Consider the following 253,785-nt stretch of genomic DNA (forward strand, 5'->3'; position numbering starts at 1 on the left):
AGTCTGTACCTGAAAACACGAAATAAGGGAATAATTTCTAACTTATTTTATGAAACCAGCATTATATTGATACTGAAACTAAAGAAAGACAATACAAAAATATACAGACCAGTACCCTTTACAATTATACATGTAAAAAACTTGTAACAAATATTAATAAATATAATACAACAATAATATAAATAGACTTAATATACCTCGTCTTAATGGACTTTATTCCAGGGACGGAGAGTTGGTTTAATATTAAAATAAAATTGTCAACTTCATCTATGTTTGTAACCATGTTAGGATAACAAAGAAAAAAAATTATATGAACAAATCAATTGTTACAGAACCATTTGACAAAGTTCAATGTCTTTTCTGATTAAAACTTCTAGGAAAATATAAATAGGAGAGAGCTTCCTTGACTGAATAAAGAATATCTATAGAAAATGAATAATTTCCAACATGCATGATGAAGGACTAGTCAGAGGGCATATTGCTTCCCCCATCCCCCTGTGATAGGAAACAAGTTAGCAAGGTTGTCCATTGACACTTTTATTCAACATGGTGTTAGCTCAGTAGAGAAAAATAGAAACCTGAACCCAGGGCATTCAACCTCTGAGCTATACCCCTATCCCAAATTTTTATTCTTTATTTTGAAACAGGGTCTCACTAAGTTGCCGAGGGCCTTGGCCTCACTAAGTACCTGAGGCTGGCCTGTGATTCTCCTGTCTCAGCCTCCCAAGTCCTGGAATGACAAGCATGTGCCACCACACCGGGCCTAGCCCTTTTTATTTTTAATTTTGAAATGGTTTTGCTAAGTTGCTTGGGCTAGCCACAAACCTGTGATCCTTCTCCAAATACTAGGATACAGGCATGTGTCACTATATCTTTCCAGGCCAATTGAATTTTGACAAAGATACAAAAGAGAATTAATGGAGGAATGATGGTATTTTGATGCTGGCCCAGTTGAATATTCATAGGCTGCAAATTGAATTTTAACCTAAACCTCATACTTCTTTCAAAAATTTCTCCAAGCTGGGTGTCGTGGTGCACCCTTGTAATCCCAGCGCTTAGGAGGCTGAGACAGGAGGATCACACAGGTTTGAAGCCAGCCTCAGCTACTTAGTGAGACCCTGTTTCCAAATACAAAATAGGTATAGCCCGGAGGTAGAAAAGCCCCTGGGTTCTACCCCTAGTAACACACACACACACACACACACACACACACACACACACACACACACACTTCTCCAAAATGGGTCACAGATCTAAATGTAAACCCTAAAGCCATAAAACATCCACTTCTGTGTTCCCATCCCTAGTCCTTAGTAAAAACTGTTATCTGTTGTCCATTTTTACAATTTTGTCATTACAAGAATATTATATAAATGCAGTCAACTAGTATGTAACTTTTTGTAATTGGCTTTTTCTTTACTGAACATAAATGTCATTAAGATGTATCTCAGTTGTTGTATATATCACTCCTTTTATTGCTGATTGGGATTCTACAATATGGAGGTATCACATGTCTCAGAGATGTAACCATTGGGAAAACCTCTTTAACTTTCTTTGAATCTATACTTATTTCAAAATAAAATGCTTTATTTATTTATCTTTTAATCCTAGCAAAAGAATCAAGTAAAAAATTTTCAGAGAAAGGCCTAGCGTCTCTTAGAAGTTAAGTCAGTGACACTTAAACTGGCTTTATCCAGAGTCATTTTCTACCTGGAAAACTTGAGGTTCCCCTTCACAGCCTTGGGGAACATTGAGGAATGAAAAGAAATAGTAGTCTTTTCTGAGATCATGAGTCTGATGAGTCTTCCTCTTCCCTTCAAAGCTGAGCCTCAGGAAGCTTAACTGGAACCACCATCAGCTGCACCATTGCTGAGACTTTAAGAGGATTTGATTTTTTGCCCATGCTTTGCAGATGCATAAAACAAAGATGGCTAAACAGCATACCCATAGTTTAAGATTTGATAGGTATGGCATTAGGCCTTAAATTCTAATTTATAACAAGTTCCCAGATGAACCACATCTTGGAAGCTAATAGTCTAGCCAAAACCTTGTTGGAGTGAACACGGAAGTAAGATCACTGCTGAGAAATTTGAACAATCTGACACCTTCCTGTGGGTTGCAGTTCAAATTTAACATCATCTAGGTGATCCCCCCCCCCAAATCCTCAAGACAGTTTAATTTGGATTTATCCCGATAAATCATAGATTGGTATTGAATATCCCGGCAAATCATTTACTTACTTACTTACTTACTTACTTACTTACTTACTTATTTACTTACTTACTTACTTGTACTGGGTATGGAACCCAGAGGCTTTCTACCTCTGGGCTATACTCCCAGATCTATTTTATATTTTATTTGGAAACAGGGTCTCACTAAGTTGCTGAGAGCCTCACTAAGTAGCTGAGGCTAGCTTCGAACCTGTGCGATACTCCTGTCTCAGCCTCCTAAGCACGGGGATTACAAGTGTGTGCCACCATGCCTGACTCCCCTGTACTCTTTTATAAGCACATACTAGTTTTCTTTGAAGAAACTGAACTACTTCTCAACGCTGATAAAAGTAACATTCTAAGTAAGTAGAGTAACTGGCAAAGGTAAAGAGCAAAGAAGCCAAGTTCAGTGAGAGGAGTCAGTAGCAGACCTGCCAGAAAATAAAAATAGTCAGACACAGCATTTAAGCATTTAATATATTTAATCAAAAGGCAAGTTCAAAATAGGTTGCAAGGTTCAAACACTATAAAAAATCTACATTTTTTTTTTTCTAGAAAGCAGCTAAATGGAAGGGGAAGAGGAAGACTGAGATTCACTAGTGGAAATACTACCATCGACCATGTGTATATATGTGAATATATACTAATGTCAGTCTCAGTACTCTATTGGGAAGAGAGGAAATAGGGAAGCGGGGTGACACCAAGTGCTGTGTGTATGTATGCCATTGTCAACATGATTTACATGATGATGTAAGATTATAATGCAGCAATAAAAAACACAATAAAATATTTTTTAAGAAAATATTCTGGGTAGGAGGAAATGAATTCTTAGGTGTAAGGCCTGAGCTATAAAAAGGAATGGAAAACACAAAAAGAAGTAAATATATGCCAGGCGTGGTGGTGTACGCTTGTAATCCTTGCGCTTGGGAGGCAGAGACAGGAAGATCATGCAAGTTCGAAGCCAACCTCGCTGGCTTCAGAGACCCTGTTTCAAAAAAAAAAAGTGTAAAATAGGTCTGGGAGTGTAGCCCAGAGGTAGAAGGGCTTCCAGGAACCCCAGTACCACCACCAAAAAAACAAACAAACAAACAAAATATATATATATATGTATATATATGTATATGTATATATGTACATATATATGTATATGTGTGTACATCTAAACAAATAATGATTTTTATAATATAGTAATCATGTTTCATAGGGTTTTTTTTTAAGAAGAGTGGATATACCAGTGATGGCTTGTAAGTCAGAAAAAGGATGAATGAGTTGGTATCTAAGGTGCTTGATGGTGAGGAGAGTAAGATGTAACTTTTCAGAGACTAAAAATAAATAGCATCTCTGTTAAACTAAAGAATAAGAACTAAAAGAAATAGAGTGAATAACTTGTGAAATAATGGAAAGGGTGAAATAAGTATGAAGTCCAAAAGAAAAGTATTTTTAAAAAGTTTATAGAGTTATGGGGGAAAACTATGTATATAAACTCAAATATGTTTATAACTAAATAAAATATAAAATGGACTAAGCCTCAGTACCAATGTAGATTTTTTTTTTCTTTGTGGGGACAGTTGGTGTGCTGCAGCTTGAACCTAGGATCTCATTCATGCTAAGTATGCCCACTGCCACTGAGGACATTCCAAACCCCAGATATATAGAGTTAAGGCAAAAAACCTTTGCTACAGGTAAATTGGTTTGTTTCACACTAATAAAAGATACACTGCAATAGAAGAATAAAACATTTCTAAATTTTATTTACCTAATACTGTAGCTCCAAAATACGTAGAACAAAAATAAATGGAACAAAATAAAAGGAGAAAAATCCACAATCACAGTTGGCTTTCAGCCTTGTCTCAACTAATAGAACAAGCCAACAAAATACACACATAAAACTTGGTACAGTATCCTTTTATCTACTTCACATCTGCAGCATTTATGGTGATGTTTTGTTTTTCACTACTTATTGTGGGATTTTGTGTCATTTACTCTTCTCTAGTCGTACAAGCACCAAATAGTAAGTATAATGTACCAATCTTTGTGGTTTGTTGAAAATATTCATCAAGTAATGAATATGCCAGAAATTCAGTCATTTTTAAAAGTTTTAGCCATAAACAAATCAAACAACAACAATTGCTGGCGAGGATGTGGGGAAAGAGGAACTCTTTTACACTGTTGGTGGGAGTGCAAAGTAGTTCAGCTACTATGAAGATCAGTATGGAGATTCCTTAGAAAACTGGGAATATATCCACCATTTGATCCGGCTATACCACTCCTGGGTATCTTTCCAAAGAGGTTGAAATCAGAGAACTACGTTAACATATGCATACCCATGTTCATAGCAGCACAGTTTGTAATAGGCAAACTATGGAACCATCCTAGATCTCCATCAACACATGAATAGATTTAAAATTATGGGAAATACACACAATGGAATTCTATTCAGCTATAAAGAAAAATAAAATAATAGCATTTGCAAGAAGATGGAAGTAACTAGAGAACATTATGTTAAGTGAGATTAGTCAAGCACAGAAAGAGAAGGGACATGTTTTCTCTAATATGTCCAAGCTAGGGAGTAGTGGTAATACCAGAGGGACTCCAGATGATGGAGGGGAAATCTCAGTAAAGCTTGAATGGAAGGATAGGAGAGGAAGAAAGCTGAGGTTGTTCAGTGGAGGAGCTACATACGAATATGTGTAATAGCATAAATACACGATTAACCTGGACATTCTCTTTTGGGGGGGAGGGGAAGGGAAGGGGAAGGGCATGAAGCACAATGTAAATGTACACCACTCTCAATATGTTCCACTTATAAAAAATAAAAATTAAAAAAAAAGTTTTAGCCATGAAATTTTACCATTTGTTTCTATTTAGTGCCTCTCTCACCACTATATAGTTCCAAAACATTTCATGACTTCGAAAGGAAACCCTATACCCATTACATAGTCACTCCCCATTTCTCCTACCTCTCACAACCACTAATACACTTTTTTTTTTTTAATTGGAGAGTGAACAAAGGGGCATTCTTTCTCTGAACTGCACTCATAGCCCTGTTTTATTTTTATTTTGAAAGAGGGTCTCACTAGTTGCTGAGGCTGGCCATGAACCTACAGTTCTCCTGTCACTGTCTCCCAGGTACTGGGATTACAGGTATGTGCCACCACACCTGACTCAATCTACTCTGTTGCCTCTATGAATTTGCCTATCAGGATATAGTATATAAATGGAATCATACAATATATGTCTCAATATAATGTCCTTAGAGTTCATTCATGTTGTAACATGTGTCAGTTTTTCATTTTTGAATAATATTCCTTGTGTACATTTACCACATATGTTTTTATATTTATCACTTACCAACCTTTGAGTTGTTTCTACCTTTTTGGCTGTGAAAAGAATTTTGCTCCTCTGAACTTTCATATCTAAAAATTTTGTTTTTCTCTTTAGGTTTTTTTTTAGTATATACTCAAGATTGGCATTGCTGGAACCTATGTAAATTCTATGTTTAACTTATTGAAGCACCCATCAAACTACTTTAAACATCAGTTACATCATTTTATATTCCTACCAGTAATGCACAGGATGCTAATTTTGGCACACTGTACCTACCTTCTGTTGTTCTTTTTATTATAACCATTATAGTGGATGTGAAGTTGTGTTAATGATATTAAACATCTTTTCATGCAGTTATTGCCACTTGTCTTCTTTGGAGAAATATTTTTGTCCATTATAAATTAGGCTTTTTCTTTTTTTAATTTTCAGTTCTTTATATATTCTTGATATTGGACATTTTTCAGGCATATGAATTGCAAATATTTTTGCCTGTTGGTTGTGTTAGGTTTTTAGGCGCAAATAAAAAAGGCGACAGAGACCGGTGCGCCAAGAAGAAAAAGAATTTTAATGTGGTCTCTCCCGGGGACCAGAGCTGGACCGCTCCTGAAGACCTCCGAGCTCCTCCAACGCTGGAAGGGAAATGCCCTTCCTTTTAAGTTTACGTCTTGTGGGCGGAGTTATGCGTGGAAACCCCGCCCCTCTCGCGATAATCGCCTGTCTCGCGATATCGTCCAGCAGTCTCCTCCTTTTCTAAGGTCCCGCCCCGCAGGACCCAACCTGTCATCCCGGCCTTTTGGTGATAATGGGCAGAGATTCGGATCTTAAACTACTTCCTGTTGTCAAGGGGCGTAGTAAGGGGGCCCCTCGGCCGGAAGAGGTTGGGTCCTTCAGAAGTGGGCAGGTGGGAGTATGGCTGCGGCATGAGTCGGAGGTTTCCCTAGACAGCTTGGTGATGTGTGCTCGAGGAGACTTTAGCAGATGAGTTATGACGGTATGGCATCCGAAGAGGGAGAACACCATAGTATGTGAACAGGTGGATCTGTTAAAATAAAACATCAAAAGGAATTATGCCGAGAAACACGAAGCTTAGTAGGCCCCAACACTGTGCAAGAGAATTTGTCACAGGACTGTTGTAATGGAGCCCTTTTTAGCTGGGTAAAATGATGCCATTTGGGGTCCCCCAGCAGTTTGGCTGCAGTAGGTGTGGTGAGGATCACTGTGAAGGGCCCAGTCCACCTTGGTTGAAGTGACTTGAGGAGGACTTGATCCCCTGGCTTAAGGGCCTTGACTGCAGGGTGTGGAGCTGCTTCTTCAGTCCCAGGTTGGGGAAGATACTGGTCAGCATGTTCCCTAAGACGGTGCCTGAGAAACGATAAGTAAGGAAGATAGGAAGCCAAAAGAGGGAGATCCGAAGGGAGAGTGTGATTAAGCAGGAAAGGGCGACCATATAGCAATTCAGAGGGGCTCATAAAGGTGGGGCTTCGAGGTGTGGCCCTTACACAGGCCAGAGCTAGTGGCAGGAGTTCAGGCCATGATATTTGCAACTCTAGAGAGAGTTTTGTTAGGTGGTTTTTAAGGCTCCCATTCATTTTTTTCTACCTTTCCTGATGACTGTGGTCGATATGGGATGTGGAGCTTCCATGCAGTGCCAAGAGCTTGTGCCACCTGTTGAGAAACCTTAGAAATAAAAGCTGGTCCATTATCAGGCTGTAAAGAATTAGGGAGTCCAAACCGAGGGATGATGCTCAAGCATAGAACATCAGCCACTGTGTTAGCCGTCTCATCCTTTGAGGGAAAAGCCTCTATCCAACCTGTTAAGGTATCGACCATGGTAAGAAGATATTTTAGTTTTTTGTGAGGCGGCATATGGGTGAATTCAACTTGCCAGTCCTGTCCTGGCAAGTGTCTTCTCATTTGGTGTGTAGGAAATGAGGGGCGAAGACCTCCTTGGGGAGACACAGCAGTGCAAATAGAACAGGAGGCACTGACTTTACTAATCAGCTGCTGCAGAAGAGGAGAATAAAACAAGGGGTTTAGGAAATGCTTTAGCGCCATACGTCCCACATGAAGGGAGTTGTGTATTAGGCTAATGACCTTTTCAGCCTGAGCCTCAGGCAGAGCAATCTTATTCTGTATCATGAACCAACCATCCCCTGTACTAGATGCCCCAAGTTTGATCAGATGTTTTCGTTCAGACAGGCTGTAATTAGGCGCCATTGAGGGGAGGGTTGAAAATAGTACAGAAGCTGGTGGGCTTGGTTGAGCTTGTTGTGTCAGTTGTCTTGCTCTATAATCGGCCTTACTGTTTCCTTTGGCCACTAAGGAAGATTCTGTCTGGTGGCCCCGACAGTGGATGATGGCCAGCTCAGATGGCAACCCTTGGTGGAGAGAAATCCTCTCTCTCTCCAAATTGAGGCATGGCAATGTGCTATTAAAAAGGAATACTTAGAATCGGTGTATATGTTTACCCGCTTATTTTTTGCCAGGTGTAGGGCTCGAGTTAACGCAATTAGTTCAGCCTTTTGAGAGGTAGTACCATCAGGTAACCTGGAAGCCTCAATGACTTGAGTTAGGGTGACCACTGCATAGGCTGCCCTTTTCTTACCCCTGATGTCAGAAACAGAGCTGCCATCAACAAAATAAGTAACATCTGGATTAAGAAGGGGGGTGTCCTGGAGGTCCGCCCGAGGTTTAGCTAAAGCCTCAATTATATCAACACACGAGTGAACATCAGTAGGTGAACATGAATCAGGGCCTGAACCCTGGCTCACTGGTAAAAGAGTGGCTGGGTTAAGGGCTGGGGAATGAGACAGTTTAATATCTGGATTTTCCATGAACAACAAATAAGTTCCTAAGTGCGAGAAGGTGACAGAATAGGGAGTGCTCGAGGAGAGAGCAAATCCTGTAGTCTATGTGGGGAAAAAACCTGCAGGGGCATCCGGAGACAAATTTTAAGGGCCTCTTTTGTGAGCGTGGCTGCTGCCGCCAGAACCCTAAGGCAGGGTGGCCACCCACGAGTGGTAGAATCAAACTGTTTCGATAAATAGGCCACTGGTACCTGGGTTGGTCCCAGGGGTTGAGTGAGCACTCCTGTAGCTATCCCTTGTCTCTCATCAGTATATAACAAGAAGGCCCAAGTAGGATTGGGGAGTGTCAAGGGGGGAGATTTAAGAAGGGCTTCCCGGAGAGCCCTGAAGGCTTGGTGAATGACCAAGGGCGAAGTGAGGGGGCCAACTGGGGTTTCCTTAATTGCCTCATGTAATGGCTTAGCTAGAATGGCAAAGTTGGGGATCCAATGTCGGAAACATCCTATCCAAGAAAGATTGGAACTTCTCTGTGTTAGAAAACTTCCTAAGAAAAGTGAGATAACAAGCTTGGAACTAGAGGAAGGTATTTGTAACATAGAAGTGAGAAAAGCCTCTTATCAAGAATATGTAAAAAACTTTTAACAAATCAACTAGAAAAAGACCTCATAAAGAGGAAAAGTAAGCCAGGCATGGTGGCACATGCTTGTAGTCCCAGCATTTGGGAGGCTGAGACAGTAGGATTGCCATTTGTGGACAGCCTCATCTACTCATTGAGCCCTTCCACAACTTAGACTCTGTTTCAAAATAAAGAATAAAAAATAGGGCTGGAAGCGGGTGTGGTGGCACACGCTTGTAATCCCAGCGCTTGGGAGGCTGAGACAGGAGGATTGCACAGGTTCGAAGCCAGTATCAGCTACTGAGTGAGGCTCTCAGCAACTTAGTGAGACCCTGTTTCCAAATAAAATATATAAAAAAAAAATAGGTTTGGGAATATAGCTCGGAGGTAGAAAAGCCCCTGGGTTCCACCCCCAGTATCACACACACACACACACACACACACACACACACACACACACACACAATTAGGACTGGGGGTGTAGCTTGGAGGTAGAATGCCCCTGGGTTCCACCCCCAGTACCACAAAATAAATAAATAAATAAATAAATAAATAAATAAATAAATAAATGGAAAATACTATAGCTTCATGGTAGAACACTTGCCTAGCACACATGAGGACCTGGGGTTGGATCTCCAATGCCAAGCCAAAAATAAAAAAGGAAAACTAAGATATAAGAAAGAGGTCTCATCTCATTAGTTTTTAGAGAAGTACAAATTAAAACTGAGATACCATTATTACTACTTTAAGAAAATATGTCAATTAAAGAATTGGTGTTACTATTGGAAATGAATTTTGTCACATGAAACTGAATGTGAAGCCGGGCGTGGTGGCGCACGCTTGTAATCCCTGCGCTTGGGAGGCGGAGACAGGAGGATCGCGCAGGTTCGAAGCCAGCCGCGCTGGCATAAGAGACCCTGTTTCAAAAATATAAAATAGGTCTGGGAGTGTAGCCCGGAGGTAGAAGGGCTTCCAGGAACCCCGGTACCACCAAAAAAAAAAAAAAAAAAAAAAAACTGAATGTGAGTTTATCCTGTGACCCAATAGTCAACTCTTCAATACTTTACGATACAGAATAAGTATCCTATAAAAGTATAAGAAAATGAGTATGGGAGGTTTTTTTGTGTGTGTGTTTGTGGTACTGAGGGTGGAACCTAGTGGGGGGGGGGGCTACACTCCCAGACCTATTTTATACTTTATTTGGAAATAGGGTCTCACTAAGTTGCTGAGAGCCTCACTAAGTAGCTGAGGCTGGCTTCGAACCTGTGTGATCCTCCTGTCTCAGCCTCCCAAGTGCTGGGATTACAAGTATGTGCCACCATGCCTGGCAGTATGGGAGTTTTATACCAGCATGTTCACAGTTAAAATTCTCATCAAAACCAAAATTGGAAACAACTTTAAATATCCCTCAATAATAGATTAGATACATAAACTATGGCATATTAATTTGTTAGAACCCTATTCCATGAGAATAATCAATGAACTGCATTACAGACACGCCTGCATGTGATCACAATTCTAAAATTAAGTAAAAGAATATGTGTTCCATGATTTCTTTTATATGAAGTTTAGTAAAATGCAAAACTGAAGAATGTCACTGGAATAAATATTTTGATTTTGAAGCTATAAAGAAAAAGTGATTTTTATTTTTTTATTTTTTTTATTTTATTTTGCGGGTCTGGGGGTGGAACCCAAAGGCATTTGACCTCCGAGCTACATCCCCTGCCCAATATTTTATTCTTTATTTTGAAACAGGATCTCGCTGAGTTGCGGAGGGCTTCACTAAAGTAGCTGAGGCTGTCCGCGAACCGTGATCCTCTGGTCTCAGCCTCCCAAATGCTGAGATTACAAGCATGTGCCACCACTCCCAGCTAAAGCAGTGGATTTTAAAAATTTGAGAATAAATGGCTGCCTTTTATCAAAGAAGAAGATGTTTTGGGAAGTTCAGGGCAACAACAATGGGTGGTGGTTGAACTGATGGTCATTCTTTTTAAAAGTATGTATGTATTAAATACACTTTGTTAATGATAAATTCTTTGTACATTTTTATAGCACTTGATCAGTAATTTGATGAAACAATGTCTTTATTTAAAAAAGAGAGAAAAGAAACAAAATGAGATCAAAAGGAAATACCTGAGATAATCAGTGTTATGGAAATGTGAGGGCTACCCACTTTTATAGGTGAATTTTGTCAAGGAATTTGCACTTCATTATTTCTATAACACTTGGAGACTGTTAGTTGAATTAGGTTCTTACTTCGGAACCCCCCCCCCCCTTGCCCTCGCCCAAATAAGCTAAGTTTCCTGAAAAGCCCTGGTCTGACCAGTTAAGCTACCATCTCCCTCTGACCACACCTGGTAACTTACCTGGGAGACCTGCCCCCTCCTGGTGCCCTTGGCCAATTAGTTCAAAGGGCATTTCTCCTAGCCTATTAGCCCCCAGTCTGTAACCCTCTATAACACTGACCCCAGCACGTGCTCCCTCTCTTCCTGGATTCTTCTTTCTCTCTCTCCCCTTCTGTCTCACTCTCTCTTTCTTTCTTTCTTTCTTTTTTTTTTTTTTCTTCTCTGTTTTTTCCTTTTATACCGGCCCTTCCAATAAATCTCTTGCCTACAAGGTGGTCTCTGGTGTGGTCAAACTTTGTCCTTTCAGAGACCATCATCTGAACGCATTACTAGAATCTCCTTACATGTCTGAAAGCACTGTTTTCATCTTTGTTTTTTTCATGTTGCTTGACAGCCTGGTTTTTCTTGGGTTACTTTCTTTTGCTGCCATAAGACCAGCATTGAATTTGTTGTACAGTTTTTGTTGTTGTTGTTGTTGTTGTTATTTTTATGTTCCCAGACTTTTCTCCTTTCTCCAGTCCCCCAATCTCTCATTACTCCACAGGTCATAGTATCCTTTTCCAGTTGTGAAAACAGAAGCCACAGAACATGATTCTTCCAGCTTGCCTTTCCTAGGCTGAAATGCTTATACTCCTAAAAAAGGAAATGTATTATAGATACCATCACTTCACTTTCTCCTCCCTTTCAGTTTTCAAGCCAGAATAGTCTTTACCCCTTCATATTAACATTGCACTCTTGTAATACTATACTTCTCCACATTTCCCTTTTTTCCCTAATGGCTCTTGCTGTCTATTCCTCCCTCCCTTCCTCCCTCCCTTCCTTCCTTCCTTCCTTCCTTCCTTCTTTCCCCTTGGAGAGGGGGGCAGCAGAAATATAGGTCTTCCCTAAAGTGTTCTCTTTACCCTTCATCTTCTATCAGTGTGTACATAAAATGCAAATGTATATGACATAATTAATGTCATGAATGTACGTGACAGAATTAACATTATCACTACCCTTCCTGGCACACACACATGTATTTCTTCAATTTTAGCTGCTTCCTCATTGCCCATGTATCCAGTTGGTTAGCAAATCCTATTGATTCTTTCCAGTAACTTCTCAAGTCTTTCCTCATTTCTGTTGACCTGTCCAGATTATTTGACCTTGCTTAGAGTCCTCAGATGGTTTTTCATGGTTAGTGATAGAAAAATCCATTTTTAATTCATTTTTAAGCCTTTCTAGCCTTGTTTTCAGCAAGATCTTTTTGTGAAACCAGTCTGTTCAGCAAAATGGACCTTTACTGTTTTGCCAGTTACTCAGTTATCCTGTTCCTTTCCTCCCATGATTCACTTTCGACTTCATCCCCCTCCCTTTCTTCTTCCCCTCTTACATGATGGATCTGAGAAAGAAACCCAAAGTTACTGTTTTCAGGCTGAATTCTTAGCCTCAGAGATTCCTGTGGCATTGTATTTGTGTTTTTTCTGACTTTTGTACTACGTTGAAATAAACTTGAGTGTCTTATTTCTACTATATACTTTCTCTGTTCTTTGGAGTCAGAGTCCTCTTTTTTTTCTCCTTATAGCCTGCAACACTATTTATGTGAACTAATGGGGGAAATAACAAACAAAATATGTTTTATTAACCACTCTAGGGTTTTGAGGAGGCATCAAAACTACTATATTTTAGAGTTAAGAGCAATTCTACTACTGATTATTCCAAGACCACAGTTTTTTGGGTGAGGAAAATATGCCTCTAAACGAATATGCCTTTAAACAAATTCCAGAGTATCACATTGCTTAAGTAGTTTGTGCTTTCTGAAATTTTCACACTTCACTTTCTTACTTTCAAACACATTAGGGTTGATTTGTGTACTTTTAAGTGTTTTTTTTTATTATTCTTTATTTTGAAACAGGGTCTCACTGAGATGCAAAGGGCCTCACTAAGTAGCTGAGGCTGTTCTCGAACCAAAATCTTCTGTCTCAGCCTCCCAAATGCTGGGATTACAAGTGTGCGCCACCATGCCCAGCTCAGTACTTTGCAGAGTTTTAAGCCTGTTCAGAAAAGAGTTGGTTGAAGCCTCCTGCATTTACTAGTACCTCCAGCTCCTCACTTTGACTTTATCCCCTCAGAGGAGCAGGTGTCATGAGCTGGGGCTGCTATTACTCTTACCATTCATTGGCTGAGTCCTCAGGCAGGGAGGTGGTCTCCCCTCACTCTGCCAGTCCCATTTCCCCTTCTCCACAGAAAGGGACCTTTTCTCTTATTTTATTGCCTGCAACCCTTCTTCAGAATTTCTTAGTTGTTAGGAAATCTTATTTTCTGTAATATCTCTTACAAACTTATATGTATGTTATCTGATGGGTATATGGTTTTAAAAACAGTACCAGAAGGATGAGTGTTTGTCTTTTGTTATCCATAAAATCTGAATTCCACTCAGAAAAATTTGTGGTCATTCACCAACAACTTCATCTTTCCCCAACACATTTATTTATTTATTTATTTATTTATTTATTTATTTATTTTACAGAACTAAGGATTTAACCCAGGGAAATTCTACCTCCAAGTTACACCCCCATCCCTAATTTTCAATCTTTATTTTTGAAACAGGGTCTTACTAAGTTGGGTTTCACTAAGTAGTTGAAGTTGGCCACGAACCTGCAGTCTTCCGGTCTCAGCCTCCTAAAGTACTGGGTTTACAAGTGTGAGTCGCCACACCTGGCTCTCTCCTGTCTTTTATGGGTTAATATTAGTATTTAGAAGAACATATTTCTTCTTACTGTTTTTGCAGATGAGAATTGGGACAATGAAACCATTTTTTTTCCCTACAAATTAAACTCACTTTTTGTCTTTCCCACTAGATGGCTCAAGTGCACCACCTTGGCAGCTCAGATTGCCCTTTGCCTGCTTTGGCTGTGGTTTTGCTTTCTGAGTATTTATTTATCTATTTATTTATTTGATTCTGGGGGTTGAACCCAAGAGCACTCTACCTCTGAGTTACACCTTCAGTTTTTTATTTGGAAATGGGGTCTCCCTAAGTAGCAGAGGGTCTCACTAAGTTGCCAAGGCTGGCCACAAACCTGTGATCCCAAGTACTGGGATTGTACAAGTGTGTGTTGCCATACCTGGCGCTACTTTTATTTTATTTATTTATTTATTTATTTATTTATTTATTTATTGGTGCATTGTAATCATATATCACATTGGAATACAAGACTTGAGAGGATATATAAGCACACATCATCCAATTAGCCCTCATCCAGCCCCTATCCCATTCCCTCCCCCTCCCTCAATCCCATGCTTGTTTGGTGATTAACTATGACACATTTGTTTATGTGCCTCCTGCATTTTAAAGAGGCTCCATCCTCCCCTATTCCATACCCTCTAATTGATCACCTTAGTTGCTTCATTATAGGGCCCTTTCTATAGCTCGACCTCTTCCTGTTGCCCCTTTCCTCCTAGTTTTTGCTGATTAGGGGAAGCATCTGGTTTTTATTTTCTGCAATATTTCTCTGTGCATGCTGTGTTGCAAGTACCGATCCCACTCTTGACGACCCCAGTAGTGGCTTGGCTACCCGGTGGACTGATCCAGACCTTGCTGGCTCAAGCAGAGGCCTTGCCTCATGGGAGGCCCTGATTCTGGTCTCACTGGCCCCGACACCAGCCTAACCCCTCAGCTGGCTCCAATCCCGGCCTCGGAGGCCCCAGCACCGGCCTTGCCTCATGGCAGGCTCCTATGCCGGCCATTGGCCCCGGCACCGGCCTAACCCCTCGGCAGGCTCTTATCCCGGCCTCAGAGGCTAATGTACCAGCCTTGCCTCATGGCAGGCTCCGATGCTGGCCGCTGGCCCCGGCATCGGCCTAACCCCTTGGCAGGCTCCGATCCCGGCCTCAGAGGCCTCAGTAGTGGCCTTGCCTCACGGAAGGCTCCGATGCCGGCCTCGCTGGCCCTGGCACTGGCCTAACCCCTTGGCAGGCTCCTATCTCAGTCTTGGAGGCCCCAGCACTGGGGAGGCCTTAAATTTAAAAAGCAGCATCAACATGCACCATTGTGCTTGTTTTAAGAGTCTACTTGTAGGCTCAAAGAGACAATTAGTTTGGCCAGTGTTGTGCAATTCCAGGTCCTTGCATCATCGGAAGTAGGAAAGGGACAGTATTATGAAAGCAGTCTACAACTGTGGAATATGACCTACGGAAGAAAATAAGTTAGAAAGAGAGAGAACTGATGGGAAAGCAAGTTAGTAAAGGCCTTTGGTGGTTATGTATAAAGTGAGAAGAACTAAGTGAGGAACCAATCCTAAAATAACTAAAGGAGAATGAAGAGAATGAATGAATCTCCAGCAGCTTCTTTGGAGAGTCAGCCTGCATTACTGAAGAATGACTCTGCTGATAAAAGGAGATAAAGAAAAGAGAACTAGTTATTTTTGGAGGGAAGAAAAGTTGGCTTTTCAGTGTTTCAAATTTTAGTACCTATGGAACATCCAGGCTGAGATGGCTAAGAAGCAGTTGAAAATACAGGAGAGAAATCAGAGCTGGGAACAAAACTAGGAGATCATAATTGAAGCTGTGACTTTACCAAGCAATAGAAAGTTATTAGGTCTTAGGTACATTGAAGGAGTGGGAAGTAGAAGTAATTGAAAAAAAAAGTGCTTGCAAGGTTTGAGCAATTTTTGAAGAAATTAGAGGGGTTAAAAAAGTTCACTGAACAGGCCACCAGATAATTGTCTTCTAATTTATTTCTAACAATCTGCCTGGAGATAGGGTTGTAATCTCACAGGTTTGAAAGCTCAGGTCCGTAAGACCTCCCCACTTCAAATGCCAGTTGCATACATAGGTGTAGTCTGTGCTTTTGAATGACCAATTATAAATCCAGGTTCCCACAACACCCTGTTTGGGTTTAATTAATTTGGTAGAGTGGCTTACAGAACTCAGGAAAAAACTTTTACTTGCATTTACCCACCTATAATGTATTTTAGGTAAAATACAGATGAATAGCCAGAAAGGAGATGCATAGGTTAGTATACAGAAGAATAGGTATGAATCACCCATGCTGTTTGAGTGTGCTCCTTTCCAAGAACTTGCCTGTGTTCAGCTATCAGGAAGCCCCTAGAATTCAGCCTTCTGGGGCTTTAATGGGAACCTTATCATAAAGATTGATTATTTTAATTATTGGCCATTTGTTTATCGATCAGCTTAAACTTGAGCCCCTTTTTCTCCCACTTATGGATGGACATAAAAAAGACCCTCATCACTATGGAGATTCCAAGGATTTTAGGATTGAAATACTCATTTAAGACCCAATATATATTTCAGTTTCACAATACAAATAAATATATTAAAGTTTAGTTATCACTTGTGACATTCTTGAATCAAACTTTTAAATCACAAAACAAGCTAGGTGTGGTGGCGCACGCTTGTAATCCCAGCATTCGGGAGGCTGAGACCGGAGGATCATGGTTCACAGACAGTCTCAGGTACTTAGTGAGGGCCTTTGCAACACAGTGAGACCCAGTTTTAAAATAAAGAATAAAAAATAGGGCAGGGGCTGTAGCTCAGAGGTCGAATGCCTCTGGGTTCTATCCCCAGACCCCCCCCCCCACACACACACACAAAAAAAATCTCAAAACAAGCCATTTTATTACTTCTCTAGATATATTAAGTTTAAATTGCCTTTAAATGATTTCATGAACTTTTCTCATATATAGTTAATGAGCTTCAGAAAGTTTTAAATCTTTTGGGGCTGGGGGGGTTGGAGAAGAATAAGAGTATTAGAAGAATAATACCCAGTATCTGCTATAGATTTATATAGAAAACAAATCTATATTTCTAGTTTTTGGACTTTGTTGGTAATGGGCAAAAAATTTTATAGGCCTTATCCTTTGAAGGGCAACTTTAAGGTGAGGTAGAGGATAAAACTGAAGCTGTTTCTAAAAGATTGATAATCTCACAACTCTTCAGTTTAGATTTATAATGTCTGGTTATCACAATCAAAGGGAAGCACTCTTTTTTTCTCCATCCCTGTTTTTTTGTCTCCAGCTTGCTGAGCTTTCTGATTCTAAAACATGGTATAATTTACTCTAAAATTTAGTGATTGTTTTCTTTTTTTTCTACTGGGAACAAGGACATTTAATTACAGAAAGCTATTTGTTGTGAAATCATTTTCTTCTAACACCTACTATAATACCTTTTAAAAATTCTGATCATAATTACATTGCTGGGAAAATAAACTAGTGCTATGTGGAATTAGCTAATAAAAATAAAATTATCCATAAAATGCATCTGGGATACTTCTCATTTGCTAGTCTTAATTTGTGGTTTTAGGAAGTGTCTCTGGTGGTGGTTGAATATGATCAACATTTTCTTATGAGCCCTGTGAATCTTATTAGTAAAATACTTGTCAAAAGTTATTAAGGAAGAGCATGTCAGACATTTGAATCTATATCCAGAAATGAATTATTTTGTGTGACCAGTTTTTGATTATGTGAAGATTTAACCCAGTAGTTCATTATACAAAAGTTCCCTTGAACTTTTTCTCATGTAAAAAACTCACTTTTGTTGTTGTTTATACCACTGGGGATTGAACTCAGGAATCTTCTACCAGCCTTTTTTAAGATAGGGTCTTCCTAAGTTGCCCAAGTTGGCCTTGAACTTGCAGTCTTCTTGCTTCAGCCTCCCAAGTCCCTGGGATTAAAAGTTTGTGCCACCACACCTGGTTAAAACTCATATGATTTTTATAGAAATTTATAAATATGAATTTTTTATACTTAAAATACCTTTGAGCACCTTAGAAAATAGAATATTCTTATAAATTAGGGTACATTTTTATTCAGTTGAATGTTAATGAGAAAATTGGCATTTTTTTAAAACAATTAACACTAAACATTTAGATCCACTTAAGGAGCCTAGACCCAGCTTTCTAATACTTTGAAATTTTTGCATTTTGATTACAAAGTGATTTTAGAATCTTGAATACCAGGTAACTAAAATGTTATGGTAATATAACTCCCATACTATGTTCTATTCTTACTAATAATTTGCTGGTTCCCTCTTAAAAGTGGGAAGATCTCAAAGTGGAATCTTTTTCTATTAATGAAACCAAAGCTAAACACCAACGGCTCAAGTTTATTCCATAGCTAAAGAATGGAGAAACTGGAGCTTAGCTTCCAAATCAACTTCTTTGGGAAAGTCATGGGTGTAGTGTTAAAGAAATGGGTGGGGGGTAGTCTGATAAAGAGGAGGAATATTCATGCTTTTCTGGGATTGGGTGGGAACTCTCCAGGAATTTAGGTATCATCTCTTTTCCGTGTGTGTGTGTGTGTGTGTGTGTGTGTGTGTGTGTGTGTGTGTGTGTGTGTAGGGGTACGGGGGATGGAACCCAGAGTCATTCTACCTTAGTGTTATACCTCCACCCCAGTTTTATTTCTCATTTGGAAAAAGGCCTTACTGTGTTGATGAGAGTTTCACTATTTGCTGAGGCTGTCCTTGAACCTGCAATTCTCCTGTCTCAGCCTCCCCCAAGTACTGGGATTACAGGTGTGCATCACCATGCCTGACCTTTTATGGTTCTTTTATGGAAATTGTCAGCTCTCATGGTAGGGGGATGACATTTAGCATACACATGGGATTTAGTGTCTATTAGAGGTTGTTTACCCATCTTGGATCTGGTCAGTTTCAACTGGTTTGGTCACAAAGGACTCTTGGCCAGCAAAACCATGTCCTTAGAGATAAGCAGAGTTAGGAGGTTGGGCAAGAGGTCAGCCAGATTGTATAATTATTATACTGGATAGCACTATTACTTAAAGTCTGTTATTATTTTTAAATAGTAGAAACATATCCTTACTTTCCTACCTAGAACACTGCTACCAAGTCCTAAAATCTTTGGTAAATATCATGAATGTCAGAGCTGGGCGTGGTGGTGCACTCTTGTAATCTGAGCATTTGGGAGGCTAAGACCAGAGAATTGTGGTTTGCAGACAGCCTTGGCTACTTAGTAAGCCTCTCCACAAATTAGTGAGACCATGTTTTAAAATAAAAAATAAAATATAGGGCTGGGGGTATAGCTTGGAGGTCAAATGCCCCTGGGTTCCATCCCCAGACCCACCTACCCACCCCATATATATATATATATATATATATCTCATGAATATATACATCATGAATGTCTGAGTAAAATCTTGAAAATAGTTCTGAGGTTTAGTGATTTTCTGTGCCGCCCACCACTACCACTATTGGTTAACAACATTCTCCTCAAAATAAAGAAGTTTTTGTGAAGACACCTGTCTAAACATCATTTTGTTGCTGGAATGTAATAACTCTACCTCGCTAAGTGCTATTAAGAATTAAATCTATTTTATGAATAGAGCTATCAAAACCCAACTGATGAAGCATAAGTCAGGCTTGTCAAAGAGTAAAGTAGAAAAGAGAGAAGGAAGAATTTAAAATTTAGAGGGGTATTGTCTGAGAAGAGCTCAGATGAAGTAATATATTTTAAACTCTAACTTCTTTCTGAAAGCTTCAGTATTTTAATGTTTATCATAGTGACATTTTATCTTACATAAATTTAACTCTTCAGTATTTAGCTGTACATATCTTGCAGATAACAGTTTAGACAGTAATTTTGTTCAACCTAGGTAGCTTTTAGATTTTGCAAGTTGGAATCTGTGATCCTCTTAGTCTTTCATGTCTCCCATAGGGTGAATATTTCTAGCATGGTTCTAGTTTAAGTAGAGTTGTGTCCCTAAAAGTTTCTGCACTAAACATTACTATGTATTATGGTTTAAGGAATTTTTAGGGACAATTTGGCTATGCCAGTTTTATGGATTGTTTGAAATGCTGGAATCTTATATACATTGGGGTTAGAGTCTGGGGATAATGTTTAAAGCCACATTCAGAATCATCTTTCAAATTCCTCAACTCATAAATCTCGTGTACACAAATACACGTTCCTGAACATTAATTTACATATATTAAGAGACTCACCAAGTTAAACTAAAACACAAAAGGATACTATACAGGCATCTATCTTCATTCAACTTTTTTTGTGTGTGTGTGGTACTGGGGATGGCTTTTCTTCCTCTAGGCTTTACTCCCAGACCTTTTTTATACCTATATGGAAACAGGGTTTCACTAAGTTGCTGAAATCTTCACTAAGTAGCTGAGGCTGGTTTCAGACCTGTGTGATCCTCCTGTCTCAGCCTCCCAAGCTCCTGGCTTACAAGCATGTGCCACCACGCCCGGCTTCATTCAACTTTTAAAGACTCTGGATAAGTAGAAAATAAAATGTTCCTTCTTGCCTGCTGGTTTTATTTTATCTTGTTTTTTTATTATTATTATTTTTTTTATTGGTGCACTGTATTCATACATCATAGTGGGATACAAACTTTTGTAGACATACATGCACACATCGCCCAGTCAGCCCCCACCCGATCCCCACCCCATTCTCTCCCCATCCCTCCTTCCCATGCTTGGCTTAGTGGTTGACATCTAGTATTATAGCAAGTTATCCAAAATTAAAAATGATAATCTCACATAACAGTTTCATTTGTCTGATACCAAGCTTTTGATAACTTAAAGATAACATTTCAATATTTCTTTTTGCTTTCTTTCTTACCAGAGAATATTTTTTTCTATTTTTTTAGGTGAAACTATCATATATTTATGTATTTATTTTTCAGAAAAAAACCTCTATCCTAATATGGAATATGGACTCTAGATACCCAAAACAATCTTGAAAAAGAACAAAGCTAGAAGATATATATTTTCTGATTTCAAATCATATAAAGCTACAATAATTGAAACAGTGTAGTACTATTCTAAAGGCAGATATATAAACCATTGGAGTTAAATAAAAGCCTATAGCTAAATTCTTCCCTATATTGTCAAGTTATTTTTGACAAGGTTTCCACGAACATTTGGTGGTAGAAATAATAATCTTTTAACTAAATATTGCTGAAACATAATAATTACATGGAAAAGAATAAAGTTGGACCCTCACCTAATCCCATATACAAATATTAACTCAAAATAGATAAAAGACCTAAATATAAATCTTAAGACTATAAACTTTTAGAAGAAAATCTGGGTCATAAAACCTCACAACACTGAAATTGGCAGTGATTTCTTGGATATGATTTCAATGGCACAGGCAACAGAAGAGTATGCAAACTCCCTAAAAAATAAAAAAAAATATTGTATATCCAAAGACAATGTAAACAGAATTAACAGTTACTAATAGAATGGGATAAAATATTTCCAAATGCTATATCTGAAGGTATATTAATATTCCAACTAGAAATCCTAAAAATTAACAACAATAAAGGCAAACAATACCATTTAGAGATAGGTAAAAGACTAACATAAGTAATGAATTTCCACAGATAACCAATCTTAGTTGACTGTTGGATGGAAACTCTTGTTTCTCTGGTTCTGCTGTGTGTTACCTATTTCTTCTTTGTAGTTAATCTCTTTGAGTATTTTCTCTAGTGCTGGTTTTGAAGACATAAATTCCTTCAGTTTCTGTTTGTCGTGGAAGCTTCTTATTTCCCCATCTAATTTGATAGAAAGTTTTGCTGGGTAGGAAATTTTTGGCTGGAAGTTGTTTTCTTTCAGAGTTTGGAATATGTTACTCCAAGCCCTTCTGGCTCTCATGACTTGGTTTGGGAAGTCTGGAGTGATTCTAATTGGCTTGCCTCTGAATGTCACTTGGCCCTTTGTTTTTGTTGCCTTTAAGATTCTCTGCTTGGCTTCCACATTGGTCATTTTGACAATTATGTGGCATGGGGATCCTCTTCTCCGATCCTGTCTAAAGGGAGTTCTATAAGTTTCCTGAACCTGCGTATCAACCTCTTGCTCTATGTTTGGAAAATTTTCTGCTATTACTTCCTTGAAGAGATTGTTGATCCCTTTGGTTTCACTTTCTTTGCCCTCCTCTATTCCAATTATTCTTAGGTTAGCTCTCTTAAAATGGGCCCATATTTCTTCAATATCAGATTCCTGCTGTCGGATATTTTTTCCTAGATTAGAAACTATGCGTTCATTTTTGGAATGATCATCTTCTAAGAGCGAGATTCTGTTCTCCATGTGGTCTAATCGGTTGTTTGTGCTTTGAATTGAGGCCTTTACTTCATTAATTGCATCCTTTATCTCTTTTTGGCTCTCTCTGAGTTCTTTTTGAAGCACTTCTATTATTTCTACAGTTATTTTCCTGATTTGATCTTCTAGAAATCTCTGATTTTCTGTTTTATCGGGTTCTGATGTTGTGGGGTTGTGGGCATTCATTGCTCCAGTCTTATTCCTCTTTCCCATGATTTCGGAAGTTTGTGCCTTCTCTGGGTTCTTCCCTTGGGTCACTATGACTTCACTTAAGGTGTTCTGGATCTCGAGTCAGTAGTATCTCAGACCCCACTACTCCTTTACTGGGTTGTATCATAGAGTCTCCGACCCAGAGAGTCGATAGAGGCTGCTTTAGACTGTGGGGGGTGCCAGGTTGCACGTTCTCCTATGGTGTGATATCTCTGCCACCGCCCCTCCCCCACTGGGTCAAGTCCCAGGGAGTACAGTACTGGGATTTCTCCTCTGTGGCCCGCAATTTGACTCACTGTTCTTGAGTACGCAGATGTAGCTGTACTGGATTCGGTGAATTCTCTGCTGCTGCCGCCGGTGGCAATATGGTGCCGTTGCCACACCCTCGGCCGTGAGGCTGGCGTATTTCTTCTTGATTTTGATTTCCACTCTGAATCCCTGTGGCGTGTGCTGAGCTCAGCCACTGGGAGCTTTAGATTTTACCTGCGGCGAGAAATCCCGCCTGGCTGTTCTGCAGCGCCTCACCTCGGCTTGCTGTAGCCGTCCGGTGAATTTGCCGCTACCGCCGGCAGTATGGCGCTGCTGCTGCGTCCTCGGGCGTGAGGCCAGTTATCTCCTCTGTGGCTCTGACCTCTGTTCTCAGTCCGCTTTCTCTCTGGAGCCTGGTGATTTTTTTGTTTCTCTGGTGATGGTGTTTTCTGGCTATGAAAGGCGCTGATTTTGTGGTAATGGAGATTGGTTGTTAGCGGGGCTCTTAAGCCCCGCTTTTCTCGGTCGCCATCTTCCCGGAAGTCCTAATTCTTATTTATTTTTTCTTGTTTTAATAAGATTCTAAAATATCAATATTTATAAATAGCTTATTTGTTGTGAGGATTATGGGAGTTTATTGAGCCTCACCTTTCTGTGCAATAGCTCCTGAAGTCTGATGGTTAAACTCTAACCATCATTTCTGATGCAACTTTGTTTTATTGTCATTTTTATTCTCTTCCTTTTCTTTTGCTGGGATGTTTTAATAATATCACTTTTGAGAAGTCCTGTTTCTTATCTCAGAGAAAGCAAAGGATGAGAACTAAGAGTAGGAAGACAGGAAGTAGCCTGCCCCTGTGGGTTTGTGGTTCCTCTGTCAATCAATGTGAGCATTCCATAAGAGGTTAAAAGTGGGGGTAAATCACTGGAAACTTAACCAATTAGACCTTCTCTTTCTAGAGCTCTTTGCTGTTCTAGCACATTCTCCTTTTTTAAGAAGGTTGCTCACAGAGCCGGGTGTAGTGGCACACACTTGTAATCCCTGTGCTTGGAAGGCTGAGACAGGAAGATCGCTCAGGTTCAAAGCCAGCCTCAGCTACTTAGTGAGGCTCTCAGCAACTTAGTGAGATGCTGTTTCCAAATAAAATATAAAATAGGACTGGGAGTATAATCTGGAGATAGAAAAGTCCCTGGTTTCCACCCCCAGTGCCATACACACACACACACACACACACACACACACACACACACACACGGTTTTATACATTCTTGCCATCATCTGCCTGTTTCTTGGATTTTTTTTCATAATATTCTCTGGACAAGAATAGGAGTAAAATTCTGATTTCTGGTTCCTTAATCCTTAGATAATGGGAGTGAAGATTCTGCTTCCTTTTGACAGCAGTAACTGAGGTACAGTCCAGGGGTCTCATTCTGGGCCCTCCATTGAGTTCAGACCTGGGCTGGCTGCTGGCTGTGTATGGTTGTACTACCTTGCATTAGGGAATCAGTCACAAAGTCCAAGATTGGGTACTGCTTTCACATTACGCAGGTCCAGCTCCCAGGGCAGGGAAGGAAGAAAAGCACATGCCATGAGAGGTAAAAATGACTGGTTAGCCAAAACTTGTGTTTCAGAAAGGAGGGAAAGGAGATTACCCTAGAATGTATCCATACTTCAGATATAATTGAAAAAAATATGGAGAATTGAAATAGGAGAATTTGCAAAGTGGCAGCTGAGATCTGATCTGGAGGCCTTAGGAGGAGAGATGTTAAATGTATGCTTACTGCACTGAGAATGAAACAGTGTTTGATTTAGGTGTGAGACCAAGAAACCCTTACTATAGTCTAAAAGGCATCAAACTACACTAGTTAGGCCTACCCCCATAGCGCCCACTAATAGATGTGCAAAACCATCATTTTAAAGGTTGTTGCCTACCTGCTGAGGCAGCAGTGCATAGCACTCACTCAGTACAGATGGGTTTGTAGCATGTGGTTCTGCTACCACTGCTATAACATGTTAGACCTGAGCAGGCCTTTGGCCCAAAGCCATGGTATATTATGTGGCCTGGTATGGAAACTGCATAAACAGTAATAGTAGAGATTACATTAATAATGTTTTCTACTGTAAATTGCTCCTAGAGGAGAACGCCAGGAAGCTCACAGTAGGTACTTACTATTCATTTATCCTTCATTCATGCAACAGGTATTCACATGCCTCCTGCTTGCCAGGTCCTATCTGAGATCTAATGACATATTATTGAACAGAACAAAGTTCATGCTTTCGTGGAACTTAGTTGGAGAGGGATAGATGATAAGCATGTATTAGGATGTCAGTAGTGATAAGTGCCGTGAAGAAAAATGAGGCAGGCAAGGGGGAGTATGATTAACGGGTACATTCTAGATTGTCTAGCCATGTGGCCCTAGAGGTGAAGAGCTCTGAAGAGATTTATTATAAAGAGTTGGTTCACTTGTTCATGGAAGCTAAAAAGTCCCTAGATTGGCTGTTGGTGAGCTGGAGATCCAGGATGGTGATGGTGTGGCTCCAGTTACATCCGAAGACTGGAGACTGGGACCTAACAGTGTATCAAGGCCAAAACCCAAGTAGGCTTGAGACCCAGAAAGAGCCGACGGCTCAGTTTAAGTCCAAAAGCAAGAAAAGTCCAATGTCCAAGCTCAGGGAGGTAGGAAGATATTCCTCTTTCTTTCTAAGGTCAGCCTTTTTCTTCTTTCTGTTCAGGTTTCAACTGATTGGACAAGGCCTATGCCATCATAAAGGGCACATCTCTTGACTCAGTATATCATTTAAATGTTAATGTCATTCAATAATATTCTTATTGATGCCCAGAATAATGTTTGAACAAATATTTGGACACCTTGCATTTGAGGCATGTTGTTACATAACATTTAACTGTCAGTGGGTTAGTTACATCCACCAGAAGCATAACTGAAGATAGACTTGTTCCATGTCACTTCAGTGACTACTACCAGGATAACCTGGTGATTGGAGCTGTCTTGAATTCTGAATTTTGTCACATTGTCTGAGTTGGTTTCTTAATACCCTTTTTTTCTGTAGCATCTTAATAAGCAAAGAACAGCATGTCTCATTGAGACCACCCATTATTATTTGGTTTGATTAATAATCCAATTAAAATACACAATACAAAACAGGGTCCATGTGAGTGTAGTTGTAGTCCTCCTGCCTTGCAGGAGTCCTCCTTTCACTGGGACCTTGTCAAACAGCTCTAGAGATCTGAGCCTCACCAGTGTGACCTGGCTATGTAACTGCATTGAGCGCACACTTTTTTTTTTTTTTTCCATAGGTGTATTTTATATGATGGCTGAGTGTAACTTGGTTTACTCTACAGTCAGGTTTGCCAGGATGATCATTTTGTGGGCTGATAAGCTTGGCTCATGAAAACTAATATAGTCTCTTTTTCTTCTGGTATTGAAGGAAAACACTGGTAAGATAAACCAAATAATTTATTAAGTTTTTATTTTAAAAGATTAACATTCAAAGCTGGGCGAGGTGGCGCACGCTTGTAATCCCCGCACTTGGGAGGTGGAGACAGGAGGATCACTCAGGTTCGAAGCCAGCCTCAATGGCTTAAGAGACCCTGTTTCCAAATAAAAATATAAAAATAGGTCTGGGAGTGTAGCCTGGAGGTAGAAGGGTTTCCAGGAACCCCAGTACCACCAAAAAAAAAAAAAAAAAGATTAACATTCATGCCTAACTTGTTCTTAGCAGTTATTTATTAAAATTTAACGCCTTGAAGAGCCTGATTATTAGAAATCTTAGGGCATTCAAGACATAGCACTTGCCCTCAGAAAGACCACAGTGTGGCATATCTGTAAATCTGCATAAGTAAATATATGGCAAGGTAATTTTAGTTGAGAATTTTAATTTTAAGTTAGAGTGGAAAAAGCTTCATGAAGATCATATTTAAGCTAGTCTTAGAATTTGGACAGATAGATAAAGAGGAGTGAAAATATTTAATGAAAGAAAAAGGAACCAATCAAGTGCTTGAGAGTTTTAGTGATGAGTCATGTTGACATGAATGTAATGTTCTTGCCATGGAAGGAATGAGAACTGAAATTTGAAATTTAAAATCTTAATATTTTCATAATACTTGGCTGCTTATTAACCTCTTTGATCTTCAGGTTACTCATCTATTAAATGGGATAATAATACCCTAATTAATCACATCTAAATTCTATAACTATGTTTTTTTTGGTCTTAAATCCAAGAAGTCTTCTTGAGTAGGGAATGATCTATCACAGTTCCTGTACCATTTCTTCTTCATACATATTCTTGCTTTCCAGCTTTATGATGGAGAGAACATTATACCAAAGTATAACCGATAAATCTCACCAGTACCCTTAATGCCCTTATAATTGTTCCTCTGTCTCAGTCCTTTGATAGCATTTACCCTCTCCTCTCCTCCCCTCCCTTTCCTTCCTTCCTTCCTTCTTCTCTCCCTCCCTCCCCCCTCCTTTTGCCACTCATATGTTCTGGGTTCCATTCCTTTACACCTTTTCAGAGATACAGTGCTATCTGGAAAACCTGTTTGCTTTCTCCCCCCCTCCCTGATTTTCCTCTTTCATATTCTTTGCCACACTTCTCTAAACAGGTAGCTACACCAACTTTCCCTATTTCTAAAATAATTTCCCACTCAGACTTAGCTCATTTCAGTCTAGCATCTGTTCCTACCATTCTACCCAAATGGCTAATTTGATGCTTCTGTAGCTTTCAGTGCTCTTTGACTACTCTGAGCTTCTTCAAACACTCTCTTTCTCTAGTGTCTCCAGTATGTTCTTCTTGTTTTCTATTCGGATCTTTGGCTTCTTCATCAGCTTATCTTTCTCTAGTTGTTCATGTGGATGGTCATAAAACTAAATCTTAGATTTTTTTTTTCTTACCACTACACTTCTCTTGAATAATATAATTCTCTCTCATTGTTTCAGAAATAACTCCCAGGTTATCTTTCTCCTAGGGCCTCTCCTTTGAAATCTAATTTTGTATCTAGTTACCAACGTTATAATCCATTTGAATGTTTCAGAGATAGACTTGGCAGTAAACAAGAGTATTGTTTACTGCCAAGATTTATTCCATTTTGGACTCAATATTATGTAAATATGGGAAACTCAGATCCTCACTATACTCCTCACTGACTCTGTAAGCATAGGCAGTTAACCTCAGAATCAATTTCATCTGTAAGGTAGAAAATTATAGTGTTTATAAGTACTTGCTCTTATTGTTATTATACATGTATGCGAGGAATTTTTAAAGAAAAATTGTGGAATGAAGCCAAAGTGGTGCCAAAAGGGTATAGTGTTAACTGCTTATATTATTAACATCAACTCTCAAATCAGAACTCTTAAGCTTCCATTTTAAGGAACTAGAAGAACAGTTCTAAAATAAGAAGAAGGAAGGGAAAAAAAGAGTAGAATTCTAGCCAGATTAAGAAAGAAGGAAGACACAAATAATAGTAATAAAAATGAATGCAGAGATGTGACTGTTAGGTTTGCATGGTAAAAGAGACGAGAGAGACCAGGGAGCACCATGCCAGATTTATCGTGGTCCTCTTGGGAATGGGAGCTGGACAGTTCCGAAGACCTGTGGGCCCATCCAAGGCTAGAGGGAAAATGCCTCTTTTTAAGGTATATGTTTGGGGGCTAGGACTATGCGTAGGAACGCCGCTTCTCTTGCCATATCGCCTGCCTTGGATACTGCCCGCCTGCCTGCCTAGCAGAGTCTCCTCTTTCTCCAGGGTTCTGCCTCCTGCAGGGAAGCGGGGAGGGACCCAACTTGTCAGTGACTGCAGGTTCTATAGACATTAAATTGGACAACTTAGATTAAATGAATAATTTCCTTGAAAAATACAAATTATCAAAGCTTATTTAAGAAGAAATGGGTAACATGAACAGTTCTGTAACTGTAAAAGAATTTGAATTTTTAATAAAAACCTTCCATCCAGAAAACTCATTCTAGACTGGGCGTGGTGGTACATGCTTGCAATCCTAATACTTGAGAGGCTGAGACAGGAGGATCTCAGGTTTGAGGCCAACCCCAGAAGCATAGGGAGGTCCTCAATAACTTAGTGAGACACTGTTTCAAAATAAAAAATAAAAGCCAGGCGTGGTGGAGCACTCCAGTAATCCCTGCTCTTGGATGGCTGAGAGAGGAGGATCACACAGGTTCAAAGCCAGCCTCAGCTACTTAGTGAGGCTCTAAGCAACTTAGCGAGACCCTGTTTCCAAATAAAGTATAAAAAAATAGATCTGGGAGTATAGCCCAGAGGTAGAAAACCTCTGGGTTCCACCCCGAGTACCACCAAAGAATCAATGAATCAATGAATCAATGAATGAATAGGGCTGCGGGTGTAACTCAGAAGTAGAACACCCCTGCGTTCAATCCCCAGTACCAAAAATAAAATAATTAAAATAAATGGACAGAGAATGTAGTTCAGTTGGAGAGCACCCTTGGTATTTTCTAAAACATTTTAAAATAATAGTTCTGTGTTCTGTACAAGATTTTCAGAAAGTAAAAACAGAGGGAACACTTTCCAATTCACTTTATAAGGTCGTAATATGAAAGAAAATTACAAACCAGTTTTACCCATTAAAAATAAATTGGGCTGGGCATGGTGGCACATGTTTGTAATCCCAGCATCTAGGAGACGGAGACCAGAGTATCCTGGTTTGCAGACAGCCTCAGCTACTTAGTGAGGCCCTTTGTAACTCAGTGAGACCCTGTTTCATAATAAAGAATAAAAAATAGGGCTGGGGGTATAGCTCAGAGATAGAATGCCCCTGGGTTCCAGCCCCAGTACCAAATAAATAAATAAATTACATAAATAAATAAATAAATAAGCCTTCAATGGAATTTTACCCAGATGAATCAGTATGTATAAAAAGCATTATATTTTGTGGCCAAGTGGGACTCATAACAGGAATATAAGATTAGATTAACATTTGAAAATCATTCAGTGTAATCTATCATATGATCTAAATAAAAAAGAAAAGCCATATTATCTTAATAGATTCAGAAAATCGACAGAATTTAATATTTTAAAAAAACTCAGTAAACTAGGATTGGAAGGGAACTTTCTTACACTGTTAAAGTATAGTCAATTTGTTTTTGAGGTACTGGGGCATTGTACCTCCAAGCTACACCCCCAGCCCTAATTTTTTTAATCTTTTTATTTTTGAAACAGGGTCTTGCTGAGTTGCAAAGGGCCTCCCCAAGTAGCTGAGGCTGTCTGTGAACTGCGATCCTCCAGTCTCGGCCTCCTGAATGCTGGGATTACAAATGTGTGCCACCACACCTTGCTCAGTTGATCAAATTTTATAGTGTACATCATGCTTAGCCATGAATGCTGAATGCTTTCTCTCTGAGATCAGGAACAAGAGAATGAGGGGTGTGTGTGTGTGTGTGTGTGTGTGTGTGTGTGTGTGTGTTTTAGAGAATGTTTTCACCACTTGTAGTGGGAATTGTAGGGTAATTTATAGCTAGTGCAAGTGGGGGCGAGAAAAGGAATTCGTAACTATCTAAATTAGAAGAAATAAGACTTCATATATATGTAAGAAAAAAAGTCAAGAATCCACTAAATAAATAAGTAAATGAAGGTACTAAGACAAATGACTGGGGATGTAGCCTGAAAATAGGATCCTTTGTTCACAGTTTTGGTTACAATTAGACAGGTAATTTTACCAGCTTAAGGTCTCTTGTCTTGCCCTATCTGCAAATTCTTTTTGCTAGATGCTTATTCATACATAGTACCTGAGTCAAGTGCTCTAGTAAGTATTGCGTGCCTGGATGTAAGTGAGTAGAGAACTCTGTCATAGTTGGGCATGGATGGCTGAAGTTGTCTGCCTAACCTTGAAACCCATTGGTGGCTGCTTTATTGCTCCTTGGGAGTTGTGACTATCCCTGTTCAGCTGCCTGCCATGACTTTCTTAATACTGTGAGCACCATGGATCCCACTACTGTGGCTGAGCTGGTTTCTGAGAATAAAGAGAAACTTTTTCTTGCAGTTCCTCTTTAAGCAGAAAGGGAAACCTGCCCCAGGTTCCTGGATCTACTGAACTTTTTCTTTGATTTTCAGCTGTTTGAGAAACTGAAATGCAGCTGTTTGTTAATTGCTTTGGCAACAGTAATTCAACTCCTGTGAAACACCATAGAATACTCCTTTCCTGATCTTCAAGAGAGGCCACTCTTCCAAGTAGGCTTAGGAAATCTGTTTTGCAGGGAGTTTAACTGCTAGAGTAGAAACCTGTTTAACATTCCAGAGGTGAAAACAGCTTCCACTTTGTGCTACTCATCTGAACATACCTGCAGAGTACCAGAGATCGTTCTTACTGTCCCTGGATGGGCCCAGTTTTCAGGATCAGTGGGTTGAATGGTTCACAGAGGGCCTGGCACCTAGTGTTTTCCTTTCTTCCTCTTCCTACTTCTCTTTCCCTACTCTGGTAGGCAAGTGAAATTCAAATTAAGGGTGGCAAAGAGATTGGTTAAAATAACCAATACCCATATTTGATCATTCTGTGAGCACAGCTGAGTATCCAAAATGAAAGGTGTAAAGAAAGGTGTAACCACTTCAAGTTTATACCATTTTAGACAGTCCTTGCTGGAGTATTGTTCTACTAGTTCAGTTACTGATTTTAGAAGTGTTTCTCTGGAACTTTCTTTAATTTATCAAGTTCTAATTCTTTAATGGTTTTCATTATACTTATTTAAAAACTTAACACTGAGTTGGATATAGTGGTGCATGCCTGTGATCTCAGTACTTGGGAGGCTGAGCCTGTGAGTATAATAGCCCCAGGGTAGTCCCCAGGTTCAATCTTGAGTACCAAAACAACAAAACGCTTTTGAATTCCTTAGTCTAGTTATTTATTTTTAGCTCCATTACACCTAAGAATTCTCATTAATCCTATTCCTTTCAACTAGATTATTATAAAGTAGGCCCTCTAGTTTAGTTTCCCTTTTCCACTTTTGCTCCCTCTTTCTCTTGCAGGATAATAACCACATACCAGGAATCTGGTCAAGGCATTCATTTGCTCTCAGCAACTTGAGTGCCTTCCATCACACTCTGTTGGAATTTACCTCATTACCATAGTGTGTGACCTGGCTACAGGACATAGCACATGTGCCTGGCCTGTGGTAGGCACTTGATATTTGTTCAGTAATTCTTTGCATTATAAGTCCTAACAGGATTTTTTGTTCATAGTATCATCTCAAACGCGTGCGCACACACACACCCACACCCCCCCACACACATATTCTTTTTTATATACTTTTATTGGTGCACTGTATAGTGGGGTTCAAAGTGATACATAATGCACACATCACTCAAGTGATTTCCCTACATATCCCTTCCTATTCTCCCTTTCTTCCTCCCCATACATGTTTAGTGGTACCTTCATATATGGGCATAACCTATTTGAACTGTTTCCTTCCTCAAGCCTCATTTTCCCCTCTGAATCTTCTCTCCCAACCCCAGTCCACTATTCTGGTTTCTCTCCTCAATTGACTAAAGTTCCTCTTTTTGTTTCCTATTTTCTCTCAAGCTTCCACATATGAGAGAAAACATATGACCTCTAACTTTCTGAGGCTGGCTGATCTCACTTAGCGTAACATTCTCTAGTTCCATCCATTTTTCTGCAAATAACACCACACACAGTAATTATTTAGATCTAACTAAATAATTGTTGTTGAGTTATATTCTAACAAAAGAATTCATTATTTATTGGGTTGGTGGGTGGTGGGTTAGAGTTGTCTTGAATGTATTGTGTTGTGTTTTTTGAGATGGAATCTTGCTCTGTTGCCCAGCCTCGTCTCAAACTCCTGGGCTTAAGGGACCCTCCCACCTCAGCCTCTCGATTGCTGGGACTACAGATGTGTGCCGCAACATCCTGTGTGTGTATTTGGAATAGACAGCTTTCATCTAGTAAGGATAGGGAGATAATAGATTTGTCAAATCCAGTACTCAAATGTGTTAAAAAAAAAAAAAGACAGCCTTGACTTTTTGGCAGATGGTAAAGAACTTGTCAAATCTTGAATAGAGCTTTGAATGCCACAAACGCATTAGATCAGCATTGTTTTGTGCACTAGCATGCAAGTGCAGCATCTTTGTTCTCCAGTTTATGTATTCTGCCATGCTTCTCCTTTTTTCATCCATTATGGCCTTGGCAATATGCATTACACCAGGACATTTCTCCTGGGATTAGGGGATAGGAAGCAGTGGCAGAATTTGTGTGTTAGGCAGATGTGACACAATATAACCAGTTTACTAGCCTGATCTTCTACCTGACACCAAATAAGACTGTCAATTATTCTTCAAGTGAAAATTTATCACTTTATCACCAAAATTGAAGTTTCAGTACTTTTTAATATATTAACACATAAAAGTGACTGGTTTTAAAATTTAAACTTCTTCCAGGCGTGGTGGTGCACGCTTGTAATCTCTGCGCTTTAGAGGCCGAGACAGGAGGATCGCACAGGTTCAAAGCCAGCCTCAGCTACTTAGTGAGGCTCTCAGCAACCTAGTGAGACCCTGTTTCCAAATAAAATATAAAATAGGTGTGGGAGTATAGCCTGGAGGTAGAAAGCCCCTGGGTTCTGCCCAAGTACCACACACACAAAAAAAATTTAAACTTCTGAGGGTGATTTTTAGAACTTGTTTAATTATAATTGCTTTCTTTTGTTAGTCTTTCAGTAAGTGTGCATTCTTATCAGTGACTTATTGATGAGAAAAACTGTTCATCCTAATACATGTTTCTTTTTTTAATAAAAATATCAGTCATTAACTTAAGTATGACATATGCTAATCAAGGCCTTGTGGGGGGTTTGCGTGTGTGTGTGTGTGTGTGTGTGTGTGTGTGTGTTGGCAGTACTGGGGGTGGAACCCAGGGGCATTCTATCTCCAAACTACACCCCCAGCTCTATTTTTTACTCTTTATTTTGAAACAGGGTCTCACTAAGTTGCAGAGTGCCTCACTAAGTAGCTGAGGCTGGCCATGAACCTGGATCCTCCTGTTTCAGCCTCTCAAGTACTGGGATTACAAAAGAGTGCGCCACCACACCCTGCAATTTTTTTTTTTTTATATATATAAAGCAGCTCTTTGAACACAATCTAGCAATCTGTGTTAATATCAGTCAATAGAGAGTAAGGATTAGAATTTTAAGATTAAATAAGTTCACTTTGTTAACATCACATTTTGTTTCATTTTGCAGCCTATTGGTGAATTTTTGGATGAAGCCATTAAATTAATTGCTTGCCATCATGAGCAGAAGCAAGCGGGACAACAATTTTTATAGTGTAGAAATTGGAGATTCTACATTCACAGTCCTAAAACGATACCAGAATTTAAAACCTATAGGCTCAGGAGCTCAAGGAATAGTATGGTAAGTTTTTACCTCAAAAATCAAGTACAGAGTCATGCTATTATGTAACTTTTTTCCTCTCATAATATAGATACTTTGGTAAGTAATTAACTTGCCTCAAGAAATAAAAACTAAATGAAAGGTATAATATGGTAAGTTGTCTTAAGGATTAAGGGTCTTTTATTCTTACTCATAAGACAGCTTCATAAACCAGCACTGCTCTTTAAGTTTAAACTATGATTAAATATTTGGGCATAGCCATATAGAGACAGATATCTGTATCAGAAAATAATAAGTGGGGCCAGGTGTGGTGGGCATGCTTATAATCCTCTGAGACAGGAGGATTACAAATTCAAGGCCAGCCTCAGGAATGTAGCAAGACTCTCAGCAACCTAGTAAGACCTGTTCAAAACAAAAATTGAAAAGGGGTGGGGGGTGTAGCTCAGTGATAAAATGCTCCTGGGTTCAATCTCCAGTACCCCCCATACACAAGAAAATAATAAGTAGCATGCTTATTAATTCCTTATATACATCTATCCCTATAGCTAATTATTTAATAAGAAGCCTCACTTAATCATCACTTTCACACTATAATGAAACTCTGAAATTTCAGAAATCTTATTTTACACTGGGGAATTAAGTCATCTAATACCATCTCACTGTATGTGTTTCAGCACTCATCTGTATCTTTAAAATTGATTTATAAGCTAATTTCTATACAAGGCCCAGGCTTTATAGATCAGCATAATTTCTTATAAACTGAAAGGCAGAACACTCCTTGGAATAGTTCAACTAATGATTCAAAATCACTAAGTTAGCATAATAAGCCAGTGTTCTTGGGACTTCTAAGCCACCCTCAAACATAATTATATCTCTATTAACTCTTCTTGAACCAAATATGTTTTGAAATCTATTTTTAAAATCAAGGGTTTTTTTTATGACCCAGCACTTTTGCTGGCTTCTAGAAAAACTCTTGCACAGGTACACAGAGAGGCATACATATGTAATTCTTTACAGCATCATTTCAATATCAGAAATGGGGAGCAGCATCAAGTCTGTCAGTAGGAAAATAAAACATTGTGATATAGTCATATAGTAAAATACCATTAAAACATTTAAAATGAACTGGAGCTCAGTGTATCAACAAGGATAACACCAGAAGTGAAGAGTTGTGTTTAAAAGCAAATGCAGAATAAACATATCATTGTGCCGTTTATCTGTAGTTTAAAATAAATAAAATAATGCTGTATATTTATGGATTCAATCATGTAAAAAAGATAAAAACATGCATTAACCCCAAACTAAGGGTTTTGCTTACTTCTGAGAATAAAGAGGAAGAAGGCTTTACCTATAAGTCATTTAGTTTTGAAAAATTCAGAGCAATTATGGTAAGATGTTAAGATCTAACAGATTTGTGTAACGAACCACTGATGTTTATTCTCTTCTGTATTCGAAAGTAATTTATAATATTAAAAGTTAGGGAAATTGGGGCCATTTATAAACTGTATTGGTTAGCTATCATTTTAATCATACTTTACAAACAAATTGAATTTAAAGAAAATATGATATAGTCAATATTAGGATTTTGAAAGCCAGTTCTTCATCCAAATTCTAGGTTTGTAATTTATTACCATTGTGATTCTTAGCAAATTTACACTTCCTATCTAATGCACAGAGTTGTTGTGAATATTATTTGTAAAATACTTAATGGTGCTTATTGTTCTCTGTGCTTATTCTTAGGTAAGTATACTTTGTATACCAGAATTAAAAAACAAAAAATTGTTTTGGAAAAGACTTTTACATCTTCTTAGCTGGCCCCTTTTCTAATGAATAAGTATCTTCTTAGCCAGGCATGGTGGCACATGCTTGTAATCCCAGCATCAGGAGGCTGAGACCGGAGGATTGCAGTTCCTGGGCAGCCTCAGCTACTTAGTGAGGCTCTTTGCAACTTAGTGAGACCCTGTTTCAAAATAAAGAATAAAAAATAGGGCAGTGAGCATAGCTCGGAAGTAGAATGGCCCTGCGTTTCATCCCCAGACCCGCAAAAAAAAAAAGTATCTTCAAATTTTCACTTAAAAGTAATAAATTTCATAACATTTTATAAAATGGCCAAATATTGTACATAAGATTTTCAAAACTCATTGTTGCATTACTTAGAATCAGCTGAATAGCTTAATTTGAAAATCAAAGATTATTTTGGACCCCGAGTATAGATAAGATTCACTGGGTCTGTATTGGAGCCTATGAATCCCCAGGTGTTTTTTATTCATATTAAGAATCAAAAATTAGAAATCTAATATCCTTTAAAATTAACTAGTGGAATCAACTCAGATACTTTCAAACTTATAGCTTGAAACATTACCTTGGGTGGGGTGTGGTAGCACATGCCTGAAATCCCTCCCAATACTTGGGAGGCTAAGACAGGAGAATCACAGGTTCACAGCCAGCCTCAAGTACTTAGGCCCTCTGCAACTTAATGAGACCCTGTTTCAAGATAAAGAATAAACAATAAAGCTGGATGTATAGCCCTTGGGTTCTGTCCTCAGTGCTGCAAAAAGAAAATAACTATTCCTTTTGACTTTCAGTCAACTAACATGAATGAATTTAGTGGTTAAAAATAAAACATACCAAGCCAGGCGTGGTGGCACACGCTTGTAATTCCCCGCGCCTGGGAGGCAGAGACAGGTGGATTGCGCAGGTTCGAAGCCAGCCGCGCTGGGTTAAGAGACCCTGTTTCCAAAAATAAAAAAGTATAAAATATATATATCATACCTTATATGAAGGTAGTCAAAATTTCTAATAATTTTGTGTGACCTCTGATGTATGTTTTTTTTTTTTTTTTAATTTAGGCAGCACGTATCTGTAAATGTGGCATTTTAAAGTAAGGATTATAGCCAGGGATGGTGGCACATGCTTGTAATCCTAGCATTTGGGAGGTTGAAACAAGAGGATCGTGGTTCAAGGACAGCCTCAGTTACTACTTAGTGAGGCCCTTTGCAATTTGAAATAGGGAAACCCTATTTCAAAATAAAAAATAGGGCTAGGGTGTAGCTCAGAGGAATGCCCCTGGGTTCCATCCCTAGCATCACAAATAAATAAATAAAAATAAAGTAAGGATTATAATATTTATAATTTTTTTCAGAGTAGGAACTAAAAAGTCAGAGTGTTCATAAATATGAATCCTATATTCAGAAGCTGCGTCAAATATAGCATTCATATTTATGAATGCCCTGATTTTGAACACCTTGGTTTTTTTTTTTTTTTTTTAGTTCTTACTCTGAAACAAAATTTCCAGGGCTTTCTTTTCTTAAAATTATAAAATAATTATGTATTTACTTAATATTTACTTAATATTCTTAATATATATCTAAAATCATATATATACTCACTTAAGTGTATGTGTGTGTATAAAGAATACACACGCGCACGCGTGCACGCACACACACACACACACACACACACACACACACACACACTTCTGTATACCTTCTTCATTCTGTATTCATTTTCTTGTTCCAAAAGGATGGGTGCAGTGTATTTATATAGAATTCTTCAGGAAATATTTTTAATAGGATTTATGACCACATATTTATGCTGCCTTTCCTTGATGTAAGTGCAGGGTGAAGGAGTCTCCTTTTGAGCAGACCTAAATGCTTATGAACTATTTGTGCCACCATGTGCTGGGTGGATCTTGGAGGTCAACAGCGAACAAGCAGCGTTTCTCTCTTCACAACCCGTTGTCTCTTTAGATGCATTAGCATTTTAAGAAGTAGATGCTCTGCACTGTTGGAATATGCTGATATCAGCATAGACAACACAAGTTGAGCATCAAAGACTGGAGAGTGATTCAGCTGCATTTGTCTTTGGATAAAGTGAGGAACTTCACAAGAGTTTCATAAGTTCAGTTATATAGATTTTTGCTTACTTTTTTTTGTTGTTGTTGTTCTGAATTTATTACAGTGCAGCATATGATGCCATTCTTGAACGAAATGTTGCCATCAAGAAGCTAAGCCGGCCATTTCAGAATCAAACACATGCTAAGCGGGCCTACAGAGAGCTAGTTCTTATGAAGTGTGTTAATCACAAAAATGTAAGTGAATACATTTCTTAAGTATAGATGAAACCAGATTGACTCTTGAATACATGAATGTCAAAGACTTTTAAATATTAGGAGCTTTAAGTTCACAATGTGAATATTTTCCTCAACATTATTAAGGGATACCAAAAGAAAAATGTCTTCTGAAATTTCGAAAACTTCAAGCTTTATTTATTTTGCTTTTTGTTCTCCATTTCAATGTTCACTGCTGGCGTTTCAGAGAGCTGTATCCTTAACACAGAGATGAAATTGTTTGCATTTTATTTTGACACTGGAACTTTATGTAAATATATGGGATATAAAATGCAAATCACTTCTCTACACCACAATTCCACCTCTTTAAGTGATATAAATAATCACTACTCACTGATCACTGTGTTGAAGATAGCCAGTGATAAAGCAGTTTAGCAGAAACTTTTTAAAAATACATAGAGAATTAGGAAAACTTTTTTTCCCTCATAGTACTGAGTATATAGGGGTGCTCTACTACTGAGCTATATTCCTAGTCCTTAGTATTTTTTGTTTTGAGGCAGGATCTCACTAAGTGATTGAGGTTGGACTCAAACTTGGGATCCTCCTGCCTCAACCTCTTGAGAAGCTAGGATTATAGGTGTTCCCCACTGTGCCAGGCAAGAAAACATTTCTTATTATATTTTTTAATGATTATAAAGACTTAAACATATAATTTTTACTTATTTTAAAAGTAAATAGTTAATTTTTTTTTTTTTGGTATTGGGAATGGAACCCAGGGCATTCTACCTTGAGCTACACTCCCAGCTCTATTTTTTATTCTTTATTTTGAAACAGAGTCTCATTGAGTTGCAAAGGGCCTCACTAAGAAGCTGAGGCTGTCTGCAAACTGCAGTCTTCTGGTCTTAGCCTCTTGAATGCTGGGATTACAAGCATGCAGCACCAGCCCAGCAATAGTTATACTTTTCAAAGCTTACATTGTGTACTGATATATTATGATTGTTTTTTTTTTTTTATTTTTAGGGTTTTTTTTTTTAGGTACTGGGGATGGAACCTTGGGGATGTTCTACCCCTGAGCTATACCCCCAGCCCTATTTTTTTATTCTTTATTTTGAAACAAGGTCTCACTGAGTTGCAAAGGGCCTCACTAATCAGCTGAGGCTGGCCACAAATCATAGTCCTCCTGTCTTAACCTCCCAAATGCTGGGATTACAAGTGTGTGCCACCACATTTGGCATGTTATGATTACTTTAATGGAGGGATCATTCCAAGCTCAGATGAAACAAACTAGGAAAGTATTACACAAGGGACTTTCTATGAAGTACTTGACTGAAGGCATCTGGCTGGAGACATTTTGTGGAATTTATCCAAAGGAGTTCATAAAATATAATAGGTTCAACACCTTCTGCTGGCAGATAATGCATTTCCCACATTCCCCATACACTGTGCCAGCCTATGTACTGGAGTTACACATTTGTCATGGAGAGAAGTACTGCATGGGTGTTAAGAATTAAGCACTTTATTTGGGAAGTATACAATGTTGTTTGGAAGGCAACACAGATACATAAAGAGTTAAATATCAAACATCACAAAGCAGTGTAATTTAACTGTGAAGTGATGGTGGATAGACAGTAAGTACTAAGATCCCAAGAAAGAGATTCCTGTGAGCTTTAATGACCTCAAAAAGTGTTGGAGTGTAGATTTGGGCTGACTTAAAGATGGGGTTAAAACTGGATTATTATAGAAAGGAGCCTCCTAGAGAGGAAGAATGGTATAAAAGAGGCCTAGAGATAGAGGTTTAAAGGTAGTTATTGGCAGGGAAGAAATTGTGGTAGCCATTTTTACTTCAGATGAGAGCCATATTGATAATCAGAGTTTGGCTGGGGTCTCTTGGCCCTGCGTAGAGATGCTTGTGCCCTTGTCACTTGTGGACTGTTTCATGACAAGGGCTGTGGTGGCACTGCCTCATTTTTTTCTTTGAAGAGGAATCTTGCTACTCCTTCTTCCCAAACATGGGTGACTGCAAAGAAAAGAGGGTCCCTCTGTAAGTGGAGGATGTGAGACCTGGGCTTCTCATGATTAGCCCTCTAGCAGTATGACATAGACCAGGTGCTTAATACTTTGTTCAGTTAGTAAGTATAAAACTAATTACAACCAGAAATGGCAACTGTACTTTCAGCTCTCTGATGATTTTTTTTTTAACTGATGTATGAACCCAGTAAAATGCTGTTAATCTCTGAGCTATAGTCCCAGCCCTATTTTTTTTTTTTAACTCTTTATTTGGAAACAGGGTCCTACTAAGTTGTAGAGGGCCTCACTAAGTAGCTCAGGCTGGCTGTGAACCCGTCTCAGTCTCTTAAGTACTAGGATTACAAGCTTGCACCACTATGCTCAGCCCAATGAATGTTTTTGTAATGTCTTATCTCTTAAATACTTTGATATTCTACATAGATAATCTCTTTATTGCTCTAAATATTTCTGTGAGTTTTTTTCTGTTCTTTTCAAGGATGATTTTGAGTTTCTTCTTAACTTGGTCTGTTATCTCTGAATGTTCTTTGGTAGTCACCTATTACATAGTATATAGTATGTCTGATTGAATCCTCTGATAGGACCTGAGGCATGTCACCTCTTTACTATAGACACTAAATTTTTTTGGAAGGAAGATCATAGGTTTGAAGCCAGAGCATAGTGAGACCCTGTTTCAGAGAAAAACAAAAGAGGAATAGGGATGTAGCTCAGTGGTAGAACATCCTGGGTTTAAATCCTTAGTTCCCCTAAAACACACACACACACACACACACACACACACACACACACACACACACACACACCCTATTTAGAAATCATTCATTATTTAACTCACTTTGACTAAGAAATGATTCTTGTTACAGTTTGATAATGGCTTACTTTCATCCATCCTTTTTTTTTTTTTTTTTTTTTCAGTTTTGGAGAATTAAGCAAAACTGGGCATAGTAGCACATACCTGTAATCCTGGTACTTGGGAGACTGAGACAGGAGGATCAAAAGTTGAGACTAGTGCCCCTGAGTTCAGTTTCTAGTACTGGGAGGTGAAAGTGAGGACCAGGGGAGGAGAGCTCAGACTGGGATTATACAGAAATATTGAGTTGGATAAAAGCTAGTAGAAGCTGAGAGCAGTGGCACATGCCTATAATCCCAGGTATGTGAGAGGTTGAGGCAGGGGGATTGCAAATTTAAGGCCAGCCTGAACATCTTAGCCAGACCTTATATCAAAATGAAAAGGGCTGGGGATGCAGCTCAGAGGTTGAGTACTTGCCTAGCATGTACGAGGCCCTGGATTCAATCCCGAGTATATCAAAAGAAAAAAATGAGGTGGGAGGAAGGTGAGCGTAATAGAATATATTTAAGATTTGCTGACAAATTATATAGATAGATGTTTGTGTAATATAAAAACTTGATAGAATATTCACAAATGAAGTTAGTTATGTGAAACAGTTGATAAGGTTTTTGTTTTTTAAGACTGTTGTAGTTTTAAGTTCGTAGCAAATTTGGGAGGAAGGCACAACATTTTTATATATCCCCTGTCCCCATACCTACACATATACAGCATCCCCCAAATCAGCGTCCCTAATCAAAGTGATACATTTGTTATAATCAATGAACCTTCATTAAACATCATATACCCACAGTCTGTACTTTATTTTAGGGTTTTCACTGTGGCTTTCTTGTTTGTTTGCAATCCTGGAATTGAACCCAGAGTCTCATGCTTGCTTGACAAGCTGAGCCATCTTTATCTCCTAGGGTTCATTTTTGGTATGGTATGTTTATGGGTTTTAGCAAATGTATAGTGATATATGTCTATCTTTATATTATTCAGAGTGTGTTCACTGCCCTAAAGATCTTCCTTATCATTCCTTCCTCTTCGCCAAGTCCTTGCTATAAAGCTTTAATATACAAATTAATATTGTAATATTATAAATTAAGAGATTTTTTGAGCTTAATACATCACCTGATGATTTTAAAATTATGGTGGATTTTTTTTAACCCATGTATTGGGACTTCCCAAATGAAGTATTAAGTAATTTCTAATTTGTGTTCCTCTTTGCTTTTACCATAGATAATTGGCCTTTTGAATGTTTTCACACCACAGAAATCCCTAGAAGAATTTCAAGATGTGTAAGTGTGGTAATTAAAATTTTATCAGTTCAAAGCTTTGTTAGTACATCTGTCTTGGCTTGTTGCTGTACACTTCAGCTCTCATCTTTTCCACCCATGAAGTTACATAGTCATGGAGCTCATGGATGCAAACCTCTGCCAAGTGATTCAGATGGAACTAGATCATGAAAGAATGTCCTACCTTCTCTATCAGATGCTGTGTGGAATCAAGCACCTTCACTCTGCCGGAATCATTCATCGGGTTAGTAAGAAAAAAAATCACACTCTTTTTTATTTGAGCTGAAGTTCATATAACAAAGTTAATCATCTTAAAGTGTATAATTCAGTGGGTTTTAGTCCATATACAGTGTTGTGTAAACACCACCACCTATATCCTAAAATACTTTTATCACTTCAAAAGAAAACACTATTTACCTTAAGCAGTCACTCTTCATTTCTTTCTCCCCAGCCCCTGGCCTCATACTAACTTGCTTTCTGTGTCTATGGACTTTTCCAATTATTTCATATAAATGGAATCATATGGTTTATGACCTTTTGTGTTAGACTTCTTTCAAGAAACATAATATTTTTAAGATTTGCCCATGTTGTAACATGTATCATTCTTCCTTTTTATGACTGAATAGTATTTTATATACCACATCTAACTTATTCATTCATACATTAATGGTCACTTGGGTTATTTCCAGCTTTTGGCTTTAAGGAGTGCTGCTGTGAAAACTTATATACAAGTATTTGTTTGAATATCTGGTTATAGTTCTTCTGGGTATATACCTTAAAAGTAGAATTCCTTAAGAATATACTATAGAAATCAAAGTGGTCATGTGGAAATTCTATGGTTAACTTTTGAGAGGAACTATTAAACTTTTTCAAAATAGCTTTTACCATTTTACCTTCCCAGTTTCTCCACAAACTTACTAGTATTTATTATCTAACTTGTTAAATCTAGCCATCCTAATGAGATGAAGTGCTATTTTTGTGTATATTCCATTAAGTAGATCTTTATCATATATAACTTTTGTTTTCTCCCATTCCATAGTTGTCTTCACTTTTTTTGTATGTGATATTGGGGTTCCTGGAAGCCCTTCTACCTCCAGGCTACACTCCCAGATCTATTTTATATTTTTAAACAGGGTCTCTTAAGCCAGCGTGGCTAACTTCGAACCTGCGCGATCCTCCTGTCTCTGCCTCCCAAGCGCGGGGGCCACCATGACTGCCATCTTCACTTTTATAAAGTTTGACTTTTTTCTTTTGTTGCATGTGCTTTTGGTGTTGTATGTAAAAAAATCCATTGTCAAATTGAAGGTCATAAGAATTCACCTTATTTTTTTATGATAAGTTGTTCTTTTTAATTTAATTAATTTATTTTTTGTGGTACTGGGGATTGAACCCAGGAATATTTTACCTCTGAGCTACACCCCCAGCCCTATTTTTTAGTCTTTATTTTGAAACAGGGTCTCACTGAGTTGCAAACGGCCTCACTAAGTAGCTGAGGCTGTCCATGAACCATGATCCTCCTGTCTCAGCCTCCCAAATGCTGGGATTACAAGTGTGTGCCACCATGCCAGGCTTTATGACAATTTTATAGTTTTAGCTCTTCATTTTTATATATGGTGTAAGGTAAGGGATCAACTTCATTTCTCTGCATGTAGAAATTCAGTTGTTTCATCCCTATTTATTTATTTATTTATTTACTTTGCGGTATTGGGGATTGAATCCAGGGGCATTCTACCTCTGAGCTACATCCCCAGCCCATTTATGTATGTATGTATGTATGTATGTATGTATGTATGTGTGTATGTATGTAATATATGTTTTGGTACTAGGGATGGAACTTAGGGGCCTTCTACCTCCAAGCTACACCCCCAGCCCTATTTTTTTATTCTTTATTTTGAAACAGGGTTTCACTAAGTAGTTGAGGCTGGCCGTGAACCACGATCCTCCTGTCTCAGCCTCCCAAATGTTGGGATTACAAGCATGCACCACCACACCCAGCCTATCCCCATTTATTAAAGAAACTATTTTCTCCCCCAATGAATCATCCTTGTTAAAAACCAGTTGGCCATAGACACAGTTTTATTTCTGGACTCTCATTTCTATTGTATTGGGTTTTGTTTCTGTCCATATACCAGTACCATGTTTTTTTGATTACTGTAGCTTTTAAGTTTTGAAATTGGAAAGTAGGAATCCTCCAATTTTACTCTTTTCAGTATCAGTTTAAATGTCTTTTAATTGCAAGTGAATTTGAGTTTTTTTCTGTTTTCCTTTTCTACAGACAAGGCCATTGGAATTTTATTAAGGATTTTGTTACTTGTTGATCATTGCTTTGGTAGTTTTGTCATCTTAACAAAATTTAGTATTCCAATATGTGAACTTAGGATGCCCTTACATTTTCTGAAGTTGTATTAATCTGCTTGGGCTGACATAATACAATAATACAGATTGTGTACCTTAAAACAATAGACATTTATTTTCCCACAGTTCTGAAGTCTAGAAGTCCATGATCTGAGTTCCAAGAAAATTGATCTCCGGTGAGCTCTCTTCTTGACTCATAGCCACCATTTTGTTGTGTCTTCACAGGCCTTTTCTCTGTGTGTAGTGGCTTTAAAATGTTCAGATGTCTCTATTTCAGTTCATATGGACTAGGGTTGACCCTTGTTACCTTGTTTCAACCTTAATTACCTCCATCCATAGGAACCTGTCTCCAAATACAGTGAATATTGGGGCTAGGATTTCAACGTAAGAATTTAGAGGGGGACACAATTCAGTCCGTGACGTAGGTCTTTAATTTCTTTTAGCAATGTTTTATGAGTTTCAGTGTATATATCTTACCCCTTTTTAGTATACTCTCAAGCTTTGGGAAGGTATTATAAATGAAATTGTATTATTACTTTTCAGATTGTTCATTGCTATTATATAGAAACATAGCTGATTTTTGTGTGCTGGGTTTATATCTTGCAACTCTGCAAAATGTATTAACTATAATAGCTTTTTAGTAGATTTTTTAAATGATTTTCTATATAAGATACTGTCGTCTGCACCTTATCTTTAAAACTTAAAAGAGGCTTACTTAGGTCAGTTTTGAATGCTGAATGGCCAAGATCAGGTGGCCTTATCTCCGGCCTTCATTGAGGGCCTCTGTGGTTGTATCACAAAGTGGAACAGAAACAGAGAGAGAACTGAACTTTCTGTGCACAAGAGGCCATGTATCCAGGATAACTTTGCTTTATAACAACCCAGTCTCAAAAGAGCTAGCCCACCCCACAAGATTAGCATTAATCCCTTCCAAGGACGGTGCCCTGATGACTTAATGATCTTGTATAAAGCCATACCTCTTACTGGCAACCAAGCTTTCAGCACATGAACTCATGGGAGACACACTCAAACTATGTCCAAACCATAGCAACCATTAAGAATGATGTTAGCTATGGTCTTTTTCTGATTGCAGAAGTTCTCTTCTGTACTGAAGTTATTGGCATTGTGTAGTTGGAAGATATATACCACACAATACTATCTTTAATTCATATACCAGCACAAGTTCAGGGGTCTCTAGGACCATTCTTACTTTATACCACCTGGCTACAAAATCAGTGGTCTCCACAAATTCCCATTGATAATGCACTAGAATAACCTACAGGACTTCCCAGAGTGCTGTCCTTAAAATTACTTTTACTATAGCAAAAAGATACCAATTAGAACTAGCCAAAGGAAGAGAGACAAGGGGCAAAAACTGGAAGAGGTCCAAACATGGAGCTTTTAGTTGTTCTCTAACCACAAAGTATGACCATACACAGAGTATTGTCATCTAGGGAAACTTAGCTAGTCCTTTGATGCCCAGAATTCTTATTTGATCTCTATCATGTATTGCTTACATGTCTTTGACCTCTGCTCTCCAACTGTTCCTGAGTCATGCTAATTCCTTTAGTCTCCATTTCCTCCAGAGGAGTCCCAAAGCCCCCATCATAAATCATGTTAAACTGTACCATGGACAAAGTCCCCATACAAACAGAGACAGTTCTATTAAGCAGGACATTCCAGGGACTTAGAGATTATATATATTTGAGCAAAGGCCAGATGTCCCTTTACGAAAGATTAATTCTTCACCTTATATCTTTCTATTTCTATTTTTATCATGAAAGGATGTTAGAAATTGTCAAACGCATTTTTACAACAATTGAAATAATCTTATGTGTATTTTTCCTTTACAAATTAAAAACAATCGCCAAAAGCCGGGCATGGTGACACACACTTGTAATCCCAGTGCTTGGGAGGCTGAAACAGGATCACACAGATTCAAAGCTAGCCTCAGCTACTTAGTGAGGCTGTCAGCAACTTAGTGAGACCCTGTTTCCAAATAAAGTATAAAATAGGTCTGGGAGTATAGCTTGAAGGTAGAAAAGCCCCTGGGTTCCACCCAGTACCACCAAAAAACATTGCCAAACAGATCATGAAAATCACTGCTTCTTATATTATGTAATGTGTGCCCAATGTCTTATTTACAGTACAGCTTATATTTAAGCAATACTATTTTTCTTAGTGATGATCTATAATTTTGTTCTTACTGATAGTAAAATTTCCAACCTACCATAATTCACCTGTGTCATTGAAATATTTCAGAATTGAAAACATGAAACCTAATGGGTTTAAAATCTCATTTTAAACTAACAATAAGCTTTATATACATATTACACATCAACAATGGGCCACTTTGCCAATCCTGATATATGTTACTTGACCTTTCAAATTGGCAAACACTCAGTTCTTCCAAAGTAGTCATTATCGATGTTTCCATCCCTGACTTCCCAATTTAAATTTAAAAATTTTTGCTCACAAAATTTTTGTCTGGCTGAAGAGGTAGGAAGGACACTATTATCTTGAGGCCACCAATCCATACATAATATTACTTGTTGTTGACACTACTATATAATGCCCAGTTCAAGAAGTCCCCAAAGACCACTAGGAGACTGTCCCCATATGCAAAACCAGAGAGCCTTTATTTGGGCTTACGGTCGGACTCTCAGACCTCTCTGATGCAGCGGATCCGTACCAGTGGATCTGTACCAAGAGCCTCATGCAACTGTTAGACAAAGCTTTTACTGTGGTTCGGATAGGGGTGGGGGAATTCCAACTTAGCAATCACATTATTGGGCGATTTCTAAGCAGGGGTGATTTGGTGCAAATTGATTGGCCCCTGCCTAGGGCAGTACATTTCAGGAGCTGTTTGTGGTTTTTCCAGTAACATGGGGTCAGTTAGAGGGCAGCTATAAAATGGAGCCTTTTAACAAAATGGAGTTACAATTATCAGGGTCCCTCATTCTAAGTAATGTCTGTGAACTGTCTACCTGACCCCAACCAGAAGGAAATACGAGCTATGCCTAGTAGAAGGAATGCAGTACCATAAACACACATGGTTTCCTGTTCAGCATACTTTGCCTGTTAGCCTTGATGAAACTTACTATGAACCAAAGAATGAAAGCATAGATCCACAACACAAATACATTGCATTACCTGTACCAATGAACAGAACATATATTAAACACTAGTGATGAAAACAAAAGGAAAAATAGAAACCTAGCCTGAAAGACAAAGATTACTTTTGTCATGTCTTTATCCAGAAAAGCATGTATATGGGCCTTAACATATTTTGGAAGATATGATTGTTTTACAAAATTAAATACAGAAAGATAAGAAAGATATTTTTGAAACAGGGTTTCACTAAATTACGGAGTGCCTCACTAAGTAGCTGAGGCTGTTCGTGAACTGCGATCCTCCGGTCTCAGCCTCCCAAATGCTGGGATTATAAGCATGCGTCACCATGCCCGGCTTGCTTCTATTTCCTAAAGATAGTATTTTAGTAAAGCAATACTTGTTCAAGAATAAAAATAAACAGAAGCTCTGATGCTTCTTCAGTGTCTGTTTGTAATAGTTGAAAATTACTGACTTTTCATACAAATACATTCTAGTACAGAAATAAGATTCTAACCTCAAACAATTTTGGAAAAAAGAGTAAATTCAAATGTTTTTTTTTTTTTTTTTTTTTTGTGGTACTGGGGACAGAACAAAGGGTTGTTCTACTTCTGAGCTGCACCCCCAGCCCCATTTTATTTATTTTGAAACAAGGTCTCACTAAGTTGCAGAGGGCCTTACTAAGTTACTGAGGCTGGCCATGAACCCGCAGTCCTCCTGTCTCAGCCTTCCAAGTACTGGGATTATCAAGTGTGCACTACCCTGCCCAGTTCTTCAGTCTTTTTTAAGACAGGTTTTTTATTAAGAAAAAAATAAAGAGCCAAAATGCCTCAAAAATATTAACTGAAATTCATCCTTTATATCAATGTTAATAACAGATGTTAATAACATTGCTAATTATATAGAGAGGGATAACTTGAAATTTATGTGAATTTGTGGCAGAGGCAATAGAACTAACTTAACATTCCATCGTCTCCTCAGTTCTTCTAGCCTCAGCTAGGCAAGGCCACAGAAGTACTCCTGGCCAATAAAATGTGAGTAGGAGCAAAGACTCTGGAAAAGAGCTGTTGCACAATCTCTTCCTTGCTTTGGTGATTGGTAAGATTGCAGAGAGCAGCCTAAGCCACTGAGCATCTTTATAGAGGAGAGCCCCCTTCCCACCAGGATCTTCACTGAATATTTAGTAAGGCAAATGGACTGAGTTGTGTTAGGCTACAGAGAGTTCAAAATGTGTTACTTTTCAGCAAATCCTGGTCTATTACCACTGAAACTGTTGCCAGCAGTGGGGTGTTACACAGTTGAAAATCCCTAATCTGAAAATCTAAAACACTTCATTATTTTAAATCTGAGTGCTGACATGATGTTCAAAAAGTTTTAGAATTTGGAGCATTTTAGATTTTTAGAATAGGGATAGTCAACTAACTGGTAAAAGCTGTGCAAGTATCCCAAATCTAAAAAACCTTAAATTGTGAAAGCAGTCCTGATTCCAAGCATTTCTAGTAATACATGCTCATCCTGTATAACAATACAGAATCCTGTCTTAATAGCTGAACAGCAGGGAAACTATTATCAAAGGAAAAGGCAATCAGAATTATCCAAACATTTAAGGAGACTGTCCCCTGCACAACACTTGCATAATGACTGAAGCTGTAGGAACAGAGTTTGGGGAATTGAAGCCTGCTTGCTTTTATAAAGAAAGTGTTAAATGGTGGAGAATGTATCATGTACAAAGCCTAAGATGTTTACTCTCTGGCTTTCGTCGAAAAACACTTGCTGCCTCTGCTCTAGAAGAAACTGGTAAGCAAAACTTGAGTTGTGTGTATTAGTGGCTACTGGCTACACATGAAAGAATTGGCCACTTAAAAAGCTGAAATGAAAGGGAACAGGGTCTAGAATTTTAGGATCTTACCATACCAGAAAAGCTAACTGCTACTAGACCCCTCAATAAAAGTATGGCAAATGCTTAGCAAATATTCCTGCCTGTCTTCATCCTTTGGTGGGCTCAAACACATGACTTGTGAGAGAATGTGATGCTCATCAGACCTGAAAAGAAATTGTGAATGTGATTTAGTGTGGCTCCTGCTTCTGTCTTCAACCATGGAAAAAGAATGTCCTTAGGAGGCACTTCTTCATTGTGCTTAAACCTGAACCTGACCCATGATCTGGAGCAAGGCCACACAGCCAACGTTACAAACCCCTGAGCAAATGAGAAAAGTTAAGCCACTGATATCTTACGTTTGTCTCTCTGCATCATTTTCCCATAGTCATTCTGAAAGCTTTTTATTTTTTATTTTTATTTTTTTATTCTTTTTAATTTTTAAAAATTTTTATTAGTGCACTGTATACATCATAATGGAGTAAAAAAAAAAAAAAACTTGTGTAGACATAGATGTACACATTACCCACCAAGCCCCCACCCAGTCCCCACCTCACTCCCTCTCCGTCGCTCCCTCCCATGCTTGGTTTAGTGGTTGGCTTCGATATGATTAAGTATATCATGCACTTTAAAGAGTTTCCCTCTCACCCCCTCTTATCCCCACAGTTAGGTTGCCTTATTTGCTCCTCTATAGGATCTTCTTTTTCCCTTGGAGTTCTCCTATGATCCCTTTCACTCTAGCTTTCACATATTAGGGAAAGTATCTGATTCCTTACTTTTTGTGACTGACTAATCTTGCTTAGCATAATGTCCTCAAGATCCATCCATTTTCCTGAAAATACCGCAATTGTATTTTTTTTTAATGGCTGAGTAAAATTCCATTGTGTACATATCCTACAATTTTGTAATCCATTCATCTGTTGATGGACATCTTGCCTGGTTCCATAGTTTGGCAATGGCAAATTGTACAGCTATGAACATAGATACACATGCATTAATTCGGTAGTTTGGTTTCCTTTCTTTTGGGTAGATACCCAGAAGTGGTATTACTGAATCGAATGGTAGATTTGTTCCCATTTTTCTGAGGATTCTCCATACTGTTTTCCAAAGTGGTTTCACTAATTTGCAATCCCACCAACAATGTTTTAGAGTTCCCACTTCTCCACATCCTTGCCAGCATTTGTTGTTGTTTGTGTTTTGCATGATTGCCATTCTATTTGGAGTTAGGTGAAATCTCAGGGTAGTTTTGATTTGCATCTCTCTGATTGCCAATGATGTTGAGTGTTTTTTCATGCATTTATTGGCCATTTGAATTTCTTCTTTTGTGAAGTGTCTATTTAGTTCTCTTGCCCATTTTTTGATTGGATGATTTTTTTTTTTAGTGTTGAGTTTCTTGAGTTCTGTGTATATTCTAGATATTAGTCCTCTATCAGAGGGGTAAGTGGCAAAAATCTTTTCCCATTCTGTTGGCTCTCGATTGAGGTTCTTGACAGTTTCCTTTGCTGAACAGAAGCTCTTCAGTTTTATGCAATCCCACATATTGATTCACCTTTTAGTTTGTTGTGCCTTTGGAGTATTGTTGAGAAAGTGTTTATCTGTGCCTGTGTGTTGCAGTGTTGGACCTATGCCCTCTTCCAGGAGCTTCAAGGTCTCTTGTTTGATTTCCAAGTCTTTCATCCATCTTGAATTGACTCTTGTGCAGGGTGAGAAAGTGGGATTAATTTCCAATTTTCTGCATATGGTTAACCAGTTTTGCCAATATCATTTGTTGAACATGCTATCTTTTTTCCAGTGTATGTTTTTGGCCCCTTTGTCAAAAATCAATTGGCTGAAAGTGTGTGGACTTGTTTCTGGGTCTTTATTCTGCTCCATTGGTCTAGGTATCTGTTTGGTTTTCTTTTTTCTTTTTTTTCTTTTTCTTTTTTTTTTTTTGCCAATACCATGCTGTTTTTATTACAATGGCTTTGTAGTATAGTTTAAAGTCAGGTATTATGATTATAGTTTAAAGTCAGGTATTATGATTCCTCCTGCATTGTTTTTGTTGCTGAGAACTACTTTGGCTATTCTGGGCTTTTTGTTATTCCAAATAAATTTAAGGACTGATTTTTCTTATTCTATGAGTAATGATCTTGCTAGTTTAATGAGCATTGCATTGTATCTGTAGATCACTTTTGGAAGGATGGCCATTTTAATGATATTTATTCTGCCTATCCATGAACATGGCAGACATTTCCATCTTCTACGATCTTCTTTGATTTCTTTTTTCAATGTTTTATAAGTTTCTTTGTAGATACCTTTTACCCCCTTGGTTTAGTTTATTCCTAAGTATTTTGGGTTTTTTTTGTGGGTGACCCTGAATAGAAGTGTTTTCTGAATATCTTTTTCAGTGGATTTATGGTTGATGTAGAGAAAAGCTTCTGATTTTTTAAGATTGATTTTGTATCCAGACACTTTGCTGAATTTGTTGATCAGTTCTATAAGCTTTTTGGTTGAATTGGTTGGATTTTTAAATGTAGTATCATGTTATCTGCAAATAGTGAAAGTTTGAGTTCTTCTTTCCCTATTTGTACTCCTTTGATTTCCTTTTCTTGCCTTATTGCTCTTTCTAGAGTCTCAAGTATTATATTTAAGAGAAGTGGTGATAATGGATATCCTTGTCTTGTTCCTGTTTTTAGGGGGAATTTTTGAAGTTTTCCCCATTTAGTATGATGTTGGCTGTGGGCTTATTGTAGATTGCCTTCGTGATGTTGCGATATGTTCCTTCTATTCCAATTCGTTGCAGTGCCTTTATCATAAATGGATGTTGAATTTTATCAAATGCCTTTTCAGCATCTATTGAAATGATCATGTGATTTTTTTTTTTTTTTGTCTTTGGTTCTGTTTATATGATGTATTACATGGATTGATTTTCGTATGTTGAACCAGCCTTGCATCCCTGGGATGAACCCTACCTGGTCATTATGCATGATTTTCTTATGTGTTCTTGAATGCGTGTTGCTAGTATTTTGTTTAGCAGTTTTACATCCAAATTCATCAGAGATATAGGCCTATAGTTCTCCTTCCTTGAACTGTCTTTATTTGGTTTTTGGTATTAATGTGATGTTGGCTTCATAGAATGTATTTGGGAGAGTTCTGCTTTTTTTCTATTTCACGAAATAGATTGAGGAGTATTGGTATTAGCTCTTCTATAAAGGTTTTATAAAATTCACTTGGGAAACCATCTGGTCCTGGGCTTTTCTTTGATGGTAGGCTCTTTATTGCTGCTTCAATCTTTTTGATTGTTATTGGTTGGTTTAAGTGTTCTATATCCTCTTGACTCAGTTTTGGAAGGTTATATTTATATAGGAAGTTGTCGATTTCCTCCAGATTTTCCATTTTGTTGGAGTATGGTTTTTCAAAGTAGTTTCTGATAATCCTCTGGATTTCTACACTGTCAGTAGTATTATCTCCTTTTTCATCTCTTCATCAGAGCATATGTCTCTGAGACCAAACTCAATGTAGGAGTCTCAGTTCTACACAGCTAGGGCTGGGCTAGTATGACTTTTCCCTGTTCCCCACAATTGGGATGTGTGGGGTTCTCGACAAACCTACTCACTGGGTTTAGAGTTAAGCGTAAAATCCCCCCTACACTTTTCACTGATCTAAGCCTGAGTGTGTCTGAGCTTCTGATATGATCAACACAGATCCCACTCCCACCTTTTCTGGTTTCTTCTCCAGTTTACCACGACTTTACTTATTGTGCTCTGGATCTCTGGGGGATGTAATTTCCACTGTCACTGCTCCTTCCCTGAGATGTATCACAAAGTCTCAGACCCAGGGAGTTTGTTGCAGCTGCACCAGACTCTGAGGCCGCTGGGCTTGGGGCTTTCATTCAGGGGACTGCGACTAGGGTGTAGTAATTTCTCCCACCCCTACTCCTGCACTGCCTTGAACTGCTAGATCTCAGACCCAGGGAGTTTATCAAAGCTGGTTGAGTCCCTGATGGTGCAGTGCTGGGATTTCTCCTGTAGGGGACGCAATTTAACTTACGATTGTAATGGTGCTGGGCTGGTGGTTCCGCTGGAGCTTTTGTGGGTGTGGTGAATTCACCACTGCTGATGGCAATATGGCATCTCTACCACGCCCTCAGCCGTGAGTCTGGTATATCTCACCTCTGGTTTTGAGCTCAACTCTGAAACCCTGGAGACCGTGATGGGCTTGGCCGCTGAAAATATTAGCTCGTCTTCGCGCTGAAAGAACTGATGAATTACATCCAACTGGACTGCACCTGGTCGCTTCAGCTCCTTTGCTTTTCCTCCCTGGAGTCTAGGTCTGTGAGGCAAGATGAAATAGGCGCGGCGGCCGCCACCACAGCAGGCCAGTTTCTTTTCTGCTTCTCTGGTTGTTCTAGTTTTCTTTTTTTTCTGTCTCTTGTATTTATAGCTTTTATTTCTCTGTTGATAGCATTTTCTGACTCTGAAAGACATTATTTTTGCCGCTATGGAGATTGTCAGTTTTACTCGTAGAAGCTACTTTACTCGGTCACCTTCTTCCTCTCCAAAATTTTTAGAGAATAAATCTTCCAAATTCTTTTGTTTGTTTGTTTGTTTGTTTGTTTTTAACAGCACTGGGAATCAAACCCAAGGCTTTGTGCAGGCTAGGCAAGCTCACTGCCACATCTCTAGCCTTTGTAAAATATTTTAACTGATGAAATTACCTCAGTCCACCTCCAACATATACCTGAAAGCTTAATGGTGGACCCAGGTTCTCCTAAAGTAAACTTATTATAGGGTCTATGAGCTGACATATAGACTTTGAAAAGGACAACCAAAAAGATTTAAGACCTCTTAAGTTTCTGAGAGTTTGCTGTCATGTACAAAAAACCCCCCCTAAGTCTATGTCTGTTCTGACTGTGACTGTCATTCACAGTTCACAACAGTTTCTCTCCCAAGCAACATGTGGTGATGTCAGGAGGCATTTTTTTATTGTTACAAGTGAGAAGAGCCACTGGCATCTAGTGAAGGCCAGGAATGCTCCGAAATTCCCACCATTTTAAGAGGTACAAGAAAGCCCCTCAAAAGAACATTCAGCTAGAGTGTCAATAGTGGCAAAGTTGTGGAAGACTGCTTTAAAATCTTCTGTAGGTGGAAGCAAGTTAAGAAAGCTGAGCAGTCCCCAAGGAGAGAATGCATCCTATACTACTCAATTCAAGGAGGATGAAAGAAAAGGAAGACCCTCCTTTAGGGGACAGCCAAATATCACACAGAACAGCAGACAGGGTAATACAGAGAGACACGGGGATACTAAAGGACTCTTTGCTAACCCCAGAGCAAGGATCCTCACAGTGACCAGAATTGCCACTGCAGCTAACTGATGACTGCATTTTTCAGTTTCCCAATGAGATGATTTATTGTGGTTACCCTGTCCCTGTTCAAACTATTCTTTTTAGGGCATTTTGGGGGGAGAGGAATAGGGACAGCCAGATTAATTTGTTTACTCCACTTCCTATGTCTGTGAACCAAAAGGAACAATATCTGATCTAATGTAGATGTTATCATGGATTGCTTGGTGCTGAACACATAGATGGAATAGGACTCCTACCATGAAGGAGGTATGGAAAAAAGAGAGCAAATGAATGCTGACATCCAGAGTGGAAGGCTATAACAGAAACGAGCTCACTGCTGCTCCCCTACACTGTCCAGTCCTCTTCACATTAAGCAGGTCCTTAGGGCCAGCTCTGCCCAAGGACTCTGAGCAGAAGTGCTGTTTGTCACCCTGTGCCCTAACAGAGAAGCCAGTGTACACCACTGAGCATTCTTTTCTGCTGATACAGGGAACAACAGCAATACGATGGGGGAGCTTTGTTCAGCTTGGGTCTCTGAGTGACTATGCAGAAACCCACCCCCAGCTATGATTTGCACTGAACCCCTAAGGAATGAAAGGTCAAGTTGTTTTTACCAAGTAAATAATCACAGAATGACAGAAGATGAGGTAAATCTAGAATGAGTAGTAGAACAGAGAGGTGAGTACCATTTGTGGCCTCAAGACCAGCTGCAAAAGTGGGGTCTACAGTGTATCACATTTAAAAGTCTTAGAAGCTGTCCCAGGATAAGAGACCAATCAAAAGTCTGGAAGGAGCAGTTTCTAGAACTTATTGTGCAGAGAAAGTGGGGACAAGTTGCTCAAGGGATGACCCACAGTAGGTTCTGTGATGCCTGCTCAGATCCCTGGTTCAGGCTAAAATTCTAACTCTCCCAGTGTTCAGTAAATCTCTCTAGGTGTGCTGGCCTCAACCACAGAGGTCATGTTGCTACTGGGATAATGTGCAGTTGAATCACTGGGATTGCATCCAATTCAGTTTCTCACTGTCCATTTTTACTTCTTTTACCCCCCAATAAACTTTTTACATGAACTCTATCCTAGAGTTTCCTACAGACCCCAAAAAGTCTATGAGCTAAATTTTATTACATTAAGAAATTTTCTTTAGTTTTGCTTTATTTTCCCTAAAAGTCCAAAAAATAGAAGAGAGCTGTGCATGGTGGCACACGCTTGTAATCCCTGTGTTTGGGAGGTGGAGACAGGAGGATCGTGCAGGTTCAGAGCCAGCTGCGCTGGCTTCAGAGAACCTGTTTCCAAACAAAAAAGTATAAAATAGGCCTGGGAGTGTAGCCTGGAGGTAGAAGGGTTTCCAGGAAACCCAGTACCACCACAGGATTATAGGAACTACCCAGATAATGGTGGAACACCCAGGGATTATCAGTAGAAGGTTGCAATTTTCACCCAGCCAGGCAGTACGCTACATGTCACTATGCAATATACATTGTTCCTGTGGCCTGTATATAAGACAGCTATTTTTCTACCAATGATAACTTGAAATGCAGTTCATTTCTTGAAATAAAATGACAGCCTAGTTCTAGAAAATGCTTTCATGAATGCATTTTTATATTACTTTACATAAACACATAAATATGTTTAGTCTTTTGCATGAAGTTTGTGCCATTTTCACAATAAATTAAAATGTGTATGTGTTACTAGAGATTGAACTCAGTGGCATTCTACCTCCTAGCTACACTCTCAGCCCTATTTTATTTTTTATTTTGAAACAGAGTCTCACTAAGTTTCTGAGGCTGGCCACAGCCTTCCACATACTGGGATTACAAGTGTCTACCACCACACCCAGCTTAAAATATTTCTAATGCTCTTATCTTTCACCTATTATTTTTCTCAAAAGAATAGACCTCTAAAAAGATAATTATTTTAAAGTTAGCCAAGCATGGTAGCATACACCTATAATCCCAGTATTTGGAATCTGAGATAGTTGAGTTGCAGGTTGAGGACAGTCTCAACAGCTTAATAAGACCCTATTTCAAAATAAAAAATAAAATAAGGCTGGAGTTGTAGCGCAGAGGCTAGAAAGCCCCTGGGTTTTATCCCCAGTGCAAGACGAACACACACACACACACACACACACACACACACACACACACACATCTTTGTTGCTTGGTTTAAGTTTTTATAGGTCTTCCACATCTGGGATGATGGAACAAATTGGGTTAAAATTTTGCTTAGTGTACAAATGAGTATAAATGCTAATTTACAACTCTTTCTTTTCCTATTGCAGTTCTTACTTGAGCCTTAAGATGCCTTTCCAAATCTCTTAGACTATTTGTTCAAAAATCTGTAGCTAATAATAATTGCCATGAAAGAAAACATTACTAAATTCTCTAATAACTGACTATGTTCATAGATTTTAAAATGCCATAAGCTCAACTTCTCAGTTTTGCTTGTTCATGATGAATCTGTTCAGCGGGACCATAGTAAGAAAAATGAACAATTACATGAATTGTTCTACAAATGATAACTTAATTGTGAACTGTAAAGTCTTTGTATATACTTAGCAATTATTTCTTATTTTTACTTTTTGAAGGACTTAAAGCCCAGTAATATAGTAGTAAAATCAGACTGCACTTTGAAGATTCTTGACTTTGGACTGGCTAGGACTGCAGGAACAAGTTTTATGATGACGCCTTATGTAGTGACTCGCTACTACAGAGCACCCGAGGTCATCCTAGGCATGGGCTACAAGGAAAACGGTCAGCACATACTTTCTATTTAAAGTTCTTTTCTCAGTTTCTTCTGTTCATTAGATTTCTTCTGTAAATATTTGAGTTAAAGTGCATGAAATTAAAGGTATATCCCTGGAATGTGTATCAAAAATTCAAAAGTACAAGTTTTATCATAAATGTTTGGAAAAACATGGGGCCTCATTTACTTAAATGCTATTACATACCCATCCATACTACCCCTAGCTAGAGAGTTCATTGTTTTGGCACTTGAAAACAGAAATATATGTCCTCTGTTTGCCTCTGTAACTTGAAAATGAGCATATACTTCTATATACAAGGAAGTCTATAGTGTACCTGATAGTTTATTTAATCTTAGTAGTGATCCCAGTTTACATTAGTGATACAGCACTGGAAATCTTAAGTTAACAGCAGTAACAGTACAAGTTTTGAGTACCATATAATCATTCTGCAATGCTTATGGATAATCAAGGTAACCTTGGAGGAAATGGTGATATTTTGTGAAAACTCTGTGTCTAGTCTTAAGGAAACGGCGTATAGTATAATGTGTGGCTAGTAAATTAAACTAACATTTTAAGTGTTGTAACTTTATCCAGAATACTCCTTAGAATTTCAAAGACCTAGAAGTTCTCTAGCAAGAGAAACTGAAACAATTTACTTTGAATCAGACAACTATCAAATCAACCTTCCAGATTTCTTTTTATGAGAGAGACCATTGAAATTAGTTTAGCTTAATTTCCTTTTTTGAGCTCATTAAAAATAAATATTTTAAACAATGACTATCAATCTTTTTTAAGTAAATATTCTATTCTGTTTTCTTACTTGCTTTCTAAAACTTGAAGATTTTGTTTGGGAGTTGATACTTCAGTGACCAGCATGAAGAAGATTGCTTTTGCATTTGCAGTGAAATCAACAGAAACATTCTGTTATTGTCAGAAATATAGTATAATTTGTCCATGTAATATAAATATGATCTTGGATAGCTCTTTACTAGAAGTTAGCACCGAAAAACGCTATCATATAAAGAATTGATATACTCTCCCTAAGAATTATGTAGATCATTGTATTACATCCCTACCCGTGCCCCTGGAAAACTGAGTCAGATGTACTACTTACTCATGATAACTACATTGATGACACTTATAAGGACACTTTCACACAAACACTTGTTTTAACAACTTTATCTTTTATTGTAAGCTACTTCTGATCATTTTGGAAAGGTAGGATAATCAAATTTATTTTAAGCTACCTAATAGTAAACAATTAAATCCTTTTAAAGCTGGTTTTATGTAATCCATATATATAATTTTGGTTTTTTCACTGACCCACATAGTATCTTCTTTTATATTAATAGCTTTCAGAATCTTTTCTTTGTTTAAAACTTAAGTTTTTCTGCAGGTTCCCAGCATATTTAATGTTTGCCATTTTCTATGAAGTCTGTAGAAGTTTATTTCAGTAGATTTTTGCCAGAAATTAAAACCCTAGGGGGGAAAATGTTCTCTGTTAAACTGGTTTATGAATATTAACGTTTCTCTAAAATTTTATCCTTGAAAGTTAAATCAGAATGTAAATATAAAAAAGATGACATGCATTTTAATATGAAATTTTAGGGAAATTTTAGTTCTGCAGGATTTCCAAAAAATTACTATCAGCTTAACTCCTAATGCTCTTCAGAGAATAGTCTCCTTATAGGAATGTACTAAAAAATAAAGATTTAAATTTTCTAAATCATACAACATGGGACAGGGTATGTATCTCAAGTCTAGGCTTATCCTTTTCCTCTTCTGCTCTTAAATGATTTGGAGCTTCAAACTTTAGTACCCAAATCCGGGATTCTAAGTCTTTTCCTTTTAAATTGCGGATTCTTCCCCTCTGTTCCTATTAAACTGCAAGCACCTGCTTTTTGTGTGTGTGTCTGATATTTAAACACAAATTATAAAATGTTAGGTGTCTGGTTGTTCTAATACACAGGTAGAGATCCTAAAATTGCCTATTTTTCTGTGTAGTAGCTTGTTTTCAGCATTGAGTAAGGTTCCTGCTTCAAGGTGGTAAGAGTAAATAAGTCTACTAGGAGACACTTTGAGATAATAGGAACTTTCATAGCCACAATATCCAGCTACAACCAACTTCTTAAATCCAAAGCAGTTTGGTTTTATGAATTAAAAAAAAACAACATTAAAGAAACATGAAATGTACTTCTCTTTACTGAGTTTTCTAGTTGCTCACTGCCTTCTCTTTATACACTTGTTTCTTTTGAGATAGCAGGGTAAGCATAGATTGATGTTGCCAAGAAAATAATTGATTCTTAATTCAGAATAATAATTACAGCATCTCTTAATTATGTAAATTTATGAACTCCAGTTTGAAAATTTCTGAAGCACTTGAGATTTAACTTTTTATTGTAATTACTCATAGAAACATTCTGTTAAGTATTTTAATATGCTAAATTATTCTGTCCATGCTTTTTTTCTTTTATTTAACTTAAAGAGAGAGTATAATGCACAGTTGAATCTCAAAATAGTATATATTATTTTATAACTTGACTACTTTATATATGTTTTAGCCTTAGTTATAAAGTTTGGTTTGTGTTTGGTTCTATTTTATATTTTATAAGTAAATTATCAGTTACAGAATGTACAAGTTTTTAAAATGTATACAATTTCTGTGCATAGCTCTCACTTTAAAATCAGATATGTAGTTTAAATGCCATACCTTATGTTTTATTTTGTGAACCAAGGCTTTTTGGAAAATATTTTGTCTTTTAAATTATTTCATTAGCTGAAATTAAAATCACTTTTTTCTTTTTGTGATGTTTTGCAGTTTTTATATAATGCAGTCATATTATGCTTCTTTGGTTTTAATGACTTTTTGCTTTGCTTTTCCTTCTTTTGTGCTGCAAACATATAGTGGATTTATGGTCTGTGGGGTGCATTATGGGAGAAATGGTTTGCCACAAAATCCTCTTTCCAGGAAGGGACTGTATCCTTGTGCTACTGCAGCAGATTAATTAGTTAGGTGACAAACTTCTTTATGTTCCTCAATAAAAATGAACATGCTACATTCATACATACAGGTTTTTTTTTTAACAATGTTTGTGGCTATTGTAGTTCAAAAAATTGAGATAAGATGCTGAAATATTTGTAGGCTGCATCTGGCAGTAGGACATACAGTCTCTGCTGGTAGTCAGAGCACATTCATTGTCATTCATTTTTATTTTACACTGCTTTTTATGATTTTAAAGTATACATGGTGTGTGTGTTTTTTTAATGTTTATATATTTTCTTTTATTTTAAACAAAATCTTTATGTTAATGTCATTGCATTTTGTTTTCAGTTGACATTTGGTCAGTTGGGTGCATCATGGGAGAAATGATCAAAGGTGGTGTTTTGTTCCCAGGTACAGATCGTATCCTTATATTTGGCCTAAGATTAGTTTCTAAAGGTCAAAATGTATGGCAGTACTTCAGCTTGGTCAGGTATAATGTATTTTATCTCTCCCTAATATCAAGTATTGCTAAATTACTCTCAAAATACCACCTGCTATTTGACATAGACTTTTCTTTTCCTCATTATTCGTTTCATATGTTAATTCTAAAAAGTGCTCAAGTGTAATTTTCCAGTTACTTGCTGGCTTTGAGTTGATTTATCTAACCTAAATAAAAAATCATGGCTTGTGTTAAAAAAATTCTAATAATTAGACACTTGAGTAAGTCTAAAAATACTTAGTACTTAATATGATTTTGGAATTGTCTGTTGCTGCTGGCCATCCTTTTGTTTTGTCCTCTTATCTCCTTTTTGTTAATGTTCTGTGTGTTTTGTGTCTTGATTGTTGTCTCATTACTCATCATAATATACTGATTGTTTTACATGAGAAATTCAGCATTAGTATTTGTATATGGTAATGATTAGGATTCATACTTTTATCTGTTTTGAGTATTTATATCAACAGTGATGTTTGCCAACAAGTAACAGAATTGTTTTAGGAGGACTGAAAATATTCACCTGGTTACAATAAGAGCTATAGGCCTTGGTTTTCAAGAGCTTAGAATATAAAGAATAAGAGAAACAAGACCAAGGAATCCTCATCCTAACTACTTCTCAAAATGCTGAATCTTTTTCTTAGGTTACAGAACTTTAATTTATCAACATAAGCTGAAGAATGGCAAAACAGTATACCATCTTCATAAAACATCATTAGGACAGATTATAGAAATAGTTCTTATTCTCTAGGAAATAAATGCATTCACTTTTTCTGATAAGCTTGAAGAAAAGGCAAATTTTGTATATTAGAACTATGTAGTATTTCTATTAGCAACTCTAAGAACAAATGATAGTACTATAATTTGTATTTAGAATTTGTGAGTTTAAGCTTTTATATTTTGTGATGATTATTATTTTTATACACATACACATGTGCACACACACAACACACACAATAAATAAGGCTAATAAACTTATTTATTGATCATTTTTGTCCACCTACAGTCATTGCCTTTTGCAAGGTGGCTATGAGACATAAAATTTATAAAAGTTCTGCTTTCTTGTATTTTGATACGGTATTGATTAATGTGTTGAACATTAGATACAGACTATTTTTCTTAGCTACTTGATATTAGATATTGATCAATGGAATAAAGTTATCGAACAGCTTGGAACACCATGTCCTGAATTCATGAAGAAACTGCAACCAACAGTAAGGACTTATGTTGAAAACAGACCTAAATATGCTGGATACAGTTTTGAGAAGCTCTTCCCTGATGTACTTTTTCCAGCAGATTCAGAACACAACAAACTTAAAGGTAATTCTTACAAATGTGTTTGTTAAATCTCATAGTTGTGCATGGGTGTGCATTCATATTCTTAAGGAATATAACCCAAGATTATCTCTAGGTGATGGAACAAACTAAAGTTTTAGTTTCCTTTATATTTAATTTTTTTAATCATGCATGATGTGGTTTTTTAGTTTAAAACTTTTAAAAATAAAGTGTCTGGAATTATTGATAATGTGAGAACCTTTACGAATATGTGTACATTAACATTGTTATTTTTGCAGCCAGTCAGGCAAGGGACTTGTTATCTAAAATGCTGGTCATAGATGCATCTAAAAGAATCTCAGTAGATGAAGCTCTCCAGCACCCCTACATCAACGTCTGGTATGATCCTTCTGAAGCAGAAGCTGTAAGTTCCTCCTTCATGTAGGAAGGACATGATACACTTAGAATTACAATTAAAGTTTGGTTTGGAGGAGACCTTTTAGTTATAAGTAAAAATACAGCCATAAGATGATGGTGCTTTTCTGTTCTTGCCTGGAGCACCATAAGCTAATGAGCACACCCAGGCACATCTTACACAAAGTGAAGTTGCTCCAGTGTGTCTCAGCTGACCTCTACACTTGACCAGGGTCTAGGAGGGTGAGCAGTCTGGGGATACCCTAACTAGGTTGTAAAACAAATTATATCCAAGGCACAGCAAAAATCCTGTAATATAAATAAAATGTGGCAATTTCAGAGGCCAGGAAAAATAAATACATTTTTTTCTTGCAATGCAGGAGTCTTCCAGAACTTGGCTTACATATAAAAGTTGTTGATAATTGATCAGTTTTGGTCTAATGGTACATTTTTACAATTCTTCTGTTTGGCTAATGTTTCAGATAATTACAGTTCACGTACTTCCAGTAATCTAATTATTATTGTCACCTTCTATTTTACAGCCACCACCAAAGATTCCTGACAAGCAATTAGACGAAAGGGAACACACAATAGAAGAGTGGAAAGGTAACCTTTATCAGACTCTTAGAAAGAAAACTAAGTGTCAGGCTTTGTATAGTGATTTATTCTTCACCTTAGGGAATTTAGCAGTATTTTTGTTTTCATATTTGTAGTTGGTAATATGATTATTTTTATAAAAGTGGAAAAGTAATTCTCCTTTCTTCCCTGACCTACTCTTTTTTTTTTTTTAAATAAGTTTTTATTGGTGCATTGTCATACAGCTCACTGGGATGCACACATCACCTAATCAGCCCCTACCCAATCTTTAACCCTTTCCCTCCCCCTTCCCCCTACCTATGCTTGGCTTCCTGATTAACTTTGATATGTTTAAGTACATCATGTGCTTTAAAGAGTTTCCCTTATCTTCCCTCTTATCCCCTCAGATATGTCGCCTTCATTGCTTCTCTATAGGGTCCCTTCTCCATCTAGAGTTCCTCCTGTTACCCGTTTCTCCCTAATATTTTTCACATTAAGAAAAGCATCTGATTTCTTACTTTTTGTGATATTTCACTGTAAATGCCATAATTTTGTTCTCCCTTATAGCTGGACAAAATTCCATTGTGTACATATGCCGTGGTTTTGAGATCCACTCATTCATTGAAGGACATCTTGGCTGGTTCCACAGTTTGGCAATGATGAATTGTGAGGCTATGAGCATGGTTGTTCATGCATTAGTTTGGTATTTTGGTTTTCATTTTTTTTGGTAGATACACAGGGGTGGTATTTCTGGATCATATAGTAAGTTTGTTCTGTTCTCCAAAGTGGTTGCATCAACTTGCAATCCCACCAACAGTGTATTAGAGCTTCTATTTCTCCACATTTATTCCCACTTACTGAAAACCTGAAAACCAGACGGTGAGTAACTTGGACAGGATGATCCACTCACAACCAGTTTTTCTTTTTAAATAGAGGTCACTTGGATCTGGAAATCTTCTGAGAGATTAGGTGAGGCAGCGGCAGCTTCTATTGCTTTCTGGCCACACAGTTGAAGAAACCCGCTGGCCCTTTGCTGTGAAGCAGGCCCCAGTTCAAGGCCTGCCACACACCAGGCTCCGGGCGTGGCCTCGCTGGCTCCAGACCCGACCTCACTGCCCGGCAGGCTCTGGTTCCTATCACTGTAGGCATGACTTTTACATAGGTTTCCATTTTCCCCTCCATATATATATATATATGTATGTATGTATGTATGTATGTATACATACATACATACATACATATAGACAGACACATGCATATATGCACATGCATATATATATATATTACACACACACACACACACACACACACACACACACACACACACACACATTTTAGTAGGAGAAAACAGCACATGTCATTTGCAGAAGCTGAGAGCCTAATACCCTAGCAGCAATGGATTTTATCTCCCCACTGAAAGTGAATGCTCACAGCCTCACCATGGCTGCTCCAAGCACACCCTGACCTCCAGTGCAGCACAGAGGAGTGCAGTGGCCATGAACTGAGGTTTCCCGGGACAGCCGGCACAGCAAATTGGCCCAGCAATATGGGCGGGGCTCCCTCCAACTTGTCCTGGACATTTTTTGTACATAGTGTGTTATCTAGAATTCCTGCACATGTGCAGCAAGAGCAGTCTACTTTGGGGGAGATAATTTTCAAAAATTCAAGGTGGATTGGATGTGGTTGGATCTGTCTGCCTCTCCCAAATATTGTCTGCCGCCGCTACCACCATTTTGGTCCATCTCCACAAAACTTTTCTTACATAGTATGTTGTTCAGAGTTCCTGAGCATGTGGGGCAGGAACAGTCTACTTTTGGATAGATTTCTTCAAAAATTCAAGGTAATTTGGTTGGATCTGTCTGCCTCTCCTGAATACTGGCCAGCACCGTCTTCTTGTTCTCTCCTAGAGTATGTTGTTGTTAAGTATTCCTGTGTATGTGTGGCAGGAGCAGTCTGTTTTCTGATCTCTTCTGGGATATCCCTCCAAAAATCACTTTTGTTGCAGTGGCGGGCACCGCGCTACAGTCCTTCCTCTAATTCTGCCATTTTCCACTCTCTCTTATATTTTAGATAGGAAATCATGACTGGAAATGTTTCTGTGTGTTGTCCCAATCAACTATTACATCGAAATCTGTTGTCCAGGGTTTCTCAGGGGGATGCATATCCTATTCGGCCGCTGCTAACCATCACCGCTGCGGCTGTGGTCGCCTCTGCAACTGCAGCCACACCATCTTCCTCCCTCTTCAATATTTTTTTTTTTTTTTTTTTTTGGTACTGGGGTTCCTGGAAGCCCTTCTACCTCGGGGCTACACTCCCAGACCTATTTTTACATTTTCATTTTGGAAACAGGGTCTCCTAAGCCAGCGCACGGCTGGCTTCGAACCTGCGCGATCCTCCTGTCTCTGCCTCCCAAGCGCGGGGATTACAAGCGTGCGCCACCACGCCCGGCTTCAATATTTTTTAATAAAAGAAAACAGTACGTGTCTTTTGCAGGAGTTGGGGGCCCAAGTACTTACTGTGTTTTATCTCCCCTCCAAGAGCAGAGGCCCACAGCTTCACCACGGAGAGCAGGTTCTGCTGCTCTGAGCACACCCAGCCCCAGCACTATGTAGAGGAGCCTGGTGGCCAGGAGTGCCCTTGGCTCCCAGGACATGCTGCAAGAGCCGACCCGACTATGCAGCGCTCCATCTGATGTGCCCCGAATATTTTTCTGACATAGTATATTGTCCAGAGTTCCTGAGCATGTGGGACAGGAGCAATCTACTTTCTGGGAGATTTCCTCAAAAGTTCAGGGTAAATTAGAATGAATTTAGCTGCCTCTCCCCGATACTGGCCATTGTTGCTGCCACCATCTTGGCCCTTTTCCTGACCTACTCTTAATTTCCCAAGTTCACCACCACACAGAAACAGAAGTTCTTTCTCCTTTGTTTTCCCATAGACTTTATACAAGTGTGTTTGATGTCTCCTGCCCCTTTTTAATCACAAATAATTGTATACTATGCGTCCTGGGCACACTTTGTTGATATAAACAAGCCTCTTGAAGGTGACTCTCAGTCTGCATCACTGTCTCATTTGGTTTACTAGGTGGTGGGTATTGTTCAATATGCATGTGTTACAATCTTTGTGTCCATCTTCCTTTGAAGAGCTTTTTTTTTCTTTTTTTTTTTTTTTTTTTTTTTTGCGGGTCTGGGGTTGGAACCCAGGGGTATTTGAACTCCATGCTACACCCCCCTGCCCTATTTTTTATTCTTTATTTTTAGACAGGGTCTCACTAATTTGCGGAGGGCCTCACCAAGTAGCTGAGGCTGTCCGCAAACCGCGATCCTCCAGTCTCAGCTTCCAAATGCTGGGATTACAAGCATAGGCCACCATGCCTAGTTTTTTGAAGAGCATTTATGGTGGGTCCAGTCTGATGCTATTATAGATGGCTCTGTTCATGTGTACATGTGAGAACATGCCTATAAGAATATTCCTAAGAGATGTCCTGAGCCAGAGGCTATTTTTAGTAACTTATAGATTACAAAGAAATTGTAATAGTTTAGATTTTCAACTATATTGTATAGGAGTCTGTTTACCCATACCCTTAGCAACTGAATGCCCTAATTTTTAGTCTTTGCACATTTAATACAGTAGGTTTTTTAAATGTGTGTATGTGGTACTGGAGATTAAACTCAGGGGCATTCTACCTCTGAGCTATACCCCCAGCCCTGTTTTATTATTTATATTGAAACAGAGTCTCACTAAGTTGTGGAGGGCCTCACTAGGTTGCTGAAGCTGGCCATGAACCTGTGATCCTGCTGTCACCCCCTGCCAAATGCTGAGATGATACCTTGCACTACCACGCCTGGCTTATAGTAGTCTGATTCTATTTTATTAATGCTTTTGAACATTAACAGTGCTTTGATAGTCATGGAAAAGTTAAAGTGCATTTTTAAAAAATCTCTCTTGGGAGCCAGGCGTGGTAGCTCACGCTTGTAATCCCCATGCTTGGGAGGCGGAGACAGGAGAATCGCGCAGGTTCAAAGCCAGCCTCGCTGACTTAAGAGACCCTGTTTCCAAATAAAAAAATATAAAATAGGTCTGGGAGTGTGGCTGGGAGGTAGAAGGATTCCATCCCCAGTAACACACACACAAAAAAAATCTCTCTTAGGACATTAGAGCTAGGTGGCTTTTAGATCCTGTTTACGTCCCTCTGTGTCATTGTCATTTAGTGCTTTGAACACTTTTGTAGCTATGTGACTTGCACATCGCTTGATCCCCTTTTTATCTTACCTTAAAATGGAGACAAAAGATCTGTTATGAAGCTGAGAAATACAGGACAAAGGGGACCAGGGAGGTATAACCCTGAACTGGTAACCCTTCTGTTAATGTATTTTGGAAAGAATGAATCTGATTCTTTCTCCTTACAAATAACAAGAATTCATTTTCTCTGAATTTGACATTAGGAGACTCATGGTTAGCAGAGCACAACAGAATAATAGATTTGGGTAGAGCTTAGTGCATCTGAATATGTCCTAAGTAATATATAATGATGTAACTCTGGACCAGAATGTGTATTAAGGTATTCATCTTGTATTTTTGTATCCTATTAATTTATAATAGACATTTATGGAACCTTACAGCATTATAGTAGGAAATACTGTCAATTGTACTACACCATTGATTTTAATATGTTAACCATTTTCAGAGATAATAAACTGGGAAAAGTACATTTTAAAATCAGTGAAATATGACATTTTTGTTTACAGTACAAGGATATATTTGGGGTTTTTTATTACTTTAAATTTTTTTACCCTGGCCTGGCGTGGTGGCACACGCTTCTAATCCCAGCATCTGGGAGGCTGAGACAGGAGGAACTCAGTTCATGGACAGCCTCAGCTACTACTTAGTGAGGCTCTTTGCAACTCAGACCCTGTTTCAAAATAAAGAATTAAAATAGGGCTGGGGATATAACTTGGAGGTAGAATACCCTTGGGTTCCATCCCCAGTACTGCCAAAAAAAAAAAAAAAAAAACCCTTAATTCTGTTTTTTTTTTTTTTTTGCTAACTCCAAATGCATCTCAATAATTACCCACAAACTGCCTTATTTAAGCTCTGCTTTAGAGTTTTAGCTGTTAGAACAGAAAGAAAAATCCACTACCAGAGCCATTTACTACAGATTGCTTTGCCTTGTTAGTACTCCTATTTAACTTTGGTTCTTCTATCTTACTCCGTTTCACAAAGGAACACTGTTTCTTCCTTCCTGTTTTTAATCTTTTTATCTAGAATGCTTATCATTTTATTTTCTTCCTTTAGGAAAAAAAGCTTCTTCTCTTTTAACAAAACTGATCTAGGCAAGCCTGTAATCCCAGTACATGGGAATCTGAGACAGGAAGATCACAGGTTCAGGGCCAGCCTCAGCAAATAGTGAGACTCTCATCAACCTAGGGAGACCCTGTTTAAAAAAAAAAAAAATGGGACTGAGGGTGTGGCTTGAAGGTAAAATGCCCCTGGGTTCAATTCCCAGTACTCCTGGTGCCCCCCACACAGTCTTTTGAGTTTTTGTTTTGTTTTGTTTTTCTTCCCCTTCTAAGCACAAGGTTACCATAGTAGGCATATCTTTAGCTCTGTTCATTCTAACATTCACTTGTTTTAACATACTGTTGTCATACCCTCTAATCAGAGATTAAGAAGTTTAAACTTCAGGAATTATGTGGACTTATTGAAATTCTCTGCAACATTTTTGTTTTGTACATTTTTCTCAGAAGTGTCACTGTTTTTATATAATTCTCAAATGACTCCATGATACAAAGGTGATGAATAATGGTGACGCAGCATTCCAGTCAGACTCACAAGACATGCACACCACACTCCAAAAAACTTAGAAGAATACATGCATACATCAGTAGGCAGCATACCCTTTCTCACCTTTAGTCAGAGCTGACCTCACAGTGGTACCCCAGCTGTATCCAAGCCCAGGAAGACAGCAGAATTCCCCAAGGGATTTCTTGACAGTTACAGCATGTTTATGCTGGACTAATAGAAGGAGCTAAAGTGTAGCTACCTGCTTCTTTTCCTTTAATAAAATTTTGTTTAAGTTCCATTCTAATTAAAGAAGCCCCCATGCTCTCTTTGATTTATTATTATTATTATTATTATTATTATTATTAATCATTATTTGGTGGTACTGGGGTTCCTAGAAGCCCTTCTACGTCTGGGTTACACTCCCAGACCCATTTTTCTATTTTTATTTGGAAACAGGGTCTCTTAAGCCAGCGCGGCTGGCTCCGAACCAATGCGATCCTCCTGTCTCCGCCTCCCAAGTGCGGGGATTACAAGCGTGCGCCACCACGCCCGGCGCTCTCTTTGATTTAAATCTTTGTAGTAGATATCTGGTTGAGCACCTCCTGTATACCACACGCTATGACAAGGCTCAGAAAGTAGAAATGAATAAGATAATAAACACTTAATTCAAGCCCTCACTGAAATTAAACACACATCTGTAGTAGAGAAAACCTGTAATATGGTATAGTATAGAGTGCTGGTAGAGTAAAATGATAAAAGCTTCTAACCCAGGCTCTGTCTCTAAATAACTTAAGAAATAATTAGTTACAGCAAAGGCTTTTTACTTTCTTTCAATATAATTGTGGTTGATGATCAAAGAATTGTTATTAATACCCACAAATCTCAGGCTGATCTAGACCATCTGTCAATGTAAGGATAATATTTGAAGTAAAAAACTTTTTTATTTTGTTTTGTAGAAACATTGGGAATTGAGAGATATTCTACCTCTGAGCTACATCTTCAGCCCTATTTTATTTTTTTTATTTTGAAATAGGTCTCACTGAGTTGCTGAGGCTGTCCTTGAACTTACGATCCTCCTGTGTTTTGATTAAAAGTTTTGATTTAAAACATACACATCTTGTAAGAGTGGCTCTCAGACTTTGAAACATTAATTTTTGTCCATTTCTTTTTCAGAGTTGATATACAAGGAAGTGATGGACTTAGAAGAGAGAACCAAGAATGGAGTTATCCGGGGGCAGCCCTCTCCTTTAGGTTGGTTACAATATAAGCGTGGTTGAGCTTACAGTTTACTTCTTGTGTTGTACTCTTTAGTAGCCCGAAATCTACAGTTCTTTCCATATTTACTATTATTATTATTCAACTTATAATTTTTTTTTCAGTATGAGGGATGGAACCCAGGGGCATTCTACCTCTGAGCTACACCCTCAGCCCTATTTTTATTCTTTCTTTCTTTCTTTCTTTCTTTCTTTCTTTCTTTCTTTCTTTCCTTCCTTCCTTCCTTCCTTCCTTATTTATTTATTTATTTATTTATTTATTTATTTATTTATTTATTTATTTTGGTCGTATCCTGGGGTTCCGGGCTACACTCCTAGTCCTATTTTTATACTTTTTTATTTGGAAACAGGGACTCTTAAGCCAGCACAACTGGCTTCAAACCTGCACGATCCTCCTGTCTCTGCCTCCCAAGCGTGGGGATTACAAGCTTGCGCCACCATGCCTGGCATTATTCTTTATTTTGAAACAGGGTCTCACTGAGTTGCAAAGAACCTCACTAAGTAGCTGAGGCTGGCTGGTAACCAGGATCCTACTTGTCTCAGTCTCCCAAATGCTGGGATTACAAGCATGCACCACCACACCTGGCTCAACTTATAATTTTTATGGTAAAATTTAAAAACATTTATATGCCTTTGCCACTGTCCCAATACATTTTTTTCCTCTGAAACTAACATTTCATTGAAGAACAGAAACTTTAAGTTTTTCTTCGTTGACATTTTTGCCTTCTTCTTAATTTCTTAAAATCAGTAAATTTACCTTCTATTTTTTTTATTATTTTGAGTTTTTTCAGTACTAGGGATTGAACCAAGAGGCCTTCTGACCTCTGCGCTATACACACAGCCCTGTTTTAATTTTTATTTTGAAACAGAGTCTCATTAAGTTGTGGAGGGCCTCACTAAGTAGCTGAGGCTGGCTGTAAACATGCAATCCTCCTGTCTTAGCCTCCCAACTACTGGTATTATAAGTGTGCACCACCACATATGGCTTACCTGTGTATGATTTTAAAGTATTTACCTTTCTATGATTTTTTACTTTGGATAAATAAAACTTCACTACAAAATTTGGTACATGAAATATCAAGTTACTATCTTTTTCTTTTGGGTATTTTTTATTTGTTTCACTAAGACAATAACATTAAAATCACTGCTAGAAAGTATTTGTTCTCTATGGAAAAAACTGATTAGCAGTTTAAAGCATTTTTTTCTGTTATAAGCTGGCATTAATTTAATTTTAGCACATGTAAAGGTATTATAAAGAATTGAAGGAAAAAGTTAAATGTCAGGTAACATACATACTTTATGACAGGCACTGGTTCATTCATCTCCTAAGACCCCAGTGTAGGAATTACTATGTACATTTTACAGATGAGAAGACTAAAATTCAGAAAAAAAAATAATAACATGAGCTGGGTGTCATGGTATATGCCTTGTAATCTCAGTACTTCAGAGGCTGAGACAGAAGATTTGAAGCCAGCCTCAGCAGTTTACTTAGCAAGACCCTCAGCAACTGTATCAAAAGTAAAAATAAAAAAGGGGCTGTGGGTATAGCTTAGAGGTAGAATGCTCCTGGGTTGAATCCCCAGTACCAAATAAAATAAAATGATGTATTTGTATAAGTCTTTGTAGAAAAAGTAATAGTCATTTTTTATTTTTATTTTTTTTATTTTGGTACTGGGGATTGATTGAACCCAAAGGCATTCTACCTCCGAGCTATATGCTCAGTCCTATTTTTTATTCTTTATTTTGAAACAGGGTCTCACTGAGTTGCAAAGGGCCTCACTAAGTAGCTGAAGCTGTCTGTGAACTGTGATCCTCCTGTCTCAGCCTCTCAAATGCTGGGATTACAAGCGTGTGCCACCATGCCTGGCTAATAGTAATTTTTGAATGTGCAGTGTTTCAGCATCTTCCTTGGTCCTTGGCTGACCGCACAGACTTCTGTGGCTGTACAGATTAGGATAGTTTTATGGAAAAAGTAAAATCTAGGCAGAACTTCAAAGGCGGAGTAGTATTTCAAAAGATAGGTCTTGATTTTGAGTAAAACTACCTATTTTAATCTCTCTAAAACTTCTACATTTTAAGAAAATATTGATATTATATCTACCATTTTATCCATAGGTAAAATGTTTAACTGTAGTTTCATATGCTCATTTTATTCTACCAAAAAGACAAAATTGCCGGGCGTGGTGGTGCACGCTTGTAATCCCCGCACTTGGGAGGCGGAGACAGGAGGATTGCGTAGGTTCGAAGCTAGCTGCGCTGAGTTAAGAGACCCTGTTTCCAAATAAAACCTATAAAATAGGTCTGGGAGTGTAGCCCGGAGGTAGACGGGCTTCTAGGAACCCCAGTACTACCAAAATAAAATAAATAAATAAAGACAAAATTGTTTAAATAATTTTGGTAGCCTCCTATGGCATTTTGTATAACACTAAACTGTATATTTTAAACTCCTTGATCAGGAGGTTATTCTTCCAGATCTGTAAATAGATCCTGTTGAAAGTAATTGGTTTTGATAACTTATATCTTGGTAAAATTATGGCAAATAAATCTATATTATGAATGCTTGAGTTATGTAATTAATTAGTGTTGTATTGCTACCTAATAGTAGTGTAAGTAAATTGTTGTGGAGGCTCAGGTAAAATTTGTAAAGTGCATTATTTGGGACAGTTTTACACTTTGACCTAATGTCCTAGTAAGTGGCACATTCTGCATGTCACGTTTGAGTAAATGTTAATAATCTCATAAGATAGTGAAATTTGGGGGCTTTTTTTTTTTTAAGTGTGTAAAATAGTATCCTAGATACTATTTGTCTATAGTCACAAAATAAGTTAGTGCAAAACAGACCTTAAGGTTTCTAGACACTTCATGGGTCTTCATGAATAAATTGGGCTGTTACAAAATTAATCCATTCATGATTATATGTAAAACCAGAAAAAATAATCTGTGATAATTAGAGTATCAGATAATCACAATACCATTTTCACTTGATTTTTAAAATGAAGTTTATTATTTTTCCCAGTGGATTTCTCTCTCTCTCTCTTTTTTTTTTTTTTTTTTTTTTTTTGTGGTGGTACTGGGGTTCCTGGAAGCCCTTCTACATCCGGCCTACACTCCCAGACCTATTTTTACATTTTTATTTGGAAACAGGGTCTCCTAAGCCAGCGCATGGCTGGCTTCGAACCTGCGTGATCCTCCTGTCTCTGCCTCCCAAGCGTGGGGATTACAAGCATGCGCCACCATGCCCAGCTTCCCAGTGGATTTTCTACCTATCTTTATTTTGGTTTGGCTGATGTTAAATGAGCTTTTCTGCCTTGAGTGCACAAAGACTCACCTGAGAAAGAAATGAAGTCTCAGATAGCTGAGATTGAAGATTTCTCATAGTATTGTTTCTCAGATATTTGAGAATTATTGTGTGGCTTTAAAGTTCAAAGGAAACAAGTATTACTCTTTCTCTTATATACCTGATTTTCCAGTTCATAATTATGATGCATTCAAAAGTTAATATTTATCAGGTTAAGAAATTTCGGTAAGCTAGGCATGGTGGTGCACACCAGTAATCCCAGTACTTGGGAGGCTGAGACAGGGGGATCATAGGTTTGAGACCAACCTCAGCAACATAGAATATTCTCAGCAACCTAATGAGACCCTGTTCCAAATAATAACTTAAAAAAGGGCTGAGGGTGTAGGTCAGAGGTAGAATGTCCTGGGGTTAAGCCCTAATACTACACATAGACACACAAAAAGAAATTTGGATAAAATGAAAGGGATTCTAAACTAGATGCCTATGTAAAAAGTATATATGGTGGGATTTTTTTTTTTTTAATGGTTTGAATGTTTGTGTACAAGTCTTAGAAAGTAGCCATGGAGTACTGTGTATGATATAGAATGTATATTACACCGTTCATTCAGAAGGGTCACACTGTATGGTGTCTCATTGATAGAACTACAAAGAACATACAATCTCACTTTTGCTCTGGCTGGGAAACACATTGGTCTCTTTTGAGTCCAGGAGGTTATCACCTTACCTCTCATCAGTCCTGACATCCTCCTCCTGCTTGTCTCTTCCATGTCAGCTCCAGCACATACACTGCCCCTTGTGGTTCTCTTTCTCTCTGTCCCTCACTTCCCTCCTCACTGCCCTGTAGAGTTGGTTGTTCCCACTGTTTGTCTTTTTCCTTGTTACATTTGAAGACAAGCTTTCAGAAGATCTTTTGTTATTTGTTTGTTGTTCATAATTAGAACAAAGGATGATCTCAAATGCTGAGATAAACTGGGTTTTAGGAGCAGTGGTTTTGGCCTGTTTGGTTTTAGTGTGGTTGGATACCTGGCCTCACCCTCATAATTCTGGCCAGTGTTTGATTAGTTTTCATTGTTTTTGTTTTTGTTTCATGGTCCTGAGAATTGAAACTAGGGACACTCTACCACTGAGCTACATCCGAGCCCTTTTTTAAATTTTTTTTTAAATTTTGAAATAGGGCCTTGAACTTGTGCTCCTGCCTCAGCCTTCTGATTAGCTAGGGTTGCAGGTGTGTACCACTTAGACTCCAATTATACCACTGTTCTTATACAGTAAATGTATTCCGGAGAACTTTTGTATGACCTATAGTGAATAATATAAATTTTGGAATCACCCTTGTTAATTAATATGGTTCAAAAGTGCTTAACCTATTATGTGAGTTCCCTTTAACACATCATTTGCCCCTAGTGTCAGACTTGCCCCCTTTCCAGCCCAACCAACTTGAGAAGATTTCTAGGTTAAATATTCCTATCATTTTTTTTTAAATCTAATATGTGCTTGCTAGGTTATACTTGGGGTAAGGGAAACAGTTTGCCCTGCTCTTTCTCTGTTTAATAAATGCATATTTGTTTTTATCAAGTACTTCCTAGAATCAAAATAGGAAGACCTAAATTTACCTAACAAGGCCACTTGAGTTACCCTGGAAAATCACAGTAGTATCATGCAGTCTGGGGCTGTTGAACTAAGGTCCCTTCCCAATTAAAATGATTTTATTCTTTGTGTCTGCTTTTGATTTACAAAATGTATCAGAAGCATCATTTATTTATTTATTTTTGTGGTACTGGGGGTGGAACCCAGACGCTTTCTACCTCTGGGCTATACTCCCAGACCTATTTTATATTTTATTTGGAAACAGGGTGTCACTAAGTTGCTGAGAGCCTCACTCAGTAACTAAGGGTGGATTCAAACCTGTGTGATCCTTCTGTCTCAGCCTCCCAAGCTTTGGGATTACAAGGTGCGCCACCACACCTGGCTACTTTTCCTTTTTAATGAGAACATATTATAAATAGTTTTTTATAGGGCAGTAGTTTTAACTTTTTAGTCACTCGGTTCTTTGAGATCCTCTCTATAAAAATGTACCATATATACTTTTACATGTATTATCAGTATTATTCACACATACCCTAAACCCTATTCATGGGTCTTGCTACTCTTTCTAAATATGACTTAGACTTTAAGTTCTTACCTTAAAGTGAAAAATCAGTGGAAGGACAAAACTCCAGGTTTCTAGATATTTCTGGGATTCTCAGCTTGTAGCTTACATAGAACAGTGTTTGTAAGTTTGCATTACATTTGGTATTGTTTGTGATTATTTTTAGTGAGCCTTCTAAACCTAAGAGAAAAATTGAGTCAACTACAAGAGGTCATCAGTGCAGTGCAAGCTGCTCGGTCAGCAGCTCTGTCTGCAACTGATTTGCTGCTTTGTTTCTCATAGCACAGGTGCAGCAGTGATCAGTGGCTCTCAGCACCCATCGTCATCATCGTCTGTCAATGATGTGTCTTCAATGTCCACAGATCCGACTTTGGCCTCGGATACAGACAGCAGTCTAGAAGCATCAGCTGGACCTCTGGGCTGCTGTAGATGACTACTCGGGCCTAGGGGGGAGGGGGGAGTCGGTTAGTCATTGATAGAACTACTTTGAAAACAATTCAGTGGTCTTATTTTTGAGTGATTTTTCAAAAAATGTAGAATTCATTTTGTAGTAAAGTAGTTTATTTTTTTTTAATTTCAAGTGATGTAATTTAAAACCTAAGTTGTGTTTTAAAACAGCAACAAAATTGTATTGTATTTTTTGCTGTAATTAACTGTATAATGTAAACCTAATTATTTTATCATGGTTTAAATTTTTTGCATATTTGCTTTATCTTATGCTGCTGATTTTTTTTTACTGAATTTGTAAGATTTTGTTTATCAAAGCAACTATTATGTGGTGACTTGCCTATATCATGAATTATTTAAGATTTTTATAGTTTTTTTATTAGAATTTATTTCATATGTTTTGTTCATGATGCTATCCTTCAGGGTTATGTGCTTATCAGTGAAATAACCCCAGAGGAGTGAGGGAAAATAACCTGTAGCCAGTTATATTCAGGAATAACTACTGTAAATGATGAACGTGTCAAGAGACCTCCAATGTTTTGCTACTAGCCAATCCTAATTTAGTTAGAACTGGCAGGCAGTCATACCTGAATTTTGGCAAAAGCCCCATCATCTAAATGGCAGAATAACTGAGAGCGTATCTCAAAAGTGCTGAGCATGTGCCACCACCTCCTTCTCTCCCCATCCACCCAACTTAAAGGACTATGGTGTATTCTGCAAATTTGTGGCATGCTCAGAGCTTATGATCACATAAAGTCAAGAGGATACTTCATGAGAAATACATTTCAATGCAAATAAACAGATGGTTCACTTCTTCTAGCTTATGAGCCTGTTTTTGTACACACTGAGTTAATCTCCTCAGGCTATATGTAGGTCCTCATGGTGGTCTAAAGTCTGGTCTCTCCCTTTCCTGCAGCCTCTAGCCCTTGGACCCTTCTGGTTTCCTACTCTTTGAAGGGTCAGTTGAGCACCAGTTCTCATGGTGTTTCTGGCCACTGATTCCCCTGTAGCATCGTTCTTTATGCTAGTGATCAGGAGGTTCCAGCCTACTTAGATTTGTGTAGGCACTGTATCAAATGAGCAATATACCGTTCATCTGAAAATAGTAGCGCACAGCCATATGTAGGATATCATTTTCTAAGGACTGTTTCTTCACCTTCAGCAGAGCAGGCATAAGTGGTGGTTATTCAGACTGAGTCTTCTATTTCTTTATACCTGATTTTCAATATAACACACAATGTGGACGTTGAGTAGTGTAAGAATGGTGCTGCTCCTGACAAGTGTGTGTTAACTGTTTACATTTTATATCTGCAGAATTATTTCTCAATACCTGAATTTTTTCCTAAGTAAAGTATCATTGAAGTCTCATTATTTGTGAAATGCATTGTCTCTAATGGCCCCAGGCACCCTGTATCATGTCTGGAATGAGAGGGGTTTTGTATAATGAACTGGGAAATACGTACTTACATAAGCAGCAAGGTTCTGGGCAGAAAGCCCATTGGAATTCGTGACCAACAGGAGCAAGAAGAGGGGCAGCTCAGCAAATGTCTAAAAGTGTATTTGGCATTTTATTCATATAGTTAGTGCAAAATTTCTCTTGAGTAAGATATTTTAGGTCATTGTTAATGTGCAATATTTAAGATTAAAATATACTAGCTTTTTAATATTTGAAATAGCAAACTTTGTTTTTGATGGTTGAAAGTTATGATTTCTTGCCTCCCACCTTTTGTAACAGTCCCTTTTCTACTCATACAACATGGTGCATTAATTTTGTTAGGCAAATTAGAGTTTTGAGGCTGTAATACCTCTTGAGTTATTTAAACACAGGTTTCAATTAGTAATTTTAGCAAAAAATTTGAGTATGTTCTTAGTTGATATTAGTTTTTCACTTATTGAGCTTTATTTTCTTTAGGAGAGATTACATCACTGTTGCACTTTAACAGCTGACACGCTTTCAGAAGATTCCCATATTTTATAGTTGACTTCTGATAAGCCATCTCTGTCGATAAAGATTTTGATTAAGCAAGGAAAGCTAGGTGTTGTGACTGTATCATTTTTGTAAATGCCAGCTCCCACTTGCCAACTCTCACATAGCAATTGAATTCAAAGAAAACAAACTCTTATTACATAATGTAAACTAGCATACTTAACATTCTATCCTAAAAGCAAGATCTTGTTTGTTAAATGTTGCGTGCCCTAAACTTTAAATATTTCTTGTCTTAATACAACTCCTCTATTTGCTTAAATCTAAGTTTATTTATTTAGTGGTCCTTTTTATTTTAGAGTCTTAAAACATCTTAAGCATTTGTTTTTGAAAAATCACAAATGACAGTTGTCAAGGAGTACTTCTGTCAAGCCACCTTTCTTATAATTGTGGTTGTTAATTCATACACTTAATATACCCATTGTCTTAATGTCAAAAGATTATTTTATTCAACTTAGTAGCTTAGGAAAGAGACGCTGATTCTTCCTATGTCTTCCTGGTTACAGTTCTCACCTTCTAACATATAAATTGTTGGATTTCTGGATTACAATATACATAAGTACAGCATCTCAACTCATACAATTTTCAGGATTTCATTGTGTCATGTATTTTGGCTGCTGATTGCTCCTGGTGTGCACTCTTCCAAGTTGGTAAAGGCACAATGAGTTCACACCTAAGAGACATTCTAAGAGAAAGACTAGTCCTTAGAAGAGAAGGCTTCCACAGCCTCCTTCACAGTACAGAGAATGTTGACTGTGTGCAAAGCAGCAGGTTTTCCTCGGCTTTTTTGTTACTCTCTTCTGGGCTAATCTCACTGTGTTGTCCAAAAAAATGAATGCAAAGAGGACATCAGTATCTGATGATGAAATCAGCAGCAGACAACAGAAGCTGCTTCCTGGGTTACAAATGACTTGATTTATACAATGTTGGCCAGTATCTGCTACACACACGAAGACTTAACTGTTCAGTGTTGCCTAGGCACTAGCCTGCACAACATTTTGAGGTGAAAACATAGTATATTTTCAAGAATACTGTTGTAGTTTGTTTGTGAGTGTTGTTCATTAGTCACAATAGCTGTAGAGTGGATGCATGATGCCCCGAGACCCCAGTAACTGTCTCTTACTAGTAAAGTAGAAAACCAGACGCCACCTTCTGTCATTAGCAGCCCTCTTAAGTATTGCCTCTCCATAGCCTATGGCATCGTAGCATGCACCGTGTTTCTACTGATATCCCTGAGGTGTTCCTGAATCATAGGAAACTGATCTGTCCTTAACAAAATAGCAAGAATGATGAAGAGGTAAAGGGCATAGAAGCAGAAATGTATAGTTTGGGGTAAGATTGGAAAACTCATAAGGAAAGCAGAAATCCTAATCAATTTCAAAGTAACTGCTCTTGGCAAAGTGCTCTTAAGGAGAGTCTAGTAAGAGTAACACTTTCTGGCCATTTCTGGTTTAGATTCTCTTCGTTGCTGAAACTTCTGAGAACTAGTACCTGTGGGTTAGTTTTGCACAATGTTCTCACAGTGACTTAAAATTAAACTAGGTTTTTATTGAACTACCTCACACTAATTTTCTATGCTTCCCCAAGTAAGCTGTTGCCCTGTTAGACCTTCGCTGAGTGTGAATTCTAAATGTGCATTGAATACTTTATAGCCAATGTTGAAAAAAATACCAGTAAGTATGTAAACTAGATACCTTGCATCAGTAAGAGACACTGATTTGTGTAAAACCCTTTGCTGTGTAACTTGGAAAATTGTGTTAGATGTGCTTGTTGACATTATTACTGTCTTTTTTTGTAAGTAGAAACCTGCTCATGATATCAGTCCATTCTTTACATTTTACAAAAGGAGTAAATCTTAGTAAATTTTACGAAGAAATAAATTACTTTTGTAGGCCCAATATTTGGTATATTTTTGAGAAGCTGTTAATCTTTTAGCCAAATGATGAAGTTCAACTGAAGTAGCTGTCTACCTGGACTGTGACATCTATTTTCTCATTACAGTTTGTCCTGTTCAATGGGTTTTTGAGCCTGAAAACCTAAGTATAAAGATTGATATTTGCTTTTCTCCTGATCCATGTCATTCCTTCTTCACCCCTCCCCTTCCCTGTGTTCCATCCTCTCTCCTCTCCTATCTTCTAGACGCAACAAAATGGGGCACTTCGTAGGGAATGCTGAGGTCATTATTGTGGTTTTTAATCATTCATGCCCTAGTCATTCAACACGCACTGGAATGTAAACAATGTTATCTAGTATGTCAATTGGTTATAATATTTTAAATAAAAAAGAAAAAAGTGGTATGAAAATTATGAAATTAAGAGTTTTTTCATTGTTAAAGCAAATTGTGGCACAAAGATTTTATTGACAATTATAGGATTTCCTGTGCATCGTAAAGAGTAATTCTCACTCTAGTTTTCTGCTTGATCTATTAATTGCTTTTCTGGCATTTGAAATCATCATGGAAACTTTATCTACAAAAGAAACTTGGCAGCCAGGCATGGTGGCATACACTTGTCATCCCAGTACTTGGAAGACTAAGACACAAAGATCACAAATTCTCAGCCAGCCTCAGCAACTTAGCAAGGCCCTCCACAATTTAGTGAGACCCTATTTTAAAAAGAAAATAGGGCAGGGCATGTAGCCCAGAGTAGAATGCTCCGGGGTTCAGTACTCAGTACAAGAAAGGAAAGAAACTTTGCCTCAGTGCCCTTAACCTAGTTTTTTGTAACTATGTGAAAGAGCAGCCATTATGGCCACTTGGCAAAAATAAGTTTTTAAAACCAGTCTGTTTCAAAACCAGTGGGGGCTTTCAGTGTATAGCACGTTCTGGCATTTGCCAATGTGTCTCCTGGTGCCTCGTTTGGGGGCCACACATGGAGTGCAGTGTCATTTGTTGTGTGCCAGGGCCCCTGGTGATGGTATTCGTTCCTCCCACTGGCCTCTTCTCCGTGTGGCCCTTGCATCCAGCCTCCTTCCCGAAGAGGGGGACTGCCAGTCTTGGCCTGGGTGCTTGCCTACTGTGTGGTTGCTGGCCTGGTGTGCTGTGTTCCATCACAGCCTTTGGAGAGACCTCAAGCGATTAGCTGAGTAGCAAAGGCAAACTGGAGTATCTTGAGTTTAAACTTTGGTCTTTTAAGTTTTTGACCCAGTTATCAAATAGAGTAATTTATACTTGTTAAATTTAGGCACTACATTTTTAAAGTATCATTCCATAGGTCCATTAACTTCATGGAACAAAGATAGATTTGTAATGATTGTATGCTTTTTTTTTTTTTTTTTTTTTTTTTTTTTTTTTTTTTTTTTTTTTTTTTTAGTGGTACTGGGGGTGGAACCCAGGGGCTTTCTACCTCTGTGCTATACTCCCAGACCTATTTTATATTTTATTTGGAAACAGGGTCTCACTAAGTAGCTGAGGCTGGCTTTGAACCTGTGCAATCCTCCTGTCTCAGCCTCCCAAGCACGGGAATTACAAGCGTGCACCACCACACCCAGCCTGATTGTATGCTTTTAAAGAAATTCTAGCTGTTGCCAGTTATATGGCAGTATGTCTTCGAACTTCTTTTTGTTTTTATTTTTCTATTTTTTATTATTTTGGTACCTAGGGAAGAAACCCAGAGGCATTCTGCCTCCAAGCTGCACCCCCAGCCCAATTTTATATGTTTGGAAACAGGGTCTTACTAGATTGCTGAGTGCCTCGCTGAGTTGTTGAGGCTGGCTTTGAGTCTGTGATCTTCCTGTCTCAGCCTCCCAAGTATTGGGATTACAAGCATGCACCACCACGCCTGGCTTGAACTTCTTTTGAAAGGTACGTCAAGTAGGTTCTTTGAATGTTACGTTTGTGTCTAACATGCACTTAATTTCATCAGTTTACAAGAGCATTTATGGCTAATACCATCTGGAAGCTGGGAATGAGAGTAATCTATGCCAGGCTGGCCAGTCTGACTGCAGTAGTGCCGTGCTGAATGCCAGGATATCCAGGGACACCGGCAGGAGGACTGGGAGGCTTTTGCACAGGAAGTGCCTTCGGAGCCTTGTAGGAGGATTTGAAAGGAGAGGAGGCTTCAAAATCCATGTATGGGCAAGTAGGAAGGGCAGTCCAGCCTGGGAATAAGAGGATGGACTCAAGGTTCAGACTTGGAACAAGCTAAGAGTCTTAGCTGAAAACCTAGAAATTGATCTTGTTTTCTAGGTGGGCAGAACCCCTTGCGGGAGATGAGGAAAAGCAACAGGGCCAGGCCGCTGCTTGAAGAGCTTCAGTGATGTGGGGGCAGGCCCAGTTAGGCTGGAGGGGTGGACGCAGGAGACCGGCAGCCAGAGGTACCAGTGGAGAGAGCAATCAGAACTCATGTGCTGCTGCTACATGGATGACGTTTTCATCCTTAGTATTGGGAGCTCCTCGCACAGCACACAAGCAAGGGGTATGTGGAAAATATACACCCCATATACTGGACAATTTGTACATTCCAGTCTGCAGGGTCCGTGACACTGCATGTTCCAGGCATGGTTATCGGCTTGCCACTTCCTGTTGCAGGTGGGGGAGAGCAGAGCTTTTTGACTCCACTGTGGATGTCTTCAGTCTCGGTCTCTTCTGTCATGTCACAGGGTTTATGGCATCTGCTTGCTCTTGTACCTTTTTTGTTAGTGTCATTTTGTAGACAGAGAAGAGAGGAGAGATTCCTGTTAGGTGTAACACACTTGAGATCTGGAGTTACAGAAGGGGTTAGGGTGTGGCTTGGAGGTAGAATGGCTCTGGGTTTAATCCCCAGTACCACACAGTTTTGTAGGAAATGAAAATCCTAACAGTGTCCTGAGAGAAGAGGGTAGACCAGGTCAGAAGAGCTAAGAGGAAGAACCTGGCGGCATGTGTGCCTCACAGATGCAGTACTTGGATTGGCGTCCACTGCATCCTGCAGTCCAAGTGAGCCCGATCAGGAGAGTGGAATGATCTGAGATGAGTCTCAGCTGTGCAGAGCTGGGCTGTACTTCACCTGGCACACAAGGGTGGAGATAGGGTGAAGCTGCTCCTCAGGGTTTCTGTCTGACAGACTGTAATGAAAATAATCAATGGAAAACCAGCATAATTGCCAATTGTAGCCCTGAAGTGGAATAGAAATGGTTTAATGGAGAAATGCCTAAGAGAAGGGGAAGTGTTTTGTGTGGTCTCACATCTAAGAACAGCTCTTAACCCTGACTCCTAAGTCAACTTCTCTGACTCCAGTAGTAAACTTCATATGGCTGGTAAAAATAAAATTTTATAGCCTAGCTGGCACATGCCTATAATCTCAGTATTTGGAAGAATGAAACAGGAAGACTGCAGGTTTGAGGTCAGCCTCAGCATTGTAGCAAGACCCTCAGCAACCTAGTGAAATCCTGTTTCAAGACCAAAAAAAAGGGCTGGGAGTATAGCTCAGAGGTAGAAACCCCTGGGTTCAATCCCAGTATCAAGATAATAATAAATAATAAAATAATAACATTTCATGCAAGAAAAGTGTCCCAAACCTATTTATAATAAGTCTATTATATATAAAAATCTATTGTATATAAAATATATTAAAGTCTATACAATCTATTATATGTAAAAAATGTTATTGAATTTTCATTGAGAATTGGAACAGGTAAGCATTTGGTCTAGACTGTTTTGTGTGTCATTCCCACCACATCCTGTCCCTTTCAGCTGCACTCCCCGGGGGTGCTCACCCTAATCTGTGAGCTTACACTTCCACCGTTGGCTCCCATGTTTGCCCATTTAAACCCTTACTGCCTAGGACGAAGACTACACCATTTCTCCTCTGATAAACCCCTGTGATCACTTCTCTCACAGACCCCCTGCATACATATTCTTTAACTACCTCCCTCCCTCCCTCCCTTCGCTCCCGCTTACAGACAGCAAGGTGACAGGGCATGGAGTTGTCTCCCCATTGTTACGGGACACTCTCCTGTGTGCTTGCACTACTGAAGCCACACCTGGAGGGCCCTGGGGGGGAAGAGCCTTGCCCAAAGATGACATTGTCCAGAGGCAGTGAGTCGGCATGCTTGGCTGCGCCAGGCAGCGAAGACCTGTGGTTCTATACCCCTTACGTCCCCCGAACCCGCAGCATCACTACACATGACACCATGGAGTGACTGAGTCACATGAGCATGGGCTCCTGCACCATGGAGTAGAAGCCACAGCAAGTAACCTCACGCCCTGTGCCTGGCTTCTCACCATAGAACAGCCTGGTGTGACTTTGCAGGGATGCCGTGAGGACCTGGTGCTAGTACGCAGAGCAGGATGGAGCACACCTCGGTGCTGTTTGTGACAGCTATCCTTGGTGGGATGGTCTGACCACAGAGGGCTTCTAAGCTCTAATAGCTGTCATGGTCTGTCTCATCTCTTCAACCCTCATCCCATCTCCCGCCCAGTCCGTTCTGGCTTCTGGTGTCCCTTTTTTTTCTCTTGTGGTACTGGGGATTAAACTCAAGGGCACCCAACCACTGAACTACACCCTCAGTTCCTTTTATCATCAGTATTATTGTTTTGTTTTGAGACAGAATCTTGCTAAGTTGCCCAGGCTGGCCTTGAATTTGTCATCCTCCTCCCTCCTCCTCCAGAGTGGCTGGGATTATGAGCATACACCAATAAATCCAGTGTCCTGCTTTCGGCCTGGGCCACAGCACTGGCTCTCTGATGAACATCCCTTCATCTGCTTGTGTGTCCATACATTCATCCACTCTCCATCCAGTAGCCAAAGGAGCCTTGTTAAAATCAAACCAATGTTGGGCATGGTGGCGCACACTTATAATCCCCGCACTTGGGAGGTGGAGACGGGAGGGAAGACTGCACAGGTTCAAAGCCAGCCGTGCTGGCTTAAGAGACCCTGTTTCCAAATAAAAAAGTAGGTCTGGGAGTGTAACCCAGAGGTAGAAGGGTTTCCAGGAACCCCAGTATCACCAAAAATAAAAAATAAAAAAATCAGTGCTCATCTATTGATTTAAAACTCTCAGATTCTTTCCCTTCCCCATGTCCCTTAGAATAAAAATCCCTTCTTACCATGAACAATGGGGCCCTTTCAGTATCCAGCCTCTGGCATGGCTCTACCCAGGACCATCTAGCTGCATTCTACACTCTGTTTCTCTCTTCTGTTTAGTTTGCATGACTATAACAAAATACCTGAGATAACAAACTTTAAAAAGGTTCATCTGGGCTCACAATTCTGGAGGTTTCAGTCCATGACCAATTGGCCAGCTCTCTGAGCCTGTGGCAAGGTGGCACATCATGGCAGAGACCCCTTCATGACCAGGAAGTGGAAGAGAGGAAAAAAAAGGGGCTGGGGTCCCTCTGTCCTCTTCAAGGGCACACCTAAGGACCTCCCATAAAGCCTGACTTCTTAAAGGCTCCACCACCTCCCAGTAGCACCACGCTGGGGGCCATGTTTTAACTGGAGCCTCCGGGGACACTGAGGACCCACGCCATCATGCCCTCCCAGGCTCTTCCTGCTCGGCACCAGTGCGCACGTTCTCAGCTTCTCTTCTCCTGCAGCGGTCTCACATGCCTGGGCCCTCCTTCAGGTCTCAGGCACACGTCACCTCAGGAGGACTTCCTGACCAACCTGTCCCGAAAAGGCCTCCTGGGTCATCTTGCTTCAAAGCATGTTTCACAGCCTGGGAATTTCTCATCTGTGTTTTGTCTACTTCCTTATGCTCTTATTTCTCTAGAACCTAAGTTCCTCTATCCCCACACAGATGGAGAGCAGCAACTCTCCAGAGTGGACATCGTATATGCCCTGAAGTGTGCAGGGCACCCACCTTCCCTGGCCAGGTCCTCACCGCCTCCTCTAGCCCCTGCCCCCGCCTTGTCTCACACCACACGACACACGCCCCCTCTCCCATTTTATTACAAGGCCGAGTTCAGGCGGCACACCATCGGAGCGCCCTCCCTGACTCCTGGCCTCCACCTGAGGTCTCTGAGAGACCACTTCATCTGGCTTCCATGCCCAGCCTCCATCAGATCACGGTTCATTCCTGTGGCGCTCAGTCTTTCCGATGTGGACTGATGCCAAGAGGTCGGCTACGCTCAGCCCGCCTGGCTTTGGCCGCTCCGGGGGTGTGGGCCACATCCGTAGCCTCTCTGTGCTTCTACTTCCTCAGCGGTAAAGTGCAGAGATAAATTCCCCTGCACCCCTCAGGAGTGGACGAGACACTTGTGTGAGGTGCCAGGACTGTTGGCTAGACAACCTTTCTGCTCCATACGTTTATTTTTAACAAATATTTTTGGCACTAAGGATTAAATTCAGGGGCATTTACTTCCAAGCTTGTACACCCCCAGCCTTTTTTATTTTGTATTTTGAAATGGTATTGTCAGATACCTGTGATCCTCCTGTCTCAGCCTCCCAAGTACTGAGGTTATAGGTGTGTACCACCACACCTGGCTGAGATTTCTACATTCCTTTGGATCCCACGGTCTCTCAGTACAGAAAAAGCACAGGCTCTTTGCCCTCTACTTAGAAGCTTTCCTTGGCATCATCTCTTGACTTTAGCACACACTGTAACACCTCCCGAGATCCCATGGGTTAAGCAGTCCCAAGAGTTGGTGAGAAGACCTGGAAGAGTGGTGGGCGGGCTGTCTGGTGGCAGAGGCAGGGCTTCAGCACAGGCAGTGGTCCTGAGCAGATGCCAGGCACAGGGGCAGCAGCAGGGGTGGGCGATGTCCTGGCTGCTCATCTCTGACCCTGTCCCTTCCACGGGACTACTCAGGACACTGGGAGGGTTTTGCAGGGGCAGGGCCCCCAAACCAAAAGAGATAGAAAGAGCTTGTGAAACACGTCCTTGCTTCTGGCTCCATTAATAACCCATAGGCTGAGGAAACAAATTCTACATGGATTCTATTCTAAAATCCTCTTGGATACACCCATTCTATTCCAAAATCCTTTTACCCTTTTACAGATTGGAATGGATAATGTTCATTCCAGGTCCATAATCATTTAAAAGACAATTGAAATAGTGGATCCCCCCATGAGTAAAAATATATTCTTGCCAGGTATAGTGGCACATGCCTCTGATCCTAATACTTGGAAGACTGAGACAGGAAGATCACAGATTCGAGGCCAGCCTCAGACCCTGTTTCAAAATTAAAAATATATATATATAAAGGGCTGGGGATCTAGCTCAGAGGTAGAACACCCCTGGGTTCAAATGATGATGATGATGATGATGATGATGATGATGATGACGACAATGGGGATGGGGGTATATCTCACAGGTAGAACACCCCTGATAGTACTCAGTATCAGAAATGCACACTCACTATCGCAATGTGTATTTTTTCAAGTGCATTCATTTGTCAGACTTTAATGTAATTCAGCTTCTTTTTTTTTTTAACATAAGATGTCTATGGTTTCCAACTTGTTTTCTTTAAGGTCAAACACACCATTTATTTCTGTATTAATTTTTATTATTTATTTATTTTTGTGGTACTGGGGATGGAACCCAGGAGCATTCTACCTCCAAGCTACACCCACAGCCCTATTTTTCAGGGTTTTTATTTTTTGAAACAGGGTCTCACTGAGTTGCAAAGGGCCTCAGTAAGTAGCTGAGGTTGTCTGCGAACCGCGATCCTCCCGTTTCCACCTCCAGAATGCTGGGATTACAAGCGTGTGCCACCATGCCCCTTCTCAAACACAACTTTTAAAAAACACAACTTTTAAAATACTTTTGTAGGCCGGTCATGGTGGTGCACAGCTGGGAGTGTTGCTCTGAGGTACAGTGCTCCTGGGTTTCATCCTTAGTGCCAAACAAACAAACAAAAACGTTAGTAGCAATTTTAGGTTTGGGGATGTGTGTGAGGGTTACTGGGGCATTCTTCCTCTGAGCTACACTCCAGGCCTTTTTCTAAGGTCTTAAGTTGCCAAGGGCCTCACCCAACTGCTGAGGCTGGTCTTCCTGAAAGTGCAGATAAAAGCTGTGCTTGCAGATCCTAATCCTTCCAGCAGGTGGCAGACACAGCTCATTCTATCAGAGACTTGGCAGGAAGCTGAGCCTTTACAAGAAGGAGTGGCTGTGACTGAACTTCCCAGTTATCATGTGAAATCCATATGAGACTTTAGTATTCTCTGCTCCTTTGGAGCCTGGTGGCATTTTTCTCTCTGGGTCTAAATAAAGGACCGGGATTGTGGTGAGTTAACAAGGTTATAAAATATAGTAGAATACCTATCTTCCTTTCTCAGGCCTCAGTTTCAGGGCAAATGGGGACCAATTCTTGTCTTACTGAGTTGTTGTAAGAAATCAAAGTTGTCTCCATCTTTTCTTTCTCCATCTCACCCTTGGGAAGCTCCAGGGCCCCAGAATGCAGTCTGGCCACGAACGCTCTTCAGAGCCGAGAGCTCTGCACCAGCAACACCTGGCCCTGGCTGATGCTGTTGAGGGACCTTGGCAGGTGTCCTGCCATGGGGGACAGTGGCCAGCCTGCCTTGCTGGTGCGGGAGTCAGCACTGGGCTCTGCCCTGTGAGCTGGCACTTTGTGGGGGCTGCTGGCGCTTCCTGGGAGCACAGTGATGCTCCTTGGTCAGGGTCGTTCCTAGCACGTACCTGCCTTGGGGTAGATAGGAGTCTCCTCCACAGCGACCAGAAACTGGGGCACCTTGGTGACCACCACTCCCCACCACCCAAGTCCCCATGGGTTACTGACTGGGGGTGGCAAGAGGCCACTGCGAGGATGCTGCCTGGCATGGATGTGCCCAAGTGTGTCTCCTCCTGGCAGGGCCTGGCTGGCTGTGGGGGCAGGGCTTTCTTGAGAAATGGAGGTTGAGGTCTGTGTAGGCATGGAGGGGCATGGCCAGAACTCTCTCCTCTGGTAGACTTGGAGGGTGGCAGGGCTGGGCCTGGAGGACCAGCTGGCTGAGCTCTCCTGCACACACATACCACGTCCCCTTGCACCTTGCCTGCCCCGGGTGCACAGCTGGGCCTGAGAAGGAAGGCAGGTCACACCTCACAGGGACACCCAGCCTTAATAAAAAATAAGATAGGGCTGGGGGTGTGTTTGGAGTATCCTTGAGTTCAATTCCCAGTACTAAAGGAAAAGAGAAAGAGCGAGAGAGAGAGATGGAATGATTCAGATAAGAAGGCATAATATTTTCAAGCCAGGCGTGGTGGTGCACGCTTGTAATCCCAGCATTTGGGAGGCTGAGACTGGAGGATTGCGGTTTGCAGACAGCCTCAGCTTTTTAGTGAGGCCCTCTGCAACTCAGTGAGACCCGGTTTCAAAATAAAGAATAAAAAAAATAGGGCAGGGGCTGTAGCTTGGAAGTTGAATGCCCCTGGGTTCCATCCCCAGACCCGCAAAAAAAAAAAAAAAAAAAAAAAGAAGGCATCATATTTTCAGAACAAATTTAATAAAATATGCAAAGGGTTCCTGGCAGCTGCAAGGCCCCTGGGTGCCATCTTTGGGATGGCCATGGGGGACATTTCCTGGTGAAAGGCTAAATGCTGCTGTTGGCACTTCCCCTCTGACCCATCAGGCCCCACTCGCTGGAGCAGCATCCAGACCCTGCCTGGGCCCTGGGATCCTGACCGTCCCCATGGGTGTCCAGGCCTTCCTTTCCAGTGGACTTGGGAGCACAGGGCCCTGCCAACGGCCTGGCTTGAGCTACAAGTTTCTGGTTCCTCCTGATGCCTACAGGCGTCCAGCTCTGCGCAAGGGAACTCTCTTGTTCCCTTTCACTCTGGGGCTCTGGGGCCCACGGTCCCAACAGTCAAGCTTCCTAGAGTGGAGAAAAACTCCTCCATCTCCTTCTGCAGCAGCTGGTTCCTCCTCTCGGCATCCTCCCGGGCCCGCTCCGAGTTCCGCAGCTTGATCTCCAGCATGGTGTACTTCTTCTTCTCCTGGTCCAGCTCTTCCTCTAACCTCGACATCTGCGTCCTCAGGTCGGCGCTATCCTCCTCGATGCTTAAAAATCAAGAGAGACAGTTTGAGGCTCAAGCTCCCTGAGTTTTCGCAACACATCGCTGGCCTCCCACCTGTGAGGCCCCTGCACCTGTGACCCCCCAAGGCCACCGCGAGGGTCTGTGCCTTCCACACTGGGGCTGGAGGCCACCCTGAGTCCTCACTAAAATAAAAAGACCCAGCCAGGTGTAGTGGCACGTGTCTGTGATCCCAGTACCTGGGAGGCTGAGACACAAAGATTGCAGGTTCAAGGCTCCTGAGCAGGAACTAGGGAGACCCTGTTTCAAAACTAAAAAGACTGAGGTATAGTGCAGAGGTAGAATGCCCTGGGGTTTAATGACCAGTACCAGTGAGTGAATGAATAAATGAATGAAGACAAAAAAAAAAAAAAAAACAGATAAAACCTACCAATCCTGTCATCTATCCTGCTTTGAGGAACTCTTGGCTGAGAGCAGCACTTGTCCCTGCAGCGGGGTTGGGGGGTATCTCAGGAAGTTTCTGCTTGCCCTCGCAGTTTAAATATCCGCATTAATGCTACTTCCTATGGTCCTCCCCGCAGGCTCCAGCAGTGCTCCTTGTTGCCATCACCGACCCTAAACCTCATGCCTCTGAGGTTTACACCACATTCTGCAAAGGTTGGCACATCCATCTTTTTGACCAGATGACTGGCTCCTGTCCACCCCAATGTGCACTTGAACCTGGCTCCAGGGACCTACACTGTGCCACACCCATGGGGTGGATGGGACAGACCATGCTGAGCCCCAACATCTCCGACAAGTAGAGGGTGACCCTCCCCAGGGCACTGCAGTGGCTGCAGACAAGGACAACAATACGTGACACAATGCCTGGTGCACAGCATTTGTGGGACAAACATCAGACCTCCGCCCACCCAGGACAGGACAGGCCTCCATCTGCATCACCGAGCACAGCTAGGAGAAAGGACACCGCTCCTCACCAGAGAAAGAGCATGCTGTCAGGAAGCAGACCCCACAGAGCAAGGGGTGGTGGCACACATCTATAATCCCAGCAGCTCAGGAGGCTGAGACAGGAGGATCACAATCAACGCCAGTCCCAGGAACTCAGTGAGGCCCTGCCTCAAAATAAAAAGGGCTGCGGAAAGCCGGGTGTGGGGGCGCATGCTTGTAATCCCAGTGTTTGGGAGGCTGAGACAGGAGGATCGTGCAAGTTCAAAGCCAGCCTCAGTCAGCTACTGAGTGAGGCTCTCAGCAACTTAGTGAGACCCTGTTTCTAAATAAAATATAAAATAGGTCTGGGAGTGTAGCCCGAAGGTAGAAGGCCTCTGGGTTCCATTCCCAGTACCACAAAAACAAAACAAAACAAAACAAAAGGGCTGGGGATGTGGTTCAGTGATAGAGGGCTCCTGAGGTCCATACCCAGCTTTTAAAAAAAAAGGGAGAGAAGGAAGAGCACCCCACTGTGGGTGGCATGGTCCCCAGTCATCCCTTTGCCAGCCTCACCACCCTGCCGCCCCAGATGGGAGCCTGGGCATCCACTCTTCCTCTGTTCCCAGCTTGAGTGACCTTGTCCAGTTTCTTGACCCTAAATCCCCTCCAAAGGATGACTGTCCTATTTAATGAGCATATCCAACTTATCAGGTCCAAAACTGAGCTTCCCAAACTCTGTTCTCAAAACCACCCCAGCCCAGGATCACTTTCAACAGGAACAAACATCCTTCCACAAGCCCGTGTTCTCACCCCACACCCCACCAGTCAACAAACCCACGGCTCCCCTCACAACCCACGCAGAATCCGGCCACTTCTCCCTGGCCCAAGCTACGCACATGCAGGGCCTCAATCCCTGGCCTCCCAACTGGTCTCTGCTCTGCCCTGGAGCCCCAGGTCTTCTGCAGGGCGGCCAGGCATAGCTGGCACAGGGACCAAAGTGCTCAAGACCCTCCATGGCTTCTCATTCCTTCTTACAGCACCTGAGAAGCCTGGAGCACCACCCAGACTGAGTCCCCTGCTCAGCCTGGTACCCTGGGCCCCCGGCCTTCCAGCCCTCTTCCCCACACCCCTCCCTCCACCCTACTTTATTCTCCTCCCCCTTTATGTGTCTCTAACACACAACCCATCTATGAACATCTACCTTATGGTCTTAGGGTCCCTCTTCTCCAGATAAGAATAAGGGCAGAGAGGTTGGTTAGTTCGGGTCACAGCTATGTCCCCAGCACACAGCAGGTGACAGATTCTCTACAGGAATGTTGGAGGACTCCTCATGGGGCAGGAGAAGGAAGGGGTTCTGAATCCCTGGAGGCAGACCCCTCCCTGCCACCCAGACCAACGGATGACTTCATAGTGACTCTGTAGGTGCAGAGAACGCGGGCTGTTGGATGGGACAAGGCACTAGCTGCCCTCCTTCCTGTGCTCTGACCCTCCTCACTACAGACCCTCCCTCTGCTCAGGACAACAGCCCTGACCTTGTCCTCCGCCACCACAAAGCCACAGTGGACATGCGCAGCCAGGCTCCAGGGCCCTGGATGTGCAGCTGTGCGGAGCAAACACCCAGGCGGGAGCAGCATCACTGGGACCCTCAGCTGACACTGGCGGGGCTGAGGCTTGAGCACCAGCTGAGGCAGCCACCAAACAGCTTCATACCTGCCCTGAGGAACCAAGACTGCACCGCTGCAGCTCAACCAGTGGCCACGAAGGGAAAGAGGCTGGTTCTGACTTCTAGGCCATCCTGGCCATCCATGGACAGTGCTCCCCATGGCCATCCTCGCACACCCCAGGTTTCATCTGTGGCTCACCATCAGCTCTTCCTGTCTCCTGCTGTGTCCCTGGAAGGCGCAGCCTTGGTCACCTTTGAACTGGGGCTTACAAGTGTGGTTTTTCTCATTTTATGCCCTGGGTTTTACTTATTTTGGGTACTAGGGATTGAACCCAGGGGCATTCTACCTCCTAGGTCTAGCTAAGTTGCTGAGGGCCTTGCTAAATTGCTGCAGCTGGACCCGCAGTCCTCTGTCTCAGCCTCCAAGTGCTGAGACTACAGGTGTGTACCACCGTGCCTGACTTACACTGTGGGCTTTACTCCAGTGTTTCCCTTCCCCTCTGCTCAGCTCATCCTGTTGGCCTTCAAACCCTGCCTGGCTCAGGCGCTGCCTGCCTCAACTTCCCCCCACAGGGGCCTCCCATCTCAAGCATCCTGCCCAGTCTCATCTGCCACAGACACAGCATCTGCACACACCTGGCACTCCGAGGAGCCCAGAAGATGGCTACCAGGAGAGCTGAAGGCCAAACGCTGCCCTCCTGTGCCCCTGGGGAAGTTCCAGGCTCAAAGGATGCCTTTTGGGTCTGTTGCCACTGATGGAAAAGTGGACTCCTAGGACCTGGCTGAAGGCCTGGTGGGGTGCAGGACCTGGGCTCATAGGTCAGATGGCAGGGGCAGGGGTCTGGGTGAGGGGCTAAGGGCCTGAGATGCTGAGAGAAGCCCCACTCACTGCTCCGATCTCAGTCAGACAAGTCAGTCTCCCAGAGCTTGAGTAATGAAAGGGGAGAGCCAGTGCACACCTGTAATCCCAGTATTTGGGAGCCTGGGACAGGAGGATCACAGGTTCAAAGACTGCCTCAGCAAGTTGTGAGATTCTCATCAACCTCGTGAGACTGGGTTTCAAAATAAAAATTAAAAATAGGGCTGGGAGGGTAACTTGGAGGTAGAGCCCCTGGGTTCAATCCCCAGTACTTGAAATTAGAGAGAGAGAGAGAGAGAGAGAGAGAGAGAGAGAGAGAGACAGAGACACTGAGATTGACTGTTTGCTGGGAGGATGGCACTAGGGACCATGTATGAATGAACCTATAAACCATCGGGGGCAGCATGACCCATCACTGTGACCAGGATGGATGACAGTGCTGGCGCAGCACAGAGATGGAATCCCAACCCCAGAAGTTCCCGGTCCCTACCAGGCTGACCTGGGGCCTCCACGCCCGCCTCCAGGGCCCACCTCGACCCAGTTGAGGACTGTGCACCGGCCCCTGCTCTGGTCTGCCAGGGCTGACTTTCTCACCAGGGCCTTCAGTGAGCATTCTAGAGTGCTGACTGTGCTCCAGGCCTGCCAGCTCAAGATGAAAGATCCTGTCCAGCCCGCCTGGGGGCCTGAGGCCTTCTCCTGGGAATGTAACTTCAGGATAGCCCTGCCTCACAACAGAGTTGGAGGCCAATAGGTGGAGGTCAGAGGTGCAGCCAGCCCAGTGCTGGAGGCCTTTACCTTTTCAGACTTGTCTCGTACTCAGTCCTCTGCCGGCACAGCTCTGCCCTGAGCTCAGCCACCAGACCCTGCAGGGCCTGGCAGCGGCGGGTGTGGTTCTGGGTGGGGCTGCTCGAGTCATTGGGGTCGATGCTGCTGCCCTGGCCGTCACCGCCGCCCACACCTGCCTCGTCTAGGCTGCGGCTCAGGTCCAGGGACCCCCGGTCCTCACTGCTGCTGGGGAGTGGGGAGGGCTCAGGGGCCCAATCGGTGTGCACAGAGCTGCAGGTGGACGAGTCGCTGGCCCGGCAGGCTGTGCAGCTGCTGACCGAGGCCTCGCGGGAGGATGAGGCCACAGACCACGCTGTGCTGGCCACGCTGGCGGTGCTGGGAAAGAGGCTGGGCCCCGGGGGCACATTGTCATAGGTGGACAGTCTCTGTGTGGGGCCGGAGTCCTTGAGCCGGTCCCCCGATGACGCCCGGCGGTGGCCACGCAGAGAGGACAGCCCATTCATGAGCCAGTTCCCACCAGAGGAGATGATAGGCACCTCCAGGGACGAGCTACCACCCTTAGGGCTCCCGGACCGGGACCCTGGCTGCCGGAAGGAAGACTTCCAGCCAGGCAGAGTCTGCCCCCTCTTCCCAGTGCTGCTGGCTGCAGGGCCTGGGGGAGCACCCCTAGAAAGAACTGCTGCGGTCGGCCCATCCAAAGATGAGGCCCTGTGAGTAGGCAGGCCAGGGCCTTCGGGCTCCCCCTGGCTGTCCCTGGAGCTCTCCTCGGAGCCCCAGCCCACAGTGCATTGTGGGCCCCCACGTGGGGATGCAGGTCCTTCTGGGGTGGGCGCAGTGAAGAGTTGGCCATGTTTGCGAATGAGGATGGTCATCAGGTGCTGGACTAGAGAAGTGCCTGCCAGGAGAGAGGAGAGAGGCCTCGCTGTGAGTGGCCAGGGTACCTGTCCCTCCAGAGAGCCTCAGCCGCGTCAGGAGGAAGGACTGCCACAGACGCCCTCCTCACGGACAGAAGGATCATGTCCATTAGTCTCCTTCCCTGGACACAGGCCCACTGCGGCTGCAGGAGGGGCAGGTGGCAGGCTGCACCTGGACACCCGAACCTGGGACAAGGGAGCCCTTTGGAGCCCTGCATCACCCTCCAGTGTTGCTGCCAACGGCCCTTCCTGTCTGTCCACTTTCTGGGGCACAGGACTCTGGGACAGGCCATTGAGCTGTCTTAGATTTGTGGGCATACACATATAGCTCCACACAGGCATGTGTGCAGTGCTTCCTACACAACCCCATGGGCACACACACAATCCTCCTTCAGACCAAGGTCCTGAGATGCAGCCCCCGGTACTGGAGACTCAGTTCTTGTAGTGGTGGAGGGTCAGCAGCTAAGGGGGGCACATAGGAGGGACCATGGTACCTCTCCCACAGCCTGGCTGGCTCCTGTTATGCAGACACTGGAGACTAGAGAGCTTTGCCAGGAAATAAGGAGGGTCCAAGGCCTGGACAGACCCTCCCACTGAAGGTAACCAGAAAGGAATCACATGGGATTCTTTGGCCAGGATGATGAAGCAGGAACTCAGAGAAGGAGCCCGCAATGGTCACCTGGATGTCTGTGCAGCAGGCAGGTGGGAGGTGGGTCTTCTGGCCTTGTGGGGTTCTGGGGCAGGAGGCCAAAATGGAGGCCTCAGCAACAGGGCTGGCCCCAAGGAATACACCTTGGCAGAGGAAGACCAGACATCTCCACTGCTGCTGGAAGGGGGCCTGTTTGTAAATAGCAGCACAACTCACACACTAAATTCTACCTCCGAGCTACACCCTAGCCCTATTTTTTATTCTTTATTTTGAAACAGGGTCTCACTGAGTTGCAAAGGGCCTCACTAAGTAGTAGCTGAGGCTGTCTTCGAACTGCGATCCTCCCGTGTCAGCCTCCCAAATGCTGGGACTGCAGGCATGTGCCACCACGCCTGGCTTCTCCCCAGCCCTATTTTTTATTCTTTATTTTGAAACAGGGTCTCACTAAGTTGGGAAGCGCCTCACTAAGTAGCTGCAATCCTCCAGTCTCAGCCTCCCAAGTCCTGGGATTACGAGCGTGCACCACCTCACCTGGCTTCTACGGGTCCTATGAGCCCAGGCTCATTCCAACCCACACCTGTGCCCTGCTGCAAGTCCTCCTGCTACTGTGCCACACCTATTCCCTGCAACTGTCACCTCCCTCTCTTGGCCTCGGCTTCCTCATCTATAAGATTAGGGCAGTTATCACAGCACAGGATGCCAGTGAGGGCTGGAGGTAAGCGGTGCAAATAAAAAGTGAGGCAGAGGCTTACCAAAACAGCCAGTGCTGCTGCTGGTTTCTCTTTATTTATTTACGTATGTATGTGGTACTGGGGATTGAACCCAGGAGTATTCTACCTCTGAGCTACATCTCCCACCCTATTTTACTTATTTTAAAACAGGGTCTCACTAAGTTGCTGAGGCTTGTCTTGAATCTGCAATCTTCCTGTCTCAGCTTCCCAAGTACTGGGATTACAGGCATGTGCCACCATGCCTGCCTTCCTATTTTATTTTGGTATTGGTATTGCTCCTAAAGGCATTCTACCTCTGAGTTATACCTCTAACCCTTTTATTTATTTGTTTTTTTTTTTCTGTACTGGGGATGGAACCCAGGGCCATTGTACCTTTGAACTACATCCCCAGCCCTATTTTTTTATTCTTTATTTTGAAACAGGGTCTCACTAAGTTTCAGAGTGCCTCACTAAGTAGCTGAGGCTGGCTGAGAACCCAGATCCTCCTGTCTCAGCCTCCCAAGTACTGGAATTACAGGCATGTGCCACCACGTCCCGCTAACCCTTTTAATTTTTTGAAACAGGTCCCCATTAAATTGCTGAGGCTGGCCTTAAACTTGCAATCCTCCTTTTTCAGTCTTTTAAATATTGGGATTAGAGGTGTGCACCACTACATCTGGCCTTTATTTTTCAAGGCCAGATCTCACTATATTGCCTAGGCTGGCCTGGAACTCCTGGGTTCAAGCAATCCTCCTGCCTCAGCTTCTTCAGTTTGCTTTGTTTAAAAAAAAAAAAATCATTTGTAAGCTGGGCGTGGTGGCGCACGCTTGTAATCCCCGCGCTTGGGAGGCGGAGACAGGAGGATCGCGCAGGTTCGAAGCCAGCCACACTGGCTTAAGAGACCCTGTTTCCAAATAAAAATATAAAAATAGGTCTGGGAGTGTGGCCCGGAGGTAGAAGGGCTTCCAGGAACTCCAGTACCACCCCCCACAAAAAAAATAATTTGTTATTTGTCATGGAAGAGAAATTCTCCAGGGTTTAAAAGCTCTGACATCTGAGAACCTATGATGACTACTTAATTGTGAAAGTAAATTGTATGTTCAAGAGCAAGGGCCTGACCCTCCCATTCTCCCTGCCTCCCTGCCCACAGGGACCAGAGGCTATTCTATTGTAATACAGTGGCTGGAGGCTGCCAGCCATGGGGAAAGTTGACAGCCGGATCCTTGGGGTGGGGTCTGGAGAGGCTCCTGCCAAGTCCCCAGAGATGGAGGCATGGCCACGGGGATCACCTTCACCTGGCCTGTCTCTGACCTGAGCGGGGTCTGAGGACCTCAACAAAGACAAGTCCGGACCCCAGCAGCACCCAGGGCCATCAAGCCCGCTTCCCATTACCTTCCATGATGGTCACTGGATCCTCAATCTGTGGCCGCAGTATATTAGGTCCAAAGACGGTTGCTAGGTTCTGGACACTCATCTTGTTGATACTTGAGTGAGACTGAACTTCATCCAGAAACCTGCCAAGTAAGGAAGAAATAATGAGTGAAGGAGCAAGTTCTGAAATTTGATTGGCTGTGAGCTCCTATTCTCCACCCACCCTAGCAGATCCCTGCATAGGCCAGGCCACCATGCTTGGCCACGCCCCCAGACCTACCAGACTCTCGCCTCCCCAGACTTTACCGCACCCCTACCCAGCCTCTTCCAGGCTGGGATCAAGGCAGAGCTTCCCCTGAAATGCTAGGGGCCACCCAAAGCAAAGGCCAATGGGACAGCACTGCAGCCTAAATGGGGCCCAGGTGAAAGGCTGGCAGGGAGAGCCACCCCTGCACCCACCTGCCAGGGCCTAGGACAAGGGTGTAATGACAGGGCAGAGGGCATGTCTTCTGGAATGATCCAGCAAGGACTGACTCAGCAGCCTACTTTCCCCATACCATAAGCTCAGAGTCTGTGTGTTTTTATACTCCAAGCTGGGCTGACATGTGGTGAGGCCATGCTGAGTGGCTAAGTGGCCCAGTCCCTCTGTAAGGGAGAGTGTGTATGGAGTGGGGGCAGCCCGCCACCCCTGCCCAACGCCACTTACTTGCAGATGTATCTGAGCAGGTTATAATTGGCCTGGGGAAGGTGGCTTACTTGTTTAGCCAATTCCAGAGTCCCCTTGGGAAAGAAGAAAAACACAGATTTAAAACAATAAGGCCCTTCTCTGAATGGGGGAAGGGATGGAGAACGGAGAGGGTGCCTGTCCGGCTGATCACTTCTACCCTCTCCTGAGGAGTGGGCCAGGCAGGCTGTGACCTCCTGGGGAGGCTGGTTTCCTTTCTGGGAGCTGGTGTGAGGGGTGAACCTCTGCTGGGCCACAGAGGAATGTCTCAGCTCACTTATCAGGGCACAAATATTTGCCAGATAACAACGGTCACCTCTTCTCCTACATGGGGACTCAGCCCCAGGGAAGGCAAACAGACCCAGCTGCCCAGGCCTGCAAGGGAGGAGGACTGAACCCCTGTCATCCTGGGAGCTGTCTCAGATTCTTCCCAAAGGAAGCAGGATAGAAATAGGTAGGTCTCCTTTTTACTGAGCCAGGACAGGAAAAGGCCACGACACAGGGGCATGGAGAGGTGGCCAGAGCTGGGCTCTGGATCAGCATGGCCCCGCCTCTCCAAGGCCTGGGGAGTGCCCTGCCCATGGGGAACATCCTACAAAGGCCACAGGATGCTCCAGGATTCTCCCTTCCCACAAACATAGCAAGCCTCTGGCCAGGATCCAGGTACCATTGAAAAGTCAGTAAGCAGCCAGCATGGTGGCACACACTTCGGCCTCAGAAACTTAACAAACCCGTTTCCAAATAAAAAGATAAAGTAGGGCTGGGGGTATAGCTCAGAGGTAGAACACCCCTGGGTTCCACCTTCACTACCACAAAAAAGAAGTCTAGTTTGTATGCTGACTCCCCCTGCCCACCTCCCCCAGTCCACCTCCCAGGCGGGGTCCCCAGGAGGTACTAACCTCCCCCTCATCCTTGGTGAGCAGCTGGGCACAGCTGAGGAAGTCCTCGTACCTGGCGAAGGGAATCACAGGCTCGGGGAGCTCTCGCAGGTAGAGCTTCAGCAGGGAGGCCACCGTGTGCACATCCGTGGTGCTGTGGGGAAGAGGGGACAGGTGACAGCAGGGACCCCGGGGACCCCAGCAGGGACACAAACTCCTCACCCAGCCCAACAACAACCTCTGCCTCAGTCCACAGGTGTGTGCACGCAGCAGGGGCTATATCTGCAGCCGCTGCCCCTGGTCAGCGGGAACAGGACTCCTGGCCCGGGGTCACTGGTCAGGTCCAGACACCTGCTGGGAGCCCCGAGATCATGTCTGTGTAGTCCAGCTGGCAGGGCCACCTCTCCAGCCTGGATGGCATGGGGCCCAGACTGGACTGAGAGTAGGGGGCTCCCACAGGCCTCATGGCCATCCTTAGGTCCCCTGCAGGGCTATGCAGGAGTGCCTTTCCCCTGGGGCAGGATCAGGGGTCCTGCAGGCCCTAGCCAGGTAAGGAGAGGCTCCATGGAAGAGGGGGCCAGGGACAGAAGCCCATGTCTCAACAGAGAGACTGATGGGCAGCAGTGCATGCAGAGCAAGGCCTTCAGCCTGGGAGAGGGTGAGGAGAGGCCCCGGTGCCCTCTGTGAGCAGGTAGACATGGCTGCAGAGCCACAGCCACACATCTGTGAGGATGGCAGAAAGGACAGTGCTCCCAGATACCCCAGAAGTTTCTGAAGGATCCCAGCATAGCAGTGACAATCAAGTGGGGGTGTCTCAGCTGAGAAGACCCCAAGGGGACAAGCCTGAAAAGCCACCTGGGAGGCTGAGCCTTCGGCTTAAACCTCAGGAAGAGGGCCAGAAGTGGCCAGAGGCAGGAAGGCAGTTGGGACGGATGCCCTGGCTTGCAAGGACAGCTTGCCCACACTGCTGAGAGGCTGGGACATGGGCCTGGAGGTGGGAAGGGCAGGCACCATGGGTGCACTCGGGGGCTTCAACAAGTAGGCCAAGCAGGGAGAAAAGCTCACTGAGCCTACCTGAAACCAGACCTGGGGACAAGGTATGCCAAGGTGGAGACATGCAGGACAGGTGATGTTCAGATCCTGCCACCATCCCAGGAACCCAGGGGAGTCTGAGCAGGGGGCTGGTGAGGTCTGGCTTTCATTTGTAGAAATCCTTGCAGTAGCATCCAGTTCTGGGGGAGCTTGTAAAAGCCCAGTTCCCAGCTCCTACCTGGGCAGCACTATTTATTTGACATAATCTCTGACCTTGATTCTAGGCCACACAGGCACAGAACAGAAGAGGCCTGGATAGCAGAGGTTCAGAATGGACCATAAGCCCCCTAAGAGTGAGTACCAGAACAGAGAGCTTCATGAGGCTCTGGGGGAAGGGGCTCCACAGACCACTTTGGGAACAGTGGTCAGTCTTGGGCTCCAGGGACAAACTCCTGGTGTGAAGAGTCTGGGCAGACACTGGAGGGTATTTAGAGTGGCCTCTAGAAGGAGGGGAAGGCCCGGTGATGGGTTAGGAGAGGCACGACCCAGGGCAGGTGGAGAACTTTGGCTTTCTGTCTGCAAACTAACAGCTGTGCCGTTTTGCCTCTGATGGGGCTTGTGCTGAGTTACCCAGAAAAGGGAGACCTGAGTGACAAGCCTGCAGCAAGCCTGGAGTCCTGGGCGCAGCTGTGCCTGGACTCCAGCTGGGCAGCCAGCAGAGGCCCTCTTGTCTCCTGCCTGGTCAGGTTCAAGGGCCGTGGAAGCAGCCTGCGTACCTGTGAGCGGGCCTCACTCGGGGCAGGTAATCCATCCCCAAGGCTGCAGGGATTCTGTGTCCTGTGCCTGGTCCCTGGCAGGGCTGGGTGAGACACACCTGCCACTCTGGGCAACCTGCCCACCTGCTGTTTTGTTGCCAGGCTTCCCAGGCCTCAGCTCCCCTCAGCCACTGGAGCTGGTGCCCTGGGAAGGAGACCCTGCGGGAGCCAGGCCCTGTCCCAGCTCCAAGCTCACCTGTCAAACAGCGGCTTCTCCCCGCAGTCAAAAGAGTCCTGCAGGTCCCTCACCAGGGTGGCCTGGCCTGGCATGCGGAAGAGCCCCTCCTCGGTGAGCCCGCGCTCCCGGATGAAGTCCACACACTGCTCCACCAGCAGTGGGGCCAGGCGGGGGCCATACTTCCGTTCATGGTGGACCGTGTCCTCCAGGCGCTGCCCGAAGATCCCTGGGCACAGAGACACATGGGTCACACCCTCTGTGCCAGCTTGGCAAAGGCCGAGGATGCTTGGGACAGTGAGGGCAGGGTTGCTGTAGAGCCAAAGGGGACTGGACAGATGGGGCATGTGAGGACGCACCCCAGGAGGCTGGGCGCAGGCTGCAGGGACAGAGGGGAGGAAGCAGCAGGCACAGCACGTGGCCCAGCCTTTGGAACGCGTCCAAGCAGAAGCACACGGCCCTCAGTGAGCGCGCGCCGAGCGCTTATTTATTTATTGTGGTTCTGGGGGTTGAGCCCAGGGCATTCTCCCTCCAAGCTACACCCCCCAACCTTTTTTTTTTTTTTTTTTTTTTTTTTTTACTTTGAGACAAGGTCTCACTAAGTTGTGGAAAGTCTCACTCAGTACCTGAGGCTGTCTGTGAACCACTCCCAAGTTCTGGGATTATAAGCATGTGCCACCATGCCCGTTTTTTGTTTTTGGTTTTTTTTTTTTTTGGTGGTACTGGGGTTCCTGGAAACCCTTCTACCTCCAGGATACACTCCCAGACCCATTTTTATATTTTTACTTGGAAACAGGGTCTCTCAAGCCAGCACGGCTGGCTTCGAACCTGCGCGATCCTCCTGTCTCCGCCTCCCAAACCCGGGGATTACAAGTGTGCGCCACCACGCCCGGCTATTTTTCTTTTTTTGAAAAAGGTTCTTGCTAGGCTGATGAGCATCTCACTAGTTGCTGAGGCCGTCCTCAAACCTGCAATCTTCCTATCTTAGCCTCCCAATACTGAGATTACAAATGAGCACCACCATGTCTGCTTATTTTTTAATTTTAATTTATTTTTGTGATACCTTGGACACAGGGGTAGTCTACCTTTGAGCTATAGTCCCAGCTCCTTTTATTTTATTTTATTTTATTTTATTTTATTTTAGAACAGGGTCTTGCTAAATTGCTAAGAGTCTCACTAGGTTATTGAGGCTTGTCTTGAACCTGCGATCCTCCTATCCTAGCCTTCCATGTACAAGTGTGTGTCACCATGTCCGCTCACATTGGGCATTTTATAGTGGTTTTGCAGTCACTCCAAATAAGAAGTCATCTAGTACCCGTCAACAATAGAATGAAAGCGGGGCATGGTGGCACACACCTGTGATCCCACCACTTGGGAGACTGAGACAGGAGGATCGTGAGTTTGAGGCCAGCCTCAGCAATTTGGTGAGACTCTCAGCAACTCAGCAAGACACCATTTCAAAATAAGAATAAAGTAGGGCTGAGGGTATAGAAAGAGGTAGAAAGCCCCTGGGTTCAATCTCCAGGACAAAAAAAAAAAAAAAAGGCCAGTAGAAGAGAAGATATCTTCTGTGGATTCTCACCATGCACCAGTGAGGATGAATGAGGCCCAGCTCAGGGGACATGACAGACGGCATACAAATGTGAAGAACGTAGTCAGGACTCAACAGCCCTCATCATTAGAAAAATGCAAGTCAAAGCCATAATGAGCACTACTCCATACCCATCTGGACTTAGGACAGAAAAAGCCAGGCGCACTGTGGTGCGTGTCAAGTACAGGAGTCCAGTACTTGGCCAGCATGGGTAATTTAGCAAAGTCCTGAATAAAAAATAAAAAATAAAAAGGGCTAGGGGGTGTAGTTCAGAGGTAAAATGCTCCTAGGTTCAATAACCAGTAACACACACACACACACACACACACACACACACACACACACCAGTGCATGCCTGTAATCCCAGCTACTCAGGAGGCTGAGGCAGGAGGATTCCAAGTTCCAGATCAGCCTGGACAACTTAGCAAGACCCTATCTCAAAAAGAAAAAAAGAAAAGAAAGTACTGGGGGTGCAGCTTAGTGGTCCCTAGGTTCAATCCTCAGTGCCACAATAAAATTAAAAATAGAATTAGTGTACCATATATATCAGCAATTCCACTTCTGGGCATATGCCTTGTTATGGTTAGATATAGAGTGGCTCCTGAAGAGCTCATAAATTGGTGTGTGGAGTTGATGTAATTGAGTCTTGCGGGCTAAAATCCCAGCAGCGGATACATTCATTGTAATGGATTTATCTGGGTGTGGCTGGAGAGGTGGATCCCTGGGTGTGGCCTTAGAGATTCTATGTGGTTCCTCCTCCCCCTGCTCTCTCTTGGGTCCAGCCTCCATGTGAGGAGCCTCCCACCGCCACACCCACAGATCCAGGATCCCCAGCCTTAGATGGACTGAATTGAAACCGCAGAAAACAAATCTTCTTTCCTCTTAAGTTACATGGTCAATCTTTTATATTATAGCTGTAAAAATGCTAACCTGAACAACCCCAAAGAATTGAAAACCAAGTCTCAAAGAGATATTTGCATACCTATGTGTACAACAGTGCTATTCACAATAGCCAAACACTGAGGAAACTCAGGTGTCCCTCGATGGATGAATACATAAGCCAGAGAGCATACGCATACCATACAACACACTTCAGCCTTAGAAACAAAGAAAATCCTGATATATGCCACAATACAGATAAGCCTTGAGAATGTTATAAAAACTAAGTCATTCACAGAAGGACAAGGCTGTGTGACTCCACTTACATGAGGCTCACAGAGACAGAAAGTGGGATGGTGGTTGGTGAGGGCTAGGGACAGGGGAATGGGGAATTAGGGTTTAGTGGGGGCAAAGTTTCTGTTTGGCAAGATGGAAAAGTTCTGGAGATGGCTGGTGGTGATGGCTGTACAACCATGTGGATGTACTTACAGCTACTGAGGTGTATACTTTAAAAGGGTTAAGAAGAAGGTAAGTTCTATGTTAGGTATATTTTACGAAAAAGGTTTTTGGTTTTGTTTTGGTATTGGGGACTGAGCTCATGGCAGTTGACCTCTGAGCTCTACCCCCAATCATTTCTACTTTGAAACAGGGTCTTGCTAAATTGCTGAGGCTGCCCTTAAACCAGTGATCCTCCTGTCTCAGCCTCCCAAATACTGGGATTTACAGATATGCACCATCAAAACTGGCATGAAAAAGTTAAAAAAAAAAATAAACACAATTGAAAGCAAAAGAAGCCAGACCAAGATTAGCACTGTGTGATTCAATTTACGTGAAGTTAAAAATCAGGCCAAATTGATCTGTGCTCCTCCTGTTCTCAGCTCAGCCACCCCACCCCCATCCACTGGGCTGTGTCCCAGGATCCCAGTGGATGCCTGAAACCACAGACAACACCAAACTCTATATGTACTGTTTTATCTCTGTATATACATAACCATGATCAAGTTTAACTTATAAATTAGGCACAGTATGAGGCCAGCAATAGATAATAATAAAATAGAAAAATTATAACAATAGACTGTAATACAATGTGAACATGAGCTCCCCTTCTTTCTCCAGCCGGTACGCTTGTGAGAGATTCATATTCATTCTCTCAATCTTTCTCGCTCTCCTCTCTCTCATAATATCTTGTATCTTATTGCACTTTAACCCTCTCACTTAAAGGAAGTGAATATCTGAATTGCCAGCATCACTCTCATGTTTGGAGGTCATTATTAAATAGAGTAAGGATTACTAGAACAGAAGCACTACAGTATCATGTCCGTTGACCTGGTAACCAAAATGGCTACTAAATGACAGGTATGTGGTGTCACGCTGGACAAAGGGACAATTCAGGACAGAGCAGGATAGTATAGGAAACTTCATCATGGTACTCAGAATGGCACAACTGAAAACTCATGAAAAGTTTATTTCTGAAAATTTCCATGCAATATTTTCAGACTGCAGTGGAATGTGGGTAACTATAATCATGGGAAGTGAAGCTGAATAAGGGGCAACCATACTCCACTGTACCAATAAGACTCAGAGCTGCCCCAGGAGCTAAAAGTAAATTCCGCTTTGGCCTCCTCTGCTTGCCATACCGTGTGGCCTCAGGATCCAGCCTCGCCCAGCAGGCAAGCAAGGCCATGCCCCTACTGGCCTCCAACAGCCCCTAGGGTGCAGGCCCTGAGCCAGCCAGACTGTCCACACAGAGCCCAGTCCCAGCAGCTCTACATGGGACAGCCCCTTCCAGCCCCATTGTGACCATCCCCTCCCCAGTAAGGCCTCCTGGCCTCTCCCTGCTCCCCAACTGGGGCTGAGAGCGCCAGGAAAGGGGAGACACGGGGCCCTGGGTATTTCTAAACAGAGGAGATATTAGAGAAGAGGCGACATGGCACAGGACAGAGGAGCCCTGGGGCCATAGGGCAGGTGAGAGCAGGGCTGAGAAGAGACAGGGAGCACAGCCTGACAAGGACCGGAGGCCACAGACCCCACCTGTCCCTCAGGTCTCCAGAGGCTCCTCATGTGCTAAGCTGCTACCTGGACCCGGGGTGGGGAGGCAGGCAAACGTTCAAGGCCACCTGCCCAAGGCCACCAGCAGAGAGGAAGATCCTGAGCCAGCATCATCACTGCTGGTGCTGTTAAGAAGAGTGCCTTCCCCCCTTGGGGGTCACAGCCTCTCCATCAACAAAATGGGAATGATCCAGGGGCTGCTATGAAGACCAGACTGCCCTGGGGCGCGGGACTGAGCCATGGTCCAGGGCACTGGTGGAGCCCCCATAGGAGTTTGTGCAGGTTCCAGCTGTGTGCTGCCCCTCCCCCAGCCCCTGGAAGGGAGCCATCTGGGGAACCCAGGGGAGCCCTTATTCCAGGTCAGCCTCTCTGGAGGCTTCCTTCCCAGCCACCCCCTGCTGCAGGCATCCTGGGCTCGGGCTCCTGGCAGCCTCCTCTGCTAGAAGCCCTGCCCACCTCTTCCCTTGCCAGGGTCTCTGGCAAAGTCTGGCCCTCCACCCTGAACTCCCTCAGCCCTCCTGGCACATCCTGAAGAGGATCTTTGCCAAGAACCAGTTCCAGGAGGCTTGTTGGATTGCTGGAAACCCAGCCAGCGGTGGAGGTTCCTCGAGGTCCCAGCCCACATTGTTCTGCCACCAGAGAGGAAGCTGGCAGGGCTGCCTCTCCTGATGAACCCGCTGTAGGCTCCCAGGCGACAGGGGCTGCTCCCCTGATAGCTGCCCCCTGGCAGAGCCGGGCCACAGGCCTGGATGCCAGCTGCTCAGATCTCAGTCTCAGGTAACCTTGGATGCAGCCCTCAAACTCCTGAGCCACTTCTCTGCCACTTCGTGGGGCTGAACATCCTCAGGTGAGCATGCCAAGCCCTGGTACAGAAGCCTGGTAGCTTCCTCTGACCTCAAGGGGGCATCCAGGGAGGCTGGGCCTTGCCTGCCCCCTGCCCTGCCCCCAGGCCCAGCAGGAGCAGGAGAAGCCAGGATTCCCTCTTGGAGCCCGTCCGAGAGCTGACTAGGCAGCTCCGTGTGTTCATTCTGACCTTTCTGGGCTCTGTCTAGTGGAGTGGAGGACACAAAAAGAAATAATTATGGCATTCTCCCCAGAGATCCAGAAACCTTGGGCAATTCCAGTTTCTCCTGGCCCAGCCCTCCCTCCATCCATGCAGAAATGGACTGTCCTTCTGGCACTCCTGCCAGCCCAGCCCTAGATACCAGACAGCCCCAGAGCCCTAGTCCCAGGGTGTAAGCAGGAATCCCACCTGGGCCTGGGCTGAGACCCCTTCCCTGCCTTGCCTCCCTTCCGCTCCTCCAGGCCTGAAGAAAGAGCCCGGACACCAGCCTTATCTGGTGTTAGGGATCCTGTGGAGGTGTCCTGACTACCAAAGCCCCAGGGTGAAAAGAGTCCGCTCTGAGTGGCGGCCCGGGGGCTCCCTGGGCGTGGGTGCCTCCAGCTTGGGGTCACATCCTGGAGCTGCCTCCTGCCCCTTGCTCTGGGCAGGAGTGGGGGATGGGGCCCTTTGCCAGTCTCCACGCCCCCTCCCATCCTCGAGGCCCCCATCTTTGCGCACAAGAGACTCGGGGTACACCCCGGCCCTGGCCCCTTCCCTCCGCCGCCCCCCCCCCAGCCCTCAGGAGCCGTCCCACCGCTCTACAGAGTCCCCGGCCCGCACCCCGTCCCGTCCCGCCCCTACCTGGGGCGGCGGGCGCGCAGCAGGCGGGCAGGCGGCAGGGCGGCCGCGGGCAGGCGCGGCACCGGGAGAAGGCCCGTGCGGCCGGCATCAGGCCCATGGCGCGCCCGGGCGCGGCGGCGCGGCGGCGGCTGGAATGCCCGGCACGCGCGCAGGTAGCGGCTTGCCCGCCGCCCGCCCGCCCCGGCCAGCGCCGCCCCGGGCCCGGGCCAGGGGGCGAGAGCCCGCGACGCCACGCCTGCAGTCGCCGGGCCCGGTTCCGTCCTCACCACGGCCCCTCGGTCCCCGCGCCGCACGTCGAGGCGCCCCGGGGCCGCAGCGGCTCGGCCCGGCCACTTCCTCTTGGCCCGGGGCTTCCACTCGGACCTCACGGGGGCGGCAGGTGCCCCAGGTGGAGCGGTGGAGGCCAGCTGGGTCTGAGTCACCCAGCCAGGAGGGTGCTGGGCCTGGACGGAAAGCCAGGCTGCCCGCTTCAGAGTGGTCACTGCCTGTGGCCAGCACCTAGTGTGTGGACACAGTGTGTGGACTTTAACCTGCTTATCTCTTGGAGGAACGCAGATTGGTAAGTATTAACTTCCCTTGGAGAGCCTGGTGATTTGCCTAAGAGCATGCAGCTGGTGTCAGATTTTCATTCACACCTCAATTGTCTTTCTGCAAAAAGTCTCCTTTCCTCTCTGGATAGGATTCAGAGAAGGGCAGGCTTCCAAAATGAGAGGGTCTGGGGGAGGGAAGGCAGGCATGCCTCCCAGCATCAGACCTAAACCAGGACAGGGAAGTGGACAGGGAAGCAGAGCTGGGGCCAGGAGGGGTGGTGGTCCCTGGGGTGCTGTGCATGGAGGGGCTGCATGGGGGTGGGGCCTGCCCAAGCTGGATGTGTAGGCAGCTCCTGCTCCTCATACTTAGCGGACTTGGCTTAGGGTGAGGCTAAGGTGACAGTCACCACAGGCAAAATGTAAGGTGCGCCCAGACCCATCACCAAGACAAATGTTTTTAGGAATAAAAATTAACGCAAACACACCAATGTTGAACAGATTATCAAAATGGTCAGTGAAGACAGCATGGGCCCCTGCACTTGCACAGACCTTGGGATTGTCTTGCTCGTCCAACCCTTGTCCCACCCACCAGCCTGTCTTTATTTCAGATTTGGGTATTTCCTTTATCCTGATGTTGTCATCTGAATAAAGACCCCCCCAAAAAAAAAAAGTTGCCCATGTTTTAATTTCCTGGAACCTGAGGCTACGTTACCCTGACACAGTAAGAGGGCCTTGGTCTAGGCGAGGAACCTGAGGCTACGTTACCCTGACACAGTAAGGTCTAGGCGGTGAGGTCTTATGCTTTGTCTGGTTGGCTGGGTGTAACCATGAAGGTCTCTCTAGGGAGGCAGAGGGAAAGTGAACTACAGAAGTGGAGGGGGCAAGGGGGAGTCTGGAGTGGGAGGCCATAGCCTAGGAATGCTGGTAGTTCTAGAGGGTGCAGATTAGCTGGGAGGTCTCAAGTTCTGATATTTTCTTTTTTGAACTGTGAATTGAACTCAGAGGCTTTCTACCTCTGAGCTAAACCCCCAGCCCTATTTTATTTTTATTTTTTGACAGGGTCTCCCTAAGTTGCTGAGGCTGGCCCAGCATATCAAGCCCATGGCAAGCCTGTTCTCCCCCTCCTCCTTTTCAGTGGGTGTGGGCTGAAATCCTCTAAGGCTGCCAGGGATGCCCATTATGAGACACCTGAGGTGCCCCATCTCAAGTTTCCAGAGCAGCCATAGGATGTGGGGCTCTGGCCTCAGCAGACCTGGGCTGGAGTGACCAGCTTCCTGCTTAACCTGTGACCAGGACAGATCCCTGGAACTTCTCTGATGCTGTCCACTTAGAACCTATGGGGACTGAATTCTCAGGGCTGCTGTCATATTGGGTGGGGCTGCAGAGTCCAGGTCTCTGGGGCCAGCACACACCTCTGCCAATGAGGAAGAGGCTGAGTGTCTGCCCAGCTTAGGCTCAGCCTTAGTTAGCTCTTTGCAGACACTGAAGGCAATGGGCACTTCTCACTGCTGTAGGAGGAAAGGATTTGGGAGGCAGCAGGGTAGCTAAAGACAGTCGAACAGTTGCAACCTGGGCTGTACAGATGCAGACTTGGGCAAATCACTCTGCTAAGCTTCCAACATAAGGCAGCTGCTCTGGCCTGTGATCTCCTGGTAAACAGCCTGCTATGCTGCCAGTGAGGTGGTGGCCATAGAAAATTTCCTCTGATGGAGACCCAGAGGTGCTGTCAACCAACCCCTACACTCAGAAGAGGGCAGATCTGCTCTCTTTGAGCTGAGCCAAGCCAAGGTCGAAGGACTTTGGAGGACATCTCTACTTAGCTGTGGACCCTCAGGGCCCAGAGAATGGGTAAAGGATATCAGAACCAGGCTCAAGTGTTGCTTCTGCTGTTTGAATGACCTGAAGCTAAGAGTCAGTCAGGTCCATGGGCCTGGCAAGTGGACATGCACAAGAACCGGAAACAAGACTTCCCTGCAGGGCTGGGATATGTCACAAACAGCGCTGGAGAAACAGCGTGGTCTACTAGGAGCTCGGACTCTGGCACTGCCCACCTGGCCTGAGGCCAGGGGCCTTTCATTCTAAATCTGACTGTGCCTCAAGGCCTTCTACTTGAAGATGTCATTCCAGCAAATGATGACCACTCCGAGGGTGGCTTTGTGTCGCTCCAGGGTGACCAAGGCTAGAGTTCGCGCCAGGTCAACTGTCCTGCCACATGGCCTTCGGGAGCTGAATTTGCCTTTCTCTTTCCCCACGATGTCCAAGGAATCTGAGGACACCAGGGTAGGCTCCTGGGGGGGGGTCAGAGGAAAGTGTTCAGAGGCCTGCTGGCCCCTCCCCAGTAGAGCAGGCACTCTGGCCAGGGACCCCATACCATAGTCCTTCCCAGGACCACCCTGCACCCCACCACGGCCCCTTGCTCTGTGAGGCACCTGCAAGCCTGGTACCAGCCACTCCTGGGCTCTTCCAGGCAGTGCCTGCTGGCTCACGGGAGACAGCCTTACTATGCCTCCAGTTATCAAGCCCCCAGTCCCAAACTCCAGCACCAGCTGCCCGCTCAGTGTACACACCACCCTCATGACTCACAGATTTCTCAAGCTCTAACATGTCCTAACAGCCGTAGTCTTGTTGCAGCCTCCCCTGCCTACTCCACAGCGAGGTCCCCTCTTGCTGTCACTGAGCTCTGGTCCTTAGTCACTCAGCCAGCCACCTTGAGACAATGTTCTCTGCAGCCCTTTGTCACACCCCCAGAGAGCGTGTCCATCCTACTTTCAAAACAAACTTGGAGTCTGAGGCTTCACTGCCCAGGGCGAAAGCTATATGTACGTACGTATGTATGTATGTATGTATGTATGTATGTATGTATGTTTGTTATGTATGTATGTATCTCTCCTAAATCATTGCAAATGCACCTCTGGTCAGCACTGAGGTCTTCTTAACTGATGTCAGATCCCTATATTCTTGGGCTCAAGGCCCTCTAGTGCCTCTCCCAATTCCCTTAAGAGTCAAAACCAGCTGTGTGTGGTGGTGCATCCCTGTAATCCCAATACTTGGGAGGTTCAGACAGGAGGATCACAGGTTCAAGGCCAGCCTCAGCAACTTAGCAAGACCTCGTTTCAAAATAAAATGGGGTGGGGATGTAGCCCCAGTACCAATCCAGTTCAATCCCCAGTATCAAAAAAAGTAAAAACCAGTCCTGGAGCAGCCTAGGAGGCTTCTTCCATCTGTCTATCTGTCTGTCTGTCTGTCTGTCTGTCTCTCTCTCTCTCTCTCTGTTTTCTTTTCTTTTTCCTTTATGTGTGTGGTACTCAGGGGTATTCTGCCTCTGAGCTATACCACCAGCCTGATTTTATTTTTTATTTTGACAGGCTGCTGAGGCTGAGGCTGGCCTAGAACCTGTGATCCTCCTGTCTCAGCCTCCTAAGAACTAGAATTCCAAGCATGGGCCACCACACCCAGTCTGTCCCTCCTTTTCTCCCTTCAGCCCAGCCACCTCTGTGCTGCTTCTAGACCTCATCAGATGTTCTCTGGCTTTTTTTTTTTTTTTTTTTTGTACTGGGGTTCCTGGAAGCCCATCTATCTCTGGGCTACACTCCCAGACCTATTTTATTTTTGGAAACAGGGTCTCCTAAGCCAGCACGGCTGGCTTCGAACCTGCGCGATCCTCCTGTCTCTGCCTCCCAAGTGCGGGGATTACAAGTGTACTCCACCATGCCCGGCCGTCCTCTGGCTTTTGCCAGAGCTGTGGCCTTGGTCTGGCAGGCTTCCACCAGACATCCTCCTGGCTCACTCTCATTTCTTGCAACACTTTGTTTAAACAACAAGAACCACTACTTGGCACTCATGAGGATGGCTAGCACCAAAATGAAAAGAGAAAAGTACTGGTGAAGATATAGAGAAACTGGAATCCCTGTGCACTGTTGGTATAGGTATAAAATGTACAGCCATTGATAGAATATAGTATGGCGGTTCTTCCAAAAATTAAACACAGAACTAGCAGTCCCACTTCTTTGTATATCCCTCCAACAAAACCGAAAACAGGGGCTAGAAGAGATATTTCTACAACTATGTCCACAGCAGCGTTAAGCACCATGGTCAAAAGGCTGAAGCAACCCAAGAGTCCAGCAATGGATGAATGGATAAAACATGGCAGGCTCATTCAGTGGAATATTATGTGGCCTTAACTAACAAGGAAGAAAATTCTGACATTTGTTACAACATGTGTGGGTCTTGAGAGCATTTGGTAGACTGAGAGGTGTACGCCAGTTACAAAAGGACGAATACTACATGAGGCACCTAGAGTGGTCACGTTCTGAGAGAGGGAAGACAGTGTTGGTTGCCAAGGGCTGGAGGTAGGAAGAAAGTGAAGAGATGTCATTGTTTAGTGAGGCAGAGTTCCAGTGTGGGATAATGAAGAAGTGCTGGAGGAGACGGCTGTGAGGATGGCTGCACAACACTGCAGACGTACCTACTGCTGCCAAAGGGTACATTTAAAAATTGCTAAAAGCCGGGCGTGGTGGCGCACGCTTGTAATCCCAGCATTCGGGAGGCTGAGACCTGGAGGATCACGGTTCGCGGACAGCCTCAGCTACTTAGTGAGGCCCTCTGCAACTCAATGAGACCCGGTTTCAAAATAAAGGATAAAAAATAGGGCAGGGGGTATAGCTCGGAGGTCAAATGCCCCTGGGTTCCAGCCCCAGACCCGCAAAATAAATAAATAAATAAAAATAAATAAATAAATATAAATTGCTAAGATGGCAGGCACAGGAGTGTTTGGGAGGCTGAAATGGGAGGATTGTAGGCTCAAGGCCGGCCTCACAAACTTAGTGAGACCCAAATAAAAAGGGCTGTGGGTATAGGGCTGGGAAGTAAAATAACCCTGAGTTCAATTCCTAGCACCAAAAAAAAAAAAAAAAAAAAAACAGAACAACAACAAAAACCACCAAATTTTTGCTAAAATGGTACCACTTAAATAGTAAAAAATAAATAAAATGTTAAAAAAGAAATTCTTACTGTCTGAATGTCACTCTCCTTAGCCTGCTCTTGTATTTGTTGTTAGCAATATGCATAACATAACAATACAGCAATTCTCAAAATGTGGCTCCAGGACCTTCTGCAGGAGGAACACCTGAGGACAGGTTAGAAATGCATATTCCTGGGTCCCACACACTGAGGCTGGCAGTCTGGGGTTGGGGCCAGCAGTTGATTTTTACAGGCCTTCCTCTGCAGGATTCGGATGCTAGTTAACCTGGGGGAACTACTGCTCTCACTTGCCATGTGACCTGCTTTCCTGTTACTGCCCATCTCAGGAGCAGAACTGGAAGCTCCACTGTCTGCCTTCTTCCTTGTCTTATCTCCTGCTTGCACCTGGCAAGGCGCTCACTAAACATTGGGGTGAATGAGGACTCTTTGGTATGCAGAGAAGACAGAACGTTTGCATCATTTTCTCTCTTAATGCTCAGTCCTGTAAAGCTTCAATTCCCATTTTGCAAACATGAACACAGAGGCAGAGAGAGGGGAAGTGACGCAACCAGGATCATGCAGCCAGCAAGCGGCAGAGCCAGATTACACCCAAACCACAGCCGACACCAGCCTGTGCCCCTGCCTACTCACGCGTCAGTGCGACCAACTATGCTGAGCACTTTCTCTGTGCTCAGAAATCAAGAGGCCTGCAGGCTCTCCCCAGATAACCAGGCAGTAGACACACACATGCACTCTCCAGAGGCACCCCTGGCCCCCAGGACTATGTTCCTTGAACTAGGTATGAAAGTCCAGAGATCAGCTTGGGGAGTGTTGCCCTCTTAACACTATCAGGTCCTCTGATCCATAAACATGGGATGTCGTCCCACTTATTCAGGTCTTCTTTAATTTCAATAGTGCTTTGTCATTTTTGGAATATAGGTTTAGCACTTCTTTTGTTAAATTGGATACATTTTATTCTTTTGGATGCTATTGTCAGTAACTCACTCACTCCTTCCTTCCTTCCTTCCTTCCTTTCCTTCTTTCCTTCTGTGTGTTACTGGGGATTGAACTCAGGGGCGTTCTACCTCCAAACTACACCTCCAGTCCTATTTTATTTTTTATTTTGAAACAGAATTTTCCTAAGTTGCTGAGGCTGATTTCAAATCTAAAATCCTATTTCAGCCTCTGAGATTATAGGCATGTGTCATCACACTTTCTGTGATCTTTCTATTTCAGTTCATAATTCCAGATCAAAAGACCTGGAATCACCTGTGACTTCTCTCATTCAGTTATATCCACCCTAGGTAGGCAAAACTACCAGATCAACCTTCAAAAGGTCTTCCTGTAGTATACAAGGGACATTTGTCCCAGGAGCTCCATAGATCCCAAAATCTGCAGAAACTCAAGTCCTTTGTACAAGTGGTGCGGTGTTTGCAGAGAACCTACCCAGATCATCTCTAGATTTCTTGCAATACTGACTACAATGGTAAAAGCATTTAAATAGTTGTTATACTGAGCTGGGCGTGGTGGCACACGCTTGTAATCCCAGCATTACGGAGGTTGAGACTGGAGGATTACGGTTCGAGGACAGCCTCAGCTACTTAGTGAGGCCCTCTGCAACTCAGTGAGACCCGGTTTCAAAATAAAGAATAAAAAAATAGGGCAGGGCAGGGGGTGTAACTCGGAGGTCAAATGCCCCTGGGTTCCAGCCCCAGCCCCGCAAAAAAAAAAAAAAAAAAAAAAAAAAAAAAAAAAAGTTGTTATACTGAAATTTTAAAGGGGTATTGACCTCAATTGTTTCTCTCAAATGTCTGTGACCCATGGTTGGACCCACAGATTCAGAGGCTGGACTCTATGTGGGCAAGCTGCCGTCACCTCTCCCCTGCACTGCTGAGGGGAGGAGCTCCTAACTGGCTCTGCTATTTCTCTCCTGCGCTCTTCTCATTTATTTTCAACACAGCAGTCAGAGGGGTCCTGTCAGGCTCTGATACTGCTCTGTCCAAAACCCTGAGCTGGGTGTGGCAGTGCACACCTGTAATCCCAATACTTGGGAGGCTGAGACAGGAGGATCTCTGGTAGGAGGCCAGTATCAACAACTTAGCAAGACCCTGCTTCCAAATAAAAAATAAAAAGGGGGTGTAGCTCAGAGAACACCTCTGGGTTCAATCTCCAGTACCAAAAAACAAACAAAACAAAAGCCCGCCCTGGGTGCCGGCCACCACTATGACAAGTTTCTCCCTGCCTGGCCTCTCTTCTCTTCTCTGCCCTTCTCCCACTCTGCTCCGGCCAGGCTGGCCTCTTTCCTGCCTGTTGTGAGAATATAATTCCATCTTTTCTATCAAAGGAATAGCCTGAGTTAGGCTCCGTTTTGTAGAACCACCATTGTGCAACCTTGTGTGCACTTATATTTTTGTAAAGCTAGTAATTCCTGGAAATTGTCAGTGCCAACCCTTCTCCTGGCATCCCCTTTGGCCAATGGAGGAGAGATTCTGAGGCTCTATTCCCACCAATAGGAGCACAGCGCAGAAGCCCCCCCCCCCAAATAAAATGCCCCGTGATTTTCCGCCATGCTCTTCCTGCAAGCCTGACTTACTGGTGGCAGGACCCCTTTCTGCAAAAAGTAAAACTCGCCTTGCAGTCAAATTCTTTTCTTATGATGTCACAGAAATTTATTTCTAACACTGTCAGCACGGACACCTCTGCCCGCGCTGCCAAATGCTCTTTCATCTCCTGTACTGGCGATCACCAGGCGCCTGCCTGCCGCCCTCCCCCGACTCACACCGTCTGGCTGTGCCGGGCGGGCCTCGTTAGCTGGCAGATTGTTCATCTCATCACTGACATATGAGCGCCCACCTTGTCTCCCCAGCCCCCAGAAGAGGCTTGCAAGTGAAGCAGGACTGGCTAAGAAAATGAATGAAAGCTCACGGTGGGCGCTCCTGGTGACTGTCAGCTGTGACTGCTGCCCACCTCACCTTCTCTGTGGGAACGTCAGGCGCTCCTGTCTGCTGCCAGCGTGCACCCGCTGGCATCTGTCAGAGGTGGCCACCCGCTGCCAGATCACACATGCTTGAAAGGGTTTGGAGGCTCCATTTTGGACCTGTGAGAGGACTGGTCCTCTAAGCCTCCTTCCAGGGGACCCAGGCTAAGAACAGCTGTGCAGGGGAACCTCCCAGAGCCTTCCTGGCAGACTGAGCTGCCTGGAGCATCGCGCTGGCCCAGACAAGCACCGCAAGCTGGCGCCTGCATTTGCGTGCTTCCTCCAAGCTAATGGTAGAAGGAGCCGGGTGCCTTTGATGGTCGTCCGACCGAGTGCCACAGCCTGTGGATGAGCGCTGGCCAGGGAGGGCGAGGCTGGGCTCCACCTGGGATTCTGCCAACATGCCTATTCTGCATGACAGATGAAGTCTATTGAGCAGACAGATGGAAGTGTGGCTGGGGAGCCACCAGGTGCTGCACACACTGCTGGGCTGGTGTGTGCCTGGCCTTAGTGGCTGGAACCCCTACCTGTCTGCTCCCTACCAGCCATATCCGCTGCTTAGTTTCCTCTTCTTGTCTTATTTGGTTTTTTGTCTTTTACATGGCAAATATGCAGGCACCCAGACAAGTATTTAAAGCAGCCCAGCATGGGGTTACATGCCTGTAATCTCAGTGCTGGGGAGGCTGAGACAGAGAGGAACACAAATCCAAGGCCGGCCTCAGCAACGCAGCGAAACCCTGTTTCAAAATAAAAATTGCAAAGGGCTGGGAGTGTAGCCCAGAGGTAGAAAACCCCTGGGTATAATCAATCCCTAGTAACACACACACACACACACACACACACACACACACACACACACAGTGTTCTTAAAGCATAAAGGTGCAGATTAACATGTTATTGCAAAATGAACACTCTTGTAACTGTTACTTAAATCAGGAAGAGAACATTCCAGAACCCTTATGCCCCTCCCCCACTCTTTCTTACCATCTCCCCTCCTGCTGGCATGAACTCTGTGGCATTCATTTCTTAGCTTCATGTTTTTTTCTGCCTAACTAGCCACTAATACTATAGTTTTCTCCTGCCTGATAGTTCACCTTCATCTAAATGGAATCATACACCATGTTACTTTTGGAGGGTTTTTTGGGGGGAGTTTCCTTAGTTTCACTTTTTTTTTTTTTTTTTTGGTTTGTTTGTTTTTTTGTTTTTGGAACTAGGGACTGCACCCAGCGGCATTCTACCTCTGGGCTATTCCCCCAGCCCTTTTTATTTTGCTAAGTTGCCGAGGGTTTCACTAAGTGGCTGAAGCTGGCCTCACACCTGCGATCCTCCTGTCTCAGGCCCTCCAGAACTGGGAAGACGGGTGTGCAATGTCGCTTTTAGTTCCACATCGTTTCAAGGTTGCATGCATGTTGTTAGGTAGAGTTGTAGTGAATTCTGTTGCTGTGAAGTTTCCCTTTGTAAGGATGAACCATTGCTGTCCACCCATTGCACTGTGGGTGGGCACTTGGGCTGGGGTCAGCCAGACATCTGATGTGTCCAACTCTCCTGCTGCAGCTGCACACACATTTCGATATGGGACCAGTGATGCTGAGCACCACTAACCAGTTCGCCGGTCATGAGCATGAGGGCGGCTTCTTTTGAAAAATGCTCATTCTTGTCTCTTGCCTGTGTTCCTACTGGCTCATCCATCTTTCCCTTATTCATTCGTAGGAGTTTGGAGAGCAAGTTATTTCATGTTGCAAATACCTTCCAACCTATCTCTCTTTCGTGTGTGTGTGTGTGTGTGTGTGTGTGTGTGTGTGTTTTACTAAGGATTGAATCCAGGGGCATTCTACCTCTGGGCTTCAATCCCAACTTTATTTTATTTTTTATTTGGCAACAGGGTCTCACTAAGTGTCAGAGGACCTCACTAACTTGCTGAGGCTGGCTGTGAACTTGCTAGCCTCCTGTCTCAGCCTCCCAGGTCCAGAGGTTACAGGTGTGTACCACCATGCCCAGCTATCTTTTTAGTCTCTCACTCTACCTTTTGAAGAACAAATGCCCTTTGTTTTATGAAGTACAATTTAATCAATGTTTTCCTAAAAGATTTATGCTTTTCGTTGAGTCATTTTAACAATGTTTGTTCCTGTGGGGAGTGTTGGTGCACACCTGTAATCACACCAACTCAAGAGGCTGAGGCAGGAGAATCACAGGTTCAAGGCCAGCCTGGGCAACTTAGTAAGGCCCTGACTTAAGATAAAAAGGGCTGGGGGTGTAGCTCTGATAGAGCACCCCTGGGTTCAATCCATAGTACTAAAAATAGAAAATTAAAAAAAAAATTCTACCCCAAGGTTAAGATGCTACTTTTCCACCTCTCATATGTCAAATTCCAGCCATGTGGGAGTCTGTTTATGGGATTATTTTGTTCTATAGATTCATGTCCAACAACTACAGAGACCGCAGCCGCAGTCTGCTATAGCCTCCTTCTGTGCTGCATCTGGACAACAGGCAAATACTGCAGCTCCGCCTTCAGCACCCGCGGCTGGCCACTGCCCCCTTCCTCCACGCCCATTCTGCCATATGCAGGACCGCTTGTCCCATCACTGACCCGCTCTGCTGTGGCCATTCTTGTCTCTCTGTGGTCACTCCACCATGGTGGTCAGAGCGCTCTCTCTCTATATTAAGTGAAGTTCTATCCATCTCCTTCTCAGTGCTCCCGCTGGTGACCCAGGACCCATTGTAAGGCCCAGCAGTAATGGGGGGAAAGCAGACCCCTGTGCAGACCACTTCACACCTCCCCAGCCTCCTCCATAAGCCCCCAGTTCCCAGGGCCCATCCTCCCTCGGGGCCTCTGCACTCGCTGGTCCTTCTGCTGATGCTTTTGAGCCCCCGCCCAGGCTCTCCCAGCCACTTCCTTAAGCCTGCTGGGCCACTCTGTCTAACGACATCCCTGCCCTCCTCTCACTGAGCTTTTATTTTGCTTCCTTGCATCTCTTACTCCTGGACATTACTAGACACATCTCTTACAGACATGGAGAGGAGGGAAGGGCGGAGGTGTGGCCTCTGTTGCTGGCCCCCAGCCCCTAGGGCCTGCTATGGAACCTGGTACCTCTTGAGCACTGATAAATGCTTTTGAATAGAGGAATATATGCAAGCTAATGGAAATTGTTGCTTTAAGATCAGAGGCAGGGGTGTCTTTGGGGGACAGGATGCATCCCCCTGTGGCCAGAGTAAGGCCCAGCAGTGATGGGGGAAAGCAGACCCCTGTGCAGAGCACTGCACACCTCCCCAGCACTTGGCAGGAAGTCTGAACAGGACACAAGCATGCCAAAGGCCCGGGCCTGGGCCTGGAAGCTGGTCTGTTTGGAGAAGTGGACATGGTTGGTACTGGGCTCAAGGGAGCCACTTGAGGGCCAGGCTGCCCTCAGACTCGCAGGACACGGCCAGCGAGTGCCCCGTGAGAGGGAGCTCGGGGCTCAGGGTGGAGGGGGCGAGATTACCTGCAGCCAAGGGTTCTAGAGGGCGGGCACGCGAGCTACGGGCAGTACCTCCGCCAAGCGGGGCCCAGATGACCCGGCGGATGGCCTGCACCCAGTCCTCCATGTCACGCTGGGAGCTGGCCATGAGCAGCAGCACCTCGGGGTTGGCTGGCACCTTCTCCCGCTCGCCGGCACCACCTGCAAGACAGGAGACAAGGCTCACTGAAGGGCCCCGTGGAGACGTCGGGTGCCCACCGCTATGGCTCAGACGCCTGGGGGCTCCGCTCCAGCCTCCCAGCAAAACCTGCCTCTGGGCCATTTTCTGGCCAATCTCTTTCAACCCTCATATGCTTTTTCTCCTGTAAGCTTGCTTTATCGCATCAAAATAGAAACCACTAAAATTATCTCAGGGCACAATTAAAAGAAGAAAAAAAAGTACACAGACTTTCGGCCAGCTCCGAGAAGTTCACTCCCCAGCAGTAGCCTTGCAGTGTGTGCTGTTTATTCAACATTATGCCACTCACTTTAAGCTCACATTCCAACATCACTAGTGTGTGTGCGTGCGTGCATGTGTGTGTGTGTGTGCGTGTGTGTGCGTGTGTGTGTGTGCGCGCACGCGTGTGTTACTGGGAATTGAATCCAGGGCATTCTGTCTCTGAGCTACACCCCCAGTACTTTTTTGTTTTTTATTTTGAAACAGGGTTTTGTGAAGTTGCTGAGGCTGGCCTGAGATTACAGGTGTATACCACTGGACCCAGCTCCATCTTTAACTGCTGAAACTGGCCTCAAACCTGCAATCCTCCAGTCTCAGCCTCCCAGGTACTGGGATTACAAGTGTGTACCACTGTGCCGCCTTCACTACCTGTTTTAATTTTGGCTCTGACTTGACAGCCTCCCCTTTCCATCCTGAAGATGAGACCAGATTCTCAGTATGTATCAACAGTATAGAGGCCGATGTTTAATCAGGATGGAGCAAAGAGCTGTGGATTCCTCTACCTGCCATGCACAGCTAGACACTGGGTCCATTTTCTCCCTTCCTTATTTCCTTTTCTTTCTTTCTTTCCTTCCTTTTCTTTCTTTCTTTCTTTTTTTTTTTTTTTTTTGGTGTGTGTGTGTGTGTGTTACTGGGGATTGAACCCAGGAGTGTTCTACCTCTAAGCTATACCCTCAGTCCTATTTTTAAATTATTTTTATTATATTTTTATATTTATTTATTTTTAGTACTGGGAATTGAACACAGGGACATTCTACCTCCAAGAGATACCCCTAGCCCCATTTTAATTTTATTTCAAAACAGGGCCTCATTAAATTGCTAAGGCGGGCCTTGAACCTGTGATCCTCCCGGCTCTATCTCTAAAGGTGGAAAGATGAGACACTCGGCTGCTTGTTTCCTGATTTCTCCCCACCCAGGAGCTCTGCGGGTCTCTAGTTTTCATGTGGAGGTTAATTAACCTTTTTTTTTTTTTTTTGGCACTGGGAATTGAACCCATAGGCATTCTACCTCTGAGGTATACCTCCAGCCCTGTTTTATTTTTACTTTGAAACACGGTCTCGCTAGGTTGATGAGAGTCTCCCTACTTGCCAAGGCTAGCTTTGAACCTGTGATCCTCCTGTTTCAGCCTCCCAAGTACTGGGATTACGAGCTAGCACCACCATGCCTGGCTTGTGAATTAATCTTTGAGATATGAAAAAAACTAATTTATGTTGAGTTCCATTGGCAATTTAAGTTTTTTGCTTTCTTTCTTTCTTTTTTTTTTTTTTTCAGTGCTGGGGACTGAACCTAGGGCCTTACTCATGGTGGATAAGCACTCTCTACCACTGAGCCCGCCGTCCGCATTTTATAGGTGAAGAGACTAAGGCACAGAGTGATTAAGTAACTTGCATGAACTCACACAGCTATTAAATGGCAGAGCTGGGGATTCCAGGGCCCATCCATGGCCCTGGGCTCTTAGCCACCAGCCCACGAGAGCACGACAGCCCGCTGGACACAGCACAGGGGGCCTCCTCACAGAGGGGTGCAACAATCAAGAAGTGGAGGCTGGGGAGCAGGCTGGAGAGGCAGGGGTGGGGGCAAAGCTCAGGAGGGCTGGGAGAGAGGGGACAACACTGCCAGGGCCCTGGGGTCTCAGGACACACACAGGCCCTGCTTGCCTGGACTCCTGCAGCTAGTGGGCAGCAGAGCCAAGTGTGGGGAGGAAGGGAGCTTGAGGTCCAGAGTTTGCTCCTTAGAGAGTTTGTTTATAAGATTTACTAGGTGTTTGGGCATGATGGCACTGCCTGTGATCCCAGTACTTGGGAAGCTGAGACAGGAGGATCATAGGTTTGAGGCCAGCCTCAGCAACTTAATGAGACCCAGTTTTGAAATAAAAATAAAATAGGGCTGGGGTTGTAGATCAGAGGTAGAATGCCCTTGGTTTCCAGAAACACACACACACACACACACACACACACACACACACACACACACACGTCAGGTGACTCCAGAGTGCTCAGTATGGAGCCAACATTCCCCTTCACTGAGGGACCCTCTGGCTGCTGTGTCCCATGCCCCACCAGCCCTGCCACTCTCCAGTCCAGCAGGTGCCCAGGCACTGCCCCCCGTCACTCAGGCATGTGCCGGAAAACAGAGAGAGTACTGCGCATGTGTATATAATCCCAGTCCTTGGGAGGCTGAGGCAGGAGGATCACAGGTCCAAAGCCAGCCTCAGCAACTTAGTGAGACCCTGTTTCAAATAACAAACAAGCTGAGACAGGAGGATCCGGGTTCACATACAGCCTCAGCTACTTAGTGAGGCCCTCTGCAACTCAATGAGACCCTGTTTCAAAATACAGAATAAAAAATAGGGCTGGGGGTGTAGCTCGGAGGTAGAATGGCCCTGGATTCCATCCCCAGTAATGCAAAAATAAATAAATAAATAAATAAATAAACATAAAAAATAAAAACCAAAAAGGGCTGAAGTATAGCTCTGAGGTAGTCATCCTTGGGTTCAATCCCCAGTGCCACAAAAGACAAGACCAAAGCCTGCAGCAGCGTCGCCCACCCGGCCGCCGGCCCCTCTCCAGGCTCCGTTACTGCGGTCCAAAGCACTGCGTCTGATCGCGTGGACGCCTGTTTGTTGTCAGCTTGCCCTCGTGTTGCGTTTTGCTTTGTTGTTTTGTGGTACTGGGGATGAACCCAAGGGGTTCTCTGCTATTGAGCTCCACCCCCACCCCTATTAATTAATTAATAAATTAATAGGTCTTGTTAATTCACTGACTTTTTTTTTTTTGCGGGTCTGGTGATGGAATCCAGGGGCATTTGACTTCTGAGCTACACCCCCTGCCCTATTTTTTAATCTTTATTTTTAAACCGGGTTTCACTGAGCTGCAGAGGGCCTCACTAAGTAGCTGAGGCTGTCCACGAACCATGATCCTCTAGGTCTCAGCCTCCCGAATGCTGGGATTACAAGGGTGCACCACCACGCTCGGCTAATTCACTGACCTTTTAACCTCTCAGCCTCCCAAGTACTGATATCACAGGCCTGCACCACTGGGCCCAGCCAAGAACCGCTTTCAACTTCTCTATATGAAAAGTTTCATAATAAGGAAAAAGAGCAAATGAAAGCATTTTTTTGGGGGGGGTGGTACTGGGGTTCCTGGAAGCCCTTCTACCTCTGGGCTACACTCCCAGACCTATTTTTGCATTTTTATTTGGAAACAGGGTCTCCTAAGCCAGCGCGCGGGGCTAGCTTCGAACCTGCGCGATCCTCCTGTCTCTGCCTCCCAAGCGCGGGGATTACAAGCGTGAGCCACCACGCCCGGCTAAATGAAAGCATTTTTATATACCACTGTGCCCCAAATGTCATGATGAAAAAGTTTTCATTCTGCCTGTAATTAATCAAAGTGCACATCTGACTCAGCCATCTTCTACCAGGCTTTATGGAAAATGTTAAGATAGACCCATTGCCATTCATTCTACTGACTGCCCAGGGGACAGGAAGCCCCGGCAACCCAATTCCCAGGGGTAAAACCCAATGTCAGGGATACACAGTCCCTACAGCATGGTCCTTAAATGACATATGTATAATACCTGTACTTGGGAGGCTGAGACAGGAGGATCAAGGTTTTGAGGGCAGCCTCACCAACTTAGTGAGGCCCTGTTTTAAAATAAAAAAATAAAAAGGGCTAGGGGTATAGCTCAGAGGTAGAGTGCCCCTGGTTTCAATCCCCAGCACCACTATCACCGGGGGAAAAAAAAAACCACGCAACAATTATATATACATATTTATATGTATATATATACACATACACTATGAACTACATGTGCAATTTTAAATGTTTTAGTAGCCACATTAAAAGGCTTAAAAAACTAAAAAGAAACAAGTTTAATTATTATTTATTAACTTTTTGGTGTTGGGATAGAACCCAGAGCCTCATATGTGCTAAGCAGGTACTCAACCGCTGAGCTAAATCCCAGCCCCAGGTGTAATTATTATTAATAACAAATTCCATTTATTCCAATACTTTCCAAACAGGATCATTTCAGCATGTAATTAAAAATTACTGAGTTTTAAAAATATATTTATACTAAGTCTTAAAAACCCAGTTATATTTAAACACTAATAGCACATCTCAGTTTGGGCTAGTCACATTTCATGACCTTGGTAGCCACACGCAGCTGGTGGCTACAGTACTGGACAGCTCTAGGGCAGCGTAGATGGCGGTGTCACCGGTGGGGTACATTGCCTTTGAGTGACCATTTGCTACCGACCATATCCCCAAGACATGGTGTATTGAAGGCAGGGTCATGGCACCCTCAGGGACCCTGAGACCTGCCTTGTGTGTGGCCAGCTCTGGACTGTGAGCCAGCTAGAGGTGGCCACACAGGATCCTCAGGGACAGCCTCGCCAACCATCCCTGTGGGGAGCCTGGGCCAGGCCAAACCAGCCCGTAGGTCCTTCCCTTTCCTCCTTGGAGCCAGAAAACACCACATTCCCTTCTAGGCCAACTTGCCCGCCCTCCCTGTCTGCCCAGCCTGGTATCTCTGCAGCATACCTGGGACCCTGGCCGGCCACTTACCACTGGGCGGGCGCCTGGCCCTCTTCAGATGCTTGGCAGGGCAGAAGGGCATGGTGAGAGGCAAGGCCTCCAGGAGCAGGGCCGGGAGGCGGGGGCCGCTCTGGCCCTGGGCTCTGGACTGTGGCCTTTTGACTTTTCAGGGGAACTTCTGCATTTTTCAGCCTCTGCGGGCTGGGAATGTCCAGGGCAGGGCAAAGAGGACCTGCAGGATCCCTTTGGTCCTCCCTTGGAGGTCTGGTGTACTAGAGGAGGTAGAGGGAGGACACAGAAACCACAGGGCAGGTCCTCTGTAGATACTCCTCTGCCCTGCGCCCCTCCCCCAGGGCCTGGTGAGGAGCACAGGACCAGGCATCCTCCTACCCTGCTCCCCAGCACAGGGGAGGGCCACTCCCTCTCCCTGGCCAGGGCTGCAGATCCACGAGGACACGGGGAACACTAAATCAAGCACTTACTGAACATGTGCTCAGAAGCCAGGTACTTAGTCTTTCCAAGCCCCGTCCAGAACACAGAGGTCAGAACCTGGACCTACCTCCTGTGGTTCTGGTAGAGAATGAATGAGACAGAGAGCCCATGCCAGGTATGGATCTTGTGTGGTGACCTCATTCATACCCTTTTAGGAAACCAGCTACCACCTTGGGACAAAGGAAGCAGGAGCCAGCTAGCAACATCCACCCCTTCCGGACACAGTGTGAGGACCTGGGCTCCAGAGCATCTCTGCTGGGGCAGAAATGGGCACCACACTGTGGTCAGTGAAGACACAATAAGCTGTTTGATGCCACCTGCCTATTTGAGTAACTCCCTCATTTGTCCGTCCGTCCATCCATCCATCCATCCATCCATCCATCCATCTAAAAGAAAAGTAACCAATCAAGCACCAACACAGCTGCTTACCTCCTTGGAGGCACCTCCAGCTCCTGGAATAAAGTGCTGCTCTGATGTGGCCCTGGGGCTCTCGGCCCCAACCTCTTCTCCACTCGCCCACTTACTGCCCCAGCCGCCCCAGCTCCCTTTCTCTCCTAGCTCATGGCTGGCTTGTAGCTTTCCCCCCTCCAGCTGAGTCTTCGTACTCTCACAAATCCACATTCTCCTCTGGGTGCCTCCAGTCTCAGGCTTTACATGCTGCCCCCAAGCTCCACAGACTTACATATCCACTGCTCCCCTGCCCTCCAGACTGGTGCGAAACCCATTTTCAGATGTGCCTGCCCCTCGGCGCTGGGCTCACCCCACTTTCTAGTTACTCAAACTGAAACTGGAAATGTCCTAGGCTCCACCATCCCTCACATCTCACATCATTCTCGTCTGCAAATCCCACTGGTTTTTCCTTTCAAATTGAATTTTTTTTTTTTTATGGTACCTCCTGGTCCACCCACCTCCTGCCCAATGGCTCTCTCACTGCCTTTACTCTGCAGAACATAGCTTGGCTGGAGTGTGTGGTGTGCACACAAGCTTACTGCAGTTCTCCTGAAAGCTGACCTTGCCCCGGTTCTCCCAGTACCTCAGGGATTATCCCAGTGTCTGGACAGCAGTAGGAACTCCATGAATAGTGGTGGTCATTGTGAGGCACCTGGAGGGCTCTGCAGAGTGACAGGTACTCTGTATTAATTAAAATATCTGAGCTGAGCATAGTGGCACAGGCCTATAATCCAATACTTGGGAAGCTGAGACAGGAGGATTGCAGGTTTGAAGCCAGTCTTGGCAACTTTGTGAGGCTCTCATCAATTTAGCAAGACCTTGTTTCCAAATAAAAAATAAAACAGGGCTAGGGTTATAGCTTAAAGGTAGAATGCCCCTGGGCTCAATCCTCAGCATGACAAAAAGGGAAATAAATCTTCAATGGTTTGGATTTAGAATGTCTCCCCAGCCCTCATGAAAACAAGGTAGCAATGTTGGGAGTGGGTCTTGGTGACTAAGGAGGAGTCCTGAGGATGTGGCCTTGGGGATTATAAATTCTTCCTCTTCCCCTGCTTGCTCTCTGCTTACAGCTTCCACAGTGTGAGAGTGGAGCCCTGTGCTCCCCGCTCTTCACTTCCTGCTGCCATGACCTGAACTCCACAGACTTGGCCTCACATGGACTGAAGCCCTGAAATCTCCAAAAACTGTGAGCAAATAAATCTTCCTTTCTCGAAGTTATGTGGTCAGTCATTTTGGATTAAGGCAGTGAGAATGTTGACTGAGACAATATCCAACCTTGGGCTGAGGGCATGGCTGGGTGCGAAGCCCAGGGTTACATCCCCAGCACATACATAAATACATACATACATACTTAAATACATAAATAAATAATCAAATCCAACTTTGGTTGAGAGATTACTCTCATGAACTGAGAACAGTTCTAAGAATTTGAATGTTTTAGCCCTAGCTCCTCACAGCAGTCCTGTATAGTGGTACGATTATGACACACATTTCACAGATGAGAAAACAGAGGCCAAGGGATGGTGGAGTCCAAGGTCACATGACAGGTTAGGCGGAGCTTGCTGTCTGGAGCTAGTCACTAACGGAAACTGCTTGTCTTCTAAAGCAGTGGTCACCTGCACCCACTTTTGGGGCTGAGGATCTGAAGCCCCTGAGCATTTGGTGGCCCTGGCTTTATCCTAGGGCAGGATGCCTGTAAGACGACCTCCAGTGCCACTGTTTCCTGTATGTATGGTCACCCCTCCTGAATGTGGGGTGGACCTAGTAATTTTTCTTTTCTTTTTTGGTATTGGTGATTGAACCCAGGGGCAAACTACCTCCAGGCTATACCCCAGCCCTTTTTACATTTTATTTATTTATTTATTTATTTATTTATTTATTTATTTTGCAGTACTGGGGGTGGAACCCAGGGGTATTCTACCTCCATGCTATACCCTCAGCCCTATTTTTTCTTCTTTATTTTGAAACAGGGTCTCACTGAGTTGCAAAGGATCTCACTAAGTAGCTGAAGCTGTGCGCAAACCATGATCCTCCTATCTCATCCTCCCAAATGTTGGTATTACAAGCGTGCGCCACCACGCCTGGCACTGGTTTTTATTTTGAAACAGGGTCTCGCTAAGTTGCTGAGACTGCCCTCCAATCTGTAATTCTCCTGTCTTAGCCTCCCATGTATTGAGATTATAGGGGTGTGCCACCTTGTCTGGCTTTAATAACTTGCTTTTAATGAATAAAACATGGCAGAAAGTGCCCCTTCTGAGATGAAGTTACAGAGAGGCTGTGGATCTGCCTCTGGGAGTTACTGTGTATCCCCGAAAAAGAAGAGGCAACCCCTAGCGTAGGTCCCAACTTTCACAAAGCTCCTTGCAGGTAACTTCTATCTCAGCCTGAAATTTAGAACCACCTGTTCTGTGTTCTGACAAGAAAGATGGCTTTCTGTGAAGACAGGACAGCACTGCCTGCGCAGGACATGGACCTGCAGAGTCCCCTCTCCATCTGCCCCCATCGATGCAGTGGCCACTCTGGCCAGACCACATGCCTTCCAGCTGTGCTTCTGTTGCACATGGAACTCTGTGGCCTGTCCCTTCTCCCTGGGACACACCACCTGAGATTGCACTTACCTCTAAAAAAACAACAAAAGCCTCCGAACAGAGGTGTGCTGGGTCTTGTGTGTCTGGGGCTCCTGGGATCCCAAATCAAGGTCTGAGTGGCTCCTCCTCCCTAGAGCCAGGAGGTACTGAAATGGCTCACACAGAGGAAGCATGTCCCTGAGCATCCCTGACCTCAGTCCCCAAAGACTTAGAGCCCGGGCCCAAGCAGGCCCACAGCAGCCTGCCCACGGCCAGCCCTCCTGCTGTCTCTGGAAAGTGCTTGTACTCTGCTCTGGGCATGCAGTAACAACTTTCGATGAACGGGAGCCAAATGTCACACTCCCGCTGGCCCAAGGCAGGCGGTGGCACAACACACATGCTCCATGTTTCAGAACTCAGCAAGGCCCAGATGACGAGGCACAGAACCAGTGAAACAGTGGAGGAAGGTCTCAGCCAGCACAGGAGATGGAGGGTGGATGGGGAACTCTGCAAGACGGAATCCCAGGAAGCCATTAAAAGATAGAGCCCAGTGTGATGGCTCATGTTTGCAATCCCTGCATTCAGGAGACTGAGACAGGAAGATCATAGGTTCCCAGCCAGCCTCAGCTACTTAGTGAGGCCCTCTGCAACTTAGTGAAACCCTGTTTCAAAATAAGGAATAAGCCGGGGCGTGGTGGCGCACGCTTGTAATCCCCGCGCTTGGGAGGCAGAGACAGGAGGATCGCGTAGGTTCGAAGTCAGCTGCGTTGGCTAAGAGACCCTGTTTCCAAAAATAAAAAAGTATAAAATAGGTCTGGGAGTGTAGCCTGGAGGTAGAAGGGCTTCCAGGAACCCCAGTACCACCAAAAAAAAAAGGAATAATAAAAAAATAAAGTTGAGGGTGTAGCTTGGAGGTACACCCCAAGCTACCAAAAAAACAGTTCTACCAAAAAAACAACAAAAAAAAGACACACACTTGCTGCATGTCCAAGATTTCAGAAGAAATGAAAAACTGTTATCCTAAGACTAGCAGTAGAGCTACTGAGATACCAGGAAGGGTTCCTTTTTCTTTTTTTGGTACGAGGGATTGAACCCAGGGCCACCCTACCTCTGACATACACCCTCAGCACTTTGTATTTTTATTTTCAAATAGAGTCCTATTAAGCTCCTGGGCGCTGGCCTTGAACCTGTGATCCTCCTGTCTCAAACTCTTAAGTGCTGTGTGCCGACAGCACCTGGCTCGAGAGAAGGGTTCTTGAAAGGGCACATGGGAAGGGTCCCCTCCTCATGTCAAAGAAGGTCCCCATCTAGAGAGCCGTCTTCACTGAGGGGTGTGTTCCACCTGTGGGCACTTGCTGCATCCTGTGTCCTGGGGAAGTACAAGCACCTGCTGGCACTGAGTCGCTAACCCAGGAGCTGCCCAACTCTGGGCGCCCGGGATGTGACACTGTCCCCTCCGTCTCAGTGCCTATCTGCAGGTGGCGGCCTCCAGCACGGGGCCTGAGAACCACGAGGTCAGACGGCCTGTCCACCAGCTGCCAGGGAAAGCAGGGAGGTGGCATGCCAGTCACACTGGTAGAACTGCAACCTGGGTCCACAGGAAGACTTCAGGGGCACTTGACAACATACAGCATCCATTTGGATAAAAGTTCTCTATTCTTTGGGAACAGGCAATCCTCCTCCTATACAGACTCATTCAAAGTCAACACTGCTCCAGTGGAGAGCTTTGGCAGCATCCGTGTGGGGGCTGGTGCCAACCCGAGCGTGTCCCCGTGGCCTAACATTTTTCCAGAAGTATTCACCAATGCAGCTGTTCAGGAGAAGGCATGCAAACTGTCAAAGCAGTGATCCCTGTTACCCTGGCACTTGGGAGGCTGAGACTGGAGGACTGCAAGTTTGATGCCAGCCTTAGCAATTTAGAGAGAACCTCAACAACTTAGCGAGACCCAATTTCAAAATAAAGAATAAAATTACTGGCGGTGTAGCTCAGAGGTAGAATGCCCCTGGGTTCAATCCCCAACACCACTAAGTGTGTGGAGAAAGAAAGAAAGAAAGAAAGAAAGAAAGAAAGAAAGAAAGAAAGAAAGAAAGAAAGAAAGAAAAGAATGGAAGGAAGGAAGGAAGGAAGAGGTAGGACAGTATTATTGCTGCGATGGCTGTTTTTTTTAGATTAACTGTTTGTATGTGCAGAAAAAACGAACTAAAAAAACATTATAAGCAATGAGAGAATCCAGTGTTAGCCAGCTGCACAATAGAAAGCACAATCTACTTGTAAATTAGAGAAAACAGAAATGTGTGCCAGGTAGCCAGGCGTGGTGGCGCACGCTTGTGATCCCCACGCTTGGGAGGCTGAGACAGGAGGATCACACGGGTTCGAAGCCAGCCACAGCCACTTAGTGAGGCTCTCAGCAACTTAGTGAGACCCCATTTCCAAGTAAAATATAAAAAAGGTCTGGGAGTATAGCCTAGAGGTAGAAAGCCTCTGGGTTCCACCCACAGTACCACAAAAAAAAAAAAAAAGAAAAAAAAAGAAGAAATGTGTGCCAGGTATGTTAGAATGTGCAACACGAGATGTCAATTCTTCCTAATTTAGTCTGTAAATTTAACACTATTAATAAATTACTAATAGTGCCAGGTATGGTGGTTCATGCCCATAGTCCCAACACCTGGGAAGCTGAGACAGGAAGATCACAGGTTCAAGTCCAGCCTCAATTTAGGGAGCCCCTGTTTCAAAATAAATATAGCTTAGAGGTACAATGCCCCTGGGTTCAATCCCCAGTGCCAGAAGAAAAAATAAATGCAAGTTGATTGTAAAATTTATAAGTAAAAATAGCAAATGCATTTCTCCCTTTTTAAAAACTTTACTTTGAAACAGGGTCTTGCTAAGTTGGTGAGGCTGGCCTTGAACTTACAACTCTCCTGTCTCAGTAGCCCAAATTGCTGGGATTAAGATTGTGTGCCACTGGGCCCAGCCCTCCCAAGTATTTTCAATCACCTTTTGGTGACTTTTAATATAAGTGCTAAATAATGCTTGTTATATTGTATTGTTTAGGGAATACTGACAAGAAAAAAAAAGTTTTTACATGTCATGTACAGGAGGATTTTTTTCTGAATAGTTTCAATCTGAAGTTCGTTGAACCCAAGAATGTGGAACCCCTAGATATGGAGAGCTGAGTGTACTAACTGAAGAAATTAGGTACATGTGTCATAAAAGAAAAAGAAGGTAGAGAACTATGTTAAGTGGGATGACACATTATTATGTGTGAAAAGAAAACTCAGAAGGACAGGCTAGCCAGGCATGGTGGCACACGCCTGTAATCCCAATATTTGGGAGGCTGATAAAGGAGGATCATGGATTTGAGGCCAGCCTCTGCAACTTAGTGAGGACCTCAGCAACTTAGCAAGTCCCTGTTTCAAAATAAAAATAAAAAATAAAACGGGTTGGGTGTGTGGCTCTGTGATAGAGCACCCCTACAATCAAATATCACCAAAGCACCTAAACAAAAACAACAACAATAAAAACCACACAGGTAGCCAGGTGTGGTGACGCACGCTTGTAATCCCAGCATTTGGGAGGCTGAAACAGGAGGATTGCGGTTCATGGACAGCCTCAGCTACTACTTAGTGAGGCCCTCTGCAACTCAGTGAGACCCTGTTTCAAAATAAAGAATAAAAAAATAGGGCTGGGGGTGTAGCTTGGAGGTAGAATGCCCCTGGGTTCCATCCCCAGTACTACAAACACACACACACACACACACACACACACACACACACACGTACATGGATATGTGTATTTCTACAGTGACTGGACAGGGGAACCCGGGGGCTTGGTTCTGGAGGGAGGAGGAGGGGCCAGGAGCAGAGGAGAAGTGACTGCTCCCTGGAGACTCTGAAGGGTGCTCAGTGTTCTCACACAGGCGTGAGTGACGTTCTTGATCAACATTGGCCGTAGCTGCTGGGTTTGCACCTGGGGAAGTCAGGCCTGTCCTGAACTTGGAGAACTTTAAATTTAAGAAAATTCCCCAAATGTCCTCCACCTGTTTTCACTCCCAGTTCCCTTTCTGCCAGCCTGTCATTGTTGCAGAGTTTCATTTTCTAAGAGTACTGACTCCCCGGGAATCTTCTGGGGTTTTGGGGACGGCTGGGTCTTCAGGGAATGTGTGTGTGGCATTGCACCGGGGCAGCACCCCGTGGGAGAGTTGGACTTGTGATCTTTCTCCCAGGGACACCGGCAGAAGTGACCGGGGGCAGGGGCAGGCTGGGGAATGCCCGGTGTGACCAGAGGCTGCCCCAGGAGAGCAAGCTGACCTCCTCCAGCCCTAGCAAGAATCCCACCGGTGACCTCTCCTCTCTGGAGAGGTGTCCAGTTCCGGCCTCCCATTGAGCTTCCTCAAGCACCTCTGCAGCCCGGCTACTGCTCCCCATCTCAGGGGACACGCCTACATGCCACCCACCTTCTGGTCCCTAGGCTATACCAGACACTGTGCCACATGCCAGGGACACAAGCTGATGTCAGCTTCAGAAGGATTAGCAAGGCCCCACAGTGGTGGCTGTCACTATGACTACCACGCCACCACCCTGCTGACACCAGGTGCCCTGCCCAGTGGCTCTGTGCAGCACACAGCAGGATTGTCTGCGGTGCCAAAGATGCCCAAGGGCGTTTCCCAGGTCCAGGTTGCAGCGGATGCTGCAGCTGCGATTTGTATCCAAGTGGCCTCCAAGTCCATGCCCAGCTCCTGCAGGCCCTCCTGGGGCTCCCCTTCTTGGGCTCCAAGAGGCATCTCTGCAAATCTCACACATCTCAGAATATTTTGTTCCAGGCGGGTACCCATCCACACTTTGTTAAATGAACCCTATGTCTAATGAGGCGCAGGTAACCTATGCCTCTTGTGATTCTGGGTGGCTATCAAGAAAGCTTTGTGCCTTCTAATACTGCGTTTCTTTTTTAATTTTTATTTGTTCACTGGGGATTGAACCCAGGGGCGTTCTACCACTGAGCTATACCCTCAGTCCTATTTTTAAATTTTGAAACAGGGTCTTGCGAAATTGTTGAGGCTAGTCTCAACCGGAGATCCTCCTGTCTCCGCCTCCCAAGTGCTGGGGTTACAGGTATGCACCCCCACGCCCACCTAGGCTGCCACAGATACTTCTTGAGACTCTACTGAGCTTCGCTCATGCAGTTGGCAACAGAAAGTGCGAGGGTGAAGATCCCATCTCTCCTGGGGAGAGAAGGACAGAGGACGGGGAGCAAAAGACAGAGGTGAGCTTGCTTAGGGTGCTGGGCCAGTGAGGTGTGGTGGGACGGCCAGTCTGTAGAGGACTTCCTGAGCTGGAAACTATGGGGCAAGAGGGGCTGGCTTTCTTCCTCAGACCTGCTGGCTTTCTTCCTCAGACCTGGTGGAGGCGCCGGGGGATGGGTGCAGGTAGGAGGATGCTAATGCCCTGGGCTGGAAAGAGTCCTGAGAGAACTGGGTGTGGGACACACTTGTAATCCCAGCATGTGAGAGGCTGAGGCAGGAGGATCACAGGCTCGAGGACAGCCTCAGCTACTTAGTGAGGCCCTCCACTATTTAGTGAGACCCTGTTTCAAAATGAAGAATAAGAAGTCGGGCTAAGGGTGTAGCTCAGAGGTAGAAAAAAGAGAGTCCTGAGGTCCTTCATGTGCCTCAGTGACTGAGGAGGGCAAGAGGGGCCGGGAGGTAGGTAGGAGGCGCCAACAGACGCCCAGGGCACGGAAGGACTCAGTACTTGACTTAACAGAACTTGCTAATAAACTGGGGGGTCGGCGGGGCCTGGGCAGCGATCAAGAGGAAGTCCCAGGACAAGGGTCAGCGGGGGGAGTCAAGCTCTGAGCAGGAGTGGAACCCAGGAAAGACATGGGAAGGGCCCAGGCTGGAGAGAAAAGTCCCGGTCGCACCACACCCTGCTTCCTTTGCAGAAACGGTACATTTTTGGCTGAATAAACAAACAAAAACCACTCTGTAATTGTAAGCATTCAACTTAGAAAATGCTCATGGTATCTAGTCACTCAGCCCCTTGATCCCAATCCCCAGAACCTCACCAGCAGCTTGAAAAACAGACTAGACCCCAAGCCCTAAGGCTACCCTTAACCCCATGCCCTGACCTGCGCTCCCTGAGCCCCATCCCCCAACCTGGCCTGAGGCTGGTGCTGGGCTCCAAACAGGGTCTGCCCCTCACCCCAGGAGCCCAGGCTGGATCCCCAGGGCCATGGACACCAGGGTGGTGGCCAGACCAACAGCCTGCATCTGTTTCTCCAGGTATCTTGAGGGAATTTTGATTTGTTCCGGGTGACTGATGTGGCCTCTCAGGACAGGGTTTTAGAACTGCTGCCCTGAACCACCACATGCTCCGACCATGCAGTCTCAGGATCCCTGGGTCCTGCTGGGCAGACCCCTAGAAACTGAGGACACAAAAATGATTCGGATGTGGGCCAGGTCCTCAGTGAGCAGGACAGGCGGGTGGCCGCAGGCAGACCGGGAAGCCACCCAAAAGTCAAGTTAACCACCACCACTGGGCATGGGGGCACGTGTCTGTAATCCCAGGACTCAGGAGGCTGAGACAGGAGGATCGATCGCAGGTTCCAGGACCGCCTCAGCAAGTAGTGAGACTCTCAGCAACTCAGTGAGACCCTTTATAAAACAAAACAAAACAAAACAAAAAACCACCATGCCACTGGCTAGCCATCTGCCATCCACAAGACTCCAGAGTCCAGGAGGGGTTGAAGGGGAGGCTCTAAGCCCTACTTCCTCTGCTCTCTGCCCTTTATTATGGAGATGGTAGTAAAGGCTAGGCCCCAAACCAGAGGCAAGGCCCCTACCCCGAGTCTGCATCACAAAGCCTCCAGGAACTGCTCCAGCTGCTGGCGGGGACCTGGCTGGCCATCCCCACTTCCTTCCAGAAAACCTAGGAGGGGGCAGGGGAGGAATTCCAGGGTAAATGACTCTGCCTCTCTCAGACTGAGAGGGACAGGGGGTGGGCCAGGAGGGCTGCAGGGGGTTGCCCCCCCCCCAAGATATAACCAAAGGCCAGTCAGGAGCTCTGCTGGCTTGAGAAGGGCTGAGTGGAGACAAAGGCTCAGGGAAGAATGATGTGCCACGGAGCAGCGAGGCGGCCCTCTGGCCACTGAGGCTCCATCTCTCTTTGCAACTGGTTCCACTAAGGTTGAACACGACATGGACATGGACCCACCTCCCGCAAGTGTGTGGACCCCAGGGCTTCAGCTAACTCCTCATACTCTTTTGCAGGCAAACTGTTCAATTTGTAAAAAGAACATACTATATTTATAAGCAGTCTCCTGCCAGGAGGCCAGGTATACAACCAGACAAGTAAGAAGTACTGTGTACGTGTGTGTATGTGTGTGTGGGGGTTAACTGGGAATTGAACCCAGAGGCGTTCTGCCTCTGAGCTATACCTCCAGCTCTATTTTACTTTTTATCTTGAAATAGGGTCTCACTAGATCAATGCACGCTGTCCTCAAACCTGAGATCCTCCTGTTTTAGCCTCCCAAGGACTGGGACACGTCAGAAATAAAATTTTAAGTAAGACACATATTTGAAAGCAGCCGACAAGGTCAATTTTAGTTTTTGCAAAAAGGGATCCTGCCACCAATGTCAGGCCTGCAGAAACAGCAGGGCAGAAAACTCTTGGGTGTTTTACTTTCAGGGCCAGGCTTCTGCGCTGTTCTCCTATTGGTGGGAACAGAGCCCCACAATCTTTACACCATTGGCTGGAAGTGATGCTGGGGAAGGGCTGGCACTCACAATTTCCAGGAAATGCTATCTTTGCCAAAATACAAGTGCACACAAGGTTACACAATGGCGGTTTTACAAAATGGAGCCCAAGTCAAGTAGTCCTTTGATAGAAAATATCCGATTATATTCTCACAGACAAATCGAACATGTTCACTGGGATCCCGCACTGCCCCAGGAGGCAGCCATTCACAATGTAGTCTAAATAAAATGAGCACGGCGCCCTCTGGAGGCAGCTGTTCAGAGTGCAGCTTATGTGAGTGGCGCCCCCTAGACTTTTACAAGGACGTAGATGTTCTCATGTCCAAGCCTAAAGACAGCCCTCAGGAAGCTCTTATGTTCCCATTTGCTACAGAAGGCAACTGTGCCAGGTCTTACAGCAAGAGGGCCAGAGCCAAGACTGAAAATAATGGTGTTCCCAAGGACCCTCACCCCTTGGCCGTCCTTGTTTGAAGTGTTTTGATCTGCAGAGTCAGAAAAGCTGCCAGACTAAGAATGCCTGCCCATCCCTCCATCCCCTGGGTACAGCAGCAAGTCCTCACTCATCCAGAAAGCACTTCTCTGGCACCCGCAGCCGTCCAGACCCCAGGACAGAGGGCAGTGGATGGGAGAGAGTCAACGCAGGCTAGGGCACACTGACAGCCACTCCTGGGGACCTGGCCCGGGCTGGCCAACTCTTATGTTGCATACATTCCTAACATGTACAGTTAGCTGGGCTTGGTGGCACCCAGCAGCAATCCCATCCTGCTGCGGGCCCAGGGGCAGCGCTGTGCCCTTGGTGGCCTGCTGGTATTGGGCCCGCCGACAGCCCCGTGTGCTTGCTTCTTCCATACTGGGGATTGAACCCAGGCGTGTTCTACCTCCAAGCTATGCCTTCAGCCCTTTTAGTGTTTTTGTTTTGAAATAGGTTTTGGCCTCAAATCTGCAATCCCCCTGTCTCCCAAGTACTGTGTGCCACTTTGCCCAGCTATAACCGGACACGTTTTTCAATAGGCTCAAACACTCACATCGATCCCGGGCAACGGAGATGCTGGGTGAGGCCTCTGTGTCCTGGCTACTAAGCCTTTCCTGCCACGGAGGGGGCCAGCCAGTGACCCCCAGGTACCCTATTGAGCGCACTGCAGACTCTTGTCCTCAGGGGGCCAGCGAAGCCACTTCCTTTGGAAGGTTTGCTTCTCTACACAACTCACCGATATGTAGCTAGGTACCGACAGGGTCAGGGGGTCACAGAACCTCTGCACTGGCGTGTATAGCCGCACCACAGCCTACAGCGCTGCAGGAGGGCCAGCCAGGCAGCGAGGTAAAGAAGACCTCGCGGCAAACTATATGGCTATCCAATGCATAGCTCAGTCAGCAGATGAAGTCTCTGCCCATAAGCGGGAAAACCTCCACATTTGCTCATCTCCTCCCACAAACTACAACATACTGCTAATGGTGCCACCTGGGACCTCCCAGGGGGGCAGATGCTGAGGTGAGTAGGAGGGGCATCAGCTAGGGACTCCATTGACTGTCTATGGAGACCAGGGCACTTGCAGCCAGAGGAGGCAGATCATGCTGGATGCTAAAGGTCTCTTCTGTAAGGAAACAAGCCCTGAAGAGGTGAATGAAGGAGCTGCAGGCCTATGGGCCAGAAGAGCGTTCAGGTCACTCACGCACAGGTGCACGCACTCCGCAGTGCTCAGGGCATGCTGCGGGCCAGCACGGGGGACTGGGGGTGGAAGGTCCCTGCGGGGAGCAGGAGGTCGCTGGCACCCCTTGTCAGCGGGGCAGCCAGGGCGCCCTCCCACACAAACCAGGACGGAAGGCCAGCACAGCGGTGCTCTGTTCTGCCCCTGCCACCGCAGGCTGAGCAGCCCTTAGTGAATGGCACTGTTGTGGTATTTTAAGAAGAGTCTACAAATAGCACTGGCTTAGGATGGGCCTCCCAGCCAGCTCATGAATGCTGCCGCGTGAGGGCGGCCAGCCCCGGAGCTCCCGCCAGCACAATGGGGCCTCACAGGGATGCGGGGCAGGATGCTCAGTGACCCTGGTCTTTTCCGGGACACCACGGTCTCACTTCCCCCAGACCCAGGGGCCTGCTGCACAGCCCCGTCTTCTATTGGGGCCTCCCAGGAGTTTATTGGGAGGAACAGCTCCCCAGTCCCTGTGCGTACAGGGAAGGACCCTGGGGCAGCCTTTCAGCGCCAGTCACTCCGGATTTCCAGGGATTTCCAGGCTCTGAAGATGTCCTATGGGTCATGAGGAAGAGGGCACAGGAAGGAAGAGTTTTCAGATTTTCATCAGAAATTACTTTATTAGGTGGCTGGCCAGAGAAACCTCAAAGAACCATTATCCCAGCAAGCAAGGACTATTAACTGGAACTGTTCCAGAAGAGTCCATCTTGGAGACTTGGAAGATGAAGGAAGATTTAAAAACAGAAGACAAAAAAAAAAACAGGAGCCAGTGATACATGCCTGTAATCCCAGTACTTGGGAAGCTGAGATAGGAAGATCACAGGTTCGAGGCCAGCCTAGGCAACTTAGCAATGCCCCTAGTAGCTTGTGAGACCCTGTTTCAAAATAAAAATAAAAAGCAGGGCTGGGGGTGTAGATTGGAGGTAGAATACTCCTGGGTTCAAGACCCAGTGCAACAACAAGAAAACTCAAGAACCATGGAATCTGGAGTCGGTCAGAGCTAGGTTCGAAGGTCCCAGCTTCTCTAGGGACATCCAAAGAAAGAAAAGGAGGTGCTACCATGCCCAAAAGACTGTGGTCGCCAAGGTTTGGTGTTCGCAGACACTCATTCTACCTCGTGAGGCCGGGCGCAGCCCACCAGGGTGAGATGGAGGCCCAGCGAGCTCACGTACCCGCCACAGCCACAGCAGACCATGTGGAAGAGTCAGGATTTGAGCCCAGACTCTAAGGCCGTCTATCCTGTCCCCATCCTGCTTCTCTCCCAAGGAGCTGGTATTCTGTTCAAATAAGCCATGTGTCCTGGTAGAGCACCATGGGCTTCTCTCAGTGACTCTCTTCATCAATAAGCCAAGGAAGCAGAAACGACCTGATCTCAAGGGTCGCTTGCTGCTCCAAGTTCAGGGAGACCACTATGACATCCTGAATGTGACCAGGTCTGCTTGTCATGAAAGACTGAATTAAGCCCAGTATTGATCCTGAGTGGACCTGGTATGTCATCAAGTTGCTCAACACCCCTCCTTTTTAAAATGTTTTTTGGCCATACTGGGGATTAAACCCAGGGGCATTCTACCTCTGAGCTACACCTTCAGCCCTATTTATTTATTCTTTATTTGGAAACAGGATCTCACTAAGTTGCAGAGGCCCTCATTAAGTAGCTGAGGCTGGCAGCGAACCTGTGCAATCCTCCTGTCTCAGCCTCCCAAGTACTGGGATTACAAACATGCACCCCCATGCCTGGCAAACGTCCCTCCTGCAGCTGGTGCTGTGGGCTCTGGAGAGTCCACAGGGAGTGGCTGTGAGAGACTGAAGCACCGCACACCCCACCGCCCCGTATTCCCCAACAAGCCCTCAGCCTGAGCATCCCCCTGAGCAGATGTGGGGGACAGGGAAGAAGCTTCCTAGGAGGAGGCTGCACTCCAGGCCTGGGGAAGAACTGAGACCAGGGCCAGGCCCTGGGCAGGAGCACCGTGAGAGGAAGCGGGCCAGCAGAAGCCGCAAAGGAGAAGCTGGCTGAGCTGGGCCTGACCTTTGACTCCCTAAAATGGATGTGCCTGGGGATGCCCCGAGCCTTTTGTTTCAGGTTTCACTAGATAAGGGCAAATGGTACTTTTCAAGTCACTCTTTGGAGTTCTACACCAATACTGGTGAAAGTGAATGCCTGCTTTTAAGCTGGATGGCACTAATGTGGACTCACCACAAAGGCCCAGCCGTGGGCTGTGGGGACAGACAGCCTGGGTGGGCATCCTAGATCCAAGAGGCCTTGAGTGAGAAACTGTACCTCCGTTTCCTCAGCTCTAAAGCCAGACTAGTAATAGAATATAGACGAGGGTTGCTGTGAGGATGAAAATGAACTCCTACATAAAAGTGTTTGCGTAGGCTGGGCACGGTGGCACACACCTATAATCCTACTATTTGGGAGGCTGAGATAAGAGGATCACAGTTTCAAGGCCAGCTTCAGCAACTCAGGGAGATACCCTCTCAGAATAACAAATAAAATAGGGCTGTGGATATAGCTGAGAGGTAGAATGCCTCTCGTTCAACTTGCAGTATCAAAAATAAAGTGTTTGCTTAGGTCAGGGCTTGGCCCATGGTGTTATATATATTATGTTAACAAAGTAATACTGTCCTCATCAATTTTTGGAGTCTCTTCCTAAGCCTCAAGACAATAATTGTGTCTATAAATGAGCTTTTTCTGTGTGCCAGGCCCCTGATAGACACAGTTCAATTCTTCCCTTAACCTGGTGAGGTGGTTGGTATCCCAATTCCCAGATGAAGGCATCCCTCTCAGGCTCAGAGAAGCTCAGAAGTCCCCGAGGATGCATATACAGTCAGCGGCAGAGCCAGGGTTCAGAGCCAGGTCTGTCCAACTCCAAACTTCATGATTTGAACATATCACACACTCTCCTTTCAAACTAAGACCTTGACCACTTTAATTCACCTCCAAGTCACCAGACTTCTAGAGAAGACATTGGTACCTGTTTACACATACCTTGGTAAGGGCTGGGAAAGTAGTTCAGTGGTAGAGCACTTGTCCTGGGTTCAATCCCCAGGATTGTGAAAGAAAAAAAAGGGGGGGGGGATCACATACTGTGGTATGAATTGGCTTCTCAAAAATCCTGTCCTCAGAGCTCCCTAAAAAGCCCCATTTTCAGAGCATTGTCGTTATTTGACCTGACTCTTAACTCATTCTTTGGGAAAATACATATTTCCAGGGCATTCTTCCAGAAGAATCAGTAGCAAATGTTTAACACTGTGTCTGTGATACCAATAACAGCAAACGAGAGCTGGCCAAAACTTAGAAGGAATATCTGGGAATATCCTTAATCTGGGAATAATAACTTAAAAGGAATATCAACCTAACCCCATCTAGAAAATGGTCCACCAAGAGCAGAATACACGTTCTTATCAAGTGAACATGGAATATACTCCAGAATACATAATATACTAAATCATAAGCAATCCTTAAAAACCTCAAGGGCCAATTAATACAGTGGATACTGATGAATAAAATGAGAAATCAATTTTAAAAAAGAAACTTGGAGAGTTCACAAATATGTGAAAACTAAACAACTCACTCCTATATCCCTAAAGAAGAAATCACAGCAGTCATTTTAAAAACATGGCGAAGCCAGGCGTGGTGGCATACACCTGTAATCTCAGTACTTGGGAGGCTAAGACAGGAAGATTGCAGGTTCCAGGCCAGCCTCAGGAACTTTGTGAGAGCCTCAGCAACTTAGCCAAGACCCTTGGCAACTTAGTGAGACCTTGTTTCAAAGTAAAAATAAATTAAAGGGCTGGAAGTGTAGCTCAGAGGTAAAATGAGATGAATGAAAAATACAACATGCCAAAACTTATGGGATGCAGTGAAAACATGCTTAGAGGATGCTGCTGTAAATGTCTATATTAAAATAAAAGAAAGATCTCAAAACAATATAACTTAAAGAAACTAAGTAAGGTAGAAGCCAAAGTCAAATCAAACAAATGGAATAAAATGAAGACTAGGAAAACAGTACAGAAACTAACAAAAACAGAAGTTGCTTCTTTGAAAAATATCACTGAGTTTGACAAATCTTAGACTGGCCAAGAAAAAGAAGATGATTCGAATTATGAGCATCGAGAATGAAACAGGAAACACCATTACCAACCTTACAGAATAGAAAACTATAAACTAACTGGTTGTTAACGAAGTGGATGACTTTGATGAAATAGACAGATTCCTACTAAGACACAAACTACCCAAGCCAGCTCAAGAGAAAAGAAGCCGAAAAGCTAAATAAACCTTTAACAAGAGACTGAATTAGTAAATTACACATTCCCAAAAAGAAAAACATAGGACTAGGTGGCTTTTGCGGTGAATTTTACCAGGCATTTAAAAATTAATACAAATTGCTCACAGACCCTTCCAAAAAATATTACAGTTCTCAATTCCTCCTCTCCAGCTAATATTCCTCTGATACCAAATACAAAAATATCACAAGAAATCTATAAACCAGCACCTCTTAATAAATACAGATACAAAAATCCTTTTAAAAAAGCTAGGAGAATTCAATCCAAATCAGCTGATAAAGAAATAAAATATGGTATCATCATCATACTCTATAATATTATTCTGCCATAAGATAGAATGAACTGGCAACATATGGACAGACAAACCTTGAAAAACCATGCTAAGTGTAAAGTCAACCACAGACGGCCACATATCTTATGGCAGGAGTTTGGCGGTTGCCTGGGACTGCAGAACAGGGGTGGGGGAAGGGAGAGGCGTCTCAAGAATGGGAAGTGACTACTAGGAGCTTACTTTGTGGGATAATGAAAATGCTTAAAATTAGACTGTGGTGATGGCTGCATAATTTTGTGAAAATACTAAAACCTACCAAGGTGTATGCTCTAAATGGAAGAATTCTATGGTATGTGAAATATATCTCAATAAAGCTATTTAAAACCACTCCAGTAACGAGGTGTTTGGAGAAAAAGCCCAGCAAAACCAGGCTGATCCAGGCTGATCGCTACATAGGTGGAGTTTGGGGGTAAAGAGATCTATTTTAGGGGTTCAATTCATTTGAATCTTCAAATGAATGGAGGTCCTGGGGTTTCTGAAAGGGAGATGCCTCCAGATACAAGGACCTAAAATTAACAAGATGGGAAAACACTCTCACTAGGTGTGGTGGTGCAAGCCTACAATCTTAGTACTTGGGATGCTGAGCCAGGAGGATGATAGGTTTCAGGATAGCCTCAGCAAGTAGTTTGACTCTCATCAACCTAGTGAGACCTGGTTTCAAAATAAAAACTAAAATCAGGCTAAGGGTGTATCTCAGAGGTGGGATGCCCTGGGTTCAATCCCCAGTGCCACAAAAGGATGAGGATGAGGAGGAGGAGGAGGAGGAGGAGGAGGCGGCAGAGGCAGAGGCAGAGGCAGAGGCAGCAGCGGCAGTGGCACACCTTCCTCCTTTTGGGAGCTCAGGGCTCTGATGCTTTCTGTGAGGTTTTCAGCCCTAATGGCCACTATAAGGGACTCAGGCCTTCTGAGCACCAGTTCCTTTCGGGGGACCACAGAACACATCCCTTCCCCAATTCTGAAGGTCTGCAGCGTTGACCTCAGCTCTGTGCTGGTTAAACAGAAGTGCTATACATGTGGTCAAAAAAGAGCTGCTAACCCCCCCTCTCTTTTTTCTTTTGTGGTATTAGGGAATGAACCCAGGAGCATTCTACCTCTAAGCTACACTTCCAGCCTTATTTATTTATTTATTTATTTATTTATTTATTTTTGAGACAGAGTCTCACTAAACTGCTGAGAGCCTCACTATACATTGCTGAGGCTTTCCTTGAACCTGCAATCCTCCTGTCTGGGCCTCTCAAGTGTGCCACCATTCCCAGTTTATCCTCTTGGTCTTACCACGCTCCCCTCAGCTGGATGGCTGCTGGACTCATCTCCACACAAGAGGGCTTTGGGCCTGCTGAAGCCCCACTGCCAGCACAGGGCAGTTCTTAGTTGCCTCCTATGACCAAGGCCTTAGGGATCGTCCAGTTGTACCTATTTCTCTTTCCCAATGAAGAAACTGAAGTTCTGAGCGGTAATAAAGGGCAGAGCCAGGATTATCACTGGGTTTTCTGAAAACGCGAGGTTGCTGCACCTGTCTCTGTTTACAGGTCTTAACTCAGCAGCTCAGAGCGGCGAGAGTGGTCTGGCAGGCCTATGGAATCAAGTTCACTGCCTGAGCTGGTTCCCTTTTTGAAAAACCCACAGGGCGGCTTCCCAGAGCACTTTATTTGGGGAAGAAGTAACAGAGAGGGGCCCTTCTCACAAACTGTGGATTTGGTGAGAACCTGGGCCAAGGCCTGAAGGCTGAGCGAAGTCCCCAGAGCAGCGAGGTCCTGACATCCCACGTGCAGCCCAGGTTCAGCTCTGCCCGCACCTGCTCCCCACGGCCTCCGCAGTCAAGTCTGGCAGGAACACAGCGGCCCCTGCCCCCTCAGCTGTCAGCCTTCCCCGCCAAGAGCAAGAACAGGGCCTCCCTCGCCTCAAGAGATCGTCCAGCTCAGGGACAGTTTACAAAGTAATGATGTGCGTATGTCTATGCACTGCGATACGTATTTTAAAAATGTTTGCTGCGCGTGGTGGCGCACGCTTACAATCCCCGCACTTGGGAGGCAGAGACAGGAGGATCGCGCAGGTTCAAAGCCAGATGCTCTGGCTTAAGAGACCCTGTTTCCAAATAAAAATATAAAAAAAAATAGGTCTGGGAGTGCAGCCCAGAGGTAGAAGGGGTTCCAGGAACCCCAGGGCCACACACACACACACACACAAAGTAATAATGTTCAGTGGTGAGACAGATACCAGTACTTGGGGGGTGAGAACAGGATTGCAGGTTCGAGGCGAGCCTCGACAACTTTAGCAAGACCCTCAGCAATTTAGAGAGAACTTGTTTCAAAATAAAAAAAAATAAATAAAAAGGAATGGGATATAGCAAGGAGGTAAAACATCCTTGGGTTCAATTCTCAATACTATACACACAAAAAACCCACTCAGTGTCAAGTGATGAACTCTGCTATTTTGAGAGGTCGGGTAAGCCTCTGCTATGTTTAGAATGCTGCCTCTCCATTCATATATTGAAGCTCATTATTATTACTATTGATGTTATTATTTTGGTACTGGGTATTGAATCCAGGGCATTCTATCCCTGAGTTACAAACCCCAGCCCTATTTATTTATTTATTGTGGTATTGGGGGTGGGACCCAGGGGCATTCTACCACCAAGCTACAGTCCCAGCCCTATGTTTTAATCTTTATTTTGAAACAGGGTCTCACTGCATTGTAAAGGGCCTTACTAAGTGGTAGCTGAGACTGTCCTCAACCGCGATCCTCCTGTCTCAGTTTCCCAAATGCTGGGATTACAAGCTTTCATTACCACTCCTGGCACTTTTTATTTTTCTTCTTCTTTTTTTTTTTTTTTGGTACTGGGATGGAACCCAGGGGCATTCTACCTCCTATCTATGCCCCAAACCTATTTTTTATTCTTTACTTTGAAATAGGGTCTCCCTGAGTTACAAAGGACCTCACTAAGTAGCTGAGGCTAGCTGTGAACTGTGATCCTCCTGTCTCAGCCTCCCAAATGCTGGGATTATAAACATGTGCCACCACGCCCAGCTCCATTTTTATTTTAATTAATTTTTTTGTTTTGAAATGGGGTCTCTCTCCCTAAATTGCTGAGGATGGCCTCAGACCTGTGAAGTCTCAGCTTCCTGTCTCAACCTCCCAAGTACTGGGATCACAGGCACGAACCACTGTTACTCAGCTCACACATTGAAACCTAATCCTTTGATATGGCAGTATTAAGAGAAGCCTCGGAAGAGGGATTAAGTCAGAAAGGCTCCATCCTCAGGAGGGGAACAGTGCCCTCACAGAAGAGGCAAAGGAGCCGGGTGTGGTGGTGCACACTTGTAATCCTAGTACTTGGGAGGCTGAGACAGAAGGATCACAGATTCAAGGACAACATGGGTAATTTAGTGAGGCTCTCAGAAACCTAGTGAGACCCTGTTCTGAAACAAGAAATAAAATTGGTCTGGGGCTGTAGCTTTGGAGGTAGAATGCCTCTGCCACTGGGTTGGATTCCCAGTAACACACACACACACACACACACACACACACACACACACACACACACACGAAAAGAAAAAGAGAGAAAAAAAAAAAGAAAAGAAAAAAAAGAGGCAAAGGGATCATGCTTGCCTGCACCCAGAGAGGACACAGTGCTCCTTCCTTCCAACACAGAGGGTGCCACCCGGGAGGTATGGCCCTTGGGGGACACCAGACCTGCTGACGCCTTGGCCTCCCCAGCCCCCAGCACTGGGGGAAATGTTTCTGTTTACCAGCCATCCCATTTAGGGTATTTTAGTATAGCAGCCCAAAGAGACTGAGACAAATGCTTAGGTCTAGGCAAGCGTTAAGGTCCCAGGTAACTTCAGGCAGGGAGAGTGTTGAGACACAGAGGAGAGAAAGCAGGGCAGGTGTGGGTGCGGGGAGCTGGGGAAGGGGAGACGCTTGTGAATGGCCTTGAGGGTCCTCCCTCACGCAGGCAGGGAATCTGGCTGCTGCGGGAGAACCCGCCAGAGGGTTCACAGACAGAGGACTGTCACGGCAGGATGGATGGTGGTGTCCAAGACCGGGCTGGAGACAAGAGAGGGACCCCCCAGGGATCTGGGAAAGGGAACTGTCAGATAGGAGCAGAAGGAGAAAATCAGGATATCCAATCTGGCCAGGATACTTTGATTTGGCCCTGCTCTATCCCAGGAGACAAGAGTGGGACATTAATGTCCCCTTGGACATTAAGTGGGTCCAAGGGGGCTGAGCTGGGGAAGGAGCTGGCGGCTGATGAGTCCACCAACCAGGGGCCGAAGGAGCACGGAGGCAGCCCCCTCCCAGGGCAAGAGCAGGGGAGCACTGCACCAGCCTCCCAGCCGCCGCTCCCTGTGGGTCTCAGCCCCAGATACCACATAGTGTGTGTTCTCTGAACCCCCAGGCTGGATGGGTCCCTGACCCCAAACCACCCAGAGTACCCCAGCTGCAGCCCACCTGCATTTCTTCCCAACCTGAGGGACACATCAGCTGCCCAAAGTGGTTACTTAGCTAGGCTCTGAGAATACTGGGGAGCCCTGTACCACCCCAGCTTCTTATCCCCAGAGCCGGCACAAAACAGGTGAGCAACACACATGGCTGCTGCTTACTGGTGACCCTGAAGACTTCAGGAAGAACAGACACTTCAGAGCGGGCTCAGAGGCTGCGCAGAATAGCAGATAAGTCCTGCTGCCAGGCCAGACACGGCCACCCCTGAGCCTGCCCCCTGTTGGCTCAGTGTGTGTGTGTGTGTGTGTGTGTGTGTGTTTCTGTGTGGTACTAGGGATTAAACCCAGGGGCATTCTAACTCCAAGCTACAGCCCCAGCTCTATTTTAATTTTTAATTTGAAACAGTATCTCTCTAGGTTGATGAGAATCTCACTACTTGCTGAGGCTGTCCTGGAACCTGAGATCCTCCTATCTCAGCCTCCCAAGTACTGGGATTACAAGAGTATATTACCACACCCAGACACACACACACACACACACACACACACGCACGCACGCACGCACACACATTCTACCTTCAGCCCTATTTGAAACAGGGTTTCCTTAAGTTGCTGAGGCTGGCCTCGAACCTGTGATCCAGCTCTGTCTTCACATTTTGCTCTGGCCCAGTACTGTGTCCCCATCTGTGCTCTCTGGTCTCTGCACTCTGGCTGTCAGACGCTCAAACAAGCTCAGTTTGCCAATGCCTATGTTTTATCCACCCGCAAAGGGGCAGGGGGGCTACAGGGATTGACCCCAGCATGAACTCTGTTTGGAAAAGCCAGCCCACTTGGTCTAATGTACACTGCTGGACAAGCCACTGCTGGGCTTGTAGGTGTCCAGAGACAGGATCACCTGTGATCCCTGTACCTGGGAGGCTGAGACAGAAAGATTGCAGGTTCTAGGGCAGCCTCAGCAACTTAATGAGACCCTGTTTCAAAATAGAATATAAACAGGGCTGGGTTGTAGTTCAGAGATAGAATGCCCTTGGGCTCAATCCCCAGTGCTGAAAAAGAAGGAGGAGGAGGAGAGGAAGGAGTCCAGCTAAGAGCTGTAGAAACCTGGAAAGGGGAGGGTGAGGGGTCTCCACCTGGGCTCTGTCGAGGGTTCTAGATCTACAGGCTGGAGATGGGCTCTGGAGCAGTACCAGGGTCACGCACTGAGGAATCACAGTGGTCAGGGTCCTGGAGAGACAGCTCAGAGGCAAAAGGATTAATAGGAAAAGATTAATAGGACAGGGAAGAAGATTTAGTGATAGAGAGGTGGGGAAGGGCCACCCAGGAGGGCTACAGGAGGGACCTAGGGGCTCTCAGGTGCTGGGAGCGCCAGGGCTGTTCACCTGGCCCAGCAAGGGGATCCCCTGCAGGGCAGAGGCTGCCCAGGGCACCGGGGTAAGTGGGGAAGGGCCGGGGCTGGCAGGCTGCTCCTAGCACACTGATGATGGAGGGAAAGGGAAATGGCCAGGGCTTGTGGGGCACAGAGGAGAAGAAGACATTGGTTTTGTTGCTATTTTGTTTGATTGGGGGGTGGGTACTAGGGATTAAACCCAGGGATGTCCTACCTCTGAGCTACACCCCTGGCCTTTTTTCTTTTTTCTTCTGAAACAGGGTCTTGCTAAGTTGTTAAGAGTCTCACTAAGTGGCTGAGGCTGTCCTTAAACCTGCAACCCTCCTGTCTCAGCCTCCCAAGTACTGGAATTCCACATGTGTGCCACCGCACATGGTTCCAAGCACACTTTTAGACGGTGACGGCATGCTAAAGTATTCTGGTATGAAAGCTCTGATTCAGAAACATCCAGGAATCAATAAGAACAGCGGTTACTACACTATAGCCTCAGTTGAAATGATATCAATGATTATGATATAAATGTTTAAAAAAACGTACACACATACACATACATTTTAGTCTGGAGAGTTGGAACTCTCCTTAGTCAGGTGGCTTGCGGCAGCTAAACACACAGCACACATACACATACAGGTACACAGCCCAGATGTATCTATCATGTTTCTGCTATGACAACAGAGTTTAATGTCTAAAGCAGCAATTCTTATTTCCTTTAAGTACTAAGGATTAAAATCAAGGCCTCGCATATGCCAGGCAAGTGCTCTACCACTGAGCTATATCCCAAGCTCTTTATTTTATTTTGAGGCACGGTCTGCTAAATGAAGGCACAATGGCCTCAAACCACTGATCCTCCTCCTCAGCCTCCCAAGTAGCTAGGACTTCTGGCATGCTTAAAGCAGCAGTTCTCACAGTGTATTCAAGAATACCTGTGCCAGGAGGCTCTGAGAAAGCAGTTTTCCTGGCTGGGCTTGTTGATACTTTCCTGTAATCCCAGGATTTGAAAGGCTAAAACAAGAGGACCACAGGTTTGAGGCCAGCCGCAGCAACTTACAACTTAACGAGAACCTGTTTCAACATAAAAAGTTAAAAAAAGGCTAGGGGTGTAACTTAGAGGTAGAATGTCCCCGGGGTTCAATCCCCAGTAACAAACAAACAAACAAACAAACAAAACCAGAGAGAGAGGGGGGGGGGAGAAAAGAAAAAAGAAAAGCAGTTTCCCTGAGCAAAGATCTGAACCCACAGTCCACAGGATACACAGTTGCACCAACATGTTAAAGGCTCTGACAAGACCTGCAGTGAAAGACCTTCCACTTTGATGACTCATGATGTCTAAGGTTATTTGACCAAATAACCTCTCCTGGCCGGGCGTGGTGGCGCACGCTTGTAATCCCCGCGCTTGGGAGGCAGAGACAGGAGGATCGCGCAGGTTCGAAGCCAGCCGCGCGTGCTGGCTTAGGAGACCCTGTTTCCAAATAAAAATGCAAAAATAGGTCTGGGAGTGTAGCCCGGAGGTAGAAGGGCTTCCAGGAACCCCAGTACCACCAAAAAAAATAAAAAAATAAAAAAAAAAAATAACCTCTCCCTACTTATTGCAGAACTCAGTTTGAACAGTGGGTCAAATTGGCTACCACTCAGCCAGACCGGCCATGAATGTTCAACCCTGTTAAAGGGGTCCACAGCATCTAAACACTGGGGATTTTTTTTTTTCTTTCACAATAAGAGACCAAACGTCAGCCTTGCTTGAACCAAGGGCTCTGGCAGCACAGAGGGTCCTCCTCCCTACAGAGCAGTGGTCTGCTCCCTGCTCACTCCGACACCACAGTGACCCCTCTCTCCCACTTGGCCAGCTCTGCCCATTTCCATGGGCTGCAGAACTTTGGGCACTTCAGACCAGGTCCCTGTCCCCAGGCTGCTGTCCCTTGCAGAGGGTGGGCGCCAGCTAGGGAGCACCCCCAGAGCGGGCCTGTTCCTCACCTGGAGGGTGTAGCACCCGTGTGCCCTGGGCTCCACCGCCCCAGAAGCCAACTCAGCAGGAGGAGGTAGCAGGCCTGTGCGCTAGGAGTCTACCCTCGCCCCTGGGACCTGAGCTCTCCCCGGCCTTGTTTACTGAAACAGGTCAGAAAAGACCAAAGGGCACAGGCAGGCCCTGCCCCCAAGGGAATCCTTGCTGCCCAGGGCTCTCACCTGCCCTCAGAGGGAGCCTGCTGCAAGCTCCTGGGTCCCCTCCCGACCACACCGGGCTTTCAGGCCCACCCACCAAGCACCAAGCCCGGGGGCAAAACTCTTTTTTTCTTTTAAAACCAAATATTCAACTGTTGCAGTAAGACAACAGGAACCGTGCAAGTGTTCACGCTTCCCATTAGGCTTGGGCTGCAAAGAGGCTGGACCACAGAGGCTACCTCAAACTAAATGCCCTGGCCTGTTTCTCTCCTTGTTCTGCCTAAGTGGGTTCCGTTAGGTCTTTATATTCAGTCATTACACATGTTGTAAACTAGCTCAAACCCTCCGTGGAACAAACTTGGACACCTGTGGCTGACGTGATCACCTGGCCGAGAGCCCTTCAAGCTACCTGACCTATGCATTACCCTCTCTTTCCCCTTCCTCTCTCTACAGGGGATTGAACCCAGAGGCATTCTGAAACTGAACTACACCCCCAACCCCTTTTTATTTTGAGAGTGTCAAGTTGCCCAGACTGGCCTCCAACTGGCAATCCTTGTGCCTCGGCCTCCGGAGCAGCTGGGGTCACAGGCCGGTGCCCCCACTCCTGACTCCTGCCTTTTCTTTATCTGGATGCAGAATACACGTTCAGAGGAACAGGACCTGGCGCTCACTCTGGCGGAGCCTACTGGCCCTGGGGTTCACTGCCAAGGTTTCCCAGTAGCCACAGAAGTCCTGAAACCCACAGGAACTGCGGAACTGCAGGCCTCGTCCCAGAGCCCATCGAGCAGGTCCAGGCGGGAAGCCTGCACGTTTAGGGAGCGAGCGGGGCAGGTGAGCAGGAGTTTGGGCATGACGGCTCGGTGCCCGCTGTGCGCCCCAAGATCGGCAGGCTCGCTTCGGCGAGGCGAGGGTTAAGGCGGAGGCCGCGGCGGGGAGGGAGGCCGGACCTCGCCGTCAGCTCGGGGCGCCCCCGAGCCTGCGCTCCCCGCGCGCCGGTCCCGCCGCGGTTTCTGGAAAGCTGAGTCGGGCGCCGCGGTCCAAGTTTGTGACACTGGCAGGCGAGGGAATGAATGGGGCCTCGGGCGGCTGAGCCGCAGGGCGGGGCCGCGGGCGCGGACTTGCCGACCCGCCGAGGGGGCCGCGGGCCCGAGTGGGGGGCGCGGGCCGGGGCCGGCAGGTGGCGGCGGGCGCACGTGCGCGCTTACCTTTGGGCGCGCTCAGGTGTCCCCTCCAGTCCTTGCAGCAGCACAGTCCCATGGCGGCCGCCGCGGGGTGTGGGGCCCCCGCTCCCGGCGCTCCCCGCCGCCCCGGCCTCCGCGCAGACCCGCCGACCGCGGGGAGAAGGCGCGGCCGCCCTCGCGGGCTCCCGGCGCCCGGGCGGCCCCGCGGCTCGGCCCTCGCGGCGCCCTCCGCGCGGTCCGTTACTCTCCGGGCGCACGGCGCCGAGCGGCCGCCAGGGGGCGCCCGCGAGCCGGGGTCTCCGGCCCCCTCCCGCGCCCCGGGAGCCCGGGCCAGAGCCCGACCTCTCCGCGGCGGCCAGAAGGGGGGGTGGCCTCTGGGGCCAGGGCCGCGCCCCCCGCCCCGGCACGCTCTGAGTACTGGCAGGAGGGCTGTTTGCACAGGCCGCCCCCAAACCTGGCTGGGTTACCCAGGGACCACGAGACTTTGTTTTTTTGTTTGTTTGGTTTGTTTTGTGTGTGGTACTGAGGCTTGAACCCAAGGGCATCCTACCTCCGAGCTACACCCCTCCTTTGTTATTTTTATTTTCTTGAAACAGGGTCTTGCTAAGTGGCTGAGACTGTCCTTGAATCTGTGACCCTCTTGTCTCAGCCTCCCAAGTACTGGGAGGACAGGTGTGTGCCACCACACCAGGCTCAGACCATATAACTTTGAGTACATCATTTCCCCTCTGAGAGTTTCTTCGCCTCACCCAGAAGTCACTTAGTGCACATTAAAGGTTTAATGGTATTAGATTCTGTGCTTCTTCCCCATCTATAAAACAGGACGACAGAACCTGCTCCTTTGGGTCATTGTGAGGACCAATGAGTGGATATATGTGAATTTATAAGCCATTGGCGTGTTCCCAAGCGCTATGTAACTGTGACCCATCCATACTGAGTGCTGGGGAGGGTCTGGGCAAATGGTGCTGTCACATGAGGGTGGTGGGTGTAATCACTTTGGAAGGTGGCATGGGTGCCGCTAATGAAAACTAAAAACAAGCCTGGTATGATGGCACTCCCCTCTACTCCCAGGACCCCTCGGCTGGGATGGGAGGATTGCAGGTTGGAGGTCAGCCTCAGCAATTTAGTGAGACCCTCTTTCAAAATAAAAAATAAAATAGGGCTGGGGGGTATAGCTGGGAGGTAGACCACCCCTAGATTCATTCCTGGTACCAAAACGAAACAACAACACAAAGCCTTGAACACACGAATACTCCGGTGTGCGAGCCCATTTCTCAGTGAGCATCCACAGAACTGCTTGTGCAGGTGTCCGGGAAGGCCTGTATAGGGGTGTTCACTGCAGCCTTGCTTGTAACTGTAAGACACTGGAAACACCTAAAGCTGCATTAGGAAAGGAACGATCAAACACACCCTCATTTTCATAAAATGGAATATGATAGAAAAGGAGAGCGCTGAAGCTGAACGTCGGAGATGTATAAATTCTCAGGACCCGTACAACACACACACACTACATTACCATAGTGTTCATTCTGTACCTGCCTCTGTTCTAGGCTCCTGGGCCCAGAAATCCAGGGAAAGAAACCAGAGTGGGTCCTTCTGGGGAAAGGGTAGGAAATAAGGATGTCAAGACATTTCAGCCTTGTAGTGGCTTCACTTCATTAAAAAAAAAAAAAAAAAAAAAGGCTGGTATGATGGTGCATGCTTATAATTCCAGTACTTGTGAGGCTGAGACAAGAGGATTCAGGGCCAGCCTCAGTAACTTAGTGAGATCTTGTTTTGAGAGAGAGAGAGAGAGAGAGAGAGATAACCCGTGAGCCGGGCGAGGTGGTGCACACTTGTAATCCTAGCATTTAGGAAGCTGAAACAGGAGGATTCCAGTTCATGGACAGCCTGAGCTACTTAGAGAGGCCTTTTACAACTCAGTGAGACCCTGTTTCAAAATAAAGAAGAAAAAAATAGGGCTGGAATTGTAGCTCGAAGGTAGAATGCCCCCGGGTTCCAGACCTAGTACCAAAAAAAAAAAAAAAAAAAAAAAAAAGGTATATTTGCTAGCCAGGCATGGTGGTGCATGCCAGTAATACTAATACTTGGGAAGCTAAGACAGGAGGATCACAGGTTTGAGTCCAGCCTTAGCAGTTTAGTGAGGCCCTCAGCAACTTAGTTAGACCCTCAGAAACTTAGCAAAACTCTATTTCAAAAATAAAAATATAGCTGGGCGTGGTGGCGCACGCTTGTAATCCCCGCGCTTGGGAGGCAGAGACAGGAGGATCGCGCAGGTTCAAAGCCAGCCGCGCGTGCTGGCTTAGGAGACCCTGTTTCCAAATATAAAATGTAAAAAGAGGTCTGGGAGTGTAGCCCGGAGGTAGAAGGGCTTCCAGGAACCCCAGTACCACCCAAAAAAAAAAATAAATAAATAAATAAAAAAACAAAAGAATAAAAAATATATATATATAAGAGCCAGGCCTGGTGTAGATCTGTAATCCCAGTATTTGAGAGACTTGAAGCAGGAGGATAGTAGGTTCAAAGACTGCCTCAGCAAGTAGTGAGACTCTCATCAACCTAGCGAGACCCTGTCTCCAAATAAGAAATAAAATTGGGCTGGGGTATAGCTTGAGGTAGAATGCCTCAGGGTTCAATCCCCAGTACTACAACTACACATACCAAAAAAAAAAAAAAAAAAAAGACTAGCAGTGCAGAATAGAATGGCTCTGTGTTCAATCACCAGCATAAAAAAAAAAAAGACATAAAGGCATATTCGTGTTTTATTGTGAAGACAAGCAAATTAGAGAAATTAGATTTCTCATGTATTTTTAGGTGGCACAGAGCAGAGGAGTTTGTTTTTGTTTTTCAGTACTGGGGATTGAACCCAGGGCTCCTGCTAGCTAGTTCTACTAGGGAGCTACATCCCCGCCCCACCCCCACCCAGCAGGGTTCTTAATGTGGGGTTCTTTCTCGCTCCTCCAGTCCCTAGGATCTGTTCCTGGCCCAAAGCAGAGGCTAAGGCCTTTGGCACACTGGATCTGTCTCCCTTCCTCCCCACCCCCATCCCATCCTGGAGAACAGAGGTTGGAGGCTCAGGCGGCCAGCCCAAGAGCTAAGGGTTGGGGGGGGAGGGGGGCATAATGACTTAGAGTGGGAAAGTGGTTTTCCCAGGAGTTAAGTCTTCATTCAAAGGAGAGATTAACAACAGTGGGGTCAATTTCTGCCTCCCTCTTTTTTAACTCCCCAGAAAGACCCGGGTAGGGCTTAGAGAGAGACAGGGTCGTCCTGCGGCAGATCCGGAAAGAAAGATGTTTTCCCTTTAGGACATGTAGGTGGGGGTTACCAACGGAGAATAACTGAGAAAAACCAGGGAGACCTGACTTCTGGTTGCTGCCAAGTCATCGTAAACAGCTTTAGTACCAAGAGCGGTCACTGAGTCACTGCGGGCTTAATGAGGCCCCAGGAATTCCGGCTGGACCTCTCTGCATTCAGGGAGTCTGTCTGTGGGGCGCGAGCCCCTGGGGACCGTCCAACCGCCAAGTGCTACATTTGGAAAGCGAGATTTAAAAGAAAACACCACAGCGGCCGTTGTGGGTGGCTTGTTCATCTCTCCGAGGGGAAGCAGCGGAGCAGCATCATTCGAATGAGCCTGTTACAGAGGGTCCACGTCCCCACTGAGCCATTCGAATGTATTTTTGGACACTGGACTTTTCCAAGGAACTTTAAATATTAACTCCCAGGGCAGTTCGGCAGACAAATGGGAAGTCAGGAGCGTCTAGTGCTTTTGCCCCTGGTGTCATACACTTTAATTCCTGATCCCGTGCTGTCTTTTTTTATGGTTTTTAGTTGTGTCTTTTGCTGGAGGGAAAAGAAAAATAACCTTGGCTATGTGCTTCCCACCACGTGCCAGGCAATTCACCAATGTTATTATCTCAGTTAACTGGCAGACGACTCCACAAGCCAGGTGCCACTAGATGCATTCTACAGAGGAAGGAACCAGAGCTGAGGGAGGAGACAGTGGAAGCCAGGAAGGTGGGAAGTGGCAGAGCCAAGAGGGATGGTCGGAGAGATGAAGGGTGTGTGGGTCTGTGGGTGCGTGGATGGGCGAATGTGTGAAAGGGTGGACGGGAGATGCATAGGTGGATGGGTGGACGAGTGGGTGGATAGATGGATGGATGGATGGATGGATGGATGGATGGATGGGTATGTGGATAGATTAATTGATAGGTGGATGGATGAATGTATAGACAGGTAGATATAGGTGGATAGGGAAATGTGTAGATGGATGGATGATGGATGGATGATGGATGGATGGATATGTGGATAGATTAATTGGTAGATGGACAAATCAATAAATAGATGGGTGAATAGGCAGGTAAAATAATGCATTTTTAATCTTTTTTTTTAAACTTTAACCTTTCACCTTCCTGTCTCAGCCTCCCAAGAACTGTGATTACAGGCATGTACCACCCTAACTGGCTAATATAAAGCATTTTAAAGCATTTGGGATAAATTTTTTCCCCTCTTAGACTGGGAAATACTTGGCTTAGAGAAACAGGTGAATTCTCCAGGATGGTGAAAAGTCTGCCTCTAATGTCGTCTAGCCTCCGCCTTGGGGGTCAGATCAGGGAAGCAGCCGTGCCAGCTGTCTGGGGTGGAGCCGGCCTCTGACAGAGCCAACCTTGAGGTCTGCCAGGGAATCTTGCTCCCTGGCACATTTGCAATGCCCACAGCTGGGCAGGGGGTGTGGCGGCAGGGTGCCAGAGGTGGCCGGCCAGCCAGGTTCCCAGCTCTGGCCAAAGGGCCTTCAGCTGCAGTGGATGCTGCTGCTTGTGGAAAAAATGTCTGCGGCTCTCCATTCCCACAGAGAAAGACAAGGAGAATCCTTGGAGAGAAATTCCTGGGCTATAGTTTTCTTGCTGTTCACATGGGTTGAAGCCATTGAACTTGGCCAGACTGCTCAGGGAAGGATTTTACCGTCTATGGGGCTTCTATGCCAAGTCTCACCCCCATCCCCACCTCTGCCCCCACCTGTTTGCCCGCTCTTTCATTCATTCATTCATTCGTTCATTCATTCATTCTGGGAAAGAGCAGGATCCCCTGCCCTGCCTGGGAGGGCTTTGCTGCCTGAGGCTCCAGGCCCAGGAAGGGGACTTCTGGTGGCTTTTGTGGAGCCCACATGTCTTTCCCTGCACTACAGCGGTGTGTAGGTATGTGTGTGGGGATCTTGGTTGTCTGAGCAGGTGCCACCCAGTGGCATGCATGCATCCAGAATAAAAGTAACACACTGTTGTGAACAGTCTGAATATTCCAACTCTTTATCCCCACAAGGACCTTATTATAATCCCCATTGTACAGATGGGAAAACAGAGGCTCAAAGTGGTTTAAGTCCTACAGCTAGCTAGTTAAGTGGAAGAGACAGGATTTAAACTGCAGTTGGACCCTGGGTGATTGGCACCTCTCACTTTTAGGACTTGCCGTCCTCTCAGCCCCACATTCTATTTGCAGAAACACCCTAATGGTGAGTCTTTGCAGTTAGAGCAGGGGTTTGCCCTGCAGAGCATGTGCAGTAGCCAGGGCCCATGCACCTGGCCAGGCTCCCTGTACCCCCCCCCCCACACACACACAGACAAGACCCTGGACCTGAGCTGGGCCCCTTCTGCATCTGGTCCACTGAGTTGGGGCCAGTACTTAGAACTGGTTCAATAGCAGGACTAGGGCTCCTGCTGTTGCTGCCACAGCAGCTGATGATGCTGTCGGAGAGGCTTGTGGTCCAAGAGCATCTGCAGAGTGCCAGCCCGGGGCTGGTGGGCGTGTCACTGACATGACACCTCTGAGAATGATATTGGTAACCCCACTTCCCCGATAAGGACACGGCACATTGATGAGGTATCTGGTGCTTGCTCCATTAACAACTCCAAAGCCCCAGTGGTTTAATCCTATAAAGATCCGTGCTTGTGCAGGGTCATGGGTCAGCGTGAAGAAGGCCAGAGAGCCTGCTCCATGCGGCAGCTCCTCTAGGGCCTTGGGTCCTCCTCTGGGTCCTCTGCCTTTGCTGGCGGAGAGGGCCTCGGCTGGTGTTGACAGTGGCCTCCAAGTCGTGGGCCCCTGTCACTCACTCTGCAGTGACTTGCTTGGTCATGGACTCGTGGCTTACTGTAAGGGAGCTGGGAGGTAGAGTCTGCAGCACCAGTTAAAGGAAGGGGATTAGACAGTATGTGGGTTCAGAGGGTGGGATGCAGTAAAGGGCAGCATGGGAGAGGCATTTGGTACCCAAGCGTGACCTCCTGTACTACGCTGCCTTGACTACAATGGATGCTCCTCGCCTGGACAGTGAACGAGGATGAAGGTCCCCAGGGCACAAGTCAGATGTGATCCCAGTACTTGGGAGGCTGAGACAAGAGGATCCCAGGTTAGAGACTAACCTCAGCAATTTAGTGAGACATTCAGCAACCTGCGCAGACCCTGTTTCAAAATAAAAGAATAAAAATAAAAAGGGCTGGGAGTGCAGCTTGGAGGCAGATTGCCCCTGAGTTAAACCCCAGTACCCCCCCAACCCAAACACACACACACACACACACACACACACACACACACACACACACGGAGTCTGGCTCTTAGCAAGGGCCAGGACTTCCCCTTTCTTAAAGGGCCTGTAGCTGGGCATGCTTTGTGGGCCAAGGAAGTCTCAGTCTTGGCGGAAGTCGGAAGTCGGCCCTGGGCTTAGCACACTGCACTCTCTGCTGCCACCTATCTGTAAGGCACAGTTTCAACAGCACGTGTCTAAGCCAATTCAGTCCCCTCCAGGTGCCCAGCAGGCTGCAGTGGAAGCTGCCCTGGCCCTCGGCTGTGTATCTGAAGCACATACACGTTGGGGGGCGGGGGCAGGGGTTTTGTCCTGCCTTCTGAGACCGCTGGAGTAGTATTCTGCTAACTCCACAAAGGTCTCTGCATAATAGGGGCTTAAGGGCTGGTGGGGATAGAGCTGGTTGGTCCTGTCTCAGCTGGCCTTGGTGTTGGCAGTAAGGCTACAGCATTTGGAGAAGGGCTTCTGGATACTATGGAACTGTCCCTGTGGGGAGGAGAAAGGGCCACCAATCTCTCCAGCCTTGGCCTCCTGTGAGGGAGTGGTCTGCCAGCTCCTGGTCCCCCACCCTCCACTACTTCCAGGTTGGTCCAGATGGCTTAGTCAGACCCAGTTCTAGTACTGGATAACTTTTTTTTTTTTTTTTTAGCCATACCCCCAGCCCTTTTTACTTATTTATTTTTATTTTAAAATAGGATCTCACTACATTGCTGTGCCTGGCCTCAAACCTGCAATCCTCCTGTCTCGGCCTCCCAAACTGGGATTACAGGTGTGCTCTACCATGCCCTGTTTCATCAAATCCTTGTATCACTGTGCACCTGGGCACCAGGATGGACAGATAACTTTTATTTCTTTTCCAAGAAGCACGAGAACACTGTGATGGTGAATCTCATTCCTTCCAAAAAAGCTTGGCCTCTTTGCATAAATCATTCCACCAATTTCTCCTCCTCCTCCAGCTCTCCCATCTGATCGCCCCCTCTGTGGGCTAAAGAAGGGCATAGTGCTTGCCAAACCACTCAAAAGGGAAAAAAAGTGAAACCCACCACCTGTGGCCAAAAATTCCTGTTATACACTAATCCCTGGCTGTTTACCAGTCTGGCATTTGCAAATCCAAGAGGGCCACTTAAGTGACCCTTCACAGGACAAAAAAGATTAGCCTGCCCCTCTCTCTCTCTCTCTCTCTCTCTCTCTCTCTCTCTCTCTCTCTCTCTCTCTCTCAGAAAAGACCGCTCTGGTCTCCACATTCCTTCAGGGCAACCCTTGCAGAGCTGCAGAGCAGCTGGCCCTTAAAGCGCTCCACACATCTGGGGGATGGCTCTTTGCTTCTCCAACATTCTTCTTTCCGTAGTTGTTTGTGAGGCAGCACTGTGTGCCAGACGTGGGAAACTGCAGCGCCGAGAACCCCCCCAACGCCGCCCTGTCTCAGCTGGGGCTGAGACAGGACCATGCCCCTCACCTCCCTGTCCAGCCTTCTGCCCCCTGTGTCTCCCCTGACCCCCACCGCCTCCAGCCCCGCCCCAAGCCCGTCAGGAAAAGCCTGGTTCTTCGGGATGCCAGGATTTTCCATCCTCCCAACAGTGGGGTGAGGGGTGTCGAGACTTCATGTGTCCCCCCCACCCCACCCCAGTAGTTCAGGACCTGAGTCTCCAGATTCCAATGTTAAAGTCTTTTGGAGGTGGGGCCTCTGGGAGGAGATTCTGATTAGATGAGGTCCTGAGGGTAAGGCCCCCCAGGAGAGCATTAGTGGCTTTATAACACAGGGGGAAAGGCTGCCATGTAGTTCAGCGTACAGCACTTGCCTCGTTTAAGGTCCTGGCTTCAAATCCCCAGCTCCAGGAATAAAAGAAAGAAAAAAGACTGAGCTTCTTCCCAGCCACCTCAACAGCTATGAGCTAAAGAAATTGCTGGGGCTGGTCTTGAATCTGAGATCCTTCTGTCTCAGTCTTACAAGTACCGGGATAACAGGCAACACCACAGTGCCAGGCTGACTTCTACTCCTTATAAATTACCCAGTCTGTAGCTGGGCATAGATTTTGTGATGGCAACAGAAAAGTGACTAATATAGGGGAGGAAGAAAACCAAGGTGCCTCTGCCGTAACATAAATCCTCATTCTGGTTCAAAGACTGAGATGGATTCAAAGCAGCGACATTTGAACAAAAGCCCAGAATTTGCCCCAGGTGATTCACTGGGAACCTTTCCCCACACTGACACCGGAGAAGATGAACACACGCCAAAACCCTTTGAATGAAAAGCCAAATCAATAAAAAGATGTAGTCCCTGCCAACAACAAAGAAACGAGTTTAAAAAAACAAAATGACATCCGGGTATGGTGGCACATGCCTGCAATCCTAGTATTTGGGAGGCTGAGATAGGAGGATCACAGGTTCAAGGACAGCCTGAGCAAGTAGTGAGACTCAGCAACCTAGCGAGACCCTGTTTCAAATCACAGAATAAAATAGAGCTGGAAGTGTAGCTTGGAGGCAGAATGCCCCTGGGTTCATTCCCAGTACTAAAACCAAACCAAAACAAACCAAAAATAGTCTCAACAGCAGCAAAGAAGAAATGGGATTATTCAATTATTTCATATCACCTGATAATTTTTATTAGAAGGGAAATAATTTTAATGTTTATATTTCACTGGTTTATGTTTTCACTTAGTGCTTCTAATACACACACACACACACACACACACACACACACACACACACATTTGTACTGAGTATTGAGCCCAGAGCATTCTATCTGTGAACTACACTTGGGTCCCTTTTAATTTTTTTTTTTTTTTTTTGGAAACAATTTCTCACAAAGTTGCTGAGGGCCTCGCTAAGTTGCAGAGCTTGGCCTTGAACCTGTCATCCTCTCGTGTCCGGCTCCTGTACTGGATTACAGGTGTGTGCCACTATACCTGCCTGGCTTAATACTTATACACTTTTAAAATTTGAAATGTATAACATTTCAAAAAATTATCTTCCCTGAATGTAAAAGTTCTATGTATTCTGAATAGCTTTTAGTGTATAACATCAATAACTAATGCTGATATTTTGGAAATGGAGAGAAGAACGCCTGCCTTCTCAGAAGCATGGCCCCTGCAATGACTAACACTGTACTAATTAGCTATTTAGCTATTATCAGTGACTAACTGTGTGCCCAGTACTTGGCCTAATATGCCACAGGGAGCCACTTTTGTTGTGGCCATTTTACAGACATGGAGCCTGAAGTTTAACATTTTTTATTTTATTTTTTGGTAGTGCTAGGGTTCCTGGAAGTCCTTCTACCTCTGGGCTACACTCCCAGACCTATTTTTACATTTTTATTTGGAAACAGGGTCTCCTAAGCCAGCGTGCGGCTGGCTTCGAACCTGCGCAATCCTCCTGTCTCTGCCTCCCAAGGGCGGGGATTACAAGCGTGCGCCACCACGCCCAGCTGGAGCCTGAAGTTTAAGAGGTCCTGTGACTTACTCATCCCCACAGACCTGGGCAGAGGCTGAGACAGGATTGAGACCCAGTGTGACTGTGACCACACATGATACACAACTGAGATGTCAGGTGATTAGGGCAGTTTTCAACAGCCATCACTTACTAACCATGTTTTCATGTGAGTTTTAAATCATCTATACTATCAACTCGTAGACTCAAAGCCCTACAGACATCAAGCAGGTAAAACGAACTGGCAAGCGAGTTGGAAGGGCGAGGGCCAGAGAGGACGTGTGGATTCTGGCCAATTGCACAGCAATCGGGCTCTGCTCGGAGGAGGCAGCTGTTAAATGGCTCCTGCCAGTTTTCACATGGAGAAAGCAGACCCAAACTTACCCTTTAGAAATCTATATATTTTTATGGGTGAAATCCTTTGTTTCTAAAACTATTTCCTGGCCAAACAAAATATGTCCGTGGACCCGAATCAGTGGCCTGAGAACAAGACCAGATTCTTGTGCCTCTCCCCGCCCATCGCTCTCAGCGCTCCTCCTGCTTTTGAATTATTGCTCTTTCCTGCCCTTCACCGATCAAGTAGCCTCTGAAGGCCAGTCGCCAGGTGCGGTGCATGCACGAATGCAGCTCGTCCTTCCGGGGTCAGAGGCAGGCTCGGAGGCTCTCCTGCCCCAGAGCATCGCTTTTTGAACGTTCGTGTGCCCACAAGCCACAGGGACCTACTGCCACAGCACGGACTCTGCTTCGGTAGCTCAGTACTTCTGACGAGCTCCGGGATGATGCTGAGACCCCTGATCATGGGCCACACTTGGAGAAGGAGGGGCGAGACTAGAGAACAGCCCTGCGTCTCAGAACTCCTGGGCGGAAGGCTCCTGGTTGGAGGAGGTCTCCAGAGGGGACCAGGGTCACTCAACCCGCACCTCCTAATTCCCTGCCACATGCCCCCCCACTTCCCAGTTTATCTAGGGATTTAATCTAGCTGAGATCACCTACAAAGAATGTTATCAGCATCTTTATTCTGCACCAGCCTCCTCCTGAGCACCACCCCTTCCTGTCCGGCGCACTCTCTCAGTCTGAGGGATCTGCCTCGCCCCTCTACGTCTCCAAGCTGTGCTGTTCAGCCGGCCAGGGATGCTGAGATCCTGAATCAGGTCAACCTGAGATGGAATCTGTACTCGATCTGTACTAGTCATGCGACTATGACTTCTCTGTGCCCCAGTTTCCACAGCTGCAGAGCACGGGTGTGATGTCCACTCAGGACAGTCAGGAAATTACTCAGTAAATACATGCGAAGGCACATCAGCACACAGTAGGCACTCCCTTTCACTTCCGGTTCTAAAGAGAAACTAAGAGCTTCCCGTGGCTCGTGTCCTGCTGACTAGGTGCCTTTAGGAAACCTGTCTCCATTGCTGCCTCCGTAACATGACCACGACAATTGAAGGGACTTGCATGTGGCCCCTCATTCGGGCACTCAGCAAATATGTTCCCAGACCTGAAGGGCCAGCCAGCTGGACAACAGCCACGAAAGATGGGACAGTGACCCACAGCGGTGTCTGCAAGGTCAAGAAATGTGAACTAAACTGTTCCGTTGCCTGTTTGCCAAGTTTTCAGATACTGTGCTTGGCCTTTTTGCTGGTGAATTCCTCTAAGAAACGATGAACCTGAGCTCAGAGCAGCAGCACGTACCTGTAAACCCAGGCCTTGGAGGCTGAGACAGGAGGGTCACAGGTTTGAGGCCAGTCTCAGCAACTTAGCAAGACCCTGTTTCAAATTAAAATTAAACAACTAAAAAGGGGGATGGGGGTGTAACTTGGAGGTAGAATGCCTCTGGGTCAATCCCCTAGTGCTTAAAAAAAGAAAGAAAAAATAGAAAAAGAAGAAGAAAAAGAAAAAAGAAAAGACACAATGGATCGGGCTGTTAATGAACAAATGTACTACAATGTCCGAAATGTCACAAAATTCAGGAGATTCAGAAGCATCATATCTATTGTAATTTTAAAGAGATAAGCAACTGGATCCATTGCCAAACTTAGAGGCTATTTATCTTTAAAGGCTCATGGAGTTTGAAGAAAAACACACGAAGTGTCTTACTCTCGTCTGCGTGGGGGAGGGTGGCGCGCACACATGCACGTGCAGCTACTGGATATAGAACCTAGGAGCATTTTACCTCTGAGCTATACCCCCCTGACCCTATTTTATTTTTTATTTTGAAACAGAGTCTCACTAAGTTGCCCATGCTTGCCTCAAACAAGCTTATATATATAGCTAGGTGTAGTGGTGAATGACTATAATCCCAGTACTTGGTTTTGTTTTGGTATGGGGACAGAATCCAGTGGTGCTCTAGCTGTAAGCTAAACATCTAGCCTTTTTACTTTCTATTTAGAAACAGGGTCTCTTTAAGTAGCTGAGAGTCTTGATAAGTTGCTGAGGCTGGCATCAAACCTACAAACTTCTGTTTCTGCCTCTCAAATACTGGGATTAGAGGTTAGCATCATCACACCTGGCTGAAATATGTTATTTATTTATTTTAGTACTGGAGATTAATCCAGGGATATAATACCTCTGAATTACACCCCAGACCTATTTTTTAAAATTTTATTTTGACACAGGGTCTTTTTAAGTAGCTGAAGGCCTTGCTAAATTGCTGAAGATGTTCTCAAACCTGTGATCCTCCTGTCTCAGCCTCCCAAATCCTGGGATTACAGGCATGCACCACTGTGCCTATTAAAATTAGTATCACCTGAGGCTAGGTGTGGTGGCACACACCCGTAATAGTCTAGTACTTGGGAAGCTGAGACAGGAGAATTGCAGGTTCGATGACAGCCTCAGCAATTTAGTGAGGCCTTCAGTAACTTAGTGGGATTCCGTTTCAAAATAAAATAAGAAGGTTGGAAGGTTAGCTCAGAGGTAGAATGACTCTAGGTTCAATCGCTAGTAACACACACACACACACACACACACACACACACACACACACACACATCACCTGAGCTGAGCATGGTGGTGCACACCTGCAACTCCAGTATGCAGAGGCTGAAACAGGGAGATCACAGGTTTGAGGCCAACCTCAGCAACTTAGAGAAATCCTGTTTCAAAATAAAAATATAAAAAGGGCTGGGAGTGCAGCTCAGAGGTAGAAAGCCCCTGGGTTCAACCGCCAGTTCCATATACACACAAATAATATCATCTGTTTTCTTTTAGATTATTTCTTTTTTTTTCTTTTGGTTCTGGAGATTGAGCCCAGGAGTGTTCTACCTCTGAGCTATGCCTCTAGCTCTATTTCATTTTTTATTTTGAAAGAGGGTCTCACTAAATTGCAGAAGGCCTTGCTAAGCTGCTGAGGCTGGCCTTGAACCTGCGATCCTCTTTGTCTTAGGGCTCCCATGTACTGGGATTACAGGAGTGTGCCACTGTGCTCAGCTATTAATTTGTTTTTGTTGTTGTTGGTGGTGGTGGGGTACTGGGAGCTGAATTTAGGAGAGATTTCTACCTCTGACCTACAGTTCTTCTTATTTTCTTCTGATACAGAATCTTGCTAAGTTGCCCAGGCTGATCTCAAACATGTGATCCTCCTGCCTCAGCTGCCAGATTGCTGGGATTATAGGTGTGCACCACCTCACCTAGTTAGTTCCTTCTTAGCATGGCTACTTACTAGAAATTAATTAATTAATTAATCTATTTATTGGTACTGGGGATTGAATAGAGAGACACATTCTACCTCTGAGCTACATCCTGGCCTAGTTTGTTTTTTATTTTGAAACAGGTTCTCCCCAAGTCGCTGAGGGTCTCACTAAATTGTTGAGGCTGGCCTTTAACCTGGGATCCTCTTGTCTCAGCCTCTGAAGTACTAGAATTACATGTGTACGTGTACCATACGTGGCTACTAGAAAATCTGGAATGGCAAACGTGGCCTGCTTTCTGTTCTACGGAAGAGTTCTGCCCTTGAACGTGATTTTGGTCGAAGGCATCGGCTGCAGGCTCTTCCTCAATGGCACCTCTTTCTAGGGACACTAGCTGGAGGGTCCCACACCTGGTCCTTCCTGTCTTGTAGCTGAGAGAAGTGAGCTTAAGACAGGAGGAGGCCAGGCTGCAGGGCTGGGAGGTGTAAGTGGCCACCTCTGAATTTGCTGATTCTCCTAGTCTCAGTGTGGGAGCTGCTAGAAAACTTCTCGGCTCACTTCATGTCTGGTCATTACCCATCATCTGGCGCTCTGCAGCGGGCTCTGCGGGGGTAGCACAGGGCAGGCTGCGGCGCAGGCAGGCTGGTACCAGGTGCTGTGATAGGTCAGTATCAGCATCCCTCCCACTCAGGCGCCAGAGCGATCAGGGATGCTCTGGCGCACCGTATCCGTCTACTTCTGCAGAGTAATCTGTGCATGCTGACTCCCTCTCAAGGTCAGGCCTGGGCGAAAGCCAGGAGCAGTCTTCCTATCCACTCCAAATTGCTGGCTGGATAAGGACAGGCAACTGCGATCTTAGTGCCGGTGCCTGAGGGTGAGACTGGAGACAGAAAACTCCACCTTCCTCGCCTGGCTCTTGACTCCTGGAATACTGAACACCACCACTGCCTGGGCCTTCCTCATGCAGCTTCCTGTTGATTTTGGCCCCATAAACAAAACTGTCTGGAAGATCAATTTCCTCTGGGCTGGAGTTAGCCATAGCCAGCTTTTGCTCCCTGTCCTTGGGGACCTTTAGGAGACACAGCAACGAAGGAGACGTGACGGCCCAGCCACGGGAAGACTTAGGGCTCAGGTCTAAATCCTGCAGTCAAGCTATCTCCCTCCCTTTGGCAGTGTGGTGCTAATTCTGGAAGAGGGATGTTAGCAATGAGTTAGTACTGAGCATTCTACCTCTGAGATACACTCTCAGCCCTTTTCATATATATATATTTTTTAATTTTGAAACAAGGTCTCTCTAAGTTGCTCAGGTTCTCCCAAAGTTGTTGGGGCTGACCTCAAACCAGCAACCCTCCTCTCTCAGCCTCCCAAGTACTGGGATGATAGGCATGTACCACCACGCTGGCATTGACACTCTTTGTGTACTGACCATGTGTGTGCACGGGGGGAGTGTAGCTGTGGGTCAAAGTCAAATGAGAAGTTCCATCGGCATTAAGGCCCCTTATAACACTGTCTTCTGGTGGCCGGCCATGCAGGTTCTCAGATGCTTTGGAAGCAGAGGTGTAGCTGGGATGAAAAGGTTGGAGGTGCATCCCTCCCTGCCCTATGGTGGGTCCTGAAATTCTGAAATTGGCAGGCCGTCCACTAGGTGGCACTCACGGTCTCATTTTTTTTTTTTTTTCTCTCACATTACAATTTTCATCTTGAAAAATCACTACTTGTAAGTGGATGGACGCAAGGACTTAACACGCTTGTGGCTGATCTGACCCGTGGCCGTACCTGGAGTTCTGTCAAGTTTCCCTTCTCTTGGGTGGGGTGCTTGGCAGGGGAGAGGTATCGTGCCCTGTGCCTCGCCTGACTTCTGTTTACCAGGATACCGCATCCGCAGTCTAGTCCTCTCTCCCTCCGGTCCTGTCACCGATTCTCTGGACAGTGGACCCAGATACTCTGGCTTCGACTGGTGTTTTTTTTTTCCTGCTCCTCTTACGTCTCTGTGCCCAGGGCCCACCATATGAGCACCCTGTGCGTTCTCCCCTTCGCCCAACCCATGGCTCACCTTGGCCTATGCACGTTCCTTGGGGGGCTGTGCTCGATGCAGGGAGGTAGCATCTGAGTCGCTAAGGGCCTCGCTGAGGCACTGAGGCTGGCTTCGAACCTGCGAGCCTCCTGGCTCAGCCTGTTAAGTACTGGGATTACAGGCTTGTGCCACCACACCAAGTTTAAACCTTTATTCTTTATAAATCACTCAGCCTGTGGAACTTCGTCATAGCCACAGCAGAGACAGTAAGACAAAGCCCCGGCTCCACCACTATCCAGTTGCACATCACTGGGAAAGTTGCTTATTCGCTCCAATCCTCTGTGTCTGTTTTTATAAAATAGGTATAAAAAGGCCCCCTACATTAAGAGGGAAGCTTTGAATATTGTGTTAGGCAGATATGGCTCACAAAGGCGTCCATATCCGAATTCATGGAACTTGGTGAATATATTATTTGTATGACAACACCCCCTCAACCGACCCTCCCCATCACAACCATCACTGGGCAAAGAATTCCTTACAAATAGCTCTGAATACGCACACAGTTGAAGTCCCCTGGCTGGTCCATGGGGGCTCATGCTCAGTGCCTTTCTGAATTTATAACTGGAGTCTGAAACTATCTTTCAGCTCGGGCCTTGTCCCACCACCTCCTCCCCAGGCCCAGGGACTGCACCCCAGCCCCTTCCACATCCCCAGCTCCCCCTTCTCCCCAACACCAGGCCTACCTACCTCTCTGCCCTTCGTTACCTCTCTGCCTTTATTAAAGAAGCTTTTCTTCCTGTCTTGTGATCAACCAAATCTCCACTTTCTTCCACACCCATGACCCCTTGCTTCCTCCTGCTAAGGCGCAGTGTTAGGCCAGGATGCTGCAGTGTATGCAGCAGAAGGCCCAAGGGAAGCCATAGCGGTGCGTTCTCCCCATGAGGCATGTGGGTGGCAGGCGTGACCTTGCACGTCAGCTTCAGCCTGTGCTTTTTCACAGGCTGTACTGTAAATCCTCAGTACAGACAGGGCAAAGGGAACCGGCCCTGCCCCAGGCTCGGATCCATTCACTCCTGCTCCCTGTGGGCTATGGCGTCTGCCTTGATCCGATCTCAGTGGGCATGGATGGCCAATAGCCAGGTCCCTTCAGCAGGGCTGCGACCAAAGACCTCCTCTGTCTTCAAGGAGTTGGGCCCTTTGCCCAGGGCAGGCCAGAGATGCCAAGGATAACTCTCTCAGGTGCAGCTTTCATGGCTGGCTGGCGGGGGTTGGCATGTGCATTCCCAGCCTCCTGCACGGACACCATCTCAGACGTCCCCACTGGTACCAAGCAGGGAGCCGCCCAGTCCTGCTCATTAGCACACCCCGGCCGGCTCCCTCCTCTGTGCCTTCCCCTGGGCGCTTCTGGACCATCCCCATAATCAGCCTCGGATCCTTGCTTCAGCCTCTGCTTCTGGTGGAGGTTAAGCTAACAACACCCTGCCGGATGGCAGAACCAGGCCTGCCCACGAACAGATGGGCTCACCACCAGATACTTTTACATGGTTCAATAATGATCACACTGTAAAACTTAGAACTTTAAACAATTGTAGCTGCTAATGGAATAGCAGTTCTTTGGGCTAAATTATTTTCCTTCCTTGCAATGCATCCTAATTCTCTTTTGGACTACATTATAAGACTTACGCAATTATTTATGCTACTAGGAACTGAACCTAGGGTCATTCTACTTCTGAGCTACAACTCATTAATTAATTAATTCATTCATGGTACTGGGGATTGGGTGTTCTACCACTTAGCAATACCCCTAGCTTTATTTGTTTGTTTGTTTGCTTATTTATTTATTTATTTATTATTTATGGTACTGGAGATAAATAGCCAGGGGCATTTTACCACTGAGCTACACCCCCAGACCCACCCATTTTATTTTATTTTACTTTGAAACAGAGTCTCACTAAAATGCTGAGGAACTCATTAAGTTGACTTTGAACCTGTGATCCTCCTGTTACAACTTCCCAAGTACTAGGGTTACAGGCATGCACTGTCATGCCCTGCTAGTTTTAAAGTGGGGGCCTGCTAAGTTATCACATGCTGACCTCAAACCTGCAGTCCTCCTCTCTCAGCATCCTGTGTGCTGGAGTGAGAGGTTTTAGCCACAGTGCTTGTCTGTAAGTCTTATTTGAACCTCTTGAAGCAGCACTGTCCCTTGATTCTCGACATATTTCCAGGTACGTGTTTGGATCTTCACCCTAAGGATGTCCTGGTTGAGTGGTTTCTTCCTTTGCATTTATCATGACTTAAAAATGCACACTTTCTTCCCACCTGAAGATAATTATCCAGGCAACTGATTGGATTTTCTAATTTTCTCCCAATGTGCAATTTCCCTTACTTGGCCTGAATTTCTGAGTGCTTAAAGGGAGTGCTGAGACTCGCCCAAAGAGAAGCACACGGGGACCCCTCTTCCCAGGCACAGGCTTCACGGCAGCCCATCGGGGCCACCAGGGCGCCCTCAGCGTGGCACTGAAGGGGGCTCAGTCCTACCTGGGCTGATCTCAAACAGGTGTTTCCCTGGGTCCTCTGGGCCAGGAAGAAGCTCGGTCACTTGGGTCCCTTGGAGAGAAATGAAGCCCTAGAAAAGAGACAAACACAAACAGAAGCTAGGGATGGCTCCTGGCACCCAGGCCCTGGCAGGCAGGCTCGTGGCACAGAGCAGCGTGCCCCTCCCCACGGCCAGAGCCCCCAGGTGGAACAGAGGAGAAGGAGTCTGCCCGCGGGCAGGGCCGGGACTGCCCGGCATGAGAAGTCTCCCACTCTTTGTTCCAGTGGGCCCACCGGCAGTCCTTCTGGGTCAGTGGGACTGTAGCACCAGAGAGAGGAAGGCCAGCATCCTGCAGCTAGGCTCTCGTGGTGACATGGAGACAGCATCACAGACCTATGTTGGTCCAGTTCTGGCAGGGTAGATTTCATTTCCTGTATTGCTTTTTATTTCTGTACTTATTGCTTCATAAAAGTTTTGTTGTGTTGTACTGCTGGGTACGGAACCCAGGCACACACTAGGCAAGCGCTTTACACATCCCCACCCCAAAATGTTTCTTTTCTTTACCTGTAAAATGAGAGTCAGCCCCCCAAGCACAAAGTGCCCAGCCCAGACAGTTCCATTTGCCTGGTCTACATGAACACAGCTGTCCCCGAGTATCCTGGGGGCATGGTTCTAGGACCCCCATGATTCCCTAATCCACAGACGCTCAAGTGCTCTACATGAACTGGCTTAGTGTTTACACAGAACTTGGGCACATCCTCCCACAGGGTTGGAATCATCTCTAGTGACTGTGATACCCAATGCAATGTGAGTGCTATGGAAATAGTTGTTGGACTCAGTTGTTTAAGGAATAATGACAAGAAAGGAGTCTGTAGATGTTTAGAACAGACATAATCATTTTTTCTCAAATAGTTCCAGTCCCTGGTAGGTTGAATTTATGGATGGAACCCAAGGATAAAGAGGGCGACTGCACACGTTGCAGGAGGTGAGCGCTACTCTACTCTCTAAGGCTGGAATCTGGCACCAGATTAAAAGATGCCAAGAAAGAGCTGGGGTGTGCGGCGGGCAGGCTGAGTTTGAGTCCTGCAGTATTTCCGGGTTGTGTGACCTTAAATAAAACACCTAACTTATCTCTCTCGTTTGGTACTGGGGATTGAATCCGGGAGTATTCTACCTCTGACCTACACACTTGCCATTATAAAAAATGTTTATTGGCTTCTCCCATTTTGATGGATGGCCCATATTATTCCTTGAAATTGTATCTTCTCTGTTCCTAAATAAATCTTTGTCTCTGAAAACCAAACATTATTTAGGTACTGGAGACTGAACTCAGGAGCATTTACTTCTGAACTCTACCCCCCAGCCCTTTTAGTTTGTATTTTAAAACAAGATCTCACGCCAGGCGTGGTGGTGCACGCTTGTAATCCCCGCGCTTGGGAGGCAGAGACAGGAGGATCGTGCAGGTTCGAAGCCAGCCGTGCTGGCTTAAGAGACCCTGTTTCCAAATAAAAAGTATAAAATAGGTCTGGGAGTGTAGCCCGGAGGTAGAAGGGCTTCCAGAAACCCCAGTACCACCAAATAAATAAATAAATAAATAAATAAATAAATAAATAAATCAAATCAAACAAGATCTCACTAAATTGCTGAAACTGGCCCGAACCTGCAACCCTCAGTATCTCTGTCTGGACCCTGAACAGCAGCTCTCACTCTCAAGGAGGGTTCACATGCCAGATTCCTGCCTGGTAAGTCCTGCCCATGGGGATGAGGTATAGACCCACCCTTCCCACCCCAGGCCAGGCACGGTTTCCTTCACCCTCCTGTGAGTCAGCCTCTGAGCTCTGCCCAGACTTCCTTCAATTCATTTGTCCTCAGTTTTACACAACTTAGACCATGTACAGCTTGACTCGACATTTTTGGTCTTCTTCTTAGGAAACCCATTTTAAACAAGATCCCTGTAAGCATGGTGTGGTGGTGCACACCTTTAGTTCTAGTACTTGGGAGGCTGAGACGGGAGGATCTCAGGTTTGAGGCCAACATCAGTAATTTAGTTAGATTCTCAGCAATGTAGTAAGGCTCTGTTTCAAAATTTAAAAAAATAATAATAAAAAGGGCTAGGGAGTAGCTCAGAGCTAGAATCACTCCGGGTTTACTCCCTAGTACCAACCAACAAACAATAATAAAAACAACAAAAACTCGGATCCCTGAAGCCAACTGCCTGGATTTAAATCCTGGCTCAGCTACCTGTAAATTCCTTGACCTCTCTGTGCCCCAGTTACCTTGGCTGTGAAACAGGAATGACAATAGTGTATTGTGGGATTGTTGTGAGCATTAAATCAACAAGTACCCAGGAAGTCTTTAGAGCAGTGCTTGGCGCGTAGTGAACATGCGGTTTGTTAATAAACCTCAGCTATCACAGTGCATCCCGACTCCAGGCTAGGAGGGCACCTGCCCAGGTGAGGGCACCGGCTCTATTTTGAGCCAGACTCTTCCAGCCCCCACCTCCTGTATGCTCAGAGTCCATCTCCTGGCAAGTTCTAATTCATTTCATGTTCACCACAGCCTTCTCTGTTTCAGGGATAAGGAAACTGGCACGCAGAGAGGATAGGCAATATACTGGAGCAGAGCCAGGGCTTTCCAGGCAGCTGTGTCTTAAGGACGCGAGCAGATGCCTTCTCGCATGTAAGCAATGTAAAGGCAGAATGGCGTTTCTACCCATAGACGCTTGCTTTAGAAAAATCACAGCAATAAACCAGAGAGCCCACTGGTAATCACTGTAACTGAATTAACAGTGCCTTTCTTGCTAGGGAATCTGGAGCTACTGGGAATAAATTAGGATGCCAGCCCAGGGATGCGGGGACGTGCTCATTAGAGGGCGTGCGTGGGATCCATCACTGGCTAATGGGATGGCACCATATCTCTGTTTCAGGAACTGCCTGTGTCATTCTGGTCTGTTTCACCCCTGTGCCTCAGCATCTGTCATCCATAGAATGGGAGCAGTGATATTGACACCGATGGTACTTTCTACTCTATCTAAATGGAAAAAGAAGAAATAGTTTCTGTTTGTGATGCTGGGCTCTGGCCTTAACCTAGAAGCCCCGTGGTGTAGATACTAGCTACTGTTGCCATCTTCCTGGACTAGCGGACAGAGGAGGAGCCGTAAAGCCACTGGCCCACCGTGAACTGGGATGTAACCCAGTGGGGGCTGATCATGGAGCCCCATATTTTCCACTGTGTCTCCCCACATTCGTGACCGCAGTTGCCGCTGGCTGACTTTGCTTGTAAGAAGCCTCCAGGGAGCCAGGCTGTGGCTTTGAGATGTATGTATTGCTCACTTTCTACTTGGGTCAACTGCAGTGTGGTCTCTACCACTCCCAGCTGCTCAGATGCCTCCACCTCCGATGCCAAGAGGAGGACTTTGGTCCTGGGGGCTCAGGCACCGGAGTTGGGGGGGGAGGGTAGCAGAGAGTCTGCTCTGTTGTTTGAGTGGTATAACATTTGTTAGGGCTGAAATTAAAGTCCCTAGGATGCATCCAGGCGAAACATTGAAGGAGGGACTTGCTTTCCAGGGTACCCAGGGCTTGTTGAAACAGAGCTGGGCTGGGGTGTGCTGGTGTTCAAGCACCCTGAATTCCAGTTTGCCGGGCTCTGTGATCTGTGCATGCCCTCCCCTTGCCTGGCTAGTTTCATGATGTCCCCAGACAAGTAGAGAAGAGAGACATAGGCTGCAGTGTTTGCATCACATAGACACAACAGGAGCCAGGGGCTTCAAGAGCACAGGGCATAATAAACAAAGTCAACCGATTCCGAGGGATGCCTTTCGAGTACTTCTTCCTGTTTTTATTATAACTTATTTAATTGTGCATTTGTGTGAGATTTCATCGCTAACCATGGAAGGGTTTGATCGGATTAGCACCTGACCCCACCTTGAAGTGTCTGATTCAATGCACTTGGAGAACCACTGGTCTAGGAGCGCTGGGAGAAGGTAACCAAAGGCTGGTGCCTGTCCCGTGAGCTCACTCCACACCTCAGTGTCCACACCTAAAAAGTGGGGATGATGCTTTGCTGCCTTGCTTAATCTCGGGAGGCAGCCAATGGTGTGTGTGGGGGCTCAGGAAGCCCTAAGAGTCCCACCTGCTCTGTTACAACTTCAAGGACATGTCCTGGTCACAAGCCAACTGCATTACAAACAACTTAATGTAACTCTTTCTGTGTCCCTTAGAGCCCCAGACAAAGAAAAGCCCAGGGACCAGCGCTGCAGACTCTTAGCACAAAGGGTTGTACAGAGGGGGCCCCCTTCAATCTCTGTGGGAGCAGTTTGGGGCTTTTCCCCAGGCCCCTCACCCTCACCGCACCCTCGTGCTTAGGGCCCAGTCGCAGTCTGCTGGTGACATTCAGGGCCTTCACCCCCTACACACAAATGCAAATGCCAGGGCTTTCCCACTGATAAATGCTGTATGCACCTTGACTCTTTGTTTTGAAAATTCTTCTCCAGCTGGTCGTGGTGGCACATACCTGTAATCCCAGTACTTGGAAGGCTGAGAAAGAAGGATCTCCGGTTAACAGATAGCCTCAGCTACTTACTGAGGCCCTGTTTCAAAATAAAGAATAAAAAATAGGGCAGGGGGTGTAGCTCAGAGGTAGAATGCCCCTGGGTTCAATCCTCGGTGCTGAAAAAAGAGTATTTTCCAACCTGGGTCTATGCCATAACTTTAATAGTACCCACTTCATGAGGATGAAATAACTCCTTATCTGCCCCAGTGGCTGAGGTTCTGTGCCCTGGATACAGGCCGGTCACAAGGACAATGAGTACCCGCTCCTAGCCCACAGGGGTCCTGGAATTCCCTCAGGAGCTCAAAGTAAGTGCCAGCAGGTTCCAGGAGACCAACTGGATTTCTTAGTACAGCACCGAGTCAGGGTTTGGATATTTGCACCCTGGGGCAGGACCGGCACATGGTTTGCACAGTGAGTAGATGGCTTCCTGGGAACAGAAGGAAAGTGTGCAGACTCCAGACATAGGGTGGGTTCCTACAGAAACTGGGCCCTTCCCCCTTCCCCATGTCTCTACGATGTATGTGGAGATTCACTTAGGCTATGTATCTAAGTTCATCCCAGAGCCTACAGCTGACTTAATTCTATCTGTAGCTTGTGCTGATGATTTATACCATTGATATAAAGGTGAATGACAAAGAACATGCCATTCTGTCTGTATCCAGAGGGTCTGCTGCTGTTTCCACTGTAGCTCCTTCTCCAGCTTTAGTGAGCGTGCTCACCTGAGCACCCCAAGGAGGCCTGTGGGCAGTAGGTAGAGCCCTGGACCACAAGTGCCAGAACCTTCACTCAGGGAGCCGGCCTCTGGGAAAAGGATAGGAAGTGCTTAGCAGAGGGGCTTTTCAGAGAAGAGAGTATATTTCAGCAAGTTAAAAGGCTCACTCAGAAGTCATCTACGCAGCATATCCAATGCAGACTCCAGGAATGCTGCAGACTGGGGGAAAGCAGCCTAGAGAGCAGCCTTCCTGTCTCACTTGTCTAAACTTCCCAATGAGGAAACAAGAATGCGGGGCAGCCCTGGGCTGGATAGGGTGTTGAGAACACAGAAAGCCTACTGTGTTAGATTCTGTATGTATTGGTTCTCTGCTGATGCATATAACATCACCCCAATACATAGTAGCTTAAAAACAGTAAGTATTTACTCTTTCACTGGATTTTGTAGGTCAGGAATTTGGGGTGGGGAGGCTGGCTTAGTTTAATAGTACTAGCTTAGACTCTTATATGAGGTTACAGTCAAGATTTTGGGTAAAGATACAGACACTTAAAAGCTTGAAAAAGAGCCGGGCGTGGTAGCCCACGCTTGTAATCCCAGCATTCGGGAGGATCACGGTTCAAGGACAGCCTCAGCTACTTAGTGAGGCCCTCTGCAACTCAGTGAGACCGGTTTCAAAATAAAGAATAAAAAATAGGGCAGGGGCTGTAGCTCGGAGGTCGAATGCCCCTGAGTTCCATCCCCAGACCCGCAAAAAAAAAAAAAAAAGAAAGCTGTGATTTCAAGTGTACTCAATGGAAGGCATAAAAAGACTTAAACTTCTGGAGGTAAAACGTGTAACAAGTGAATGGTGAGTACAGTAGATGGGATTAACAGCCTATGTGGCAGTTTTCAGTGAAAAGATTGTTTGAAAATGTACAGTTGAAATGGCACAAAGTGAAGCAAATAGAAAATATAATTTTTGAAAAGACCGCATTAGTGAGATGTGGGGTGACCTCAAGCAATCGAATACACATGTAACTGGGGTCCCTAAACAGGGAGGGAGACAAAAACATCAGGAGAGGTGGCTAAAACTTTTCCAAGTTTACCAATACTTTATATAGAGCTACAGACCTAAGAAGTCAGGTGAGCACCAAGCACAAGAAACAGAGGTGAAACAGCAGTACAGTATGAGGCAGCAAACCCAGCTGTGAAAACAGACACCCGCCAGTACTGGGCAATGCACAGCGTACAAAGAACAAAGGTAAGGGTAATGGCAGATCTTTTTGCCAGAAAAATGCAAATGAGAAATCAGTGGAGCAACAGCTTTAAAGTACTGAAACAAATGAAAACCAATCAACCTATATTTTGAATTCAGTTAAAATATCATTCAAATGTCAAAGGTAAGTAATGACCTTTTTTTTTTTGCTGAAGATTTAAAGTTTATTAGAAAGATAGAAATACAGAAAATAGAAATACAGCCCCATGCCAAAATGGCATGGGGGGTGACTCGAAATGAATACACCCAGTAATGACCTTTTAAGACATATCAAGCTTAAAGAATTCATTATCAGCGAGGCCCGGGGTACACATCTGTAATCCCAGTCCTTGGGAGGCAGAAGCAGGAGGTTTGAGGCCAGCCTCAGTAATTTAGCAAGACCCTTAGTAATGCAGTGAGACCCTATTTTAAAATAAAAATTTCAAAAAGGGGAACAGGGGATGTAACTCAGAGGTAGAACACTCATGGGCCCAATCCCTGGTACAATAAAAAAAAAAAAGTTATTACGAGCAGACTCACACCAAAATAATTGTTGAAGACAATAAAAAAAAGGAAAATGATGTATGATAAAAATAAGGATGTACCCAAGGTAATGATGATTACCAGAATGGTAGCTATATGAATAACTACATAAAGTTTTTCCTTAAGCTGGGCATGGTGGTGCATGCTTGTAATCCCCGCACTTGGGAGCCTGAGACAGGAGGATCTCACAGGTTCGAAGCCAGCCTTAGCTACTGAGTGAGACTCTTGGCAACTTAGTGAAACCCTGTTTCCAAATAAAAATATAAAAATAGGTCTGGGAGTATATCCCGGAGGTAGAAAGCCCCAGGGTTCCACCCAGTACCACCAAAAAAAAAAAAAAAAAAAGTTTTTCCTTATTATTTTTCCTTTAAAGAATAATTGAAAAGTAAAAAATAGTGTGAGGCTTACAAGTGAAAGCATGCCATGTCGAAGCAACAGCACAAGGGACAATGGAGGAGGACGCCCTCTGTGAGCTTCTTACAGTGCCCAGGAGATGGGACCGTATCATTTGAAGGGAGCTCATGAAAAGTTAGGTGCAGACTGCAAGCCTAAAGTGGACACCACGATGACAAAACGCAATGTTAAAGCTAATGTCGAAAATGAGATAAAATGGAATAAAAATTAATCCAAAAGAGGCAGAGGAAGGAAGAAGGAAGATAACAGATGGAACAACTAGAAACAATTAGCAAGATGAGAGTAAAAAATGCTTAATATCTCCTCCTGCCCCTCCAGGGACATTCTACCTTAAAGTCGTGCCCCAGTCCTTTTTAGTTTTTATATCGAAACTAGGTCTAAGTTGCTGAGATTGATGAGGCTGGCCTCAAACCTGTGATACGCCTGTCTGAGCCTCCCAGATACTGGGATTACAGTCATGTACCACAATACCCTGCTTCATATCTTTTTATTAATCATTGCTAGAACAAGCAGACACACAAGTGAGGTATAAATGACCTGAGAATCCGTAATCAACCAACTTGACCTAATTGATTACCGTCTCCCTCAATAGGAGAGTACACATTCTTTTCAAACACACATGGACTTTTTACTATTATGGCCGTGAACAAGCCTCAAATTAATATAGATGAACTCAAATGCCACATACATTTTCTGACCACAATGGAATTAATTTAGAAATAATATAATAGAAATAATAGAAACAATAGAAAGATTTCTGAAAACTCACTAAATATTTGGATGCTAATTAATGTACCACTGAATAGTTTGTGGATCAAAGAAAACACAACTAAGAAAATATTTGGAAATAAGTTAAAATTAAAAAGCACAAAAATGTGTGAGTTGCTTCGAAAGGAGTAGCTGGGGGCAAATTATAGCGCCAACTTTTCATAGTAGACAAGAAGAAAGTTCCCCAACCAGGACTCAGTATCTCTATAGGAACTAAACAAAGAAAATCAAACCCCAAGTAAGTACAAGAAAGAAAAATAGAGGTCAGCATGGCTATAAATAAAGAATGGGAGAATAACACAGGCAAGTCAATAAAAGCAAAAGCTGGTTCTTTGAGGAGATCAATAAAATTGATAAATCCTTAGCCAGTGTAATTAGGAAAAAAGGGAGGAGATAACTTATCAATAGCAGGACTAAGAGAGATGATGTCTTGACAGGTTCTTCAGCTATTAAAAGCTAAAACACTTGAGCAACCGGGCGAGCCTCAGTTTCCTCACCTGTAATGTGGTGGCGTCTTTTGAGGATTTCATGAGCTAAATCCTTGACAGCCACAGTTCAGTGCCTGGCAAGAATAAGTGTTGTTGTGATTTGTAAATGATATGGTCAGGTCCACACTTTTGATCATTTTACTGAAAGTGGTGTGTGTGTGTGTGTGTGTGTGTGTGTGTGTGTGTGTGTGTCAATGTGTATATGCATATATATGCATATAATTTTAAAATATATGCTACATAAAATTATTATAGAGGCTTATAATATTGTAACATTACCACTGAGGTGGGGGGATCTTAGGCAGGTTTTCATGGGCAAGGGCTGGCTTTCTGATTTGTAAACATGAAGACGTTCACCTCTGTCCTTATTCCTTACTAGGCTCTCTGAGTTTGTGCCTTGTAAGAAGTCAGGGCCTACATGAATAGAGAGCTTATCCTATTTATTTAATAAATCTATTTTAGCGCCGGGCGTGGTGGCGCACGCTTGTAATCCCCGCGCTTGAGAGGCGGAGACAGGAGGATCGCGCAGGTTCGAAGCCAGCTGCGCTGGCTTAAGAGACCCTGTTTCCAAAAATAAAAATAGGTCTGGGAGTGTAGCCCAGAGGTAGAAGGGCTTCGAGGAACCCCAGTACCACCAAAAAAAAAAAAAAAAATCTATTTTGGCCATTCTAGTGTTAATTTAGTCTGTTTCTAGCAATGCCCAGACACCTGATAATCCCATTGCATGTGCCATGAAATAGGGCGGATGCAGATTTTAGGAGCACAGGAAGGCAATGTACAGGGCCCTGCTTTAAAATTTGGGGTGACAATCCTACGGAGACCTCCTGCAGGGCCCAGGATGGCTGCAGTTTTCTGACTAGAGCTTTAGGGTTTGTGATAGTTCTCTGCCTTCTGAATTCAGCTCTCTCCCCAGCCCCATGAGAGGGCGGCTCTTTGGGAAGCCTTAATTTTTCACCTAACTTAGAAGGAGACAGTCAGAAGAAACAACGTCTGAAAAGCTTCTTATGAAGCCGCATGATAAGATGTTCTGCAGACAGCATCTTGAAGAATCACCGACATGTTTAAAAGCAGCTGCTCGGGTTCCTTACCTCTGCTAATTCTGATGGGGCCTCAGATCCATCTTAAAGTGCTTTAACAGCTGACACCCAACCAGGAACAGAACCTCTCTGAATTTGACATAAATAATACAAATCAGAGTGAAGTTCAGTGCCAAGGGGGGAGCATCCTCCCCCAGGCCCTTATCTCACGGGCCTGGAACCATGAGCCACTATCTTCCAGAATGCAGCTATCAAGAAGGGCAATGCAGAGGTTGGAGATAAAGGAGTTCTTAGGTGAGGCACTTTCTCTCCCTAAGGACTGGAGATGAATCACTTGTCCAGCCTCTCTTTGCTGATGACTTTGTCCTGAAGAGTCTCCCAAAGGACGCCACAGAGATGCTGCCATGTGGACTCGTGCAAACAGCTCAGGAGCTCTCACTCTGCCATTGTCCGTTAGGGCTACATCTGTTTTCCCTTGAAAACCTTACACTGCGTCAGGCATGCCCAGGTGGAGTGTGTTGAGAATAGCTTGTTATTCTGTATACAGCAGGTGCTTTGGGATCACAACAGCCTCCTGCACTTTCCTGTACATTTCTAGCCAGCCACCTTCTCGGACGCCAGCCCAGGGCCTGAGCCTACAAAAGTCCAGCTGGGCGTGCTGAGGGGCTGAGTCGTGGGTAGGCTTGCAGCCAAAGCCTGGGGCTCTGGCGGGGCCCTTAAGAGCACTCAGGTCTTGGAGTTAAGCTCCTCTTCCAATCCCCCATGAAGTGCTCTTTCCAGGGTGAGCAGACCCTGGCTTACTCTGCAGTTAGTTGCATGGTGGCCAGAGCCCTCAGCAAGCCTCTACTCCAAACCATGATCCCAGCCCCACCTGAGTCTTCCCTGGGATCCTCATCCCGCTGGCTGGGGGGTGGGGCCTTACTGGGTGGTCCCATCCCGGGCTCAGGTGGGCTCAGTTCCTCTTTCTTTCGGCGTGTCATGATGAGGACATTCTAATGCCTGTGACCATGTCCATGAGAGTGAGGAGCTGTACCTACCCAGTGCCCGCCGGCACTGGTGTCCTGGCCTCAGGGGGAGCCAGGCTGGGGGCACTTACTTGTGTCCCAGTCTCACACCACCTAATGCTGAAGCAACCAGCAGAATAGAATGCTAACCTGGGGGTTTCCTGAGGCCTCTAGGGCTTATCTCATCCTAGGAAAAGGGAGGAGAAGCAAAGGCGCCCGTTGTTTTTCAACATAATTGGGGTAGGTCATTCATGTCACCATATCTCCATGGTCTGCTCGCTGAGTGTCCTGAGGTTGGGGCCACATGATGAGGTTGTGGCCAGCGGGACTAGGCAGGAGTGACAGGACTGCTTCCAGGCCTGATCCTTTGACACCTGTCCATGAGCACCAGCTTCCTTCTCCAGCCCCCGCAGGTCAACCTGGGAGGCCAGAGAAAGGTGAAGCCCACACCTGATCCACAGTGGACATTGTTCCAGTGATGGTAAACTTTTATTATAGTTTGCAGTAGGATTTTGGAGGACATTTAGCATCAATTATTATTATTATTATTATTTTTTTGTGGTACTGTGGTTCCTGGAAGCCCTTCTACCTCCGGGCTACACTCCCAGACCTATTTTTTACATTTTTATTTGGAAACAGGGTCTCCTAAGCCAGTGCGCACGGCTGGCTTCGAACCTGCGCGATCCTCCTGTCTCTGTCTCCCAAGCGCGGGGATTACAAGCGTGCGCCACCACGCCCGGCTATTATTATTATTATTAATTTGTGGTGGTACTGGGGGTGGAACCCAGAGGCTTTCTACCTCTGGGCTATACTCCCAGACCTATTTTATATTTTATTTGGAAACAGGGTCTCACTAGGTTGCTGAGATCCTCACTAAGTAGCTGAGGCTGGCTTCGAACCTGTGTGATCCTCCTGTCTCAGCTTCCCAAGCGCGGGGATTACAAGCGTGCACTACCACACCCGGTCACACACACAAAATTTAAAAACCACAGTACCATTAACTATTGCATTTCTATTCTGATATAGCTGTTTATAATGTAATAGTCTCCATTCATTCTCTGTTTTGCTTTATGAAGTTTCAGTTTCTTTGGGTCAAGTGCAGCCTGAAATTAATTAAGTGGAAAATTTGAGAAGTAAACAATGTATGTTATAAATTGCATGCCATACTGCTGTGTTCCATGTGAAATGAGAATCATGATTTTGTCCGAGTATCCATGCTGAATACCCTACCTTCCTTTTAGGTTGACTTTTAGGTTTCAGGTTGACTATTGTGGCATTATGTTTCTTGTATTCAAGTACCCTTACTTAATAATGGCCCCAAACTTTCATTACAATATTTTTTTGGGGGGAATTGAACCCAGGGCACTCTACCTCCAACCTACACTCCCAGCCCTATTTTATTTTTGTTTTGAAGCAGGGTCTTGCTAGGTTGCTGAAAGCCTCACCTTATTGCTGAGGCTGTCCTCGAACCTGTGATCCTCCTATCTCAACCTCCCAAGTACTGGGATCACAGGCATACACCACCATGCCTGTCCAGTATGTTGTTTTAATTATTTTATTTTGTTAATTTTGTTGTCAGTATCTTATTGTGAATAATTTATAAGTTAAGCTTTTTCATATACATACTGAGAATATGTAGGGTTTAGTATTATCTGTAGTTTCAGGTCTCCACTGTGGATCCTGGAATGTACCCTCTCCTGTAGATAAAAGACTGCTACTATAATAATAATTTTTTTCTTCTCTGATTCGATATCGAGAAGTAGAAAGAAAGGAGAGGTGAACTCATGTACTTGTGTCCTTCAGCAGGGACATGGGCTGCTGGGGACCTGCCTGGCTCTGATGGCCAGAGATGCCGCACAGGGTGTGGCAGGTCTGTGTCCTGGCCTCCAGATGCAGTGGCCTGCAGTAGCATCACTTGCTGACTGTTTGGACTGGAGCACTGGACAGAGCCCAACACGGACCGACTTAGGTCGCTTCCAAGGTGGGTATGGTCACCATGTCCAGCCTGGCCAAAAGTCTAAGACTGATGGGAAGTGTGAAAATGGTCCCCCCTTTCCCATTCTCCTTGTTCTCTGGACCAGGTGGTAGGCCTCTGCCTCCCAGGGAGGTCTGGCGTTCCACATGCAGGTGTTGGGGGGAAACTAGGATGAGCCTAATCCCTCTGGCCACCTGGGGCATTCAGTGGCTGCATCTGACACACTGTGCTCAGGAGGGAACTGGCCATCGGCAGGCAGGTGTGCTGAGCTGCCCTGGAAAGGATGGATCTTTACTGATCACCCATGTCTTTCTGGTACTTTGTTCCATCCAGGATTTGGATGGATGCTGATGTTGATTTCTGACCCGCACTGATGCTCCACCTGCCCTTGGCTCTTCAGAGCCTGCCTGTGGGGCTTGGAACAGCCTCTGCTGTGCCCCCAAAACTGGGAGCCCTTGGTAGTGCTGCCGAGCCCTTGTCCCTCACCATGACGTCCTGTGGGGACACAAGTCCTTCTCTACTTACAGATCTGCGGCACTGGGCCACTGGCCATTGTTCCTACCACGTTTGCTGTGTTATGTAGTGATCAAGCCTTCTCTCCCCCACGGTGCATAGACCATCCTGGAGCCAGGCTGCTGGCTCAGAGTGAGAACACCATTGCTATCAGTGGAGCCTCAGCGCACACTCCCATGGAGGTTGTCCTGCTTAGACTATATCTTTGGGATATGATGCTGAGTCCAGCAGCCTGCCTGGAAGTGGGAGGAGCTGTATCTTGAGCTGGGACTAGTTTGATTCTGTCTCGTTTCCCTGAGGCTCTGCAGGGTGTACGGTGCTCGTGAGAGGGAGGCCACTCTGCAGCTGAGAACAGGTCAGTATGAGAACATGGTGCAGACACCGCACTGACCCACCCCAGCTGTGCAGGGCGATCTGCTGAGCTGCTGCTGTCCCCGGGCACTGCAACATTTTGCCTAAGAGGGCAAGCTTCACCACCACCTTTAACCAAGTCTGCAGTCCATTCAGAAGTCTGCGCAGTGACTTCAGTCCTCGGCAGCCCAGGGGGACAGGAGTCTGACAGCACCTCATCCAGACCACCTCGGTTATACTGACAAACCGGAGCTCTGTATTCTACCAACGCCCTGGGACTCAAGGCCCAGCTATAGAGAAAAGTAAGTTATGCTCATCTAAACCTGAATAAAACAGTTTCCATGCCGCCTCACTCACTGACATTTGACTCACTTTTCCATCTAACTATTGACAAAACTCGTAATTTACCATCCAGTTTTCCAACTATTACTGTAAAGGGTTCAGTTGAAAATCAAAGGACTGACCTCTTATAAGCTGTAGATATTTAAGTAGTAAGCCATTCTCCATGGGACTGAAATTGGCAGAGCCCGGGGGAACTCCCCTGACCCTTAGGTAGGTGATCAGCAGAGGCACCGGAAGGGACACAGAAGCCATTTGTAGTAGCTGAAGGTCTATTTTGCAGGCAGTGTCATTCTGGGTACAAAAAAATTTCCGGGGCAGCCAGGACACTTATCACTTGTGACTTATTTACTCAGGAGATGTTATCAGACCTCTTGTAACTTGGTTTTCTCTTTCTAGAGCAGTGGTGGAATATTTCCATATACAGATTAAAATATTCTCAGGTATTACTGCTTTCAGAGTCATTGGAAGAGGGTATAAAATAAACTTTAAAGTCTATTTTTCAATCTTGTATTCTCTCTCTCTCTCCCTCCTTCCCTTTCTCTTTCCCTCTCTTTCTCTCTTTTTCATTTTCACACATACTGGGGATTGAACGCAGGGGCATTCTGTTAGCTATACCCTAGTCCTTTATATTTTTATTTTTAAACAGGGTTTCACTAAGTTTCTGAGGGTCTTGCTAAGTTGCTGAGGCTGTACTGGGATTACAAGTCTTTTAGTCATCTATTGCTGCATAACCAACCACCCCAAAACTTAGTGGCTTGAAAAGTATGACCTAGCCGAGCATGGAGACACACACCTGTAAGCCTAGTACTTGAAAGGCTGAGTTAGGAGGATCACAGGTTCAAGGCCAGCCTCAGCCACTAGGCTGTTCAGAATATCTGAGATCTAATCGCTTTGTAAAAGTACTGTTGTCCCGTGCTCTTGTTTTTGCTTCTCTTGGGCTCTTATTTCTGGAGGTACCCAGTCCTGCCAACTCCTGGGCCTTTGGGCAGTTCTGCTTTGCAAACCAGACAGCTTAGTCCAGACCGGAAACTCAGCTCTCACGGCAGCTCAGTGACTCAGCTGCCTCTCGTCCATGTGCTTCCCAGCAACCAGAAGGCTGTCTCCCCTCCTGCCCTTCATATCCAAATGTGTCTGCACCTTCAAAAACATCGTTAGCACTGTGTTGTGGAGTTGGGGGATGCAGAAGACCCAAATGTGATTTTTAAGATCTGCCCTCCTTTCCTGGAAGTTTGAATTTGAATTTTGGTTTTCTCATTAACTAAGAAGGAATTGTGGAATGAGTGAGTGTGATTCCTGCCCGTTGAAGCCCTTGCTCTCTCAGGCATTCCCTCCCTGGATAACATTCCGTTATTCTGCCGTTTTCCTCCCTTTTTCTTTAGTGTCAGTGAATGTGTCTTTATGATTTCATTTTTTGAAAGAAAGCGTTTTGCTTTGGGGAAACACACACACACACACACACACGCGTGCGTGCACACACACACACACACACACACACACACACACACACCAAGGAGTGTAGCTCAGTGGTAGCATGTTGCATAGTATGTGTGAGGCTCTGAGTTCCATCCCTGGCACTTCAAAAACAAAAGCAAAAATCCCAAACAAACAAATTCCCCCAAAGGAAAAAAAGAGAAATTGATCAGTACTCTTTGTTTATTTGTGCAGGTTTTTCAAAGCCATGTCATGAGGGACATAAAAAGTTCATGGCTGCTCCATTTTCTCAGTAGGTTATCCTTCCTTTCTTCCTTTCTTTTTATCTATCTTTTGGTGGTTCTGGGGGTGGAACCCAGGGTCTTTTCTACCTCCAGGCTATACTCCCAGACTTATTTTATATGTTATTTGGAAACAGGGTCTCACTGAGTTGCTGAGAGCCTCACTAAGCAGCTGAGGCTGGCTTCGAACCCGCGCGATCCTCCTGCCTCAGCCTCCCAAGCGCGGGGATTACAAGCGTGCCCACCGCGGCCGGCGTCCTCTCTATATTTGTGAGCCCCTTCTCCCCTTTGCTTATTAACGCCTCAGATCCACGCCTTCTCCCTGCTCACATTCAAATTGTTCTTTCTCTTTTCAACAATCCTGTTTATTTCTCTCCCTTCTGTACAGTCAGCTTCCCACTTTCTGTCTTTTTAGAGAGATAAATCATCTATTCATATTTATTATGAAAGCAGTCTTATTATTTTCTATAGACCTTTTTCTCTTGTTTTTTCCTTCTCCTATTTGTTGGGTTGACCACAGTTAACTTGTTATGTTTTGTCATGTGTTTTTTTCTTTTTTTTTTTGTCTTCTGTTTGGGAATTTCTATTTTCCATTTCTATTAAGAGCCAAGAAACCCACAAGTAAAGACCAACATAGCCAGAGTCCTTAACTGGTGGAAATGGACCAGGCTGACCCATCAGACAAGTAGTGGGAATTTTCATGGCCTGAGAAGACATCTTGAGCAGAAGCTAAAACCTCAAAGGTAAACAATCCTGGGCTCCATCCGTGTGCTGCAGGGTCTGTCTGGGGAACGCTTCTCAGGGACGGGGACGTGTTCTGGGAAAGTCTGGGGGCTGAGGGCACACTGTCTGGTTCTAGGGTCAAGCGCCTGTACCTAGTCATTCCATTTGTGCTCCTGCAAGCCACCTCTCCATATCTCTGTGCTTTCTGTCCTCTGCTGACCCTCTGCCCTCTGCAAAAGGGAAAGGGAAGAGATAAAGACTTGGCTGAGAGCTGAGAGCGATGCTTATCTGGGCTTTGAGCTCTGGGCAGCATCAAAGGTGGCTGACATCCTTCTTCCTGGCAGTTACATCAGCTGGCCACTGGCTGATGGGAGGTGCTGACCACTGGGGCATCACTGTCACGGGCAGCAGTGAGCAAGGGATATTTTTCCAGGAACCAGATATTGAGAATTAGTCTATTACATGTAGTTCATGCAATTAAATAGAAATCTGTGGGGTTATTGTGCCAGCAGTTTGAGATCATCTTGTATAAACTAAATGAGTCAAATTGGACCAGTGCAATTGGATCTTGTCAAGAGGGCTGCTGGAGGAGTCAGGTTTTGTTGGGGAGGAATAATGGAATGATTGGGGGAGTTATCAGATCTCATGAGGCTTAAGCGTACCAGCCAGGCCAAAAAAGGCCACAGGAGGAGGCCTGGGCAGGCCCTGGCTGCTGTTGGAAGATGCTGGCTCCTTTCACAGATACAACGTGCTTCCTAAAGGTGAACATTCTGGTGCTCCCTGGGTCAGGTCTGAGGGGTGCTCTTGCACCAAGGCCATGTCTGGGGATGCTGACACCTCCATTCCATTGCCTGCTTCCAACAGAAACTTTTGAGGCCTGGAAAAATTGGCAAGAAGGGAGAAGCAGGTCCAGGTAAAGGGGTTCTAGAAATGGAGGTATCTTGTGGAGCACAGCTGCTGAGAGAGGTTTTCTGGGCCACCTTGCAGCTCGCCAGGAGGACTGTGTGGGCAAGCGAGTGGCAGAGGAGTATCCTTTCATGTGTGGCCTGCGTGGCTTCAAGGCCTGGGCGGCTTCAAGGTCATTGTTACCTGGATGCTGTATCTAACATCATAATTCAGTGCTCCAAGGAGACAGAGCTGAGGCTGGGCAGGAAAGGGGAGAGCCTGATGAGCCCCAGGTATGGCTCTGAAAGATGGAGGATCCTGGCAATTGCTTTCTTTAGCACTGGGATTGAATCCAGGGGTGTTCGACCTCTGAGCTACACCCCAGCCCTTTTTACCTTGAAAAAGGGTCTCACTAAGTTGCCGAGTATCTTGCTAAGTTGCTGAGGCTGGCCTCCCACCTGCAATTCTCCTGTCTCAGCCTCCAAAGTACTAGGATTGTACCACCATACCTGGTGGACCCTGGCAATTTTGGTCATAGTCATCAGAATGAATAGTCACCCAAGAGGTCAGCCAGGCAAGCCAAGACAATGTCCAAAGGCTGGGGAGGCCAAGGGTCAATGGTGGTGCACAAGCAGAGGTGTGGTCCTGGCCTTGGGAGGGGTACAGTCAGGTCTGGAAGGTGTATGAGCTCAGATCCAAGTACCCAGGGTGCTAGGATTCCCCTTGGTTGTGTATATGTGATGCAGTTTCATTTCTAGCACATTGCTGTGATGTAGGTAATATTATCTCATTTAAAATAAAGCCTAAAGTTAAAAATAATTAAGTGACTATCCTCAGTCATCCAGCCAACCTGCTATATATCATCCGATCTGATTCCAAAGTTCCTATCTGTTCCACTTAATTTTTCTAAGTGTTTTTTCCCATATAACACTGAGAAGGCTTGTTTAGATATGCCTTCACCTCACTCCTGATTTTAGTTTCTATCCACCCTCATGATTTGTGTTTCATTTGTGCTATTATCTATGTGAAAGTTTTCCTTATACAGTTGCATTATTTATTTACTTATATTGTGGTAAAATCTACTTAATATAAAGCTTATATTAAACATTTTTAAGAATACATATTTATATAGTTTAGCTCAGTGGCTTTAAATTCATCTGTATTGCTACACAATACTTTTTTCTTTACTTTTTTGTATTCATGATTGAACCCAGGAGCATCTTACCTCTAAGCTACACCCCCAGCCTTTTTAATTTTTTTTATCTTGAAATAGGGTCCTGATAAGTTGCTGAGGGTCTCGCTAAGTTGCTGAGGCTGGCCTTGATCCTGCCATCTTCCTGTCTCAGCCTCCTAATACTGGAATTGCAGGTATGTGCCTGACTATACTCTGTTTTTAATGCAGATGCTTTAGAAAGGCAAGTTTTATATCACTTTCATGGACAAGAACCAGAATGACTTCCCAGAAGCAGAAGCGACTACTGGAATAAATACAGTGAACACAGAGCATCATCAACTCTTGGCAGATTCCGCTGCCACGGCGAGCTGTGAGGTGGTGAGGTGAAGCCTGCTCTCTGCCCCCATAGTTCTTCCAAAGGGTGGACAGGAAAAGAGATGCTTGAACCGTATACTTGCGCCTCCTTGACATACTCAGAACTCAAAGAGAAGAGCTACGTAGTCACTGTGAACTGACCGTGCTGGCCCAGGGACCTCCTCACACCCTGCCCATCGCGACAGCGGGACCCCAAGCCTGGGAACCGCTGAGATGTACCCAAGGCTCCTGCCCCCCAAGGCTCTGGGGCCTGATGCCTCTTTTTTTTTTTTTGCGGGTCTGGGGGGAACCCAGGGGCATTTGACCTATGAGCTACACCCCCTGCCCTATTTTTTATTCTTTATTTTGAAACCGGGTCTCACTGAGTTGCAGAGGGCCTCACTAAGTAGCTGAGGCTGTCCGCGAACTGGGATCCTCCAGGTCTCAGCCTCCCGAAAGCTGGGATTACAAGCGTGCGCCCGGCTTGATGCCTCTTTTTTTGACATGCTCAATGAGCATCATTTGGGAAAAGCCCTTTAATATCCCTTCCCCATTTTTTTCCCCACAAGATATAGTATTATAGTATTTGTCCTTCATTATCCACGAGGGTTGGTTCCAGGACCCCCATGGACACCAAAATGTACAGATGCTCAAGTGCTTTATATAAAATGACATGTAACCTGGGCACATCCTTGGTAATGTGTGTGTGTGTGTATGTGTGTGTGTGTGTGTGTGTGTGTGAGTGTGTGTGTGTGTGTGTGTGTGTATAGTACTGAGTATGGGGTGGGGTGTTCTACCACTGAACTATGTCCCCATCCCTTTATTTATTTATTTATTTATTTATTTATTTATTTATTTTGCGGGTTTGGGGATGGAACCCAGGGGCATTCAACCTCTGAGCTACACCCCCTGCCCTATTTTTTATTCTTTATTTTGAAACCGGGTCTCACTGAGTTGCAGAGGGCCTCACTAAGTAGCTGAGGCTGTCCACGAACCACGATCCTCTGGTCTTAGCCTCCAGAATGCTGGGATTACAAGCGTGCGCCACCACGCCCGGCTCCTTTTTATTTTTTTAAATTTTGAAACAGGGTCTTGCTAAGTTGCTAAGGGTCTTTCTAAGTTGAGTCTGGCCTCGAACCTGTGATCCTCTGGTCTCAACCTCCCAAGGGTTGGGAATACAGATGTGTGTTACTGTGCCTGGCTCATTCTGTGTACTTTAGATCGTCTTGGTTGCTTATAATGCCTAGTACAACATAGTGCTATGTAAATAGCTGTTACACTGTATTGTGTAGGGAATAATGATAAGAAAAAGCATGTACATATTCAGTACAGATGCAATACGTATAAATACATGTTTATATAAACACTGGGGATTGAACTCAGAGGCATTCTGCCTCAGAGCTATACTCCTAGCCCTCTTTATATTTTATTTTGCAATAGGGTCTCATTAAGTGCTAATGATCTTGCAGTTGCTGAGGCTGGCTTTGAACCTGTGATCCTCCTGTCTCAGCCTTCCAAGTACTAGGATTACGGGCATGTGCTACCATACCTGGCTAAGAGTTGTCTTATTAAGCTGGCAGGAATGCTCTTTATCAACATTATATAAAAACATTTTCATTACAGAAGTTTTGGGTGTATGTTGACAAGATGTCTGTGAGTCCCCCCTCTCCTGGCCCAGCTCACCGTCCCTTGTCTGGTGGTACCCATGGGATGCAGGATGTGTGCTTCTCACCTGGGGCTTGGTCTCATCTTTGTCTTTGTAGTAGAAGAGCTGGTCCCCACGCAGCACAAACCAGCGCTGCTGCCAATTCTTCATGATGCTCCTCTGCTTCCTCAGCCAGCCTGCCTTCAGCACGGGGCCCAGCCTGTGGGGGCCTGGTGGCCGCCGAGGACCATGACTCTGCTCCCCCATCACCAGGCTCTTGGAGCGGGCTGGAAGTCAAGAACACACAGCAAGTGGAGATGGGCATGCCTGTGCTCAGTCTTTGACCCAGCCCAGCACCCCAGCTGACCGGGGATCGAGGCTTGGGAACCCAGGGCGGCAGGACGTGAGCATGCAGGTCTACTTCCCTGTTGGGTTCCAAGGGTATCAGCTGGAACACAGCAGCAGCAGCAGCCTAAGGTCAAGCCACTGGGAGCAGGTGGACAGCCTGCCTGCCTAATTAGCTTCTGCTCTATCTCTGGGACTCTAGGCTTCATCTCTCCAAGTTTATTCATCCAAGCATCCATTGAACCATCTATGCATCTACTCGTGTACTCCTCCACGTATCCATGCACTCTGTATCCATGCGTGCATGATCCAACCATCTATGAATGTACTCATGTACCCATCCATTTATTCATGCTTCTCTGTATCCATGCATGCATGCATCCATCCAACCATCTATGCACCTACTCGTGCACCCATCCATGTATCTATGCCTCTATATATTGATGCATGCATGCATCCATCCACTCAGCCATCTATGCACCTACTCGTGCACCCATCCATGTATCGATGCCTCTATGTATTCATGCGTGCAGGCATCCAGCCAGCCATCTATGCATCTACTCATGCGTCCATCCATGGAGCCATGCATCTCTGTATCCATGCATCTATCTGTCCATCCATCAATCTATTCGTTCAATGATTCCTTCATTTTTCATTCAATCACTATTAAGCACCTACACTCTACCAGGTATTGTAGTAGTTACTGAGGATAAAGTCATGGGATAAAAAAATAGATAAAAATATGAATCCTCCTGGAGCTCATATTCTAGCAGGGCTCCTGTTTCTTAGACCCAGAGGGAGCTGGCTCCATCTGGACTCCATCCTAGTTTCTGTTTGTAGCTCCCTCTTCTAGTATTATCAGCCTTGAGTATCACTTCCCAGAACCCCCAGAATCCCTTGTGGCTTTCTTGGGGCCATCCTGCAGAGCGAGCCTGGATGGTAGGATCACTGCTTCAGTAATTTATTGTGACCGGATGGTGGTGGTTCCCTGGCAGAACAAAGGGGCCCTCACTCCTCTCTCATAGCCTTCTGGGTGAGGACAGAATTCTTGTCGCCTCCACCCTACCCCTCTTCTTTTTACTCTCTCTTTTTCTATCCCCTTTGTCCCTGGGGAAGTTCCCTGAGGAAGCAATGTACCAAGTACATTGCTGCAGTGGTCACTAGAAAAGGCCACCCTGGGATTTTTTTTTTTTTTTTTTTTTGGTGGTACTGGGGGTGGAACCCAGAGGCTTTCTACCTCCGAGCTAGACTTCCAGACCTATTTTATACTTTATTTGGAAACAGGGTCTCACTAAGTTGCTGAGAGCCTCACTAAGTAGCTGAGGCTGGCTTTAAACCTGCGCGATCCTCCTGTCTCAGCCTAAGCACGGAAATTACAAGTGTGTGCCACCACGCCCGGCTCACCCTGGGATTTGGAGGAACAATCATGAGTCTGAATATAATCACACTTGCAGTTCTTAGATCACAAATCCCAACTTCTGATTGGAATGCATGGTCTCTGTGGCTACAGTCCTTGTGTTGTGCCTGTGTGTGTGTGTGTGTATGTGTGTGTGCGCGCGTGTGTATGTGCGCATGTGTGTGTGTGTGTGCATGTGTGTGCATTCACTCTACCCATTATACTAGTGATCTCAGTTCCTGACACCTGGCCTACCTTCTGCCCACTCTGTCTCACTAGCTGGATCTTTCTGCTGTCCCTTCTCATTCAATCCCTGCCTTGACTTGCATGGTGCCCTCCTACTTAATCTTCATGACCCAGCTCAAATGACACCTCTGCCATGGAGTCTTCTTCATGAATCTTCTCCAGGCAGTCACCCCCCGCCCCACCAAAACACATGGTTAGTGGCTGGTAATCATCTGGACAGTTGCTTTTTTGGGCCTTTAGACTGAGGGGTGGGATGGGCAAGGGGATCCTATCTAGTTCCACATGTGTAGGCTTCATCTCCATGCCAGGCAGGGATGGATGTACGTCATAGTAGTCCAATGTCACAGGATGCTTAGGGTTACTCTTTATTGTTAGCTCTGACTCTTAATTAATGGCATTAAATGTAACATGACATCCAACTGCTGTAGGAGCACGTCGTATAGCCTGGTGGATCCCAGCTCTGCCTCTAGCCTTACAGCCCGGCTTGTGATCTTGAGTCTACCACATTCACATGAGCAAAACATGTTAAAGCCATCCCGTGGACCCCTGCTCTGGAAGGGCTCGGAATACGGAGAACAGCGGGATTAATGGCAGCCATCACCTCTACTCTCTGCCACCCCTGTAGCTGTGCCAGCCCCAGGAATACCACCGGCCACACACCGCACTTCACAGGACCTCCTCTGCTCTGCCTCAATTCCACGTTGCCTCCTTGGCTGTTGGGATTGGCTGTTTAGTCCCAGAGAGGAAGTGGGCTGTCTCCATGCTTATGCTGCACATGGAAGAGGATTGATGATCCTTTAGGGAAGTGGAGATTTTGCAGAGACTCAAGAGAGGAGAAGTCATAGGAGTCTCCAGCCTGGCCTCCGGAGCCCAGCAGTCCTCGGCACCGGGGCTGAGCATCACATGTTCTTGCATTTCAGACTGATCTGCACTTTTGTTCCCACCTCGCTGATGGGCCGGGTCCCATGCTACTGATGCAGAATTAGTGTGGTCTTCCCCCTTTAGTCCTAAAGGCTGCTCATGGTCCCTGCATGCAAATCAATGCACCGCCAGATGTATCTTAAAGATTCCACATTGCTGAGGGCTTGAATTCTTTCCAATGTAGTTATTTAATTAGTGAGACAATGGAGCCCACCTGAAGAAACATAGGCTTTGGATCACTGGCAGCCATGTGAATTGTCTGCAGATCAGCAAACTGAGCCCATATGGGAAGATTGCACCTCACCCTGCAGGGTGAGTTGGAGGGGACACAGCCACACCTGGCAGAGTGCTTGGTGTACCCAAAGTTATCATGGTGATGATGGTTGTGTTAGTGAGAATGTGGTGGATGCCTCCAGGCAGAACTTATTTCCTGGAGCTGGGTTGTCCGCAGTGGGCTCATGGAGCAGAAAGGATGGATCTTTCTATGGCTGTTGGCTCTTCAGGCACTGTTACATACCACCTTCTAAAAATGGTGTGTTGGCTATATGAAACCACACAATCATAGTTGTGGATCACTTTCTCAGTAATCGCTGACATTAAATATTATAGTGTGGAATATTCCTACTTCACAAGTTAGTGGGTGTGAAAGGACACTTAGTTACTGGCTTAGCTCACCCTGCTCTGGGATCGTTAATCAGGCAGGAGGCCTCAGCACAGGCTTCTGCTCGCTGTATAAGCTGCTTCTCTCTGCTACTTAACTGATTGCACCCTGGTGGGAAGAGTAGCTGGAGTCCTGAAGGTCCCAGGCTCACTCAGCCCACTTTCCTTCTTCAGGTGAGCCTCAGTCCTTCCCTAGGAGTCTTCCTGTAGCCCTAGGAAGGCCACTTCCACTTCCAGGCTCCACAGCACCTCTGCTCTGCAAACTCAGCATCCTTGCCAGGGAGATGCAGACTCGGAAATGCCCTGTGGGGTGAGGCTACGCTGCTGATTAGACAGGTGAGCTGCACCTGGGGGAGCCAACAGCATCAGGGGTCAGGAGGGCTGCCACTCACCTGATTCTCTCCTCTTATCTCCAGCTGGCCAAGGGGAGGAGCGGGCCCAGACCCAATGGACATTTGCCGATCCTTTTCCAGATTTGGGGGCCATGTCGGGCCCTGGGGACATGGGAGATGATGCACAGGACGAGAAGAGGGATACATGGTTCCAGTGTTCTAGCACGGTCTCACAGAACATGGAGTCCCTGAGGAGAGGGGACAGGTGGGTCCTTTGCTAACTGAGTTTTCCTCTCTGGATCCCAGTCTGCTCACCTCTCAAACTCCTTGAGTGGGGTAAGAGTCGATGATAAAATTAAAGCGCTGGTGCCTGGGCCTTTGCTCTGTGTGGATAGTGGCAAGGGAGGTGCTTGGTGTGAGAGGGTCGCTCAGGCCTCCGCTGTCTGTTCTCCAATCTTTTATCTCTTCTTGGGGATCTGTAGGGGCTTCCTAGAACCTTATGTCCCCCAACATAAGATGCCTGTGCAGCCCCCTTTGGGTTCTTCAGTGGGGACAGAGTCAGGGAATGTTCTAGAGCCCCTACATGGTTCTATCTCATCTTCTGTTACAACAGGGTCTGCAGCTGGCTCGCTCTGTCAGAAATGCACCTGTCCTTACTTCCACATCCCAGAGCCTCCTCTGCAGGGTGCGTGCATAGTAGACTGTCAATAAAACCCCTCAAAAAAGGGTAAAGGATAAAGAAGATAGGTGGGTGTCCTATGCCTGACCTCTAAGCCACAGGCACCCGCCCTCCTGAGAGCTACAGGCCAGGTGACTGCAGGTAGTGGGGAGCCACCTTCAGAGGGGCGAGGGGGCGACATGCCCTCAGGTGGGAAGTGGCGGTTGGTCCCCATGTCAGCAGGTGCCTGGTCTCTGTTCAGCACCCGTGGGCTGACCTGCAGGTGGCCCAGGCCCTGCGCCCTCTCACACCCTGCTCTTCCACGGCTCCCAGGTCAGGAGAGGCCCCCACCTAGCTCCTGCTGTTTGCCAGGGAGGCTCAGAGAGGACCTGACCTCCCCACGTGATCGCTCACATGGATGTCACATCCCGGGCTGGCTGAGCTCCTCAAAAGGCAAAGAAACATCGCTATGATTTATTAATAAATGCTGTTCCTGTCCTCAGCACTTCCTTGAATCAATTTATTTGGTGCTGTAAATATTTAAACCAGGCTTTCAAGTGAACCTTCTCTGACGAGCTAAGGTTCCAGTACCGAGTGGAGTTGAGGAAAGGTCCAGGGAGGAAGGGGGTGCCCTTTGCTCTCCTCAAGCCAGGGCTCTTCTGCTCACAAGCAAGATACTCATTTATCCACCCATTCATTCATTCATTCATCCATTCATTCCAACTGACAGGTTCAGTGCTGCATCATGAGCTGATGTTCCCTTGAAGAACTCCCAGTCTGGCGAGGATGGGGCTAAACCACATATACAACCCTGTAGAGCTGAAAAGGATGTAGGCTACTGAAAGGGCTGTAGGCCACCTACAACAGGAGAGGGGCTGATATTGAAATGAAAGCCCAGCCCATTCTGGTTTAGACACCTGCAGAGTGTCCCAGAGGAGGGACCCGTGGGCCAGGCCTTGGAGGATGGCCATGCTGTGGCCCCACCCCAGGGCAGGCAGGGCTCTAGTTTAGGGAAAGGAAGAACCTTAAAGAAATTTGCTCTCCTTAGGTCCCGTCAGCATGGCACCAGGTGGGCACCATCAGCTTCTTTCACTGATGAGCATTTTTTTCTTTTTTGGTGGTACTGGCAATTGAACGGAGGGCATTCTCCTTTGAACTATGCCCCTCCCCTGCCTTAATTATTTACTTATTTTTGAAACAGGGTCTTGCTTAATTGCAGAGGGTAGCCTTGAACCTGTGGTCCTTCTGCCTCAGCCTCCAAAGAACTGCGATTCCAGGTATGCTCCAACATGCCTGGCTTGACAAGCATGTATTGATGGAGGGCAGGAGGCTGCACCTGCCTTTCCTTCCACAACCCCCTGCTTCTAACAAGCCTGTGCATTGCATGTTTTGGTCTTTCCTGAGATTGCTCTGATCAAATCCAACAGTCTGCTCTGGTTCTCAGCCTTCAGGACCCCGTGGTGGCTCAGACACTGTTAATCTTCTACCTTTCCAAAAGCTCTTCCTTCCACACTCTGCAAGCCTGACCACTCACTTCCACAACCAACACCCACAACTAGTTTCTGACCTCTACTTCTGTCCTTCCCTTGAGTCCTGCTGCTGCCCAGCTGTGCCAGTGGCCCTCCCTAACATCAAGAGATCCAGACAGCCTGCTTTATTCCTGTCCAGATCTTACTGGTGTTAGAAATGGATGCTAGGAAAGCCTCAAATAAAAACTAATGAAATTGAAAGTAACTTGGTGAGGCAATGTATTTCTGCAGAAGGGTGTGCAACCAACAGAAGTCAGGTCAGCAAGTGCCCTGAGCAGGCAGTCCACTCGAATTTTATCCCTGACACAATCCTGTCCCTTACTCTGATTGGAGAGGGCTTGGGTTCACAACTCTCTGTGATTGGCTACTTTCTAACACAGACAGGAATTGTGAAACAAAGTTAGACAAAGAAAGTACAACTCTGTAGTGATTGGCTTATTTTTTTTGTTTTGTTTTTGGAGTCCTGGAGATGGAACCCAGGGCTTTCTACCTCTGAGCTACACCCCAGGTCTATTTTTTATTCTTTATTTTGAAATAGGGTCTCACTAAGTTGCAGAGGGCCTCATAAAGTAGCTGTAGCTGAGGCTGGTCACGAACCTGTGATCCTCTTGTCTCAGCCTCCCAACTACTGGGATTACAAGTGTGTGCCACCATGCCCAGCATGATTGACTTATTTCTATGACAAGCAGAAAATACAAAACAAAGCTTAACATTCTGGAAAATTCCTGGTCAACAACTAAAGGTCATATAACATTCGGGAGGCTGAGACTGGAGGATCGCAGTTCGTGGACAGCCTCAGCTACTTAGTGAGGCCCTCTGCAACTTAGTGAGACCCTGTTTCCAAACAAAAGAATAAAAAATGGGGCAGAAAGTGTAGCTCGGAGGTCAAATGCCCCTGGGTTCCATCCCCAAACTCGCAAAATAAATAAATAAATAAATAAATAAATAAATAAAGGTCATATAAGCTAAGATGTCTGACACTCGAGAAGGTTCAGGGAGTGGACCATGCAGACACATGTACAGTTACAAAATGAATCCTAAGCCACAGTTTCAAAATAGAAAAGAATAAACTTCTACGTAATTGCTACTTCATAGAAAAGGTTGTCTTTATTCCTCACATCAGGATCTGGACTCTATAGGAATGTTTCATGGGTATCCAAGTCCAAAATGTGATATGCACACGTCTCTCTCAAACCTCCCTTGCTTCTCATCCAGGGACCAACCAGCCTTAACAGCGTAAGGCTGTTTCTACAAATCTCTCCCTTTGAGCCCTACATTCACTCAGTTTCCAGATCTGAAGACTATCTCTCTGCACTCTCTTCCATTCTCACTTCTTTTCAGTCAGAATCAATTCAAACATCCTCAGCTGGGTGTACTTGGGAGGCTGAGACAGGAAGGTCACAGTTTTGAGGCCAGCCTCAGAGACAAATATAGCCATCACTTGCCCTTTACAGAATTTCCACATATAGTTATAGAGCTGCCAAGAGAGTTCTCTGCACAAATAATTTGCTCCTGAAAGTAAGTGGTGTTCCTTTGGTTCCTAGATGTGGAGCTGATGTTTGCAGAGGTTGGAATGGTTGCCCAAGGCCATGCCACTGGTAGGTGGAATAGCCTGTTTAGGAATCTGAGTTTGCCTCACTTCAGGCCTGTGCACTTAACCCCTTCTTGAAACTGCCATGGGTTCAAAATACATAATCCTACTGCTTTTCCTAATAGTAGTAATGATATTTTTACGCATAAGAGAACTTCACCTCCATCCCAGCCTGGTTGTCACCATGACACCACAGCACGTCACCATCGGTTCTGGTCAGTACTCCTGCAGCTTTACTTTAAAAGACTGACCATGTAACTTTAAAAAAAGATTTATTTTCTTAAGGTTTCGGGTTCAGTCCATGTGAGGCTGGGGACTGTGGATCTCAGGATGTGGTGGCAGGAGGCGAAGAGAGGGAGAGCGCACGGGCTGTGCTTCTCACATCATGGTGGTCGGGAGAGGGCGAGAGAGAAAAGGGAGAAGAGGAACAGACCTATTGGCCACCACACAGGTAAATCCATTACAATGGGTTCGGCTGAATATATCAACTCCAGACACAATTTATGAGTTCTTTAAGGGGCTGTTCTACATCTAACCATAACACCATCCAACATATACCACGCACCTCCCACCTGGACCATCTGTCCAGCTAACAGCTGCCCAGGTGCCTGTGTATTCCACACACCTGGGCTGCAGAGATGCACCTGTCTTCTCTTGGATTATATGGGAACTTCTGGAGGAAAGAGCTTAGAATCTGGGTTCTGAAGGAGCCCAGGGGATGCTGACAGAATCACTGCTCTGGGCTCTGGTCTCAAGGGACAGCCCCTGTTGGAATGGCCTTGGTTCATCTTGACTGTCAGAGCCCTGCCCTCTGTTCAAAGTGTGGAGTGCACCTTCCAGAGCCAGTCCATAGAGATCAAGCTCCTTTACACGTCACCTTTAAAATGGCAGGAAGAACAGCCTGGTGTATAATATTGTTGTTTATGCACAGAACTATCACTCCCCAGCACTAAGGCCACCTAAGGTAGCAAGAGGAGGAGGTGAGGATATGCTGGCATCTTCTAGAACAGTGCCAAAAGATGAGGTGCAGACTCAGGCTCTTTTCCTAGGAAGGTGATGGGGGATCCCACATTTCTCAGAGTCGGAGAAATTAAAGAAATGAACCGGCACTGCAGAGAAGAGGATGTAAAGGTGCCAGCAGAGCTGAGGGCTGCTGAACTCCGACAGTCACAGGGAAAAGCAAATTACAGCCATAAGATGCAGCTGTTAGGTAAAGTCTTGGGAGTTTGGGGATATCATGCACTGTGAGTAATTGTAAGTCATTAGGCAGAGGACAATTAGCCTGTATTTATTTCAATTAAAATAGTAGATCCTTTGTAACTGAGCAGCTCTGCTTCTCCCCTCTCTGCCACGGCAAGAACTCCAAGTACAAGGCGGATGACAAGAATTCCTATGAATAGCAGGGCGCGTGGTACACACCTGTAATCTCAGTACACAGGAGGCTGAGACGGGGAACTAGAGGTTGGAGGCCAGCATCAACCACTTAGCAAGACCCTATTTCAAAATAAAAAAAATGGTGATGTAGCTCAGAGGTAGAATGCCACTGGGTTCAGTCCCTAGCACCAAAAAAAAAAAAAAAAAAAAAGGAAAAAAAAAGAAAAGAAAGAAAAAAGATTAAAAAAAAAAGCTCATCAGAAGGAAGATGGTCAAATAATATAGGTATATTCACAGCACACAGACATTGAAAAGAAAGTGACAAAGGTACCTGAGTTGATGAGGTAGCTCCTCTCTTTGGCCACCTCCTCAGAGGTGCGGTCTTGACTTTCTGTCTCTGGTTCCTGTCTTCTTTTGAACATGCTCCAGGATTTTCCTATCTCTGCCATGCAAAGCACTCTGATCACAGTCCCCACTGTCCCCCTCACTGCCTCCTGTCCCATGGCCGTTCTGTAACACCTGATGCTGCCGACCGCTATCTGTCCTGAGCGACTTTCTACCCTGGGTTCCATCGCTGCTCCTCCTGTCTTTCTCCTGCTCGCACTCCACTTCTTTCCAAACTGTCAGCTCGAGAGCCCTGTATCTTCTACACCATCGTGGATTTAAACACTATTCATGAGAGTGCAGCTCAAATCTGCACTGGAGACCGTGTGCCACGCTGTCCACCTCCAGCGTCCAAAGCTGAACTCTTGGTCTCTTCCTGCCCTGGAACTGGCTCCTCACAGGGACTATGGTCAGTGGACACCCCACCCTCAGGACTGCCCTGTTCTCAGCGGCCATTATTTCTACCCTGAGTTACCTCTTCTCTCACCTGCTCTGCCATCCCCAGCTGCAGTCTCTTTTCAATAGAGTAGCAAAAGAGGTTTTTGTTTTGTGTGTATGTGGTACTGAGGGTGGCTTTTCTATCTCCAGGCTATACTCTCAGACCTATTTTATGCTTTATTTGGAAACAGGGTCTCACTAAGTTGCTGAGAGCCTCACTAAGTAGCTGAGGCTGGCTTCGAACCTCTGCGATCCTCCTGTCTCAGTCTCCCAAAGGCTGGGATTACAAGCATGCGCCACCACGCCCGGCAGTCAGAGTTTTTAAAGATGGAAGTTGGAGACCGGCAGCATGGTGGTGTAGACCTGTAATCCCAATACTTGGGAGGCTGTAATGGAAGGACCGCAGGATTCAGGTGAGCCTCAGCAATTTAGCGAGACTCTGTTCCTGAGTTCAATCCCCAGTGCTGAAAAGAGAGGAAAAAACCTTGCTCTGGGAGTGCATCAAAGCCCTTTCCATGCGGCACCCTGAAAGCTCAGCCCACATTCTCTCACACCATCTCCAGCGTGTGCCCTGCTGTGCCTCACTATAGGTGACAGCCTGCCCCTGGGACATTTCTCAGGGTAGCTGGCCAGCTCTGGAAGACTGCCCTTGGGCTCCTGAAGCCTGCTTTGCCTAGAACCGGGAGAAGTATGAGTACCTCGGAATTTGTGTCATTTCTACCATTAGCCAAAGTAGGGTCCCCCGGGGTTCAACTGAGATCTCCCTTTGTTGAGCAGTGCACCCTGGCTCCCTCATCCCTGTCCTGCTCCCCCACTTCTTAGCTTGAATAAATAGCTGTATGTGCACCCTCATTTCTGGGTCCACTTTGAAGGCCCCACCCAACAACTGTGATTGTTCTTAGGACCTTTTGTAAGGGTTGGGTGCCCCTAGCAGCTGCTGAGCATCTTTGCTCTGGACAGTGCTCAGGGCTGGGCACCCTGCAGCGGGTCTGCAGAGCTGTTTGTCCATCTGCAGATCCTAAGTGCATCCCTGACAGCGTGGAGGAGTGGCTGCAGGACAGCCGAGACACAATTGATTTATAAAAGTCAATGGGATTTTAAAGCGGGCTGGGAAAGAGCAAGATGGATCTCAGAGCTGAGTTGATTTAAAGGGTAAGTATTGAGGCTGAAAGATTGATTGAGAAGAGAGGGGTGAGGTAATGGAAGGGGCGCTCTGGAGGGGTCCGGACGCCATGGTTTCATATAAAGTTAATGCGATTTGCAGCCAAGGTCGAGAGGGCTGTGACGGGGTCCCAGGCTGTCCTGGGAATACTCCCTGAGTGTCAGATGACTTACTGAGCCATGGCGCCTGAGTGCCCCTACTTTTTTTTTATTATTATTTGTTACTTAGCATTCTTCCTGGGCTGTTTGACCATCTCTTCTTCTCTAGATCTTCCATCTGTGGGGTCCAGGGAGTCAGCCAGGCCCTCCTCATGGGTCTCCCTTCAGACAACAAGGTGCATAATCTACCCATCCCCATCAGTGTAAATGCTCTCTTATAAAACAGTGGTAAGGTAGCCTAGAAAATCTGGAAAAACAATGATTATTTTTAAAAATTTATATAAAAGATCATATTCTTTTGTGAGAGTATGTGTGGTACTTGGGCTTGAACCCAGGGGTGTTCTACCATGGAGTTACACTCTCAACCCTATTTTATTTTAGTTTTTATTTTGAAATGGGATCTCTCTCTAGACTAATGCATGCTAGCCTTATATCTGCACTCCTCCTGACTTGGCCTCCAAATACTGGGATTAAAGGTGTGTGCCATCGTTCTTGGCTAAAAGATAATGTTCTGTGTTTTTGTTTGTTTTTGGTACTGGAGATTGAAGTTGGGCATTCTAACTTTATACCCTCTACCTTTTTTTTTTTTTTTTTGGTACTGGGTGAGGAACCCAGAGGCTTTCTACCTCCGGGCTATACTCCCAGACCTTTTTTATATTTTATTTGGAAACAGGTTCTCACTAAGTTGCTGAGAGCCTCACTAAGTAGCTGAGGCTGGGTTTGAACCTGTGCGATCCTCCTGTCTCAGCCTCCCAAGCGCGGGGATTACAAGCGTGCGCCATCACGCCCGGCTTATACCCTCTACCTTTTTTATTTTTTATTTTGAAACAGTAACTCTTTCATGAAGTTGTTGAGGGTCCTGTTAAATTGCTGATGCTGGCTTCAAATCTGCAATCCTCCTGTCTCAGCAACCAAAGTACTGGGATTACAGAGATATGCCACTGTGCCTGACTAAAGCGATCCTGTTTTTAAAAGTTATTCTTACTGGCTTCCCTGGGTTGGCGCCCTGGCCCAACCTGGGGGTCTCTGGCCAGGGTGTGGGGAGCCTGGAGACACCCAGACTGCTTGTTTCTTATTTCCATACAGGATGCATTGCCAGCTTCAACTGCATGTGGAATTCGTTCATCCAATCTTTGGGTCTACAGGGCCTCTGTGTGCCCACCTGAAACTGTCACCAGGGTATAGTGCACACTCACTCAGAGCTCAAGGGGAGACAGAGGACAAACGCCAGGCCTCACCATCACTCTGGCATGTACAAGGGAGGAAGGGATCTTGAAGCCAGCACCAAGGAAGTGGGGCTAGGAGGATGGATATACTGGAGGAGGCAGGGAGGCCAGAGCTGGGGCTGAGGCTGAGGCTGAATAGAATAAGCCACTCTCAGGAGACCAGGGGTGAGAGGGTGCTCAACAGGGAAATGTGGGGAGAGAACAGAGGGTAAGAAGGCAAGTGGCCACCCCAGAGAGCCTGGCTGGTCTCTCAAGCTCTTCACTTTGACCTCAGAGAGACCGTTCCTGAGCCTCACCAGACCCGAGACGACTCTTCCTCTGAGGAAGAGCAGCCTGAGGGCTCCTCTGGCTTCTGTCCTGGGCTGGACCTGGAGCCATCGCCCCCTGCTGGGGATCCTCTTGGTGGGGCTGCATGGAGGACGTCATGTCCCTTTTCCAGGGTGGGAACAGCTTTAGCCACATCCTTAGCGGTCAGCGACATGGGTCTGTCCTTGTGTGGAGCCTCTGCAAGGCGGTGCTCAGCTCTACCTCCCGTCACCCCACACCGCATCGGTAAGCCCACCCGGGTTCCATGTGGACTGCGGCCCCATCTGCCTTCCCAGGACCACCGTATCCTACCTGCAGCCCCACTCACTTTTTTTTTTTTTTCTATTGGGAACTGAACCCAGGGGTATCCTACATCTGAGCTACACCTCCAGCCCTTTTCTTTTTTAATTTTGAAAAAGGGCCTAGCTAAATTGCTGAGGCTGGTCCCAAACCTGCCATCCTCTTGTCTCAGCCTCCCTGGGGTTATAGGTGTGCGCCACCACACTCAGATCCACTTGAAGCATCAGTATTGTTGCTTCCTGTGGTACTGAGAATCTTCTGGAAGATTCTCAGAGCAGAGAGATTGACTTCCATTCCTTATGCTATCCTGGGAAGCTTGCACATGCCTTTGGCTGGGCATGGGCCTCCCCTGCCATACTGATTTGTGAGCCTCGTAAAGCTGGGGAGGGTGCCGTCCTCAGGGTTGAGTCCTTAGAACATAGTACAGACTTGAACGCTTGTGAATGAATGAATGAATGAATGATGAGAAATCCTCCAGTTCAAAAGCAGAAAGATCAAATCCAAGAGACCCAAAGCTCTGTATATAATCTTTTTGGTTTGGGAGAAATCTGCCAATAGGGTTTCTATAGTCCGTTCCCATGCCATGACAAGGCATGAAGGTCACTGGTTCTGTGCTTGTAACCAGGAGGTGGCCAGTGGGAGACTGGAAACATGGAACTGTAGTTTTCTAACTTTTCATAGCTTGGCAGTCTGTGTGCAGAGGCTATGTGAGCTCAGGTAGGGAGCGCAGGATTTGGAGTCCTGGGGCCCAGAAGCAGCTCCTCCTCCTCCTCCTCCTCCTCCTCCTCCTCCTCCTCCTCCTCCTCCTTCACACCCTCCTCCTCTTCTTCCTCCTCCTTCTCCTTCTTCTTCTGAACTAGGGTTTGAACCCAGGGCATTCTGCCTCCAAGTTACACACTCAACCATTTTTATTTTGAAAGAGAGTCTTGCTAAGTGCCGAGCCTGGCCTTGAACCTGCAATCCTCCCATCTCAGCCTCTCGAGTACTGGGATTACAGTTGTGTGCCATCACACCTGCCTTGCCAGGAGTTTCTTGAAGCCTTAGGTTGCCACCTATAAAATGGGGGCAAAGTACTAATCCTGCTGGCTTCCTACAGTGTGGTGAGAGGAAGTGAATGAACAGGGGGCAAGTCTTTATCAATGGGGGTGTGCTGCGGAATGGTGGTTAGCATTCTTGCTACCACAATCTGGCCCCTCTGACACCTGTCACTCTTCTCCTGGATTTTGTCTGGGAGCTGCTGGCCCAGGAACACTTACTTAGTTTCCACTCCTGTTCAGACTAGCAGCCCATTTACAAAAAGCTTGGAATCGGTGAGTTAATGCAATTCAATATCAATTATCAATTTTATTTTCTGCCTGCCTACAAGCCATTAGCTCAGATCGATACCTGCTCCACCCTGGGTTAAGTAACCACTGAGATGTGGATGATTTCAACATTCCAGGCAGGGTCTCAGGCTGCCTTAGCTACAGAGTCAAAGCCCTGACCCAGTTCAGGTCTATCCTGCAAATAAGTCACTTACTCCAACCTGTGAATGTTAATGTCAGGGCTGATGCTTCAGTTGTGTGAGGCATCTCTACTCCTCCAGCCCAGCGCCAGGCAGGGCCTGTTCTCTGAGTGCCTGAGGCCATCATACACACTGCGGGGCCTCTTCCACCGGGAGAGGGCTGGTCTGCCTGTCATCTGGTCAAGGGATCCGGGAAGAGGAGTGGGAGTGAGGGGCTTGGGTTTTCCTGGATTCAACGTTCTCACCTCCACACCTTAGGAGCAGCAGGTGGAGTGTGGTCTACGGCCCGGGGCCCAGGATGGGGCTGCTGGGGGTGTATGTTCTCAGAGTGTATACTTAAAACACTGTGGCACTTACAAGGCATGCAGGGGTGGAGGGAAGTGCAGATGTCGAGGAAGCTGGCTGGCCATGGCCCACGCCCTCCCTAGACCTGGCCCCACAACATCCCTTGGCCTCCCTCAAGCAATCTGCAGATGGCAGATGGGAATGCCACTGCTCTCAGGAGCATCTACCTAAGACCTTCTCTCTCAGGGCCATTCCCTGCAGACCTGCTGCCCACACTGCAGCCTAGGTCATTCCCTAATGCTCCAGCCAGCCTCCTCACTCCTTTAAAACCCTGCTGGGGCTGAGCGCCATGACACAGGGTTGTAATCCCAGCTACTCGGGAGGGTGAGGTGGGAAGATTGCAGACTCACAGTCAGCCTGGGCAAGACCCTGTTGAGATAAAATATAAAGAGCTAGGAATGAACAGTGCTTGCCTGATATGCATGAGACCCTGTGTTCAGCCCTCCAGTACGGCAAGGACAAAACCAAACAACAAAACAGACCATGTCTGGGTATGGGATGGGCCGTTCCCAGCCACATCCCTCTGTCCTCATGCCTTCTTGCCTCCAGCCACCCCAGTGCTCATAACCTGCCCCGGCCTTATGCCTCTGGGTCTTGCTGCATGAGGCTTTTTCTGCCTGGGGATCTCTCTCCTGCTGTCTGGATCTGAGCTAGGCCAGTAAGTATGTTAAGTGTACACTAGCCAGGCATGTGGCACATGCTGGTAATCCCAGGACTTGGGAGATAGGAGGTTTGCAGTCTTGTAGACAGCCTCAGCAACTTGGTGAGACCCTGTTTCAAAATAAAAATTAAAAAAAGCGCTGGGAATATAGCTTGGAGGCAGAATGCCCTGGGTTCCACCCCAAGGACCTAAATAAGTAAGTAAAGAAGATGTGAGGTATTGGGAGCCTTTGGAGTTTGAATCTCAGTACTCCTGCTTCCTGGCTGGGCACCTTTCCTGGGTAGCGGGTTCTTAAACCTCTCTGGGACTCATTATCTGAATAACAAGGCAGCAGTGGTCTCTTTCTTAACAGGGGTCTCTTGAGGATGAAAGTTCCACATGGGTCTGTACATGGAAGTGTGCGACAGGACCTTAGAATGTTAAGTTCCAACAGGGCACCCAAGCACAAGCAAGGTGGCATTGTGAAGTTGGGACCTGGCCAAGAAGTGTGCCTTCAGAGGCGCAGGTTGAAGCCGGGCATGCAGCCCTGGGGTGGACCTGGGAATACTGGCCTGCTCTTGTTGGTTGCAAACTAAAATGACTCTAAGGAATCTCATTATCCAGCATTATCAAGAAGTAACGAGTGCGGACATGGGACGCTGGGCACAAGTCAAGTTGCTTCATGAGTCGGGCTTGTTCTGCACGTGGCCATGTGAGTTCACAAGCCTTTGCAATGGGTCCTGCTAGAGTTAAATGCTTGGTAAGTGCATAGATGCTTAACTACGTGCCTGACACCTAATGCAGGCAGGGAGGCCAAGGTATCTGCATCTGCAGTATTTGAGCTAATTTTATTCCCCACCCAAAATATGAAGAATTAAAGTAAAATATCAATGACATGTGGGGTTTCTTGGCAGTACCAGGTGAGGTCAGACACATGCCTTTGCATCCCAGCTCACACCGCAGCTCCTCCCCCACGGGGAAGTCCCCTCCACAGGATGCCCCATGTCCTATCCAAGCCTGACCCCCTCCCATCCCATTCGCCTGCTGCTCGGCCAGGATACCTTGCAGCTGAACACATCTGAGATGGTCAGGACAGTGGGGGCGGCCTGACCCCACCTTTCCTCATGGCCTGGGCACCTGGTGGTGACATTGTGAATACCGGCCATGGAAACAGGTGTTTGTGTTTACACACAGACTGTGGTTCGGCATTGTTGCATCTTGACTGCTCAGAGACACTGCGAGCCTTCACTGGTCTCTGCACAGGGATGTATTTGAGAGGAAGGCTTGGGACTCAGAGTCCTATGTCTAAGCTCATTGGTGCTCTGCTTTTGAGAATTGGGATTAAATGATTCTGCCTCCATTTTCTCTCTTGTCTTACAGAGTAGGTTGTTGCAGGATTAGCATGAGATGTTTGCACATTACACTGCCATACTGTGACCACCCATCTGACAACACAGATGGCTACTAAGTGACTAACAGGACATTGGGGACATGCATGTCCCAGGTGGGACAGAGTGAAATGTCACGAGACTGTATCATGCTCCGCAGAACAGCACACAATTTAAAACTTGCCAATTCCTTGTCCCTGTAACTTTTCACATAATATTTCCAAACCATGGTTCACTAAAACCACAGATAACGGGGGCTCTGTATGTAAATTATGCTTCAATAAAAAAAACAGAAAAAAATAGAAATAAGCAGTAAAGAGTATCTATAAAAGCAATTGGCAACGTGCTTTGGGACCATGTTTGTTCAAAGATGTCCAAACTGAGAATTTTTTTTTAATCTCTCCCAACCAGGTTCTCAGGACTTGTCCTGGACCCTTTGCTAATCTGAGGGCCTCTGCAGTTACATTTGGTTCTGAGCAAACTTCTGGGAGGAACAGTCAGGAGAGAGCTGTCCTCTGTGTGGGGCGGAGAGCCTGGCAGCAGTGAAGGATGCCTAGACGTGGGCATCTTTGCTGTCAGGGTGGGTATAAGGTACATGCAGCAGTGCTAGGCTAGGCTTGGACGCCTGGAGAGTGCCAGAGAATCCCCGTGGCCCTCCTCGTCCTCCAGCGCAGGCTCCTGAGCATGATTTTGTCCAGGAATGGTCTAACAAGCTCCTCCTTGCACACCCCACTGACCGCCTGCTGCCCTCAATCTCATCTCTGAATCTCGGGCAGAACCAGATGCAGTCTGTCTCAATTAGGTTACTGCCCCATTGTGGTTCTACTCTGGGGGCTGTGAATGTGATCTTAGGGAGTCTTCACGGTACCTGACCTACCTGGGTAGGACACCATAGGGTCACCGTGGGCATATCCCAGCAGCAATACCACTCAGAACAGAGCAATGGGGGGGGGGGGCTTGGGAACTCTGGGATATCGTTCCCCCAAAGCTCATCTCAGGTAGTCCTGCAAGCCTAGGGTCAAAACCCAGCAGGCTCCAGTCCTTGACTTCTACTCCGGAGGCAGCTGGTTCTAGTCTTTTTGTAGTCATGTTCCTGGTGAGGTTCTCCAATACTGTTTTATCTAGACAAGTACAGATGTGCCCCAGACCTGACCATCTCACAGGTTAGGAATACAAACAAGACTTGTACTTTCTCGGAAAGGTAGTAAAAACCAGTGGGACGGAAGATCCTTCTCTGTCTGGGATACTGATACCAAGGCTTCCTAGGGACCCTGCCCCAGGCATACTGGCATCTCCCCCGTGAGGGACCATGTGGTGTTGTCATAAGACTCTTACAGTGGCCCATAAGACTCTGTGTGTGTGTGGTACTGGGGACTGAGCCACAGGTATTTTATCTCTGAGCTATACCTGCAGCCCTTTTAAATTTCAAACAGGGGCTGGGCGTGGTGGCGCACGCTTGAAATCCCCACGCTTGGGAGGCAGAGACAGGAGGATCGCGCAGGTTCAAAGTCAGCCGTGCTGGCTTAAGAGACCCTGTTTCCAAATAAAAAGTATAAAATAGGTCTGGGAGTGTAGCCCGGAGGTAGAAGGGCTTCCAGGAAGCCCAGTACCACCAAATAAATAAATAAACAAAAAAAAAAACAAATAAATTTCGAACAGGGTCTTGCTAAATTGCTGAGGGTCTAGGTAAGTTGCTGAGGCTGGCCTTGAACCTATGATCCTCCTGTCTCAGCCTCCTGAGTACTGGAATTACAGGTGTGTTTCACTGAATCCAGTGGTATGCACTGATTTAAAACCAGTTTGGACACTTTCCAAAAGTCAGTTTCAATTGTGTGATGCATATAAAACTAACAGCCTGTTTGGATTCCTGGATGTTTTGAACCATTTCAAGGTGGTTGGGTACTTTCCTGTTTTGGGAATGACTATTGTCCGTGTGTGTGTGTGTGTGTGTGTGTGTGTGTGTGTGTGTGTGTGTGTGTGTTGACATGCATCTCTAAGTTTGTGGAACTTGAGCTCAGCTAGGGAAGGACAAGTGACCAAACTTAGATCATGCAAAGTTTTGGATGGGGCTTGTCCCCCCCAAAGCTCATGCTGCGGCGCAGTCCTCACAGTGAGGGTGCTGAGAGGTGGTGGGGTCTTTGGGAAGTAATAGGTCCCAGGGTGTCCACCCTCATGAGGGAGTTAATGTCGTTCCCTAGAAAGTGGTTGGGTTAATTATGCAAGAGCAGAGTGTGAGTGAGCCTGGTGGCCCCTCGGCTTTTCTCACCCAGACCCATCTCGCTCTCCTGAGCACTTTCTGTCATGAGACTCTTACCAGAAACTGAATGGATGCTAGCACCATGTTCTAGGGCTTCCAGAACTGTGAGCCAAATAGACCTCTTTTCTTTATAAATTACACAGTCTTGGCTGTTCCATTATAGCAACAGAAAACAGTAATAAAAAAATTCTTTATGCAGGTAATGGACAGGGAACTAGGGGGGTCTCTGGGAAAAGACACCTTCAGGGGGTGATAGCCTTTGCCCACTCACTCAGGGATGGCCTGATGGGGGTCTGCCAGGAAGTTAACAGCCAATGTGCCTGGGGAAGGGTCCCTGGGAAGCCCCGGTATCAGTATCCCACACAGAGCAGGATCTTCTGTGCTAAAAAGAGGTTTTACTATCTTTCCTAGACAGTACAACTCTTGTTTGTGTCCCTAACCTGTGTGATGATCAGGTCTGAGGCACATCTGTACTTGTCTAGATAAAACAGTATTGGATTTTCACAGCTGTGACTTGCTGTGTTGGTAACAAGGCCCTGTCTGATTATAGAAAGGTTTGAATAGGGATGCGCATAGATGAATTTCCGCCGAAGCCTGATTTCTCTGAGGCACCATATACGTATAATTCTTGGTCCTTATTTCTCCAGCACTGTCCCCAGGGAGGGTTATTTCTTAACAAGCCACAAACCTAATCTGTTTCTTGGCCTGGCTCCAGCCTCGTGCTGAGCACGCTGCCTCTCTCTGCCTCCGTCCAGCCTCCCTGGGCCAGTGCACCCTCCTGTGTTACCTACAATGCTACAACCCTGCCTGGAACTTGGCCCTCTCCTTTGCTTAGAGAGTCCCTGTCATTCCACAGCCTGCAGTTCAAGAAGCACTTGGTTCCTCTGGAAGTCTTGTAATACATGCTCTTAGAGCACCTCTGGCCATGCCTTATGATCAAACATTTTTGTGGGTAAGCAATTATTAAGCTCTGAAAAATAACACTATTGACTTAATCTGGTCATCTATCTAGTCGGACAGTATCAGCCAGTCGAGGGTTTCTCAACCTTGGCACTACTGACCTTTGGAGACAACTGATTCTTTGTTGTGGCGCGTGCTATATGCGTTGTAGGGTGTTTAGTGGCATCAATGTGCTGGGTGCCAGCAGCACTCCTAAAACAGCCAAAGCTGTTCCCAGACATTTCCACAGGTTCTTTAAGAAGGGAGAAAAAACTCCTACTGGTTGAGAACCACCGACTTAAATATTTATAAGAAGTTTGGGGCTGGGCACGGTGGTGCATGCCTGTAATCCTAGTACTTGGGAGGCTGAGATAGGAGGATCACAGGTTGTAGGGCAGACATAGCGATTTAGTGAGGCCCTGTTTCAAAAAAAAAAAAAAAAACTAAAAAGAGGAGTGAGGCTTAGAGGTACAAGGTCCCTGGGTTCAATACCCAGTATCAAAATAAAGAAATAAAAAGAAGTTTGAGACTTTACAGGCAAGGCCCCCTTGCTGAAGTACTGATCTCTTTCTATACCAGCATAATCCCATAGAAATATAAAAGGTATAGGGTGAGCCACACACATAACTGCAAATGTTCTAATAGCTTAATTAAAAGCCAATAAAAGAATAAACAGGCAAAATTAATTTTAACTAATTCCACTTAACCCAATATATCCAAAATATTATTTCAACATGCAATCAATACAAAATAATTATTAATGAGATATTTTCCATTCTATTTTTTTCGTGCTAAATTACCAAAAATCTTGTGTGTATTTTCCTGGGTTTAGAGTAGTGGTCAGTGGTCAGTGACTTTTTTGACAGGAGTAGGAGGGTAGAACTAGACTTTGTCAGAGGCCTCTGGCCTGGCCTGGCCCCTTGGATCATCACCAGATAGTATCACCAACTCTCAGCAGAGCCAAGCAAGGTTCTCCTTTGCTCACCTGGCTCATAGGTAAGAGGGGATCCAGCCTCACAACTCACAGAGGGCCCCTGATGGCCACTGAGCACCCTGGAAGGCCAGTCCCACCCAGGAAAGTCACCCAAGTGCTTCTGGTGTACTACTCAGATGAGCAGTCCACAGGGGGCTGAAGGTCCCTGCCACACACACACACCTGGAGGTGCAGTTGCCAAGCACACACACCCAACCCTCTCCAGGGGTCTCACCCATTTCTAAAGACCCATATTTGTCTCCACAGCTTGCAAGGGAGGCCTTCCTCAGATACAAGACACCCAACCAAACACATTCTGTTTTCTTAAAAGACAGATGTCCTAGAGCTGGACGTGGTGGTGCATGCTTATAATCCCAGTACTTGGGAGGCTGAGACAGGAGGATCACACAGGTTTGAAGTCAGCCTCAACTACTTAATGAGGCTCTCAGCGACTTAATGAGACCCTGTTTCCAAATAAAACATGAAATAGGTCTGAGTAGCCCTGAAGTAGAAAGCCCCTGAGTTCCACCTCCAGTACAAAAAAAAAAAAAAAAAAAAAAAAAAAAAAGAAAGAAAGAAAGAAGGAAAAAGAAAAAGAAAAAAAAAAAGACAGATGTCCTCATCTAAAATGATACTTGTTCTGGCCAAGAAGTTTTAGTCCAGGGAGATGCTGTCCATACTCTTTCCAGTGGCTGAGTCCCAGGCCACCAGGCTCCCATCTCTTGCTGGTCTCTGGATCTCTACCCCATCCACCCCTCTCTGGACTCCACATCCTGCAGTCTCCAGAGCATTAAGCTGAGAAAAAGGTCTGCCTGCTCCCTGCTCGCTGAAGAATTGCTTGCCACAAGCTCCACGGAGCATCCTCGCAGGCAGCTGCGAGAGAACCCTCCTTTAATCTCCACTGTCTAGAGAAGCCAGGACACTGCTCTCCCTAGTAGAAGCTTGTTCTGTCTTTGTTGTGGAGCAAATCTCTGGCATTCCCTTTTCAGTGAAAAAGCAAAGTTTCCCCAAAGTTGCCACCTGTTCACCTGGAGCGAGAGAGGGAATCTGAGAAAAGATATCTGGAACGCAGGGTGGCAACGCGCCCAGACACTCTAGCCCTAAGACCGCCATCGCCCTTTTGCTCGCTCGGGTCTGGACTCCAACCCCGCCCAGGGGTCTGGCGAGGAAGGGCGCATGGATCACTAGGATGCTCCGGGATCAGCAGTCGCGGCCGCAGAACGCCGGCCCCATCCGCCGCGCAGTGGGGCCAGCTCCGGTCTGACACTTTATCAGAGAAACCCAGGACATCGGACTTACCCCTCCTACCCTGCCTGATCTTCGGGCTCAGCATGGTCCTGCCGCGGCCGAGCCCAACTCGCCGGGCCGATCATCCTGTCATCCCCTTCCTCCTCCTCCTCTGCGCGCCCAGGAGCCCTTCGAATCCCTCTTGCGTGGCCCCCGGCGTCCCCCGCGAGGCCCCTCGGCCCGCTCTGCTGGCTCCGGACCGACGGCTTCCCTTGGACTACACAAACCTCGATGCATTATTTATCCATCCCAGAATTAATTCCCATGCAAGCGGACCATTAAGGACGAGGTAGTCTTGGGTGATCAATCACTGGGAAGGGCGGGGCCAGCATGTCAGCCCTCGGCTCCGCCCCAGCGCAGGGCGCGGTCCAGGCCCTGACGGCCGGGCGCGGGGGTTGGGGGGCTCACAGGCCCCCGCGAGGCCCTGCGAGGCTCCGGGACTGTGGGGGCCGGAGGAAGGGCGCCCCGCCTAGGGCAGGACTCCCAGCGCGCGGTTGCAAGTGTTGAAAGCCAGGTGTGTTTCAGTTCAGAATCGCTGGGACCCCCGAAGATGCCAGTGGCTAGGAATGTTACCTACTTATGCCTCCTGCCTTATGATAGGAAGAAGGGGCTGTGAAGCAACACTGAGGAACCCTCACCTAGTAGGATAGCAAAAAACAATTCCTTGAGTTGAATAGTGAATTTCTGCTAATTACCACATTTCTGTTTAATACTGGCATAATTCCAAAGGGCAGATATTAGGGCCTTTGGGGTGTCCAGCCTCACAAGCCTGGAAATTCCCTCCCCCAAATGCAATGACAAGAATGGCTACCACTTAGCACCTACTATGTGCCAGGCACTGAAGTTGGTGCTTTATATGAAACATCTCATTAATCCTCAAACTCCGGAGGCAGGTGCTATTAATAGGGTGGGTTTTTTTTGTTTGTTTGTTTTTGTTTTTTGTTTTTTTGTTTTTTGTTTTTGTTTTTTTTTTAGATGAGAAAAATAAGGGACAGTAATGTTAAGAGACATGGCCAAAGGCACCTTTCACCTAGTGGCAGGGCTGGCATCTGACCCAGGACTGTGTCCCTACTGCATGCTTTCCCATGATGCCAGTCCTAACCGATGCATGTTGGCAGTTCCTGGCTTGAGCGCCCTCTGTAAACTGGCTGGACAGTGGCCCTCCTCCTGTGCCCTGAGAATCGCCCATGGGTCCTCTTGAGCATCTGAGCTGTGACTGCTTATAACCCTCCTGCTTTGAATACTCTCTCTCTCTCCCTTCACAGTCCTCAGTGCGCCCCATGCCCGCTGGTCCTCCAAACCCCCATTGATGCTTCAGTAACCACAGCAAGTGCCGGGGAAGAGTCCCCCTGGGAGGTCACTGCAGCAGTCCACACAGGGAAGAGAGAGTCAGTCTGGACGATAGGGAGGAGGACTCCCCAGGATGCAGGGAGTCACAATGGCCAGGGAGAAAGCAGAGTACAGTCAGACAAAGCTGGCTACACAGCATCAAGCCACATCTGGCCCTCAGCTACTCCTCAGAGGGAAATCTAGGCATATTAGGTGACGTTCACGGGACCATCCATGCCTTCCTCTCTGATCCGTCTCTTGCTGCTGCATTTGACCATTTGCTCTGGGAGCTTCTGCTCCCGAGTGCCTCAGTGCCGTTGCATAGGAAACCCCTGCTCCTCTGTGTCCCCTGCCTTTGTGTGCACAGTGCTGGGTCTCGGCTGCCCTGCTTCAGATTCATATTTCCCCTGTGACACTCTCTGGATTCTGCCATCAGGGGAAGCCACTGAACACTTCCCCTGGGTCCTTGTCTGTGTCCTTTAGACTGCCCCTCTTGCCTTCCCAGAATCTCAGGCTGCCTTAGGCCAGGAACCCTGTAAGAAATATTGGTTTGATGGACAGATCCAAGAAACACCACAGAATGACCACCTCGTCTTCCTTCAGGGCCAGGTACTGGCCGGGTCAGGCTGGGGCAGGGGCCACCCAGGAGAAGGGTAGGGGCATTGAGTTGGAAAGTTTCATGTTGACACTAAGGTCATAGGGAGAGTCCCATGGCCTGTGACACACTCTTGAGCAATCAGGAAGCCATCTGTGAGTCATGCAGCCTGACCCCATCCTCCAAGAGAGAGGCAAGAAAAGTGCCCCGAAACACAGCCTGGGTCCACTCACACTTGTTTTGGTTAGGAAACCACCTCCGGGCGGGCGGGGGTTCTTCCTGCACAGCTGTTCTCTGGGCTTACTCGCCTGCAATTCTGGGGATTAGAGTCGGGACTGGACAAAACCACAGGCTCTGGGCTCAAACCCAGAAGCCAAGTTGGAAAGCGGTCAGCAGCTGATCCTGATGATTCTGCACCTGGGAAAGGTGGGGCCTGGGGCGGCAGGTGAAGGCTCTCCCCGTCTCTGCCCTCTGACCCGGCTCCTTGTGCATCTCTAAGAAGGACCCATAGAGTGAAGACAGAAGAGACCCCAGGAGCCCTCCCTTTGGCTGAAGTTTACAAGCCTTGCTCAGCAGTCCTGGGAGCCTGCAGACTTCCTGGAGCTACTCCAGGGGGCGCAGGGTGTGGACAAAATCTGGGCAAGGGATCTCCTGAACATTTGACTTCCTGCATTGGCTTTTATTTGAAGAAAGAGCCCCCGTCCTCTTGCTTATAAGCAGAAGCCAAAGGCAAGGAGGAGAGCTATTGATCTATTTAACAGCAGACCCAGAGAAACAGCTTCTCCCCACTGCCCCATGCCTGTCCACACAGCATGGCTTCTCTGCAGAGGGGGTCCTGGGTCTAAACTCATTGATTTCCTGGGTCTAAACTCATTGGTTTCCTGCCTTGAATCATTCACCATTTATTTAATATTTTTTATTTTTGGTACTGGGGTTTGAATTCAGGGGCATTCTACCTCTGAGCTATACTCTCAGCCCTTTTTCTTTTTTATTTTGAAACAGGGTCTCCTTAAGTTCCTGAGGGTCTTGCTAAGCTATGGTCTTGCTAAGCTTGCTATGAAGGCTGGCCTTGAACCTGTGATCCTCTTGTCTCAGGCTCCTAGGTACTGGAATTACAAGCATGCACCACCATGCCTGGCTTCATTCAGGATTACTACTACTATTACTATTATTATTACTACTACTACTACTACTACTACTACTGGGGATGGAACCCAGGGGCACTCTACCTCTGAGCTATTCCCCCAAGACCTATTTTATTCTTTTACTTGGAACAGAATCTCACTAAGTTGCAGATGGCCTCACTAAATTGCTGAGACTTGCCATAAACCTGCGATCTTCCTATCTCAGGGTTCCAAGTACTGGAATTACAAGTGTGCACCACTATGCCTGCTTTCATTCAACATTTTCTAAGGACTGCTCTGGGGCAGGGGAAGGGTGTGTGGAGGGTACTGAGAGAGCAGAACTTTCCAGAGGCATCTGCTGAAGGAGTGCCTGTAGAGGGAATGGTCACCACCAACACTGGCTGGCTCTGAGCTAGCATGCCTTTAATACACTGGCTATCAGACTTGCCCGTACACTGGGCTTGCCTGTATCCCACCCCTGCACCTCTGACATCACTCCTTGGGCATGTACACGGGTCCCTGAGGTTTGCAAAAGCTCCCCCAGCCAACCAGCATGCAGCCAGAGCTGAGCTGAGAAATACGGCTTTTTAAGATGGTTGTACCTGCCTGGGCCCAGGGCCACCAGAGGCAGCCTCTGACCACTGCCATCCTGAGGGAGATTTCTCAGCCAGTCAATATCCTAGATAGAAAGAGGAGCAGGGCATCGGCCTGGTGCCCCAGTAGGAGACTCCTTTGCATGCAGAGCCACGAGTGCTGTTGTATAGTCTGTGCACTGCAAAGGTATCCAGTAGAGGGGCAGAGGGGACTAGCTTTGGGCATTACGGGCAAAGCCATGTGTTCTAGCACAGGAGCGGGCATATAACCAGAAGGGGAGTATTTCTTTAATTTGCCTAAAGGTGCCAGATAGATACAGAGCCCTGCTTTCCAGTACCAGAATTTGTGGAAAAGTTTTGAGTAAGCCTTTATGCAGAAGGAAGAAACAGGGCTACCTTGAACATGCAATGCCTGTCAGTGGCCACCAGCACCAATGACCCTGCCTGTGAACTGAGAGTGCTTCTGTCCTAGGCCAGGTGGCTGCTGCCCCAGCTCAGGGACTTTGTGGGTGATCCCATCCTCTCTTCAGTTTTTCTTCCTGCCTTTCCCAGGGGAGTGCTAGACTAGCACCCGGTACCCGTTGGCAAAAGAACTGACTGTTAAGTTCTCACTCAGGAACCTTGCAAGCCAGTGGTTTAAAGAGGGCACCATTAGAAATTAAATGATATAAACTTATGTTTAAATAAATTGTATTTTAAACAAATCCTCAAAACACACTGCTTCCTAATCATTTTACCGTATCATGTTATCCTTAAGGTTATTTAAGGTTATTTATACCTATCATATCTGAATGGGAAATACTATCTATTGGGCTGCTACTATGCCTCTCTTCCCAGTTCCATGTTCAGCAACATCATGCTGAAGGTTGGAAATCAACTGTGGTGGAAGTATTTACCCCAAGGAGGTCAGCCAGTGCTATAAATCAGAGTTAAAAACATTTATTTTTCTTCTAGAGAGCCAGTTGTTAGGCATTGTCAGCATACTTTTTGTCTTGATCAACATTCTCACTGCCATAATCAACAATGACTAACCACCCAACTTAGAGGGGAAAGATTTATTTGCTCACAGTTTTTGGAGATTTCAGAGTTCAGGCCACATAAGGCCAGGTCTGCAGAGCTCATGGCAGTGTGTGTGTGTGTGTGTATGTGTGTGTGTGTGTGTGTGTGTGTGTGTGTGTGTGGAGAGAGAGAGAGAGAGAGAGAGAGAGAGAGAGAGAGAGAGAGAGAGAGAGCAAGCACACAAAAGGCTCCCACTCTCACATTGTGGAGGCTGAAGCAAAAGAGCAGGGGGAGGAGAAATCTTATATAATTCCAAAGGCTACAGCCCCAAGGATCCCTCCTTAGCAACCAAGCCCTGCTTTCAATATTACTGCCTTGTTTCCATGAGGGCTAGGGTGACATTCTAAATCTAAACCACTGTACCTCCCCCCACCACCACCACATTTACTTTGTGCCAAGGTTACTGTGAAATGCTCACTCTGGGCAGAGTTGGCTTTGTATTTAGGGACAACTGTGCTCTGGCCGCTAAATAAAAGTGGGCATTTCTCAGCTTGGCAATGGCACTCAGCCCCAAGATCACTACCCTATTCTGGTTAACTGCAGTGGGGCCACTTTGGAAGCCCCCATCCCCATATAGATAATGGTAGAGGCCATGTGCTCTGGGCACCTGAATGAGTGCATGGAGCCAAATCTCTACTGCCAACCTGAAAGGTCTTGGCTGGTAATAAGAGTGAGCAGTGAACTCCCACTGTATTAAGCCTACATGGTTGGTCCTCTTTGATACTATAGCTGGCCTTCCCACCAGAAATACATGCCATCTCCCTTCTTTTCCTATAAGATTTTAAAAAAGTTTTTTGGTCCTGGGGATTGAACCCAGGACTTTGGACATGCTAAGAAGCATTCTGCCACTAAGGTATACCCTCAGCCTTTTATTTTTTTTTAATTTTAAGACAGGATCTCTCTAAGTTACCCAGGCTGACTTTGAACTTTTGATCCTCCTGCCTAAGTTGGTTATCAGCACACGCCTACTTGCCTATGAGACTGTGGCAGAGGCCTCCAGAACTTGTTCCTAGGTCACTTTCCTGCTCAGTGCTCCATGGGAAAAGCTTGTTGTTTTTCTCTCTTTCTCATCACCCATGCCCAAGGCTACAGCAAACTTCTGTAAGGCCTGCAGGTAGATTTAAGATATTATAAACTCTTCTTACCATCCCTCCAATTTAAACATGAGTTATACATCAAACTTTCATTATGTTGGATTTAAAATATTCTTTTTTTTTTGTGGTCCTGGGGGCCTCTACCTCCGGGCTACACCTCTGCCCTATTTGATATTTTATTTGGAAACAGGGTCTCACTAAGTTGCTGAGAGCCTCACTAAGTAGCTGAGGCTGGCTTTGAACCTGTGCTATCCTCCTGTCTCAGCCCCCCAAGTACTGAGATTACAAGTGTGTGCCACCACGCCTGGCTAAAATATCTTTCTAGATTTTTTTTTTTGTTTGTTTTGGGTATGTGTGTGTGTGGTACTCAGGAATGCTCTACCTTTGAGTATATTCCCAACCATTTTATTTTGTAACAGGGTCTCACTAAGTTGCTGAAGCTGGCCTCAAACTTGTGATCCTCCTGGCTCAACTTCCCAAGTACTGGAATTGCAGGCCTGTTCTTTTCTAGATTATTAAATTGCAAAATTGTTTGTGATTCATCAAAAGTAAACTACCCTGGGCCTAAAGTCGGCCTCTACTTTGGTCAGACGCTCAGGCTCAGCTTGGATTTTTTTTTTTTTAAATCTTGGGATTGAATCCTCAGAGCTACAAACCTGGCATTTTTACTTTTTATTTTTTTATTTTTTATTGGTGCACTGTATTCATACATCATAGTGGGATACAAACTTTTGTAGACATACATGCACACATCGCCCAGTTAGACCCTACCCGATCCCCACCCCATTCCCTCCCCATCCCTCCTTCCCATGCTTGGCTTAGTGGTTGACATCTAGTATTATAGCAATTTATCCAAAATTAAAAATGATAATCTCACATAACAGTTTCATTTGTCTGATACCAAGCTTTTGATGACTTAAAGATAACATTTCAATATTTCTTTTTGCTTTCTTTCTTACCAGAGAATATTTTTTTCCTATTTTTTTAGGTGAAACTATCATATATTTATATATTTATTTTTCAGAAAAAAATCTATCCTAATATGGAATATGGATTCTAGATACCCAAAACGATCTTGAAAAGAACAAAGCTAGAAGATATATATTTTCTGACTTCAAACCATATAAAGCTACAATAATTGAAACAGTGTAGTACTGTTCTAAAGGCAGATATATAAACCATTGGAGTTAAATACAAGCCTAGAGCTAAATTCTTCCCTATATCATCAAGTTATTTTTGACAAGGTTTCAACGAACATTTGGTGGTGGAAATAATAATCTTTTAACTAAATATTGTTGAAACATAATAATTACATGGAAAAGAATAAAGTTGGACTCTTACCTAATCCCATATACAAATATTAACTCAAAATAGATAAAAGACCTAAATATAAATTTTAAGACTATAAACTTTTAGGAGAAAATCTGGGTCATAAAACCTCACAACACTGAAATTGGCAGTGATTTCTTGGATATGATTTCAATGGCACAGGCAACAGAAGAGTATACAAACTCCCTAAAAAATAAAAAAAATATTGTATATCCAAAGACAATGTAAACAGAGTTAACAGTTACTAATAGAATGGGATAAAATATTTCCAAATGCTATATCTGAAGGTATATTAATATTCCAACTAGAAATCCTAAAAATTAACAACAATAAAGGCAAACAATACAATTTAGAGATAGGTAAAAGACTAACATAAGTAATGAATCTCCACAGATAACCAATCTTAGTTGTCTGTTGGATGGAAAATCTTGTTTCTCTGGTTCTGGAGTGTGTTACCTATTTCTTCTTTGTAGTTAATCTCTTTGAGTATTTTCTCTAGTGCTGGTTTTGAAGACATAAATTCCTTCAGTTTCTGTTTGTCATGGAAGCTTCTTATTTCTCCATCTAATTTGATAGAAAGTTTTGCTGGGTAGGAAATTTTTGGCTGGAAGTTGTTTTCTTTCAGAGTTTGGAATATGTTACTCCAAGCCCTTCTGGCTCTCATGACTTGGTTTGAAAAGTCTGGAGTGATTTTAATTGGTTTGCCTCTGAATGTCACTTGGCCCTTTGTTTTTGTTGCCTTTAAGATTCTCTGCTTGGCTTTCACATTGGTCATTTTGACAATTATGTGGCGTGGGGATCCTCTTCTCCGATCCTGTCTAAAGGGAGTTCTATAAGTTTCCTGGACCTGCGTATCGACCTCTTGCTCTATGTCTGGAAAATTTTCTGCTATTACTTCCTTGAAGAGATTGTTGATCCCTTTGGTTTCACTTTCTTTTCCCTCCTCTATTCCAATTATTCTTAGGTTAGCTCTTTTAAAATTGGCCCATATTTCTTCAATGTCAGATTCCTGCTGTCAGATATTTTTTTCTAGATTAGAAACTATGTGTTCGTTTTTGGAATGATCATCTTCTAAGAGCAAGATTCTGTTCTCCATGTGGTCTAATCGGTTGTTTGTGCTTTGAATTGAGGCCTTTACTTCATTAATTGCATCCTTTATCTCTTTTTGGCTCTCTCTGAGTTCTTTTCGAAGCACCTCTATTATTTCTACAGTTATTTTCCTGATTTGATCTTCTAGAAATCTCTGATTTTCTGTTTTATCGGGTTCTGATGTTGTGGGGTTGTGGGCATTCATTGCTCCAGTCTTATTCCTCTTTCCCATGATTTCGGAAGTTTGTGCCTTCTCTGGGTTCTTTCCCTTAGGTCACTATGACTTCACTTAAGGTGCTCTGGATCTCGAGTCTGTAGTATCTCAGACCCCACTACTCCTTTACTGGGTTTTATCACAGAGTCTCCGACCCAGGGAGTCGATAGAGGCTGCTTTAAACTATGGGGGGTGCCAGGTTGCATGTTCTCCTCTGGTGTGATATCTCTGCCACCGCCACTCCCCCACTGGGTCAAGTCCCAGGGAGTACAGTACTGGGATTTCTCCTCTGTGGCCCGCAATTTGACTCACTGTTCTTGAGTTCGCAGATGTAGGTTTACTGGACTCGGTGAATTCGCTGCTGCTGCCGCTGGTGGCAATATGGTGCCACTGCTATGCCCTCGGCCGTGAGGCTGGCTTATTTCTTCTTGGTTTTGAGTTCCACTCTGAGTGCCTGCAGCGTGTGCTGAGCTCAGGCACTGGGAGCTTTAGATGTTCCCTGCGCTGAAAAATCTCGCCTGGCTGTTCTGCAGCGGCTCACCTCGGCTTGCTGTAGCCGTCCGGTGAACTCGCCGCTGCCACCGGCAGTATGGCGCTGCTGCCACGTCCTCGGGCGTGAGGCCGGTGTATCTCCTCTGTGGCTCTGAGCTCTGTTCTCAGTCCGCTTTTTCTCTGGAGCCTGGTGATTTTTTTGTTTTTCTGGTGATGGTGTTTTCTGGCTATGAAAGGCGCTGATTTTGTGGTAATGGAGATTGGTTGTTAGCGGGGATCTTAAGCCCTGCTTTTCTCGGTCGCCATCTTCCCGGAAGTCCCCGCTTTTTTACTTTTTAATTTTGAAACAGGGCCTTGATAAGTTGCTGAAACTCTCACTAACTTGCTAAGAATGACCTTGAACCTACAATCCTCCTGTCTCAGTCTTCTAAGTATTGGGATTACAGGTTTGTGCCACCACACCCGGATTTTGCTTGGCTTTTAATCGAAGTTTTGCCCTTGTAATGCAGTCTAAAGTATATTTTGCCATTCATAGTCCAGGCTTCCAGAAGGGATCTAGAGCCTAGGATTACCACTTTTCTGGAGTCTATTTATTTATTTACTTACTTTTTAATTTACTTATTTTGGTACTAGGAATTGAACCCAGGGGCATTCTACTTGTGAACTACTCCAGCCCTTTATATCTTTTAGTTTTGAAACAGGGTCTTGAAAGGTTGCTGAGAGTCTTGCTACTTGCTGATCCTCAAATGTAATCTTTCTGTCTCAGCCTCCCAAGTACTGGGATTACAGGCATGTGTCACCACACCTGGCTTCTTGAGTCTTTAGCATCTTGGGACCCTCTGCAGAAGGATAAAGATGTAGAATCCAAAATTAAGCATTGGAAAACAACCCAGATAGATGGGACAGAGTAAGAGGGGTCTGCTCAGAGCATGGAGGCTTTGCATGGAATGCCCCTGGTTACAAGCTGTACCCTTGGGCACATTCTCTAGAGCCCTGCAGGCCTGGTCTTGGAGGTGGGTGAGGGACAGTGAGTTGGTTCTGACACCACAAACCTAAGCTTTCTTTCCAACCTCCATGGTAGCCCTGTTGTACTTGTAGACTACAAGTCCTGCTCACCTAGGAATATCTGCTCCACTCGGGCCACCGTCTGGATCCCTGTTGCATTCACTTTAACTTTGCAGCGTCTGAGGGTCATAGTCATGTCTGGGTGCTTAGCGCATGCTGAATGGATGGGTGGAGTCCCAGGTGGGCTTCAGTGGCAGATGGTGAGGTGAGTTTTTATTAGGGATTAACCTGCTAGGAAAGAGGGGAGAGACTGGGCTTGGAGGGGAGTGTCAGAGCCCCCTGCAAACTTGACACCATGCCTGCTGGCCCACGTGTGGTCTCTGAACAGAAGACTCACTGGACAGATCTGGCTTTGGGTGGAAGTGGTCAGGCCCATGTACCCTGAACTTGCACAGTCACTGAGCAGGGCCTTCTGGAGAGGAGCATGACCTTGGCCATCACCACCTCCTGTACTCATTGGCTGCACTTCCAGAAGACATGAAGTTAGCTGGGAAGATGAGACTCGGCCTGAAAGAGCAGGCAGCACCCCCATGTCTACAGCTGGGCAGGGTGTTCTTTCTTGAAGGGAGCTCAGAGCAGCTCGCAGAATTCAATTTAAAGTTTCTGCAAATATAGGGTTTGGAACAAGTACTGCTCACCTAGGAATATCTGCTCCACTTGGGCCACCGTCTGGATCCCTGTTGCATTGAGCAGATCTCAGATCAATTCTTTCAGCTACAGTCTTGCTCTAGGTTTCTCAGGAGGGGAGGCCTCTATCAGAGCACATGTGGCTGTCCCTGATTAGGGATGGGGGATCCTGTACCAAAGGCCAGCTCATTCTCTGGGTCAGTGTCCCTGGCTTCCGGCAGTCTGGAGCTGAGAGGAAAGCATCAACTGTGACCTCCTCAGGAAGATCTGGGTCCCCAGAATCCAGTGCACTAAGATTCCAAGGAGCTGTCAGCTTCTTAAGCAGGGTGGGGCAAGGGGAGGGTTACCCCCCAGCATCGGCTGCTCAAGCACCAGTAGCAACCCCTCCCCAGGGCCCAGCAAGAAAGTGGCCCTGAAATGATTCCCCTCCTTGGAATTTAGGTGAAGAAGCAAGTTTTAGAAAACTATGACTCACCATTTTGGTCTGTTTTTGCATTATTGCAAAACAAGCCTTCTCCCTCGTGAAAACACCTGCTTGCTGGGGAAAGCAGGGATGGGAACAGACAGGAAACACAGAACTTTCCCAGGCACCTGCACCTCTCTGTTCACACCTCTCCCTGTCAGATCCTCTGCTCCTCAGGGCCCTGAGCACCTCCAGCTGCTTTTAACCTTTCCCCTTACCTTCTGCACTTTTATTTTGTTTTGTTTTTGGCTCTTGGGATTGAACCCAGGGGCATTCTACTTCCAAATGACACCTCCAGTCCTTTTTATTTTATTGTGAACAGGGTCTTACTGCATGGCTGAGGCTGGCCTCAGCCCTTTTGTGATGACTAGTCTGGATTATCAATTTGGCTGGATTATGAAACACCTAAGATGACGTGGCTTTGGGTGAGTTAGTGAGATGATGGTTTATGTAATGACAGATTGAAGGGGAGTCCTGCCCTGAATGTAGGCAGCATGGTTCTGATAGGTACAGGACCTGGAGAAGGGGAAAGCCATGTGAACGCATGCCTCGTTCTTCATGAAGAAAGTGTGTTTGCTTGCATCTAAAATATCAGCCTTTAGCTCTTCAAACTATACACCTTTACCATCATTTCTCTGGAGGGTTTCCTGGCCTTTCCATCATGGACTGGGAATGAATTCTGAGTCTCCAGCTCTCAGACCACTGGACCAGCTTCTGGTTTCTCTGGCTCTCCATGTGCAGTTGGAAACTTGGGACTACACTGCTTTGGACTGTAAGCTCATTGGATAAATCCCTTTTTACCATATACTTGTCCTGTGAGTTCTGTTACCCTAGTGAGTCCTGACCAATACACCTGTGATTCTCCTGTCTCAGTCTCCCAAGTACTGGCATTACAGGCATGCACCACCAAGCCTGGCTTTTGTGCTTCTAGCTCTGAAGCCATCTGCAGCCACCATCATATCTGGTGATTTTCCAAACCAGGTTCTCTAGCTCCCAAAGAATTTTGTCAACTTCCAACAAATTATCTTTTCTGGTCCCAGCTGGTTTGGACTGCCTTCCTGTGTCCTGGAACCCAAAGAGTTCACACCAAGGCCCACGTGTCCCTCTCAGCTGTGGGCTCTCAGTCCTCTTCCCTCTCTCTGCCTGGCTTCCTAATAAGCTCGGATGGTGCGGTCTCCCATGTGTACACTCCCACGCTGTTACCATTTCCTTCCCTAGTTCCTCAATTATGCCATCAGCCTTGTCCCTGCATGATTCAGACTGGAAGCCACAGGCATCTTTCCAGGCCTGGCTCCCCAGGGGAGGCTCTTGTTGGTCAGGGCAGATCACAATCTCAGCTCACCCAGGGGGTGCAGCTGAGTGAGAACCTCCTGTCTATGACACACACGTTCTTTTCTCCTTTCTTTCTTTCTTTCTTTCTTTCTTTCTTTCTTTCTTTCTTTCTTTCTTCCTTCCTTCCTTCCTTCCTTCCTTCCTTTCTTCTTTCTTTCTTCCTTTGTCTTTCTCTCTTCTCTTCTCTTCTCTTCTCTTCTCTTCTCTTCTCTCTTCTTTTCTCCTTTCCTACCATCTGCCCATAGTCAATCCATTCAGATTATTAATTCTTCACTGGATATATCCACTGATGAGAAAACAGCCCTGTCTCAATGATGTCATCTCTGAATATAGTTACTGGGGACATGCTTTAAATACGTGAACCTTTTGGGGCACATCCCAAACCCTGACTGTGACATCAAGCAAGCACACGTGGAGTGCAGCTGAAGGCTGGGCCTGGGAACAGCTGTGGAAAGGGCAGACATCTTCTTCCCAAACGCCACATGTGGATTGAACGACAAAGATCACAGGCTCCTGGGGACTCCAGGTAGGGAACACCTCTGACCCTTTTGAGCCCTTGAGAATAAAGAGCTAGCCAGGATGCTAAAGAAACATGACCTTTCACCAAACTCCTGGCTAGGAGGAACCCAAGTCCCATCTCCAGGGGCCTGGGGTGGACACAGGCACTGTCACCAGGAGAGGGCATTCAGGAGCACACCCCGAAAGAGGATCCTGGCAGAAAGTGTCCCCATGATCCTGTGCCCTCATGTTTCTTCAGGGGAAGTCAAATTGATCACAGCATCCCATGTCCTGAGGTTACAAGTGGTTAGCGTGGGCTTTCCCTCCATGCAAAATGAAATTCCTTAACATCAGGGTGCGTGTGTACTGGCCTGCTGCTCATCTTGAATCAGCCTTGTGGTCACACCTGGCTCCCAGCACTGGCTCAGTCACAGAGGAACGTAGCTGGACCTGTGCATGCCTCTGTTTCCCCTCCTTTAAAATCGGGGCATGAATAGCATCCTGTAAGGACTGCTAAGAGGATTCATAAGCATCGTATTCCAGGGAAGTGAAGCTATTCAACACCTAGTCTCTGAAATTAAGGCCCCACCCTAACGTCTAAGCCCTCTCCGCTCCAGCCTTTTCTCCTTAATGGGTCTGTCTTCTTTTTTGGAAATAAAGGAATTGGACTGGATAAGCCCCAGGGCATCTTCCACACCTGAGAGTGATGTAGGATAGATCAAACAAACAAACAAACAAACAAACAAAAGCAGTAGAAAGGAGACATCAAGGAAGGACAAGGAAATAACAATTTTAATTTAAAGTTCTTCCTATTCTACTTTTCCAGGCCTGTCACTCCCCAAGTCAGCCTCTCTCTCAAGTTTCTGGTGGCACACGCTTGTAATCCCAGCATTTGGGAGGCTGAGACTGGAGGATCGTGGTTCAGGAACAGCCTCAGCTACTTATTGTGAGGCCCTCTGCAACTCAGCGAGATCCTGTTTCAAAATAAAGAATAAAAAATAGGGCAGGGGGTGTAGCTTGGAGGTTGAATGCCCCTGGATTCCATCCCCAGACCCACAAAAAAAAAAAAAAAAAGTTTCTGGGAAACCTGGAAACCAACTTGGTGCACTGTTAATTATCCCACCAGTAAATAGTTAGCCCTTGAGAATAAAGAGCTAGCCAAGATGTAAAGACATAGTCAGTCAGTAAAGACATAGCCAGTATTTTGAGAAACCTTATAACTGAGGGGAATTGTCAGTGTTATCTGTTGGTCAGATAATGGAGACCATATCCATCTAAGGATCCTAAAAATGAGCAGACCACCATAAACTGTCTCGAGGTCACCAGATTGATAGCATCCTTACAAACCTTCCTATACCCGTGGTCCACCACGTTTCCTTTAAAAGAAGAACCAGGAACCCCTAAAAGGTGTCTCTTGCTCCATCTTTCTCTGGAGATGGCACACATTCTCCCTCAAATGCATGTTCCTTGCTTCCCTAAATAAATCTCCATGCCTCTACTGATACATGCTGCTAATTTGTTTCTGCAAGGTATATCAACGACCCTGCTGGTCCTGAGTTGAGTTTCTCCACCTCTCTCTCTGGGAAACTCTTGTCCCAGGACAGTTCGAGGAACCAGGAGTGTCCAGAGAATGCTTGGAATCTCCTGAGGATGGGGTAAAGGGAACTTTTTTTTTTTTTTTTTTGGTGGTGATACTAGGGTTCCTGGAAACCCTTCTACCTCCGGGCTACACTCCCAGTCCTACTTTTTACACTTTTTTATTTGGAAACAGGGTCTCTTAAGCCAGCGTGGCTGCCTTCAAACCTGTGCAATCCTCCTGTCTCCGCCTCCCAAGCGCAGGGATTACAAGTGTGCACCACCACGCCCAGCTAAAGGGAGCATCTTTTGTTGTTCATAACAAGCCCCTTTCAAAGGCACCTGTGTCTCTGTTAATGAGATGACTCTGGGAGGATGAGGCTGGTTGCCAGGGAAACCAAAGAGGTGATGAGAGAGCTGGAACTTTCATTCTCACCCTCCTCCTGGAAGAGAGAGGGATGCAGATGCTTTGATCAACGATGTTGACGCAATGACTGCACTGGGGGGCAGTGTGTGCTGGGAGGGCACAGAAGCTCCACGCTCTTCTCTTGGACCTCGCTCTATGCACTTCTTCCATCGGACTGGTACTGAGTTGTATTTTTGAAATTAGCAGGTAAATGTTAAGAAAACATTTTTTATTGAGTTTTGTGAGTCTTTCTAGTGGATGAATGAAACTGAGAAGGAGTAGCAGGAACACCTTGAATGTGTAGTCAAGAACACAAATGTGGATGGCCTGGGCCCCATCGTCATGGGCATCAGTGACGTGGACAGTTTGGTGGGACAGAGTCTTACTTGACCAGGGGGATTGTGCTAATGCTGGGCAGTTGGGAACTGAACTGCTGGATCCCCAGCTGGTGATGGAGAATCGAAGAGGGCAGGACATATGTCTAAAGATGGCTGTCCTCTCTCTAGGTGCAACTGTTCGATGATGTGGCCTGTCTCAGTCTCTTTTGGGCTGGTACCCATGGCAGGGCCTGATGGAACAGCTCTAGCTAGATTCCCAGCATCTTGCTTATCAAATTTTTAGTGTGTGTGTGTGGGGGGGAGGGGCACTGGGGATTGAACCTAGGGAGGTTCTCCCTCTGATCTACATTCCCAGCCCTTTTTATTTTTTAATTTTGAAACAAAGTCTCACTAAGTTATGGAACACTGGCCTCAACTCTGTAATCTTCCTGTCTCAGCCTCCCAAGTACTGGGATTATACCCAGCTAAGTTTTCAATTTTTTTTTTTTTTGGTGGTACTGGGGTTCCTGGAAGCCCTTCTTCCTCTGGGCTACACTCCCAGACCTATTTTATATTTTTGAAACAGGGTCTCTTACGCCAGCACGGCTGGCTTCGAACCTGCGCGATCCTCCTGTCTCCGCCTCCCAAGCGCGGGGATTACAAGCGTGCACCACCACGCCCGGCTAAGTTTTCAATTTTGAATTTCGGTTTCTGTTGATATTCGAATGGGGTTTATGAAAGACCCCAGCCCAATAATTTTGGGCACACATTGTCAGACCCCTGAAAGGTACTGGGCACTCTGGGCCCTGCCTACAGTGTGGCTGACTGAGGGGGATCATGGGAGCCTCCTTCAGGCCACTGGGTGCTCTGATTAACAAGCCACAGAGTCCAGGCAGGAGGCTGGCTCAGCCTGGAAGAAGGGATGCCTGTGCCTTTTACAAAAGGCACTGTCTAGATTCAGGAGTCTGGGTCTACATGTGAACTGCCTACAGGATCAGCTCTCAGGCATGAACGCACCATTCTGCACTCGGAGAAAGGGCCATAGCCCACATCATTCTCTGGGACAAACATCTGGCTCCTTCCTTTTCCTTGTAGTGGTCAAGCTAATCAGTCTCAGGAGTCCATAGGGTATCTGATGGAACACCTCCCCTCAGGATGGCCTGCCACTCCAGCGAGAACCAGCCTGCCCTGGCCAGCAGCACAGCTTGCCCCCTTAGCCAATGTCATTACTTAAGCAGTCGCTGTGTGCCAAACCCCCACCCTGAGCAAGCCAGGCGCTACCATCCTGGGTCACACACGTGGCCACCCAAAGATGTTTTATTAATTCCTGCTTGTAGAAGAAAGCAGGGTGCAGAGCGAGTACCCAGTGTGTCTGAGGTCACTGGCTGGGAGCTGGCACTGTACCCTCGTCCCGGGTGGAGTAACAGCAAGGCGGCTCCTGCTTGCTTCCATATGGACACAGGGCACAGGTGTGCGTCACATGCACCTGGAGCTGTGTCCGTTGCTGGTTCTACCCGACCCCAAACCAACGTAAAGATGCAGACATCTGCTTTCAGAGCATGTGATTCTTCCCATGACCCCCGTTAGAAATGTGAAAGATAAGGATTATTTTGAAAGTGGTTGAGTATTTTTAGTACAATGTTTTTTTATTCACCAATAAAGCTAAAAGTCTATTTCTAGATATTTCTGTCTCACATATACTTCATTACTTTTTTTTTAAGCCCTAAAAAGAGCAATCCCATTCCCCTAGTCCTCAGACTCGGAGGCACCTTCACCTTGTCTAATCTGGAAGGAATAAAGTTCTTAAGTTTCCTTGTCAGATGCAACTGCGAGAAACCAGCCTCCAGGGTTATTCTTCTAAAGGTATTCTTTGGTAAGATATTATAAACACTTTGGAGAGAGCTTTCTCAGAAATTGTCATGTTTTTATTCTTGAAGTCTTGAGCTCAACTCATTTCTGAGATTTCTAGTTTCTCCGTTGATCTTAACCTTTTCCCTCAGAAACTGCCCCAAATTTCCAGGATCAAAAATTCTATCTTTGGTGGGCATGGTGGCACATGCTTATAATCCTAGTACTTGGGAGGCTGAGACAGGAGGATTGCAGGTTTGTGGCTAGCCTCAGCTACTTAGTGAGAGGCCCTCTGCAACTTAGTGAGACCCTGTTTCAAAATAAAGAATAAAATATAGAGCTGGAGGTGTAGCTCAGAGGCAGAATACTTCTGGGTTCAATCCCCAGTACCACAGCCGGATGAGTAAGGTTCAAATTAAATCCCCAGGGTGACCTCCTGGGCTTGCTGTCTCTCTGCGGTGCTGTCTTGACTACAGGCCGTGTGATCAGAGGCTGAATTATTTGAAAGTGGCCTCAGGAATCTATGTTAATGCATATTCATAACCAGCCAAATTTCGTCACAAGATGGACCTAAACCTCTCCCTGTTCTTCAAGTGGCCCCCTGAAGTCATCGTCCTTGGTGTAGGCAAGGACGTGGGGACACAGAGGCACATGCAATGGTAAAGGCATAGAGCGCGCCTTTCCATCCCTCAGCTCAGGGCAGTCTGAGCTGGGGGAAGCTTGCCACCTGCGAGGCAGCGGCGGCCTGATGGCAGTGGTGCAGAACACTCCCCTGACCCACGAGTCTGCCCCTGGCAGTCCATCTTGCAGAGAGACAGACATTCACTGTGGAGCTCATAGCAACGACAATCTAGAGATGGCCTCAAGTGGGCCCCCTGTTGCCGCACCCCATGGCCCAGGACTGAGGGGCTAGCCCTTCCTGCTCATATGTGTCCCGAAGCCTCCGCCCCCACTGGGGATTTCTTCACTAAGATGCTGCCATCAATGGCTGGTCAGCGCTCCAACTTAGCACTCAAAGCCCATGCCAGCCTTGGAGCTAAGCATGGAGGCGGCGGAGACCGCTGTGGTCACTCCTGCCTCCTGTCCTCTCCACGGTGCCCTTGCTGCCGACTTCATCCTCCCTGCTGGTCTCCATCTCAGCACCTGCTTCCCAGGTACCAGCCTCCAACACATAGGGCTATCCATCAGCAGAATGTTGCTGAGGAACTGAGGGTGCAGTCACCGGGGCACTTGAGAGCTTCGAGAGCTGGTTGATAAACCACATGCACGTTACCCTATCATTTGTGTCCTTTTTAAAAACATACTTTTATTGGTGCATTGCAATTTACATCCTAGTGAGGTTTGATGTGATACATGCATGCACACTGCTCTTGGTGTGAGTCCCTCTGGATCCCCACCTCCTCCCTCCCCAATCGTGTTAGATAGATTGGTTGTGGCACCTATATATGCGGACACAGCATTATTTGAACTATTTCCTTATCCGAAGGGCAGATGCATATATGTGTCAAAGTTTTTTGGAGCTAACAGTGGTTAATTTTGCACACTGGGAAAGGAAGTTTGGACTTAACTTGGTTTCTGCTTTATAGTTTCCCAATGCTGTTTGAATTTTTTCATGAACATAAAATGACAGGTTGTGATCCTGGCTCTGAGTGTGAAGACCCTGTATTCAATGTCCTTATCATTCTATTTCATTAAAAAAATTCTGAGAGCCAGAGATGAACAGTACAATTGTATTGGTATGGAAGGGCATCTGTGAACTCTGCTTTTATTTATTTGTGGTACTGGGGATTGAATCCAGGGGCATTCTACCACTAAGCTATATCTCCAGCCCCTTCTTTTATTATTTATTTTTGAGACAGCAGTATTAAGTTTTCCCAGACAGCCCTGAACTTGTGATCCTCTTACCTCAGCCTCTTGAGTCCCTGAGATTAGAGGTGTATGCCACTGCACCTGGTGGGAACCTTGTTTTAAGGGAAGGTTGGACTGTGCTGGTCCTTGGGGTGAAGGGCGGGTCTCTGAAAGTCAATGCACCTGTGTTCCCACCTTCTTCCCAGGCCACCAGGATGCTGTCTCCTCCTGCCCCTGTTTCTATGGTAACTGGCTGGTGGTGCTATGGTATTGCCTGCTATCTAAACTGTTGAGAGAAGCCATTTGTACCATAAACTCAGTCATACTGTGGGCGACCAGATGGGTACATTCAGAATCCAGAATGGACTTGCTAGAATGAGGGGTGCTGTCAATGTCTTTAAAGACAGAGGTAGAGATGGGTCGCTCAGATGTGGGCTGACTCCTGCCACTGTGGCTCAGGAACTCCGTGCCCCTGGGAAGTCAGGGAGCTTCCTCACCCTCCACACGGTAGGGCTGAATGCAGGAGCTGAGCCTCATTGCAGCTTCCCATTTCACAATCTGCTTCAAGGTGAGCTGTTGCTTCTCCCAGAGGGCAGCATAGAAATCATGGCTGGAAGCCACCCCTACCCCTAGGCAGAGTTGCTGACTCAGCGCATCTGGCTTAACTGTTGGCAGTGGGCACCTGGGCTTCCTCTTGGCCCCCCCAGGGAGTGTATCTGGCAGTGTTTGTCTAGAGCCTTGCTGGGACCCCCACCCAGCCTTTTCCTGGGTCACAGGCTCTTCACTGTCCCTTGTGGCTAGAAGCTCAAAGCCCAGGAAAATAAGAGGGCTGAACTGTGTCCCTCCAAAACTCACAGGCTAGGCCGGGCATGGTGGTGCATGCTTGTAATCCCCCACTTGGGAGGCAGAGACAGGAGGATCACACAGGTTCGAAGTCAGCTGTGCTGGCTTAAGAAACCCTGTTTCCAAATAAAAGATATAAAATAGGTCTGGGAGTGTAGCCCGGAGGTAGAAGGGCTTCCAGGAATCCCAGTACCACCAAAAACAAAACAAAACAAAACCCTCAAAACTCACAGGCTAAAAACCTGACCTTCAGTACCTCAGAAAGTGACTGCATTTGGAGATAGGGCTTTCAAAGTGATTAAGACAAAATGGGTAGACTCGAATTCAATAGAACTACTATGGTAAGAAAAGATCTGCCAGACATGGTGGTACATGCCTGTGATCCCAGTACTTGGGAGGCTGAGACAGGAGGAAACTAGGTTTGAGGGCTGCCTCAGCAACTTAGCAAGACCTTCAGCAACTTAGTGAGACCCTGTTTCAAAATAAATAGAAAGGAGCTGGGCGTGGTGGCGCACACTTGTAATCCCAGTACTTGAGAGGCTGAAACAGGAGGATCACACAGGTTGGAAGCCAGCCTCAGCTACTTAGTGAGGCTTTCTGTAACTTAGTGAGACACTGTTCCAAACAAAATATAAAATAGATTTGGGAGTGTAGCCCAGAGGTAGAAATCCCTGACTTTCCTCCTCAGTACCACACAAATAAATAAATAAATAAATAAATAAATAAATAAGGCTGAAAGGGGGTATATTTGGAGGTAGAGCACCCTGGGTTCAATCTCCAGTGCCCCAAACAAAATAAACAAACAAGATCAGGACACAGACATACATATAGGGATGGCCAGAAGAAGACATAGAGAGATGATGCCTATCTGCAAGCTGGGGAGAGAGGCTTCAGGAGGAATAAGCCGTGCTTGAGAACTTGATCCGCAGGTGGATGGATGGTGATAGATGGATGGATGGATGGTGGATGGATGGTGGATGGATAGGTGGATGGGTGGGTGGATGGGCAGGTGGATGGATGGTGGTTAGATAGGAAGATGGATGTGCCAGGCATAACTCAGTTGTGCAAATAGCTCTACCTCTAATTTCCTTTTTCTCTTCTTATTCTCAGTGGTACATGCATGGGAATCAATGGGGTGGTAGCAATGAAACTTGATGGAAAGAACCTACATCCCAGTAGGAGAGAGGGGCCAGAAAAAACTTGAAATAAGAAAGTAGGAGGCAAATCACACAGGTATGATTGGATGACGAGGTCATCAATTTTTCTTCCCAAAACACAACACAACTATGGAGCTGGACAAAACTGATAAATGCCACTGTATTTTATACTCTGGAAATTGACTAAATGCATAAAACAACCCTAAAAATGCTATGCTTGAGCCGGGTGTGGTGGCGCACACTTGTAATCCCCGCGCTTGGGAGGCTGAGACAGGAGATCACACAGGTTCGAAGCCAGCCTCAGCTACTAAGTGAGGCTCTCAGCAACTTAGTGAGACCCTGTTTCCAAATAAAATATAAAATGGGTCTGAGAGTATAGCCCAGAAGTAGAAAGCCTCTGGGTTCCACCTCCAGTACCACCAAAAAAAAAAAAAAATGCTATGCTTGAATCTTTATAGAGATATTATTGGTAGAGCACATCATGAAGACCAGCCACCAGTCAGAAGTGGCTCATTCAACTGGGATGGTGGCACATGGACTTGGGAGGTTGAGACAGGAGGATCATAGGTTCCAGGCCAGCCTCAGCAACTTAGGAAGATACCCAGAAATTTAGCAAGACCATGTTTCAAGATAAACATTAAAAAGCTCAAAGATACAATGCCCTCAGGTTCAATTTTCCATATTCCCTCCCAAAATTAAAAAAATAATAAAATAGGACTGGGGATATAGCTCAGAGGTAAAATGTCCCTGGGTTCAACCCCCAGTGTCACACACACACACACACACACACACACACACACACCCTAACTTTGAGAGCATCTCCCTGCTCACAAAACCTTTGGCAGAGAGCCAGAGCCTTATCAGCTCAAGGTTTGACAGACATCTGCCCAATCAGTGGCTGATTTCTAAATTATACAGAAATAGAGGTGACCCCAGGAAGGCAAGTTTAAAGGTAAGCAATAGCTGGGTGTGGCAGTGTACACATGTAATCCCAGTCTTGGGAGGCTGAGATAGGAGGATTGAAGGCTTGAGACCAGCTTCAGTGATTTAGTGGGACTCTGTTTAAAAAAAAAAAATAAAAGAGGCTAGTAGCCTCTTCTAGAGGTAGAATCCCCCTGGGTTCAATTCCTAGTACTGCAATAAATAAGTAGATAAATGCAAGAATAAAAGGCAGGTATAAAGCCAGGTGTGGTGGTGCATGCTTGTAATTCCAGTACTTGGGAGACTGAGAAGGAGGATCACACAGGTTGGAAGCCAGCCTCAGCAGCTTACTGAGGCTCTCAGCAACTTAGTGAGACTCTGTTTCCAAAAATAAAATATAAAATAGGTCCGGGGTATAGCCTGGAGGTAGAAGGCTCCTGGGCTCTATCTCCAGTACCACAAACCAAACAAACAAACAAACAGCAAGTATAACAGAGACATGCTGGGAGCTAAATGAACAATTCAACAGCATTATTTATATGGGAGAGAACAGAATTCAGAGTTGCTACAATACTGATTGTTTGAAAGGAAAAGAATAATAGAAAGATATAACAGTAATGAGAAGACAGTAGGTATTGGCCTGATAAAATGATGGATAGTCCAATTAAAATGGGCAAAAAATTTAAATAGACATATTCACCAAGAAGACATATAAATGGCTAAAAACCACAAGAAAAATGCTCAACATCATTAAATGTTAGACAAATGCAAATCAAATTCCCAGTGATATACTACTGTACATCCACTAGGATGTCTACAATAAAATAGATAATAGCAAGTGTTGGCTAGGATGCTGAAAAATTAGAATCTTCATATATTGATGGTAGGATGGAAAATGGTGCAGAGATGTTGGGAAATATTTTGACAATTTCCTACATATTGTCTGTAATCCAGCAAGAGAAAAGAAAGCATAAATTAACAGAAACACATGCTTGTGAATGCTCATAGTGGCATAATTTGTGATAACTCCAATGGAAAACAACTAAAAATCCATCAAGTGGGCAAGTAGATAAACATGCCTCCACACAATGGCCTATTATTCAGCTAAAAAGGAACACACGGGAACACGAATGAACCTCAAAAACTATGCTCGTTACAAAATCTATTTGAAGGAAGACTACACAATATATAATTTTGTTTATGTAAAATATCCAGGAGCTGGGTACCATGGTGCATGCCTGTAATCTCACCTATTGGGATGCTGGGGCAGGAGGATCACAGGTTCAAGGCCAGCCTGGGCAACTTAGAGAAACCTTATCTCAAAATAAAAAGAAAATTCATTTGAAAGGACTGGGGAATAGCTCAGTGGTATAGTGCCCCTGGGTCCAATCTCTTGTACCACAAAACAAACAGACAGACAGACAAACAAACAAAAAACAAACCCCAGAAAAGGCAAATTTATAGAGACAGAACACAAATCAGCAGGCTGGGGATGAAAGCGAAAATTAATTGCAAATGGTACCAGGAAACATTTTGGAGTAATTGAAATGTCCTCAAGCTGGATTATGGTGTCACCTGTTCCAACTCTATAAATTTACCCAAAATCACTGAATCATGCACTTAGAATGAGTGGATTTTATTATATGTTATTATACACCAATAAAATTATCAAAATCTATAAATATGGAATATGATAATAACATCTATGGCTGGGATCTTGAACATCTCCCAAAGGCCCATGTTTTTGAAGGCTTGGTCCCCAGGGTGGCTCTATGGGGAGGTGATGGAACCTTTAAGAGAGGGGAGGTCTTTGGGGGTGTGCTCTTAAAGGGGATGGTGGAGCCTTGGCCCTTTTTTTCCCCTGTCTCTTGCTTTCTGGCCATGGAGTAAGGGCTTTGCTCCACCACATGCTCCTGCCTTGCCACAAGCCCAGAGGAACAGGGTCAATCTATCATGGACTGCACCTCCCAAAACTGTGAGCAGAAATACATCTTTCCTCTTTATAAGCTAATTATCTCAGGTATTTCAAAATATCAATGTAAAGCTACATAGGTATGAGAAATAAATAGAAAAATGAAGCAAGAAGCTGAATGTGGTGATGCACACCTGTAATCCAGTACTTGGGGGGGCGGAGACAGGCAGATTGCAGGTTCTAGGCCAGCTTCAGTAAGTTATCAAGATACTCAGCAATTTAGTGAAATCCTGTTTCAAAATAAATAAAAAGGGCTGGGAGTGTATCTTAGAGGTATAATGACCCTGGGTTCAATTCCCAAGACCACAGAATAAAGAAAAGTAAAGTAGAAATAGAGTATAAGAAAGCAGGGAGAAACCGCCATTGTTGTGGTCACTGGTGTGGTCATTGGTGTGGTGTTAGCATGGGCATTGGTATGGTCATTGGTGTGGTCATTGGTGTGGTCACTGGTGTGGCATTAGCGTGGGCATTGTGAGGTCTGCCCATGAAGTCATGCCAGAGGAGGACTGAGAACAAAGAAAATAAAGATAAATGCCCTCCCGACCATTGCCCTGCCCTGAGATGACCTGGCTACTAGTACACCAACCAGTGGCTTATTCCTGTATCCCACCCCCTTTCCTGGCCCCATAAAAATCCTGTAGCCTGTAAGGAGGCCCGGGCTTTCTGACTCTTGTGGGCTCTCTCTCTGGTCAGATGCCTTCTTCCAGGTTTTGTTCCTAAATAAAGCCTGGTCTCTTTAAAGGCTGTGTTTCCTTTGCCCCCATATACACTAACAGCTGGTGTGGCCATTGGTGTGGTCCTTGATGTGATCATTGGTGTCGTTATTGGTATATCAGTTGGTGTGGTCACTGCTGTGGCCATAGGTATTGCCATGAGTGTGACCATTGGTGTAGTCCTTGATGTGGCTATTGGTGTGGTCACTGGTGTGGTCCTTGACATAACCATCGGTTTTGCCTTTGATGTGGTCCTTGGTGGGGCCATCAGGGTGGCCATTGGTGTGGTCCTTGGTGGGGCTACTGGTGTGGCCATTGGTATAGTCATTGGTGTGGTCAGTGTGGCAACTAGTGTAGCCATTAGTGTGGCCATTGGTGTGGCCACTAGCATGGTTTTTGGCGGAATCATTGGTGTGGTCCTTGGCATGGCCATTAGAGTGGCCATTGTCATGGCCATTGGTGTGTCCTTTGGTGTGTCCATGGTGTGGTCCTTGGTGTGGCCATTGGTGTGGTCCTTGGTGGGGCCATTTGTGTGGTCCTTGGCATGGCCATTTTTGTGGCCATTGGTGTGGTCTTTGGTGTGGCCATTGGTGTGGTCTTTGGTGGGGCCATTGGTGCTCCCCTTTTCAGCATGTGGTAGGACTAGACTTGCTGGGCTCCAGGAATAGTTGGGGCAGGGTTACTGTGGACCACAGCTGTGGTCTAGTGTGGAGAGGCCCAGGACTTATTTGCTGACGTGAGACCTCCAGGATCCCTCCGTCTCAGCCCTCTGGGCCTGGGTCTCAGAGTCGTTGTGATAGGCAGGGTCTGCCCCTCCCCCAGCCTGGTGACCTGTGGCCGGGTGACTGCATAACTGTCCCCCTGTGACTCATACAGGCTGCCAGTGGACACCACAGCTTGTGGGCCAGGGAGCGAGGGACCCATAGGAAGGCTGGATTCGGGGAAGCCTCCTCTTCTTTTTGGACACTTTGGTATGAACAGGGGTCTTACTATGATCATTCAGACAGTGGCTCCTGTGAGGAGGGGACACTGCTCAGGAAGGCCAGCCACAGGGAGAAGCCATGGGCAGACCAATGAGTCTAAGTGTGGGCAGCTGGTAAGGAAACTAGCTGCAGAGGCCTGAGCTGGCAGCACAGCCCACAGAGGGCCTCTCAGCGATGGGCCATGGGCAGTGCCCATCCCTGAATTAGAGTTTCAGTACAGAGCCACCAAAGGGGAGACCTCCAACTTCCTGTTGGGGGGAAAACGCTGGCACATTCTTTTTATTTGTTACTGAGTACTGAACTCATGGACACACTGCCACTGAGCCACAGATATTCTCTATCTATCATCTATCTATCTACCTACCTACCTACCTACTTATCCACCTATCTACCTATCTATCTTATTTATTTTGAGACAGAGTCTCACTAAGTTGCCCAGACTGGCTTCAAATGTATGATCCTACTGCTTTGGCCTCCCACGTACTGGAATTAACAGGCATGTGTGCCATTGCACCTGGCTTCTGGCGGGTTCTGACCTAGAAAAATTGTGGACAAAGTGAAAAAGTGAGGTAGAAAATTTAATACCTAAAAACTTTCCATTTGTCCCAATTCCTAGAAATGTCATTTAAAAGCAGAAAGAGGAAGAGAGAGAGGGAGATGATAGATGATAGATAGATAGATAGATAGATAGATAGATAGATGATATAGATAGGCAGGCAGGCAGGCAGTCATGAGACCAAAGGCTGGGAGAAGTCACCTCCCTGGGCTGGCAATCCCTTTCTTTTTCAAAGACCTCTATGAAATGGCATCAGCAGCTTTACAAAGCTGCCTACATGTTTGAGATAAAATGATCCTTTACAAGTGAATCTAATCAAAAGGAATGAAGTACTAACACATCCTACAAAGTGGATGAACCTTGAAAATATTGTGCTAGGTAAAGAAAGCCATGGGTCTTGGGTGGATCCCAAACACCAGCACACTTTGCAAATTCCTGATGAATGTAATGTTCAGGGTCTGGACAGAGAGGAGGGCTAGGACCCCACGTAGCCACCTATGGCCCGATTCCCTTTCTAAGACACCCAGCACAGGTCGGCCCACAGGACGGAGCGTGCTTTGGTAGCCGCCAGGGGCGGGGTGGGCAGGGAGCGACTGCTTAATAGGAACAGGGCAATGAAAGGAGTTGGCAATTAGATAAAGGTGGTGGTTGTGTAACATTGCAAATGTATGAATCGCCACCAAATTTTATACTTTAAAACAGTTAATTTTGTACGACGTGAATTTCATCTCAATACAAAAGTTAATTCAATTTCATTCATTAGTCTAAAGCCCCTTGAACATTAGTTTAAAGCCCCTTAAAGTCTCCTCTCTCCCTTTCTCAATGCCATCTGAACAATCGGTCACAGCAGAGAAACCCTGGATCTGGAACCTTCTGTGAAAGCAAGGGTCTTTTCTTTTGCAGTGGGGTGATGTTGTGGACTCGGCTCAGATGAAGATACCTAGAGGTGTCCAGACCCCCAGCATGGCCTGAAAGCTCTAAGGCTGATCTCTAGGCTTGCTGGTGGAGATGCTGTCACCGCTGGAGTCGAGCCCACAGCACAGCGGCCCCTGGCTTCCACTGCCCAGTTCTTACTTCTGCAGACACGAAGTCTTATTCCTCAGTTCCCCACCCCTGCACAGACCACAACAAGGTGGCTGTGTGGGATCCTAGCCCTCCTTGTCTCTGTCCTGACCCTGAACATTACATTCATCAGAAATTTGCAAAGTGTGCTGGTGTTTGGGATCCATCCAAGACCCATTGAAACTGAGTCTCCAGAGGAGTTTGGAGGCTGATTCTACTTGGAGCATTTCTGCTCCCAGCATCTGAAATTTTGAGCATCCCCAGCCCAAGGACATGCAGGTCCAGATGGCCAGGCACTATTATCGCATGCAGGACCCAACCAGCTGTTTCCTGCCTGTGATCCAGCCAGTGACTACACAATCTAGCTTGCGGTGACAGGGCATGCCCAGCCCCCAGTGCCTGTGACCCAGACAGAAGACAGTCCTCCTGCTACAACAATTATTTTCTGGGAACTTTACTCGGGGTTACTGAGCTGTCACCATCTCTCAGCTATTGGCTGCACCATTTCCAGGACCTTACTTAGAGCCCCCTGTAGTCCTTGGACACAGTGGTCCCTGTAGACTCTGAATATTGTCAGAGCCCCCAACCACTGGGCCCAGCACCTATGACAGCCACGGTCCTGTCGAGCCCCTTGCTTTTCAGACAGACGTAGAGCGGCTGCCTGAGTTCAGGGGTGAGCACTGGGCCACTGGCTGGGCACAGGAGCCGAAAGAGGGCAAGACCCTGACCACGAACGCATCCCATGGCGCGCTCAGCTTTAAAGACCAAGATGATCCCTTTGGTGGCCACGGTGACCCCACCCCTCCAGGAAGAAGTCACGAGCAAAGATAATCACTCCCAAGCAGAGCATAATAAAATTCTTACTGAAATATCTGGCCGCGAAGGTTTTTCTCTTGCTGGAAGCCGTCGGCAGCATAATGCAGCTGGCAATCTGTGTGAATTTCTTCTATATCCTTTTTATAAAGAGCCAGCCACATCCTCCAACAGACAGGCTAATTCCTGTTTTCCAGTAACAGGAGATCAGCATCTATAGAAAAGAAATATATTTAGAATGCCCTTTATCTGGTGTTTGCTTGGATTTTGAACAAGAAGTCTGCTGTTAAAGTCCTGTTTAACAGGACTGTTTAGGAACTGGATGAAAGTTTACCGGGGATCTTGGCGTGGCCTTGGGAAGTCACGGGGCCTCTGGGTATCAGTTCCGCAAATCTGTGAAATGGGAACGATCGTGACGGTCCCTCTGCAGCCAGGCAGAAGTTAAGGGGACTTGTACATGGCAAAGCCCTCAGTGCTTTTTGGCTACTACAAAATTAGCTGGCCTAAATTTAAGGAGGGCTCTGTTTCCAGAGAACCCTGAAAACAAGCCAAATAACACTGCAGTTTTGCAGTGTGGCTTCCAATGTGCATGGGCGACCCTCCTATGGAACATGGCAGATGTTGCTTTCTTGTTTTGAGGTGCAGCGAGGACTCTGTCCCCATGCTCAGCTGCAGGAATAACACCTGGGAAGGGCCAGGGTCCGACCCTGCCCCTGGCACATCGGCCAGGAATGGTGCAGCTTCTCCGTTCTATTTTAGCCATTTTCTCATCATTATAGCATAAGTCGTTGCTGTGGACGGTGGAAAGGAAAAATTTCAATTATGAAATAACCAGGTGACAATTATCAGGCATCATCATCACTAACACAGCGACCCTGGCAACCTAAAGGAAAGGTGGGTTCTAAGGCAGGGTGCAAGGTTACCTGCTTAAATGCACGCAGGGGTTTGTTTCTAAGGGCACAGGAACAACGCCTAGAGGACATGCACCGGAAAGTTCTTCCCACCAGCTGCCTGTCTCTGCCTCACTGCCTCTGCCGTGTGATTATAATTTGTGATAAAGCCAGTCGTGGTTATACAGACAACACAAGCAAGGCCAGTGTTGGGGCCTGTGGACCCTTCCAGCCCCGGTGCTGTGGAGGAGCAGGCATCACTGCTGTGGCCGTGGGGTAGGGTGATACTCTGCAGGCTGCCGATGGCGCTCAGTGGGCTGGCCTGGGCCAGGCTCCTCTTGGCCCGTGCCTCGAGGATGTGGGCCGACCCTGTGGCTACTGTTCTCCAGGGGAGCAGTGGCCTGCACAGAGGAGGGGACCGGCCTGTGCGTCTTGGGATTCTCATCTGACAGCTGAGAGTAGAAGGAGCTGATGGACAAGCGTTAAATCTCCAAGGACCAAACTGAGATGCCATCATGGCCTTGGAGCCAGGGGAGCAGTGGTTTGACTTGTACAAGCCAGAGAGTGTAGCAGAGATGGGACCCCTGAGCCACGGGGCAGAAATGGAGCCAGAGGAATAAAGCACTGGCTCAAAGACGCTGGCGCTGGGTAGACCCTGGGGACCCAAGTGGTTCAGAGAGACACTGCTCTGTGCTCCCTAAGCACACGGGCAGGGAGGGCGGCGGGGCTGGGGAAGGGAGTGAGCGGGAAAAGCCCCTTGGCCTGGATAGCAGGGGTTTAAAATTTAAAATTCCAGGCCCAAGTCCCAGTTTTTCCATTTCTAGTTGTGTGATTTGGACATGAGTCACACTGAGCATGAGCATATGAAAATTTAGGATGGCCAGCTAGTTTTATTGTATAAGTGTGTATATTGCATAGAATATAATGTCTGCTAAAAAAAAAAAAAGGTATTCACTGTTGATCTGAAGCACTTCAGATGTAACTGGATGCCTGGTGTCTTATCTGGCAACCTTAGGCTTCTGAGTACCTGTCTTCTTTCTGATCAAAAGAAGATATGATATTACCAGCAGGTAAGAATCTTTCAGCTGTGGGAAACAAGACAGTTAAAACTGACTTCAATATACCCATAATCCTAGTTCTTGGGAGGGTGAGACAGGAGGATCACAGGTTTGAGGCCAGCCTCAGTAACTTAGTGAGACCCTGTTTCAAAATAAAAAGGGGATATAAGCCGGGCATGTGTGGTGGTGTACGCTTGTCCCCACACTTGGGAAGCTGAGACAGGAGATTGCACAGGTTCAAAGCCAGCCTCAGCTACTTAGTGAGGCTCTCAGCAACTTAGTGAGACCCTGTTTCCGAATAAGTATAAAATAGGTCTGGGAGTATAGCCTGGAGGTAGAAAAGCCCCTGGGTTTCACCCCCAGTACCACACAAAAAAAGAGTGGGTATAGCTTGGCACTGGGTTGGACCCCCCAGTACCAAAAAAGGGGGGATTTATTGGCTCTTAAGCAATAAAGTCCTCATAATTTAGGCTTTAGGCCTGGCTAAAGCCAGCAGTTTGACAGTGTCAACTAAGTTTGGGTTTCCTTCCAGTACTCCTGTTTGCTTCTGAGGTATTTACTTCATTCTCAACAAAATCCCCATATTACTTTTTTTTTTTTTTTTAAAGCTGGCACTGGCCTCAGGATCTTGCGTTTCTTCTGTACTGTCCAGGCAGAAAGAATGAGCATTTCTTCCAGTATCTCTCAGAAGTGCTGGGCAGCTGGCCCTCCCTGCTCTTCCAAACATCTTTCTTCACACCCTTGATTTGGGCCACTAACTCTTCCCCTAAACCAACGCAGACCGATTAGGTGCTGCCGATTGGTGAGAGGCAACCAGGTCTCATCCCAGGAGCTGGGAGCCTGGCTTCCCAGAGGCCTCTTGGGCTGACATAGGAAAGAGAGGGATGCTGGGATAGATGCCAGGCTATGGACAAGGGGAGGGGACTGAAAACATAGCGCCCCCTGCTGGTTTCTGGAGAGACCTCAGCAGCAGAGGGAAACAAGAATTGTACCTAAGCCCCCACCCAGCCTCTCCTCACCCACCTTTCTCTACAGCAGGTACAGGCGCAGGTTGCTCAGCAGATGAGCAGAGCTCGACCCCCGCCCTGGTGAGCACCGCTGGGAGGGGCAGTGGCTGCAAGGCGAGCTGGGCTGCTGTGGTTGGGGATGAGTCAGCAGGAGGGCAGAGCTGGCAGCCAGGAAAATGCCCGACTGCAGGGGCAGGAGCCGGAGCCCTGACCTTCCTGGGCTCAGGCCAACACCCCTTTACCCTGCATCACCCCACCCGAACACATTATTAATAATGAGAGCCAGCACTTATTAGGCACTGACTGTGTACCAAGCACATTAATCTGGCACCTGACAGCTCCCTGAGGAGGGCACCCTGAATCACACAGTTTAAACACGTAGCTGAGATGCGGGCACACAGCCCCCTTATCCTGCACTGGCCAAGCCCCATGTACCAACCTCTGGCTACTCCATCTCCTCTGGGCTCCACAGCACAGCACCTCCCACCCCGAACTCCACTGGTTTTGGTGCTGGCAGCAGGGGTGACCAAGTGTCCAGAAAGGAGGCTAGGTAACACTGGGCCCTGTTGGCTCACCTGGAAGTGGGGCGCCGAGCATCTCTGTCTCTGCCTGGAACCTGCCTGGGGATCCTTCCTCGCTGCCTGGAGGGAGTGCTGGGCTCTCCGTGCCCTCGAATCACACCACAGCATCCTGGCCTTGGCCCTGCCCCAGGCCCCCATGTGATGAGGAGCAGGCAGGACCGGGAGGATGTAGCCCAAGCTGGACATCGTCAGGCGGTACCGGGCTCCCTGGCTCCTCGGTGCCTCTGGGGATGCTGCGCTGATGGCAGTCCTTGGCTGCCTAAGGGGCTGCAGCAGCCTGGAGGCTCCAGAAATGTCCGGGGATAGGCTGACCTCTGCCGGGAAGGGCCTGGCAGGGCGGGCGGCAGAGGCAGGTCTGGGTTTAGACTGGGTTTAGAGCGTGTGTAGAGCGCCTCCTGGTGGCCATCGGAGGTTCCGCGATCCACGCTGCTGGCCTCGGCCTGGAGTCCCCATTTAGCATCCTCTGGCCTCAGCGGACCCAAGCTCATCGCCACCCCCCTCCCCCAACCGCCCCGTAGTCTCATTTTCCCAAGGGCTGCAAGCTGCTGGTAGGGCATGTGGGACAAAAATTAAAAAAAATGAAATGGGCATAGGATGCATCTTGGAGGTAGAATGTTTCTGGGTTCAATCCCCAGTACCAAAAAAAAAAAAAAAAAAAAAAAAAAAATCCTCAAGTTGCAGAGAAAAAATCTGAGCCACTTTGGATCAAGCTTTGGGACCTAGATCTCCCCAACTTTGGATCACCCAAATCTCTCCACTTCACAGATTTGGAAACCAATCCCCCAAGGTCCCAGAGCTTCATGCAGCATCGCTGATATTTGAAAGTCAAAGCCCTGGAACAAAGTGGGTGACCCAGCTTCCTATGGGGACTCTGGTGGGCAGTGTCTTCTCTGGGGGCTGGCCAGTGTCCCAACACCTGGACTCAGCAGAGCTGAGCTGTCTCTTGTCTTCAGTGACCAAAGCAAGGGTAGCCTGCTTGCTGAGAGGCAAGGCTGTGGTCTCCTGTCATATCAGACCCTGCAGCCACCGGGGACTCTGTTGGAAAGCACCAGGCCTCCTTTGGGCATGCCCTGGTGGGGATGTGCTCTGTCTAGGCTTGCTGGAGAGGATGGCAGGGGCTGAAGCAGAAAGAATGAGGGTCCTGGGGTAGACTTTGTGGACACTTCTCTGCAGGGTCGTTGGGTGAGTCGGGGACCTCTCTGAGGTGATCCTGCTGACACCATGGCTGGGCTGCAGGATCAAGTGTGGGGAGTCATAGGAGTCACACAGGCACTTGGCTAAGTACCTGGCTCCTGGTAAGTGCTCCCTGCTCCTCCTCCAGGCCAGGATACTGGAGGCAGGCTGGGGCTTCTGTTGGAGGTATCACGCATAATTTCCTTCACCTTCTTCCTTCAACATCAGCCCTAACCAGTACAGCATTGGCATCTCAAACCAGGTTTCCTTCACCTGGAAAGACTCTGCATGTTAACATGATAAATGAAAAAGGAAGCCAACGAGACGGGTCCCCCTCATAATCCCACACTCTCAGGGACTTTACCATCAGAATTCTAATGTGTGTTGAAAGTCCAATTGGGAGTCAGGCGTGGTGGTGCATGCTTGTAATCTCAGTACTTGGGAGATTGAGACAGGAGGATTGCAGCTTTGAGGGCAGCCTCAACAACTTAGGGAGACCCTGTTTCAAAATAAAGAATAAAAGGGATAGGGGTGCATCTTGGAGGTAGAATGTTCCTGGGTTCAATCTCTAGTACTTACCCCACCCCACCACACAAACAAAATAAAAAAAACATAGTTGATTTGGATGCAGTGGTGCAGAAGGAACATGGCGACCCCCAATATTGACTAAGTTGGACCTGGTGAAGTGGGGCTGGCTCTGGGAGCCAGAATCCAGATTTTAGGTGCCCCTTTGGTCCCTCCACGAACCTCCTAGGTGGCTGGGGGGTGGGTACAACCCTAGTCAGGAATCTGAAACTGGTCACCCGAGGCAGCTGTGACTTCTGCAAACTTAGAGACCTAGGAGGGGCTCAGGGACCTTGGAAGCCCGCCTCCTGGGGTGGCCATGAGAGTCCTTTAGAGGTCTCTGTGTACTGAGCTAGTGGATCCCAGCGGTTACACGCTCTTCCATAGCCATACTAGTCATGTTTAGGTATGAGTTCTTGGGACTCTTTGCTTGTTTATTTTGTCTAGTTGTTACAAGCATTGGAGATATGTATATTGTTTTATGTGTATAAATGTTTAAGTCAAAGCTGGAGCTCAGGGATTTTTTCCACCTCTTGTTGGGAAAGGGCTTCTCCTTATTGGTAGTGCAAACACATTGGAATGAATTCATAGACGTGTGGAGCCATCCTGACTGTCATTAAAATGACCACGAGATGGCGCTCGCGCCACGCTGACCATTACAGTGGGTGGGTTTCCCCCGCCCTGCACTGGCGTGGGGTCCGAGTAGGAGGGGCCTCAGTCCACTCTAGAGGTTCAGGGGAATCATTTGGAGAGCACCACATAAAATACATGTTTCTGTGGGGTCCAGGGCTTGAAACAGGGCAAGGCAAACTTGGCGTTCAGGTTTTAAGGAGGCATCAGCGAGCGCTGCACCTACCCGGTCCTGATCCAGGGAAGATGTTTTGGTCTCAGTGTAGGTCAGATGGAGCACACATAGCGGGCGCATTAAAACCCCCACTGGGCCTTGCTGTGGCCAAGACAGTCAGATGACCTTATTATCACCTCTCTCTCTCTCTCTCTCTCTCTCTCTCTCTCTCTCTCTCTCTATATATATATATATATATATATATATATATATATATAATTTTGGGCACTGGGGATTGAACCCAGGGGCAATCTACTTCTGAGCCATACAGCCTTATTTATTTAAAAAAAAATTTGTGGCACTGGGGATAGAACTCAGGGGCTTTCTACCTTCGGGCTACACTACCAGATCTATTTTCTATTTTATTTGGAAACAGGGTCTCACTAAGTTGCTGAAAGCCTCACTAAGCAGCTGAGGCTGTCTTCGAACCTGCGCAATCCTCCTGTCTCAGCCTCCCAAGTACTAGGATTACAAACATGTGCCACCACACCTGGATTTTTTTTTTTTTAAACAGGGTCTGTCTCCCTGTTGCAAAGGCTGCCTTTGAATCTACAATCCTCCTGTCTCAGCCTCCCAAGCACAGGGATTACAGGTGCATGCCACCATGCCGTGCTGTCAGATGAGAGTCTGGGAGGCATTCAGGGGGATGCACCAGGCGCTGTGCCATTTCCAGTCCCGTTGGAGTCAGAGGCCAGCGTAAGTTTGGCGACCCTGGAGGACCCTTTTCTGTCTACCTCTCAGGCTCGCCCTGGTCCTTTGTGATCCCTGCACATGGCATTTCCCACCTGGAGAGAAGAGGCCACCATGGAGCAGGTGCGCCCCTCCAGAGGCACTGAGGCCATGCGTCTCTGCCCAGGTTCTGGGTCCTTGGCAAGAGTCAAGGAGCCCGCAGTGTGGCCGTGGAAGCTGGAAAGAAGAGAACAGGTAGCCAGGCATGGTGGCGCACGCTTGCAATCCCAGCGCTTGGGAGGCTGAGACAGGAGGATCATAGGTTCAAAGCTAGCCTCAGCTACTTAGTGAGGCTCTCGGCAACTTAGTGAGACCCTGTTTCCAAATAAAATATAAAATAGGTCTGAGAGTATAGCCTGGAGGCAGAAAGCCCCTGGTTTCTACCTCCAGTGCCACACACACATACACACACACATACACACACACACACACACACACACACACACACACACACACACGGCAGAACTGAGAAGGAGGCATGGGAAGCCAGATAGAGAGGTGGACGAAGACATCTGTGAACATTTTGGACCATCTAACAGATGGCGATGTACAGCTCATGTGAACCACAGTGTGATGCTGAGGATGGGGTAGAGCTTGTATTCATGCACCTCAGTGACTAACGCCAAACACAATGACCTGGAAGGGGAGGGTGAATGGGTTCAATTATATAAATTATTTATTATTATTATTATTATTATTATTATTATTAATCTTTGTGTGGTCCTGGGAATGGAGCCCAGGGGCTTTCTACCTCCAGGCTACACTAAGCAAGTGCTGAACTTCTGAGCTATACCCCAGCCTCTTGGTCTTAACTCCAGCTGAGCACAGCCCAATAGAGATATTGGTCACACAAAGGTGAGTCACACAAAATGGAAAACTTTCTAGTAGCTACATGAAAACAGAAGCAGGTGAAGCAAGATGTGGCACACACTTCTTTCCCAGTACTGAGGACGCTGAGAAAAGACGATCAAAGGTTTGAGACCAGCCTCAGCAACTTTTAAAAAACAGCAATGGATTCAAAATAAAAAATAATAAGGGAGCCGGGCGTGGTGGCGCACGCTTGTAATTCCAGCATTCGGGAGGCTGAGACTGGAGGATCACAGTTCGCAGACAGCCTCAGCTACTTAGTGAGGCCCTCTGCAACTCAGTGAGACCTGGTTTCAAAATAAAGAATAAAAAATAGGGCAGGGGGTGTAGCTCGGAGGTCAAATGCCCCTGGGTTCCATCCCCAGACCCGCAAAAAAAAAAAAAAAAAGGGCTGGGGGTGTAGCTTGGAGGAAGAATGCTCCTGGGTTCAACCCCTAGTACTTAAAAATATATAAAAGCATGTAAAATTAATAACATTTTTATTTAATTCAACATATGAGAAATATTTCTTTCTTTTTTTTTTTTTTGCAGCACTGAGGATGAAACTCAGGGGTATTCTACCTCCGAGCTACATCCCCAGCCCTATTTTTTATTCTTTATTTTGAAACAGGGTCTCATTGAGTTGCAAAGGGCCTCATTAAGTAGCTGAGGCTGTCTGAGAACTGCTATCCTCCTGTCTCCGTCTCCCAAAAGCTGGGATTACAAGCATGCGCCACTAAGCCCGGCTGAGAAACATTTCAATATGTAACTGTTGTAAATATTATTTTATCAAGGACCCTCTTCTATCCTTTTTGTACTGAGTCTTCCAGATCTGGTGTGTATTTTACACTTATACCACATTCCAATTTGGATGCAAACTTTTCATTGGAAGTATTTCATCCATAATTAGATCTCACAAAATTTAGAGTTTGTAAAAGGAGACTCCCACGTTGGTCTAAAGCTTTTCAATATGTGGATTGTGTATATGTTTTAACAATTAAATTAAAAATGTAATTGCTCCATCGATCCAGTTTCTCACGTTTAATGGCCACATGTAACTAGCGCCCCTATGATCACGGACAGAATTGCAGGAAATGTTTAGAAGTCAAGTATCCATGTTAAGAATTTAAGGGTGACAAGAGGCGCACTCCTGGGATTCCAGCTACTCGGGAGGCTGAGGAAGTAGATTACACATTTGCAGCCAACCTGGCCACCTAAGTGAGACTTTTGACTCAAAATAAAAATGAAAAGCGCTGCAGCCGTAGTTCAGTGGTAGAGCTTCCAACTTCGATCTTAGTATATAAAATAAAATAAAAAATTTGAGAGTAGCAAATAAAGAATAGAAATGGAATCTACAATCTCCAACCAACAGAGGGGAATGAAGACAACAGCAACAAACCCCTAATTCAACAGAAGGAAGAAGGGAGGGAAATAAATAAAGGAGAAACCCAAGTAGCCGAGGAGCTGGGATTACAGGCATGCACCACCATGCCTGGCTCCGCTACCCTCTTTCAGCAAGCCTGCTTTGCACTTAAACCACATTCCGCATTTATACTTAGACTTACTGCCTATTTGTCACACTTATACCACATTTGTTGAGTGAACAAATACATACTAACCCATGAACACAGAGATTTGTACCCTTGTTTCATAGCTGGGGACCACAAGGCTCAGAGGGGCTGAGGGTATTTTTCAAGACGTTTTTTATTATAAACCGAATGGTTTTTGTAAAACCTTCGGGGTGATCTCTGTATGGACCATCGTGGGTCCTGGGCACAGTTCTGAATGCATCACCAACAGTGCAGAGAAATATCTCGTGCAGCCGCCCACTGCTGAGGGGCGGGGCCAGCTCTAACCCAGCCTCATGGAGCAAGAACGGATGCGGATGCGGGGAGGCTCCTTCACATAGCTTTATTTCTCATCTCTTTCTTCCCCTCCCCTCTCCTCCCTCCCTCCCTCCCTCCGTTCGTTTTTCCTTCCTTGGTATTGGGGTTGAGCCCAGGGGTGTTCTGCTTTTGAATTACGCCCCCAGGTCTTTTTATTTTTTATTGTGAAACAGCATCTTGCTATGTTGCTGAGGGTCTTGGTAAACTGCTGAGGCTATTTTTGAACCTGCGATCCTCCTGTCTCAGCTTAAGTACTGATATTGCAGATGTGCACTATAGTATCGGCAAAGCAGCTTTATTTCTAATGGTTCAAACTGACAACAGTCAAAACAGATCTAAATAAATCATGGAATGTCCATGGCAAAGACACTACTCAGCAGTAAAAAGAAATGAACTGTTTATACATGCAAGCACTTACTGTTAGCTTCCCATCACTGACAAAATGCCTGAGAAAAAGCAACTTACTGAAAGAAAAGGTCTGTTTTGGCTCAAGGATTCAGTGCATGGTCGCTTGGCCCTGTAACTTCGGGCTTGTGGCGGAAATAATACATCTGGAGTGTGCGCAGAGGAAGCAGCTCCTCCCTTGGTGGCCAGAAAGTGAAAGGGAGTGACAGGAGGGGCCCGGGATCATCACAATATCCTCTTTAAAGACACGCCCCCAAAGACCTAACTTCCTTTCACTAGGCTCCACCTCTTAAAGGTTCTACCATTGCCCAGTAGCTCCACAGGTTGGGGACCGAGCCCCCCTTTTTTTTTTTTTGTGGTACTGGGGATGGAACCCAGGAGTATTTTATCTCCGAGTGACACTCCCAGCCCTATTTTTTTGTTCTTTATTTTGAAACAGGGTCTTACTGAGTTGCAGATGGCCTCACTAAGTAGCTGAGGCTGTCCTTGAACCACGATCCCCCTGTCTCGGCCTCCCAAATGCTGGGATTACAAGCAGGCACCACAATGCCTGGCTTGGGACCAAGCTTTTAACACAGGGGCTTGTGAGGGACACTCCAGATACAAACTATATCGGATGGATCTCAAGGACATTTGCTGAGGGAGCAAGAGCGAGAGAAAAGCAAATCCCAAAAATCTGGGGGGTGGGAGCAGCCTGGAACAATCCCTCATGGATACCCATCCTAGACTGCATCTTCTGTTTATATCAGATGGTGGTGGTGCACACCTGTAAGCCCAGTACTTGGGAGGCGGAGACAGGAGGATTGTAGGTTTGCAGCCCGCCTCAGCAACTTAGCGAGGCCCTCCACAACTTAGTGAGACCCTGCTTCAAACTATAGAAAATAAAATAGGGCTAGGAGTGTAGTCTAGTGGTAGAATGCCCTTGGTTTCAATCCCCAGTATAAAAAATAAATTAGTAAATAAATAAATAAATAGCATTTTTTATTTATTTATTTTTATTGGTGCACTGTATTCATACATCATAGTAGGATACATACTTTTGTAGACATACATGCACACTTTTCCCAGTCAGCCCCCACCCAATCCCCACCCCATTCTCTCCTTATCCCTCCCTCCCATGCTTGGCTTAGTAGTTGACATCTAGTATTGTGGCAATTTATCTAAAATTAAAAATGATAATCTCACATAACAGTTTCATTTGTCCGATACCAAGCTTTTGATGACTTAAAGATAACATTTCAATATTTCTTTTTGCTTTCTTTCTTACCAGAGAATTTTTTTTTCTATTTTTTAGGTGAAACTATCATATATTTATATATTTATTTTTCAGAAAAAAATCTATCCTAATATGGAATATGGACTCTAGGTACCCAAAACGATCTTGAAAAATAACAAAGCTAGAAGATATATATTTTTTTATTTCAAACCATATAAAGCTACAATAATTGAAACAGTGTAGTACTATTCTAAAGGCAGATATATAAGCCATTGGAGTTAAATAAAAGCCTAGAGCTAAATTCTTCCCTATATTGTCAAGTTATTTTTGACAAGGTTTCCACGAACATTTGGTGGTGGAAATATTAATCTTTTAACTAAATATTGTTAAAAAATAATAATTACATGTAAAAGAATAAAATTGGACCCTTACCTAATCCCATATACAAGTATTAACTCAAAATAGATAAAAGACCTAAACATAAATCTTAAGACTATAAACTTTTAGGAGAAAATCTGGGTCATTAAACCTCACAACATTGAAATTGGCAGTGATTTCTTAGTTATGATTTCAATGGCACAGGCAACAGAGGAGTATACAAACTCCCTAAAAGAAAATTGTATATCCAAAGACAATGTAAACAGAGTTAACAGTTACTAATAGAATGGGATAAAATATTTCCAAATGCTATATCTGAAGGTATATTAATATTCCAACTAGAAATCCTAGAAATTAACAACAATAAAGGCAAACAATACCATTTAGAGATAGGTAAAAGACTGATATATATAATGAATCTCCTCAGATAACCAATCTTAGTTGTCTGTTGGATGGAAAATCTTGTTTCTCTAGTTCTGGAGTGTGTTACCTATTTCTTCTTTGTAGTTAATCTCTTTGAGTATTTTCTCTAGTGCTGGTTTTGAAGACATAAATTCCTTCAGTTTCTGTTTGTCATGGAAGCTTCTTATTTCTCCATCTAATTTGATAGAAAGTTTTGCTGGGTAGGAAATTTTTGGCTGGAAGTTGTTTTCTTTCAGAGTTTGGAATATGTTACTCCAAGCCCTTCTGGCTCTCATAACTTGGTTTGGGAAGTCTGGAGTGATTCTAATTGGTTTGCCTCTGAATGTCACTTGGCCCTTTGCTTTTGTTGCCTTTAAGATTCTCTGCTTGGCTTCCACATTGGTCATTTTGACAATTATGTGGCGTGGGGATCCTCTTCTCCGATTCTGTCTAAAGGGAGTTCTATAAGTTTCCTGGACCTGTGTATCGACCTCTTGCTCTATGTCTGGAAAATTTTCTGCTATTACTTCCTTGAAGAGATTGTTGATCCCTTTGGTTTCACTTTCTTTTCCCTCCTCTATTCCAATTATTCTTAGGTTAGCTCTCTTAAAATGGGCCCATATTTCTTCAATATCAGATTCCTGCTGTCGGATATTTTTTTCTAGATTAGAAACTATGCGTTCATTTTTGGATTGCTCATCTTCTAAGAGCGAGATTCTGTTCTCCATGTGTTCTAATCGGTTGTTTGTGCTTTGAATTGAGGCCTTTACTTCATTAATTGCATCCTTTATCTCTTTTTGGCTCTCTCTGAATTCTTTTCAAAGCACCTCTATTATTTCTACAGTTATTTTCCTGATTTGATCTTCTAGAAATCTCTGATTTTCAGTTTTATCGGGTTCTGATGTTGTGGGGTTGTGGGCATTTATTGCTCCAGTATTATTCCTCTTTCCCATGATTTCGGAAGTTTGTGCCTTCTCTGGGTTCTTCCCTTGGGTCACTATGGCTTCACTTAAGGTGTTCTGGATCTCGAGTCTGTAGTATCTCAGACCCCACTACTCCTTTACTGGGTTTTATCACAGAGTCTCCGACCCAGAGAGTCGATAGAGGCTGCTTTAAACTATGGGGGGTGCCAGGTTGCACGTTCT

At 45.7% G+C, this 253,785-nt stretch overlaps 2 protein-coding genes across 7 annotated transcripts; one reads left to right on the forward strand and one right to left on the reverse strand.

Annotated features, from left to right (window-relative positions):
* Window positions 1–33,993: 33,993 nt before the first annotated feature.
* MAPK8 (mitogen-activated protein kinase 8) lies at window positions 33,994–76,512 on the forward strand (the record flags this gene model as incomplete). Of its 6 annotated transcripts, none has more annotated exons than XM_080694073.1 (11): window positions 33,994–34,229; window positions 38,169–38,298; window positions 42,371–42,429; window positions 42,532–42,670; window positions 57,675–57,840; window positions 60,739–60,810; window positions 62,447–62,629; window positions 62,884–63,008; window positions 63,541–63,604; window positions 70,532–70,609; window positions 76,367–76,512. In XM_080694073.1, exons 1-11 carry the CDS (start codon window positions 34,108–34,110, stop codon window positions 76,510–76,512), a joined length of 1,284 nt encoding a protein of 427 aa, XP_080550199.1. In that variant the 5' UTR covers window positions 33,994–34,107. The 6 variants fall into 6 exon arrangements, with proteins under 6 accessions (XP_080550199.1, XP_080550202.1, XP_080550200.1 ...); XM_080694076.1 differs by having other exon boundaries at window positions 76,376–76,512; XM_080694074.1 differs by lacking the exon at window positions 60,739–60,810 and adding an exon at window positions 61,165–61,236.
* A 13,686-nt stretch (window positions 76,513–90,198) lies between these two features.
* Window positions 90,199–240,764, reverse strand: ARHGAP22 (Rho GTPase activating protein 22; the record flags this gene model as incomplete). Its single annotated transcript, XM_080694482.1, has 10 exons — window positions 90,199–90,427; window positions 94,647–95,532; window positions 98,303–98,424; window positions 98,988–99,061; window positions 99,905–100,037; window positions 101,927–102,134; window positions 120,102–120,230; window positions 169,963–170,050; window positions 190,473–190,672; window positions 240,713–240,764. The coding sequence occupies 10 exons, from the start codon at window positions 240,762–240,764 to the stop codon at window positions 90,199–90,201; spliced, it is 2,121 nt and encodes a 706-aa protein (XP_080550608.1).
* Between the last annotated feature and the right edge of the window lie 13,021 nt (window positions 240,765–253,785).

This window comes from Muscardinus avellanarius (assembly GCF_963383645.1).
Source record: "Muscardinus avellanarius genome assembly, chromosome: 4".
NCBI classification, from domain to species: domain Eukaryota; kingdom Metazoa; phylum Chordata; class Mammalia; order Rodentia; family Gliridae; genus Muscardinus; species Muscardinus avellanarius.